The following is a 226,967-nucleotide window of genomic DNA, read 5'->3' on the forward strand; positions in this document are numbered from 1 at the left end:
ATTTTTTTTGGGCGAGAATTTATAGGGTATTTTCAAGGTCACGCTATAGGCACAGAATTAAGAACGTACAGAACCTAATCCAGCAATTATTGCATGCAGTGCATTGTGTCTAAAAACAGTGAAAAGTTGTCTTTATTTTCACAATTTATGGTAAACGTTTAGAACATTAGAGGTAATATAATAACAGTCAAATTCTAAATGGTCTGAAGTGACTAACTGTCGGTTCGAGAAACACTACTAAAGTGGATGGGTTTTTGATGCTTCAATATACGTCGTGAACATGGATTCTGTCACGGTTTTTGTTGTTGATTCTGTGGTTATAGATATATTTCGATGAGGGAGAAGATAGATGTAATTGTAGATAGAAGAACGAAGAGAGCTTTAAACATTTTTGAACACCTCCCTGGTGCAGTGGTGAGAACTAACGAGCAATCCCGACTGAGGAAAATTTGGGTTTTTTTAATTTCGGAATTTGGTCTGGTCTGGTCTAATGAAAAGCTTTGGCCGCGGCTAGGTACCACCCGCCAAGCGATGTAGAGTTCCGATTAAGAAAGAAAGACAAATTATTAATTTATCGACGGGACGTGCACAAGGGCAACTCATCTCGAAAGATATATCTGCCAGAAGCCTTCGAATGTAAGAAAAATTGAAGAGTAGAGCTGAAGAGGTACTTAAAGAAATAAGTGATACGATGAAATACAATACATAGACATATATACAATAATATATGTAAAACAGAATGATAGACATACAATAAACTGTTTTTAGATGCCAGATAGTGCTGCTTCAACCTTGACTTGAACAAATTCGGGGATGGGTTATCACACAAAATATTGTGTGGAAGTGAATTCCATAGTCGCGCGGCAAGAACTGCGCGAAAAAAGTGGTGTCATACGTGTCTATACTTAAACACATAACCTATACTGTACTTAAGTATGAATTATGATGCCGCGCTATTAAAGTGTTTCTAAAGTTGTGGTTAAAATAATTTGTGGGTTAAAAAAAATGTATATTAATGCCTTTTTTTTTTAAATATAATTAGCGGGCAAACTAGCAAGTGGGTCACCTGAAGTGATCACCGCCGCCCATAAACATCTGCAGCACCAGAGGAGCCACAGATGCGTTGCCGGCTTTTAATGAATTTGTTTATTCGCCCCTTAAATAACCCAAGATTGTATCTTTGAGGAAACACATCAGATGGGAGATTGTTCCATAATTTGCAAGTGCGAGGTAGAAATGATCTGGTATTGCGAATAGTAGAAGAATACCAGGCATCCAGATGATGAGGGTGGAATTTATTTCTTTTTCGTGAGGTGCGGTCAGAGAACCTGCTTTACCCCTAACAGGTTAGACTGCATCATCGCTCACCACCAGGCGATAGTACCACGTACTACGATACTACCACGTAGACCACCATAAGGGCTATTGGCTAACTTGTAGTGGAATAATAAAAAATGGAATAGTAATACAAGTTATTGTCAAACAAAGATTTCAATTTCCCTTTCTTTAAGAAGTTTCACTTTGCAACCAAATCTAAACTTTGTCACGCTTAAGGAGTCCTTATTGCAAACGAAACAAGAAAAGTAAATTAATATAAAAAAGCGAACTGTTTGAACTTACGTATGTTATGATGTTATTTTGTTTTATTAGGAAATCCGTTAATTCCAGTTTGGATGGAATAGGTACCTACTTAGAACAAATTATGTGAAAAAGTAATTTGTGGTTACGTCAATTAGCGTATACATATATTTTAGAGTAAAAGATAAAAATGCTACTTATATCGTAGTCCTTTTATCTTGTATTCTAAAACTTGATATACTTTATATCAATGTGAAAGCAATGTTAATGTATTTTATTATGTATAAATTTAAAATTATGCCATGCCTTTAGTTATATGCTTAAGAATAATAATTAATATGTGTATAGAAATGCGACCGTCGCTCCAGGCGATTTAAAGGACACCTAGCCTCCGTCTAGATTTTTTTCGAAAGAGTTATGTCAGCTTTTGCATCACCTCACTTTCAATTCTACACAATAATTAATGACCCAATTTTATTGGTCAATAACTCAGTCGCGTGTCCTGGAAAGTCGGTATCAGGTACCAGGTATCTTTACAAAATTTAAAACAAAGCTCCCCGTTTGTACGCTTAGATCTTTCAAACTGTGCAACAGATTTTAATGCAGTTTTCAGTAATGGATAAGAGTAAACTAAGAGCGAGGTTTATAAGTAAGTATACATGCATATTATAGTAAGGAAAAGCCAAACAATACAAATATTCGTTATGTGATGTCAGTGCGAAGCCGGGGAAAGTCGCTAGTCGTAAAAATGTAATAGGCCCGTTTTGACATTTGTCATCGCGACGTAACTAGTTATGGAACCATAAGACTCTGTGCTCGATACTCACGATAAATCAATTCAAGTTTGTATCAGTACTTGATTGATATTATTATGTATTGTAAAGTGTTCGTTCGTTCAAAGTATTCCTTTAACTTCACAACCAATACGCGTGACTGGCTGTTGATTATACATCCACTTTCAACATGTTGAAACAGAGTTAGTACCTACTATATAACAACAAACACAAAAATCGAGTCAAATCACTATGTTTAAATTAATGTCCAAAATAGAAGAGCCATAGTTAACGTAATAGTAAACAATATATATCAAACTTTAACGAGCGCACAGTCAACTTTACAAGATGAGGAACGAAAAACTGCGCAGTGCGCGCGGGGACGCTTCAGTCATGTGCCGCTTGGTCAGATACATCAACTCAGACTCATTATTTAGAACCCATTTTGAGATCCAAGCTCATTCTTTGCAGTAAAGATAACTACACAATATTTAATTTCGATATTCAGTAAAAAAATGGTTACAGCTCTAGTATAAAAAAAAAAAAGACTGAGAACGTAACTGTTTTCGGAACGATTCGCAACAATTATAAAATGCATGCTACTATGAAGTAAGCGCAAAAAGAATACTCGCGATATATTCTTTCATATTATTTAACGTCCCAAAAAAATTTACGTATTTTTTAAAACACTGTATGTAATTGATTTTTATTTTATTGTTTCTTTCAGTTTCGTTCCAAGTTACATTCTATGGTCTTGCACAAATGTCAAAACGGGCCTATTACATTTTTACGACTATAGGGACTACACCTATTACTTAAAATTGTACTCTTACACCTTTTGTTAAATCGGAGTGACTGACTTTTTTTTGATGCAGTTGATTCGATAGTTAACGGATAAGGTTGCAAATAAACTTTTTTTTACGCTTTTAATAAGAGTTTTCATAACTTCTTTTTTCAACAGCATTTTTGTCATAGATCGACCATCGACAAACAATAATTGTATTAAGACTTCGGGCCAAATTCCTTAAATTTGAGTCCTTTATTATCGCATCCAGAATGCATTTCCCATTGACAAATAAAAATGGTTCTCGATATGTTTAATGGCATGCGTTATTCAAACTTCCCGCAAAACGAAAGATTTCCGACCAATAAAAATGTGTATGTATTATTGCATCTTGCTCGTACTTTTACACACTCAATCAAATCATTGGTTCAGAAGTTTGTAACAGCCGTAGCAACATCGGAAGGCCGGGGTGTTGCGCGCTTGAAGTTTTGTAGGTGATTATAACAAAACGTTATGGGTCGAAGAAGATCCCATGCTACGAGAATAATGCTAAACACTAACAGTTTATTGAAGTAAAACTTCTTGCCTACAAGTGAGAGTAAAAATTCAATGTCACATTTTGTTACATGAGAGAGAATAAAGATATAACGTAGGGAAGAGGAGAAATAGAGTGAGACACTCCCTAAACTATCTCTTAACTATCACTCTATTATATCTACATTTGAATACCAATCAGTGGTCACTGTCAGTGATAGCGTATATTGTCAATAATTTTTGTTTAGCGTTTATTCAAGGAGTTTCACTTCCATGACGTGTAAACGGTGCTGCTGCACTCGCAATTTTTTTTATGTATGATTTGCACGAAAGACTAACGTAGCCTTATCGTTGATTTTAAAAACCTGATATTATATATATCAGTGACGAAAATCTTAGTGTATGAAAACGTATTTTTAAATAATGCCATTCCTTTAATTACTAAGACATTACGCTAAACAGTCATTTATATATTTTTGCACAAATTAGAAAGATAGCTGACAAGTTTAATGATTATTTTTGTACCTCTTAGAAGTAGCAATAAAAGTTTTTTTGGCCAGTGTGATGTGCAATTATGCAAACAAACAAAGGTAATGATCGCATAATGCACATAATCCATGGTTTCTTCCATATAATTTTGTTGTTACTTAGTGTGAAGTATTCTTTTTGAAATATAAACAAAAAGAAGCATGCTTGTAAAAATAAATCAAAGAGATTTTCTGTAGAATTATGTATGTTTAATGTTTATGTTATTAAATGTACTTTACACTTAAAAGTATTTAAAAGTACAATAACTTAAATCTGAGATATAACTCGGAGGTACGTTGAACGATTTTGTTTACCTGATCAGTTTTTTTATTATTATCGATCTTTCTCTAGTGTTCAGCCATGATCACTATGTGGAACAACACATCTAGTATTAATTCATACCTGTTAATTTTTTTGTACTTTACAATTATATAAAAAATAGGTCCATAATATCCTCGCTGCAATATTGTAATTTTTACAAAAAAATACAATCTTTTCGCATAATATCAGAAGAAAATATTGTAATTAAAAAAATATACATTGTTCTTAAAGTTTTGCTTTATAAAATCCACCTTAATTACGATGTGTCATAATTATTTTATGTGGTATTAAAATGCTTAAATAACCCTTCCGAGAGAGTATCGCATGGAAGGTGCAAATATTTTGTACTTCTCTTTGTAAAATGAAGCATTTTGTAAATAACACCGTTCGCGAAATGTTACTAACTTTGCCCGCGTCAAATAAACCATTAATTAACGGGCTATTTTAACGCAAAAGTTTTAAAGATACTAATTTTATTTTATTGTCTTTCCTTTACTTTAAAATAGCAGGTTTTATGACCATCTGTCGAGATTGATCGCATTTTGATGTTCCGAGTGTGTGTACCTTCCTTTATCGGATGTGTGAACTGTTTTTATTGTAGCAGAATTAGGGCCCAAAATAAAAACGGACGCCATATTGTTTTAATTCCCGATTAGACTACACGATAAATAAAGCAGAGCTAACTCAGTTAGGTTCCTAAATTAATAAAGTGTAATTCCAGTTAGGCAGTAAGAAACCCCTATAAATAAGAATCTCATTTGTGTAAGCACTAGTTAGGGTCCTATTTGGTGCCCTATTTATCGTGTAGTCTTATCGGCACCGACTTTTGAATGATAGTCCAAACACATCACACAGTCCAAGAATATTACGGCTTCCCGCTTTATGTAGGTTCACACATTAACAACTTGTGTATCTGATATACTCGTAGTGAATCTACATTTGATGAAACTTTGTATTGTTGAATTAAGCACAAATTGTAATAACTAAATAAAAAAAAATATAATCTTAATTATGTTTGATTTAGACACCCATAATTTTTTGTATTTAATCATGGAAAGTTGGATGCACTGTAATGTTTAGACCAATAATATAAGGTATTTAAGAGAAAGGGTTTGACGTATTTTATTTCATAGGTTATGTATTTAAAAATATTGAACATATAATAATCCAAAAAGCCCACCAAACAGCATTGGAGCAGCGTCGTGTCAATATGCTATCAAAACTTCATATTGTATATTGTATTAGTAAAATTATAATCATTTAATAGGGATTCTAGAATACTACTAATTGTATAAAAGAAGTCATTGAAATTCAGGCAGAGATAAAAACAAGATTTCTGAGTAGTTCTTTTTATTCAATCGTAAAAATAGTTTAACGTATATTATTCTAGTTCACAGCAAATCTTATATATAAATTTAGCCCTACATGAACCTATTTAAATATCAAAGCCATAGTTTTAAACTTTTAGGTAAAAAAATGCATATTAAAGGAGAAGAAAAAAACACTGAAAATTTTAGATTTATAATTTATTTCAAAAAATAATTCCAAAATAAGCAACAAACAAATAACAACGTAAAAATATTTAATTAATATATTCATACATTTGCTTCCAATAACACTGTAATGATTAATGTTGCGCTTTCTTAAATTAAAAATCTTTCTAAGTTCCTTATTTTAAAGGATTAAATACTAGAGCTCTGTTTCTCTATGGCCTTAACATTTTCAATGGAGAAATGTTTTGGTGTCTTAAAGTTTGACAAAAAAAAGTACATCTACTTACTTCTATTTCTAGGTCACAAACTTTGGGCCAATTCACTTAATTATATCATTTTGATATTCAGATAAAATATAGTTAATTTCTTCGGAATTGTCTGAAAATGTAAACATTATTTTTGAGTATAAAATATGTTTTAAAATATAAAAAAAAAACAAATGAGTTAAATGTAACTTTCATACCCCTGACTGGTTTGTCCCGGTTTGACTCGGTGTGATTAGAAGCTCAGAACATTGAATCTAAGATCGAAGGGCTTAATTTTTATTTTAAAACAATTATTGCTATTTTCATTTTTTTTAAAACATACTCTACGCTACAAAAGTATGAAAATTATGGTTTTACATCATAAAACAGGTGAGGATAAATTAACTATAACGATAGTTATTTTTTTAAATCATATTTATATATCTATAATTAATTTTTATCGTAACAGGGCCCAGCTTCCTATCCCTATTTAGACACGAGGAGCTAAAATGTGAAAGTTGTACAAAAAGTTGCCTACTGGCTCTGCAAAATACATATTGACTTTGTATACTCATCGCAAAATTTTGTCATAGACATCACAGAAGAAAGAAGGTACTTAAATTTCGTACACGGTTGTTCAGGTGGCGGTCCTTACCAGTTAGCAACTGACAGCTGTCGACAGAGTTACCCAGTAGCAATTAAAGTCAAAAATGTTTCATGGCAATTTGTATCGTACCCTAATCATTACTATCGCGGTTCAAATTTGAAGAACCTTTGTACTGTACAAATAGCTTTGAAGGCGTTCAAATTTTTTTACATATTTAGAAATTCCAAATATGGCATCATACAAAGGTGAACCTATATTAAATTATTAAATCATACAAGTCGCGTGCTATGCATAATTAATTGAAGTATTACTTAGGCAAGTGGTAATTAGCAAAGTTTTAGAGCTTTGAAGGGTCTGGTCTCAGCCATCATCAGTTTGTCACTCGACTCTTACTTTGTTCATACAATGGATTTTTCTGCGAATCACAGACTAATTTAAAGCTAAATTATTCATATGCTAGCATTGGAAAATCTATTTTATATATATATATATTTTTATTGAAAATCTGACTTGCTGATTGATTGAGTTAATTCTAGCTTAAATCAATTATAATATTTTGAGCGACGATAAATTAAATATAAATTAATCTATTACAGTGTTTTAATTTTACAGAGAAGCGTCTAAACACGAATAATATAAAAAGAAGACTTATAAATTCAGATTCATACTTACATTAAAACATTTCATCAGCTTGAGCTAAAGTAATATTAACATTAAAATAATTCCTTACGCCCTTAAACATAATTATATTGAAGCGAAGCTTCGTCACGCACGTTCAGGATGCGCACTTGTTCACGAATAGTGAAACGAGCGAGCGAAAGCGTTACCTCATTGTCTGAGCAACGAGTTGTCAATTACAACAAACTATTAAGCCAATGAGGTATCTTGTTGCCATGGCAACGATGTCTTTAAATTAAATTCGATTTTACATACGATACGTAAAAAGCTCCGTTTCTTTCGGTTATACCACAGTACTTCTCTCTACTCTTCTTGAATGTTGAACTACCTAAAACCAATGATCTAAATATGAGCAGTAAGCAAGGTTGAAATCCAAGTGGTTTCAAGAAAGACGACTGATCTAGTCGTACAAATACTCACTTAGGCCTTTTAATAAACCGAATCGAGCTAAGAACAGGCTCTCAATTATCAATGAATCTACGTTTAAGAGCGAACTCGAAAACTGGTTCTTAGCTCAATGTCAGATATCCAGTAACAATACCTAATAGGTCAGTGACCTTAATTTGTAATTTAATTGAAACTCGAGCTATACAAACGTATATAATTTATACATATCGCAACCTTCAATGCCATTGGTTTTTGTATGTCGGTAGTTCAATATTCAACTTATTAGGTCGATCACCAATAAAATATATAGTTACTTAGAACACAGCGTAATACGATAAAATAGCGCTTAGAATTACGAAGCTACGGATCAAAATGGCGCGACGGTGCACCTAAATTATATGACCTTGGCGTAATTTTTCAAGTGTCTTTAATTATTGTTACCTTATTATCACACTGGAAGCAGTTTTATATATAATCGCTTTAACATATAAAACTTCTGTACCCTATGTTTTTAAAAGTGATAGTCAAAATTTGGTAACTATGAATATGACAGATTTATGTGAAACTTCGATTTGACGTTTATTTACTTCAAATCTTACACCAAGTGGGACTAGTTGCGTGAGAGCTACCATAGAAATGTATTATAAAGTCTCATCTTCTTTTACTTGTCTTATTATTTCAATAAAATCGTATAATTTTTTATATTCCTATCTTTAAAATATACTTTATACTAAAAAGTAATAGACAGTTTGTAAACAATAAGACAAGTTAAGAGAAATAGTTTGAAAAAGTTTTCTCAGTGTTCCAGGCGAGAATGTGCTGTGCACAAAAACACCGTTGCAACCGTCCATTTTGACAGTGACCGTCAGCCCGTAAGCGACCTATGCGGGCCTACTGTAGTAACATATGACCCTAGTTTGTGCTCTACATTGTAGTGGCTCGAGAGCTGCTAAAATAGTTCATACTATAGGCTCCCAAAATAGGCATTAAAAACATATAAATGTGAAGTGATTTGTCACTTACGTCGGAAACTTGCGACCAGTTGTAGGAGCCTATGCTTTCTACCTAATCTAAATTCGATTACACAGCGTTTATATTAAAAAATACGGCTCACGCTAACTACTCGTAATATTTATTGTCCATAAGACGGTCGAGGGGGGAGGTATAAGCGAGAGCGTTCAGTCGACGATTGATATCTGAGCGTAGCCGATGAGGCCTTTCTCATCGGCCGGTTCCGCGGGGTCGGCGGACTCGAGGCGGAAGGTGAGCGAGCGCGGCGCGGGCGTGTCCCCCGGGAACAAATACGCGTCCACCAGTCGCTGCAGTTGGGTGGCTATCGCGTCGCCATCCGCGCCGGCCACCAGACCCGCCCCGACTAGCTCCGTCGCGATCCCATCCGCGGAGTCCTTCCCGGGAGCGAACTCAAAGCGAATGTCGTTGAGTTCCTTCTTCGAGTTCCTCATTCGGAGCACGAGGTTGATCTGCGGCGCTTCTTCGGGCTCGTGGGAGCCGATCGTGAAGCCGGCGCGCGGCTCGCTGTCGCTGTCGCTATCCGAGGAGTCGGCGCGCAGCAGTTGGTTCATGGGGCGGTCGCGGCCCGCGTCGCCGTCGTCGTCGTCGTCGTCCTCGTCGCTCTCCCACACCCACTCGCCCGTCTCCATGCGGTGCAGGCGGCCCGACGTGCCCGGCTGTCGCTTGCTGGCCTTGTGCACGCGCGTCTCCATGCTCGGCCCGATGGTCACCAGCGTCTGCACCAAGTACTTGCGGTCCTTGGCCTTCTTGAAGAACGAGTGCTTCAACAGCTCCGTCGCGGACGGCCTCTTGGTCGGGTCCTTCTGGAGGCACTCTGATATCATTTTCCGGAAGGTCTTCCCGTAGGCTTTGTACTGGTCCTTTTCCTCGACGCCGGTGTCGAGCGTGGGCGGGTCGTTCTGGAGAGTCAACATGAGCACCTTCATGGGCGGGTACTTGTGGTAGGGCGCGGTGCCGGTCGCCATCTCTATGGCCGTGATACCGAAGGACCAGATGTCGGCCTTGAAATCGTAGCCGTGATTCTGCTCCATCACTTCGGGCGCCATCCAGCAAGGCGTGCCTACAAACGTGTGGCGCACCTTCTGCCGCGACAGGTCTCGCCCCGTGGCCAGCCAAGCCGACACGCCGAAGTCAGCGATCTGAACGATCCCGTCGTCGCCGAGGAGGATGTTCCCAGCTTTGATATCCCTGTGAATCTGTCCATTCTGGTGGAAGTATTCGAGCCCTTTTAGCACCTCTTTCAGAACGGTAGCGATGGTCGCCTCGTCGAAGACGCCGTGTTTGCAGTTGGAAATTCTCATCTTGTGCTTTATAATGTCTAGCAGGCTGCCGCCCTCTAGAAGCCTTAACACAAGCCACAGCTCCTCTTTGACGACGAAGCTTGTGTAATAGGTGACTACGTTCTCGTGGTTGCAGCTGGACATTGCTTGGATCTCTTTGAGGAGTTCGTCCATGGAAGTGTTCCACTTCTCTAAATTGATCCGCTTGATGGCGCACTTTTCCCCCCGGGGGCGGCAGAAGGCGGCGTGTACGACGGCGGTGGCGCCCACGCCGATCACCTCCAGAAGCTCATAGTCGTCTTGGCTGTTAGGCCACGTGTGACCGGAACCCGCCATTGTTACTCTTATATCAACTAGGACTCGGACAGTAAAGTTGTTACAATTTGTACTACTAATAAGGCCAGCTCTGGTTGCAATTGGATTATTTAATGTCTCTTTTGTATTGTAATAACATTAAGGGGCAAGACTAGGTCACCCATATTGATATGGTTTTTAGGTATATAATTTTTTGTAACCAATATGACTTCTTTTTCTGATGTTTCGAAGCGATGGAGTGTTTTATTGGTATCCCTTAGTTCTAGTATGGTTTGATTTTCTTCTTTTAACGACGATTCGTCATTGAGGTCTACATTTGGTGGATAGTAGTAGTCACCTAAAATAAACGGTATAATTAAATATTTTATATTATTTATTGTTAGGTACAGCAAAAATATTTTTAAAAAGAGCCTTTTAGACAGCCGGTTCGCGCAGTGGGCAGCGACCCTGCTATCTCCATCACACAAATGTTTGTGTGATGAACATGGATGTTTTTCAGTGTCCGGGTGTTTATCTGTATATTATAAATACATGTATTATAATATAAATGTATTATATTATATTATTCGTGTATTATATTATATTATCGTATATTATATCAGCTATCTTAGTACCCATAACACAAGCTACGCTTACTTTGGGGCTAGATGGCGATGTGTGTACTGTCGCAGTATATTTATTTATTATTATTTTTTTACGAGGAATTTAAAGTTCAAGAACGCGCATGACAACGTAAAGTGTTGGTTAATACCTACAGTAGAGTAATTCCTAACGCAAATAACTTAGAAAACAGAGGTGTTTGCTGGTATTCGAACTCGGCCCCCAGAAAGTGAAGTCGAGCTAGTCGAGCCCAATGCGCTATCACCGCATATACTATCCTTTACTAGAAAAAATTCTTACGTAGGGAAAACATACCTAATTTTATTAAAACGCACATTACTTAGAAAAGTTACAGGTGCTGGGATTGGAACTCGGGCCCCCGAAAGTGTAGTCGAGCTCCGAGCCACTGGGCTATCACCGCTCTTACACCCAATAAAGATAGATAAATGAGCAAAGTCTACCTGGTAAAAGATGTATAGCACCATCCTTTGTTTGCAGATGAACGGGGTACAAAAGTTCATTACCCTCACAGCTAATTCTCTTCGCAAATTGGGCAAGCTTCTCTATGTCATTGAACTTTGATAAACGATGGAACTCATAACCCTGGGGCGGGTACAATAGCACTTCCTTCCTGCTATTTCTCTCTAAAATTTCCAATGAATTCTCCCACTGCAAAAGGAATGCTTTGTTTTAGTATTTTTAGTATTTTGCGACAAATAGTAAAAAGTAAGTTTTGAAAAATTTTAGACGAGTCTGCAGGTTAAGTGTAAGGCTAACTGTCCACCGGAGCGGAGCGAGGAAGCGTAGCCGAGAAACGGACTAATGCGGAGCAGAGTTGCGTACTGTGTTTGGCCACCGAAGCGGAGTGAGAAAGTAATACGGAGCGGAGTTGCCGTGTTTTGCCGTGGCAGAAAGTACGCGACAAGCGATTTCGAGCTCCTTCGGTCCTTACCGGTTTTATATAAATTTTCAAAATTGCTCGCTATTGTCCCTGTCCACTTAAGAGGAGCGGAGATTTTGTGCAATGCTATTGGTTAATATTTCTCCGTTTCACGGCTCCGCTGCCTCACTCCGCTACGGTGGACTTGTTTCCTAAGTTTTAATGTAAACTAACGTCACACCAACGTTAGCTTAAAGCTTTCATTTTATATGGGTCCTCCATAACGTCTAACGTCTATTTTATGCAGCCCCATACAAATTTTGCTGATTAACCGTAACTAAGGCGTTACGTTTAAAATTCACTGATAGCTAAAAACTATGATCAAAATTATAAGATATAAAATTATTTGATGATCCAATCATTTTGATATTTATTACTAAGACTAATGTTTTCGTTTTATAGTATGAACTAATGGTTGCCCGCGACGTCGTCTGCGTTTGATTTTGTTTTTTAATGTGGCATCAAATTAAGTTGTAGACTTAAAGAAATTTAAAGTATTCAGTATCGCTAAGCCTTAAATGACGGGTTTGCTGCTGACCGCTGAGGAGTTCTGTCCTCTATCTCCAACCACAGTTTGGGTAAAATTAAACACATATTATAACCTCTATAGTACACAAATCATTATTTAAATCGGTTATAAGTTGTCGGAGTTATGGTGTAAAATCGTCAAACACTCATCCCCTCTCCCAAAGGAACAGAGCTTAATGTCGGGATAAAAAGTATCCTATATTACTTCTAACACTTCCAAGAATATGTGTACAAAGTTTCATGAAGATCGGTAAAGTAGTTTTTGCGTGAAAGCGTAACTAACAAAATTACATTGACATTTATAATATTATTAGGGAAGTAGGGATTAACCAAGCAGATGTTCCACCTCATGGTAAGACAACCAAAGCCTAAAAACAGAGCATAACTTAGCAGGGCAAGCCAGAAACTCGTCTTGTAACGTGACGCCCTGTGTCCAACAGATTTTGTATTTGTACTGTGTAATTAATGCTTATTAAACAATATTATATCACAGCGTATCCAATAGAGCCTAGTAAAGTGACAGGAGTCAGGAGTTTTGAATTTTGCATGTGATGTTAGGGCTGTATCTGTTTTCTTCCAGTAAAAACTATGGCAGGGGTTTACTCAAAAACTATTACCGTTTCAGTTTCACAGATGAGTCTTAGAGCCAGTAAATAATGTACCTCTAAAGCAGCATGAAGTAATATTTCGGTTTTCATTTATTTTATTTATAGAAGTGTTGCTCCAAACTTACCTCAACTTTAACCACTTCGCTGTTAGCTTGAATGCCCGATGGTTTTTGCTCCAAGGCGGTCACGAAGAAGGCTGTGTTGAATCTCACAGGTGCTAACGACGGAGTCAACCAATTGCTCCAGTAATGTAGCGCCCATATGTCCGGGTAACAGCTGTGCTCCTTGCAAAGATTCAATAGCTCTGCGGGATCTTTGCTCACCTGAAATTTTTATAAAAACTTTAAGCGAGCAATTCTCATGTATAAGTTGAGTTTTTGAAGATCCCATCTTTTTTAGAAATGAAGTCATAGAAATTCATCTAGATTCTTAAATGTATCTCGATTTTTATTTCTTCATGTCAACCTATGGACTCCCACTGCTGGAAATAAGTCTTTTGTAGGGAGTTCCAAATACCACGTTCTAGCTCGTGCCCAAATGTGGAACGTTGATGGGCTGAATGAATAAAAAAATGTTTTGTACATGAAAAGAGAACATAAAAAACTCATTAAATACTTAATGTTTCTAAATAGACATAGTTCAAAGAGTCGCGAAGCTAAAGTATCAATGGGCAGGGCACATAGCTCGAAGATCCGGTGAAGGTTCCAAGGTGATGTAATGGCGACCTCGCATCGAGTAACGCAGCGTTGGTAGACCCCCGATGAGGTGAACGGATGTCATAAAGCGGCACAACACAGACGAATTTGGAACTCCCTACATAGACCTATGTCCAGCAGTGGACGTCGTAACGGTTGACATAACGATGAGATAAACATGATAGTTGTTACGCAAATATTTCTTACCCGACTCTGCCAATATTTAACATCGATATTAGTTAGGATGTCTGCCCATATCCCGCTCCTGTCAGCTTTCTGCTCGGAGCTGCAGATGAGTAGGCCGAGCTCCTCAAAGGTTTCTCGAATGGCACTTATCCTTAACGCAATATGCCTGTTGACAAAGTTTGAATTGAATATACGTTACCAAAGGAAAGCGGTGATAGCCTAGTGATTAAAGCTTATAGGCTTTTCTCTCGGCGGGACCTTTCGTTATATGCGTTATAAGCATTAACAGTTTACCTATCGCTTACACAAAAATCCTCAATGCCGATGTACTCGGCAATAAGAGAGCAGAAAAAGTGTCGAAAACAACAAAACTGCAATATTTAATTTATCGCTTTGTGGAAATGCAATTTTATTATATTCTCCAGTCCATAAATACAAGAAAACCTAAATTATATAAATAAATAATAAATATACTACGACAATACATACATCGCCACTTAGCCCCAAAGTAAGCGTAGCTTGTGTTATGGGTACTAAGATGACTGATGAATATTTTTATGAATTATATATACATAAATACTTAGAAAATGCCAGACACTGAAAAACACTTATGCTCATAGCACAAACATTTTCCAGTTGTGGGAATCGAACCCACGGCCTTGGACTAAGAAAGCAGGGTCGCTGCCCACTGCGCCAGTCGGCCGTCAAATAAGTGTCGGTAAATTAAGCATCAGTAACTCAATTTTGACAATTGTAATATGGCGACACGTGAGCCAAACGTTTGGAGCACAATTACAATGTTGTTCGTAAAGCATCCGGCTCGGCTTTTATCTCAAACAAGATAAGAAAATGAATGTTAAATTTCAAATTGTTAATGTTCGAAAAGAGCAACTGCTGAGTTTCTCGCTGGCTTCTTCTCCGTAGAGTCTGCCTTCCGAACCGGTGGTAGAGTCAGTACAAAAAGACAAGACTAACCGTTTAAAATTTGCTTAGAGTAAGCTAACTTGATATGAATGAATTCTGATTTTTGTTTTATTCTGACTTCATGTTAATCATTATAGTCAATGATTAACATGAAGTAAAATAAAAATTGGTTGTCTGTAAAGTCGGCTTACTGACGATAGTTGAACGTGACAACGTCGTAAGAAAATACTAATGGAATGGTTGCATTTTTCAAAAGAAAATTTTAATTTTATTTGTTTGATAGATATTATCGTTGCTATAAACAATTGACACCACATTCACTTTTCACTGCACTTCATCCTTGCCGAAAACATGTAAATGTATTATTGTATAGAAGCTGTCCACGCGGACGCATCGCTCACTCAAGTAGGAGAGAGACAGATGTCGAACGCGGAGGCCGACTGTGCCTCTTTGTCGCTCGTTCCGCGCTCTCGCTTGCACTTCAAGCCTTGAATGGAACGCCTCAGAGCGAGGTAACGCCGCATACGTCATGTTTTTTAGTGCGTGCAGCCGGCTCCATCGAATTATAAGACGTTGTCACGTCAAAAAAAAAACATCCTGAATTAACATTTCAGAATTAGTTATCTCTTTTCTGACTGAAGGTGTGTAAAAAGCGCCAGTACAAGGCCAAGGTCGAAGCGTATAATCACTTAAATGCATGAGACAAATTGATTTGCTCCACCGTTAATCACTCGAATTCATTGCGGGCAATAAATCTGTTTAAGCCAATGTAGAATGATGCCGTTTTAAATTGTAGTGCTGCAAATTGATTTTTAAGCCCAGTTACTGTACAGGAATTTGGTACATTATTTTTATTCACGATTTCTTTTTATCGTAATAATCGAAAGAAAGAAAAGATTGAAGAAATTATAAATTACACTATACAGATTCTCCTACTTTTCGCGGAGTATAGAAAATTAAGCTTTATTTTTATAAGATATCATGGATTTCCGCAAGGTAACGCCTGCTTCTATCCAATGTATAATGCAATATTATTGTCAATATTTAGATTATTATCTAGTCAATAATATTGGTGTGTGTGCGGCGTGCCTAAACATCTGTCTCTATTTTTTTAATATATAGACTAAGGGAATAACGGAGGCCAGGTTATTACCTCATGAAACGCATGCCAGACCGACTGTTTATATCCGTCGCATATAAACAGAGCAACACTCCGCAGGGGGTATAAGAGGGCCACGTATCGCTAAGTGCGGCCCTGTGTCCATAAATCTGAGGCGTCTGCGTTAGCCTCAGGTGCCTTCAATTACACCGGCTGTGTCAACAGCGTCAACCCGAAGTTATTAAGTCCATTCCAATACCCGGAGAGCACGTTTAGCCTCGATCCCAGTCATTATTATATAAAATGACACTAATCGTTAAATTCTGGCAACATTGGGGCAGCGTAGTGGGTTTACGTACGAAACTTGGGTACAGATCTCGTCTAAGGCTACCCGCACGCAGGAAATGTTTATTGTTAGTAAAAATATTAAGAATATTATTTTTAACAATACCTACTTCAATTCTTCAATACGCCTCGCAAACATGCATGCTGCAATATTATGAAAATTAAGCTTAATTTGCTATACTCCGCGAAAAGCAACAATTTATATTTTAAGTCAAATTCATTCATTGTAATGTCAACATCTCCTGCGGATGCTCCGGTTTCGGAGCGAAACGTGCGTAGCGGGTACATTGCCGAAGGTTTTAGAAGATTTTTAAGAAGAAGGTGCGGTGCGGTTTGGTGTGGAGTATAAAGATTGAAGAAATTATAAATTATTATACAGATTCTCCTGCTTTTCGCGGAGTATAGCAAATTAAGCTTAATTTTTATAATACATCATGGATTTCCGCAAGGTGACGCCTGTTTCTATCCAATGTATGAAGCAATATTATTGTCAATATTCAGATTATTATCTAGTCAATAATATTGGTGTGTGTGCGGCGTGCCTAAAACATCTATCTCTATTTTTTTTTAATATATAGACTGAGGGAATAACGGAGGCCAGGCAGCAGCGTCCTCTATGCTACTACTACTGCGATCACCAACCCACCTGCCCAGCGTGGTAATGTGTACTAATATATGAAGTGGCCTTTAGTTCAGCAGTGGTCTGTAATGGGCTTTTGATGATGATAGACTAGCGCTTGGCTGTAATCACACCTGTAGGGCTAGCGTGCGCACCGCGAGAGATTTATTTTCTCTTTCTATTATCTCGTCTTCAAGAAATACGAGAACGAGTAGAGATTATTATCTCATGAAGCGTATGCCAGACCTACTGTGTCACACTTGACACACGGTCATGCGATTTTCTACGTGCGTTTATTTTTCGAACGCGCGCAAGTTAACTCCGATTCATATGGTATCGACAGAGCGACATCTAGTGACAGTAATGTTTCTTAGATGTATGATGTAACTAGATACCATATAAATCAAGATAGAAAATCTAACATTTGGCCCTCTGATGGTAAGATATAATGCGTGAATTTGAATGAACACAAAACCACATATTATGTAACGGGGAAGACGAAAGAGGAAGGGCATTTCAGAACTCTGCGATGCGAATTAGAAACGAGGAATGTGCTCCGTACGAGGGCTCCGTGGGTAAAACTATGTAACGTTGCAGATCCTTACTATGCCTAACAGTTAGAAAGGTGTGAATGGGTTCAACTTGTACATCTCCTATGAGAGATGAGTGGTTAGGTACGATGCTAAAAAGATAAATTTTAGATAGTACTTATAAGTTGCATAAAAATGCATTATCAATTTCTCTAACAACATACATCATATCTTTAACTGATAGGAAGAAATTGAAGATATGAATCATATTATCTTTAATGTTAAGTGCCCTATATTTTAGGTACATTTTCAAACAAAGAACTGTTTTATGAGATATAAGTTGAAACAAAACGAGTTATATACACCGTGGATTTTTATTTCGTCGTTCAACTGTGTTTAATGAGTCCAATAACTAATATTACAGAGATTAATTAAATGTTAAAAAATATATGAAATATTATTGAAAAATTAAGACAATCCTATATCGAGTCCGAGAGTGTTGGTGCGACGACGGTATCAATTGCGGCGTTTCAGCTTAATAAAAACCTCAACTCGGAAAATCGTCTCCGTATTTCAGGAGGTTAATAAAAACTAATTTCAGGAGGTTATCAAATCTCGTAGAATCTCGTTGAAAGGTACCATTGAACGTTTGGTTGTTCAAGGTCGAGTCACTTTTGGAATGTGGTCGATTCACAACAAAATGGAACTATTTAATCAGGTCTGCCACTTGTTCCTGAAGCATGGTGTTATGGAAATCGCTCGACTCACTATAATGGATTTTAAGCAATAATCACAGCCACTCTGTAAAGAGCGAACGTGTTGGAAGAAGAATAGCAAGCACACCCTGAGCATTTATAGATGATACATCACAAGTGTCATGCAGAGCTGATTCAGTCCGAACAAGTCAAAAAAAAAATGCAAAAAACATCATACACCTCCAATCTGACAATCAAGAATTAATAAAACCTGCAATCCGCTGGAGTTCAAGAAGAAAGCACAAATTAAGCTTTAAATAGAATAATTAGACATCCTTTTTGATTGAAAGTGTGTGAATTAATCTATTATTATTTGTGATCTTCACTTTCTGGACTTCCTGTGTCGGCTGTTAATAAATAATACTGCATACTTCTCTTTACTCAAGAGAAATTGTTATAGTCAACCTCTAATGAAATTTACAAAGATAGTCACTGAAAACTTTTAATAAATTGTGAAATGGTTGTAATCATCTAAAACACATGATTTTACAGCAACGGGTGAATACTCATCACATTTTTTTGTACAGATAACAGCTCACCACTGTTGAAAAAGTTACTGAATGCAAGGGTTATTGATTATATTAGCATTGGTGGGAAACTATAGATAGTTGCACAAAGGATAAGTTATTTCAAGAGCTTATTTAAGACGAAGGAAACAAATTTATTTGCCATAGAACATTGTTAGAACATTCAATGAAAATACAATCATCATAAATTATTGTTCAGATTGCTTGACACCTCTCTCCATTGGCTAATTGTAGCCACATATTCAGATGAAGCTAGAGTACCACATATGCTATCAATAGGCACAATCGCAATAGTTACAATGTGATAACTTTGCTACTGAAGATGGCAATACTTCGAAATATGAGCTACAGTGTGTCCTGCTACCTTTAGGACAGCTTTAAAGCAATGTGATAGTTGTAAATTGCAATAATTCTTATTGCTAGACACTTTTCCACCACAATCAACAAATCATCAATAGTCATATAAATGTCTAGTGTTATAAATTCCAATGACTAAGGATCTGTTATAACAACGTAAATACATGCCTAGGTACCTAAGTATGAAGAGGATAATAAAATGGTGCCCAAACTAGTGTTGCAATATGTTTAAAATATAGGGTGTAGTTTTTAAAAATATTTTTTTCAATTAAGTGTATGTAACTTTTGAAGTAAGTATTTTGTTTAGGTGTAGTCATTACATTTTTAAACTTGCAAAAACCTTATATATTATATTAAATGTCTGATTGGAAGGATTTAAAGTGTTTTATTACTACATAAATCCCCTTTATGATAAAACTATTTATTTGAATAAAAATCCACACTGCAATACAAATGTAACACACTTTTGTACCTACCTGCAATCTAATAAAATTTTCAGAACACGAAAGTTGCTATTGCGACTTAACTATGATAGATTTATTTCCTGTGGACTTTTTGTACTTTAATCATGTACAGTACATCATTTCTATGTATAACCAAAAGTTTTTCAGAGCATGCCAATGAATTTTATGGGCAATATATTTCTACTCTAGGTTACATTATTTAAATTTTCTTAAGGATCTCCAATTTTTTTGAAAATAAATCATAGCCTTAGCCTATGTTACTTTGTTATAGTTGAGCTTTCCTTTGGGGGAAGAAATGTAAGAAATGTACTTTTCAATATTTTCTGAGCCTGGTGGGTTAGTATATATATTTGTTAGCCTTTACATTATGGCAGGAGACCCATCCCCTTTTGTAGATATTAACTGAACAATATAAACCTTAGCTTATAGTTTTTCACGAAAATATGGGAACTTAAATAGTGAATTGGCACGCTAAAGCATTACAATTATAGGGCTATACTTATATCTTTGGGCAGAATTTTAATATTCCTTTTTCATTGATAAATTCACACTAAAACCACATTGCCATAGTCACTATGTAAACATTTTAAAGCTTCAACGTGACAGAATTGTCAAGTACTTTACAGTACATCCCAATAGTTGGACACTAATTGCCCTCCATTGGCTGCAATATACAGATATGTCAATGACGAGGTTGCAATGGTTGGTTAGGAGGAAGCAGATCGATACACTTTCATCTCTCACAAGATCCTTAAATTGTAAAACAATTTTGTAAGAGCTTGCCGGCTTCTTCTCAGAATTTGATTTAATAACCAGTGCTAGTCACAACGAACAGACTTATATAGGCATACTTAAAATGAATAAAAATAAATTTTAATTTTTTTTTGTACACAAGCAAGAGTGATGAAATTTTACCAGTAAACCAATAAGACAATACTCACTATTGAATATAGAATTAAAATTAGTTTAGAAAAAAATAGGCAAAGCAATATTTTACATAGATTTTGGCAATGCATAGAATCAGGTACAGACAATTTTTCCTAACAGGAACAAGCATGAACCACCACTTGGATTTTTCGTTAAAAAAACATTTAGATAAAGAAATCTTTACCTTCGTATAGGGTTACTCGCAAATATTGGGGATGCAAACGCACCAGGCCGGTGTAAACCCTCGAAATCGTTCTGGCCGAAGCCGAAAGAGTTGAGGAGATGCAACCAATGATCACTCGCGTCTGCCTCCTCGCTCACACCGCCCGGAAACACTACACCGTTCGAGAACGAAGCGTTACGCGTCCGAGTCTGCAATAAAATATCATAGTTACTGCCCCCTGCGTTAGCACTCGAAACAGCGTCCACATTACGTTTAGCTAGCACTATCAACGACGCTGAATCACGCCAGCACTTTCTGATTGCTCTTTTCATCATACGACCGATGTCACTTTCGTTTTATCACCAAATAGAACAGTACAAAATTCACTATTCAGCGGCGTCGGGGTTAGAATACAAGGCCGAAACTTACGTATTCTGTTCTTGAATTTATTTAATCAAATATCTCTTACCTTATCTAACACTTAGATAGGTTTGTTTAGCATATAATTAAAACTGGTTTTGATTATAGGCAAGGGCTAACGAAATGAAATGAATTTTGTACAGATTACAGAAAAATTTACATGACTGGTGACAAGATAGTGACATTGACATTAACCACAGATTAGTAGACTGTATAGATAATTATTTATATTCGTTATGGAGGGTAGAGGTAAGGAGAGTCATCTGTGTATATGAAAAAGTGTCGTCAAAATGTATTAAATTAGGATGGCGCCACATTTGCATCAGGGTAACTCTTAAAAGAAGCGCCAAATATAAATATTGTTAGAGTAGGCTTGAAAAATAAACAAGGAAGGTTGGAGATACAAGAAAGTAAGGTTATATTTACCACAATATTTTGTACAACGTAAGTTGTTGAAATTCTCAATAAATTACTACTTTAGTCAATAATGACATTTGATTGCTACATTCATACCATACCCTGTGCATCCACCAGCGCCATTGTGGAGGATTTTTGAACTGTTATTTAGCGCATTGTCAGGACACTTTTTCAACTTTTCTCCCATATAAGATGACTCTCCTTACCTCTACCCTCCATAATATTCGTTTCGATTTTGCTATTACTTGCACAAAATAATATTTTATTGTTCCGTGAGACCGTTTTGCTCCAAAATCTCAATAATGCTCCAAAATCTAATTATTGAGAATTTCAACAACTTACGTTGTACAAAATATTGTGTTAAATATAACCTTACTTCCTTGTTTATTTTTCAAGCCTACTCTAACAATATTTGGTTTGGCGCTTCTTTTAAGAGTTACCTTGATGCAAATGTGGCGCCATCCTAATTTAATACATTTTGACGACACTTTTTCACATACACAGATGATCCTCCTTACCTCTACCCTCCATAGCTTAAACCCACAGCGCTTAACCACAGATTATATTTGCAAACGCGCCGAAAATTGAATTGGTTCATAAAACAAAATGGTTATAAGAAATGATCCAAATGCATATTTTATATTTAACACTTTTTTTCAGCTATGTATATTTTATATTTAACACTTTTTTTATGCTATCCATGTTCTTCTGCATATGACTATGCAGAAGAACATGGATTATTTCTACCCCCCTCGTCAACATCTGAGGTGTCGCCAAGTTCTGAGTCATTCGAGTTTTCGCCAAGATCTGATTCATCTGAGTATCCATGGCTACGGCTTAGGATTAGGAAGCCACAAGCTGTTTGCTGCCGATTTTGAGTTGCGATATTGAAATAAATATGATATTATAAAATTTCTCTTCTTTCCGAAAGTAATATTACAGTAACCATGACAGAAGCGTGCATTATTCGTCCCCTTATTTTATTAATTGCATGATTAGAGTCTGTCTACTGTGACTTGTTGCACCATTTCAGTAGCGCGATTCGTATTTTATATATATATATATACTAGCTGTTAACCGCGACTTCGTCTGCGTTTGATTTTGTTTTTAAAGTATTCAGTATCGCTAAGCCTTAAATGATTATAGTAGTAGGTATATATATATATAACATGTGACTGTCAATTAATTATAGACAAATAATTTGCAATAAAATAAAATTGCGACTATAATTAAAGATCTAAGCTATCCTATCTCTTAAGTTAGACCAGACTGCTCACGGTGTGCCAATTTAATTTAAAATCGGTTAAATAGTTTAGGAGTCCATCGTGGACAAACATCGTGACAGGAGATTTATATATATTAAGATATACACTTAGTTTGTCGTTGGTTTGCAAGGCAAGGCAGACCTGATTCAGTAGCTTTACAATGACATGATATTGATTCAGCATGCTGCATGGGTTCTGAATTGCTGGAAACGCGCGACTTTATCGGGCCGCTGGTGTCGAAGTTTCTAACGGATGGATCTCTGCGTGCAATCGATTGTTTCGGCGGATCGCAAGTGTGTGGACGAATGTTTAGAAGCGGTGGATCGCTACGTTTTGCGTGATTGCAGCGACGATTTTCCTGCGTATGGGGTCCCTAAAGCCACTGGTATATAGGAAGGGTAAAAGGGTAAGGGTAGGGTGAAAGTTTATGCGGGTGTGCGCGCAACAAGTGCGGCGCAGCTGGCGCGGGGTGCGGGGGCGTCTCATTGATCAGACCGGCGCCTGTTGCTCGCTGTTGCCATCATAGCCGAAGAGCTATGCATATCCGATTTTGTATCAGATACATATATGGATAATACTAGCTGTGCCCGCTGCTAAGCCCGTGTATGTTATAGTATGCAGGCGTACCGTTAACCTAATCATCATCATATCGACCTGCGGCTGGTACTTTACCGGCCCACTACAGAGCACGGATCTCCACCTACGTTAAGGCCGTAATCCACCACGCTGGCCCAGTGCGGATTGGTGGACTTCACATTCCCTTGAGAACATTATGTAGAACGCTCAGGTATGCAGGCTTCCTCACGATGTTTTACTGTGGTATTTTTAATGACTTAAAACGCACATAACTTAGAGAAGTTAGAGATTGGACTTCGAAGTCGGCCCTCCGAAAGTGGAGTCGAGCTCATACCCACTGCGCTATCACCGTTAATTGAATAATATTTTGCAATTTTTCTCGATTTAAAAAGAATTGAGATAATTATCTTCCGCCCATGCTAGCCAAGCTGAGGTGTTAAATGCCTCCTTAAAAGGAACCACGATCTCTTGTCGCATCGTTTCGCCTGTACTCTTGTGACATGTTCGCCGCTCGGTTCAGGCCAAGTGTCATTAAAGTGACATATGGAAATGACGACCCATTTACGCGAATGTTATAATCGAGTTGTTCATGTGTGGTATTACAGTTAATATTATTCCTTTTACTGGCTCCTTTATTTGGAACTTTAAAACATGATGATATTAAGCCGATAATTATATCATCATCATTCGCAGTCTATTAACGTCCCACTGCTGGGCACGGGACTCGCCTCTCGTAAAACAGATGGTTGTAGAGCATGGACCCACCACGCTGCTCCATTGCGGATTGGTGGGCTTTTACGACTGTTGTCACAAGGTAGTAATAGTAACCGGGATCGGCAGCTTAACTTGTTGTCACAGGGGTTGTCACAGCTACTTTGCTAACTACGGGCTGGTACTGAAAATTCTATAACAGAAATAATACAATACCAAACAATTTATCGCCAGATCCGGGATTCGAAGCCAGGTCATTGTGATAGTAATATGATTTAGCGCAATCGCGTAACGGTACCACTAATCGAAATCACAACCTAAATATCACAAAGTAGTGAATAGTTGATTTAATATTATCGTTGGAGAAAAGATTGAAATTTTAACCTTTTTAGGTATTTATTTATTACGTTTGTTTATTTTAATTATCTATGTATTTGTATTTATACAATTTGGTATTTATGTACATATTAAAACACTCTTGGCACCATCCCGTTTTCTTGCTGTAAGTCCTTTCTACAAAGGTTGCCTGAAAGAGATTGCTTGCAGCAATAAGGCCGCCTTTGCATGTCTACATTGTTTACTGAATACTCTTAACTTAATGTTTATTTTCCTGTGTGTATGTGTGCAATAAAGTGTTTCTTCCTCTTCTTATTATTTCGCACCGTAATTTATCAAAATCCCTGCCAACCAAATACCAAACACTTCTTAAAAAGCCTTCTGATAGCTTTTCTGACTTGTGGCAATCTCGTCTCCTGATAGCGTTTACATCAATATATACTCAAATATATACTCAATATATACTACCGATTGTGAATGCTGATTGTACTAGGAAGAGTTGGCGAGAAACTCAGCATACTATTTTGACAAAATAAGAACTATAGCTTTAAAGTTTTTGTTTTTCATTTTTGTTTTACTTACATTATTATTATTTTTTCTTTTTTTTGTATAATAATTGCTTGCTAGGTACTTACTCCTAAGCAATTGTGGTTAATGTTATCGTGTTATATGTATAACCAAGTTGTGGAAACTTCATTGGTCTATGTGATACAAAAATACGGCATTACTTTTATGTATAATTATACTGTTTGTTTCCCTTGAAAAGCTACTAAATAAATAAAAAATAAATACTTTTTGGCATGTAAAATTTACCCTGTGCGCATAGCTACCATAAGCAGGGTATGATAATTCACACATATTTGCTCTTCAAGGACAATCCTATTTAATGAAACCTTCACGGAATTTTAAAATATAGATAGATACGAGTAGATGGATAGATACATTCTTTGTTGCACACAATTAAGGGATAAATAGAATAAATATTGGAAACAGAAATACAAGAAAAATAAAAATGCGCAAATCGCTTAAAACGATAAGACCGCCTTTGACCGAAAGAAGAAAATGATTATTGAAACAGGATAGTGCTATATTTTGAATGATATATAGATGTGTGTCATTAAATTTCATCAAAATCAGTTTCTATTTGACGGAGTATTAATGCATTAAATGAGAAAATCATCCTTCATTTTTATATTGTATACTTTTACTGAGAGACCATATTGTTGTTTCGGATAGGAAATTATATCCCAAAAAAACAGGAAGTCAGCGCATGTACTAAATTGTAATCAATCTGTTTAGAAGTTTATACGTGATGTGCGAACAGACAGATGGACATCTAAATATTGTGTAATAGGTTGTATATCGGTATTTAGGCATACCCAATTGATATTTTGAAAATACCTAAGTGCATTATTAATTGTTTAAAAATTGTTTAAAAAGGCTGATAAACAACTAAGGACACCGGGAGGTATCTTTGCATCGTTCGAGTCCATGTAGGACTGTATACCCACCAACTCAATGTCATGAACATAAGTTTAATTATTTACCCACTTTATAAAATTACCGTAAAATTTATAGCACACAATTATAACGGCAATTATTCTTGCACGCATACGTTATCGTGGTATTATGAAGTTCTTACTTCTTATTTCGATCCCGTGGGCCACTAAGTACATTGCTAGAGCGTTGTTCGTGAACATTTTAGGCTTGAATAGGTTCTAGTTTATTTCAAGCCTAAAATGGTCAGATTTTTGAAGTGAAACTTGTTATGTGACTTCCAATAAGGTTCAGTTAAACTTTTAACACTACCACTGATGGGTATTTATATTATCTGACAGATTGTCATATTTTAATTGTGGAATTCAATACATTTGTCGCCAACGTCCATACCATGTTGAATACACCGGTTCTCGTCCGATCACCGAAGTTAAGCAACATCGGGCGCGGTCAGTACTTGGATGGGTGACCGCCTGGGAACACCGCGTGATGTTGGCTTTTTTATTTTGTTTTGAATGGAATCTAAAATAAATAAGAAAGTCATTTTTATGGCTGTTTACCTTGTTTTAAATAAAAGTAATAACGAAAATGAAAGAAGGAAGAAAGAAATTTTTAATAAAATAAAAAAAATAGATGTCATAAAGGAGTTTCACTTCTTACGTGTGTACAAATAAGCTTAACTACCTACCTAAAATTATACATTTTTATAAAATTTAGTTCAACACATCAAAGATGAGAAGGGAAGAATGATTTTTTTATGAACAAGTAAAATTTACAGTCCAAGCAAATAAACTTGTGATGATCTAAAATTGATCGAAAAATAGACGTAATCACCTTAAACAGGGAAAAAACCCCGTTAATAATTAGTAGATATAGGTATTGAAATGCTTAATTAATTATTTTGATTATGATAGTCTGCAGGATTGTACGAGCAATTTGTCTGCTACGTCTCCCTCATGCCTGGTCGAAGAGATAAGGAGTTTATGAAGTTTCTCTATTAATTTTCATCAACTTAGCAGGTATCTAAATTATAAAGCTTACAAAATAAATATACATTTTACAGTATCTACTTCGATAGATGAATCAAATTGCAGCGTGTGTCTATGATTTCGCTATTGCCGTTATAATTATTCTAACGACGAAGTCACTAGTTTGAAAAAATGTTTGTCTTTGGAAAGGCAGAAGCGATTAATATGGAAATTTTACAGGCTTCGCAATGAGTAATTTAAAAGCTACTACAATATGGATTGAATTGAAGTTTTCAGTTGGAAAGGAGTTTTCTTTCTAATTTATAATTTCCTCAATCCAACTTGATAAGTTCATTGTAGATTCAACATCTCCTGAGGATACTCCGGTGTCGGAGTGAAACGTGCATAGAGCGTAGGTACGTTTCGAAAGATCTATTTGGTGTGGATTATAAAGACTAAAGAAATTGTAAATTACATCGTAGAGATTCTCCTGCTTTTCGCAGATAGTAAAAAAGCGGTGATATCCTGTGGGTAAGGCTTCGGCTTTGCTTTCAGGAAAAATAGTGAGGAAACCTGCGTGCCCGAGAGTTCTCCATAACTACGGCCTAAACCCTTCTCATTCTGGGAGAAGACCCGTGGGCCGTGCCCTTCAGTGGACCGGTAATAGGGTTGGAAGATAATCTAGGCATGTGTTTTAATAGATTGTGTCATTGACATTCCATACTGCATGCAGTGGGGTGCATAGAGGGTATGCACAGGGTATGCAGATGACATAAAATGAAGAAAGTTATAAAACTTAAGGGTAGGCTTTGTAAGAGTTATCTCTTACAAAGCCTATCCTTAAGGTTTTTATAACTTGTACTGGAGATTTTTTTCATTTTATATTATCTGCCCGTTTAGTGCATACCCTGTGGATACCTTGTATGCAAGCCACTGACTGTATGTTAATATTGGAACTTTTTATCAATCAGTGACGTTCCGTTGGGTATTAAATTGGGTATGAATCGGTATAACATGGATTTTTTGGATGTGATAATGCATTACGTACCTACTATATTTTTGGAATATAAAAGACAACAGCTGTTAACATTTTATAGTATTCAGTTCTCAGATGCTGGTGCACCGCGGGTTTATTTGTTTTAAATATATACAAACTAACATTGGAAAATGTCGATACAATATCTTATTTGTTTTGTGCTCGGTGTGTGTTGGTTGGCCGTTCTAAAAGTAGGTTTCCAGGTACATAAATAATAAAGAACTGTACATTTGTAGTATATTTTAATCTCGTAGTTTAGGTTTGTTTACTTAGTAGTAGACCTTTTTGTGACAGAGCTCGTTCGATGAACGAACTACTACCGCCATTCTGTTGCCAAAAAGCACTTGACTGCAATTGCATCTGCTGACTGATGATGCACTCTAAGATTGTAGCGGGCTAACCTGTTAGGGAGTATTGCAGCTATATTATCAGAGGCGTAAACCTCCCTTTGCGTGGGCTAGATGGAAGACAAGGTATTCGGCAAATAACTTTTTATCTCTTGCGTGCAATGCTTTCAACAAGAAATATTGTGAGACGGACATTTTTCATGTCAAAATTAGCACTTTTAGGAAATTTATAATGGCAAAATAAGTATTGTAAGCGTTAAAGTTGTTGTTTTTCATATTTGTTTTTATTTAATTTTTTTTTCTCTTTCTTTGTATAATAATTGCTTGGTAGGTACTTATTCTTAAGCAATTGTGGTTAATGTTATCGTATTATATGTATAACCAAGTTGTGGAAACTTCATTGGTTTATGTGATACAAAAATACGGCATTACTTTTATGTGTAATAGTACTGTTTGTTTCCCTTGAAAAGCTAATAAATAAATAAAAATAATTAAATATTAAACAATTACAACTTTGTTTTATTTCAGTCTTTGAAGGTGGGGTGGCCACGGTACCCGATATCTTTTACTTAAAACCACAACTCTTACCGCTGCGCCAGGGAGATCGCCATAAATTTTAATTACTAACAAAAGCAAAAGTATACGAATGAAAGAGTCAAGACGCGTCATTGGTTTTATGTAACGCCAAAACTACAGATAACAATGACAAAGTTTTATAAATTATCTATTGTTAGTAATGTTATCGCAATTGGGAAAAATATGCACAATATAAAAACTATAAATAAATTTATCACAGTAATTGTTTTACCAAAGTTCAAAGGTTGGCAAAAAAAAAATAACGGAGCATATCCCAGCCGTGTGGTGAAAAGACCCGTCACAATTCTTTCTTCTACACTTTTAACAATAAACATTAGCTGTGCTTTTAGTTATTTTGTGTGTTATAGAAAATCTAAGGTCTGCTATGGATAAAAAAAAAGCCTAAAACCCTACTCGTGTTAGGCAAAATATAGAAATATAGAAAGCTTAATTTATTAGTTAGTGTCATATAGTGGCACATGCATCACCGTCCAACATTATGAACTCCAATAATGATATCTTGTAATGCAATGAAATAACCCACACCCGGGTTTTACTTATCTACTTTGGAGGCACATGAGTGTAATAATAATATAATTCATATTTTATATCTGTATCTCTTACTATGTATGTAATAATGTATAAAGGGCAAGATCTGTTGTTTCTTGCTCATTCAGTCCTGACGTTTAATATTGGAAACATACCTCTTGTTGTTTGTGTCTTATATTTTTACACAAGTATAATTACATATCTAAAAATTAGAATGGATTTGAAACCTCTACTGTCGTGTCTGTTGGTGTTGTGCTTGGTTGTTGGTTTACACGCAAAAGGTAACTTGAAAACATTACAATGAGTATGAGGCTTAGTAAGTTACACTCCGCGAAATGAAGGAAAATCTTTACAGTGCTATTTATAATTTCTTCAACTTTTACACTCCACATAAATGATATACCTACAGATCTTCCGCAATGTACCTACTCTCCGTCACGTTTCGCTTCGACACGTCTGTAGTATCCTCAGCACGGCTAGCATGGGAGGAGACAATTATCTGATTATACAAACACACAAACGTGGCATTGGTTCTTACCCGCCTGAATAAGGCGACGATATGTTATAAGGCAGTGACACTTTAACACACACACAGAGACACTTTTATGTTTGGTGTCGGATGGAAGCTACATTAGAAAGAATATTTTTATACTAACAATCAATATGATTATCTTAATAGGTTGGGGAAACACTTGTGCCCCAGTGCTCTGAGAGTTGATAAAGCTGTGGGATAAGATACATTTTTATCCTTTCTCGGGGAGATAATTGTCTCCTGCCCATGCTAGTCGTGCTGAAATAATAACTAAGCTAATTGCCAAGGAATTATTCAATGTACAGTACCTACAATGCGGATATCTGTTTGGTGTCGAATGTGAAGATATAAGAAGTTATAAATTACACCGTACAGATTCTCCTGCTTTTCGCGGAGTGTAGCAAATTATGATAAATGTTTATTGTTTATCCCACAAAGTCTATCTAATATTCAAACCTGCTTATATCTTTAATCAAAATTATTATCAAAAAAAATAAAAAAAAGCCTTGAATTATTGTATTTTTAATACGGGCGAACGATTTCATTTTTTATTTTACATCTTGTTAGTACGGCAGGCCCATTTACGGTAACTAGACGGAACTACACTAATGAATGAAAGATGACATTAAACATTATGCATGACTTGATATTAATACCGAGTACTGTAGTGGTACTTTGGGAATATTGAAATATTCATTCAATATTCTCAGTGTACCTAAACAATTCACGGACCATGCTGTCCATCCATCGTGGAATGGATCCCAATGAGAATTGCTGTTCAAGAGCGCATTGTATGAAGCCAATGAACGTGGTATCGGTGCCATGGTCCGTGCAACAGTGCTACAAGAAGGAACCACGAATAATTATTTTTTTCGTGGACAGCGGTTATTTGCTTTTGGAGCACGTATACAACACAGTTGGTTATGAAAATCTGGAGTATCAACGTCTCCTCGTAAGATAAGTCTGTCTAACCTCCAGGAAGTAGAAATTTGGTTGGGTACACGAAAAGATAATATCCATAGCAACGCTTGAAGAAGTATCCGAGGAAAGCCTTCTGCTCTTTTTCTAAAATAAGTACGTGTTTTTTTTTATTTGGTTGCCAGACGCAACTTCTTGTTTCTAGTTTGCTCCGGACTAGAGGATTATATAGTAACTTTATTACTCAAGTAGGTATTATAGAACTCCTGAGTATTGCGCAGTAAAATTATAGCCAGAGCTAGTGAACGAATTGCTCTATGGAGTATAGCGTTTACTGATTGAGTTTAACTGCATCATATTTTAATTTATCATTCCATTTGTTATAAAGTTTTGAATTATATTTTGTGTGTTTTTTAGGTTGCGGCTTCTTTCATAATCTTGCAGTCTGTAAAAAGTATTACAATTGTCCTTCCATGTATCAAGTCCAAAGTAATGTGTACAATGTAAGTACTTATCCTATTTACCTAACTATCTCATTGGTTAGTTCGCGTGATTAGCTCTTGGGTTCGCAACCCATTTGAATTATTCTGAAAAATTAAAAACTGGTACCAGCGTAGAATTAGGAAATTTGCGGTATCCGTGCTAAGGAGATCACGCTGAGGCTTAGGTCCAAGTTATTATCACAAATATGTTGTTATAATCGTTAAAGCCGGCAAACCCGGGTTGGAGTACCATTGCGTGACTATGCTTTAAAACCCCCTTTCTTAAGACAGAGGAGGCCTTTGCCCAGACAGAGGAGGCCTTTGCCCATCCGGGACATTAATAGGCTATCAACATTAGATGATGAGGACTCAATCTATCAAGGGCCCACTGCTGGACATAGATATTTTTTTTATTGAAATACATGTTAGCACTTGAATGCAATCTCACATGATGGTAAAAAAGAATTAAGAATATTAAGTGTGCTGTCTAAGATGGTAGCGGGCTAACCTCTACACGGCAGGAGTTATTTTTCTTCCCGGGGAAAGAATGTTATCTTCTCCCACAGCTATATGTACTCTACAAGCATTGGCGCGCAATTGGAAATAATATCCAAATTATATACGTAGGTATGTGTGAAGCAGTGATAGCCTAGGTTAGGATATTGGCTTCACTCTCTGGGGGCTGAGTTCGAATCCCAGCACGCACCTCAAATTTTCAAGTTTCGTAAGTTAAAAGCAATTAATTTGGTTCGGCGGTGAAGGAAAACGTCGTTAGAAAACATGCATGCCCGAGAGTTCTGTATAATGTTCTCAAAAGCGTGCAGAGTCCACCAATACGCACGGGGCCAGCATACGCATGGTGTACTACGGCCCAACCCGTCTCATTGTGGGAGGAGAACCGTGCCGTGTAGTGGACAGGTAATTGGTTGATATGATGATGGTGATAATGAAGACACGTGTAATAATTAAACAGGTATAAACTTCTTCTCTTTCCTGTGGCCGTGCTTTGGCAGGTGGGCATGTTTATTTTATCTGTGATAGCCGTGCTGACGATTATGGCCGTTTATTGGCCATACCGCTAATCGGTTGCTACGCGATATCGTACCGGAGTGGTAAATCATATGGCGGCACGTTGTTGTCAGTAAGGTGATAAGCAGCAACGGCCGAAGACTCCCAAACACCAGACCGTCTGAGCATCACCTCCTAAAGAACGAATCCCGGTCCTTCTATTTATAACACCATTGCGCCTACTACCTCACACACCTTACACAAAAAAGTAATGTAAAAATTGTAGACTTTTTAAAAAAGAGGATAGATAAAATAACCTTATTTATGAATGAAATGAATAATTCGAACTTTAGGTATACATTCTATCAACCGCTGTTACCTATCTTAGTGGATGCCAACACTATAGGAACCCTAAATACATTTTGAATTGTAATTGTTATGTTATTCTTTTAAAAACGAAGGGGTTTCATACAATTTTCCAATCCCATTTAATAAAATTTCATGAATTTTCATGAACAATTTTAGTTTCATAAATCACAATTAAAACCTTTAATTTTCAGGAATGTGGAACTTCGTACGTTTGCTGTTTAAAAGGATTAACTGACTAACTGGTATAATTTAAACAGTGAAACAATAAAATTTAAACAATAAAACATTATTTTACCTGTATTTAAGTGCATCTTATTGAATTTTCAGTTATTTATTTAGCTTAACATTTATTTTCAGTATGGTCATATCATATTATAATTGTATTTATTTCACGGATGATAGGAAAACGGCGAAATTTGTAGTATTTCACTGCCAGTTTTCTTTCCTCGGTTTACAGAACACACACTCTTTATGGTAAAATGATATGCCTTTAAGAGCATAAAGGCAAATAAAAGTTTAACTATTCTGTAGGTTTATTTGGTTTGCAGAGACAGTGGTGATGAAACTCTGTGTAAGAAAATCTTTTGGCATAGATTTAGACTAAACCACAAAGAAAGATCGTGCTTAGCTTCACGCTGTCTGACTTGTGAGCTAGTTTTTTTTTTTCCTTTTATTTGACTTATTTGGATGCCAAAAGGCTAGCAAAAGAAATGTTTTTCTTACGAGTCTGCCGGGTCCGTTAGTAGGATCATCATCATTGTTATCACTTCTACCGATTGACGTCCACAGCTGTACATAGGTCTTGTAGGGAGTTACACTACACGGTCTTCATTCACATCTGCTTTTGCCCATCGGCTCACCAGTATGATACTTAAAATAAAATCATTAAAGCTCGTATAGGAGAAGCATGGTTATGTTATGTTAGGTGAGGCGATGATGGATGGAGCATTTCCGTTTAATGGATTTTAGACGTGAAAAAGTTATGCGGTTGTCCGGCGGGATCAGATGTTCGCGTGGCGACAATGTGGACGGAAAACCGAATTATCCTTTCATAGGATGTTGACCCTTTAGAGCCCACTGCTCCGAGTACACGCAAATATAAAGGTAAAAAAGCGCACATTTCGTTTCAATAAACCATTTTATAAACATTTTCTTTACAAAATAGTTTTGATGTTTCACATCGGCCAATCCTGGCGTGACAACTCAATTTTTTTTAATATTAAGGCCACTCTCCGCATCCAATCAAAGTACTCAGCATTCATGAAATCGCTTTGAGCGGTTATTTCCGGTACGGCAATCATTCGACGGGGCGGGAATGGATGTATGTACCTAGAGCTTATTTCGCTGAAGTTTTTTTTTAAAAGGTAGGTTTCATTTGTCAGTCATCGTAGATATTTAAAGGTTTTGATTTTTGTAAAAAGTTATGTACTATTTTTTATTATTTGGTTTTGTCATCACTTCATGTTTTTTATTTAGGATTTATTTACTAATGCAAATAAATATATATTTAAATAAACGCCTGTCTAAGCAGCACTAATAAGCCACAGATATTCTGTGACTTCCTAGTCATGGAATTGATGCGCTGTATTTGCAATCTTAATATATATAAATCTCCTGTCACGATGTTTGTCCGCGATGGACTCCTAAACTACTTAACCGATTTTTAATTAAATTGGCACACCGGGAGCAGTCTGGTCCAACTTAAGAGATAGGATTGCTTAGGTCTTTAATTATAGTCGCAATTTTATTTTATTGCAAAATATTTGTCTATGATTAATTGACAGTTACAACTCACATGTTATATATATATACTACTATACTCACTTAAGGCTTAGCGATACTGAATACTTTAAAAACAAAATCAAACGCAGACGAAGTCGCGGGCAACAGCTAGTACGTTATAAAATATTAAAACTATAACGATAAAAAACTATACTAGGTTGCTATTAAATAGCTTAATGTCGCAAAGTAAAAGTAAGATAACGATTAGTCTACCGAGCTAAGTTTTTTGTGGGCTTCTTCTTAGACCACCGTTTTGAACTCTCATAACTTAATGAGTAATTATATGATGACGAAATTACTATCATCTCACATGTATAAATTTGTATCAACGCATCAAAAGTGCCTTCTTACAACCCTTGACTGCAAGGTAGCTGGCTATTAGGTGTATGACAGTTATATTTAACCCATACCATACCATAATTGGTTTCTCGAAGCTTCCGATACGAAGACGTTTTGATTTACAAAAAAATCAAAATTCATTTAATTCAAGTAGGCCTAATATAAGCACTTTTCGCTTAGGCAGAAGGCAGAGAAAATCCAGAAATAATAAATTCCCAAATTTAATAAAATTTTAATAATAATATTATTTTTTATCCAACCCGAGTACTCCTACTTATAGACTTTGCTTGAGGGTCGAATAAATTAAATAATAAACATTAGAGAATTATAGTCTTTGGGCACGTCTGGTTCTTTCGAGTCACATTTTGCGACTTAAAAAAAACGGGAACAAATAGTTAGAAGGTTCTTCATTATGTTTAAACAAATTTTCCGTCGTTCGAGGACAATACCTTTACATTAATAACATAAAACGATTAAATTGTCATTGCTGACATCAACGTGTTTAATATGCATAACCAATTTTCGAACTCACTGATCAATAACATTTCCCTCGTCAACATAATATAATAGGGACCTCCATCACTCGGAATCTATGTCAAGTTATGCCCGAATTATTGTTTCGCATAACTAGTTGATAGTTTGAAGCGTTGATAGCCCAGTGGGTAGGACTTCGAAATCACTTTCGGGTTGCCGAGTTCGAATCCCAGTACGCACCTCTAACTTTTCTAAGTTATGTGCGTTGGAATTACTAAAATATCACTTGATTCAGGGAAAAAATTGTGAGGATACATGCCTGAGAGTTCTCCATAATGTTCTTAAAGGCGAGTGAAGTCCAGCAATCCACATAAAGTCAGACAGGTGGACTACGGCTAAAACCTTTCTCGTTCTGAGACGAGAGCCGCTCCCTGTAAAGAGTCTGTAATGGATGATGATGAATCCGAAGACTCTAAAGAATCATCAAAAATAAAAGAAAAATTGGATAATACTCGTAGCAAGGTCGCACACAAAAAATGATCATAATACAAATTCAAATCTTTATATGCGTGATTGCAAGTTTAATTATTTTTATCAGTAAAGATAGTCATTATGTACTCCCATTGAACATACGACAGTCGAAGTAGCTAGGCATATTTAAAAATGCTGTTAAGGCTTATTTTCTCGCTCAATAAAGACGATTATTATTTATTTATGTACTCTAACTCATATTTAAGTATTTATGGTATGTTAAAGTAGGTATGTATTAATATATCTATTTTTAAATTCATCAATAGTATTGTTTTCGTTTTTCTTTTTAGTTTTCCTAATCCTAGGGTTGCCTGGCAGAGATCGCTACTTAGCGGTAGGGCCGCCTTTTGTATCCTACTAAATTCTTTAAGTGTTTGTTCTTTTTTGTTTTTCTGATTGATATGGTGTACAAATAAAGAGTATAAATAAAAAAAAATTAACTATTACTAAGATGAACGAATGCAATTATTTCTTTTATGTTTGATGATTTCTTAACAATAGAAAAAGCAATGAAACAATACAAAAACCTCCCTATATTTCTGAAGTAAACGGTGTCAGTTCCTTTTTAATTTGGGACCTTTCAGGTGAGCCTCAAATGAAAAGAAAAACAAGCTTTATAATAATTATAATTTTTTTAATGTTCGAAATTGTTATAAACCAGAATAACGTAGGTAAATAATGAGCTGCTTATAATATAAGTACTTATAGCGGAAGTACGGATCGAGAATCCTTGAGGCCGGCAAGAAAAACCTTCTGCTCTGGCCCTTTTCTATAGAGCTGAGTGGGATTGGAACACTACGATAAAATGAAATAAGATGAAAGGAAGGTCCAGAATGACATATCTTTAATCTTAAAAACGTTTTGCGACCCTAGACACTACTGGCTTGCACCAATGAATGTTTAAAACCAAGAAATAGTGCAGTGCTGACATTAATTAGTAATTACATTTTTGTTATCAATTACTAGCGTATATTAGTAACTCTAACTACACCTGCGGTGTCCCTAAGATTTGGGCATTTACTCCTGCGTTCCGTGTGACAGTCACCATAAAGCTAGCTTCACACAAAGTTAAAAGTCAAAATACCAAATAATGAGATAAAATTTAAAAAATAAAAGACTTTTTTACAAATCTTAATATCTATTCAGGTTAAAATGTAATATCAAGTCAATACATGTTGTTATTGCTTATATCTTGAACAACAACAAATGGAAAAAAAGAATTCTCAGAATTTTTGCTTTTAGGTGTGCCAAATCGGCACGTTGTATTTCGCCAATGTCAAGTTTCAGGTAACAAAAAAATCCATTAATATCGCTATTTATCTAATATATGGTATTCAAGTATTACTGCTTCTGTTCTGAGACTTTCTCTGTATTATGAAATATTTCTAGATAATATTAAATCGGCCAGATGGTAGATGGTAGTTACCTACTTTTAATATCGAAATGGAAATAGGTATATGGCTTTGTTTGGTTTCTTCTTGAAACAGAGTATGCGAATTTAATTCAAATTTTGGTACTTAAAGTTTTTACCATAAGCAATCTAGAATTATAAAACTAGGCACTTTTCACACTATTTAGTCCATGACATACTTAGTCCTCACTATCAACTACAACTACGGCTGTCATTGGCGATATCAATTAAGTCTACAGAAGTCTACAAAACTGAAACTTAGAAAATAAGGTTTCTTTTAGCGTCAACATCTGTTAAGAAAGATCTTTATCCTCATACACTAAACGCGGTTTGCCGCGAATAATTAAGAAAATGACCTAAAAACGGAAGCGTTTCGTTTAAGCGCTGGTTAAAACTAGCTTTTCCTAATGAGAGAGCTCAATCTGAAACGAGCTCTTGAAAACGTTTCATTGCAGCGTTGTCTGAGTAATGTGAATAAAGTTTCTTAGTAACCAAGGACTTTTTTTACCAACCGCGGCGAAATATACGATTTAAAATATATTTTTTAGTACTTTACACTAATAATAATTGTTAGTTCAACGTAGATGTCCCTTATCTTGTGAGAGATGAAAGCGATCTGGATGACTCCAAGCAACCTTGTTAAGGAATTGATCAATTGTTCGCTGTAATAAATGTGTTTTAACATATTCTTTAAACTTATGCATTTTTAAGTCCAATAAATACAACGTAGACATCGTACGCCGTAGTGTCAAGAGTCAAGTAGACTCATACTTGAAATAAATGGGTGGGATCTCCCACCTTAGGATAAACTGATAACCATTGCAATTTTAGGGTTTTTTTTATAAGTTGACGGATCAAGCACATGACCTACCTGAGGATAGGTGGAAAACCCTGCCCAAAAATAGGATAACACTTCGCAGAGTATAATTCAAAAAATTCAATATTCTTTTATTTCAAGTATGAGTCTACTTGGCTCTTGGGCGGCACTATGGCGTACGATGTTTACGATGTATGGATTGGATCTAAGTACTAATGCATAAGTTTGAAGAATATGTTAAAACACATTTATTATAGCGAGGTTACAATACAATTGATGAATTTCTTAATAACAAGGTTGCTTGGGGTCCAGATCGCTTTCATCTCTCACAAGATAGAAAAATAAATGTTAAAATGTAAAATGTTGATGTTGGAAAAGAGCAGTCTGCTGAGTTTCTTGCCGGCTCTTCTAAGTGAAATCTGCCTTCCGAACCGGTGGTAGAGTCACTACAAACAGACTGACTTGACGTTTCAAAAGTGCTTATAAACTAGGCCTACTTGAAATACCTAAAAGAAATTTGAATTTTAATTTCAATAATAATGAAAGTATAAGTAATTGAACTCCACTGTGAAAACCATTAAGCTTGTGAGTATGTGGCAAATGGAAACACAGCCTGACTGATCGATTCACGACGAACATCCATATTGCAGCAGCGGTGACAATTTGCGAGTTATGACATTCTGATGGCTGCCGACTGATCGAGTGAAGCTGAAATATGGCTTGATGATTTATAGAGATCTGTTTTGTTTGTTTTAATACTCACATAAGAAACAATACATGTAAATACGTTCTATTTTTTGTACCTTGCCTTATAATGGAAACAGTATCTTCTTTAATAAGTGTAGTATGTTTTAAAAATATTCAATGTATTTTTGCACATAATAAACATACTCTATTCATCAGCGATCATCTATAACAATAATATTTATATATTTATTACGTTTTTTCTTATTGCTTTATATATAACATTTAATTTATTTATCTACGATACGTAGATATTCTCAGTTTTGTTTTATTTTAAATGCTATTTTAATTTGTACCTATATAAATCTTTTTATTATAACTTTTTTTTTTAATTATTTTTTATTTTTCTAAGTCATATCCGTCCCGGCAAAAATGTAACAATGCCCACTTTACCAAAGGCTTCGTTGGTAGAAAAGCGTCTCTAGGCGTTAAGTTTTGTCCGTGGAGATAGAGTTAACTATTGATATTTCTAAAAATAAACGTACCTACTATATATTGATTTAATTAGACAACCTGCTTGAACTATACATAAGGTTCCAACAACCAGTTGGGCTCTTCGCACCGTTTCAAGATAACTGCAAGACTATAAGGTATATATATTTAAAAAAACACACAGCTCTTGTCACTGTTTCCTCCCGTGCGTCTATGTATATACACTGGGCTACAGAATGTTTTTGTGATGAACATGAATGTTTTTTCAGTGTCATCAGTTATCTTTGTGCCCATAACACAAGCTGAGCTTACTTTGGGGTTAGATGGCGTTGTGTTTATTGTCGTATTATATTTATTTATTAAACAAATCCTCGCTTAATAATATCTAATCCTCATCTGAACTAACCGGTCCCATGAGAAGAGATTGTGCTCGGACATAATTTGACAAGATTAAAATGGGTATGAGTGCTTACATCTGCTTAGGATAAAGTCCTTTCAAGTTTAATTAATTATTACTTGGGGAATGGTTAAGGAAAATCCCTTTAAGTTACCCCTGCGTGTGAAGTAGCTTTTGCGTGTGGTTTCATCAATTTAGTCTGTTATAACTAGGCGAAATAACAAAGGCTTACCCAGAATCTGCACAGGAATTTGTAGACTTGTATTTTGATATAGGGCACAAATAATATCTTATGGAAAAGTCCTATTATAGTATTAAGGACTACGTCAACGATAAAAAACGTGTGAGCCGTCACGGGACGCCTGGCAGATGTGAAATATCGAAATTATTTTCTGTAAGTTATTGCAGATATTGCATAATGAAAGCATTATAAATTTGGTCCACAAATAAAAAAAAATACAACCAAATGGACAACTGTTTTATTAGAAAATTAATATTCATTTTTACTGTTACATACGAAATACAAAAATTGAAACATGTAGCGTAGCGATGCGTCGCCACGGCCTGTGTTGTCACGCCAAACATCAGGTCCGCCAATAGATGTTTAACATAAAAAAATGCTTGGGTGTATATAATTGCTCTAACCAAGTTGCTTCTTTAATAGTTTTAAATGACAATGTAAGATGGTGATAACAAAAACAAAACCGGCTATTTTTTTTGTGGGCTTCTTAGACCAGGGCTTAAGTTTTAAGTTGACGAATTTAGTTATCGCCATCAACACACTTCTATGTCATATTTTACATGTAATGTACGCATCAAAAGTGTCATCTATATTGCCTGTTTGAATTAAGAAATATTTTACTTGACTTGATATGACACAGTCTAGTTAGTTAGGTCCTATTTCGAAAAAGAGCTAAACCCATAGCCATCCATGCGTACAAGAAAAAAAGATGCAAATATCTTCGAGTTTCAATTTAATTTATGGGCGATAAAATCAATCGAAGCACTCTGTAATTAAAAATTCAATTTGCTGATTGTCATTGGATTTATGGGGAAGCTCAGTTTGAGAAGTTATTTCGCAGATGGAAACCACTTTACTGGTTCATTGACCAATTTACATTGATCGTTGTTATCGTCCAAGCTGCATCAGCGATAGTTTGAGAGTTACGACATACTTTGGTATTACTGGGATGAATGCGGACGTAAGTTTACCTACGGAATTATTCAAAATCTCTATATGTTCGATGCCCACTTCTACCCATCGAAATCTTCGCAAGCGTCGAATGAGGACATAAATAAAACAAATCCATCCCAAAAACGTAGTGCGTATCATCCATATTGCAGTTGTTATATGCGTATGAATAAACGATTATGTTACGCCACTTTATACCTACTGATACCCAATGAGATGTCATGATCTAGAAACCGTATGGTATCTTTTTTTTTTACCAAGAACATGGCACATTTAATTGAGAATGGAAAACCATCGCCTATAGCAGAGCAACACTTCGCAGGCCATGTAAGGAAACCTTCAGCCTTGGTCTATCCATTTGTAGGTGGTTAACATCAGGTGCCTTACATTACACCGGCAACCACGCCGGCGGGAACACAGCAATGCTGTTTGGCAGCAGTTATAGTCTTTGCGGTGGTACTCCCCCGGACTGTACGAATACTTGGACGATACTCCTTCGAATGTAACGTCCAAGCGAAATACAGCTTTCATACATTGTATTTCAACTTTCTTCACACTTATAGAGTACTCTGGGGTAGAACGATTATTTGATAAAAATCAGTAGTAATGAATATTCGCCTTAAAACTGAGTAATATTTTGTTTACATTGACATTATAGTATTACGATACTTGAAATCATGGCCACGATTGCTAGATAAGGTAGAGAAGTATGACTGTGAGAGTGCAAAGTTCGAGTTTTACTCTAAAAATGCTTTGTTGATTTAACTAGAAACCTAAACCTTACTTAAAAGTAAGGTTTAGGTTTCTAGTTACTTATTCAGTACCCAAGAGAAGTGCCAAAGACTAAAAACAAAATATGTGGACAAAGAAATACTAAAATCTTTATAAGATATTTACTTTTACAATGACCCTATAATGGGAGAGATTGAAAGCGAAAAAATTTCGTCACTTGCGCTAGTAACATCTTACTGCCTAAACCTACGATAACACCGCCTCCCCTCCCACGATATGGTACCATGTCCATGTCCCCCCATACACAATTCGGCACAGGTGTTCGCAGTTGCTATGAAACTATAAATAAATGCCTATGTACCTGTTTATTACGTAGTACCTATTGAAACTAGATTTCAAAGCCTTGAAATCTAGTTTCACTAGGTAGATATAGGTAGGTAGATTCGACGACCACCATGGCGGATAGGTGAGCACTATGAATTTAAGTAGGAGGTTAGTTTCCCGGCAGGGACGATTTGGGAATTTATTATTTCTGAATTTTCTCCTGTCTGGTCTGGTGAGGCTTTGGCCGTGGCTAGTTACCACTCTACCGACAAAGACGTGCCGCTAAGCGATTTAGTGTTCCGGTGCGATGTCGCGTACAAACCAATGAGGGTTATGATTACCATACTCCCTAACAGTTTAGCCCGCTTCCATGTTAGACTGCATTTTGCATCATCATTTCCAACCAGGTGAAATTGCAATCAAGGGCTTATTTGTAGCTAAATAAAAATAAAAAAAGTTGTAGAAGCGATATATGTTACAAAGAAAATATCGTAAAACACCTTTATAGAAACAATTTACACAGGAGCTAAGACTTCAGGGCAGATGCCGCGGCTGCAGTAGTAGTCTTAAGGAACACACAAATCAGAACATTTTGCCACTTGCAAAGTTCTAAATTGGGTGGGAACGACATGAAATTTGTCTTTTAGTCTCTAACTTTCTGTACAGTAGTCGTACCCAAATAGTTATAACTACGTATTCATTGCAAACTTCGGATAAACGCAGATTTAAGATGCCTTATTTCATTTAACAGTTAGGTGACTTTCTCGCTTTCTTATTACACCGAGGATATTGAAATCCTCATAACCGTGAATTGAAATCTCTGCTGCGTCAGAGAATTGAAATTGGGTAAGAGTGATAATTAAATAATATTTTAGTAAATCTATCACACTTATTTAGTAATTATTATAAATATGGTTGATCCGCACCATGAGTCCACCGATCTGCACTGGGCCAGCGTGGTGGCCTTAACCCTTTCTCATTGTGGTAGGAGAACCTTGCCATGTAGTGGGCCGGTAATGGTTTGATCAGATGATGATGATGATGATAGATGATAAAGCTGTAGAGTTTGTTGTTTTAAATCGCTTAATCTGCTCTGGCGTAGCTTTCGGTAAAGTTATCAACTGTTTTGTGCCCCAAAGAAAAAAGTTAAAAACCTTTTGTTTAAACACACCTCAACTCGCCACAATAAACAATTTCAATACAGTTTGAGCACATATTTAATATAATTTACTTAAATTTATTAACGAAAAAACCAGTGAAATGCACATTTTCGAACACCAGCAAACAATAATAATCTTTCTAACATATTATTTGCGTTAAATTTTACCGAAGTTTCCCACATCAGCAACATAATCGTAACCGCATAACATCGAATGTTCACAGCGGACGAACGAGTACGGAATAGCAAATGATTATGATAATTGCTATTCACTAAAACCGCACACGGCCGCTGAAATCCCGTTGACCATCATCAGTAAACAGCAATAAACGTGTGCATAATTCAAGAGCACACCACATTTTGTAATCAAAGAGCTCGTGGTAATATTTTGTTTGGGTCGCACGCACCGTAGAATGGCCGATGATACGGACCTTCTTGATTGAGCTTCTTTCTCACTAAAGGGACTATGTAAAAGAATGGCACACATTATCACAACAACGACACCACTAATGTTACGTGTGGCTCAACTTTGAAAAAGGTGCCAGCTCAGAATTTGCTGCCATGCAATGAGATTATGAATTGCATACAGCGCTGATTTCAACTGGCGCCTTGTTCCAGGTGACCCCACGGAAATGAGAAGCCATCCACCCACAGCGTTACTATATTATGTGGTCACAGATTTTCCTGCATTTTATGGCGGTACACAGAAACATTATTTTAGTTACCAAACATCGAATGCTGGCAGACGAACGAGCGCGGCATAGCAAATGATTATAATTTGCTATTCACTAACACCGCACACGGCCGCTGAAATCCCGTTGACTATCATCAGTAAACAGCAATAAACATGTGTATAATTCAAAAGCACAACACATTTTGTGGCTAAAGTGCTCGTGGTAATACTTTGTATGGATCGCACGCAACATAGAATAGCTGATGATACGGAGCTTCTTGATTGGCCTAGTTCAGGTGTCCCAGAAGAGACAATGTGAAAGAAAGTACAGTAAGAGGGCTCTGTTTACTTACATAGTTAAGCAAAAACACGTAGACGAAATAATACACCACACATCTTGTGTAGGAGTACAAAAGGAAGGAAGGACTGTTAAGTATTATGTTACAAGCTGCGTAACAAATTGTTTGTCACATAAACGTACTTAATAAACAAACAACAATGAATCTGTTGGAATAAAAAACATGCCTTGCATTTCTAATCTTTGGGGACGGCTGATAGAACTGAAACTAAATCTATGTATATTATAACTATTTTACAGTGTACTTAAAGCTCATGGTAAGCTCGTGCGGAGAAGATGACGCGAGTTTTACGCTTTTTTTTCACCCAAATTGAGTGGCGATGGAAAAGACATTCCTTATTATAATCTGTCACTATTCTCATAATATATCATACAAAATATATAATGGGTGAAGAGACCCGTGCCCTGTAGTGGGTTGATATGATGATACATAATATATATTACACTCTTTGTAACCTAAGAGATGAGAAACTTCTCAGCCAAGAAAGTGCTCCTATTTCTAGTGGCAAATGGTTTTGCTTGGTGACAATATATTACCATGTCATATTGTCACTTAAAACTAAGCATCCAAGTTAGAACAATTTATTGTCATGCTTGTTATCGTTTATAATCTATTATGTGGTATAAAATGTTTTCAATATAACGTTCCTGAGATGTAATTCTTTGGTTTTTTGTAGAGATATACAAATTATTTTTCATATCTCATGTTCGGAAAATTTGCGTTCTTTATCTAAACTGCGCGTGGATAACGCCTCATTACTTTACAGCGTGTCGTTTATATTCAAAAAGAGAATCCAGAACAGCCAAACGTCTTTCTTTACTTTTTTTTTGAAGTTATTGTTGTTTTTCATTTTTACCTTTTAGGACAGGCAAACTTCATTGACTATACAGCCTATTCAGTCGTATTTTTTTTAATAGACAATCTACGTTTACGAATTAAACGTAGGCCGATGATGTACATAAACATAGAAAAACTAATTGGATTTATAAAGAGCTAGGACGCTCGTGTGTACAAATATGTGTTCGAATATTGGATGTTTTCCGTCTCGTTTAACAATTTGCTATTGATTGTTTAAGTTCTTAATAAAACTAGTAGTAGGTAGTTATTTTATTAAGTACATCCACCAAATGACCCACCAGCTCTACAGCTACGTAATTTAACGGCATTTTCACGACATTTCACGGCCTTTGCGACGTGCCTCGTAGAGCACGTTTATCTGTAGAGCTACGTTTATTACCACTAATATTTACCTTCACCTCTTATGTCGGAAAACACATAAAGCCGTCGGTCCCGTTTATAACGAACATATTATGATAATCGTTAAGCCCGTATGGAAAATTAATTTCTTAATAATGACGGTTTTTGAACGGTTTAAAGTTAGGGTGTGCACACGTTGGCGAACGTCGATAGCGCAAACTTTTGTTCAGTGAAGTTACACGTTTCCTCATGAATAATCAATAGGTAATAATGCAGCATAGTTGCTAGTATATATACCTCTTCTCATAGAAGTTACCACTTTATTTTTTTAACGATAAGTTTACTTTTCAAAGAACAGCCTAAAAACTTTTTTAAGTAGTATTGGGGCTTTTGTGACAAATCTTGTCCGGGGAAGTAGGGTAGAGCGGGGCTAGAAGTTACTGGGGTAAGTTATACCGATGGCAATAACTTTATAAGGAAAAGGGATAGCAATACAAATAACGTGCACAGTTAGAACATCAGGTAATGCGCCGTGACGGCAGCCATTTTAGTTACTTCATTGACGATGGTTGTGTGGCTACCGCCTTAAGCCCTTCTCATTGTGACGTTCGTCTATCAAGTCGGAGTTTACCTCTTTCTAGGTATACAGACGAGAATTACCTCAACCCATAAAATAAACTTTTTTGGTTGTTATAATAATTAGCTAAATAGCTTAGCACATCTCTGTCGGAAATGCAGCCACCTGAGTAATGATGCAGTGGACACAATACTTAGCAGTACAAGATTTTTTACAAGATCAGGAATAGGGCTTAATAGAGATTACAGGTACATCTCCAGAGTTCTACAGCTATAAATCTCAGGTACCGCACTAAGAAGAATTTTGGTGGTTTAGATCTATTCTAAAGTAATATGAAATGTTGTTCGGACGCTTCCTGGCTCGTTCCCTTCACTTGTCAGCTTGGAATTCTTAGACTGTGGCCTATGACTGTTGGTTTAGACGGTCGAAAGCAGTTTGGCCATATTAATCTAAACAATAACATAAGAGATATTCTTCTTTAAGGATCTATTTATATAGTTTCTAGGGTTAAACTATATCTACTATAGTTGTCAGTCTATATTTTACTTAATATTTATTATTTAGAGGATCTCGGGCTCTGGCGAGTGAAAAACGCTTGCCGTCATTCGTTGAGGCCAAGTGGCAATATTAAAATTTTTCGTTGTAACCAGAATGTTTTAAAATTAAATCAAATTACCAACCTTAGCTTTTTCGATTTCATGGTGAATTTTATTTATTTATAGATAAGAGGCTATTAAATAGGGCATTGGTGCTAATACATAAACCTCTAAACCAAATCTCTCATGTATATTCCCATCGTTAAGATAACCTGGAAGGGATCACTTTTAGTGAAACTAGATTGATAGATTGATTCATTGCCTTTTGACTCTAGATTATCTATGAATATTCTTAATTCTACACTACGCAATGAAGATGTTTAAATAAATAAATAAAATATATAAAAACGTTTTGAAAAGGGCAGGATTTTTTCTTGACCCGTTAATTTAGTTTAGTTTATCCTTTTTTTTATTATAATAATTGAAGGGCCAAGTGGAAAACAAGGCATTTCAACGCGTCCTACACAGTGCCACCCTGTGTGTGTGTCCATAAACCCAAAGTGTAGGTTTTCATCCTCATGTGTCTATATAACTACACCGGCAACCAAGCCCTTCACGCCAAAACACATTGCCGCTTGGTGGCACAAATAAGCATGGGACGAGCTAGGGATAATTGTTCAACAGAATTAGCACCATTTTCGAGCGAGTGTTCCGAAAAAGTATTAAGGTGTTCAGGTAATTCTGTTGACAAAAGTCCTAAAGCTACGAATTAAGTGTCGGGAGGAAAAGACAAATCGAGTTGCCATCAGGGTGACCCTTCGCTCTCGTACCGGAAGGGGCCCAAATGTATTACAGCCCTTAAGTAACAGCAGCGTTTTATTGTAATGCCCATGTATTTTTGGTGTTCTCAACTCGTTGGGCACTTATGCCCGTTCGGGCTTTTACAGGCACTTCATCCGAGTACCGTTTGGGGTAAACCATACTAGACCTTAATTTTAGTCCGTACTCAAACGATTCTGTTTTGATTTTAGAGTCAAATTTTGTAAAGTAGGTACAAACTTTTGTCGGGGTTTACTCGTCAAATTAATGCGATTTGAAGCACGCCGCAAAGGCGTAGAAGAAATTCTAAAAACGAAAATTTAGCTGCATCCACCTCTTGTCAAATCTATGTAGATACTAAAAAGATTCTAATAAACACTTGACGCTCTGTGAAAGAAAGCACTGTCTTTAACAAACTATATCCTAAATTATCCTCATCATCTTCATCAACATGTCACCAAAAAGACGTCCACTGCTGGATATAGATTTTTTGCAGGGTAGTCTGTGGTATTTACCACGGTCTGTGGTACAAGTCAAATTCATGTCAGTCAAGTTGCGGCACGCTTAGGTTCAGCGGCTCCCTGGTTACTCGTTAGATGTCATCCGTCCACCACGTCGGGTCTCTACCAACGATGCGTTTGTCGGTGAGAGGTCGGTATTACACACCTTAGACCTCTCGTCCATCGATTTTCCGAGCCATGTACCTTCTACGGATATTATTCATAACCTCTTAAATCCATTTCTAACACTCACCATTCTCGATTCAGTTTTACCGAAACCAACATATTTATAATAGTAAATTTAATTGAGTGTTTCTGTAAGATTAAAGTGTCTTCAACAACAAATCTTAGACTATCCTACTAACTTGTATATAAATATTCATGACCAATTTGTTTGATGGCCGATTGGCGCAGTTTGTAGCGATCCTGCTTTCTGAGTCCAAGGCTCGATTCCCACAACTGGAAAATGTTTGTGTGATGAACATGAAAGTTTTTCAGTGTCTGGGTGTTTATCTGTATATTATAAGAATTTATGTATATTATTCATAAAACAATATTCATCAGTCATCTTAGAACCCATAACACAAACTACGCTTACCTTGGGTCGAGATGGCGATGTGTGTATTGTAGTAATATATTTATTTATTTAATACTCAGAATTCGTTATTCAGTTTTACGCGCATCAACATGTGTGTAGAAACTCATATTCATCAATACCTCATGTTCCATTAGTAATTGTTACAACTCTACTTTTATTTACTTATTTTATCGTACGTTCGTCTAAAAACTACAGATTCCTGTTTATTTATCCAAAGGACCTCTTACATAACTTACACTGAAAGATACAGTTCATTAGTAAACGTCTGATGGTAATGTATTGCTCTATTTGCGTGGAAGAAGGATAAAGCCCACGCTTAATTTATGCAAATAAGCGCTCCGTAGACCGTAGCATCCACTAATCCTGCACTGGAGTGTAATTTAAATGTGTTTCACACTAATTGCTGGGATTCATTGGTGTTCGCATTGAATTGATTTATAATTAAGTGGATACAGTTCTTTCAGTGTCGGAATTGGTTCATAATAATTTTTTGCGAGAAATGATTTTAAATATTTTGTTTTTTAAATTAATATTAATATTTATGTATAAGCGTTGCCTGTTATAGATTGCTTGCAGCAATAATGCCGCCTTTGCATGCTATAAGTTTTATATACTTTCATTTTGTTTGCTATTTTGGACGGCCGATTGGCGCAGTTTGCAGCGACCCTGCTTTCTGAGTCAAAGGCCGTAGGTGCGATTCCCACAACTGGAAAGTATTTGTGTGATGAGCATGAATGTTTTCCAATGTCTGGGTGTTTATACGTGTATTATAAGTATTTATGTATATTATTCATAAAAATATTCATCAGTCATTTCAGTACCCATAACACAAGCTTACTTTGGGACTGGATGGCGATGTCTGGATAGCATATTTATTTATTTATATATTTTATTTTATGTCTATTTCGATGTTTGTGTACAATAAAGTATTTCTTCTTCTTTAAATTATTATTTTCCCATGTCCACTACAACTTCTCATAAGTTTGTCCCATAAACAATATTAGCCTACTTATGACCCGACGCGTCGCATCGCCCGCCCTTTGATTAACTCTCAAGGGTTGCAACGCGATGTTAAATAGCCTATCTTCCTCAATATAAAATTATATTTCAAGCTACCTAATTTAAAATTTTGTTTCAAGTCCGACTGGGTAGTTCCAGAGATAAAAAACAAACTTCAAAAACGTGATAAAAAATTAGCATTTCGAATTTTATTGAATTTAAATTCTTTGACCGGCCGATATAAATAAAAATACGAATCCTTTGTGATATCCTTACTACAGATTTGTAGCAGGAAAATGTCTGAGATATTCTATGTAAATGCATGTGTTAGGAAATAGGGAATTACAGCACTTTATCTATGATAAACACGATGATTATATTAAATATATCAACAAATCATAGTTTGTATACTCATTGATAATGTATTGAAAATAGAATAATGGACTTTAGTAGACTGTCAAATAAAAGTATAGGATCTATGGCGGGAGACGCGAGTTTGACAAGTTAGATTGGCGGCAAAGAAAAGTGAGGACGGATTTAAATTAATGAATTGAGGATAGAAGATTAAGTAAAGTATTGTGGATTATCGTTACAAATTGGGAATAGATGATTTATAATGGAAACGACATACTTAACGAAATATTGTTGTGGCAAAACAAGAGTCGTATATACTGGTGATGGAGTTGAGATAAGTTGTTAAAAGTTGTTGGTACTATGGTTGTACCTGATGTAGCATCAGATAAGTATATCTCATCCTTTGGTTTATTTAGGTATCATATATGGAGCCCTAGCATAACTTTATACCGACAGTTTATGTAGCAGAGGTTGCTCTATACAAACAACTTGTTCCAAAAGTCCTGATGTTATAAGTGATAATAGTAGTTATGTTCGACCTGTCTTATATGTCTTGTATCAAAGGGCCTAGCGTTATTACATATGACAATGTTGTAATTGTGTTTATAAGTTGTTTTAATTGATTGAATAAAAGAGCAACGGTAGAGTTTCTTGCCAGTGGTCTTCTCTGCCGAAGACAGCATTCCGAACTGGTAGTAGAGCCATTTGAAGGTAACAAGTAATATGAATTATAGAGAAGCCTAATATACAGTATTAGAGTCAGTCTAGTTGTTTTATTTCACTCCTTGGGAAGTCAGGTTTATAGAGTACCGACCCACAACACTGCTCTAAAGCAGGTTGGTGGGCTTTAATGATGTCTTTTATAAAATGAATACTTTAATATGAGAAACTAGGTATTTAGCTTCAATAATACTGTTAATTAATGAAAGATCCAAGTGCCATCCTGAACATTGTGGGTATTATACTGAATATCTGAATACCTGGGCCTTCCATTCTCTATATTTTTTTAGCACATGCTAAAATGAAGTTAAGCAACCAAGAAATAGGCTTCCTGCCAAGGTTGGCTTTTAGAATTCTCTTTTGCATCCAAGAGTGGTAGTTAGCGTTTGTGAGCGCATTTACATGAGCTTACATTCAAAATGTAATTATACTGTAAAATGGACGATGTTAGTTATGTTTTAAAGTTGTCCGCAAAGGAAAAACTAAAATTCTCTTCATGAAAAATCTAAAAGTTCGATATCAATATGAATCTCTTTAATGCCAGAATCGTCATCATTAACGCTAGAATCTCTTCCCGAACTGGTGGTAGTCACGATAAACACGATATAGAGTCCCTACCTGAAATAAATGATTTTAAAATATGAATTTTTGAATTCTGATCCCTTTACCAGCTTACTCTACACTCTCTTTCCATTTTCTAGAATAATAATAAAAAAAATATTTAATCCATAATGGTTAAAACATTGCAAATGCCAATTTTATTTATAAATATTTTATTATAATATATCTAAAATACAGTTTTATTTGTCAATGCCATTGATGAGAAATATAATAAATTAATTTAAAATGGTTGAACCAAATACGCTAAAATCTTGCGATTTTGTGTTACAGCTTTTGGAATGAGCGGTTGGTAAACTTCGCATGCCTTTGAGAACATTATGCAGATCTGTTAGGTATGCAGAATTCCTCACAATGTTTTCCTTAAATGTTATCGCAAGTAGTAATATTTACTTAAAACGCACATGACTGAAATATTGAGGTGTGTCCCGGGAATCGAACTCTGTCGCCGCGAAAGGGAGGCAGAATTCCTAACCACTAGGCTATCACCGCTTCATTGTGTAAGGACGTGTTCCTTTTATGCCCTGCCAATTTTTGTTCTGTTTATATCACGTAAATATTTTCCACTAACCATCAGGTGGTTCATTTGCCCGGTCCGACAAATACTTTGTTCAGTCGAGAGTAAAACTAATATACATGAATAAAGATAATAATAATAAAGATACAACGACAATACACACAACGCCATCTAGCCCCAAAGTAAGCGTAGTTTGTGTTATGGGTTCTAAATGAATGATGAAACTTAGAATATACATATAAATACCCAGACAATGAAAAACATTCATGCTTATCACACACAAACATTTTTCAGTAGTGGGAATCGAACCCACAGCCTTGGGCTCAGAAAGCAGGGTCGTTGCAAACTGCGCCAATCGAAATCTTGCAACATTGTATACTATGCTCTATTAATAATCTCAAAAGATAGCAATTTTGCCCTGGTTTAAAGACATTCTGTCATAAATTTAAATTCCTTATCATCCATTAATATTTCATTATCATCCTATAAATTGCTTAACTTAAACGAGCCTTTAATTAATTTTATGATAGAATGGACTTTTACAAACCCTTTTCAATCTTTGTAAGGTCAGCTTGGGGCCTGAGGGTTGTTTAGAAAAAAGTTTTCTTTTACCTTCTTTCTTTAATGTCCAAAGTTTCTTACTGGCGACAAAATTCGTGTAATAGCAAATTATACCAGCCCTGCAATTTATCATTACGCGGGCTTTACTAAATTCATGAGAAGTTCTCAGGCGTCAAAGGGAAATCTCCTAAGCACTTACTTTAAAAGTTTTCGGAGGTCGGAGTTCTATTTTTTTTTTGATTTATCGTTAATTTTTTGCACGAATGTTATTGGCATTTGCATGTCACATTATATTCCGTTAGATTAATAAACTCTACCTTGCGATATTATGAACTTAAATTGCGAACGAAGTGAGTGAGAGAGTGAAGATCTAATCTAAACTAAAACAACTTTAGTTTCGATAATTTCACTTTGATAGATTATAATCGATTGAAAAATAATGCTTTAAATTATTGTAAACAGTCTGTATGTTACCGTTTAGAAACAAATAATATTTATTATTCATTGTGCTTCGGTTACAGTTCACACTCTTTTGACAGTTTATAATCTTATGAATTAGATTAAAAAAGATTATAATCTAACGGTATTTACATTTTTATTTATGCATTTAAATTTACGGTGATATATGCAAGGCATTATAAATGAGGGTTCTAGGCCACTTTTGAAAAATGTATTCCTTATCCTCTTTCTAGAGAAAAAACTCCGGGCTGGTACTGAAAATTCTTTTATAGAAAATACACACCTTAAAACTTTTGTCCCGACCGGGATTCGAACCCAGGACCTCGTGATTGCAATTGAACACGTTAGCCACTAAATCAAGGCGGCAGATATTTATACAAGCACTTTTAATGTAATTAATAGCATAGAAGTTAGTTAAGTATTTAAAAACATTCAATATAATTTACATTAAAGGAGTTCATTTATAATAACTAAAAGTATGAAGTCCTGAGGGAAAAACGGGCAAGACGCTCTAAGCTGCTGCTGAATCATTAAGCGAATTTCTCTTTTCTTTGAGCAAATAACGAGCTTTATATTTGTGCAATAGTTTTCATCAGTTGCAATGGATACAAAGGAACTAATTATCCGTCCGTTCGTAATAAAACCTCCGCAACGGTTCCCGTCGTCTCCTCTGCAGCAGAAAAACACGCATTTATCTCGCAGACCGCCGACCCATTGCAACAGTCTCTGCAGTGCAGAGTCTTTAAAAATTCCCTTTGACGTCAATTTCTTGGCATATTGTAGCGTTCATGTAATACCTACCTTTTTGACGCAGCGCTGAGCGCTAAGGTTTGAAGTGGGAGGTTTCATGTTCGATCGAATTTTTAAACTCTGAATTTCCTCTGGTCTGCTGGACTTCGGCCGTGGCTATTTAGTTAACATCCTGCCGACAAAGTCGTGTTGCTAAGCGACTTAGCATTCCGTCCGTAGAAACCTACCATACTCGTTAGCCCGTTATCATCTTAGACTGCATTATCCCAGCAGAGGAGGTTACAGTAAAAAAAAAAACCTTTTAAATACCGTTGATCTCAGTACCTCTGCCTCGTGCCAGTGGTTAATTAAGGATGACGAGTTGAACAAAAAGTTGTTAGTAATTATGGTTGTTTTAAAACTCAGTATAAGTATTAATAATAATTGACGGCCGATTGGCGCAGTGGGCAGCGACTCTGCTTTCTGAGTCCGAGGCCGTGGGTTCGATTCCCGCAACTGGAAAATATTGTGTGATGGACATGAATGTTTTTCAGTGTCTCGGTGTTCATCTAAATATTATAAGTATTTATGTATATTATTCATCAGTTATATTAGTACCCATAACACAAGCTACGCTTACTTTGGGACTAGATGGCGATGTGTGTATTGTCGAAGTATATGTATTTATTTATTTTATTTATTTAATAATATTAACTTTCGAAGTCTACTCCCCTGCCTCGGAGAGCAGGTTGAGTTGATGTTTACAGTCGTTATCTTCATCAGCATATCAACCCATTACCGGCCCACTACAGGGCACGGGTCTCCTCCGACTATTTAGGGCGTGGTCCACTACGCTGGACAGCGGGAAAGTGCGGATTGGTGGACTCCACACGTATTCGAGAACATGACGGAGACCTCTCAAGCATGCAGATTTTCTCACGATGTTTGTCTTCACCGTTAAAGCAAGTGATATTTTGATTGCTTAAAACGCACATAGTTAAAAAAAGTTAGAGGTGCGTGGGACTCAAACTCGGCCCCCAAAAGTGACGCTGAAGTCCTAACCATTAGGCTATAGCCGCTTCCATTTCGGGATTACAAATCCTAAAAAAATAACTGTCATAGAAATAAAATATTAAGGTCCCGTTTCGTAGGAGTTAGATAACAAACACTGTGACACGAGATTGACATTTGTATGGATGGCTATACCCGACTACGCTTTGCTACAGCTCAGTGTCATCTATATATTAATACGTGAAGCAAATATTTTGTATCCCTTTTTACCAAAATTTATAGGAGTATGAAATTTTCCACAATTATAGTTTATATACAGGAGTGCAGAATGTTTTTTTTAAAATTATACATAAAAATATATTAAATCATTAAAAAAACATTACAAACATTACCATGCATTTGACACATACGTATATAATATACTTTCAGTAGTGACATAAGACTAATTAAAAATGTAGCCTTGGGTAAATCTGTGATTGTAGAAGTATAACCTTTGACAACAGAACTTAAATAATGTTCAAACTTATAATATAAATTATTTATGGTTGAATTTAGACTATGCGACCACTAGTAAATTTCCCTTTTATTTAAAAAAAACAAATCTTGTACTAAGACTACTTGCGACGTTTTGCTCTATTTATTGTCTGTGGTTTTTACTCGTGTTTTTCCGTTTTTTAGTGACGGCCTACTGGCTCAGTGGGCAGCGATGAACATGAATGTTTTTCCCTGTCAAGGTGTTTATCTGTATATTCTAAGTATTTATGTATATTATTCATAAAAATATTCGTCAATCATCTTAGTACCCACGATACAAGCTACACTTACTGTGGGGCTAGATGGCGATGTGTGTATATTTATTACGTCGTAGTATATTTATTTATTTACTTACCATCAGCTGAGCCGTCTGCTTTGGTCAATGATTATTTCTATTAAAAAAAACTTCTGCTCCAAACAACGTGTAGCGACGAAGAAGATTGTATGAATTACTTGTAATAACAGTATGTGCCTCGAACGCAAAGGGATCGATTTAACCGTAGCTTCCCACCTTGTAGGTCGGGGCATTATCTTACCACCTCTAACTATTTTTAGTGAGAAGGGGGTGGGAAGGTTAGTGTCTATTTTGTACACCATCAACGTAAGATCTTAAGTAAATAGACCCCTTAAATATTTATGCCTATTAAAATTCTGTCACCCCTCTTACACCCGAGGGCGTCGGTGCGATGAAATACTTAAATGAGAGCCTACACCATAAAGCTACACAGTTTAAAGCGTAAACATGACCTATATCATTAGACGACCCGGCCAAAATGTCATCTGATGGCAAGTGATAACCGTTGCCTAAAAGGGTCCTATTAAACATTTTTCCATTAACACTTTCCATCTTCTCGGATGTCAACTTCGTAGCTTCGTTATAAAATGCTACCACTGAAATGGTAATTCTTTGTTATAGCCTGTAAAAAAGCAGATGACATTTTTTATATATTAATCAGAATAACGTAAAATAATCTTAATAAGCCCGCAACTTTGTGCGTGTACAATTTGTAAAACGTAAAAAAAATTCATACATTATTTTTTCCCCTATAAATAGTGTTTAAAGAAATAAAAACGCTCTTAGATACGTATTTAAATCAGCTATTCAATTATAATCTAACTTGAAAGCGTACTAGGTTTTTGTACACCCTTTTAGGGGTTCGTTTTAGAAAAGTCTTTCTTAGCTGTCAAGAGGGACCGTTAAAGAGGAATTTTTAATTTGAAAAACTGGGGACTCTCGTACAGGCTTTCAACCTCCGTATTACTTACTCCTTTAGGGGTAGATTTCCGAAATAAAAAAGGTCCTATATTTTTTTACCTGTCTGTAGCAAGCGGAAAAACAGTTTTTTTTTGTACCTTTTGTACATGTATATTTTCTTATTTTGTAAAAAGCGTTTTGTGTCAGACACACATATTTTCTAGACAGGGCATCAAGTTTATTCTTTACTTTTATATGTAATTGAGAAATACGTAAGTTTATAAATATCTATTCTAGTATATATAAATTTACACTGGTATTATTTTTGGCTCCAGAACCCTTCCGATGACCGCCCGATGCGATGCGGAGGGTCGGGGAATATTGCATAGGAAAGCGGATTAAAGAAGCAATTGTTTATTGCACATAAACTTTTCTGTAACAGTAAAGCGTTTTGTGACAAATCTCCTCTAGGGAATTATCGCCATGGTTATTTCTGTCGCTAAGCTGGATTTTCTAGTACGAAAGTCGTGGTTGCCGGTGTAACTACGGGAACATGAGGCTTGACACCCACGCCGCAGGTTGATGGACACAGGGCGACAGTTTGTAGGACGGCAAAGACGGTTGTTCTTTACATGTCCTGCAAAGTGTTGCGCCGTTTATATGCGATGATTTTCCACTTAAAATTAGATGGGCCCTCTGGTTGCTCCTTCAATTACTACTCACCATCATATCACCCAATTACCGGCCCACTACAGAGCACGAGTCTCCTCCCACAATGAGAAGGAGTTAAGGCCGCCCACCACGCTGGCCCAGTGCAGATTTGTGGACTTTACACACCTTTGAGAATGTTATGGAGAACACTCGGGTATGCAGGTTTACTCACGATGTTTTCCTTCACCGTGGAAGCAAGTGATATTTTAATTGGTTAAAATTGCAATTGTTTGCAAAATTGATGATAAAATTTTGTATTTAAAGTAAATTTTTTAGGCTTGCAAAGGCGGCTTTATTACTGTATTATATCAAACAAGATTGTTCGGAAAACATATACCTACTTCTTTTTATTTAAAGAGTAAAGAAGTACGTGGACGAAGTTGCTGAAAAGTGCAATTATTTCTATTTACTTAATCCAATTTACAGTTCTTTTATAATCAGTATTTTAAATTAATTTCTAAAACGTGTAGTAATTAAAATGTGCGGTCGTATTTTCCTTTCAAATTATTCAAATTATTTATAAAGATAGTGTGAAAAGCTTTATTGTTATTAAATCTAATCTTAACGAGGAGCTCGCGTGTCTTTGAATAAGTTTGTAGATTATTCAAACATTCAAGAGGTTTTTCTAGATATAAAAGAATAGTTACATGATTTTGTACTGTACTAGGAATTTTCTATTAAAAGAGTGATGGTAGCCCAGTGGTAGGACTTCACCTCTAACTTTTCTTAACCTGCATGCCAGTTTTCCATAATGTTCTCAAAGGCGTGTGGAGTCCACCAATCCGGACCTTAACCCCTTCTCATTGTGGTACGAGACCCGTGCACTATAGCGGGCCGGTAATGGGTTGATATGACGAACGTCAACGATAGCAAAGTTAAGTTTCCGAGCTATGTGCGTTTTAAATAATTAAATATCACATTATTCACTTGGTCTAACGGTTAAAGGAAACTGATAATCAGCAGTCAGTCTAACTTGTCTTAATAATTGAGATTGTGTACATACACAATCTCAATCATTAAGATAAGTTAGAAAAAAAAGAGTGTAACAGCAGTTGCCCGAGGTTTCGTACTCGGTTTTTGGTTTTTATGAATCCTGCTGGAACAGTAATTTTTTTCGGGAAAAGCAACCTATGTCTTTTTCCAGGCTATAATCTATATCTATTCCAAAATTCAGTGGAATTACTGCAGTAGTTTTTGCGTGAAAGAGTACCAAATATCAATCATTCAATCCATCCTTACAGACTTTCAGAAATTAAAAAATTCTAAATTCAAAAATATTTTATTTATGTAGACCTTATCACAGGCACTTAAAGTATGAAGCGTTCACACATTTAACATGTTACCACTTATGTTAAGTGATAATTGCATTCGTTAACTTAAAGCTAGGAGGGTTCCAAACGCGCCCTGGTCTTAGAAGAGCCCACAACAAACTTAGCCTTTTTTTTATCACCATCTCACAGTCCAGTTAATATTTAGCTATGAAGTGAGAGCAATTCATACCCAAGCTATTTTATCATACATATAATCCTTAATATTATAATAGGATTTGTCTATAAGCTTACGAATTTCGCATTAATAATATTAGTAGGATAATAATAGGGGCGTTGCCGGTGGTTTGAGATGCTAATTGCAATTGCATACTATGAAGCAATTGTGTTTGGCAAACGACCGTTCACGCAAATCGATAATTAAATGTCCAATCCGACCACGTAGGCAAGGAATTTATACGTTCGAATTCCCCTTGCGCCACGCAGAGGACGTTAAGTCGTTGAGTCAGGTACGTTATCGTGCTACGCGATAATAAACGTAAGAGGAGATGGATACTCTGAGAACACTTACCTATTTATTGCGTAAACAAACACTTTTGGGAACTATTCCGCATCGATGTTACTACAGTTTTTTATTAAACTGTTGTCGTATTGTATTACCTATTACTTTATCAGGATACGGAAAATGCCTTTAACGAAAATAATATTCTTGTATTCTTACAGGCACTTATGAAGCGTTCATACATATTTGTTTACATAATTGTAAGGGGATGGTGTTAACTTCGTTCGCCAACTTAGTTCTAAAGCTACGAGGGTTCCAAACGCGCCCTGGTCTAAGAGTTGAGCCCAACATCAAACTTAGCTGGGTAAACTTTTTTTTTGTTAACACCATCTTTCAGTAAATTTATATTAAGGTATGAAGCTAGAGCAACTAACACGCAAGCTTTTTTATCGTTTAAGTAATCCTTAATATTATAATAGGATTTTTCTGTAAGCTTACGTTTTATATAAACTTTGAACTTATTGAGAGACATCTCAAAGATTTCATTTGGTAATTTGTTATAAAATAATATACAATTGCCCTTGAATGAATTTGCAATTTTGTGTTGTTTGCTTCTAATATTTATATTGTTACAGTCCATTTTCTTTTTAAATTTTGTTATATTTTTATGGACATAAATTAAATTTTCATATATGTACTGACGATGCACCGTCATTATTTCTTTAAATTTATCCCTTAATGACTCTCTTGGGCCCATTTTATATATCGCACGAACAGACCTTTTCTGCAGGACGAAAATAGAATCTATATCAACAGCATTACCCCATAATAAAATGCCATAGAGCATAATGCTGTGAAAATAACTAAAATACACAAGCCTAGCAGTTTCTATATTTGTCATATGACGAATCTTTTTTACCGCGTATGCTGCAGAACTAAGTCTGTTCGCTAAATTATTTATATGTGGGCCCCATTGAAGCTTAGCATCTAACGTTATTCCTAAAAAGATTGTCGTATCCACCAAATCCAACCCCTCATTATGAAGTTCTGCAATGGTTTTTACTTGTTTAACATTCGGTAACGTGAATTTAATACTCTTCGTTTTTTTCCGTTAAGAGCTAAGTTATTAGCCTCAAACCATTGTACTACTTTAGCGAGACATATGTTTACATCGTCAAGATTTGTTATCTGTCGCTTAATTGTAAACATCAATGATGTATCATCAGCAAACAATGCTATCCCGTGATAGTCCTCAGCTAGGTAAGGAAGGTCATTCATGTAAATGAGGAATAGGAAGGGTCCTAATACCGATCCCTGGGGGACACCAATTTTCACAAATGACCCGTTAGACCGCTTTCCGTTCACGTCAACTTTCTGAATTCTATATATATAATAATAAATATTATGTGTTTTTAATATTATTTTTCTCCAACAGGCGGTTAGTTACTTTATTTAAATTGTACTCTCTTGCTCTATGTGTATATCTCTGTAACTACTTTTTTCTTTGGTGTACAATAAAAGTATATTCATTCATGCATTCATTTAGCAGTTGACAGTAATTATTTTACCCCTAATGTTTTGAACATTTACCATAAAATTAGGAAAATAGCAAAGGTTTGTGAGCTAGCAACATTCCGCGGGTGTGAAATAAGACGTGCTCAGGGCGTCTGCTTTTGCACACAATGCACTGCATGCAATAATGGCTGTTGGATTCCGTATGTTCAACTGCTAAATGAATGAATAGACTAAGCGCCTGTTCAAGAAACACTACTGAAGTGGAGTGGTTTTTGATGCTTCTATATTAGTCGTGTACACGGATTCTGTATGTTCTTAAATCTGGGTTCGTAGGACATGTCCATCAAGTATTGCTCGGTTTATATGCGATAATTTTTAACTTAAAATCAGGTAGGTTTCACAATTTATATTTAAAAATAATTATATCAAAATCTTAACATTTCCATAAAATGAGACGCGAGTTATTCTACGCACTCATTTTAAATTCGAACCAAAAAAAATAATATAGAAAATGGAAAAATTTAAATAAAAAAAGTTACACAAAAAACATATGTCAATTAACAGTTCAAAAATTCATTTAGTGAAAAAGAGCCTAAAGTTTTCAATTGTTAGAGACAGATTGGCCGCTCGTGAAAACCAATCGAGTTTGCCTTTATTGCCTGTACGTTGAATTTCGTTAAAAGATTTTTATAAAAGTGTAGATGCGTTCCCCCAAATATGTGCTATTTGATTCTGGGTAATTGCCTGACGTTCACGGGACGCTAGACGCCTTTATCATTAAAAATATCCATTGAGCTATAAAATTTTATTTCATATCATAATTGAAGTAAAACTTAGCGTAGCGCGTAGCTTGTGTTATAGGTAATTACGTAATTAGATTCTTAAATTAAACGTTGTCTGGAGGCAATCGTTTTAACCAACAGACGAATTTTGCTAACATATTTGTCTTTCTTAACCTTGTTTCTCTATTACTATGTGCAATATAGACTGTTCTTAGTTCCTATCTATGTCTAAACGTACCTATGTCATCTTCATTTTCAGCTCAGTAATGCCCTACTGCGGAGCACATCTCTCTCATTGGAGAGAGAGATTGAGATCTTAGACCTTCAACAGTCATCCAATGCTGGTTGGAAATGATAATAAATAAAAAATAAAAATAAATATATAACCACAATGCACACAACGCCTTCTAGCCTCAAAGTTAGCGTAGCTTGTGTTATAGGTAATTAGATGACCGATTAATGTTTTTATGAATATTATACATAAATACTTATAATATACAGATACTCCAGTACTGAAAAACATTCATGTTCATCACCAAATTGTTTCCATAACTGGGAATCGAACTCACAGGCTTAGAAAGCAAGGTCACTGCCCACAGCGCTAATCGGCCGATAATTACCACATTAGAAATAATAACCAATACAGATGGCTTAACGTGCTCTCCGAGGCAAGGTGGTAGACAAAGCCGATTTCCTAACTACTGGCTAGCCGTCCTCAGTTTTGGTTATTATAACTAACATGTGCTTATGTTAAAGCCCACCAACCAGCATCAGACTAGCGTGGTGGATCTATACTCTAACCTCACTCCTATGACAGAGGAGGATTGTGTTCAGCGGACGCCAGTAGCCTGATGATATGAAACCCCTAATAAAAATAGGATGAACTATTAAATACAGTAAATAGTTCCTCTTCCCACGGTTGTAAAGCGAATATAAGGGAGAACGACTGCTTCTACTATCTACTATCATCTACTGCCAGTGGAGTGTGTGAGGGTGGGTTAATAATAAATATTGTATGAGGTGCATAGTTATAAGAATAAAGTCAGTACATGCCTAACGCTGGTGTATCATTGACACGTCCTTACATGGCGCAGTCGGGAAATTAACATTAAAGTAGAAAACTCTGGAAACATGGAAAGTATATTGACGCCGCCGTCTTCGTTTTGTTTTGACAAAAATGCATCGGACGCAAATAACATTCATGACAAATGGATCAAGTGGAAAAGAAGTTATGAAATATACAGTAAAGCGTGTGAAATAAATAAAAAATCATTGGAAATACAGGTGAACATTTTATTGCACGTGGTGGGTGAGCAGTGTCGAGAAATTTTAGATCAACTGCCAGAGAAATGCACGACTGTTGAAAACATATGGAAAAAGTTGGATGAACAATTCAAAACAAAAAGAAACGTAACGGTTGAACGTCATAGATTTTTTATTCGTGATCAACGTGACAACGAAACTATCGAGCAGTATGTGTTTGAGTTGGGAAAATTAGCTCAAAATTGTGAGTTTCGTGATTTGCACGACGAACTGATCAAAGATCGGCTGGTGTGTGGCGTTTCAAGTGCAGCCATTCGTGAACGGTTATTAAGAGAGGATGACCTGTCACTAAAAAAGGCGATGGATATTTGCCGTGCTGCCGTGGCATCCCGGACCTATTCGGAGAAGATTAAGCCTGAAAGAGAAGATATGCATAATGTTCATCAAGTAAAACAAATGCAAAATCACGTTGCACTTGTAAAGTTGAAGATATCATCGTCACGAGGACAAATAAGAAGCCAGGTACCCGACGACGCAGCGAAGTTCGAGCGATGGAGTGGAGGGCGCGGCGATCGCGCGGAGTCGCGTTGCCAGCGCGCTGTTGGGCCGCGCGAGCGCCCCCTGCCGACCAGAGGCCGTGGCGCGAGCCAGTGGCGTTCGGTTGCGGGTTCGAATAATCAGTGTAGTTATTGTGGAATAGTGCATAAAAAGTTTGAGTGCCCAGCCTATGGCCAAAAGTGTGCGCGGTGTTTAAGGATGAATCATTTTGCCCGGGTTTGTAGGGTGAATTATATTGAGGACTCTGATGATAAGGTAATATATTCATTAAATAACAGTGATTGGAATCTTAGCTTAGTCTGATTACCGTTTAGCTATATTGGAATATTTAAATACACCATTATCGTTAGAGTTACCTTCGCCGGCAGAGTTACTACAGAGTAGGAAGTTAAGAAGCATTTTGCCCATATCAAAAAAATTGTTAAAGCCAAAAGTACACGAAAACATAAGACATAAATTATTAACTAGACAGGACGAACAAAAATTTTATTATGATCGGAATGCTAAAAACTTAAAAAAAATAATTGTAGGACAAAAAGTAAGGATTTATGATTAAAATATTAAAAGATGGATACCAGGTACAATAACCCGCGTTTTGAATAATAGATCGTATGAAGTTACAAATTCAAAAGGCAAAAAATTAGTTCGTAACAGGCGACATATTACGGTAGATAGGCCGGAAAGACAAGACACGCTTCACTATGGGTTTGAGTATGACGATATAGGCTTAAATAAAGATGTTAACGTAGAACCTTACCAAACTCAAAATATGCGTACAGGTACGATAGAGAATAATTATGTGTCTCGTTCTGGCAGGACAGTGAGGCCTCCGGATAGATGGGGGTTTACGTAACTACCAGTCTGGCTCGGAATAAGGAGCTTTACAGCGAAAATGTGCATAATATAATAGTTAAGAAAAATATTATTATATATGTGGTAAATTTGATATAAGTTCAATATTGAGTTTAAATTCATGGATAAAAAATAAGGTTATTGATGTAATAAGGTTAATGTGTTTATTGATTTTGTATTTTTACACTAGAATTTTGCTGAAAAAGTTTGTATGTAATGTAAATTTGTCTTTAAAATCTTTACGATTTAATTAATCTCAAATGCATTTTGTGATGAAATGATTATTTGATTGATTTGCAATTTAATTAATTTTGGAAAGAGGAAGGTGAGAGTGATTGTTAATTTTTAGTTTATTTTTAAGGGGAAAGATGTAAAGATGAGGGTGGGTTAATAATAAATATTGTATGAGGTGCATAGTTATAAGAATAAAGTCAGTACATGCCTAACGCTGGTGTATCATTGACACGTCCTTACAGAGTGCACTGGGCTTCTTACCGAGGGAAATTACATAAAATGGAAAAAATCCTCCTCTTATACGGGCTATATTTCAATTTTAGGGTATGCAGTGCTTTTGTGCATGTATGAAGTGCACGCCACTGTCTACTGCATTCACCAACTTACACACCGTGGCGATTATGGTGCAATGCCCTGTTGGGAGAGTCTTATTTATTTATTTATATATAACTCGTATAGGAGGAGATTTATTGCCTTTTTATGCAATTTACTGCTGTATGTATACCCTGGTAAGAAACCAAGTGCACGCCACTGATGGTCTGGTATGTTATATCGTGATTTCGGCGTATGTCCCTTCTATTTATAAAACGTCATAGAATCCAATAAAATGAAACTACAAACGGCAAAAAGATCGAAACTACTGCATATTGATGGACCCATATTCGTAATTCATTCCGACTACAGGTTTGTTCTGTCCCGCCTAACGCTATACAATTCAGGATGTAGGCGTTGATATCCTACTATTTGGTAGCCTCGAATACGCCGGATGTTTTGTTTGAGTGCGGTTGTGTTTTTTTTTTTAATAAAAAATATATTTATTAGCTCTTGATACAGTCTCGTGGCAACTATGATGCAGTCTAAGATGGTAATAGTTATGGCTATGACAATAATAAAAATGCGAAAGTGTATTTGATGGTTTGCTGTCTTAACTTCACGCCTTAACTAAGACACCAATTAACTTGATTTTTACCATAGTGTTAGTCGAAAGGACGAAGAGTGACATATGCCTTTTATCCCAGTATAAAAACGGTTTCCACGGGATTCGTAAAAAACCGTAATGAGCGCGGAAAGAAAGCGGGCACTATCTAGTCCATCGATACGTTGCTTTGCCTGTTGCTCCCCATCTGGTGACGGGCATGGGCACAACGGGAATATTCCTTATCAGGATAACAGAAAATAAGCAGACGAAGTAGCTGATTATGCTAGTTTATAGTAATTGTCTGCATGTTCGAATAAACGATCAGCTTTCGTTGTTATCTGTGATTCAGAATCTAACGGCCATTAATGCTTTATAAACGACTTTATAAACTGCATTGCAAGTTTTTATCGAAGTTTACAGCAGCTATTTACTGAAAGTTAATAATAATAAAGTAATAAACTTTTCTTTGCTTGAAAAGACACGGTGCTCAGGGTGGCAAAAAATTGATTTTTGCAGTCCTGATTTCTATATATTCTATATTAAGTTATGTTATGCTATAGTGCTGTAGTATAAATCAAGATCCGTCAAAATTAAATTCAAAATTCTTTATTCATCGAAGACATCGAATCGTCAACAATTATTCCTTTCAAGTTTCCAATTATTTTGATTCGGATTTCTTATTTGTTCCAGTGTCTTCTGTATTTCAAATCTTTTTCTAAGAAAATACATACCCCGTTCTGTTTCTTTTATTCTCATCTGTCACAGTATCAGTTTTAATGAGGTTACGGGTACATTTACGGTTTTATTAATTATTAAAAGACTATCTAAAACATACACCATTTATTAATTAACACCAATATGCAGGTAAGTATAATAATGTTCTTTTAGCAGGAGTTATGCTAATACATATTTATAGAATGCAATTGATATATCTGAACATTACAATAAATAGGACGGTACAGGAATAACCGTTTGTAGGACTATAAAATCCAAACTGCTGCAGGCTCAATACGAACGGTAATCTTTTATTAAATAATCCTTAATACAATACCGAGGTTACTTATATTTTTCCAATACGCCTACAACATTTTTGCATGCGGCCAACTGAATGGAAAAATCTGCCGCCTTCCCGCCATTTTTCCAGCCGTCGTACCACCCGTTTTTCGTTTAAGCCCGCGCCGAGCGCGCCGCTAGTCCAATGCTGCCACCCACGTGACCACAGATAACGCACAATATCCATGGACGACAACATCCGGCCCTCCTGCTGGCGCATTCGTCCCGAATCGCGTTCTTGTCTGGTGTAACTGCTGAGAACAAAAGATAAGATAATCGAACAGTAACTTAAATGTTAGGTTTATTCCGAATGTGCACATTGAATCCAGAATAACCATTACACCTTTTACTCTATCAAAACACAAGGTACTACAGTGTGAAAATGGCAACTTTGGCAACTTGAGCGTGTATAAACCCGCGATCTAGGGTCGTGTATAGCTCATGGGTCGATGGATAAAACAAAAAAAAAAGGTTAAAACCTCTTGACAACGATCCATGCCACCATTGCACAGCGTTCACTACGGATACCTGATACAATTTTGCATCACACTGTAAACCTTATGTTCGAAGCAAATACATTAGACTTAGGAATCAGCCACTAATCCTCAATACATAAGTAAATAAGAAATAAAAATAATACCTCTGACAACATCCCACTTATAATTCATTGTTTTCAAGACGTATCCAAGGTTTCATGTTTTCGACACACGAAATCCCATCATAACGCCTAGAGGTCCTTTCTGACCCTCTCATATCTTCAACTCTGTATCTGTCATGGCCCAATATTTCAGTGACTTGGAATGGTCCTTTGTACTGCGCCATAAGTTTAGTGCTCTGTCCGTTATTTGAACAGCTAGAAACTCTTATAACTACAAGATCACCTATTTGATAACAGGGTGCTTCTTTCCGTTTGGAATCAAAAGCAACTTTTTGTTTTTTCGCGCTTATCTTTATTTTAGAGTCCACTCGTTCTCTTAATGCAGTCATATCTAATAACTGTTCTTCGTTATTGCAATCTATGTCATTATTCATTCGTAATCGATAACCAAAAAATACTTCACTAGGTACTGCCGTCGTGGTTTTATTTATCGTACTGTTAATACCTTGTTGAATTTTATCGATGTGCTGATCCCATTTATCATTATCAGTATCTGCCCCCATGCTACGAAGCGCCTCTAGAATTGTTTTATTATAACGTTCTACTTGGCCATTAGAACGTGGTACCGCGGTTGCTATAACGTGGCGTCTAATTGCTCTATCGTTGCAATATTTAGTAAACGATTTTGACGTAAAAGCAGTTCCTGCGTCACATATTATCCGTTTTGGATTACCGAAAATTTTAAATATTTTATCCAATTCATTAATAACCCTTTTGCTTTTTGTATCATTTGTAGCGGCTATGAAAACAAACTTTGTGAACGAATCTACTACGACTAGTAAATAACACTTGTTTTGGGTTGATTTTACAAATGGTCCTAAGTGATCCATATGTAAAGTATGAAAAGGGCGTGCATATTTGGGTATTGGATACAACTGGCCAGGTTTTTTACCATGAATGTTTTTATAGTAAATACAATTTAAACAGTTCTTTATATATTTTTTTACAGTGGTTTTCAACCGCGGAAACCAGTACAATGACCGGATTCTTTCGACAGTTTTGTCAACAGCAAAATGCCCGGCGTTGTCATGATTTAATCTAATAATCTGCCAAATACATTGTTTAGGTACAACCCATCGTCTTCCATATTCCGTGCGTCTATAAACTTTGTTACCTAAAAGTTCATAGTTCGCGAATATTTGTTTATACTGTTCGGCCTCTCCTGATTTTAATATATCACGAATACTACAAATACCGAGATCTTGAAGTTGTACGGATAGTAACCAGTCACCCTCAGTAATATTACTTATATGGAATGAGCCATCGTTATTACCTAACTTAACGGGGTTCCTACTCAATGCATCAACATGTTGCATTTGAGAACCTGCCCTATGGACAATCTCAAATGAAAATTCTTGAGTGCGCAAAACCCATCTACTTATACGAGGAATTATATCTTTCTTTGTCAAAGCATGCCTAACGGCATTACAATCTGTAATAATTTTAAAATGAGATCCCAGTAAATAGTGTCTAAATTTTTCTAACCCACAATAGCTAGTAACTCTAATTCAAAGGAATGATAAGCTTTCTCTTCATGTGAAGTCTGACGACTATAAAAATGTATAGGTTTTTCACCACTTTCGGAAACTTGCATCAAAATGCACCCTAATCCGTCTCTACTTGCGTCGGTATATAAATGTATGGGGAGCTTGGGATCAAATATGTTAAGAACTGCATTATTAATAAGAGCAGTTTTCAAATTTACAACCGCTTTATTTTGTTCAATGTCCCAGTTCCAGGCAGCATCTTTTTTCAATAGATTTGTGAGGGGTTTGCTTAATAATGCACAGTCCTTAATAAATTTCCTGAAGTAATTAATGAGGCCTAAAAATTGTCTCAACTCATGAATGTTAGTTGGTGTTGGATAGTTTTGGACTGCATTCAGTTTTTTTGGACTGGGGCGGATTCCTTCTTTTGAAATCTCATATCCCAAAAACCCTATTTTCTTTTGAAAAAATGAACACTTATTTATATTTAACGTTAAACCATGCTCCGACAAAATATTTAACACATCTTCTAGAGAAGATATATTCTCATCTAAACTATTTGTTGCAATAAGTAAGTCATCCATATAACATATAATATTTCCAAAACGAAGATTTCCCAAAACGGTATTCATTAGTCTTTGAAATATTGCTGGTCCATTAGAAAGGCCAAAAGGCATTCTTGTAAATTCATAATGACCATCACTCGTAATGAATGCTGTTTTGTGAACATCTTGTTCTTTGATTGGGATATGATAATATCTACTTTTCAAATCAAGCGAAGTGAAATATGTACAACCGCGCAATCTATCGATAAGATCTTCTATCATTGGCATAGGATATTTTTCTTTTACTGTAATTTTATTTAACTGGCGATAATCGATACATAAGCGCTTTTCACCTGAGGATTTATCGACTAATAGTGCCGGACTTGCATAAGATGAATTACTATGGCGAATAATACCGTTATGCAGCAAATCATCTACAATCTCGCGAGTAATGACTTTTTCCTGCTCAGACATACGATATGGTCGTTGATAAACAGGCTTAGATGTAGTAAGATCAATTTGTAACTCCACCGATGAAGTTTTTCCTAATGTCGACAAGTCATTTGAAATACATTTTGGATATTTGTTCAATAAATTTTTCAATATGGGTTCTTTGTCCGAACAGGAAATGTTAAGATTTGGAACATTAATCATAGATACTTGGATCGCGACATTGTCAAATAAAAGGCTATCCCCAATACGACTGTACATTATATTTCTGTGTTCAGTAAAGTTCCTACCAATTAATATCTCGCAATCAGATAAGGAATCTATAACGTACATGGTCACCATCAGTTCAACTTTATCAATTTTAAGTGTACTCTCAATAGCTTTGTTTACTTCAATAGTTATAGAATTTGTAAATCCCGTCAATTTTACTGGTTTTTCAAGTTCTCGTGTTAGCAAGCCAAGTTTATTCACCAAACTCGGTACAATTAGAGAGCAATCGCTACCCATATCTATAAAAGCGATACAAGGTTTATCATTTAGAAAAATATTTTTAAAAAAATTTTTGTTTTTCCGAAGAGACTGACTTCACCTCAACATCTTTTTCAGTTTTCCCTTTCAATTTACCTTTACAGGCTAACTCCAAATGCCCAGATTTCAAACAAAACGTGCATTTTACACTATCTTTAACAGAACAGAAATTTCGTTTATGCCCTATTTCCCCACATCGAAAACAGGTAGGTTGACCTCTACTATTAGTATTACTCAACTGGCTACCCGTTGAAGGAAATTGAAAACTACCTACTTCCGGCTTTGTATCAAATCTAGATTTAGAAAAAGACGCAAATTTCTTATTAATCACTTGCTGATTAGAATTATTTAAATCTTGTTGGACTTTACTGTGCAAAAATGAAGCTAGATCATCACAATATTTGAAACTACCTGCTTCAGCTGCATTACATAATTGTGTATCACCAATTGTACCAACAATTATCGAAATGATATCATTCTCTCTAAAACCCAAACGTAATCTATCAATTTTACTTTTTTGTTGAAAATAAAACTCGTACAAAGATTGACCGTCGTTTGGTTTGGTATCTAGTAATTGTTTAAGCAATAGAAAAGTATTTCGTTTTATTTGGAAAGTGTCGGATAATGTATTTCGCCAATCTTTCCATTTCCACGACGTCCATCGTGTTTCATTCTTCTGTAATGAATCATACCAAGTTTTCGCTGTGTTCCTTAATTTTTGTAAGGCCTGATATTTAACCACTTCATCTGCCCAACCAAAACTAATCGCGTTAGCCTCTACCACATTAAGCCACATATCAACATCATCCGACAAAGGATCAAACTCAGGTATAACAGACGATAATAAAATATTCTGACTCACTCTTGGAGAACGGCGACGGCGTCGCTTACTTCTTTTCCGACGGTAATCTTCACTACCATTGCTACTAGATGAGGAAGATGTTACCGTGTCTGAACTGGATGACCGTCTGCGCGTTCGTTTATGCCGCCCTTTTTCTTTCCGCGGCATTATCAAGCGCCCTGGTTTCTTGACCACTTCTGATATTAAAAGACTATCTAAAACATACACCATTTATTAATTAACACCAATATGCAGGTAAGTATAATAATGTTCTTTTAGCAGGAGTTATGCTAATACATATTTATAGAATGCAATTGATATATCTGAACATTACAATAAATAGGACGGTACAGGAATAACCGTTTGTAGGACTATAAAATCCAAACTGCTGCAGGCTCAATACGAACGGTAATCTTTTATTAAATAATCCTTAATACAATACCGAGGTTACTTATATTTTTCCAATACGCCTACAACATTTTTGCATGCGGCCAACTGAATGGAAAAATCTGCCGCCTTCCCGCCATTTTTCCAGCCGTCGTACCACCCGTTTTTCGTTTAAGCCCGCGCCGAGCGCGCCGCTAGTCCAATGCTGCCACCCACGTGACCACAGATAACGCACAATATCCATGGACGACAACATAATTCAATTCAATTCCTGTATTGAATTAATAAAACCGTAAATGTAACCTCATTAATTTAGAGACTCGTGTTCGTCCAGTCAAAATCCGTACATAAATAATTTATTAAATTAGTTTGAACATTATTAAGATTCTATTGTCAAAGACTATGCTTCTATAATCACAAGATTTTGCGAAGGCACTGACACTGACACTGTTGACAATTTGCAAAAATGATTAAAAAGGGTATATAGGCGCGTGTGTGTCTAATACGCGGTAGTATGTGTAATGTTTTTCTTATTGATTTATTGTATTTATTATGCATAATTAAAAAAAAATATTAGTATTCTCCACTGCTTCTCTATATAAACTATAAGTGCCAGAACTTTCATACTCCTACGCGCAATTTCGTAAAAAGGGGTAAGTACAAAGTTTGCGCTACACGTAGTATATAAATATCGATAGTGGTTTCGCTTATTACAGAATTATGTCACATTCTTTTATTATCTAAGATATTATAATATATACCGTTGGAGCCAACTGGAAATTGCACAGATAAATGCAATTCATTATAAAACCATATGGGTGTGGAAGTGGCGTGGAAACCATTTTAATGCATGCAAATAGCTGATAACGTGCACGTACGTGGTACTGAAGAGCTGAATTTATGTGCGGTTGGCAATTGAATATTATTTAAAACCGTTTCTTAAAAGTACAGGGAAATTCGGAGAAGATTCTTAATTCTATAAAATCAAATCTTCGTAAAAGTACATAATTGCTAGTATTTACGCGGATATTTTTTTTGTAAAATTATTTCTTCTTGCTTTTCTTCTTGCTTGCTTGCTTTAGCTTGCGATATTTTTGATAATTTAATTTAATTTATCTATACTTATAATAAAACTGTAACTTGAAGATATCTTTTAGATTTTGAAAATTTTGATCGGGGGATACTTTATAATCGATACTGAGTCCAAAACAGATTTTTATTTAATTTTTGTCTGTTTGTCTGTATGTCCGGGCATCACGCGAAAACTACTGAACGGATTTAAATAAAATTTGGCATAATAGTAGCTGTTATTCCGGGTCAACATACAAGATACTTTTTTTCCCGATAAGTTTCCTCCAGGAAACGGGATGAAATTTTTTATCAATTTTACTTCATAGCTCCGTTAAATTTGAACCGATTTTAATAATTCTTTTTTATTTGAAAGTGTATACTAGCATGCATGTATTGTCTAATTTGAATGGAGATCTTATAAATATTGTAGGAGATAAAGGATATAACTCTTCACAGATAACAGCAAGTCGCAATGCATATGGGGCAGCGATCGAATGCATGCGTACCATCCTACTAATATTATAAATGCTAAAAAAAAAAAAATATATAAATATTAAGTTTGATTATATACTTGCAAATTCATTTTTAATTATTGAAATTGAACCTACCATAATACGTACGGCGACGACGGGCCGTGAATAACATAGTTTGGAAATAAAAAAACTGGACCTGGTAGGTTTCTAGGTTTTTTAGGATATTAAAACGAGTTGGTGCAGACGAAGTTGCGCGGGTCAGCTAGTGTTAAATATTTTTTTTTTTAATTGTTGATTTTATCCAGAATAATTTATAAAAAATAAATAAACCATGTTTAATCCAAAACTACTATCTTGTATTTTTTTTACAGAAAACTTCACATTTTTAAATCAAATTTAACTTAGCAATACGGTTGTAAACAAAAGTCCGAACTTTAAATTTGGAAAAAACCGTCCGGAAAACTTGAAATCAAAAAAGTTTTAGTTGCTAAGGTAAAACTTTATGCTGATTGGTTATTCTACGCAACCCAATCAAGCAGCAAAAGCTGAATTAATTGGATTCGGCTTTAAACGCTTTGGAATTTAGTTTAGATTTTAGAAAGAGAGTATTCTGGAATTAAGACCTGGATTAGAATTGCATTGTTATCTATGTTCGAGTCAGTGGTGTGCACAGAGGGTATGCACAGGGTATGCAGATGATATAAAATTAAGAAAATCTCTAGTGCGAGTTATAAATACTTAAGGGTTTTTTCTATTTATAAATTTCTAAGTAGCAGGGGTGCTACCTACGTGGTACCTCAGTGGTGGGTCTACGTTCTAGAACCCAAGGAGAGAAAAAATTTAAAGGAGATAGGACATAGGTTAGGGATGATACTTAACTTTCCCAAAGAATAAAAATAATTATAAGTCGTCCAGGGCTCCGCGGAATTATCACAGAGTCGTTTATTTATTTTATTTGAACAACTTTGTTGCATATACAGGAAATACACACTGGAACACTTACATTAACATAAATTATATGCAAAAGGCGGCCTTATCACTACCAGTGATCTCTTCCATGCTACCTTAACTATTGGAATAAGGCAATGAGAGACGGGAAATCGCAATAATATATATATATATATATATATATATATATTATTTATGTATGTAGTATATATATATGTATATATAAAAAAATATATATATATATATATATATATATATTATTTATGTATGTAGTATATATATATGTATATATAAAAATATATATATATATATACATATATATATATACTACATACATAAATAATTAAAGTCGTTGTGAGGCGATCTTTCCAGTCGACCTCACCAGCAAACCTTCCGAAAGCAAGCAATTAATATAATCGTTCTGTTACTCCAGCCTTGAACTCCAATACAACAAGGATAAGCTATTTGAATTTTATCTCAGTTTATCAAGATTATCGTTAACGTTAATAGCTGGCTACCCTTTGGAATGAGCTACCGAGGGAAATAAGACAGTACAAATCTCTAAACATCTTTAAATATACATATACACGTATAAGACTATGTCCTATCTAATATGTTGTAAAATATGGAATTATTTAGTATATAGACTCATATATAAGATTTATCTATATAATATGTAGTACTAGTATGTAAAGTACATGTAATGTAAGTATATCTATTATTTATATTTAAATTGAATTTTGCACTACCCCGTTATTGGTACCGAACATACTTTATCAACCAAATGTTGTCTGGAGGAGATCGCTTCAAGCGATAAGACCGCCTTTACCCATATATATTTATTTACGTTTTGTTTTGTTTAATTTGATTTTTTTTCTGCATGTGCCATAAATTATTTGTATCTATATCTATCTATCGTTCAAATAGCACTACAGCATTTGGGGCTGTATTATTAAAGTTTGTGACATCATACTTGTGCGGTTAAACTGTAACTGCTGGGACAGGTTTCCTTGCAGTTACAGTAACTAAGAACAAGTACAGATCGAAAATAAATTTAGAGGCAGAGTGGCAATTTCGAAACTAAGTGACGTTTCGAGAACTATGCTCAGAAAAGCAAGCATATCCTTGACGTATATACCAAACAAAAAGAGACAAAAGGGTGTAGCTTTTTACCTTTTACTGTTTTTGTTTTGTTCTTTGTTTTCTAATAAAAAATTTAGATGCTACTTGTAGGTTTTCTGACAAGACTGCAACTAGTAGGTATATGTGTGGCCGGGTGGCCAGGGAGTCGCAAAAATATGGCAACTTCCCAAGGGCGTGACAGTTAAAATAAGTTTGGGAATGCTGAAATACAATATTATTGTTTTGGAATGATGTTGAACTACTTAGGTAAATTATTTAACGACTCCTAATTAAACTCACGCAAACGTAGGACGCCTCCGGTTTCTGATGGTAATTAATTATAATAAAACAAAATAGATTGGTCGTAATTACTTCGTATAACATTATTACTGTCGCCGTCTAACTTTAGAACTCGATGATTTATCTCTTAGTGAATTAATCAAAAAATTAAGGGATTCGTAGAAATACAATGAAATCATAACTTTATTTATTTGCGTAGGGCCAAAATTGATTTTGAATTTGTAGTACTACTTTTGATGCATACAATATAATTTATTACATCATAGGGAGATTATTCGTAAACTTAAAACTGAAGTTACTTGGTTCTAAACTAAGTGAGTAAGCTCATATCATCATCTTACTATGGTTAATTTTTTCCATGGCACTCTACCTACTCTGTCCAATAGAGAAATATAGAGCTTAATTCTTCCACACTGAAGAAATGTGGGTTGGCGGACTAACGAGAGTGATAATTATTGTACTATTGTCATTTCTTTTAACCTTAAGGGTAGCTGATGTTTTGCCTACGAGGCACATAATTGAACGCGGAGGTCCCATGACGAAAGCGACGCCAAGTTGCAGTTGCTTGTAAACCCTGAATCCTGGGACGAACAAAGAATTCTTCCCGAGGAAAGTACCGATTCCCGCGGGTCAATTAAAGCACCAAAAGAGACGCTAAATGCTTCTGCGACTTAAATCTCGATACTTTTTCATACAAAAACTGTAAATTTTTATGTCACATTAAGGTAAAAGAGAAGATCTTTTGACTCGAATGACGTAGAATATCGGGGCCTGTTTTATTATACCTTATACCTAAAGCTCTAATTACTTGAAAACGATACTTTTAAACACTGTATTTGTTAATTGAGTTTTGTGTGGGCATTTTTAACTCTAGTATGTGCCAACCTTATTCATTTCAATCTCCGAAGCTAAATATCCGATTACAAACCTTTTCTCAGTGATATTTAAAATGGGCCTTAGGCTTTTTATTTAACGCGATAACATGGATCATGAATAACAAATAAATATGTTCTAGTTTCCTACAGGTAATATTATCGTGTTAAATAAAAAGGAGTGAGTTGAGTTTTGTGGAGACTGATTTGTACAAGTACGACTAATTTATGAATGCCTGCGTTTGCCGAGCAGCGCTGAAATGACGTGCTGCGGGCGCATGGACATCTCGCCATACTTCATACAAGTTTCAAACTAAATATAATATGGAAATAAAACCCACTTTGATAAACCCGTGGGAGTCTGACAGCCCCAGACGGAGGCTCACTTTATGAATGAATGAATGAATAAATTATTTTTCATTGTACACCAAAGAAAACAAATGATACAAAAATAGAGCAAGAGAGTACAATCTGGTGTCCTTATCGCTGCGTAGCGATTTCTTCCAGGCAACCAAAGGCGTAAAAGGAAAAAAACATAGAAAAGAGGTAGGTGTAATAAATAAGATATAAACATTTATTCACTTCAGCTGCGTTGATTACATACAAAATGTGTACATAGTAGTGAGATGATGGCGATAACTATATTCGTAAACTTAAAACTATAGCTGCGAGGGTTGCAAACGCGCTCTGGTCTAAGAAGAAGCCAAAAACAGCTGGGACATAAACAGCGAAGTTGTTGTATTTTTTTCTTCTGGTTTTTCCAGTATCAGTAGGTACTTCTTTATTATTAAAATTTATAGTTCCAGAGCATCTTTGAGCCCTCATTTCCTACTAAAGTTATAACTTTAGTTATTTTAATTATTCACTTTTTAATTATTGTAAAATTATTTTTTGGGTAGTATCACTTAGTTGTGTTTGATTTTTTTTCAATTACTTCCACTATTATGACATTTAAACAAATATACAAACGTAGCAAATAGCCATATTTCAGGCTAAGAGAAGTCAAGCAGCTAAAATATGTCTATTTTCAAGACAATTAAAATAAGAGACAAGTTTAAGCCAAAGAGCAAGGAAAATTGCCGACGATTAGGTGTAATCAATCTGAGGACTTCCTTTGTCTGTAATCGCTTAAGACAGATAGCCGACTGTGAAACTGATTGGGTTTGCATTTTTTGTTCCTTTCTCGAGAATGCCTTGAAGGGCAAAAGAAGCGCGTTTCTGAACGCAATATAGGCAAGATTGTCCTCTTCTATTAAAAGAAATAGTAACAAAATACTTTAAATAGTAGCATATATGCGTATATGCTAACAAGATTAAGTAAATATCATTTCATTCATTCAATTCATTTCAATTTTATACACCCATACCGTCGCTTAGCTAACTTAGCATAGTTAAATTACGCGTTAGTATTATAGTTTCAAGGAAATGAAATAAATCACTCCCTTATCCTGTTAAACAAAAATCGCACGACACAACTATATATAATTCATAATTCATTTATTTCAAGTAATAAGCACTTTTGGAACGTCAAGTATGTCTGTTTGTACCACCGGTTCGGAAGGCAGATTCTACCGACAAAAGCCGGCAAAAACTCAGCAGTTGCTCTTTTCCAGCATCGTTTTAGAATTTAACAATCTTTGTTCTATCTTGTGTGAGATGTAAGTGGAGCGGCTTGTTTCCAGGCAACCTTGTCATTAAGAAATTCATCAATAGTACAGTAACCTCGATGTATTAAATGTGTTTTTATACATTTTTAAAACTTATGTTATGGTAAATATAATATTACTTTCGGTATCATGTTATATAATAATAATAATTGTTTTTATTGTATCTCATTTACAACGAAGTCTTATAATCAAGTGTCTTAGTTAAAAACTGTGTTACAGCTATTGACTAATTGACCTCCGGGTTTGCTTACATACGAAAAGACTTAAAGAAAAATGATGAAAATAGAATGTATAATAATGTTAAAAATGATTTTTTGTAATATTGATGGATTTATTGCCAATTCGATTTAGCATAAAATAGTTAAAGGGGGTTTATTTTTTCCTGAAAACCTTGGTAATACCACTTGCACGGTATCGGCAGATATGTGACGATATGTTCAAGTAATGCTTCGTCGAGTACAACATTTTTATTGATCCTGACTGAGTTCTGATTCCACGAGCCGACCTCGATCGCCAACTGCCAGCCAACTGTTCATCGTAATTAATATAGCTATTTAACTATAGCGGAAATTTTATGAACAAAGATTCAATTATAATATTATGTTCTGCCGGTTCTTAATAATTTTTCCAATCAGGTACCAACGACCGTGTAAATAGAAGAAGCATTGCGACACACGACTACCCAAATTTTGTATGAGATTCTATACTTATAATAAAACTGTAACTGGAAGATTTCTGTACATTTAATATATTTCGAAAATTTTGCAAAGGAATATACTACGACACATCGCCATCTTGCCCAATGTAAGCGTAGCTTGTGTTATGGATACTATGATGACTAAATTATTTTTATGGAATAATATATAATAACACATAAATACTTATAATATACAGATAAACACCTAGACACTGAAAAACATTCATGTTCATCACACAAACATTGTCCAGTTAAGGGAATCGAACCCACGGCCTTGGCTCAGAAAGCAGGGTCACTGTCCACTGCGCCAATCGGCCGTCCAATAACACTATAAACATGTATAACTTAAGTCGGGACACAGTAAAAACGTATTGTAAACGCTAGTGAAGCCATGGGCAATTGTAACATTCAGTTAATGAACGCATAAGATAAACAATAATTTATGATACATCTGTATATCTTTGAGTCTTGATATAGTTGTAAAAAACGAAATATTATAGTCAAGGACACGAAGAAGGATTTGGGTGTAAAAGTATGCAGTTTACTCTGCTATCCAGCGCGGCTAGCATGGGCAGGAGTCAATGATATCCCCGGGGAAAGGATAAAAATGTATTGTCTACCACAGCTTTATCCACTTTGCACTAGAGCACAATTGGAAATAATATATTTGTTCTAACTTAAAAACTTTGTAACTACACATAAGTATATGTTATAAGTATGGTATAATTTATTTGAATAAGTGTGAATAATGTGCTTGCGTTCGGAAGCAGCACGTTTATATGAGGTAAAAAATATGTAACGTTTATATTTGCGTAGGTGATAAGGTTAAGTTTTAGTTATTGTATCTTTGTTTACTAATTGTATATGTTTAAAAAGGTGTGTTAGCCTGAACAACAAAAAATATTAGTTTACTTTAGCAATATGAACTTATAATATCTATTGTTTAACATTTGTTACATTTTATTGACAAAATAAATAAATTTTTAAACAATATATGTGTAATAAAAAACGGGGGTAAACTTCTCCTATTCCCTGTTCCTGTGCGTTAGCAGGTGTACACGTTTATTATATTCCTTGTCAGGGGATATAATCGGGGGATATAATTTTTGTCTCCTGCCAAAATAATGATATCGAAACTGTAAAAGCATCGTATTTATTTTCTTAAGCCTGTTGCCGAAATATAGAGTTAGTTTAGTTTAGGTTAAAACATGTGTTGATTGCGTACACCCTAAACTATCTCCTTTGGTAGGTTGCCTGGTAGATAACGCTTTTAGGAGACAAGGCCGCCTATTATATCTTTATTCTATTTCAATTGTGTCGTTTGTTTATTTTCTTTCATATCAACCCATTAACGGCTCATTATACGATACGGGTCTCCTTCGACAGTAAGAAGTATTAAGGCTGTAGTTCAACTCGCTGACCTAGTGCAGATTGGTGTACCTTGCTTTCTGTATTTTGACTATAAAGTGTATTTTGATTTGATTTGAACATGAGGCTTGTACCTCCGGAATCAAGTGTATTTTGATTTGATTTGAACATGAGGCTTGTACCAACCGTACAGTAAAAGACTGTTGGAGGAGTGAACGCTTATAATTCCGGAACCGAGGGACCGAGTCAATGAATGCAGATTGCGAAAAAGTTTCCTATCATCCTGTCCTTGGTTTTTTTTTGCAAAAAATCGATTCCTTACTGTCCTACGACATAATATATTATTTAGATTAAATACTGAAGCTCCGCATGAGCAAAATAAGCCAATATTATGCTAACTAAGGCCATATTTTTAAGAAAATCCGAAAGGTAATTGCTTTGACTCTCCCCGAAGAAGGCGAAAGGGAATATTAGTCATGTCGCAGTAATTGCTAACGTTTATAAGGAAATTAGGGATGTGGAAAGCAGCGTTATATATCGTATCGATATTTTTTGATACCGATACTAATATTTCCAAAAACAATAACCGACCAAATCATCTCACCGATCATATCAATCGAATCAACCCATTGAAATGATTTGTACGGTCATCAAAATTCCATGGTCTTGGGCCGCTCGCATCCTACGGCTCCCAGTAACTTGTTTGATATCGTTTGTCTGCATCTACATATAGGGGGTCCCCATTGCAGCTCGTTGAGACCCCAATTATACTATCAGCTATTATACTAAACGTCGTACCAATGCAGGTACGCGTTCTCGGTTATTTAGAATGACACAATGATATTACGACAACTTAATGCTATAGATATTTTTGCTATGCAAATAGGCGCCTTTAAGAAGTTGGGGTATAGACAGTTTGTAAATTAAATTTATATACTATTCCAGATAATCATTTACGATTACAGATACAGTTTTGCGATTATAATAAATTAAATAAATAATAATAAGATTTCCTTCCAACATTTTTTTTGTGTAAAATTGTTGGTATAATAATATTTTATTAAGTTTTAAATACGATTAAGTCCACTTAAAAAAACACTGTTTTATACGTGGTTTACGCGGTTTACGCCGCAGTGAGTAAGTTTACAATGTATACTTTTTTGTGTAAAGTGACACTGCGTTGTTGTTTGTGAACACAAATAAATAAATGAATAATAAATAAATAAATAAGCTATGTTCCTCTCCCATTTCTGCTTTTTAGCTTCAAGATTTGTTGAGCTATTTCGTTAACTACCTATAGTTCTTCTACCTTACCTCCTTTCTGATATGATCACGCGAGTGACTTTAATCTATTGTCCAAGCGATTATTCATTTCTCTTTTTTAAAAAATTAAACCCATAAAAATATCGATAGATCAAAAATATCTATAGATCAAAAATGTCGATGTATATGTCGATGTTTTTTTTTAACAAACCTAAACCTAAAGTTTATGAGCATTCATTTTACCATGATTGGGGAAGCAGATTTTGCCTGCGGGTTCCCTTGTCACCCCAACCTAGTACCCTGAATTACGATGATTTTCCTCTCGTTCTGTAAATTAAGACTTGGAGTTATGAATCGTAATGGAGCAAACCAATTAGTTACGTACCCTTAAACGACGTTACAAAAAGAGGAGTACGCTATTCGACTGTATTTTTTGTGTTTGTATTTTAAGCGATATCTTCGACAGTTGTGATCCGGTTTTAATGATTATCCTTAATATTAGTTTGTTTTATTGTTCTTCATACAGTAACTAAGTAAGCAATCAACTTGTTTTTTACCGTAGAGTTAGTTAAAAAGACGCAAAGTAGTATCATCCTGCTATAACAAATAGACTTTGTTAAAGCAGGATGACAAACGGTTCCCAAGGAATTAGCAAAAAACCATAATAAACACCTTTTCATCCCAACAAAACAAACGGATCCCACGGAATTTGCAAAAACCCGTAATAAACGTAGATTAGATAGAAAAACCCCTCGTTTTTCATCTACGTTTATTACGGGTTTTTAATAATATTAAAAAAAAATTAACAGCTAGTTCATAATAAACATAGTTTAATAATTTACATACCTCAAGAATCTATAAGGTACCCTACCTTATTGATTTTACCTAGAGAAAAGATTGGATAGAAGCAGGCGTTAATTTGCCGAATTCCATGATGTATTATTAAAATTAAGCTTAATTTGCTAAACTCCGCGAAAAGCAGGAAACAACAACAACTGTTGTTCTTAACAATTATTCATTGTAATGTCAACATCTCATGAGGATGCTCCGATTTCGGAGCGAAACGTGCGTAGAGGGTTAATTGCTGAAGATCTGTTTGGTGTGGAGTATAAGGATTGAAAAAGTTATGAATTACACCATACAGATTCTCCTGCTTTGCCCGGAGTATAGCAAATTAATTTTAAATTTAATAATCTAGAGAAACCACCATATTGAAAAGGTGGTAATTTTTTTATCCCTACAATCTCAAGTCCTTCACGTCAATCTCAACTGGGAGAAAGCATAACTGATAATGCATTCTAACATACTAGCTAAGGGATAACCTTTTAGGGGTATGGTAGTGATATTTCACCTTCATCTTTTCTTACGCGGCATCGTACAGAAACGCTAGATAGCTTGACTTTTATGATGTGCTCTTAAATTTTTAAAATCTAAGGTAAATGATCGACAATTATTGGATTCGTAATCACCATAAAACATGAACCCTAAGCACCATTTAAATTAGCTATTTGATAAATGAACAAATGACAAATTATAACGCTTTGAGCAAATTAATACGATTTTCTTGCACAATCGCCCCTTCAAACTCTTAATCACTCGGCGATACGTCTTTGCCAGTAGGGTTTTAATTTACCACGGCTAAAGACTAGCTTAAACTAGTCTTCATTAAAAAGTGCATGCAAAGTAGTATATAATTCACATACATTTTTATTTAAATACATTTTCCAATTCAGTTCTCCGGGCCCTTGCTAAAGGAAATCCTATCCTTGACCAAATACGGCGTTGAAAATAGCACTGGATAGGCCATGTTTTAGTGAGAAATTGTCGGAACAAGCACATTGCCAAAGTGATGGTATGTGAAAAACCATCGCCAATAAATAAGGTAACACTTCGCAGGGCAAGGAATATGTCCTACAAAACGCCGCCCTGTGTCCATCAACGTCTCCATCCATCAATCTTTTGTTGTTTGGTTGAGTTCTTTATTGCTAAATAAAAAGACAAGATACAAAAAACATAAAATAGGAAAAAGAAACTTAAAAACTATTTGTTTTCAAGTGTATTTAGGCGTGCAAAAGGCATCTTACCGCTAAAGCTATGTCCTTGGTAATTTCGAAGAAACGGGTTAATCGTGTACAACGGATTATTATTTAGTAAGATTTATGGTTTGAGATAATATAGGTCGTTGACGATGTAGTAAATAAGGTATAAGATATATAACATAATTAGGTATCTTTTTTCCGCCAAGAAAATTTCATAGATTTACTGAGTGATGAAGCAGTCTAAGTTAAAGTAAGTAGCATCCTACCCTGTTAGTATGGCAGTTATATAAAACCTATACCTCTATACGGTTTCTACGCGACACCTTAGCTGATCGCTAAATCACATATTGGCACGTCTTATTCGGTAGGGTAACTAGCTACGTGCGAAGCCGACCGAAACCAGACCAGCGAAAATTCAGAAATATAAATTCCGGAATTGCTCCGGCCGGGAATCGAACTTGAAAGTGCCACCTATGGGCCTACTTTTATAAAGATATTTTTAAAATTGACAATGACTTTGAACCCGAGTCCTCCAACTTAAAACCACGGTGGTCATCGCTGAGCCAGGGAGGTCGTCAAGAAAATATATGTTTTTTTAACCTCATTTTGAAATCAGCAAAACTTTATACCAGCGATGCTACCATTATGTAGTTTTAATAACGATTTAATTCCTATTGTCAACTTCCTTACGTTTCCCGTGGCTGAAGTGGGTACGCCTGGGAAAGCTTAGCCGTCGGTCCCGGTATTATAGCTTACACGTAATATTAGTCGAGCTGAATGGCGAGACTAAAGCTCTTCTGCTCTTAATCCTTACCTACTTTGAGGGGGAAGGGCTATGCTTCAATTTTTATTCTACTACTTGCGATCCGCGTCGGCTTCGCACGGTCGCAGTATATATAAATAAATAAATTAAAATGAATAAATAAATAAATATACTACGACAATACACACATCGCCATCTAGCCCCAAAGTTGGCGTAGCTTATGGGCATTGAGATAGCTGATGAATATTTTTTTATGAATATAATACACATAAATACTTATAATATACAGATAAACACCCAGACACTGAAAAACTTTCATGTTCATCACACAAACATTTTCCAGTTGTGGGAATCGAACCCACGGCCTTGGACTCAGGAAGCAGGGTCGCTGCCCACTGCGCCACTGAGTCTCAGGCTGTGGGTTCGATTCCCACAACTGGAAAATGTTTGTGTTGTTTTTTCAGTGTCTGGGTGTTTATCGGTACCTATATTATAAATATATAAGTATATTGTTTATAAAATATGTATCCGTCATCTTAGTACCCATAACACAAGCTACGTATACTTTGGGGCTAGATGGCGATGTCTGTAATGTCGTAGTATATTTATTATCAGTGGCGTGCATAGAGGATATGCAGGTTTTTATAACACATACTGGAGATTTTCTTAATTTTATGTCATCTGCATACCCCTGTGCATACCCTGTGCGTACCCTCTATGCACGCCACTGTTTATTATTATTATTTATATAACATTGCGGACTTTTTTGTAGATCTTTTTATTTTGATCTATCTCTTAGGGTTCAGCCAGCGTGTGCAATAAGCGCAAAAACATGCGTCTGTTTATGAAATCACATTAGTAACCTCTAAAATTATCAATGTTCCTGTACTGCATTATGCATTTATCATACATAAGTTTATATGTATGATAAATGCATACTGAATCATTCTATGTATTAAATGTAACCTCATTTAAATCCACTGCGTAGTTTTAAAGATCTAGGTATATATATAGGGACCACCTGACAGTGGGAAGCTACTTTGTTTTATACCATGTAGTTACAAGCTAGTCTTTGACAGCTTTACGAGGTTGTAATTCCAGTTTAAGCTGCTAGCGGGCTACCCTTTAAATAAAGTTTAAACCCATACTGGAAAGTTAAATATTGCCGGAGGTCTTTGTCGATAACTAGCCACCACTGAAGCCTTGCGTAGAACAGTTAAAAAAATCAGTATTATCACGTCAACTAATGCACGTCCACATAGGTCTTTTGTCCGCTTGGGTGACACCTGTCAAGCTCATCAGTGGTCGACGAACGCTGCCAAACGGTCAGTTTTGTCGGAAATTACAAAATTTCCAATGTGGCCTACTGGGGATCAAACGCGGTACCCCTTTATAAGACCACAGCGTTTACTACCAGGAAGGTCGCATAAGGATGATTATCTATTATCGTGTTAATTTGGATGTATACTCAATATACATACACTTTCCAGCTCATAATAAACGTTGGTGTCCCTAATCAATTTCAAGTTAGAACATTTATGTCCGCATAAAGTTTCCCGCCCAGTTACAAACACGTACGTTTCACATTTCAGGATGTATGCTGAAATCGAACCTTCCGTATTCGACGTAAATTCCTTTTTACGTCTATTTATATTCCGTATTCCGTACAGTTGTAAAAGGGATGCAGGTACGGGAGATCCGGGCGTGTGACTCCGGCCATCCGGCACGGGTAGTATCTTCCTTTCCCCCCAATCTCTCCCCTTCATTATAACTGGCCGGGTCGCAGGGGCGCGGGGCGGGATACAGGGTTGCCAATTACAAGGGTACTTTTCATCCGGGGTAAGAGGTAATGAAACACGCCATTAGTGTCTTCATGAAGGAAGTCCTTTATTACGGTCCATGAAATATGACGAATACTGAGACCGGAATAAAAAATTCCATTGTGTGGAAAAAATCTTTAACGACTCCCAGACCAATTCACAAATCGGTCTCGTGTGAAATGTGATTTTTCCGGTTTACCGACATTTTCATGGTTATTTCCCTTGGTGACAAATATTTTTCAATAATAGTCAGTTCACCAGTTTCAATTATATTCGATCATTTCGCCGACCCAGAGCGGATTGGTGGACTTTACACGCCTTTAAGAACATTATGGAGAACTTTCCTCACGATATTTTCCTTCACATTTGAAGCTATTGATATTTTAATTACTTAAAACTTAAACTTAGAAAAGTTAGAGGTGCGTGCTGGGATTCAAATTGGGGCCCCGAAAGTGAATCTGAAGTCCTAACCACCAGGCTATTACCGCTTCCTTATGAAATAAAACGAAATTAAATAATGTGGCCGACGGCATTGACGTGTGTCATTGCGCTGCCAAGCGATATAGCATTTTGGTACGATGCTGCGTGGAAACCGATGGGCTTGTCAAATCCCTAACAGGTTCGCCCGCTAGTATCTTAGACTGCATGATCATTAATACCAGTTGAGATTGCAGTTGAGGGCTAACTTGTTTGAGGAAAAAAAAAAATATCAGTCTATTAATATCTGTTGTCACCGGACTTCCCTCTCAATGAGAAAGGGTTTAAAGGCTTAAGACTCGTCATTCTACTCGATTAATATTATTAGTGATTTAAAAAAGATCGTCATCGTCATTACCATTACCAGCGCTCATTCTGGCATAGAGAGCCAGGCCAGAATGATAGCGGTTTCTGCAAAGTGCAGATCGGTAGAATTCACAAACCTTTGAAATCATTATGCAGAATTATATGGCATACAGGTACTCCTCACGACCGTTAAAACAAGTAATATTTATTAATTTGAAATGCTTATAAAAATTTTTGGAACCGACAGGATTTGTACCTGCGACTCTCTGGCAATCGCGGCCTGAGCGCTTTAACCAATTAGTTTTTTTTTTAATATGCATTTAAAATTTATAAAATTAATAATTCTTCAAAGTGTAGGTAAAAACAGCAATAAAAATTATAAAAAGAATATAATAAAGCATACAACTCGAAATGTTAGAGATTGGGTTACGAGCTCGGTTACCCTCAAAATGAGGCTGTAGTACTAATCATTATCGGCTATTACTACTCTTTTAAAGAGAAACATAAAGATCTTCAACTAGAGATAGCAATATCCTTGTTTTTTCTCTAGTTTTAGTGGGGTAATTGTGACTTAGTCCTGGCAACCCCAGCGGCACAGGCTACTGGGCGCGTCCTAGCGGCGAAGCGTCAGTCCGCGCGAAGCGGCGCGGTGGCTTAGTGCTCCGCAGTGTCCACGCCAGCCGCCCTAAGGTACGCGGCATATCTGTTGCGCACAACAATGTTTATGCTAACGCCTTCCACACTACTTTCAACTTCCCTAGTCTTTGTTATCTTTGCGTAGTTTTTCCCGCGCTTTCGCTTGGGTACATTTATACCTTTGATGTGGTTTTCTTTGCTGTTTATTACGAATATGTAGAGTCTGCCTTTCGATGTTATCGATTGATTTATTCTATATTATTAATTATGTTACTTAATGTGAAAATTACGTCAATAACTGTAATAACGGTTAAAATCATTGATTAAAAAAACTTCTTTATTTATAAAATTACATGACATATTTAACAAAGAAATTGCACTGAGGTTCATTTTTGATACGGTTAATCTTTTTGCGGTTGCAATAAAATCATAAACCTTAAACTGCTCCAACAGGTTGGTACCTATACAGAGTTTACGGTGTATTTAAATACAATTTTATTTTTAAATAAATGTATTTTAAACCACTTCGGGACTATTTTATATTGAAATTAAACTGGGAAACCAAGTATATATGTTAAATTTGTGACCAATTGACGATAGTGTTTTTTAATGATACTTAATGTAAAACTTAGAGTTTAAACTTTTTGCTTTAGTTAGCGGAAAGACAACATACAAAAACCGGCAGAAATATTTTATTGTGAAAAGATCTTAAGACTTTGTTGTGTGTTTTTTGTTATACTAAAATTAATTTATCCTGGTAGGAACAATCAAATGACAAGTGAGAAAAATGTCTTTGTTCTGAAAATATAAAATCGTCATTGTTATCTTTTAAATTTATCAGACAGAATTGACAAAGAACTATTCGGATCTTCGAAATAAAAAACATGAATGTAACCTATATGTAGGTTTTCTTTAGTTGCCTCTTATTTCAACTAAGTAAATTAAAAGCCACTTTTAGGAAAACTATTTTTAGGACTTGTGATTTCTCGCTTTTACTATTGTTCTTCGTCATTCAGTTTACTTAAGGTATATATATTGATAGCTGACGGTGACAGTAATTTCAAACGTATTACGGGTTGCCAAAAGAAAAAAATTAGTGACCTTAATACTTATCACGTTTTAGTTCTTCGCTATAACTAATATTATTCTAGGTTCTTCAGCTAATTCTATGTATATTTTGTTACTTCCGATATCATGTAAAAATACGAGAAAGAATAAAATAATGAAATAGAAAACGTAAAATTGCCCGGAAAACATTTATGACATTTTAAAAAAAATTAATTAAACTTAAGTGCGTTATGATCAGGCTCTTAAAGTCCCACTCCTCCGTACAGGCTTCTCTTATAGCTGAGAATATCAGAAACATAGCTCAGCACGCTGCTTCCATGTAGAGTGGTGGGTTTTAACGGTTAATATTATTTGTTAAATATAATATTCGGGATCGACGGCGTCGACAGCGTACATTTTTATCTACTTAGAATATCTAATCATATTACGGTTTGTTGTATTTGACGCTCAAATAATTATAGGTATCGCGACACCTATTATACCTATTATACATTTTTAGCTTTTACTTGTAGAAGACAAACTTGAATATCATTACCATAATTGATATTAGACGATGTTCTTCAGTTAATGTATACTTTGCGACCTCTAGATGTTTATTCCCCACTCAAGTGAATATTTAAAGAGTAGCGCGACGTGTCTCACTAAAGAATTCTATTTTATTGTACTCGCATGAGGTAGATATCTTATGTTCAACATTGGAGAAAACATTTCGCTCGACTAAGTACAAGCATAACTTTTAGTCATTCTCCCACCATGGCGCAGTTTTGTGAGGGACAGGTTTGATTCCTGATGGGGCGATTAATGAATTCGTAATTTCTTTTTTTTCTCTGTTCTGATCTGACTTCAAACTTTTCTAGTTACCATCTTATCGTTTTTGTTCGTTGTCGCGTACAAACAATTAGGAGTAAGGGATTTAACTGCCATACCCCTAAAAAGTGAGCCTGATACCGTTTTATAGTGCATCAACACACCACAAGATGGGATATTAAACAAAGGTTAACATGTGACAGAATTAAAAAAGTGCCGACAATAAAGCTGTATTGCATTGTTGTAGAACAGATTGAGGATTACAGATTCAACAACTTTAACAAAATAATACCTACTTCTGCTTCTTCTTCTTTTTGTACCTCTCCAATACAATAATAATAATCTTATTTCGAGCATCCTACAGGCTCAATTTGTTAGTATTACAACTTACTACTTACGACGGCCGACTGGCGCAGTGGGCAGCGACCCTGCTTTTTGAGGTTAAGGCCGTGGGTTCGATTCCCACTACTGGAAAATGTTTGTGAAATGAGCATGAATGTTTTTCAGTGTCTGGGTGTTTATATGTATATTCTAAGTATTTATGTATATTGTTCATAAAAATATTCATCAGTCATCTTAGTACCCATAACACAAGCTACGCTTACTTTGGACCTAGATGGCGATGTGTGTATTATCGTAGTATATTTGTTAAATTATTTATATTATATTTTATTTATTTATACTTTCTATGTTATTACTAAAAACTAAACAAACAAAGATATTTAACTTAATTACTGTTATAACTGCCTATAGATTATCCTGAATGAACGCGAGTCAAAGCTGCTCCGTTCCATTTGAAATGGCACAGCAATGACCCACGTACCTGTAGTCTAACCTACTCGCAACCATTTTTAGAATGCTGTTAATGCTGCTCCGCAGTCTTCGCACTAGGGAACCACACCTTTTGCGCATAGTGTCGTAAAAGCATATAGCAATATTGAAGTTTGGTAGTCATTTTATATAATGAATCCCTGTCTGTCACCTAATGGAAAGATCAGTTGTTTTATAACATCTTTTGTGTATCTCCCTTTTCTTCTTATGCCACTAAATTGAGTCTCTACTTATAGCTTGTGTCGCGGTAGCTCTTCGTCGTTTCTTACTTGAATATAGTAAGAAATGGAACGTGAGGTTCCATTACTTCAGGTTCTTTTCAAGTCCTTTTTCAAAAATACAAATTTTGAATATTTAATTTTTGAATTGCGTGGTGGGTCAAGCACTAATCTTTTTCTCCTAGGAAAGCACAGGCCTTTGCCCAGCAGTGGGACTTTGATAGGCTGAAGATAGTGATGAATATGCTAGGTAGGGTGATTAGGTATAGTTGGGCGTCGCGAATCAGTTCTTATGGAGGTTTTATGGACAGTGTCCAAATCAGGCTATAGTTGCTGCGTACATAATGATTCTTAACATTTTATTTAAAACTCTTACGATTGTTTCTGTTGAAAAAAAACGCAAGAACTTTTAGTTTCCCGGGATACGAAGATTCTTATGTGCCAGTTATTTCTGTGTCCTTAACCAAGATCCCTGCACTGGTTGAGCGTATCTTAGGTAACAGGCAAACAGACGTAGGTACTTTCATATTTTTCATATTAGTATGGATTTATAGTGAAGCTTCAGTAACGTTGTTTTGCGCTGTAACTTCACCAGCTACGACATGCTACGCGAAGCTATGAGAGTTACGAGAAGCTACGAGAGTTACAAAAGTGCCTATTTCACGCCGTGAAACGATAACTTACAGACAGGCGGACTTATTGATAATATATTATGTACGCCAGGCTTAATAATTAGGTTGATCCGGTTAAAATAGGCAAGGCAAAAATAGGCAAATAACCCCAATAACAAAAGTTGTTATTTGGCCCACTTAAAGCCGTCGTTCAGCCCACCTGGGCTATATTAAGGCTATATTAAGTTGAAAGAGAAACAATAACAATAAATTTTAATTAAACTGCTTCCCTTTGCGATTGAAAATACTTGCTTAATTCAGATTGAAGGCTTTACGGAGGTATATTAAGTATACAATAACAAAACTTGGTCTTATTGTAAAAGTTTATTCATTTATGTACAGAAAGTAGTCTTTTACTTTTAAATTAGCCTTTGAGCTCTCAATTGGTGTCTTTTTAAGTTTATCCCGGAACAAAAGTCTATGAATAATTTCCAAATTGACAAAGTTCTTCTCAGTATAAGTTACTACATGGGGACACCCATTTGAAATTGGAGGTGCAGCACCCAGTACTTCAAAATATGTTTTAAAAAGTTTCAGAATTGCCTAATAAACTTTAACTGATGGATAAATTTGATATCTTGACGATTTCTAATACATTAACTATCAAAATGTCTAATGTATCAATCAGTCAAGCAAGTCGGGATACTGTGAAACATTCCCTATTTAATTTAGAAAAAGATATGAACAGACGTGTCTTAGCAATCTCTTTTGACTTGTTGAATATTACTTCATACGACTCATCTGGCTTTTGACACGCAACAGAAAATGGAAAAAGGTTGTATTTGAAGGAGGCTTTTACGGCGTTTACCCGACGGCGTTCCACGTCATAACTTCACTAATTTAATCACTCGGATCGTTTAACATTACGTTGTTGTTTATATTAACGCATAGGTATTTGGTCTGTGTGACTGTCATTATTAAATGCGTAGTCAATTTATATCTATAATAGTAAAAGTCAGAAGACATGAAATCAATTTTATCGCGCTATATTCTATACATTTCCTTATCGGTAATCGAAAATGTGATGAATTCGGGATTATGTAAGTTTAGGTTAGAACGTAAACATTCATGTTAGGTTGTATTGGAAAACAAAGATATGCCACGACCGTTACTGTTTTAGCTATTTGGTTGCAATTCTTTTATGTTACCTTTATAAAAAATCTTGTCAAATTTGACTATAATTGTTTGTAGTAAAATTTGAGTAAACAAAATATTTTCTTATCCTGACTTTGTGTTTTTCTATACAGTATCTAGGTATAAATATAATACCTAAGATAAAAGATAGACTACGCATTTTATACATTGCCTAAGAAAACCTGGCATAATATGGAAGTACGACTAAATATTCTATTCAATGACTAAATAAAATACATTTACTTAAAATTACTAGTTCTTAAAATAGCTCGATTCTCGGGGAGGCCTTAAAACTGTTTGTCATTAGGTTCTTATGTTTAGAAATAGTTCATAATACAATAATGGAGTAGTAAAATTAAATGAATAGGTTACGTAGAATTCGATAATGATAATCTATTCAACCGGCCTTTTACCGTTTACCGATAACTGATTATTGGAGAAACAATACGGTGTAATTGGGCACAGCGATATATGTAGAGGTCTTTATTTGGGTCGTATTTTGGTTAGGCGCTGTGTTTTACTGGAATAGAATGGATAACGCTCGTCGGAAATGAGAACGCCTACTTAATTAACGTTTAATTAGAAATTCTAATGCTAAAATAAATTAATCTGTACAAGTCAAGTTAATAATTTTGGAATCAAAATAGCACTTAAGATACGATAGGAAGTTTGAAATCTGACCTGGAATACTTTAAGTTTTATTTATAACTGCGAGATTAGTATATTTATTCAAGTGTACGTATGGGACTGCTCTTGGACTAGTAAATATTGTTTCTATTTAATTAATAATTATTACTTTACGTGAAATCATTTTGACTTGCTAATTTTTGCTTCTGAAATAACAGAGAACGTTACGTCACCAAACTGTCTACCCAGCCTGGTGATTATGGGCAAAACTTCCCATTGGCAGAGGTTTATTGACTTAATACCTTGACCAGTGTGCTTAATTAAATAAAGTTTTGCATTTACAAATCAGGCAACAGCTCATCAAATCAATAACATATTGTATTTTTGAAGTTATACTTCTTTTAGTGCGATGGAGAAAAATGATGAGAGTGAATTTTTAAGATGCGCGCGCACACCGACACCTGAATTCTACATCGTATAGTTATTTCTAGGTGGCATGAAAATCGATAACTATGTTCAAGTTGTATATTCTAGAGTTTTTATATTTAGAACACGTGTTTCGTAACAGTACAAACAGTGTGAATAAATAAATATTATTGCGTTAATAAAACCTTTTTCTATTTAAATAAATTCTTTTTGATTAATTTTAATATTTATCGTTCATCACTACTGCATTTTAGTTATTTTTTTTCCATACGCCAAAGAAGTATAACTTCTGACGCGTGTACATAAGTAGACACACTCTTTTTGAAGTAATACTTCTTTTTTTTGCTGCAAAAAAATACTCCAATTGATTAAATAATATTCACATCTGATAATAATTTGTACAGCCAACCCGCATTGGAGCAGCATGGTGGTCAATTGTCTAATAAAGGATTATAACCTTTCAGAAGTTTGACACTTACTCCATTCCTCCGATCAGCGTCTGTGGACTCCCATGGGTTGCGAATTAAAATAATAATTACTCTACAATTTAGTATGGCAGCTGTATATAATCTTTACGTCAAAATAATCGTGATGATATATTGCGCCATTTCAATGTCAGATAGTTTCCTAAATTATTAACTTATTGACTAGTTTCCGAGTAATTTCCATACTAATATTATAAAAGCGAAAATGTGTTTGTTTATTTGCCCTTACTCTACTTGTTAACTAAGAAACCAATCGACTTGAGTTTTGGCATAGAGTTAGTTGAAATGACGTAGAGTAACATTGGATATTTTATCTACTGAAAACAAACGAATCCCTCGGGGTTTTTGAAAAAAACGTAATAACCGTGGGCGAAGAATGCGGGCAACAGCTATTAAAATTATATTTGAGATAATGTTATATAATATCCTTCGGTTCCTAAAGCGTGAACGAGTTTAAGATGCCATAACTCACTCAGTTACGGTTAAGCTGGTAATTCGGTTCATTATTGGTTTCATACCCGACGCCGCATCGATTAAACGCCATGAATGAAGCGTCTATGTTTTAAGCAACTATTGAGTTGTGTATTAGTCCGCTCTCTATATCTATTTTCCCGCTTAGAACCTCGATATACATTTATATATTTTTTAATTTATGTCTAGCAAAATGTTATAATTGGACCCCTATGAAAGGTCCTTTTGTGTACCGCTGCTAATATTTTGTATGAAATATTTCATGAAATATTGATGGTTATGTACACTGTGTACAATAAAAGAAAACCGAAATAATACTTAACAGGATTTAGAGGTGCATTATGTACTGTGTCTGATACTTATCTGTTAAAACGAAAACCTAATAGTTTTTTAGTAAAACACTGCCATAGTTTACTGAAAGAAATCAGATACAGCTCTAACATCTCCGGCAAAATTAAAATCGTATGACTATTGTCACTTTATTAGGTACGCGTCGCGTAGCGTAGGTACTATGCGCGTGTCGGTATTCTATATGCAATAGGGTATAAGTAAACACTTAGAATGTTTTGAATTCGTTTTTTAAGCAAAAATAAATATGCTTCTTTTCATTTAATATTTTTACAGGGTGATTCCTTCAATATTATTTCGCAATTCCTTTACCTGCTGTGTCTTATGCTTTTTAGCGTGTAAAACAAACTCATATATGCATTTATAATATTATTGTGGATAGTATTCGTTTGTAATATAACTATTTTAATATTAATATACATTTGGTATGCACTTTGTCTTATCTTTTAAAACTAAAACGTAGAACTTTTTAATATCAGTGGGGCTAGCATACTCGTCCCGAGATAATAATCTGTACCGGTTACTCGTATTATTTCTTAAGAGATTGACAAAATTATGGGTAGAACTCTCTCAAAACACGCAGTGCTTAGCCCTTTCCTTCCACAGTTATGACTTGGGCTACTATAACGTCTCCGTACTTCTTTTTCCTTTAATCGCGATTTTAATAGCCTTAAGGGCGAATTTAAAAATATCTCCATTCAGAGAAAAATATCTCCATTGTTAACAATAGTATTCAAATCGCGCTCTACAATGAAGTATGTTATTATCAACTCAGCTTCTGTAAGAACTTCCAACTTCGGATTTATATTTCGAGTTTTTTTCTTTTTATTCAACGACAAGAAACTTCAGAACTTTATTTAAATAGGCTTATCATTTGACCTCATGATTCGCTCATATCTAGTTTTACCCGACTTACATAAAAAAATCCTTTTTTATGTTTGTTAGCTCAGAACTCTCGTCACTATAAACAGATTTGAAAAAATATTTGTATGTTTGAGACGGTATATTTCCCATGTGGTCTCATTTTCATCAGATCAGATCTTTTAAAGAGATCCAGGAGAAATAAAGTGATTTGAGTATTTTTTAAAGTAACTTGAGCATTTGCTATCGAAAAGCAACAACGTCAAGTAAAACTGATGATGAAGACCACGGATGGCCATCGGAACTCGTCGGCATTTCGATTACAGCAATTTATGCTCGTCACAATAAAGGAGCTGATGGTGAAGTGCCGGGAGAACTCCCCAAGCATTAACGCCCCGTCTGCGGGAAAAGTAATATTTCGTAAAAGGTAACATTCGGCTATTATAACATAAATGTAAATGCAAACACTAAAATTTTTTAACATAAAAAAACCGACTTTACTACTTACTTACTTACTATGATACGGTACTTTTCTTGCATCTATATAACGAAATACGAAGCATATATTCTATACATAGTAACTTTCTGCATTTTATCTGCCACAGACTCAAAAATGTTGTAGAATATATTTATTTCTTACTTTTTAGTTGTATTACAAAGTAGGTTTTTATGGTCAAATTACTTTTTTATCGCATTGTTTTGAAATATGAAACTAAATATAGACTCTATCTTCGTTTTTAAAAGGTGCCATTTATATGTGAATGTATTTTTTTATTTTACTACAAAAGCCGTTGACATGACTTCCGATCTCATTTTGTTGTCGGGCCAACCTGCAATATTAATCCCACGCAACTGTATACGTCATTCCTCAAGGAGCTTGAGAATTTTCCTTGATGAATTGAATATAAAATTGGTCATTTTTTGTTTCTATCTAACAACGTTCGCTACTAAGCAATAAGGCCGTCTTTTGTATCCTACTTTTTAAGTTTCCTCTTGTAGTGTCCTTTTTTTTTCTTTTTGTCGTGTACGAATAAAGTATACAGATAAAATTAAATAATTTCTCTTTTTCAAATTTCTGCCACTTTGTTTATCATCATCATCATCACATCAACCGATTGAAGTCCACTGCTGGACAAAGGTATTTTCCAAAATCCATTCCATCCCTGGGCCGCTTGTTTCCAGCGGCTCCCAGCAACTCGTTTGATGTCATCTGTCCACCTCGTTGGGGGTCGATCAACGGTGCGCTTACCAGTTCGGGGCTGCTATTCCAGCTCCTTAGGACCCCAACGTCCATCCTTTCTCCGAACTATGTGTGCTATTTATGCATATTATACATAAAAATATTTATCAGTCATCTCAGTACCCATAACACAAGCTACGCTTACTTTGGGGCTAGATGGCGATTTGTGCGTTGTCGTAGTATATTTATTTATATTTATTTATTACCTAGGGCTAGCTATACCTTTATATTAGACTTCAGCAACACTGTGTTTACCTGTGCGGGGTCGCCATTCCAGCACTTTGGAACGCCAACGTCCATCTGTTCTCCGAGCTATGTGTATGTATTAAAAGTTCAGTAGTAGTAGATTTCCCGAGTAGAAGTGCTACCCGATAGGTTGCTGCAGGATCTTTAGAACTTTCCAGTATAAAAGGTAGTCTATGTATTTATTCAGTATATAAGCTATTTCCATAGTAAATTTGAGTCATATGCTGCGTGTAGGAGTAACCAAGATCAAAACGTTTCCATTTATAATATTCCGTAGGAAGCGAGTTGTCCTTAATATGCGAGGGTGTTTTAGATCTTTCTTGCTCGAGGGCGGACAGGTTATAAAATCAATTATTTCTATTTATACTTACTGCCCACGCAATCTTTCTGATGAAATATTATATAACACTCAAAAACGTACCTATATAATAACGTACCTGCTTTCTGAGCCCAAGGCCGTAGGTTCGACTCCCACAACTAGAAAATGTTTATGTCATGAGCATGAATGTGTTTCAGTGTCTGGGTGTTTATCTGTATATTATAAGTATTTATGTAACATCATTATCATCATGTCAACCGATAGACGTCCACTGCTGGACATAAGCCTTTTGTAGGGAGTTCCAAATTCCACGGTTCTGTGACGCTTGGATCCAGCGGCTACCTGCGACGCGCTGAATGTCGTACGTCTACCTCGTTGGGGGTCGAACAACGCTGCGCTTACCAGTTCGGGGCTGCCATTCCAGCACCTTGGGACCCCAACATTCATCCTTTCTCCGAACTATGTGTGATATTTATGTATATTATACATAAAAATATTCATCAGTCATCTCAGTACCCATAACACAAGCTACGCTTACTTTGGGGCTAGATGGCGATGTGTGCGTTGTCGTAGTATATTTATTTATATTTATTTATTACCTAGGGCGCAAAAGCTATCTATACCTTTTTATTAGACTTCAGCATCCGATCATATCATGCTTTTCCCTGAACTAACCTATACCTATTTTTTTTTGTTGAAATACATAAAGGGCTTCAATTTACACAATAAAAGAAGGGGAAGCACCTGCCTCGTTAGTTTTGTGGTTAGCGTGTTTTTCCTACAGAACACGAGGTTCGATTTCCGGATCGAGCAAGTTATTCATTGGTATTCAGTTTAGTGTTTAGTGAATTTATCAATGCCAGTCCGGAGTGAATAATTTAGCGTTGTTTACCCCTGTGCCTTATAGAGCACTTAATCGTTGGAGGGTCTGATGACATTTTCTTGATATTTTTTTTTAAAGCTAACTAAATCGTATAAGAGCAGTGTGCGTATAAGCTATAATTATCTGCTATTAAACAACGATACCTTATCCTATACCACATATTTAATAATTGCGTTGTGAAGATGTTACAATAAGGATTATACATGATTTGTAATTTATACTCATCATTTACAGTACTTAGTACTATAAATGTCTTTCCGTGTGAAAACGGTGGCTTCATTTCCGAATAAACAGTTTAGCCGAAAAAAGTTTGCCAGATCTTCTGTAACCACATGAAAAATTAACCGCGGTGTAATGTCTCGTAAAATAAAACCCCTTTCTTTGACTTTACGATCCCCTGGTATCCATGGCAAACGGTAACAAGTATCCCACTATTAAAAACTCGCTAGAGTAAATCTATTAAAAACTGTATTAAAACAGATTTCCATTTATTTGCATATCGAAATGTCAGCAATGTCGAAACAACGCCTCATTGTGGTGAGTGCTAGAGTCACAGAGTTTTTTTTAATCCTCTTAAATGTTTAAATAATAGTAGTTTATGAAACTCTTGCATAATTAGGGGTATTTAAACACGAGTGTGTATTTTAGCTGAGCCGTAGGCAAGGACTTTAATGGTCACATGTGTGTAATAGTATCAAACTCATTTTGAAGTACAATTCTAATTTCGCGATATGATAGTAGTTAATGGTACATTGTATAACGACCTAATTATCACCAGTTTATAGTTTGAGGGAGAGAATGAGAGGTGTTCCCGAGTTCAAAATTGAACTTTTCATATCGATCTTGAAGAAAAAAGGTAATGCAAAAAATATAAAAATAAAACCTGAAAAAAAAATGATAATATGAGAAATCAAGTATGAGAGGAAAGGCTTTTCTGACTGTTCACTTTTTGAATTACTTTACTAAGAGGTTGAGGAATAGCGACGTTAGTATTGTCTAATATTTTAATCTTACCTTTGCTGGCTTTTGAACGCTTCTTTCTTCCATTACCATTGGGGGTAGAATGACGTCATCAGTCTAATCTGGTCTGCGAGTGGTGGCGTGGGGCATTCAAATTCAAATTCGTATTCAAAATTCATTTATTTCAAGTAGGCCTAATTAATAAGCACTTTTGAAACATCAAGTCAGTCTGTTTGTAGAGGCTCTACCATCGGTTCGGAAGGCAGATTCCACTGAGAAGAGCCTGCAAGAAACTCAGTAAATTGCTCTTTTCCAACATCATTTTAAACTTTAACAATCTTTAGAATTTGTCTGTTTTGTGAGAGATGAGAGCGGAACGGCCTGCTTCCAAGCAGCCTTGTCGTTAAGGAATTCATCAATCGTGTAGTTTGTCATTTGTCGTAATCGTCGCTAGGGGCGGCAAAGCGGTGTTTTAAACCCTCAGTTTAGATCAAGAACGGCCATTTTCCGAACATGAGATATGAAAAACCCAATTCTGTTTATTTGATCGGTATAACACACTAGCTGGTGCCCGCGTTCTTTGTCCGCGTTTATTACGGGTTTTTACAAATCCTGTGGGAACCGTTTGTTTTCCTGGGATAAGAGCTGCCTTATTTAATCTCCGTCATTTCTACTAGTTTCTATTTTCTCTATGATGAAAATCAAGTAATTGCTTACTTAGGGCGTCAAGTAAGGACAAAGAAACAAACTCACTGTCGCATTTATAATAACAAAGTATGGATTGTTAACGTTCCAATTACCCATTGCTTACGTTCCAATTGTTTGTAACCTCCAGGGCATTGCTACGTTCTATCTATTCTACAATATGGTACGGTCACAGAATTAGGAACCTACAGAAACAGTGTACGCGACTAATATAGAATCATTAATAAACCACTCAACTTTAGAGTTGAGTGGTTTGGGCGAAGGGTTTGTCACTTCATACCATACGTGCGTTTTCACTGTTTTTGGACACAATTTACTGCATACAGTGAGGCTGAGTGAGGATTCTGTATGTTCTGAATTCTGTGGGTACAGAACAGTAAACTTCATGCATGATTTCTGCTACAGCGAACGAGAATAATAAATCGTCACTTTAATCTCAATTTAAAGCTTTATATTGAGATTATAAATCACGATTTTCAATTAAAATTTTCTCATTCCAATTAAATTCCTAACTAGGCAAAATCTCTTTTAATTCAATAAATCTTCATTATATAATTCAGACCTTCAAAGATTGAATGGGATAATGTTAGGATTTTAACAATACCTCATTCATATGTTTAGGCATTCAGAATATATAAAGGAATAAAGGCAAATACTTAAATAAATCCTCAGGACTCCAGAATTTAAAACCTCTTGTTCCAAAGAACCTATGTTAACATTTAATAAAATAAAAAAATAAATAAATATATATAGTATTACAATACACACTTCGCCATCTAGCCCCAAAGTAAGCGTAGCTTGTGGTTTGCGTACTAAAATGACTGATGAATATTTTTATAAATAAAATAGATAAATACTTATAATATACAGATAAACACCCGGCACTGAAAAACTTTCATGTCTATAAACATTTTCCAGTTGTGGGTATCGAACCCATGGCCTTGGACTCAGAAAGCAGGATCGCCACAAACGGAGCCAATCGGCCGTCAAACGTTAAAATTATCAACATTTTGTTTTATTAAAGCTTTTTTTGACATTAAAGGGAAGTACCATCCAGTTCATGCTTACTTTTGCGGCCAAGCAACAATGCTTTATTTCAGTCTGAAGGGCGTGGTTGCCGGTGTAGTTATACAGGGCGGCTATTGATAGGACGTGTTCCTTGCATGCCCTGCGAAGTTTTGCTCTATTTATAGACGATGGTTTCTCACTTGCTATCAGATGAACCTCTTCTGTCACTTAGTATAGGTAGTAATATAGTATGTATGATAACTGTAGTAAGATAGGGATAAGGCCAAGAAAAGATGCAAATAAAAGTACCATAAAAATATCACTTTGTTAATTTACTTCTCATTTGACTTTGACTTTGACTTTGACTTCGATCGTCAAAGTCTTTCTCGTCCAAAAATAAGATTTAAAAAGAAAAGTCTGTGCGTGTAACCTTTACACTCGATTGAAGTAAAACTTTTATAATTTTTTATTAATGAAAAAGTTTCCCATTGATCCGTTTGAAAATATTGGAAATAAATAACCCTGATTGATATTTACCACTAGGTGGCGTAAATTCAAGAAGCTTGGAGTCTATGACATATGAAAATCCAAAGTCTATGACCAATGCAAATTATTATTTTTAAATAGCGGAAACTACACCGACGTCTGACGTAAGCGTTACTTCCGTCCGAAGTTTTACTTCAAAAAAATGAAACAAGTAAAAATTACAGCGCTAGGTTAATTAAAATTATAACATACAATAAAATATACTATTATTTTTCCCATATATAGCTATGGTATTTTAATAAATAATTCTTTACTAAAATACCATAGCGACTTTACCACATTTTGCATACACTTTCTTTTCTGTTTTTCTCACTTAATGATTTAATAATAATTGTTCTGTTTAATCAAAGAAAAAACGTGACGAGCCCTCAAGCAACATTTTCGTGCAAGTAAGCTTTTTAATCCCTCACTTAAATGAGAGTTAAGGGCTTTTCTCCAGAAGTGTTCTGGCATTAAATTGCTGTTAACCTTTTTGTTTGGGATCTATTATGTTTTCGGGTATCTTGATTTTTAAATTACTTTTCTTGTGGATACAACAATTATATATATACTTGTGGGTACAAAATGTGGAGCTTGGCTTATACGTGAAGTAAAAACTTTGTATCCCTTTTTACGAAAATTCGGAAGGTAGTATGAAAATCCAACACTTATATGAGTATTTTAAATAGAGGAGGAGTACAGAACAGTACAGAACGCTAATCCTACTATCCTACTCATAGGATAAGTAGGATAGTAGGATTAGTGTTCTCTGTGTGTGTGTATGTGAAAGTGTGGATGATTGTTACTCAATCACGCAAAAACGGCTTAACGGATTTGGATGAAATTTGGCATGTAGCTTGGTTAATTTAGATTCTAAGTTTGAACATTAAGTTCAAACTTAGAATCTAAATTAATTATGGTCGAATTTCGACCAATGGGCGACGTAATTAAACTAATTTCATAATTTTTTAATATCAACTGAGTACAAATTATGAGTGAAATGTTTTTCTTTCGTCTGTTTTTAGCTTCTCCTGGGCTTGGTCTTAATTTTCTTGTATGAACCCATATTATTACTACAGAGTATTATTACTACAGAGTAAGAATAATACAGAGGTCCAATGAAACAGTCTAGAAATAAAAATGGTGCGGTATGTATGAAGAGGAACAGGGCAAGGAAAGAACCCTTACAGGTCTCTGTTGTTTGGGTCCCTACAATGGCAAGCTCTCTGAATGAACGCTCCGTCTAGGTCATGTCAGCATTTACTAAAGATCAAAAGCGTTGAACTACCGTACTGTTCTTCATACTGTGAAAGAGAAATATGTGCTTCAAAGGCACCCGAATTATTTCTATTATGTTTTTTAATCAAATCGCAAAGAGCTCCTTTTTGCAATAGGTATGCGATTTGAATGTAAGATCGAAAAAGATCAAAGCGATAGGTTTTGATTGTAGTTACGGGATTTGGGATAAACGATTTTGGTTTTGAAAGCATTATCAAAGGGATCGAAAATATTTTGAGAAACTTCGTAAATTATGAAGTTTCTCAAAATATTTTTCAAACGGGTCGACATCCACTGGAGCACATAAGTGGCGTGCACTGGGCTTCTTACCAGAGTATGCATACTGAATAAATACAGCAGGAAAATTGCAAAAAACGGCAAAAAATCTGCTCCTATACGAGTTATATATCAATTTTAGGGTAGGCAGAGTGCATGTATGAAGTGCACGATACTGCAGGACATAGGTGTGAAAGTGAAGTTTCGCTCTGTGTATAGGCGATGGTTTTCTGCTTAAAATGAAGTGAGTTATCTTCTTGGTCTATAAATTAATAATAAAAAAATTAGGTCTTTTGTTAAGATTTCCTCGCACTGCGGTTTTGCACCGTTTATGTCCATCAACTCTCTACGACTCACTTTAGGTCATCTCATCATTATCTTGTGGGGTTTACCAACACTGCGCTTTCAAGTGCGGGGATGCCATTTTGTGATTCCAACCACTATCCGTTCACCGTGCTACGTGCTTTTCACAGTGCTAGTTTAGTTTCACAGCTTGTTTAGCTGCCTGCTCGTTTAGATAGCTCTGGTTCTTTTACAAAGGTCTCTTTTTGTGTTTTTATCACGTAACAATACCCCGACCAAACCTATCTCGAATGCTTTCTGGCCGTTTAAATCCAACGTTTTTTTTAAATTGTAAATATAAGAATAAAACCTAAAAAGACTTATTTTTTCTACAATGCAAACATATATGCTATACCTTTGATAGCTTTGTCTATCTATGTATCGGTTTGTCTAGTTATAATCAAACCTTAAAGAAACTAATCCAAAATCTTCAGATGGCAGATTTAGTAATGCTATCCTTAAAAGAATAGCATTACAAAATTCAATCTGCCATCTAAAGATTTTGGAATAGATTGAATTAATATTTCGGGCCTATGTCTAAGCACTCAAACAGATAGACTGGTTCAATTGAGATTTTTTTATTCGAAGGTATGTTTGATTTTAACGTTTCTTAGCTTTGCCTGATGAGATGCGGTTCGCCGTCTCACGAATATGACCTCGTCTCTTCACAGCTGGTTTCAGTCTAACAATAATTTGATATTAGTTTTGGTTCCACTTGACTAATCGACTTAAAATTTATTGCTTGAAATTATGCTAATGACACTCAAATAATATAAAACAACTGTTTTGTTATTGTAAAAATCATTAGATTTAGAACGTTTGCTGATATTCCCGTAGCAGGCGTAGCTGCTGCAAATTTCAATAAATAAATTATTCCAAATTATGAGTTTAAGATAGTTTATTAAAATATTGTTGATTTGTAAATATATTTTGAATATAGTGATGTATGTTTACCAATTACTCTCAACACTTAAATTATCTGGAAGAAACTATAGGACTATAGTTTCTTCGTCCCACGCATTTTAAATTTAATTTTTTATAGCCAATAAAACAACAACAAACCGTTTGTGGAGTTTTCTTTAGGAATTGGATTCCGCATTTTTAATCAACTAGGAAAACTGCATAATATTTTTAAGACAAAAGGCTTTTCTCTCAGAAACAAACTATTGTTCGAAGCTGTTCAAGCTAATTAACACTTTAGCTTGCTTCGCGCACTTTTTGTGTTGATTTGCATTGCCGCAAAGTTGCGCTTGTTTCCAACCCGACTGCACCAGTTTTGGAGTAATATTTGTCGGGTGTACTCGAGTACCTATGTAATTTTAAATGACATTGTGAGATGGTGATAACAAAAAAAACAAAAAAACACCCGGCTAAGTTTGTTGTGGGCTTCTTCTTAGACCTTAGTGTTTGGAACCCTCGTAGCTTTAGTTTTAAGTTTACGAATGTGGTTATCGCCATCATCTCACTACCGTGTAATTCTTATGTACGCATGAAAAATTGCCACCTATGGGCCTACTTGAATAAAGATATTTTAGACGTTACGGTGCCCTAAAGGTCATGTTAAGCCATAACTCAGTATTAGTTGAAGTAGAGATTTTAGTGACATAGCTCGTCAGCTTTGCTGTGTTCCGACGTGAAGGGGGTGGTCGCGGGTGTGGTTATAGGCACTTGAGGCTTAACACTTATGTCTCAGGTTGATGGACACAAGCGGAATTTTGTAGAACATATCCCTTGCATTTTTATAGCCGATGGTTATAAATTAACATCAAGGTGGTCCATTTACTTGGTCTGTCATTTATAAGAAAAAAAGTCTCAGTTATTATCATTAAATCGTATAATGCTGCACACTTTGAAGCTTCGTGATTCAGATAAGTCTAAGCTTTGAATCTTTCATTATTACCCGTATGAGAGCAAAGTCCTGTGGATGGAAAAAAACAGTGGCATATTTCTTAATAGTTTGGAGATGATGGTCCACCAAAAACCCAAACCCACTAGTGGTTCAGGTGTTACTTAATCTTATATCTTTAAACAAGCAATTCTTGTATGTATATATATATAATTGGAATCTCAGAATCGCCAACGAATTTCATGAAAATTAGTATACAGGGGGTTTCGGGGGCGATAAATCGATCTAGCTAGGATCAATTTTTAGATAATGACATTGTATTCGTGTTTTCCGTTAATAACCGATTTGGTGCAGACGAAGTTGCACGGGTCAGCTATTAATTACTTAAACTTCAACCATTTCTACTGGTAAATAATACAAAGTATATTCATCTCTTGTAATATTACTCATGTTTCTCATTACACTTTCAGATTCGCCACTTTGTTTATTTTTTTGGCGTTTGAAAGCGTGTTGTAACTCCACGCGATATTTGTTTTCGTTGTATCCAGACTTATTGAGACCGCCCTTTGTCGGTTTTTCGGCAATTAGAGCCAAAACGCTCCGCTCCGCTGAAGTATCTTGATTATTGTTTGTAGAATGTTCCCATTTGAATAAAAATACACGCTTTATGTTTTTTACGAAACACAAATGGTAGAACTTAGAGAGTTTCTAAATGATTTATTCTTGTTTTATATTATACCATACTATCTTCATTAATATTTATAAGAATAAATAATTCAAATGAATAATATTTAAATAAATTTACCTTAATTATGAAATCGATTGGTGAAACCAAATTATATTTTCGTTGTTTTAGTTAATACCATACAAGAAGAATAAAATGAGTAGAAATTAATAACACCCCTCCAATCCTTGTACCTATGATATACCTACATACTTTTTTATTTACCAATTATTTTTTATAAAGTAACTTTTTCCTATTTTAGCGTAATTCAAATTAAACCTATAGTCTTTAAACATATCTATGGGAAAATAGATTTTTTAAAGATTTCGCCAGGTTTGTTGACTTAGTCATTATGGAAGAGTTACTCTTTGCAAAGTAATATCTTAAGAAATGGTTCTGTTGTTGCTTGAAAGAAGGATTGATGTATAGCATTAGTATTTATATAAATACAACACAAGTGCGGTAATTTGAATAAAGGCACGTGTGTCTAATCTTAGATTGTGAGCCTTATATCGATTTAATAGGGTCCACGTTACAAGCAAGTGTGATGAAAATTAACTAAGCAAGCCGCTATATTGAAAGCTCAATAAATAAAACGTTCTCTTAGTCTTATTGAAGTTTTGTATTGATCGGAATTATAATTTTTATTTGCCAATTTCATCGAAGTCCTTACTGTTAAGTGTTAGTCCGTACCCTCCGTATAAGCGCATTTAATCTTTTACGATGACTTATTTCACTCTGTCGATTCCTTACAAGATATTGTTACAACATACGAGGCTATAAACCTGCGGGACAGCTACACCCTGCAAATAACTTCGCTGTCGGTTGTAATTACAAGGGCTAAACGTTTCATTCCTTAACAAGCATCGCCCCAGGGGAAATTCTTACTCGGAACAACAATCACGTAATTGAGTATTTATGTTATCATCTGCACTCCTAGTAGTTTCGGGCTTTAGAAGTGAACGAAAGCTGAAGTACGATATGGAGTTTTGCCGTTAATAGCGAATTGGAAGAAAATGATGTCGATTTTCTTTAGTTCTTGAATCAAACGAGATTATATTATAAAGATTTATATGAATATGGTTTTTCTGATAAACCTCGCAATTTAGGACAAATAAATTTTATTATTTTTGCTGATAATTGTTGGGATTTGGATTAATTATGAATTTCTATATATAATATAATGTTATGATATGTATGTATTATATATCGATGCTACAAACACTACACTATGCATAAATACTTCTGTACTTGTAACAGAAGTTACAACTCAACTTCTGGTGGCCGCTTCAGCTGCTCGTTTGATGTCGTATGTCCACCTCGTTGGGGGCTGACGATTCTGCGTTTACCGGTGCGGGCTCGCCATTCCAGCCGGTTTGACGATGTTTTCTTCACATTTAGTGCGTGATAAATTAAAAAAAAAATTAAAAGGCACGGAGTTCTGAAAGGTGCGTGCCGGGGATCAAACTAGGTCGGACGCGTTCGCTAGAGACTGTCTTTATCTTTTAATCTCATAAAAAAGTTCATTATTTCATAAAAGTGAAAGATGCTAATTACTACTAATTGGGATTCATTATATCTTATCAAAGATTGAAGGTACAAGTGAGTCACTGACGGTTTTGTAAAGAGGAGATAATTAATTGGGTTTCTTGGATTAAAGCCGCAGTCTTTTCTACTGACTAGGGCAAATACGAAGTCAGCAGTAATATTTTTTAACACAAAGCTAATATTCATCCCCGTATCCGTTAATAAAAGGTCAAGTGGGATGTCAAAACTTCTATAGAGAACATATTAGTTGGTATTATCTTCCCTCTATTTTGTAGTATTTTATATTAAGTTCGCATTTTGGTGTTGTTTGAGTAGGTTGATTTCGTAGCGTTTTCGTAGACCACGTGTAGCACTTCTATATACTAAAATGTAGGCCTAGGTAGGAATGTAGGCCTTGTAAGCACTTTCTTATTTGATCGAGCTGAGTTTTGGCACATATAAGCAGCTTTATAAAGCGAACATGGTTAATACGGTATCATTTAACTACTCCGCGTATAAGGATATTGGTGATCGGTTTGAAAGAGTTTTACTAAAATTCTACCAGAAGGGAAAAAGTTCTTAGGTACTAAGCTAAATAAATACCGATTTTAAGTTAGAGACATTTGAATATAAATATATAGATATTTAATCTACATATATATATATAAAAGAAAGTTGTGTTAGTTACACCATTAATAACTCAAGATCGGCTGGACCAATTTTTAAGATATTTGAGTTTTTGGATTCCTCTTACACCGGAATAGGATATTTATAATATAACATTCATGAAAAAAAAATTACAGCGGTACGAAGTTCGCCGGGAGAGCTAGTTTAGAATCAAATAGCTGCCTGCAATTGAATTTTTTTAGCGATGAAAGTTGGGTATGGGAAAAATTTCTGTTATCAGAAATCGTAGGAGTACAAGGTCGCGGAAATATGCTAGTCCTATTATACTTCTGTTATCTTATTTTGCCGTCATCGCTACAAATAAATCGTTCTTCTTTTAAAGTAGGTAACGTGCCTTTGTTTCCAATCTTCCTATGACGGGGCTCGCTGGAGCGTGTGATACGTACAATAAAAACAACTTCCATTGTGTCCACGCCGCTGTCTCATATCCGTTACACGTCACCTGCCTGCCACATCAATCTTCATTGCATTCACACGTTTATGTTTCCCATAGCTCATATATATATATATATATGTTTGTTTGTTTTAATATTGATTGCACAACTAAAAAGTAATATGTACATAGGCGAAACCAAACGCCTGGAGTCCTTTTTTTCTAGTCTCACCTTTTGTAATATTTATAGGTCTTTAATAATTGTGCGTGGATAGAGAAGTCTTGGGACCTGGAGAGATATAGGATGAAGTATGTAAAAAAAACAATAAAAGTATGTAATAATATCTATTATATGTTAAATCAATGTCTATGTTAAGTATGTCGCAGAGGTATGCTATAAACCAATGACATATATTATTACGAAAGACATATTATGCCTAAATCACAAACAATCTAGTGTTATGACCGAAAAAATTTCACCATGCGGTTCAGCTGTATTGAACGATGGCAAGAGACCTGATGGTTTGGCGCTCGTTCCCTGGATGGTCGCTTGTTTGGGATGCTACGTGAGCTGATACGCACATATGGAAATTTTCATATCAGTTACATTTGATGCCTTATGGAGTACAGACTAGGGCTGTGGGGATCGGGGTTTCGAAAACGTTTTTATGAACTGTCAAAATGAGTTAACGAGTCTACCGGTGACCCTAGAGCTGGCAGTTTCCTAGGTTAAAGAGTTAGTTTAGCCATTCTAAGCGGCAATGTTGCCAGTATCTTAGGCACTATGCCTCGCTGCGGTGGTTTCGACGATGTTTTATAATCTTATTTAGTTTTAATTTTATTACATAGGTTTTTTTTTATAAATATCGATATAAAAAAAAGGTTTTGATATTATCTAAAAAATGTTTACGTGGTTACAAAAGTAACCACCCCAATAATTAATGCCATTTTGTGCGCAACGGTATGATCGCTAAACATGACTTTGTGATGACCTATATCAGTCAGATATAAAAAAAAACACAATTTTGTTTCCGTCTCATACCCGTTTCTTACGTCACACGTCACATCAATCTTCATTTCACTCACGAGTTTATGTTTCCCTGGCATTTCAGTATATAATATTATGTCGTGGGGATATGATGAAATCTGTGATATCGAAAAATCCCTAGGGATATCACAAATCCCTGACTAAGGTTTACGCTCGATTCGATAACCTCTTCTTACAGGAAAAATCTAGTGAAATGTAACACTGCACACGGTTTCTAAGTAATGAAACTAAAGGCGTTTTTGGCTGGTTATAAAAAAGGATGGTTGTCCTTATTTAAAAGTTGCCTATGTTTTAAAGGCAGTTATTATACGTGGGTTCAATACTCCACTCTGATACTATAAGCGATACGGAAGGTAGTTAAAGTTTTGAAAGACTAGTCGGCTTTTGTCCGATCATCAAAGGGGAGCTGGCAGGACAATGTGATGATATGATACGGAGTGTATTGAAAGACTACAATGAGATACGAAGTTTGATAGGGTACGAACAAAATTATACAATGATAAGGAAATCTGATGGGCTTAGTTGTATGTTTCTGGACTCGGTTTTAGTTGGTTTTCGTTTTAGTCTTCAAATGTTTGCGGTAAATTTATTCAAGTAGTTAGTTCAATTTTACTAATAAAAAATTATACCGTAAATCGTTATCACACCGTAAATAAGTAACCAACTTGATTTTTGGCATAAAGTTAATTGAAAGGACTAACAGTATACCACAGTAACGCAGCCATAAGGAGATCGGCAGGGTGATTACGTATCTTGCGACAGGCGTAAAACTTGCAATCACTTGTCCTTCACGCCCTAAATAATCAACCAGTCGACTTGATATTTTGCATAGTGTCAGTTGAAAGGACGTAAAGCAACATAGGCTACTTTTAATCCCAGGAAATCAAATGGTTTTCATGGGATATGTTAAAAATCGTACTAAATGCGGACGAAGAAAGCGGCTAATAGTTAGTGTTATTATAATTAATAAGTGATCATCAAACGCCTTTGTAATTAAGTCGGTAGGAAATGAAATGAAATTTGTTCGCTGAATATGAGCTTACATAAGGGTCTTATTATAATATATCATTCCTGCATATTCTACTATTAAGCATGCGAAATGTAAAATGCACAACAAGAACAATGATTACACATGTCTGCATAATCTTGTTGAGCAAGCATTGAAAAGTTATTTATTAAATTATACAGGTAATATCAATGTTATCATAATAATGTCAAAATAATATCATTTTTAATTCGAAGTCAGATACTCGGATATTGTATAGAAACATTTTTAACACAGCCAATGCGCCAGATTTTTTTTTAAAAAACGCGTAGGTTGATTTTCTAGACCTGCATCTAATTTATTGTATATTTTAACGCACATAGCACAGCAAGTATAACATAGCACTGGAATTTTACAAGGTCTTAGGAAACTTACTAGGAGCAATTAAAAACTTCTAGAAACAAATCCCGAGGCTCATAATTAAAGTTACTACTCGCTTTTCATAAATTGTTGTACGCTACTGGTTCCGGAGAAGAGCTTTAAGTTCGTAATTATGAACGAGTTTGTCTATTCACTGTGGGGCAATAAAATAGCTCTGCTCGTGTGATAATTTTAAGTTAATTTAATTAAAATAGCTTTATTGCATAAAAATGGATAAAAAGTGCAGGACAAAATAAACAAGTGATCCTTCCATCTTTTCGATCGGAACTTGAGAGATACTTCAGAGGCGGGAGATAGCAATGATGTAAACATACCTAACCTATGCACCAAAATAATACAAAATAAAATCTAAAACGTCTTCGAAACCCCCGCAGCGAGGTATGCCTAAGATGCTGGCAGCATTGCCCCTTTGAATGGCCAAACTAATTCTTTGGCCAAAGTAGCTCCCTGCTCTAGGATCACCGGTAGACTCGTTACTTGTTTGTATATACAACAAACTATATATATAGCAATAAGTATATTGGTGTATATGTAGTTCAACTCAAATATTTTAACTTTTGGTGACCTTCCCTGTCGCTGATATTTTTCAATTTAATTTGATCTTGTCTGGTGGGAGGCTCCGGCCGTGGCTGGTTACCTACAGACAAACGACTCATAAGCGATTAATCGTAAAAAAATATTTATTATTATAAACAATAGACTTTTCAGAAAATGATAAAAAAAAACGGAACCTATTGAATTTATTAAACGAGCAATTTTTGTATATATATAATTGGAATCTCGGAATCGGCTCCAACGATCTTCATGAAATTTAGTAAACAGAGGGTTTCGGGAGCGATAAATCGATCTAGCTAGAATTCATTCATATTGGAATCTCGGGCAAAAACTTCAAAAAATATCTTTTTTGAGAGATTCTGATGCGTGAGATGCGTGAACGGTAAACGTTACGCCAAACGACGGAAGTATGTAGTAATTATATCGGAAGTGTCGGAATTGTTGTTTCTTTAAAGTTCTATAAAACAGTCCGCGACAACGAATATTTTCTTAAGTCGGCTCATTCGCGGACGAAGTCGCGCGGGTCCGCTAGTAAAAATAAAACCAGCATCATGATATCGTTGAAAAAGTTATTTTTTTTGTGTATAATATTTCTGTTTCGGTCTATGTCTCAATATAACATTATATATAATTACTGTTTCGAATTTAAAACCCAAGACATTCAGTAATTTTTGTGCTCTTACTTTTCTTATACCTACTTAATTTTACATAAATTACATACGCATCGCTTCCTTACTGGATCCAATGTAAGATAGGCTTGCTTTTGACGCACATTATGCCTGAGGGAAACCTATAAGGAAAAAATTTGCGTGCGCTTATCTAGATGTCAATCTTAATAATAGCTATACAATGTTCTCTTGAAGTACTAAAGTGTTTACCTTAATATTTGATTTTAAGAAAGGCTTTCTGAGCTTCAATTGGTCTTATCATAATTAACACAGAATATTCAAGTACTATGCCATTTTAGATTTATTATATTATATTAATATTTAATTACCTACTTATTGTTGTTAAATTCTAAATTTGTTTTATAAAACTCTGCGTAAATTTGTTTTGTAAAATCTAAAACGTCTCACCGCAACGAGGCACAGTTCCTAAGATGCTGGCAGCATTGCCCCTTTGAATGGTCAAACTAATTCTTTGGCCAAGGTCACTGCCCGCTCTAGGATCACCGGTAGACTCGATATAACTATCTGTACTTACTTATTTTACCTGGAAAGCTGTGTGACAATATTTATATTTGAAGGGTGGTATTTTAAATGAATAGGCCGTGTGGTGACGGCAGATCAGAATACAGTTGTCACCTCCTCTTCCCACGGGTGTCGTACAGTGGCATGCATACAAGTTATGTTCAGGGTATGCACGAAGCGGACAGATGATGTCAAATGAAAACATCTCCAGTCCGAGTTTTAAAAACGTAAGGATAGGCTTGCAAGAGTTATAAAAACCTAGGGTTAGTTACCTTTAGGGTTTTTTAACTCTTGCAAGCCTTTTTTTCTCGTGGGGAAATCCTCATGGATACCACTACATTACGGGTAGGTGCACTGGTTATTACCGACAAAAACCCCACGGTGTTCCAACTCACCGCCTGGTGACTGGGTCATGGAACGCTTTCGCACACAACCGCAACAACTCTTGCAAGCCTATCCTAAGTTAACTCGTACAGATTTTCTTCATTTTATATCATCTGCATAATGCATGCCCTCTATGCACGCTACTGCTGTCGTACAGGCGACTAAAGGAATATAACAAAGAACGGGCAGTAGCTTCCTCAGTGTTACTACAATCATTAACTGCATTCATCGACCTGTCTGCCCAGCGTGGTGATTATGGGCAAAAAAAACTATACTGGTAGACATTCATACAATTTTTAACTGCCTTTTTAACCCATTTTGGGGTTGACATTACTACAGACTTTCTTTCATAGTACCTACTTAAAAGAAAAAACATATTTTCTTAGAATTTTACATTTGATCAAGGCTGTTGTCTCTCAGACATTTGGGGCAAAGTATTTCATAGATATAGATAGAAAGTATACCCGAATAGTAAACACGGACAGAGCGAACTTGGAAAATAAATGAAGATAATATAGCTAGATATTGTGGCAAAGTTCTTCTTCAGAGATGCATTCCATTATGGTATTTTCCCTGAGGAATTCCTGCCAAAAGACGTTCATTTAGTTAGGCGAAGAATAGAATGCCTTAAGTTTGAAGCGGTGCGCTATTTACTTGGGGTTCCAAAAGGTAATTAAACGCTGAGATCATGCTACACTGTCACTTTAAAAATATTTTGTGCAATAAAATGCTTTCACAATTTTACTCTTGAATGCATTTTAATTTGTTGGGTAAAGTTAAAGGAATTTGTCTTTATTACATTGTTTTGTTTACTTTGGTCTTTAGAATTGTGACTATCATTGCTAGGTAGCTACTAGAAATAGTGTCTTTTAAGTGCGTTTGTCTGCTGGTTTAGCGGCCCGATGTAAAACGAACCGCCGCCGCCTTAATATTGGTATCAAATAACAGAGCTTAACTAGTATTTCTATCCTGTTATTATTATTTTCATATTATTATTTTTACATACACCCCGTATGTAAAAATAATAATATGAAAATAATAATAACAGGATAGAAATACTAGTTAAGCTCTGTTATTTGATACCAATATTAAGGCGGTTGTGATAAAAATATAATCAACCATTTTGTGGTGGCAGCCCTCTTGGATTGATTTTTATTAAACATAGCTAAGCAAACTTCCGACTAATTTACCTTCCAAACAAAAAAACAAAACTCAAAATCGGCACATTTTTTCGGGAAATACGATGCTACAGATAGACACACTAAACGACGGGCGATGCAATCCTTATTCAACGCTCACTATGATCACAAAAATTATTATAATACGTCTTGTCCTTTTTCTATGTTAGTTTTAAATTTATGGTAATAAATAAATAATACCACAGTATAATATACTTTTACTACTACGACGATACACACATCGCCATCTAGCCCCAAAGTAAGCGTAGCTTGTGTTATGGTTGCTAAGATAACTGATAAATATTTTTATGAATAATATACATAAATAATTAAATATTTATAATATACAGATACACACCCGGACACAAAAAAACATTAATATTCATCACACACACATTTTGCAGTTGTGGGAATCTAACCCACGGCCTTGGACCCAGAAAGCAGGGTCAAACTGCCCACTGCGCCAGTCGGCCGTAATAATAGCATACTTTGAATATTTTATTAACTTTATGTTTATTTATATGGTGAATATTAAATGTGCACCCGTTGGCACTTAAAATAATGATGGCCAGTAAAAACATTCGAGTCATTAGTAAGGTTATATCAACACACTGACAATGCAGATCAATATTAATGCTTTTTCGATAACTGCTCATAAATCAAGGTGGCAGCGTCCAATAATAGTTCAGCGGCATATAAATTCTGTCTTGATTGAATCGTATCGATTAATGTCGTATATGAAGCGATGTATGACACATATATAAACTTACTGTGGTGGTGGCAGAATACACTTGTCGCCACCCCTTTTCTACCCGCGGGTGTCAAACGAGACTACTAAGGAAATATAACAGAGAATGGGCATTAGCTTCTTCTGTGCTGCTACGACGATCTGCAGCAATCACAAACCCGGTTCAAGGCAAACCCTCCTCTTGGTAGACCGTTACTCCAGCAGTGGACTGTTAAAGGTTATTGACCATAATGCCGTAAATGCTACATACAGGGTGGATAAAATAAATAAACGAAAATATTTTCAGTCCAGCAGAAGAGTGATTTCGCGCGGACGGAAACTAAGTGATATTATCGCTCGTTTTTTTTATTATTGATTCCATCCTGTACAAATGAAATATTTGTTACATAAAATGTTAAGTTAATATTTTATCTCATCATCATCATCATCATCAGCGTATCATAGACCCAATGATGCTGAAAAATGAAGAGCTTTGACATTTCGCTCTTTTCTGATGAGGGTAAGCGAGGTTTGACGAGTTTTATCATAAACATGGGTGGTGTCGACAAAGGTGTCAATTGTTTTGTATTCCAATTAAAGTTATCTAGAGTTAAAAAGAAGAGTTAAAGTCTAAATTTAGTTATCGACTTGCGGCCGTGCATGGGAGAAAAATGTTTTTTTAATTCCCCGGGAACTTTACCCTAGTGCTGTTCCAAATTAAATAATATACATCAAATTTTCCAGGATACAACTATATAAGGGCCAAGTTTCGTCCGTACAGTAATTGAGCTAAGCATAGCTAATAAACAAACAGCCTCACATTCGCAATTATAGCAATATATAATTTTACACTACTAGGTGATGGCCACCTGGTGATGATGCAGTCTAACCTGTTAGAGGCATGACAGTTTTATTTAACGTTTCTACGCAGCTTGTACCGGATCGCTTTATCGCTTAGCGGCATGACTAGCCACGGCAAAAGCCTCCTACCAGACCAAACGAAATTCTAAAATTATTAATTTCCAAATTTCCCCCACTGGGAATCAAACCCGGGACCACATCGCTCACCACTGCTCCATGGAGGCCGTCAAAACTTTATCTATTCATAAACTTAATAGATAATCTCCTGGTTATAACTGATTTGCGGAAGTAAAGTTTGCTTTGTTATTATTATAACTCGCGCGACCGAGGAAAGTTAAAAACACCTGCGTCATGACATTTTGCAAATTCTTAGAGCACCCTTCACTGGAAGTAATTTATTACCCTACGTTCAACGTAATTTTTATTTTAATGGGAGAAAGAAAATCTTTCATTTAGTTCACGCGACGGTTCTCGGAAAAGTAATATTTTACTTAGGAATTGAATTTACAGGAGGGAAATGTAAGCAATAACTACAGTCAAATTGGCTACCGTGGGTTCAGTTCCATCGAAAACCGATGTAATTTTGTAAACGCTCCGATTGCCTTAGAAATATAATGTCTAATGTCTCTTCAATTAGCTAACTAAGCATTATTAGTTATGAAGTAAATGAACGATGGTGTTTTCGAAGCAACTGCGGTGGTTAGAGACAGTATTGTTTTAACTTTCATATTTACTTAAATATTTTATAGTGAATTAATTAAACTCTGATTAAATTGCGATATCTTGCGAGGGTGTATTTATTTTAATGATAATGAAATATATACCCTAAAAAGACCTTTTATATTGAATTTACATATTTAATTTCGCTTGTAGCATTGGTGGCAAAGCCTCATAAGACATATCTCAATGTTTGTTTGAGCAAACTAAAGATTTTAAACTAAGATATTCGTGGTTAATCAACATTTCTTAAAAATATTTCAGCGGACACATATATAACATGTACGTACTCGTTGAACTATTTTCAAGAAATGCTTTTTTGAGCATCTATATGTAAGCCCTATTTTCCGTCGCCGGGATCTGCATGTACTTTCGCTTCTGTACCTACTGTGTTATTTAATCCCAAAACACTTCCTTACTCGAAGGAAAAGTTCAACTTTGTAGAAACGACATCTGACTTAAGATCATGTCGTATGCTGGCGCTGAGCATGCCATTCCACAAGACGAAGTTTTATAAGCTTTCCTTCACAGTACAGGCTATCGAATTGTGAAATGCTCTCCCTACGAACATACGACAGGCAAAATCGCTTATGATATATTTAAAAATGCAGTTAATAATCTTGCGCCTGGTTTGTTTGACTGGTTTTTATTTTATTTCCATCTATTCATTAATATAGCTTATCATAATATATACTACTTTATTATTTTTATATTTATTTTATATATTGTATATATATTTTTTATTTGTGTATATTTTGTTTATGTATTCGTATGTAGATATTTGAATGTAGGTTTATAATAATTTCACACCACCTATTTGTGCTCGCTCTTGTTGTCCTAATCCAAAGGTTGATAAGTGATAAAGCCGCCTTTTGTATTCTACTCCAGTCTTTCTGTTTCTCTGTATTCGTCCTTTATTTTCATAACTTTGAAATGGTGTGCAAATAAAGAGTTTTAAATAAAAAAAAACGTATGCTTAACTAGTATTTTCAACCAGCTAACGGCGTTGCATCGTCCATCTACGAAACGTACGACAGAGTCCCTTAATAACCTTACTCAAGATACGAAATGTAAACAAAATTGTTAAATATGTCTTTCAGTGTTGCCAGACGTGGTCGTCATTTGGGTTTGTCTTACTTGGAAATCCGTTTCCACTCCTCCCTGTGTATTCATGATGTATCCCTTGATAACAATCGAAGCTTCTATTTGGTTTGCCCATCTCAACGGTGATCTGACGCGTTCCTTGTTACCTTTTACTTTCCCTTGAACCTCAAGACATTTGCAGTACGAAAAAAAACGTTTTTCACCTGCAGGAAAGAACAAAATTTTAACTTCTCCGACTGCTTTATCAACTATCCGAGTTTTAGCACATAAGTGGAAATAATATCCATTTATTATATTTATAATAAGAGGGGATAAACTTGTCCTATACCTTTTCAGTTGCCGTGCTTTGGCAGGTGGACACGTTAATTTTAGTCTAGAATTGTCAGGGAATATAATCGGGGAATTGAATTGTTGTCTCATGCCTATTCTAGATATGTGCGCGGTTCAAACAGACGAAAAAACAAACTTCCTAGCTTTATTATTATACTCCTTTTCCATTGTATTTGTAGCAAACGCTCGCCCTCCGCCAGCTGTGAAGTGCAATTAGGCGGGAATCGCTTTAATGACTTTGCTCTTCACCTAATTCAACTTTATAGCTTCACACAAATGTTTTTATTACGAACTATACAACCTGTAACAGAACTGCGAAATAATATTGAAGAATGCAATTAGTATATTGATTAAGGAATCACCCTGTAAAAATATTAAATCAAAAGAAGCATATTTAATTTTATTTGTTTGGGGAATATTATGAAAATTAAGCTTAATTTGCTATACTCTGAAGCATATTGGTTTTTTCATACAAACGAATTCAAAACTTTCTAAATGTTTGCTTATGACAACCCTATTGAAGATAAAAGATCGACACGTGCATAGTACCTACTCTACGCGGCACGTACCTAATTAAGTGACAGAAGACACATGATATTAGTTTTGCATTTGATGTTAGGGCTGTATCTGATTCCTTTTAGTAAAAACTATGGCAGTGGTTTACTCAAAAACTATTAGGTTTTTGGTTTCACATAGAAGTCTCAGAGACAGTACATAATGTACCTCTAAAACCTCTAAAGCCTGTGAACTATTACTTCGGTTTTCATTTACACTTTTTTATATAAAAAGAAATTTAATTTTCATGGAATTGGAACTTTAAAAAACTATCTTTATGAAAAATTTTGCCATGATTAGTTAACCCTTAGATTGAAACAAAAGCTATTTTCAAAACAACCCAGTAACGTTACCCTGGTTTTCTTTCGGAATAAAAAGTATCCGAGATCTATCATACAATTTTGCGACACCATTTTAGATTTATAACAAGTTTATATCTTCTTTGGATATGATTTTCGCTTCAAATCTAAACTTTCGTCCCAAGAGTATATAAGTTTTCATGTGACGCTGGAGTTGACGTAAATTTGTCATTCTGTATGGACTGTCAGGAGTATTGACCACTTCATACCAAATTAACATAATAACCTGACTCTAGTGTTATGATCGATAACTTATAAATTGCTCTATTACACAGTGTAATTTGCGTGAGTCTTAAATTTAACAAACGTCACCTTTAATGTATTGGTATGGACCACGAAACCAGATCTGGCTTATTTCTATACAATGTTTTATATCTAGCTAAATCAAGTAAGCTAAGAATATTAAGAATAATCTACAGAATTGTAGAAAATAAAATTATTGAGTTTAAACGTCAACGTCCCCCATTTGAGTCCCCATTTATCAGTTAGCTTTGATAGTAACATATTAAATCAGTGACAATAGTAGCATGATGACCCCTGAGGTGAAGCAAACTTTGACGTTAACTGACATCTTGTTACTTCATTCTCATCTGTTATTGTGATCCATTTGTGATCTATCAGAGGATTTCGAAAACGTTTGTTTTATCTACCTTCATTAGAGGTCCTTTCTTAATTCACTGTTTGTTCGGCTCTCAACAAGAAAAAAAAACTCCGATTTGGAACCATTCTTCTTAGCTGTGTTCCTATTGGTCTTAGCGTATAGTCTTAGATAAATGGGCTATCCAAAACTGAAAGAGTTTTTTAAATCGGACAAGTAGATCCAGGACCATTGCTTTCAAGTAAACTAACAAACAAACAAACTCCTCAGCCTCCTCATAGATTAGTATAAGAGTATAAGATAGCGGGCAGCAGATTCCTTGTCCCACTAAGATCAACGACACGTTTTCCCAGCATGGTGATTATAGGCTTACCCGTTGGGAGAGGCCTTTTTAGTCCAACATTGGACTGTTATAGTCTATTGATGAAGATTATGTACGTTCAAGTATATTGTGGACGGTGAAGGAAAATATCTTAAGGAAACTTGCATGCCTGAGAGTTCTACATAATGTTGTCAAAGGTATGTGGAGTCCACCAATTCGCACTGGGCCAGCGTGGTGGACTACGGCCTTAACCCCTTCTCATTGTGGGAGGAGACCCATGCCCTGTAGTGGGCTGGTAATGGGTCGGATGTTATCATCATATCGACCCATTACCGTTGGCCTCGGTTTAATGGCCGATTGGCGCAGTGGGCAGCGACCCTGCTTTCTGAGTCCAAGGCCGTGGGTTCGATTCCCACAACTGGACAATGTTTGTGTTATGAACATGATTTTTTTTCAGTGGCTGGGTGTTTATCTATTTATTAAAAGTATTTATGTATAATATTCATCAGTTATCTTAGTACTCATAACAAAAGCTACGCTTACTTTTGGACTAGATGGCGATGTGTGTATTGTTGTAGTATAGGTATTATTATATTGTAAGCACGAGGAAACCTTCCATACATACCATTCATTTCACTTCTCCCATTAGTGAGTAAGTGAGTGAACTAGTATTGGTGTTTGTTTGGTAGGAGGCGTTGATATGTTTAGACTCCGTCGTATTTGTCGAACTTCCCCCTCTCAGCTGTGGAACGCAATTAAGTCGGAATCGTTTTAATAGCTTTGCCTTTGCTCTACATTATAATATTGATACGAGTACATACAAATGTTTTCATTGGAATTAACAATGTACTTTAGTTTCAGACGGGATTTAAAATTTGGTTTAAGCTTGCGTGAGCTAATTAAAATTAATAATGAAGCGGTGATAGCCTAGTTGTTAGGCGCTCGTTCACTTTCGAAAAGTTAGTGTTGCGTGCTGGGATTCGAACCCGGCCCCCCGAAATAGAAAACGAGCTCCTACCCACTCGGTTACAACCGCTATATATTTCTGGTGAATTACTGGAATGGGTATAAAACCGCTGATGTGTCGCGTTACTTGTACTCGCTACGGGGTGTTTCTTATGCACCAAGTCGCTCGACTGAGAACTCAATTTAAATGGCTTAGTTGGCAAAGAACTCAAGCTGCGGTAGCCAGGGATATGCGGATTCAAATCCGCCAAGTCCTGAAATTTTGATGTGTATTTCAAAATATATCTGGACAAGGCTTTAGGATGTATAGTTTTATGTTTTGATTTATTTAAAATGTTTATATGTGTTCTTATTCTGAGTCATAAAAGTTATTACATAATTATACTCGCCTACGGCAAAACATGTTATAGCCATTCCGTGACGTTGGTGCTTTACAATGCTTTTACATTTACATAATACTGAACTAATTCGTGATTGTAATCACAGGCTTTATACGTAATTTTAGCCATAACCTTTGTTCGTGTGTAGAAAGATGACTAATGCATTGGCCGTGCATGCTATTTTTTAGCCGCCGACGAATAAACGACGTGGTGTTATAAGTGTGATGTGTCTGTGTGTGTGTATGTGTATCTGCAGCATCGTATTTCTCGAACGAATGAACAGATTTTGAGTGTGTTTTTTTTACTTGAAAGCAGTGGCGTGCATAGAGGGTATGCACAGGGTATGCAGATGATATAAAATGAAGAAAATCTCATAACTCTTACAAAGCCTGTCCTTAGGTTTTTTATAACTCGTACTGAAGATTTTCTTCATTTTATATAATCTACATACCCTGTGCGTACCTTCTCTGCACGCCACTGCTTGAAAGGTGATGTTCGCCATGTTTCATGAAAATCGGTCCAAGATGGCCGCCTCCACAAAATGGTGATATTTTCATGATTATAATGATTTTTTCACAGCACTCTCAAAGACGTGCCGCTAAGCGATTTAGTGTTCCGGTGCGATGTCGCGTAGAAATAGATTAGGGGTATGACTACCATACTCACTAATAGGTTAGCCCGCTATCTTAGACCGCATCATTACGTAGTAACAGTTGAGGTTGCAGTCAATGGCTAACTTGTGGTGGAATAAAAAAGGGGAAACAAATGCCTTGACTAAAAGGATAATGTACACTATATTTAAAGTCGGGGCTTTTTTTCCACGACTGCAAATAAGTAGGATCTAGATGAGGATGTAATGGAGTTATTCTAAAACGTATTTTAAATAGACACAAGTAAATATTTTTAAAGAAAATTTAACTAGTTAACTTATATTTAAAAAAAAATTAAACAAGGTAACTATGATGTCATTTCCTTTGGTTACCGGCCGGGTAAATAGCCCTGGTATCTAATACAATTTAAGGAGACTAAAATTCAAGTTTTAAAAAAAAGGAGACGAAAGCTCGTGAAGCAAATAATATCTGCTCCAAGGAGCGTCATTTCATGATGACCAAATAGACCAGAATATTCTGATAATAATTAATAAATATATTACGACAATACACGCATCGTCATCTAGCCTTAAAAGAAGCGTAGCTTGTGTTATGGATACTAGGATAACTGATGAAAAAAATTTGTGAATAATATACATAAATACTTATAATATACAGATAAACAACCGGACACTGAAAAACATTAATGTTCATAACAAAAACATTTTTCCAGTAGTGGGAATCGAACCCACAGCCTTGGACTCAAAAAGCACGGCAATGCTGACTACACCAATCGACCGCCGAATAGCTCAAAAGCATAACGACAAAGAAGAGTTGTTGATTTTGAACAAATTCGAAATCTATAAAATGTCTTTGACAGGGGAATCCCCATTCTGCGTCTGTTAAAATCTCCCAGTACTACCTATATTTTCTTGGTTATTTTTTATTAAACTTAAAGTTCGGAAATCGTGGTTCCAGGGCTGCATAGTTACATGTACCTAACTATCCAAGTTAACTCGTTTAAGGCATCTTGTCTTGGATTAACTTAAGTTAGTTAAGTAAACCGTAATTTCATTTCTGCAACACCGAACGCCGCCCCTAGCGGGCTATTTCCGAAGTAACGTTCGCTGGTTATATTAGAACTTGATAATTTAAAAACTTGCATGTGTATAAATTACACTAATGACTAATTAAAATACGGGTTTAAGATCTAAGTTACCTATTAAATTTTAACTGACTTCGGAATAGGAGGATCTATTTTATTTCAGCGATTTTGCCGAAAATTTCGCGAAAGTTCTTTTATTGTTTGAAACATCCTCGAAGTGGCCCATTGTAACCAAATCGGGTTCCGTTGAGTTGAGTTCTTGGAAATCTAAGTGAATCCTCATATTTATTATACTCATGTACTATTCTACAGTGTTTGTTAAGCTCTTTCAAATCGAATAAAACATTAATAATTCAGGTTTGAAGTTAGGAAACTATTGTATTGTATAGTCGGTTGAATTTTATTTCTAGTTTTTTTTTGTAAATACTTCTTATTTCTGTTTTTTTATTCTAGTAGGTTAGGTTCTTATTTATGTTTTACAAAAAATATTTTTCGTAAAACACAAAAGTATTTAGAAAGTTGGACGACCGACAAGCAATTTTTCAGGTTACGTATCCATATTTTGAGACTTAGTATTTGGGGTTATGGTTAAAAAATTAGAAATACATGTTGTACAGTGTCTGAAAGTACTACCCCGAATCGGGTGAAAGAGGGAATGAACATAGTTCTACATATTTTTAAGTTACATCTATGAAAATTGGTACTTGTACTGTTACCAAACACGTGTTCTAAATATAAAAATACTGGAATTCACAACTTGAACATAGTTATCGATTTTCATGCCACCTAACTAACTTTACGATGTAGAATTCAGGTGTCGGTGTTCGCGCGCGTCGTAAAAATTCACTCTCATAAATTTTCTCCATCGCGCCAAAAGAAGTATAGCTTCAAAAAAACTATCGAAATTAATTAAAGCTCCCGAAAAAAACTTGTGCCTTTTTCAGAAGACAGTTAAAAATCCAACTACAAAATATTATAATTATAAATTTGATAACTTGATACCCTCTAGGGCGCGCGCGTTCAATTATGTTTGCACAAAACTACTCCATAGTTTATTGTTACAAAGCAATGTTCTAAACCGAGCGTTCTATATTGTGGCTTTTGGTTTGCGGATAATTAAACGCTGTAACTAAGCAATGCCTTTGTTAGTATTTGTGAAATAAAATAGTGTTGGAGAACGTGGGTATAGGACTTGGAATAATACTATTTTTCACTTTTTACATTTGACATATAATCGAGCAGAGTTTCCCCCTGCAACTACTTGATACATAATGAATGCTTGAGAAGGTTATGCTTCTACTTTTATACGGCTCAGGTACGGTTTACAATGTTGACAACAAAAATAACCAATAATAATATTTTACGATATTATTTTCCGGTAAGTTATTTCACAAAATATATTGTTATTACTCTATTTGGAAAACAATAAATATTTAAACAAGTATTATTACGAATTATATAAAAATAGAACTATTAAAGCAATTCTATATTAATTAATCTTGTAGTGACTTGTAGTTTATGGCGTAGCGTAGGTATCAGCCAGGTGATCAATCGCTAACAATAGGTTATTTCCTTTTAATGTATGCAAGCTGCCTCTTATGAGTAGTGACTGGCTATTTGAACTATGGAGCACAAGATTCTGGGTTCGGATCCCAGGTCGGGCTGATGAATAGTATTGTTGTTTTCTATCAAGAAATACTTAGTTACAGCTTAGTGGAAAATGGCGGTCATTCACCCCAGTGTCTTGGAAAGCACGTTAAGCTGATAGGTCTTGAGAGTGAGGAAATAGTGATTGCACTTTTGTTTGCGCAACAGTAGTAGGAAAGCTTTTTGTGACAAAGCTCGTTTGGGGAAGTCCTGCCACCATGCTTATTTCTGCCGCTAAGCAGTATTGTTGTAATGCTGTGTTTAGGCACATGAGGCTTATCACCTACGCCTTAACTCATGTTTCTGGACACAGGGCAGCACGTTGCAGGACTTGACGGGCTTGCATGCACTGCGTAGCGTAGCTCTGTTTATAGGCGATCATTTTCCACTTACCATCAGGTGGGCCATTGGCTTGGACCGTCAATTATAACTATTAAAAAAAGCTATACTTGTACACTATAATATCTCCTGCGTAGTTGGAAAATCTCTCTGGATATTGTATAGAAGCAGGCGTTACTTTGCGGGATACCATAATATATTATGAAAATTGAGCATAATTTTCTATACTCCGCGAACAACGTTCGTGGACAATGTTCGCGAAATAACAATGTTCATAACAATCTCTCTGGAAATTGGCCGTGGCCACAATCAGTATGAGAAACTCTTTTGTGATGTTTTACGCAAATCTTGTTTTTATTTGACAGACTACTTTACAACATTGACGGAAGACTCTTAAAATAATAATTAAAAGTACAGTGATTTAGTAATTCGAAGGAGACAATCGTTTTTGTATGGGAAATAGGCCCACCAAAAATTTTGACCTTTTCTCTCCGTTGAGTTCCTCAACATTCGTATTACAGCTTCACAACTTACGGCGCCAATGGAATCAATGAACTGGAGACAAACATAAGTGACAACAGCTTGTCCAGTGGTAATTCTATATATAGACCACTGTTAATTTGCGGTAATAGTTTAATGAATTTGAGCCGTTTTCAAGCGCAACTCAATGCAGGAAGACATAGTAGCAATTATAGTGATGCATTCATTTATGATATCCTAGTAACCAGTGATTAGGATTTCGATATCCGCCACGCACCTGAAACTTTTCAAAGTTGTGTGCATTTTTAGCGGGCTAACCCGTTAGGGAATCATACCCCTAATCGTACGCGCGTGTCTCGTTTTTACGCAACATCGCACCGGAACACTAAATCGCTTAGCGGCAAGTCTTTGTCGGTCGGATGGTAACTAGCCACGGCCAAAACCTCCACCATACCAGACCAAAGAAAATTCAGAAATTATAAATTTCCAAATTGCCGGGAATCGAACCCGTGACCTTCTACTTAAATTCACAGCGCTCACCGTTGCGCCAGGAAGGTCGACAAATATTCGTAATAGTCGTTAAATGTTACTTGCTGACTTGGTGAAGTAAAACATCATGAAGAAACCTGAATGCCTCAGAGTTCATAATGTTCTCAAAGGCATGTGAATTCCACCAATCCACACTTGGCCAGCGTGGTGGACTACAGCTTAAATTCTTTTCGTTTTGAAGGAAGATCTGTATCTTAATCAAACACAAATAAATAATCGAAAGGAAACTTGTAGAATAGCTCAGTAAAAGTGATAAAAAACTAATGTAGTACAAATAAATTATAACCTCCACTAAAAAGTAAAGACGGCGACAAAGTCACTTGTAAGGCAATCGAATATTTAGAGAAACAAGATCTCAGTTCTAATCTCCGGTGGCAGATACGTGGTAACTCACTTTACAATGCCACTTTACACTTTACGCTAAATTTGTTTACCATGCCAAGATTAACATCCGGACGGAGAATATCACAAAATGTTTCTAACACAGCTTCGCAATCGTACAGTTAAGAATTAATGTACCTTTATCTAACTTTGAATATGCAAATAAAATACAGCTTCCTTTTGATTGTTATCTCAAATTTCATAAATAATGAATGAACTGACTAAAAGTATTTTCACAACGTTGCATTAGTTTAAAAGAATATTTTGTATTCTTATTTTTACTAACTACTCACGGGTATTTATGATAAGACATTGCTGGGTTAAGCTAGTTTATTTATACATATACACATTGTGTTACAATTCATTTATTAGAATATATACTTGCTATTAAGACATTCAACTTAATAAGAAGGCCGTTTGATTGATGATCTAATTTAAAGATAGAAAAAAAATTACTAACTAATTTAAATTTGTTAAACTTTACAACAAGAATACAATTTAACTCCCGAAAGGTCCGACTTCGCCAAAACACCGTATTTTACTGTCCTCTCCGCTTTATGCTCTGTTTTAAAGTTTGAGCTCCTCCATACTTAAATACCCAGCGACTCCGGTGAGGCATAAAAGAAGAAATAAAATTACTAGTAAAGAATATACGACTTTAAAGAGGACCATAGGTAAAATTTTTAAAGTGAACACTTTATTACATCTTCTTGAACTTTTTCGTCTGTGTGTTGCATGTCGCGTGACGGTCGGCCGCGGAGTAGGGATAAAGTAATAATAAATAAATAATAATAAATATACTACGACAATACACACATCGCCACCTAGCCCCAAAGTAAGCGTAGCTTGTGTTATGGGTACTAAGATGACTGATGAATATTTTTATGAATTATATATACATAAATACTTAGAAAATACATATAAACACCCAGACACTGAAAAACACTTAATGCTCATCACACAAACATTTTCCAGTTGTGGGAATCGAACCCACGGCCTTGGACTCAGAAAGCAGGGTCGCTGCCCACTGCGCCAGTCGGCCGTCTATAAAGTGACAGGCGCTTGTCAGAGCAGCTGAGGCCAATATGGCGGCGAATATAGATAGGGATCAGCTGATATTATCATATTTCAAATAGGCCTTTTTTACTAATAAAGGTTTTTGAGATATGCAAAGTACTGTATAATCCCCAAATTGCAACTAAACTGACGCTCAACGATAAATTTTCTAGCCAAATTGAAATTCCCCGTAGTCGCTCAGCAAGCAATTTTTATTTATTTCATCAGCATTTTAAAATTAAATTGAATGTAATCTTCTGTGCTAATGTGCGGTTTTTGGAGAGTTTTTCTTAAAACCTGGTTTATTTATTTATTCCCTTTTTATTATTCTTCCTCTTTACTTTTGCATGATTATACGTTCTTACCTTTAACACAGTAGGGAACAGGTAGTTTAACGAAAAACCAGACATGCTCTAGTCAAAGGAAACAAATATTTGCAGAGAAACCCACGGCTTACACACCTGTATGCTCTACAACAAAAACTCTCGTGTGTATAGGAATCTACTTATGTATACATCCAAGAAAGTTAGAGCTAGTCGCTGCTGACGCAAACCCTGCAATTGTTTTCTCAATTTCTGTAATCATAGAGGATACCTGGACGTGCAATTTAGGATTTGCGTGGTAAAACAATCTAAGGGTTCGGTCATATTAGGCGCGGTGCGGTACACCCAAAAAACATGAGGTCCAGTTCCGAGCTGATATCCATGTAATGCAAATGCTGCATCAGTATTAAACCAATAAGTTTGATGGAAACTGTTACATTCACAAAAAGTACACACACTCATACATAATTACGCAAAATTTATATAAAATTAATATCTACCAAAAATGTTGCAAAATCGAGCCATAATATATTATTTAACCTATCGACAAGTTCTAAAGGTACTCGGGTAGATAAACATACCTTACCTAGCTGAATGAATTATTTAACGTAATTAATTATACCAAAGCGAATATTTGAACAGTGCTTTAGATTTCGTTGAAAATCTAGAAATAATTGAAAATAGCTAGGAATATGTTTTAATTATAAGTCAAATAACAAATTATAAAAGAGGATTGTTAGCACACCTTTCTGAGAAATGCTAGTAGTAAAACTCTTACGTCGATCGTTTTCGAATACTAAACTCTTCATCGTCAAAATTAAATGGACCTTATATAACTCTTTTGAGAGTCTCAGATCTTGTACTTCTGATATTTGTTTCACAAGCGTTCCGTCAAAAACACAATTAAGGTAGGCAAATTTTAAAATTTAACACAATGCAGATAAGATCCATTTTCCTGCGATTTTCAAGTATTTACATAATCCAAAACGAACGCTTCCGAACGAGCTAATCTGGTACTAAGGCTACATGTAGCTTCTCTTCTGTTTCATTTCGAGTGTATATAACATTTATAAGTATTCGGGCCTGTTTCACAACTATCAGATAAGTGTAGAATAGCTTATTTACAACCTTTGTCTTTGTCATTTAGCATAAAGTAAGAAAGTGACAAAACTTATCGCTTACCTATCAGAAGGTGATGAAACAAGACCTAACTTATGGTGACAACCTTTCGAAGAGTCTAACTCCAGCGGTTTCGTTTCCATAGTTTCGAGATACCAACATGCTGAACTCTGAATCACTTAAGGACTGTTCAAATAATTGTTTTAGTCGACGAATTCATTAAATTAATTCATTTAAATGGATATTCGGTAAGGTTTTGTAACTTTGTTAGTATTATTTGCCCACATCTAATTCCACATTAAATCATGTTATCGAATACATTAGGACATTAAACGTACAATTACTTGTATAGAAGGGATCCTAAATACATTTGTATTGTTAAGAGCTAAATCACTATTTGTCTTTCGCAACTCGACGTTTAATGTTGGAAATGAAATGATAAATTCACTCGCATGGCTTTAAAATTGAAATTGAATAATGAGTTAATTATTTCATTGTTCTCTGCAATGTCGCCATTTGATAAATGTGTGAAATAATAATAATTAATCTTTTTGAATTATGACATATTTAAATGAGTAAATGAAATTTACATTTATATTTATGACGTAACCGATTTGTAAATTTCTTGACAGAAGAAGCTCATTACTTTAAAAATTACATGGATTGAAACCCCCACTCTCGTTATTTGTAGTCGACACGTTAACTCGACTAGCGACGCTTACAAACATACAAAGTTAAAAACAAGTCAAAACAATAAAAATCATCCAATCAACCCATACTACTACAGAGCACGGGTCTACTCTCAGAATGAAAAAGGGGTTAGGCCGTAGTCAACCACCCTGGCAAAGTGCTGTCCGGTGACTTCACATGCCTTTGAGAACGTTATGGATAACTTTCAGGTATGCAGGTTTCCTCATGATGTTTACCTTCGCCTTTAAAGTAAGTGTAGAGGCGCATGCTGGGGATCGAATTTGGTCCGAAAATTCGAAAGTGGGTCAAAGCTCTGACAACTAGACTATCACCGCTACCACATTGTAATTATCAGCGTCTCCACTCTAGAACTTTTCTGATCAAAAGTCCATCGGTCTTGCGACAAGCATCAACAAAACATCAAAAAAGCAACTTGCTAATACTTTGAGCTATGCCACTGACTTTAGTTCTCCTGCGTATGGTTTTTTATTCTATCGTTCAGGGAAACCTCCAACATAGTCCTCGTAGTCAACTCGTTGAGCGACCTTAAATTTGTCGATCAGACCATTCGTGAGCGTCCATGTTTCATAAGTGAGGACGAGAAAGACACACCGGTTAATAACTTCGGTTTTCAGGCACTGGGGTCTCGACGATAAGAAGACTAAGTTTCCCAAATGTTGCCCAGCCCAGCCGTATTCCCACGTTGTATTGATTCCTAAAGTCCCAAGCTTGTAGCGGTGAGATGGATCTTAACTACTAGCAATATTATTTCATGTTGTCATGTCCTTACGTGTCGTGTTCATAATCCCGACGTCGTTAGCCTCTGTGTTCAGTGTTTACGTCGAGCTTTACCAGACGCCTGGCGGAATCTATTTTAGCGCTTTACACTGTTTTGGGTCCTACGTATATACTTAGTGTGTATGTTGATCGAACTAACATCGTAGAAACATATTTGACACGTTCTAGACGTCGGCCTTGGAAGGGTCTAATATACCTGTTCATATTTAAAAGCTACATACCTACTAACGGCTGATGTTAATAAATAAATCAATTCAATCCAATATCATCAAATGGCAATTTGAATTTAGTAGTGCTATCCTTATCTATAGGATAGAGTAGGAAAAAGATAGCACATGATTATTATTAATTTCGGGTGTAAGCGTCTTCGTGTTCACATTAACCAATTTTGTATCGACCTAGACATATTTAACTATCTGTTGCCTGCGATTTCGTCCGCGTTTATGACTCCTTTGGCCGTCTCCAGGATACAAGCTAAGCTATATATATAAATTGAATTCCTTCTTAAACGTAATCGAAACCTATTTAATGCTAATAATAAGTTACTTGGTTGATCACAGTGAAAATTAATTAGTTAAATTTAATTTACAAGAACGGTCTATAGTGTGCCTTTCGTGAGCCAAAAGCAGGACTTTGAGGACAAAAGGTAGCTGTAGAGTTGTGTATTATAATTGGTACAGATCGCTTGTTATGCCAAAAACACTACAACATTAAAATGTGAACAAAGAATAGATCCAATTTAGTTGGTATGCTCTCAGCGAGATTAAAGGTAGATCGAACGATAATATTTAATTAGAAAATAATTAGAGCACTCAATATCCATTAACCTAATTGAAAGGATCTATTATTTTCTTTGACCTTATATTTTTCAAGAATTCAACCTATAAGAGAGGATTTATTGGTTCATTGATTGAAGGCTTTATTGCACACAAAAATTATAAGCTACAATAAAATAATAAACAGAAGAAACTTAAACTAGTTATTGAGGTAGGTATACAATTTACTTTAAATCTTGTTTCATAAATGTAACGTAACATTAATATGAATTAATTGAATTGAATTGTATTGAGGTGTGTTAAGGCGGTCTTATTGCTAAAGCGATTTTCGGTACCAATGATAATGGAACATGTATAAAACCACGAACACAGTTTTTAATTTGTCTACTTTCTAAACTGATGTAGATTCAGATGATCACGAAATTATGAATAATGTTTAAACTTGAATGATCAACCATCGGTCGGTCATCGAGCCGTTCTCAAAACAGAGTCCACACAACATGAAAAATATGTAATGGAAATTAGTTTAATTTAGACAGAGCTATGTCGCATCGGAAATATAAAAGATTAGCGACGAAAGAATTGAAACACTCGGAATAACATATATTGGATGTTTGAACAGTCAAACTTAATGTTGCTAGTTTTTTTTTTCAATTTCATTGTACTAAAAGAAAAAAAAATACGAAGCATTTCCGCGGAGGAGTTTACGTACATTTATTATAAAGATGTTTATCTTTAGAACCTCGTAATACTATGCTTAAAATATTGAGTGGAAAATAAATGACCCTGCAATCCAATTAGTAGTAAAAAGTTTTTACGGTGCGTAGTAGCCCTTGTGGTATCTATTTGTATTAATAACTTAGCTCGTGAAAGTTTTAAGAGCCGGGAAAAAAATATTAAAAATGATCGCGCAAAAATGTTAAAAATATCTATACTGCGTGATTTTTATCGTCGAACATCGAGAGCCCCACTTATCTATGAGCAGGGCTAGCACGGGCGGGAAATAAAAATTGTATCTCCCGATTATATCCCCCGACAGGGGATATAATTAACGTGCCCACCTGCTAAATCACTGGAACATGGAATAGGAGAAGTTTACCCCTGTTTATTAATATACATATATTATTTGGATATTATTTCCACTTGTGCGCCAGTGCTCCGAGAGTTGATAAAGCTGTGGGAGGTGATAAATTTATATCTCTCCGTCTCCTGCCCATGCTAGCCGTGGAGACATACAGTAATCAAAAAGTAAAAAAAAACAATATACAAACATAAATAATTAAAGTTTACTACTAATAAATAGTTAACTACGAGTAACTGTAATTCGGAAGGTGTTGAAACTATTCGAAAGTTTCTTTCGCTGCATGAAATAACCGCAATTGATTGATTTGGTACCGCCGCACTGCACGGCTGATATTCGATATGGGATGCTTCTTAACACCAAACTTAAAATACAATTATCTTTTTTGAGCCATTTGATAGATCAACTGGGTAACTGATATAAGACGCAAAGGAAGTCATATATATGTTTTTGTTATTTAACTTAACATATCTCTAATTTTCATTTGGAATAGTTGAACCGATTTCGACGGGACTTAACAAGCATATAGAGAATTATACGGGGACTGATGTAGACAACAGCTTGTTCTAGAAATGTATCGCTAATTAAGTGAAATAGAGGCTAGCAGTTTGTATAAAAGTTGTTTATAAATAATATCAGATTGAAGTAGAAGAAGCGGTGAGAGCCTAGGCTTCATCTTTCCTTTCGTGAAGACCGACTTCGAGCCCGGCACGCACCACTGACTTTTCAGAGTAAGAGTTATGTTTAATTTGAGCAATTTAAATATCTCACTTTCACAAAAAAGAAAAATAAAACTCGTCGAGCCAGTTTCCTTACCTTACCTAGAACAAGAACAAATTATGGTAAAAAATCCCTTACCTTTGAAGGCGCCAAATTTTATAATAAAATACCTATACTTATAAAAAATGTAAACTCATTCAATGTATTCAAAACCAAATTAGCTTCTTATATATTAAGTAATACCAATAAATTTAAAGACGAATACATTGAATGAGTAGATAATAGTAAAATTGAATTTAGTTTAGTCTAATGGCGAAGTGTATTAATTTATTATAGAAAACTAAGTTTCCTCTGTAAGTGACTCAGGTCTTTTTATGGGAATAAATGTATTTAAACCTACTTGCTCTAAGCGGTAAAGGAAAACATCGTGAGGAAACCTGCCAACTTGAGAGTTCTCCATAATGTTCTTAACGGCGTGTGAAGTCCACCCATTCGCTCTTGGCCAGCATCGTATACTACAGCCTAAACCCTTCTCAGTCCGAGATGAGACCCGTGTCCTGTAGTGGACAGGTAATAGGTTGACGTGATGATGATGATAAATAATATCTATAACTCCAACTTTAAAAAAACAACTCTTACATTTGTCGATTCAGACAGGAAAGTTTATGTTGGAAAATTTTACTTTTAGCGTACCGTTCGTTTTCGGGTACTTTAAATTTTTTTTATATACTACGACAATACACACTCGCCATCTAGCCCCAAAGTAAGTTTAGCTTGTATTATTGGAACTAAGATAACTGATGAATATTTTTATGAGTAACATACATAAATACTTAGAATATACATATAAACACCCACCACTGAAAAATATTCACACTCATCACACAAACATTTCCCAGTAGTGGGAATCGAACCCACCTTGGACTCAGAAAGCACGGTCTCTGCAAACTGTGCCAATCGGCCGTCATTTACATCTATATCCAGGATTCAAACTACTACTATCCAAAATTTCATCAAGTGCAGTAAATATTTAACCATGCATTGGTAACAACGGCTTGTATATTTCCCGCAGGGATGGTTTCCGTGCGCTTTTCCGAGATAAACAGTCCATATAGTTCCGAGGATTGAACCCAGGACTTAGTGATGCTGTGACTTAGTGATGTTGAACATGCTAATGTTTTATTTCGTGACTTCTTTTCCTCCAAGAATCCCTCTATGCCTGAAGACCAAAGTCTTCTATATAATAGTGCGTGTTGCCAGTGATGACTAACGATCAGAGACGTGGTCGCTAACTATGGGCCTCGTAAAAAGGCCTCAGAGTCACTCAGCCAGCGATGCAAAGAGCTATGTTAGGAGTATCTTTACGTTATCATATCAGAAATGAGGAGATCCGTAGAAGAACTAAAGTTAACGACATAGCTCAATGAGTCGCGAAGCTGAAGTGGCAATGGGCGGGGCATATAGCTGGGAGAACCGATGGACGTTGGGGTTTCAAAGTGTTGGAGTGGCAGCCCTGCACCGGTAAACGCAGCTTTGGTCGACTCCCAACCCGGTGGACAGACGACATCAAGTGAGTCGCTGGGAGCCGCTGGAAATAAGCGGCCCAGAATCGTGGAGTTTAGAACGTCGTGCAAAAGACCGATGTCCAGCAGTGGGACGTCAATCGGTTTATTTGATGATGATGTTGATTATTTCGTGGCCCAGTAGGTAGGACTTCGTCTTAACTTTAGGGGGGCCGAGTTCGAACAATAGAAAATAGCTTTTGCATATATGATATACTTATAATACATATAATGCTTTTTAGGCCGGGGTAATAAATGGTTCTTGTGGAATTCTTGACGGAACTAAACGCGGTCGCGGGCAACAGTTAGTGATAAATATTCCCCTTGCCGTTTAAGTGAGCGTAATTTAGTCTGCCGCCTAAGCCATTGAGCTATTGGGGTATTGCGGTTTCATATTGATTTTCCTTTAGAGGCTTTGTGTTATAACTAACTAGCTGTCCCGGCGGATCATTTTTTTTTTATGAATGTTATATTTTAATAGTTATTATCCTATTCCGGTCTAAGAGAAATCCAAAAAATCAAATATCATAAAAATTGGTCCAGCCGTTCTTGAGTTATGAATGGTGTAACTAGCACAACTTTCTTTTATATATATAGAGATGTACTACATACTAAATGTTAAAGAGCATTCTAAGCGAATCAAACCTTAAGTAAGGAGTTGGGATAGTTAGAATTGCAATGGTTAGGAGCGTCAAAGACAGCAGCTAATGTGTTAAATACGATACGATAGATTTTCGCGATAATATCCGTATAATAACGTTTCGGAGGAAATTTCCAATAATCTATTTTCACGCTTTACTGGCTCTGGCGAGTAAAATAGCGAATCAATTCGTGGAAACGATATAGCAACATTCTAATTATGCGAGAGACAATATAGAATATTCTTCGGATGCGGGATTCTCCTTAATTCAAATCACATTACACCCCATAGGCGTAATGGATTTGAGTACAACATTATAACCCCGCTACGAGTAATGCCATACTTTACTTTAAGTTTGTGTTTGTAAAACTTTTAACACACTCCTTTGGGCGTACCTCTAAAAAATAGTCCTAAATGACACATCGTTATATTCGGTAATGTCATCTGACACAGCGTAATAAAAAATTGGGAAAAACGTGGGAAAAGAACATGATCTTTTTTTTTGTGTCTTTATTTACAAGTGGAAGGTACGAAGTTTTATGTAGTATTTTGAACTTACGATAATATATAAAAAAAAAACTACCACTACTACCGACTTTCAACATTATGTACATTATTCTACTAGTCAAGCCCTTTTCATTTTGAACCAATATTGACAGTGGCGTGCACTTATACATGAACCTGCATACCCTGAAATATTTACTAACCACACACACACATACATAAAAACACGCGCGCACACACATACACACACACACACAGCTAAAACACACACACACGCACCTAAAACTTATAACACCCCGTCTTTTTTTTTTTGCGTCGCGGGTTAAAAAAGTAGACCACTCTACTTAATAATATGTAGGTATTAGGTAGGTAATATTAGCGCACGGGGCTTAACCTATCGCACGGTGTCATGAATATATTAACTTTTAAAATGTCGCCTGGAATGGGTTTAAGCTATGTGCATTTATCACACAGGTATTTTAAAGTTTCTCATGCCTTTTAAATTTTATATAAAGGGGTGTAATGAAAATTCCACTAGTGAAATTACAGGTGTGCTTAGCATCTCTTGTGAAAATTTTATATTGGATAGAAGCAGTTGTTACTTTGCAATATATTAGCGCTATATTAAAGTCCTTTCTAGCACAATGGAGAGCACTGTGACTTTATAAGTGGGACGTTCCGGGTTCAATCCTCGGCAGGGGCATTTTGAAATAGGCGCAGTGGAATTTCTGAATTTTCACTACTCCTTTCGGTTCTGTAGGTTCGGTGGAATATTTCAAGGCTGTTACCACCCTAAGTAAAAATTCCGAAATTGCCAAAATACCAACATTCCTTACGATGCTTTCCTTCACCGTCTAAATGATAGACTAGTGTTACAGTAATTTTATAAAATAGGTAAATAATTAAACTTTTTATAAATATAAATTCATATTTACAAGTTATTTTATTAAATTTACAAATGCGCTAATAAATTTAATTGAAAATAAATTTAATTGATAAATAATTTTCATGAAACAATTAAAACACTTTATGTTCATGTTTCATTTCACAATCACAATTTTATGGTACATAAATAATAAATAAAAAAAATTAATAAATAAAATAATATTTGATTCACAATCAGCATCCGATATGGTGGGTATTTTAATACGGGAGCATTTTAGATACACTCAGTCCTTTATAATCCCAGAAAAATGCAAAGATACCTCCCGGTGTCTTAGAGATACATGAGAATATTTTAAATATCTCCAGAGCACCCAGTAATAGAAGCCTACACGACATAAAGCGGGTACATAACATAAATCCCTACATGTAAGTACTTCGGCTCCGCAACGTCGAGATTATCAACTGCGCGTCTTGCGAAGCAACTTATCCATAATAACCGACGCCTGAAGATAAATCCCACGCTTATATTTCGAAGGGAAATAAGAACACGTTCTACGCGACATTACGAAAAGAAAATATCATTATTTTATTCTTCTGTCATAATATAGCTGTGCCCATAGAGTATACATAATAAACATTAGTCTATAACAACCACAGAATTAGGAACAAATAAAAACATTGCACGCGACTAATATTGAAGCATCAAAAAAAACTCCACTTAAGTAGTGTTTCTCGAACCGGCGATTAGACACTTCATTCATAGCAGTTGACAGTTATTTTACCCGTAATTTTCTAATCGTTTCGCATAAAATGGGGAAAATGGAAATTACCATTTTCCCCATTTTTCAAAATTCCGCGGATGTGAAGTGAGACGTGCGCGGTGCGTTATCACTGTTTTTGGGCACTACTGCATGGGTTACCCCTGAAAAATAAAAAAATAATAATATTTGTTTATCACAGAGTTCTAAAGAGATCGACATGTTTTTGTGCATAGTGGAAGTTAAGCGGGCATAGTATATGCTGAGCTGTCCTACTATAATTAAATTAATATACATATATATTTATCCTCTAAAACATAGTGTACATTATTCTACTGGCCCCTTACATTTGATACACATATTGAGTTTTGAAAGAAAATGTAATTCACTATTTTGTGGTGGCGGCCATCTTGGATTTGAATTTATCGAGAGTGTTGTGAAAAATACGTAATCTGCCATTTTGTAATCGTTAACTATGTTTGATAAAAAATTGTTCTCAGACATTCCCGACGAATTCACCTTTTCGACTCTCCCACCGAATATCGAAAAAACGTTGTTTTTGTCGGGGGCTAAAAACAAAAATTTCTGTTATCTTTGTCTATCATTATTCGACATGTTTCCACTGAATTGACAAGTCTATGGCATGTTTACCTACAATCACGCCCGTATGTAATAACCACTTATTTGTGGGACTGGAAAAACATTCCGTGTTTATTTAACTTTTATTTTGATTGGACGTGTTTTTCCGCTGCGAAAAAATTGGTTTGTTTTATAAAAGATTCGTAGATTGCATAAACATCCATAAGGGAAGTGCTATTTTCTAAACGTACAATATTTGACGGTGAAATTAAATAAATGAAATAAACAAATAAATAAATATACTACGACAATACACACATCGCCATCTAGCCCCAAAGTTAGCGTAGCTTGTGTTATGGGTACTAAGATGATTGATGAATATTTTTATGAATAATATACATAAATACTTAAATTATACATATAAACACCCAGACACTGAAAAACGTTTATGCTCATCTCACAAACATTTTCCAGTAGTGGGAATCGAACCCACGGCCTTGGACTCAGAAAGCAAACTGTGCCAATTATATGTAGAAAATCATATTAATATTACAAATGCGAAAGTTTGTATGGATGGATGGATTAATGTTTGTTACTCTTTCATGCAAAAACTACTGAACCAATTTGACTGAATTTTGGAACGGAGATAGAATATACCCTGGATTGACACAAGCTACTTTTTATTCCGGGAAAATGTACGTTTCCCACAGGATATATGAAGCGGAGGCAACAGCTGGTTATGACTATTAAAAGCATGATTTCGGCTTCGTGTAACCTTTCAGTCAGCCTTTTTTAAATATTTGAGAGCGAAACTAATCCAGTCAAAGATTGACTACCGACAATAAAAAAACAATCGATGCCGCAAATGCGTCTTCCATAAGACGCATTTGCGGCATCGATTGCAAGCATATACAAATTAATGCAAATAGAATTTTATGCTTAACAATAACAAAAATTATCCTATCCCCAAGGTTCAGCGGTTTTGTTATTCTTTTAATAAAAAGAACATTTGAAATGCATATTAGCGTAGCACTCTATATTACCTGTTCAAGGTAAGGTAATTAACGTCAATGAGTGAGGAAATCCTACGTATATGTAAAAGCGTATTTACTCAGCTAATTGCAAGTGCAGTGCTCAGTTGTGGGTGAAGATTTGGCATTTTGAGGCATTTTGAGGAGTTCAAAGCATGTATAACAATGTTTCGACGACGAGCTCAACGATGAACAAGATGTTTATTGGTTACGAAGTCCTGGAATGCAATAAAGGTGAACTAAAACTTCGATACCTTTATATACCTGAAGGTAATATTTCCATTACCTATCCATTATTAGAAACTTCCATTACACGATTGCGTTCGGACAACTTGCCTTAAAACGGCGTGGTGGGTTACACGGCTTTAAAGCTCTATATTATGCCTCTTTCTTGTGTTCTAGGTGGGTTCTAGTCTTACGCCTATGCTAAGATTTTTTCTTGTTTTTGCCCATAGTTATGGGCGTTCGGGACGAGATATCTTCTTTAAACTTTTTTTCGTTTTGGGGTATCCCCGGGGGGGGGGGGGCGTTGAATCACCCTGTAAATTCTAAAGAAGCATATACAAATTAATGCAAAACATTCTAAGTGTTTATTTATGACAACCCTATTGAAGATAAGAGACCGACACACGCATAGTACCTAGGCTACGTGACACGTGCTTAATAAAGTGACAGGAGTAACTTGATTTTAATTTTGCATGTGATGTTAGGGCTGTATCTGATTTCTTTTCTTCTTTTTGTAAAAGTTTAAAAACCATGGCAGTGGTTTACTCAAAGTATTAGCGTTTGGCTTTCACAAATAGTAGATAATGTATCTCCAAAGTTTGTGAGGTAATATTTCGGTTTTAATTTACACGTTGTTTGAAGCCAGTTGATTTCTAGAGTCATAACAAAGCGTGGGTAGGTACGTCAGCAAGCTTACTATAACACCTACTTGTAACATTATATATGATATTTTAACATCTCATACATGCATAATTTGCACGTTTTCTAAGACATCCCACATTCGCCTTCAATATTTTAAACGTACATATTATTCATACTACATACTTCGCACACATTTCTGATTTTACCCCCTATTTTTTCTGCTTCTGATTTAAATAACTGAATATCACAGTAAAGTTTGTGTAGAACTTTAAGATCATATGAGAATATAATTTCATAGTCATAAAGTTAAATAACTGCCTTGAATGGTAATTCGCCTAGCATGTTTTCATTTAACGTTGTCGTATTTTCAAGTAGCTCTTGACTTTCAGTTGATAAAAGTTAGTAAATGAGTTTAAATGTAATACAAGTAGTGTCAAGGTAAGGCATATTATAAATTAAGCGAATAAAAAATGGCGACCGCTTATGAAGTGTATTATACTTAATTATTATTTTTTTTAGTACTAAAGATTAAAAAAAACACGAAAAAGGACAGGACGTGCACAAAGACAACTTATATACATACTTAGCAGCTACATTATGTATGCAAATATATGCAAAATAACTAAAGACTTAGTTTTAGTGGGTAATGTATACTCAATACATATTGAGCGAATGTATTGACATTCGCTCGTTATAGAATTTTAGTAAACCATATTTAGTTATCAATCAATAGCCTGAATGGACTGTACTATTGATTGACTAATGCTTTTTAATTTACCTCAATATTTGGGCATCGATGTGAACGAAAAAATATGCGTGAAACACAAATCTATATATAAGTGTTTAGTACCTACTATATTTTATCCAAATAAAGAATTTGTATTTGAATTTGAATTCATATTCGCTCGTTTAAATACTATACTTACCTACCCTTAAAAGTAACGCCGCCTAACCTATTCATAACCCTTTACTTTTTGTTGCCGGAGTAATCCGTAAATACGAGTGCTTCAATGTAAACGCAGCGAGTTTTATGGTTGTCACAACGTATTTTTTTATGACAACTTTGTTTAGTTATTTCTCTTAAAGTATTGGTCTCGGGGAAAAGTTTTTCCTTATCATGAAAATTGTTATAACTCCTAAGGTATCACCCGCAGCCTAGGATTTAGGAACGTCCCACTGCTGGGCAGAGACCTCGTCTCTCATAGGTAAGACGGTTTGAGAGCATGGATCTACCACTCTGCTCCATTGCGGGTTGGTGGGCTTCAACGACTGTTACCACATATAAGCGGTACCACTGGGACCGACGGCTTAACGTGCTCTCCGAGGCACGAAGGTTGAAAATACACAATACCTTATATAAATTTTGACCTGACCCGGGGCTCGAACCCAGCTTAGTATTCGCTATTCCACCAGCATTTTGTAATTGTATGCAAGCAATTTTTCTCCGACCCTAACAGAACTGACGGTGTAGTGACCTAGATATGTCCAGATTGATCATAACAAAGTTATCAGTTATTAAACATTTACTGCGTCATAAAACGTGTAACAGTATCAGCTATCAAGACCCCGGGATATGGTTTCCGTATTTTATGTCAACGTGTTGTTATTTGTAACGGATCAGCGTTATTAACTTGGACACTTTCATGATTTCCTGTTATAATACATGGTATGGATATACCAGACTCAAACAAATTAGGTTAATTTAATAGTCTCTCAGTTAAAAATGTCGTTATATTTAATAGTTTCGATGCTCAGTACAATTTTATTATTATTAATTTATTTATTTATACTCTTTATTTGTGCATCACATCAAGTTCAGAAAAACAAGAAAAAGCAAACACTTCGTATTACGTTACAAAATGCGGCCTTATCGCTAATTAGCGATATGTACGAATGGCTTAAAAGTTATCTTTCTAACCGGACCCAATACGTTGAAGTTACTAACTTCAATAACAAATAAGAGGTTATATCTAATTGTTCTGGTATTATACTTAATACCAAGGGTGTACCACAAGGAAGTGTACTAGGTCCACTTTTATTCATAATTTACATCAATGACTTACCTAATATTACTTCTAATAATTGTACTCTTTTTGCTGATAACATTTCCAACCTAGAAATTAATCGTACAATAAATGACACAATCAACTGGCTGGTTAAAAATAACCTGGATTTGAATATAAAAAAAAAACTATGTACATGCAATATTATAATAAAAATGGAAAGGCGAATGATATCACTATTAGTTATCATAATGAGAACATTAAAGAAGCGCAAGTTGTTAATTTTCTTGGCATTACTTTAGACAACACCCCAAAAAAAAAATGTACCAGTCCACCATATTATGTTTATTATTAGTTCGTAATTACGAATAGCAAAACCGTTTCTTTATTTACTAAAAAAACCTGGCTAAGTTTGTTGTGGGCTCTTCTAAGACCAGGGCGCGTTTGGGACCCTCCTAACTTTAATCACCAGCACCTAACATTAGTGTTAACATGTTAAATGTATGAACGCTTCATAAGTGCCTGTGATAAGGTCTACGTGAATAAAACATTTTGAATTTGAATTTGTATTTATACTAGCTGTCACCCGCGTTCATCGTCAGGGTTTATTGCGGTTTTTTAAACATTATTATGTATAGTGAAGTCTACCAATCCGCACTTGGCTAGCGTGGTAGACCAGAGCCTGCACCCTTCTCGGTCTGGTAGGAGTTCCGTGCCATGCAGTGGGCCGATTATAGGTTGATTACGATGATATAGAGTTTTGATGCTTCTTGCAGTCGTGTACACGGTTTCTGTATGTTCTTAATTCTGTGGAATTTAGTCTGATGTCTCCCCCCAAAAGTGAAACATTGGCAGTGGTGTGCATAGAGAGAGATAAATTTAAAAAAATTAAGAAAATCTCCAGTACGAGGTAAAAATTCTTAAGGGTAATTCTTATTCTTAATTCTTACTTTTTATAACTCTTGCGATCCCTATTCTTAAGTTTTCTATAACTCGTACTGGAGATTTTCTTCATTTTATATCATCTGCATACCCTCTGCAAAACCTCTATGCACGCCACTGGGCTTTTGATATTCAATGGAACTTAGTATAAAATGTAACATCAGTGTATCAAGAGAACCTTTCAACGAGTATTTGAAATTCAGCGGTGAGCGAAATTAAGCTGAGCCAATCCAATCATTTTATTCACTTTTGTATAACCTGAACAAATCGCTATGTAGCGATAAGGCCACCAAATTGTACTCTCTTGCTCTGTATTTATATCTCTGTAACTACTTTTTTTCCTTCGGTGTACAATAAAAGTGTATTCATTCATTAATTCATAAACAAAATACATACTGTGATTGTCAAACCCCTGTAGAAGTAGCTTCAATTGCTGTTGCAGCATCGGCGGCAAAAAGAAAATTCTGAGCAGACAAATTCGCGAAAAATGCTAGTGCTAAATAAAAGTTAGTCGCAACGAATATCACAAGTTACAATATTCTGCATTATTCCGTAGGTGTAGGTTTTAATAACTTTAAAACTTTTCGGGTTATAACAATGAAAACCTTTCATAATTTCATTATTAACAAAGTATACCGACCTCACTTCATAAAGTTATATCGAATGTACCTAACGAGCTGAAATGAATTGCTGTTTTAAAGTAGGTAACGTTTTTAATTAAAAGTTAAAAAGGTAAACAATGAAAGTTTACATCGTACACCGCGTTGGGACCACAGCGAAAAAATTCGGTTAAGTACACTGTGAATTTTTTATACTATTTTTTTATTAAACTGGCTTTACGGCTTTAGGATTTAGCCCTTTTGTGCTTTTTTCACAGTACTAAGTCTGCCCTCTTTTCTACATTTACATTCCAGTAATCTTTCCTCACAACTCTCTGTAGCTGCATAGATAATAGTCATAGGTAGACAGTTTTCGGTTTCTATCGGTCATTGTGTATTTAAATACTCTTTGGTCAGTACTGTAGTATACAGTTTATTTTTTCGCCCTTTCTCCTACGGAGAATGAACACAGCGTCTGCGCTTTTAAAAGACAACAATTTAAAACTGACTCGTTAATCTACAAACTCGATACTCGATATCCATAAAAAAAAGGTTATACTTTAGCGCTAGAAAATCACGCTGATCACGTATCATTCCGAGTATAGCTTTCTCCATCGCTAGCTGATCGAAACTCCTTTCTAACGATACGCACTAGTCTAGCGTTTTGGACTAGGGCCTAAACCCTTCTAATTATGAAGAGATCTGTAGAAGGCCGACAAAGGGCTTACGATGATGATGATAATGTACAGATGTCACTACCCCTCCTCTAGCCGCGGGTGTCATACGAGGCTACTAAGGGCATATAACGAAGATTGAGCATCCTCTTGGTTACTAATACCATCAAATGCGGTCACCAACACGTATGCCTAGCGCGGTGATTACGGGCAATTCCCCCTATTGGTGGATTACGGCTCTTCTCATTGCAAAAAGAGACCTGTAGGATTATTCTTTGCTGTCAAACGTCACTTTTGTTTTTTTTTTTTTATGCAAAAGTGACGCTTGGCAGCAATGATCGAAAGATTTACGCCTGTCTTGCGACTGTCTGTTGTGAGATACGTAATCACCGTGCCGTGTTCTTATTACAAAATGAGACCCGTGCCCTGTAGTGAATGACTAAGTTAATATTCGAATGCGCTAATGTTATAAATTAATTGACAGATTTGAAAGGAAAATGCGTTTTGCTTTTAACTTAAAGTGAGTTAAAGCCAGTTTGCTCTATACGTATAACACATAAATAAATACAAGTTCGAAATAGAATGCTACTAGACCCGATAAAAATGACTTAACATTTTTATTGGTCAATCAGGTAATTCTATGCCACGGAAGTAGCATGAAGCACGCAATAAGGAAGCCTGGTTTAGTATAAGTAAATTAACTCGGAAAGTAATTTAAAAGCTTCCACACGCACTAGTTACTGAGAAAGGTATAGAGTTTTCTATTTTCGTTTTAACTTACTTCCGGTGACTTTATTATTGCTGACCGAGCTTTGCCTTTTGTCCGTCCGTCCTTACAACTTCTAAATAAAGAAACGAAAAATTCAAAGAAAAATGTAATGTTACTCGTAGTTGCACAATTGTAGATCCACTAGCTGTCCGTCCATCTAGATTTCTTCGTCCGCGTTAATTACGGCTTCTTATAAATTCTGTGGGAACCGATTGCTTTATTGGGATAAAAGTTCACATAGACCTTATGCCAAAAATCTAGTCGATCGGTTTGTTAGCTATGGCGTTAGAAACGAAAATCAAAAAAACATCCTTTCGTATTTATAATATTTGTAAGCATTCCCATTGGTGGCACGAGAGTAAATAAATCCCTCCATCTCATATGTCATTTATTATCCTAGTAAACATACTAAAACACAACATATTAGACACAAGCCTAATTAGGTCAATAAATAACATATATATAATGTTTTGTTATTAATAACGAACCTACATCATGTATCGAATCAGGCCAACCCGATATTAATTAGTCGAGTTGAACTAGTTATTGGCTCTATAATATCACATGTTATTTATTATAATATGGCTAGCAACCCGCTCGGCAGGGTGATTACGTATCTCGCGACTGTCTTGCGACAGGCGTAAAAATTGCAATCACTGCTGTCAAACGTCACTATTTTTTATTTATTGTTTGGAAGAGTGACGTTTGACAGCAGTAATTGCCAGATTTACGCCTGTCGCAAAATACGTTATCACCTGGCCGGTTTCGCACAGATGCAATGTATGTAATTTGAATTTGTTTTTCGGGAGTTTGCATGTCGAGGCCGCCATCGGCCTGCCCCATTGGTTAATTTCTGATATCCTGTAAGATTCACTGCTGTAAGGGACCATTATGTAGATCCACATTAAATGCACAACATATATATAGAAATGTGTTTAATTGTATACGAAATAATACTGTAATGAAATGAAAGTACACTTTAATGTACACCTAACATAATGAAATAATAAACAAAAACAGACACTAAATATAACACACATGTACAATGGGTGGTTTTATCGCTAAGTTTAAAATAGTTATTAATTTTGTTTAAAATAGTTTTGTAAATAACCCATAACTTTTATTGAACGTGTAAAAGATAAAAATGGTTATTACGGGTTATCCTTTGGATAAATATATACCATCTCGGACTTTTCGTATACCTTTTTGAAGGTTTACATAACTGTAAGTACTACATTATTCTGATCTATCTCGTAGTGCTCAGGCAGCGTTTACAATGTAAGCGCAAAAAATGTGTTTATTAACGATATAACATGAGAAACCTCTAAAATTATCAATATATAATATTCTCTACCATATTATGCATGTATTATACATATAAATCTTTCTCTTGAAACACTATATCTATTAAATTATATATAAATTATTTTTAAATAAAAAAAAACCACCACAACCACATACGCCCAGAAACTAAAAACAAAAAAAAAAATTGTTACTTTGGGTTACATTATTATCGATTTTATAATAACAGCTTTCGATTTCGATAAAATTTAAATGGGAGCACCTTTAAAAAATAAAACGTATCAAATCGGTTCAGGCGTATTCGTGTAATCGGGTAACATTCGGACGAATTGAGAAACTCCTCCTTTTTGAAGTCGGTTAAAAATAAACCGCATCAAAATCCGTTGCGTAGTTTTAAAGAACCATATGTACAGACAGACAGTGACTTTGTGTTATGCTATGTTATGTATATTCCATGCTAATGAATTAGTATTTTTTTTATTCTACAAATAGTTAGCCCTAGGCTCTTTGGTAATTGATAATGCGGGCATATATTAACCCCGTAATTGGCTGCTACGCCGCATTGCAAAGCTAAATCGTTTTGCGGCAGGTCTTTGTCGGTAGGGTGGTAACAAGCCGCGGCCGTAGCCTCCACACAAATAACAACAGTGCTATTTTCCCTATTTGCCTAACTTACGGGTACATAAACTAACCTTTGCCTAACTTACGAGGGCCTGTCCTTCGTATTTTTTGTATAGAGATGATTTATGAAACGGAGCGTAACATGGGATACTTTTAATCCCGGAAAATGCACGGCTCTTATGGAATAGATCTAAAGCTTAACTAATTCTACGTTTTCTCGCTAAGTCAGCTTAAAAGATTATGATCTTTCGTATTAGGGTGTTGGGAAAACGCAATATTACATTTTCATTTATTATTTATATATTTTTTTATTCACTTCACATTAACTTCAAGTTAGTTTAGTTAGCCCTTGACTGAAATCTCACCTGCTGGTAAATTATTATGCAGTCTACGATTTTAACGGGCCTACCTAATTGGTTTCTATGCGACATCACTCGATTAGGGGCACGTCTTTATCGGTAGGGTCGGTGGTAACTAGCCACGGCCGGAGCCACCTACCAGGCTAAACTTTTGTTGATAAGAGGTTATAATATAAAGATATTAAAGTATATACGCGAAGAGTATAACAAATCCTTATCCTTTGTCATACTTTTTATCCCAGTAAAACACGCTTCCACCCAGTGGCGTGTACTGGGTTTCTTACCAGGGTATGCATACAGTAGGAAAATTGCACAAAATGGAAAAAATCCTCCTCCTATACGAGCTATATTCCAATTTTAGGGTATGCAGTGCTTTTGTGCATGTATGAAGTGCACGCCACTGCTTCCACCGTAAACAAACGCGGTCGTCTCAACAGCCAGTGCTTGTACCTATAATATAAGATGTAATATTGCACAAAATTGCGTTCGCGTCTTTCTCGCATTTTTTTTAAATCTAGTCTATTATAGTTAAAAAAAAACCCCCGGTATAAAAATAATCCTACTGCACTCTCTGTGTTTTCGCCAAGATTGGCTTATCCGTCAAGCCGTGCATAATATACCCGCTGCCGTGCATAAGTTAGTCGAGAATGTTACTCAGGTCTTTCCTAGGATACAATTCATCCTACGTTACAATCCAGGATGATGATATATTTCTGCGCGATTTCATCAAGATCGCATCGATATCAAGATATCAGTCTTCGTGGTAGAGCCAAAAATGGTTAGCAAACAAATGAATAGGCAGATATTCGCTTTTTTGTTTTAAGTAGTTTTAATATTGGTAATTTTGTAGTAAATGCTGTGCACACCTTTAAGTGGCTAGTCACACAGATTAAAAACAAAATATTTGTAATTTTTCTTCTTCTTCTTCTTTTGATTTATGGCTTTTCGTAGTGCCAAAACAGCACAATGTACATAATTTTTCTTCACTATGTATTGTGAACAAGCTGTCGGTGTTCCTTTAATAAATAAATAAATAAAAGTAAAAATAAAAAAATATAGAACCTACGTGGGCAAAGCTGCGGGCAGTTTCAATTACTTACCGATAACAAATGTACCAAAATTTTACTTAATTTAATTATTATTATTGGTGAAATACAAATTAATTATAGGCAAAAATAATACAAATTATATATTATGAAATCAGCTTAATTATACCAATTAAAAATGTATCATGAACTTTTAAATACATACTCGTAAAAGCCAGGGCGCTTTTACGACCGATTTTCTGTTAATTACGGCCATTGAAATCTATTTTCACGTCGTTTTCATGCTATTTCATTTAAACATATTCAGAAAATATTCAAAATGAAACGATATTCGATATAAATTTATAAACAGATACCGTTAACTTTTAAATTATATATTGTCGCGTTTTGAAATAAAATTTTATCAAATGGTTGTACTTTGTTTGTTTGTATTTTACTGTTTGTATTTAATTTAACTACAAATACAGCACTTGCCTTTACGATACATGTAAATTGTGGCCTGTTGCCACGAGTTTAATGTATATTTGTGGCAACTCTCCACAATTTAAATGTATTATAAAAGTTCTTTAATATGTATTTGTATTTTTGGTAATGGAAGCTTTTATGAAGAGCTATAGTTTAAAAAAATATATTGTTTACATCTCATGCTCTTAAGTTGTACTTTGGGATATGTGTGGTAGGTGGATTAAAACTCAATTTAATTAACTTGTGCATAAAAGTATATAGTTATAATTCTGGGATCTAGTATTTTTGATCATATTAAGTCATATCTAACCTGATGTTTTTTGATGCAATGAAAAACAGGTACGCTGTTTGTTATATATTCTTTTTCTTGTTTATTAAATAGTGTTCGTACACTTCTTGTAAATATTCATTTAACCCTTAATTTCCAAATATCCACAATCATGAATAAATCACAGCAGCGATTAAAAAAATAATAACGTAGGTATCGTTCAACATCACGTGACGCGTGGTCCATTAATGTACTTAGTCTGTGGTCAAGAGAATATGAGCAGTTGGCGGGAAAACACGAAACCAATGTGTGTGTAGTTTTTTTAAACCTATTCTATTTTCAGCTAAGGGAATTGTATCTGAGATATATTTTTTTTAAATCTATTCTATTTATTATTTTGTTTTCTGAGTTATGAGTATTTGGTTTTTTTTAGTAAAAATTTAGATATTTTACTTGTTGCCAATCGATATAAAAACAATGCCAAATTGGGTCATATATAACTCATTTTATCTGTCATTTAAATATTAACTTTCGATCTGACCCGGGAATCAAACATTAGACCTCGAACCTCGTAATCGAAGTGTAACTCTGTCATAAATCCCATTTATGTCTTGTTCTCTTACATGAGCGCTTCATAACTTTTAATGCCAATTTTCCGAAAATAATAAGGATTTAAAAGATTAGTGAATTTCTTTAAATAGTTACTTCTCTCACAAAATATTACAAATTAATTTTGTAATTTATCATGATCATTATAAACCGATTACTAATCCACTACTAGGCACAAGTCTCCTCTTATAGTAAGATGGGATTAGTCCGTGTCTAATCCCATCTTACTATAAGAGGAGGTCTAGGTAAATCCAACTAGATGGACTACTGTAAAAAAACAAATCTAAAAGTAGCAAATGTGCTTTATACCCGCTCTTAAGGCACTGATTTTCTCACTTTGTTTTCCATTACCGAAGCTATTGATATTCAATTGCTTAAAACCTACATAGCTCTGTAAGGTTACAGGTAAAACCGAATTACAATAAAGAGACTATTATTGCTAACATTCCTCTGTATTGTAAGTTTTCAACTCAATTATCCGATGTATTAAAGAGATGGGCAATAAAACGGATTCACGCACACAATTCCACTTCTGATAGCTATTGAACTGTGAATCAGCTTAATCGCTGTTCAAAACTGTGGTACCAAACGGTGATTAAGTACACGCTTCGTAAACTTTTACGGGGATTACCCTTTGACGATTGTTCAGCTTTGTTTATTTATTTAGGATTGGCAACGAATGTTTCGAAGCCTAGTTTGAGATTTATACTGGTCTGTTCTAGCTTAAATTCTGTAGTTATTATAAGTTATAAGAAGGTCAGCTTATTATTCAAGGAATTAAAAAAGGGGTTGAACTAATTTCGAATTGAATTTCCATTGTTGATGTTTTTTTCGCAGTTTAAAAAGTAGTTTTACATTAAACATTAGAACGGAACAGCCCAAGAACCATAATGGGAATGGCCTACATAACATAATACGAAAATAGTTTGACCGAATTATTCAATTTATTCTTTTGATTTGGTTGGTTTGGTAGGTTAAAACAAACTAAGAACAAAGGAAATAATAAAATCAAAAATATCGATAATTACCGAATAAATGGATTTTTAACGATTAGGATTGATAATAATCAATCTACTTTGAATTGAAATCATATTTATAAATAAAAATAAATAAAAAAGGCTTATTACTTACTTAGATATCTTTTCAAATTTTTTTTCTTTAGATACGCAATAAAACTGGATTATTATTTTGAATATTGCCTATTCGAACATATTAATAATGAATATAAAATTGTCTTAGACTTGAAATATTGCTCAGAAACTCTGTTGTGCACCTGCGTTAATTATTATTACCGTAAGTAATGGATCGCGATTATAATGGCGAAGCCTTCGTATTTTTCTTCGTTAAAAAATCATTTTTATGAGCTCGTGTTCTTTTAAATAAATATAAATATACTTCGACAATACACACACCGCCATCTAGTCCCAAAGTAAGCGTAGCTTGTGTTATGGTTACTAAGATAACTGATGAATATTTTTATGAATAATTTACATAAATACTTATAATATACATATAAACACCCAGACGCTGAACAACATTCATGTTCTTCACACAAACATTTTCCAGTTGTGGGAATCGAACCCACGGCCTTGGACTCAGAAAGCAGGGTCGCTGCCCACTGCGCCAATCGGCCGCCATAAAACCGAATATTTACGATAAAATATCCTGACAATAAGTACTAATACCAAGAAATATAGTGAGTGACGGCCTCGTTGATCTATAATCATCAAAAGCCTATATCAGTCCACTGCTGTACTAAAGGCCTCTAGCAATGGGGGGGGCTCTCCCAATGGTGAAGTTGAAGGCAGTTATCCTAACTAATATAATAAATGCTTAGTGTGTTTCTCTGTTTTTGTTGTTTGTTTGTAGCAGAGACGACGCTGTCCGTTTTCCGTTATATTCTCTTCGTCACCACCTAAAATACCGAAGGAGGAGAAGCTGTCTTAGTGGTTAGGATATTCGACAATAGATCACAAGATCCTTATTTTTCAGGCTCTTTTAAAACGCCTGAGGTGCTTGCAAGTGACTTTATACTTTAAAAAAAAAAAAAAAAACTTTATTTCCAAAAAGATTACATCAATCAATTGACCACTAGGTAGCCTGTGTATCGTGGCGACCATGAATGACTTGTTATTACACGCTTTATATTAGCTTCACTTGTATGTTTGTTTGTAACCGACTTCTTTGGGCGCGATTTTGACCCACTTTAAACGGTCAAATTTCTTTCAAACTTTGTAGACATATCGAGGACCGATGACAATACACTAATCTGAAAAGATTATTCCAATTTTCACTATAAAAAATAAGATTTTTTACTAATTACTACAGCGCCATCTAGACCCAAATGTAAAAAAACCTATGGCGTTCGCGTACCTAACAAATTCCACAGAAAACATTAAGCTACTAGATGGTAGAGGGCGTTAGCTATTACTTTTTAATGGCCTGTTTTAAATAATAATTAGAACTTGCATTTCGAGAGACGGGCACACTGAATAAAAAAATTAATTTTGCTCTAATAAAAATAATAGATCAAGAAAAACTAAAAAAAATCGCTATTATGAATAAACTAAAAGACAGAAATTAGTTTAGTTTTTTATACCAAGCGTGTTTTTTTAGTTTGTTTTAACTATTTAATTATTTTATTTAACTTTTACGATCTAAAAACTGTAACTGGAAGATTTCTGTACATTTAACATATTTTGAAAATTTTGACCAGGGGATGCTTTAAAATTGATACTGAGTCCAAAACAGATTCTTATTTAATTTTTGTCCGTCTGTCTGACTGTCAGACTGTCTGTCCGGGCATCACGTGAAAACTACTAAACGGATTTAAATAAAATTTGGTATAGTGGAAGCTGATATTTCGGTTCATCATATAGGATACTTTTTATCCCGATAAACCATAATTTTCCTCCGAGAAAAAGGATGAACATTTGTATCAATTTTACTTCATAGATCCGTTAAATTTGAATCGATTTTAATAATTCTTTTTTTATTTATGTTGTTTATACTATCAAACATGTATTGTCTAATTTTAATGAAGATCTGATAAATATTGTTGGAGATACATGACATAACTCTTCACAAATAACAACAAGTCCCAAGGCATATGGGACAACGATCGAATGCATGCGTACCATCCTACTAATATTATAAATGCGAAAGTTTGTGAGGATGGATGTATGGATAGTAAATGTATCAACTAAAATAATGCGAACTTACCAACTCAGTATACCACGTAAAATAATAGTAGGTACATAGATAGATGATGATTAGCCACGATAATTATGATGTTAGATCATGATCAGATCTATTCTAGCTTCTCGATTGACTCAGGCGCGGACAAAGTCGCAAGGGTCCGCTAGTATTTATATATTTTTATAGGTACCAAGTTACAAGTAGATATACATTGAAGTAGGGTAAATAAAATGAACTTTGGAATTTTCAAACTTGTTGCAAAAATGTTGAATGTCGACGGTAATTTTCTACCTCTGTACTCACGCTTATTAAATTGAGTTGTGATATAAATACAAAGAGTTGATAAGTTCGTATGGACTATGGTCATGCTCGCTTCTATTTATTTATTTATTTATTTTAACATCTTTATTGCGTAGTAAATTAAAAACATATATAAAAAAAATTAGAAGCAAAAGGCGACCATATCACTAAAAGTGATCTCTACCAGGTAACCTTAACGATAGGAATATATATGAGAGACGGGAAATCGCAATTACAATAAAACAATACATAAATTTAGTCACTAAAGTAAATACTAGTGATAACTCATATAATAAATTATTAAAAGAGAAATATAAAATAAAATATATATATATATAAAATTATAAATATTTATATATATTTACTATAGATATGTAAATGCACATATACGAACAACTTAATTATAGTGGCAAATAGTGCCTAACACGGCTTTTGAAAATAAGTAGGGATTCTATTTTCGGTATCCACTTTTTATAGCTTATGTAGTAGTAGAGCTTTTGGTGACAGAGATCGCCGGGGAAGCACTACCACATTGGCGTGCACTTCATAGATGCACAAAAGCACTGCTTACCCTAAAATTGGTATAAAGCTCTTTTAGGTGGAGGATTCATGCCATTTATGCAGTTTTCTTGCTGTATGCACACCCTGGTAAGAAACCCAGTGCACGCCTCTGATACCACCATGTTTATTTCTACCGCTAAGCAGAGTCGTTTCAATGCTGTGTTCCGGTCTGAACGGCGTGGGTATCGGTGAAATTACAGGCAAATGAGGCTTCACAATTACGCCTCGGGTTGTTGGACACATGTCAATACTTTGCAGGATGTGTTCTTTTTATGCTCTGTGAAGTATTTCTTTGTTTATAGGCGATGTTTATCCACCAAACCATCGAGTGGGCTTGGTGCTTGGTCCATCAATTATCACCTAAAAAAAAGAAAATTTAAAGCCTATCGTTTCCCTAGCTTTTTTTCAATAGGTGTTCTTTCCGCGCATAGTCTAAATTTTATCATGGCACATAATATCAGCTCATTATTTTAATTTTTGGTACTTTTTTTTTTTTTGTTGCTAACATTTATTTTATGTTATTTTAAAAAAAATGTTAAGTGCACTGTATATGGGCTATGCCTGAAATAAAATTTTATTATTATTATTATTAATCGTAAGTTACTGTCACTGAAATAGTTTGTTAATAAATGTTGAAGCTCGCTAAATCGCTTTGGAGCTAAGTGCGGGGTCTAAGCTCTAATATTCTTTTCCTACCCAGAATTTCTTTCCTGACAAATGCATTTATTGCGTTTTCCGTTGCTGTCAAACTATTAAAACGCCTGCGGTTCTCGCGTCTGTGTGGAATCAACTATATTCTGTTACGACAAACTCATGCCAAACAATGTTTAAACTTGGTGCAATAATGTTGACCGTTGGCGGAAACTTTGTCCCTTTGTACTTAAGCTAACTCACTAAGATGACTGTTGATGAAACTTCAAAGGGTTAATAAGTTTGTACGGACTTGTTCTCTACTGTATTCTGTAGTCGGTCATTATTTAATAACTTTAGCGTTTCACAAAGCTTTATCTTGTCAGTTGTTACCCTGTTCGCTATCTTATCAAATGCATTTGTTTAATTTATTATGTATCTAATAATCCACTTGAGTTAAGAGAGTTTTTTGTCGATTTATAAAATTTTTATAAGTGTTCTGTGGCTTTATGCTAAAATGCATTAATTTTGTCTGGTAATTCAAAGTTATTGCATTTAGTTCATTAGTTTATAAAAAAAGTGAAAAAAAGCCTTTAAATTCTTGCTTATAATACATAGATTACATTGCAAAACATATTAGGATTTTACGTGAAAACATAAAATACAAAGAAAATATATGAATTAAAAAGTAGCTCTTAATTGCATTTATAAAGAGATTAATAATTATTAACTGGTATAATATTCTCGCAAGAACCACTCTCATTCGAGGGTAAAGGCCTGTTAAAGAGACGACCCCCGGTCTCCATCTTTGGCTACTTGCATCCAGTTTAAACCAGCAAGTTTAACGATATCGTCTGACCATCTTGATAGATAGATAGATAGATAGATAAATTCTTTATTGCACACAATTTATAATATAAATTGAAAACATAAATACAAGAAGAATAACAATGCGCAAAGGCGGTCTTATCGCTTTAAGCGATCTCCTCCAGACAACCCTTAATGAAAGAAGAACAGGAGTATGGAAACGGGATAGTGCAATTTTAAAAATATATAACATAAACTACATCTACTATATATAACAATAATACATAAACAGTTAATACAAATACAAATAATACAGAAATAAATACATACACATATAAACATATATACAAATATATATATATATATATATATATATATATAAATAAATATAAATATACACAAATACATACAGAGCAAATATATTAGTTTATGACTCCGTAGATAAATAATATTCTTTTAAACGACTTTTGAAGATGCTTAATGATTTAGACTGTCTTATGTCTCTTGGCAATCCATTCCAGAGTATAACCACCTTGACTGTAAAAGAATTTCCATACGCATGCGAGTGACTGGCAGGAACATGCAACCTGTTGTCATCCTTAGCCCTCAAATAGCACTGAACATTGCTACCAAGAAAGTTGAATCGCTCTTTTAAATATGGTGGCGTCTGAGGATAAAATAAAATAGAATATAAAAGACAAAGAGCGTGCAAGTTCCTACGTGATCGAATTGGTAGCCAGTTTAACCGAGAACGATACTCGGACACATGATCAAACTTACGTATACCAAAGATAAACCGTATACATACGTTCTGCAGCCTCTCCAGTTTATCGAGCATGGTCTCTGATAAATCCAAGTAGCAAATATCAGCATAGTCTAAAATAGGTAATAGAAGAGAATTAGCTAAGAGAATTTTAGTTTTTAACGGTAGAAACTTCTTCCACCGTCTCAAGTATCCAACAGCGGCAAAAATTTTGCGACTCATTTCAGAAACTTGAGGTACCCAAGACATTGTATTGTCCAAAATTAGCCCAAGGTCTCTGACTGCACTATTCCAAGGTATAACAGTACCTTCAAATAGAACAGGTGGTAACCTGTTATATGATAGAGAGGAAAGGAAATAAGAGCTGCCTATTATAGTTACTTGAGATTTACTTGGATTTACTTGGAGACCAAATGACCGACACCAAGCCGCAATTTTATTTAAATCAGTATTAATATTATCAATGGCAACGGCAAGATTATCAATAGCCGCCGATGCATAAAACTGCAAATCATCAGCGTAAAAATGATAGGACGAAGATAAAACAGATGACACTGAGTTTATAAAAATTGAAAATAGAAGCGGAGAGAGAACACCACCCTGAGGTACTCCGGAAAGAAGTGGAAGAAAGGAAGATAGTTTACTGTCCGAACGAATACATTGCTGACGATTACATAAGTAAGACCGGAACCAGTTGACAACGTGAGGTGAAATGCTGACTGTCTTTAGAACAGCCAAAAGTAGATCAAAGTCTACGTTGTTAAACGCATTACTGAAATCTAAGAGAACTAATACGGTAAGGAGTTTATTGTCGACAGCGAAACGAATATCATCGCAGACCTTGATCAAGGCTGTTGTTGTGCTATGACCACGACGAAAACCGGACTGGAGGGGGCTTAAAATATCATATCTGGTAAGATAGAGGCTAAGTTGCTGATGGACAATACGTTCGAGAACTTTAGACAGAAACGGAAGAATGGAGATAGGCCGAAAGTTTGAAGGATTTACAGGGTTACGAACTTTAGGAATAGGAACTACATATGCTTTACACCACACGGTGGGAAATGCAGCTGAAGTAAGTGATGAGTTCAGTGCGGTCAATGCGGTCTGCCTACCTTTCTATGGCCTGCTGGACCTGGCCATTACGTCAGCCTTGTTGTCATTAGTTATAGGCTCAAATGATTGTAAGGTTAGAATAACCACATGACAGCAAATAAATGTTGTATTCCATCATTTTAAATTTCGATGCAGATGAATTTTTTGAATATCTCTTATTATCTTCTTCTTCTTTTTTGCTTTTTTGGCTTTTAGGATCTCTTATTATCATTATAGTCTGTCAGCCCATAATGACGTAGCATAGTTAGGAGTTTTTTTATGCTTAGTAACAATTGGCAGACCAAGCAGAATGTCTTTTCAGCCAAAATGTCGTTGATACCTCTTTAATGGTGAGGTTTGCTTCTGTAACTTTTTTTAAAGTTAGCAATTCCATGCAAATCTTTGAGATACCGCAGCAGCAGATAAACAGTAGAACTAGTAAGTAAACTTATTAAAAAGTTCCCTAGTATACACATAGTTACTTGAAACACTCAAATTCAGGACATATATCTTTGCATATCATTACTTTGATAGCCGAATGGCGCAGTGAGCAGCGACTCGCTTTCAGAGTCCAAGGCCGTGGGCTCGATTGGCACAGCTGGAAACTATTTGTGTGATGAGCATGAGTATATTATAAGCATTTATGTATATTATATTCATAAAATTCATCAGCCATCTTGGTATGAATTTTATGAATATCACAAGCTATGATTACTTTTGGGCTATATGGCGATGTGTGTATTGTCGTAGTATATTTATTTTAATTGTATAACTACTCAACTAGCCAACCCGGTAGACATAATCCTGTCATCGCCTTTCAAATTAAAAAGAAACCCATTGCAATATACACACAAAATGACATCAAAATCGGCAAAGCTGTTTGGAGGAGTTAGGTAAAACACGTACAGAAGGATTTAAGTTGTTTCCCATCGTTTAACACACTTGTTGCGTAAATGCCGCTCTTGCAGCATATTTAAAACAACACGTTTGTGTTCGCCTGCACTCGCAGAACGCCGGAAAAACACGCTCAGCGTGTTTGGCCGCATCCTTGTAGGCACATGCGTTACGTAGTTTTAAAACGCAATCGTCTGTGTTTTCGGCAGCCAACGTGTTAAACCTTCCTCATACATCCTAAACCTAAATTAGCCAAATCGGTCCAGACGTTCTTGAAATCTAGTGAGACTAGGAAACAGTAAGTGTTTTTGGCGCAACGGTGAGCGCTATGAATTTAAGTAGGAGTTCGCGGCAGCGGCAGTTTCGGAATTCATAACTTCTGCATTTTCTCTGATCTGGTCTGGTGAGAGGCTTTGGCCTTGGCTTTTAATGTAGTTACCACGCTACAGACAAAGACGTGCCGGTAAGCGATTTAGTGTTCCGGTGGATATCGTGTAGAAACCGATTAGAGGATATAACTACCAAACTCCCTAACAGGTTAGCCCGCTACCATCTTAGACTGCATCATCCAGGTGAGATTGCAGTCAAGGGCTAACTTGTAGTGGAATAATAAAAAACAGCAATTTATTTTTGTAATCGCATATAGATTAGTTTAGAATACCATACATATAACTTCGGGAGTATATCGTATAATTTTTGCACTGAAAATGAAAGAGCCCCGAACCGCTGTTTCGCTGTCGTTTATAATAACCAATAGGCCAACGAGCCCGTTCAAAGTTGCTTGGAACTAACAGCTCCAGTAATTACTTGTTTTTTCGTTCTGACAACAGTCTCTTAATTTATCATGGTGTGTTATTCAATATCCTAGAACTATTACGACTTCATTCCGAAACAAAAAGAACCTACTAAAATAAAACATACCTAGCACATATTATATTAAGCTGATCCACTTTCAGAGCCGGAACGTGGGTGGAATTTGAGATTAATTTATTTTTTCCGCGCTAAATACCACCTATTGTATTATATCCCGGCCATTCTCGTAATGTACATCCTCTCATATATATTCCCGGATGAACTTATTTGCTAAGATTATCCACTCTCGAAACCACAATCTGTGACGTGTTGTTTTTTTCATCATCTCACTACTATGAAAATATGGAACGTCCTGTCGTTAGATATCCGTGAGGCACTTAAGAAACTACTGAAGGATGATTATATTTTTCTCTATCAGGCGAACATCTCTGAAGCGGATCATTTCTGTATCTCGTTTAAGTCTAGGATGTTATATATTTATATAAGTATTTATGTTTATGTCTTATTTTACTTACACGTGATATATATATATATATATTATATATTATATATATATATATGACCCGCGTAACTCGTCTGCACCAAATCGGTTTTTACAGGTTTTCGTGGCGTGCGGCATTAAAGCTCCAAGTCGGTATGACATCTTTAGAAAACATCGTTATATTTCAGCTAATTTACCGAAAACTATAGTATAATATAAGTAAAATATACAGTAAAACCTTCCGCATAAGTCACTTTGTTCATTAGTAAAAAAAAAAGTGTGAAAATGTCGCGCCCAAACCGACAGACAGACACGGGGGGGGGGGGGGGGGGGACTTTGTTTTATGATATGTAAAGAAAATAGAGAGCTTGAGTGAACTTAGGCTGATATGTTGATAGCAAATAGATGAACTTACAATTACTACGGGACCATTCTAATTTCATCAAAAACATTTATTCTCCTCATCATCCATCCCTCTATACGTCCATCCTCACAAACTCGGTAGATTCGATCGTTGTCCCATATGCCTTGCGACTTGCTGTTATCTGTGAAGAGTTATGTCTTTAATCTCCAACTATATTCATCAGATCTTCATTAATATTAAACAGAACATGCCTGATAGTATACACTTTCAAATAAAAATATAATTTATAAAATCGGTCGAAATTTAACGGAGCTATGAAGTAAAATTGATAAAAAAATGTCATCCCATTTCCAGGAGGAAACTTATTGTTTATGGGGATAAAAAGTTTCCTATATGTTGACCCGGTATATCAGCTACTACTATACTAAATTTTATTTAAATCCGTTCAGTAGTTTTCACGTGATGCCCGGACAGACAGACAGACAGACAGACAAAAATTAAATAAAAATTTGTTTTGGACTCGGTAACGATTATAAAGCATCCCCCAGTCAAAATTTACAGAAATCATCCAGTTACAGTTTTATTATAAGTATAGATATGTTATTGTTATAAATTATATTTATTATATATCTTATCTTACTGATTGCACTACCTACCTTTTTTCTATGTTTTTTACGGTTCGCCTCTGGTTGCCTAGAAGAAATCTCTATGTAGCGATAAACTCCCACTCCACCAAATTGTACTCTTTTGCTTTATGTTTATATATCTGCAACTACTTTTGTATCCCTCATGCGGGTAAAGTAGTATCTTGACGCTCGCTGTTGCGGTTGAAAAAGAACCGTTTGCCCATTTTAAATTAATTTTGCCGTGGGCAATCGACAACTTGTCGCACTAGTTGCACTATATACTATTTTCTATGGTGTACTGTATTCATTCATAGTACCACTATTATAGCAACAAAAAGTAACCTGTATCGATTGAATTAAATCCTGCACTGTATTTATTTCAGCAATATAACCGCAGAAGTAACTCAGGTCAAATATTGTCAGATTGTAGAACATCATCGTCCTCATCGTTAGCCTATGCACGTTCGAACATCAAATCATCTAAATATCCCGATTTATAATATCATTAGCTGACCGAACTTCGAAAGTTACGCGAACTTCGTCTGCACAAAACCCTAGATTTGTTAGGATAAAATATAAAAAAAATATATGTACAGAATTTGACCCGTTGTAGTTTAATTATGAGTACACTTTCAAATAATTTGCAATACTAATGAAATCATTAAAATTTACACTCCGTGTAAGTATCGCCGACAAACAACGTGACGTGTCATTTATAAAGGTATTTTAAGATAGTAAAATATAAATGTAGAAAATTAAAGGACCAATCTACCCAACTTTCTCGATCTACATAATTTACACAGAGGATTTGCACTTGTTTTCTTGATTAACTAAATATAATTGTTTGAGAAAAAAAGCAACCAATTTCACTCGACCCTCATAGCTACAAAAGCCAAAGAACAACCAATTTCACTCGACTCTCGTAGCTACATTGAAATGATGGGGAGTGAAAGTGAACTTTTGTTTACAAGCAGTCAGAGAGTTTTTAATTAAAAGTTGGAAGTGTAAACAATGGAGGGCTCTCGCGGTCGAGGGGCTGTAAAAGCTGGATAAGTGGTAGTCAGTGCGCCTTTTATGTGCGTACAAGTTGTGATTTTCAAATAAGTGCCTGTAAATGCCGATATACACGTAATTTTTTATATAGCCGTATTATGAGGTTTAGTTTAAGGCCCGTAACTTTAAATTTTAGATATACAAGTATCTTAACGATATCGTAGAGATACGATTCGTTTTCTACGTTTTAACACTTATTTAGACGTGCACAGGTCGTATTTTAAAGCTTCTAGAGTTTCTGAATTTAAAGGAGGGCATTTGGACATTAATTTATTTTAAGTGTGTAAGTCGTGACATAGGCGTTGAAGATTTTAACCAAGTTGCTCTTCTAATAGTTTTAAATGACAATCTGAGATGGTGATAACAAAAAAAACACCCGGCTAAGTTTTCGTTTTCGAGTATTAACACTTGTTTAGCCGGGCACAGGTCGTATTTTAAAGCTTCTAGAGTTTCTGAATATAAAGGAGGGCATTTGGACATTAATTTATTATAAGTGTGTAAGTCTTGACATAGGCGTTGAAGATTTTAACCAAGTTGCTCTTCTAATAGTTTTAAATGACAATCTGAGATGGTGATAACAAAAAAAACACCCGGCTAAGTTTTCGTTTTCGAGTATTAACACTTATTTAGCCGGGCACAGGTCGTATTTTAAAGCTTCTAGAGTTTCTGAATTTAAGGGAGGGCATTTGGAGACTAATTTATTTTAAGTGTTTAACTCTTGACAAAGGCGTCGAACATTCTAACCAGGTCTCTTCTAGTAATTTTAAATGACCACGTGTTTGAAAAGTATCCTCTAATAAGTAGTAGGTACATTATATTATAATTATTACTAATACTAGTTGCTGGACTTCACACGTCTTTGTGAGCATTGTGGAGAACTCTCAGTCAAATCAAGTGGTAGTCAGATTTTTAAACATTTCATAATAAAAGACTTACTTTTTAACACTCATTTTAATTTCTCGAAAGGTACGTTTTATACCACTTTGAAAAATCCAGAATAAATTATATAAACAAACAGCCGCAGACGAGGAACATTTATAGATAAAAAAAACCATAAAAAACTTAGACAACTAAAACAAAACAGAAAACGTAAAATTTATTTGTCAAAACCATGGGCACAGATTAGCATAAATACTTTGTGACATTTACCGGGGATACGTCTTTCCCCTATTATATCCAACGTGGATATATTGTCCACACGTGTGCCCAAGCTCGGGAGGTGGATATAATTGCGTGGGGGATACACATTTTATCCTTTCCCCGTGAATAAAATGTCCCTGCCCATGCTAGCCCTGCAGGTGTGCTTTTTTCTCACGTTGTTCTTCTTCACCTTTAAAGCAAGTGATATTTAATTCTTAAAACGCACATAACTTACAAAAGCTGCGCGCCGGGGTTAGAACTCGGCTCCCCTAAAGTTAAGCAAAATCCCACCCACTAGGCTATCACCACTTCTCGTATTATATTCACTTACACTTATTGTCATAGATTAACTTAAACTTGACAATTCAATCGTAATCTTGTTTAATATTCATAAACATGAAGTGTGTTTATCAAACTTTTGGTACCTAAATACACCAAACTTGGAATAACTTTACCTTATGTTGACCATCGACCATAACTTTGTAACTTAATATGTGATTCGCAGCACAATCTTAGAGAACTTTGTCAAAGTATTAACAGCAAACTTGAATAAGTTACAATACCGTAGAATATAAATAAGTTTCTTCATTAAACCAAAACCATTCACAAGTGACTTCTACGTAGAAAATATCTTGATAACGTGATTCATTTAAAGTATGTACCTAATAAAAAAAATTCAAATTGTTAGATTTTTTTTTTGTAGTAATCTAAAACAGTCTTTAATGTAAAAAACTGAAAACAAGTATGTACTTAAAGAATTAAGAACATGCAAAACCCTCATTCAGCCATTATTGCATGCGCAGTGCATTGTGTCCAAAAAAATGAAAACGCCCGCGCACGTCTTTTTTTTACATGTGCGCAATGTTTGTAGCTCACAAACTTTTCCCATTTTCCCATTTTATGGTAAACGTTTAGATCATTAGAGGTACAATAATTATTTAAGATTTATTTCAGTACAATTGTGCATTCTGTTTTTATCCTGGTTTTAAAAAAGAAAATTACGCTAAATTAGAAAATAAATTATCAGCGGCCAAGTATCAGACTTTGTACGATTGCTTTACAACGTTAGGTGATTCGATTTTTTACGGCACGTGGAAAGAGTTTGGGATTAATTCGTTTTACTAACCAAAGACCTGTGAGCTTTTGGCTTGCTCTTATTCGTTTTGTCTTCGAAATTTAGCCCCTAAATTCACTCTCTCTTCTCTACGTATTCATTTTCTTTCAAATAGCGCCAAAGCCGCCTCTACTGTGTCTTTTAACTGCAATTTAATTGTTTTTTTTCCACTACAAGTTAGCCCTTGACTGTTAGGTCACCTGGTGATGCAGTTTAAGATGGTAGTGGGCCAAACTGTTAGGGAGTACGGTAGTCATACCCCTTATTGTTTTTTACGCGACAACGCTCTAGACCACTAAATCGCTTAGCGACACGTCTTTGTTGGTAGGGTGGTAACTAGCCACCGCCAAGTCTCCCACCATACCAGACCAGAGATAATTCAATTCAATCGAACCCGGGACCTCCTACTTAAATTCACAGCGCTCACCGTTGCGCCAAGTAAAGTAGGTTGTCAAAACCAGACAGTGTCAGGCAGGTTGGTAATTATGAATTGTCATTTTATTGTCATTTTATAAAATGATGTTTTAAGTTACGAGTAGATATAAGTTTGATTCATCATCAGCAGTCCCACTGCTGGGCACAGCCCCTTCTAGGCCCCTGTAGGACACACGGTTTTAGAGCATAATATAACCACCACACTGCTTCAGTGCGGGTTGGTGAGCTTCAAAGATTATTATCACGTTTTAGTGATAATTCCAGAAATCGACATGTTAGCGTGCTCCCTAAGCGTAGAGGTGGACACCACTTTCCTAACTCTGGTATTGAGTTTTTTTAAAAGAAAACCCCATTAAAAAAAGCAGCTATTGCATAGTGTGCATACAAACAAAGAAACATTATATTGAATCACTTATTACTTATTCGTCTCGCCTAACGTCAAAGGTTGTCTGAAAGAGATCGCTTTGGTGATAACACCGCGTTTGCACGCCCTATTTTCTATTCTAAGTATCTTCTGTATATGTGTTTACATTGTACAAAATATGTGTGTGTGCAATAAAGTTTACAAACCAACACTTTATCTTAAACCTCATTAAATAGTTATTACGAAACCAAATGCTAGCAATTCTGGCTAACTCTTATCTCATAACTGGAGTGCATCCAAAACTTAGCTTTTTGTTAAAACCTCTCACTATTTGCTCATTCCTGTATAATTGAGTAAGGCTGACTGCTGAAACACAATTTATACTTGTTCAGCAGTCAATAAACAATTGGACTGTTTTAAAATTACGCATAGGTATTTGTGATGTAACATGTACCTACCTAATAACTATAACCTATAAATATTATATCTCTCTCATCTTAAAAACATGTGCAGTTTTTAGATATTTGTAGTTGCTACGTGTACAATATGTAAATAAGTATGTATTTTAAAATTTAAACACCACCTGCATTCTGTTCCCCACTTTAATTCCTACTTCTTAGGTTCCCTAACACATAATTTAAACTGGCGATAAGGTGGACTTATGTATTCCACTCCTTTTTAAAGATTTAAGTCAAGTAAGCCTACATATAATTTTAATTAGAAAACACAAAGTAAATTAATAAATGTAATTTAATTAAATAAATAAATAAACTGTAGTTTCGGCAGATCTAAGTTTAAAAGCAAACTTGTACGAAACGCGAAAATACTTACTTACAAAGTTGGAATTCATTCATTCATGCACGATGTTTGATGTCCTGTCCGGAATATGTTACGGAAGTTAGTTTTACTTGCTTTGTTTTCCAATAGAACCTTTCCTTATTTCTTTTTTCCTTGCTGATAAAAATAAATTATGTATTGTTATGCTTTCTTGAAGGCTTACAGAAAATAATTCGAGCTCTATGATATCCGAGCTTTGCTATCTCGCAGGAATCTAAAAGAGATTCAAAGATACCCAGAAAAGTGGCTAATATGCTTAGAAATTTACCAAATTCTTACTAATTAATCTCAGAAATGCTAAGGCGTGTTGTTTTGTTTTTCGTTCCTTCACGCTATCTAAACAACCAATCAACTTATTTTTGGCATAGAGTTAGTTGAACCGACGTAGAGCAACACAGTAGATATATATTTTATCACAGATAAACAAACTGTTCCTACGGAATTTGTAAAAAAACCGTAATAAACATGTACGAAGAAAGTAAGCTAGTCCTTGATATATTTAATGCCCAGCAATGTAAAAACACTGATGCTACATGGAATATAAGGTACAGAATTAAGAACATACAGAAACTGTGTACACGACTACTCACTTTAAAATGGTTACTCGAACAATCGGTTAGTAATTCATACCATTTAGCAGTTGACAGTAATTATTTTACCTCAAATATTCTAAGCGTTCACCATAAAATGGAAAACTAGGAAAAAAATTGTGACCTCGCAATATTACACGGGTGTAAAGTGTGACGTGCGCGGGTTTTCACTGTTTTTTAGGTATGTGAGCATCGTGAGTGTTACAAAAACACATTTATTCTATGTAAACTGTTTCCTATTTGAATTTGCATGCAACACGCTTGCAGTTCCATTTCGGATGTCCGGAAAAAAGTGCTCCAACCAAACCAACAAGCGCATCGTTTCCGAACATACTCGTACAAGTTGAGGGTTTAGTTTATACTACAAAGATTTTACTTTTTAAAAGCAACGTGGAACTTAATTAAATTGCGACGTGAATTGAATCTCATCCATGTTGTTTCGACCTCAGCTAGTTAAAACTCTCTTTCTAAATTTAGCAATTAGTTATGCTTGGTTCCTTTGTATATTTAACTTACTTTATATCCGGATGTTTCAAAACAGAATTATTTAATTCAAAGCCATCGTAGTTACTTTGCGAATAACAACAGTAGAATTTAAGTGCCTTTTTCATATTTATTTGTAAAATAAATTAGATTAAATTAAAAATACTATTTGTTATTAAAAATTGAAAATCCCTTACCTAAGATATTAAAATAATAAAAAATTCTAGACTTTTTTGAGGAAACAGTATATTTAGTAAAAAAAAGTTAAACAGTTATAATATGATTTAATAAAATTCGAAATTTTTTTTTTTAGGAATGCAAGATATACGTTATTAAAACCTTACCTAAATAACACTATTTTAAGAATCCTTATGAAACATTTTTTTAATAACTAATAGAATATTACTTCCAAAAGAGAAATATGGGTGGTTAAACAGAACAAAACACGTAAAACATCTTTCAGGAAGTAATTTTACGTGTCGTAAAAACCTCTATAAAAGCAAGGCGATGTAACTGATTATCATGGAAATTTATGGTTACCTTTATCCCCGTAGGTATTAGTAGGGGCCTAGCTAGGTGAATATAAAATTACCCATACTGAATTCAAATTGCTATTTTAATGTTTTAGATAATAAAATGTGTTGGATTAGAAATTAAAGCTTGATGAAATAATGTTTACAAACTAAATCAACCGACTGCAAGGACTCTTAAACACCAGATGAAATTTGAGGATTTCTTTCGATTCAAAGGGATCCCCTCCATCAGATCCTAACTCGTTAACCACCTCGAAGGTTCTTACCGCAAAAACATTGCACATCCATAAAACAACTTCTTTTTAAATTTATCAACAAATATTATTGACAGTGAAATCGGCGAACAAAAAAAACTAATAGTTGAAAAATTCGAAAAAATATTTATGGATTACTTTTTTAGTTCTTAAGATGGTACGCTCGCCGTGTTATCTATTATCTAGTATATGTATGTAGGATCGGGCGGATTTTGACTTGATCCGTCAGACATCGTGTGGGCAATTTTCAGGTATCGTGCAATAAGAACACCTTGAGATTATTCTTACACTGAATTTAACTAATATCGTAATAGCAAACTTTAAAATAATAACCACTAAGAGAAACGTAGGACAGTTCTGTGACGACGTCTTTCTGCCTTGCGTCCCAACTGATTAATACTCCCAATCAAGTCAGTAGACCCCGTCACGACTCTGTCGAAGCGCGCCAAAACTGTTGATGCATGTTAGCCGCTAGCTGGCGCGTTTGCGTTTCATTTAGTGTCCGTACTCATTTCCGGCTGCGACATGTATAACAAAATTATCACGCTCATCGTTATCCGTCGCTTATCTTATCTTATCTTCTCTTCTCTACTCATTTTCTTGGCTTGTCTTCTCGTCTCTTCTTTTTATTTTATTTTTATTTATTGCGGCCCAAACAAAATTTAGAATTAATACAAAGAAAATAACACATACACCAATTACCAATTACCAATTTTAAAGTAGCCGCCAATAAACCAGACGAATACAGAAAAATTTACAGCAAACTTAAAAGTTAATTACGAAACTTTTAAATATGGCTTTGAAATAAACACATATTATGGATAAAGTTAATAAGGGAAGATAAGTACCCTTATTTACATTATACATCAAAGTGGATATATGAAAACATATGTAGTACCTTTAAGTAGAACAATTAATTAGAAGGTAGAATTTAGGATAAAGATGATTTTTTTTAATTGTGCAAGAGTAATATTAAATATATATAAATCGAAATTATTATAATAGCTTATTAGCTGGGGATCATACTCGATCAAACCCGAAAGGAAACACAAGGTCCTAACCACTCAGCTACCACTGTTTTGTTTCTATCTGTTTGTTGTTAATTTATTAAATGAATAAAAAAAACTTAATATTAGTAATAATATAAATAATAAATAATAATAAATAAATATACTACGACAATACACACATCGCCATCTAGCCCCAAAGTAAGCGTAGCTTGTGTTATGGGTACTGAGATAGCTGATAATTATTATTTTTTTATGAATATAATACACATAAATACTTATAATATACAGATAAACACCCAGACACTGAAAAACATTCATGTTCATCACACAAACACTCTCCAGTTGTGGGAATCGAACCCACGGCCTTGGACTCAGAAAGCAGGGTCGCTGCCCACTGCGCCACTCGGCCGTCATAAACCGCAATTATGTCTATAACAGCATTATAATTTGCATTAATTCTAAGATAAAGACTGGTAAAGGCTAGCCAAGAAAATAAATACCATAATACGGATAAAATGGATCTACTTTTTCCATACCCTTACCTATTCGGACAAATGTATTGCCATGTTATTGTGGCGACATGACCCCAGATCAGAGTTTTCATTTTCCTTGTGCAAGTCTAGGCTTAAAGACTTGCACCTACTGCGAACATAGAACATTTACTCTTTGGTAAGAGAGTCATATACCCACTTGTACTGTAAGCTTAGAACATGTTCGTTTTAGTAAGAGTGTCGTAGGTATACTTCTGTTTTTATTTTTGTCTCCTGCTCGGTTAGCACAGGCAGGAGACAAAAATTAAAACCCTGACAAGGGTTAAAATAACGTGTCCATCTGCCAAAACACGGGAACAGGGAATGATAGAAGTTTACCCCGTTATTACACGTACATTAGGTATTTGGATATTGCAAATAATATCTTGCACCAATTCTTCTGCGCCAATGCTTAGTGAGTCGATAAAGCTGTAAGCGAAGATATCATATTATCCTCTCCCCGGGGAGAAGAGTATCTCTTGCTCATTCTAGCCGTGTTGATACTTTAAACATAGAACATTATCGCATTTGTAAGACTGAAGAGTGTCGTTTACCCTCTGATGCTGCAAACATAGAACGCGTTCGCTTTAGTAAGAGTGTCGTAACGAGAGCTCAGTATTGCTCCTTCCTCAGACGCAGGCGCAGGCGGGGCGGGCGAGCGTCGCGCGGATGCATGGCGCTGCTGTATCGCGCGACGCGGCTCAAGGACCGCGCGGACACGCACGTGTTCACGTTCGTGGTCACCCGCTCCGCCACTCGTGAGCCTGACCGCGACGTCACGTCCAAGGACTTCTGCTGCGCGCACCAGCGATGGGCAGTCGCCTTCAGCCGCACCGAGGCCTCGCTAGGTAAGTACTTATTTACCTATACATGATTATCGTGTAGCGCGAAATGTCTTGTGACTGGTGGTAAAGTCTAGTAACTGACAAATTTATGGAAATATACGAAGCATGCCACGGGTAGCGCATACCTATCGCGCGCTTGATTTGTCCCGTGATTGCCAGCCCGTAAAGGTCTCCTCTCTCGTAGGAAACAGGGATTCATCTCCGCTGCTCTGGGTAGAAAGGCTTTTTATTACAGTATGTGAAGAAAAAACTACTTTCCGCAGTGATACATCAAATATTTGCGTAAATGGCCATGAAAGGCCATAGAATTCATTCAAATCCTAAGCATCATAGGAAAGAACGACTGAACTTAAGCCTAGCTTCTCTATGTTTGTGTGGGCATGGTGTCATGCATGTAAAGAGTTATTGTGGCATTTCAAAAGGGTTATTCAGGATCAATGCGTACTACATAAATTATTTTTTTAATCCAGGCTTTCCTTCTCAGGTGTATACCTGGTGTGGCGCGGCGTGTGCGAGGGCATGCGCGTTTACGTCGACTTCACTTTCACATTGCTTAGCCGCGACCACTTTACCGCCAACGAGGGATTCTCCGGAAAGCAAGTTAGATTCTACGCAGGATGTGCGGCACAAGGTCGAGGCCGCTGCGTTTCGCTCACCGAACTCAACGCCAAGTTCGCAGACGCTCGTGGCGAATTTCAGCTAGAACTGAGCATGTCAAGAGTTCGAACCTTATATTCTTGTGAGTTGCGTGCTCCTCGTCTGGACACGCCTCCAATAGCTTTCGCTGGATTCGACTGGTCAGTGGCTGCTACAGGTGGAGTCGGTAAAGAGCCCCTCACTTTGCGATTGCAGAGGCTATCCGGAGAAGGTCAACGTTGTCGCGTAAAATACGCACTCGCGCTCGGCGAAGGCGACCGCCGAGTACACTCTGGTCCTCTCGAGTGCCTCTGCGATGCGGAAGGAGGCACTCCGCCTTGGACACCACGTCCACCTTCTCGTCTTCTTCATAAAGGTGTTCGATTAACCGTGGAGTTGGTTTGGGCGAGAGCGTTAGCCGAGTTGGCGGTTCCTGTCGCTGGACGGGCGGCCACTTGTTACGATCGCGACAAGCAGGCCTGGGCCATACGATGCGATACACATTCGGAGACCGTTCGGCTGCACATGCTGTACCGCGATGTACACCACGTGCCACGTAATCACTTACGCTACGTGAGCTGGTCGGCATGGTTGGTGCGCGTTGCCCCTGCGACTGGTGAGCCTGAGGCGGATGAATTGCCCGGGGCACCGTTCGAGAACTATTACGCTCAGGAGAGCGCGGACGAGGGCCTCATGATGGAAACAGCGCTGAGGGTAGAAGATGTATCCCGTGCTGGCAGCCCGTTTCTTCACCCGGGCGGAGAACTTCGTGTCCGGCTCGAGTGGACCGACACATATCTCTTATTTCAAGCGACCTATCATGTCTACGACGATCTTTGTCGATTACACGCTCACCAAATGAGGTAAGAGATTGACTGATGTTAGGTAAACCATAGTTGTCATCAGAAAACAGTACGCGAAATCTATGTCGGGTAGACCGAAGAAATCACGAGTGAATCATTACTTACCATTATCTGAGATTTCAATCAATGTTAATTAGTAGATATAACTCGTACTTAACTATATAAATAAATATAAAATATAACTTGTAGTGTAAAAAATAAGTGCTTGGTTAAAAAGTTTCATAACAAAAATGTAGCTTAGTCAAACTGCGTCAAACTTGTCTTAGTTTTGCGTACAACGTGCGACCAATTCGCTCCGGTTCGCTATGCTCAGTATTGAACACCGATATTGGCGTTCAAATTTGCGTCCTGCAAACGACACAAGAATCTTGTTCGTTTCTTGGTACTGGGCGCACGCTGGATACAGGGTGGACGCCGCGATTCACGTTTGCGTCCTGCAAGTGACACAAGAATCTTATTCGTTTGTTTCTTTTTATTGGGTGCACGCTGGAAACAGGTTAAACGCCGCAGTTTTGTCTTAACGTGTACGTTTGTTGCAGACGTGAGATCGCGGCGCTGCAGGCGGAGAACTACTCGCTGGAGCGGCAGCTGTTCAGCTACCAGAAGACGCTGGCGTTTGCCCAGGCGCAGGCGGGCGGCGAGCCGGCGGCGGAGGGCAGCGGCCGACGCTCGCCCGCTGAGCGCTCGCTGTCCACGGACACGGAGTACGCGTGAGACGGGCGCCGGCAGCGCGCTCACAGCCCGCTGACCGCCTTCTACAAGCCCGCACTCAACCCTTCTATCCTTTCGACTGAATCTAACGTTTTTGAACGATTTATCTATTTTTCTAAACGTTTTATGGCGAGCTGCGCCCTCGTCCGCACCGCTTCTCGCCGGTCGCCTGCACTCTCGCCGCTCGGATCTATCGATAGCTGATTATTGTATTCGACTACTTTTCTATTTATCTGTACATAAAATATATTTAGATATAATATATTATGTATATTTCTTAACTTGAAACTCGAATTCATATACTACAACAGTCGATTTACGAATAAAAATATAATTAAAAATTATGTTGTGTTTTATTTAATAATAATATAATCCTCGGAATTAAAAGCCACGTAATATTTAGTAAGATTCGAATGCAAATATTTCAAGAACAATGAACCATCCGTTGAGTGCCAACATACAGTTGAACAATGAGTTTATATTTCTGCTCATGATATCAACGAACTCTGAGTACTATCTGATTTCAATGTTTAATACCAATTTTATCTTTGGGTATTTTTGGCTGCTATAATATTATCTGTATAAAGGGACTATGCTCTAAAATCCTCTCTTCCATGAAAGAGGAAGCCTGTACCATTCATGGTCTGTGCATGAAGTTAATCTATACTACTATGTTTATTACTAAATAGGCAACCGGATCATAATTTCAAATATATCTAAAATGTATACGATTAGAATGTTCGTAACAGAAAACAATTGTCCGAATAATATTTTTAAATCTATTTATAAAATTCATCGTATTTTTAATTTATGGTTCATTGATCACTCCCAACGAAACATTACCGACAGCGATCTTTCCACGATTACTTTCTTTTTATCTAAATAATACTTGAAAAGAAGTAAAAGTTAAAAGAAGTATTAAAAACCAACTGATCCTAACAAAACTAAATCGAAGAAATTGCAGACATTCTTATTTTGTGGAACAATAAATAATATAAATAATATTTTATTTGAAGGAATAACACCACCGATATGGTTTTTGATCTATTTCCATTAATTAAAAGATTTTAAAATGCAATCTGTTCACTCGATCGCTTTATTTACATCCTGATGACGTCGCGCGGTTTCATGAGACCGTTTACGTGGCAATTGTAAATATTATTTGGAGTACATTAAGCGCTGTAAAAAAACTAAAATATTTTTAAGGCGTCTGCGTCCACTGATATAAATTCAAAACACATTAACGGAAAAGTAGTCGATTCTCTATTCCTTCTAACGGAGTAAAGACGCGACGCGACACCACGAATCTAAATCTGATGATGAAGCAGGAGGCTGATCACCACTCTGTGCACATGAACAATTTTTTACCCAATTTTCTTGAATTTTGAACTTTACAAGGAATATAGTCTCTTCTTCTATTGATTTATGGCTTGAATATAGTCTCATTGTAATGAATTCTAATAAATTTGCAATAACGAAACGAAAACGTCATTGTCATAATGCAAATGCGCCATTTCTGACATTGATATACGTCATTTAACTCTTTGTTTACAAATTGCGTCGTCCACGTTTTTCTTTTCTAATAATTAGAATAAACACGAACACAAAATGGCTCAGGGCAAAATGAAAGTCAAAAGCAAGGTGCCATCAGGTGCCAAATCTAAGGTGAAAAAGGCTAAAGGTAAAGCTGTGACGAAGCGAATTAATGCGCCAGTGAAAAGCAAAACCAAAGCGCAGGCTGTTGAACGTAACAAGATGAAGGCTACAGTGACGAAAATGGTGAACGCAGCAGCAGAACAGCAACTTAGGGCTTTAGCGAAAGATACTCCACAGCTTTCCGAGGCTCAAAAGCGAGTGGCCAGCGCACCCACAGCACCTGCACCCGCGAAGTGATATAACCTCAAATAACAGGCGCTACAAGATGTATGTAGACGAACCTGTGCCTTTGTTGTTAGTTGTTAAGTTTGAACTCTATGAATATAACTACGCTACACTGCGCCACAGTTTATAAAAGAGTTTTCGTGCATGCATCATCTAGACAGCATAGTTATATGCTATTGGGGCAAAGAAAGAACCCCAGGCTCCGTAGGTAAGGGTACTTTACTCTACCCATAATTACTCCACAATTAATCTAAAAAGCTTTGTTAGTCCTCTGTGACAATCGTAACTATTGTGATGACTGTGACAAGGATTCTTTATTTGAAAATTGAATCCTACAGCGATGGAACTGTAGTCCATTTTTTCTAACCTGTTTTGCCTACCAATGATCTTTTTATTAATTTTAAGTGTAATGTATGCTTAAAAAACAGATAAAATATCCAAGTATTTAAAACCAAACAAAATCTAAGGGGTATTCTATAAAAGTATTTTTTTAACAATTTAACATACTTTGAATATTAAAATTTGATTAAACACATAATTTCATATATAAGACTTAGAATTTTTGGAAGCACAGTGTGGTATATGCATGCTAAAGTGCATTTCAACTTTTTATTTAGTAGAAAATCATCTAGTTTATGTGTCAAGTATAAACCAAACTGTTGTTAAAACATATAAAAAAATCAATTCACTACCCCTTAATATAGTTTTAATTCAGCCAGATTTAAAGAAACCAATGCATAGTATATAATTAATTAAATGGAGACAAAGTTGATTCTTATTTAAGAACATCCACTGTTCATGTCCAAAATTTTGGAGAAGCATGGGTCCTATGGGAATGGGAGCATGGGTTTCGGAGAGGCATGGTGGATTGTTGAACCAAGTATATAGTGTTTGGAGTAGGTATGGTATATCTATTAGAGGTCTTTTCACCCTGTATTATATTCCTTTTATATATGTTATGATAAAACTCTGTGTAACAAATTCACAATATTGGAAGATATAATGCTAATTTTAAGTATTAAATGTTGTAATTATAGTTTTTATTTGTGTATTTTTTATTTCTCTTTAGTTATTTGTAGACTATTGTATGTATAGGTTTATAATAAATATAGTTCCATTAAAAATACTCAAATTGTCAAAGAAGAAGTTCCCTCAATTTCTCAAAGAAGCTTTTACCAAATTAAAATGACCATCTGGGGTGAAGTTGGTTTACTTGGAACCATCAAAATTCATTTTTAATTGGCGGAGTAACCAAGTAACATATATACAAATAAAAAATAATTCATCTGAATTGAGAACCTACTCCTTTTTTTAAAGTCGGCTGAAAATACACAAGTTGGTCTAGTGTTTATTAAGCATGTTAGACTATGCCTTGCGAGGGCCTAGATTCAATTCTCGGTTTGGGAAAAGCAGTAGGATAACATACCACACTAGCGATCGGACTCTGCTTCGCGAGGGTATCACTGGGCCGAGGTACTTTGTTTTGTAACATGTAAATAATAATTAACACAATACAAATTATACTAAATAAGTACATGCTGAGTTTACACACTATAAGATTTCCAAGGAATCAAAATTGGAGTTGCTAAAATACTGACCGTTGCCAAAGAGCGAGAAAACTGACCGGTCTTCTCTGCGGTTTTAAACGGGAGGTCCTGGGTTCGATGCCCAGCAAGGGTAATTTGAGAATTTTTAACTTCTGAAGTTTCTCTGATGCGGTCTGGCGGGAGCTTTTGGCCGTGGCTGGTTATCAGTCTACCGACGAAGACGTGCCACCAAGATATTTAGCGTTTCGTTACGATATCATGTGTGTTGATGTGGAAACCGATTATGGGTTTATTGTAGCTGCCATACCGGTTAGCCCGTTACAACTTAGCCTGCATGGTAAGTGATTTTACCACGAGGTGAGATTGTAATCAAGGACTAACATGTAGTGAATTGAAAAAAAAATACACTGTTATTCGTACCAGAGACACTAATATGACACACGTGGCGCTTCAAATGGGGAAACGAAAAGGGCGATTTACTTGCTAGATGCTTTGGAGAAGCAAATTGGCCCCGAGCCAGTCTGCGGAATATGGGAGCGCTTACGGACGCTGTGGGCTTAATTCAAAATTCAAAATATTTTTAAATATAATATTTAAATATTTTATTTTTCAAGTAGGCCTTATATAAACACTTTTGAAACGTCAAGTATATCTGTTTGTAGTGACTACCACAGCTTCGGAAGGCAGATTCTACCGAGAAGAAGCCGGCAATAAACTCAGCAGTTGCTCTTTTCTAACATCATTTTACAATTTAACAATCATTGTTCTATCTTGTGTGCGTTGAAAGCGGAACGGCTTGCTTCCAGGCATCTGATCTATGCTGAATATTCAAGGCTTTTAATCTCTTCCTGCCCCACGTTGATGCATAACGGTAGCAATATTTTAGGAAGTATATAATACAATCAGAAGATTTACTCTTCCAGCGAAGAAAAACTTGATGGGAGGTCTAGACAGCGGCATCACAATAGATCGTAACCGGTCGACGTGACACCAGGGACCAGGCGAACCTGAACTGCAATCAGAAGAAGAAGATCCTAAAGTTAATAAAGTTTGTTTATTCAAAGTTAAAGTCAAAAATATCTAATCAAGTAGGCCCATAGGTGGCACTTTTGATTTTTGACAGATTGATTACATGAGAAGTACACGTTAGTGAGATGATGGCGATAACCATATTCGTTAAATTAAAACTAAAGCTACGAGAGTTCCAAACGCGATTTGGTCTAAGAAGAAGCCCACAACAAAGTTAGCCGGGTGTTTTTTTGGTTATCACCATCTCACATTGTCATTTAAAATTATTAGAAGAGCAACCTGGTTAGAGCAATAATTCACTAGTAGTCCTTTATACTATAATAGGACTTTTCTTTAAGGTAATATAACCTAGAGGGGAGTGTCAGAGATGTGTCAGGGATAAATCTGTTTTATTTTAACACTAAAGTTGACTTTATCTACATCGCACTAAAGGATGTGTTACAGTGTACAGATAATAATAGACTCATCACTTGATAAATGAAATAGTTGCCAAGTACTAACTTGTTATTCTAAGTATATCCTATACCGTATACGATAGAGGTACAAAAATAAATATAGGACATTGATGTACCATATAGATATTCGGAATTAAATTAGGTACGTAGTTTACCTGTTTATTATTCGTACGCCCAAATCGATATCGTTAACGAATGCAATTTAATTTATGTGTTGTCGCAGCTGAAACTAATTTAAATTATTAATTAAGTTTTGCGGCTGACATCATTTTACCTGCTAATTAGTGTGAGTAAATGTCGATATAAAATATCTATGTGGGATCAGCTTCATACATGCAGAAAAACAATGGATATCTCAAAGATCTTGTTTAACTCATATTAGCAAGAGGTTTATCTATTTATTTTGCTTGTTTGCCATCAGAAATAGTTCTTGCTATAGTATTGAACTACACATGTTAAATGCACTTCATAGATGCAAAAAAGCATTGCCTATTCAAAAGATCTAATCTTTGGGATATCCCATGCGTGAAACTGTGAAACTCGCTGTTGCCTACGGCTCTGCCCGACTTTTTTTACTTACATCATTGTTTTGGAGGAGAAGTATCCTATGTGCGGCAAAATTCCGGCAATATCGGCTTAGCTTCGTAGCTTCGTGCCTAGATAACATTCATTTTTTAATTCTCCGGAAACTTTACCCTCGTGCATTCATATGAATATGCTACTCTGTATCACAGCTAAGTTTTTTTTATAGTAATAAATAATAATATGCAATGATAGCCTAGTGGTTAGGTTTTCGGCAACTTTTCGGGAGTAATGTGCGTTTTAAATAGAAGCAATTTATAAATCAACAATTTAAAGGTAAGGAGAACATCGTTAAGAAACCTCCATTACCGAGAGTTTTCCGTTCTCAAACCCATTATCGGCACTCTCTTGCACGATTCTCTTCTCAGATTGAAAAGGGTTTCGGCCTTAGTTCGGCGCTGTACAAGTGCGATTGATGGACTCTACACGCCTTTGAACATTATGCAGAACTCTCAGGCATGCAGATTTCCTTACGATGTGTTCCGTCACCTATGAAGCAAGTGATATTTTATAAATTGAACTTTGAAAATTTGGAGTTGCGTACTTGAATTCGAACTCAGCACACCGAAAGTGAAGTCTTAATCCTACCGACTGCGCATTCACCACTAGCACTAAGACTCTTCATTTTATAAAAATCAACTATGAAACATAATCACAAGTAATTAATTTTGAATTATCATCAATTATTTAATAGAATAGGATATATTTATTGATATGTAATACTGCTAATACCCTTATAAATGTGTATTATTTGTATTTTTTTTAATTATATATTTATGTATGTTATGAATATATATATATTTTGTGAATATATATATATATATATAGATGTTTTCATCACCATTGAAGTAAGAGATAAATAAATTGCTTGTATTTAAAACGCACATAACTCCGTAAAGTTGGAGATGCGTGCCGAGGATCGAACTCGGTGCCCCGAAAGGAAAGCCGAAGCCCTAGCCACTAGGCTATCATTGCATCTCATCTCATATCATATCTTGCTCTATAGTGGGCCGATAATGCGTTTGACCCATTATCGGCCCACTTCGTAGAAAAGTCTAAGAATCGCGGGTTTTTTCACGATGTTTTCATCACCATTGAAGTACCTAAGTAATGAATAAATTGCTTCTATTTAAAACGCACATAACACCGAAAAGTTGGAGGTGCATGCCGAGGATTGAACTCGGTCCCTTGAAAGGAAAGCCGTAGCCTAACTACTAGGCTATCACTTAACCCCTTCTCACTCTGGGAGGAGACCCGTGCCCTGTATACGCTGGAAATGGGTTGATATGATTATGATGAGATAGATTGGAACGGTGTAAATGGACTTTTAAAATATCCCATTGACGTCTAAAACACGATGCTTGTGTGATTTGCAGTCTCGTAAAGTACTAAAAAACATGCTAAAAACTAAAACACAAAATTAGTTACAAAGCTGGACCTTAAAAGATTATATCCTAAATTAACCAAACCGTGTATTGAACCCGGAATCTGTTGCATGCAGCTTTCGAGTCCGAGGTGGTTAATCGCCACTGACGACGCTGCCTCAGGGGGTTTGTCAAATTGCTTACAATTTGCGCCTCCGAAGAAAGCCTTGATTCAAAGTAAGTACTCAATAATCGAGAAATTCCAGAACCATCTTGAATTGGTACCTACAGTTGTGGCAAAGTAATAAGTGGCATTTCGTTAAAATAGTGTGTGTATAGATAATTTTAATAATATAATATTATTAAACGAGTATTTGTTTTTTGTTTGTTTAAAAACTTTATTGCTGTGTGCAATAAAGTTTTCAAACAAATATTATAGCAAAGTTAAAACTTACACAAAATAAAATTTGAATTGAAAATGGGGCGTGCAAAGGCGTTCTTATCGCTAAAGCGAACTCTCCCAGACAACCTTTTCTGTTAGGAAAATAAGGATCGGGTTTAATTTCAAAAGAATTTTTTATTTTTTATAGTTAATAATTGATGGCCCAAGCAGCTAGCTCACCTAATGAAGGAAACCTAACGGTGAAGGAAAACATCGTGAGGAAACCTGCATGCGTGGGAGTTCTCCATGTTCTCAAAGGCGTTTGAAGTCCAAAAATTCGCACTAGGGGCAGCGTGGTAAACCACGAGCTCAATCCTTCTTCCCAGGTTATGGCTTGATATATTTACATATAATATAATATAAGTTTATCATTATAATATAAACACAGTAGTGTATTGACTCTTTTCAATGAGGGAGGATGCCTGTGCCATGCAGTGAAACATGAACATGAACAAAAATGCTGTGAATTGTTTTTTTCATTATGAAATAAAACTTTTTGTGTCTAGTTGATGTAACAATGCCCTTTTTTTACTAACGACGGACAAAGCAATGCTTAAGTAAGCAACGCCTGATGAAAGAAGATTCCTAGGCATACATTTACCTTTCACCAATCGATTTTCACAAGGCAACTAATATAAACAAGCTTGTCTATGGTCCTTGCCACAAGGTGTGTTATTTTGTGTTTGTGTTTTCCTATTTTTCATTTTTCGTATTGATTTAAGGTTATCGGCGCGCTTTCCAAACATAATGAAATGTCAAGTACGGAAATAATCAATGTCAATGTCAGTGAACTTTGCGTCATCTGTCAAAGTAACTTTTCACACAAAATAATGTAATATCATTCACTTGAAGAAGTGAATGATATTACATTATTTTGTGTATACAACCTTCGCTGAGGTCACATTTTTTATTGACTTTAACCTGCAACAAGACTAGGGTCTGCCTATCGGGCCCTTTGGTGTGTCCAATCTAAGGATTGAAAAAAGGCTATTAAAAAATAAAATTTAATTATTTTCATGTGTCAAGTGTCAATTTACGACTCACCTAAACTTTACGATCCGCCAAATAGGTATTTTTTGTAACTTTAGACGGCGCCTAACGTCGTTATACATAACATTAGAGTTCGTAAAACGGTTGCGTGAAAAGGATCATTTATCTGTTAATATGCAGGTTCATATTTGGATGTCTGTTGGCTAAGGCCAGGCAAAGATCGCTAATAAACAATAAGGTTGGGTATTGTGTAGTCTTCTTCGGCCCTTATATTTCTGTTTTCCTTGTATAGTTCATCTTGCGGTGTTGCAGGTTCAAATAAACAGTACAAATAAATAGGTACTTTAATAAAAAAACATAAAAAGGGGAATGTGGATAATAATCATATTGTTTTAAATAAACTGCAACAAAAACACGCAACAGGCATTCTGAGAGTAAGTAAGTACCCACCTAAATCGATTCGGCAATCTTTATTTTCGGGCCGAGATTAAATTTTTTTCTGAAGTCACTTCACTGTAATTCGGTGAAGTTTGAGGCTTTTTATTTTGAATTATATCGCATGCTGTGTATGTGGGTATGGGTAACATATTCAAGGCGGTGTCGCACGGTGAGTGAACGCGCTTTTAGGGATGCCTCGCTTCATTCATATCGATTTTATCGCCTCTACCGAAACTTTAAGTTCAGCCATTTTGATATCCCACTGGCAACGTTTGATATTTCATAATTCTACGGCGGAGTACATAGTCATCTCTATCCTTTATAAAAGGCTATTTACTTATAATTAAAATTGCTAAAGGAATTATTAATTGTACCATAGAGATTCTTCTGCTTTCGGGGAGTGTAGCAAATTGAGCTTAATGTTCATTGTATATCATGAAATCCCGCGAAGTAACTCCTGCTTGTATCCAATAAGTATATTTACGTAAAAACACGTCTTACGTTGCTTTTATGTTACGCGGTTGAAAAAAAAAAATTAACTAACACAGTTGAGTCTTACTCAACATCTAGCATCTAGATCTAGCGAAGATTTTACAATGAATAACATTGTAAAGTCTTCGCTAGATCTATTTGGTGTGGAGTAAGGATTGAAGAAATTATAAATTACACCGTACAGATTCTCCTGCTTCTCGGGGTACATATTGTACATTTTTCATAGTATAATGTGGAGCAAGATCTGCATATCATTAGTTATAACATTGCTAAAAAATTTGGTACTGGCGACAAAACAGTTATGACCCATTTGAAAAATGTTGGGTACACAATAAAGATCAATTAATTTGGGCTCACTGAGAGAAACCTCATGCGCGTACTCATTTGCTATTCTTTATTGAGAAGTAATGAAACCGAACCGTTTCCGAAAAGATTGATAACTGGTGATGAAAAGTGTATTATTTACGACAAGAACGTGCTGAAAAGGTCCTAGTCAAAGGTCGGTCAGACTTCACAGACTGTGCCGAACCGGGGTTAACTCACAATGAGGTGATGCCGAGCATATGTTGAGATTGGAAGAGATTGGAAGGGCATACTACAAGGAAGTTTAAAACTTCATAATGATTAATGCCATCAATTTGGATTTCTACTACCAACAACTGATGAGATTAAAGCAAGAAATTGAGAGAAAGCGGCCGGAATCGATCAATAGAAAAGGTCATCACGACAACGCTAGACAACTTACATCTTTAGCCACTCAGCAAAAATGAAGAGAGTTTGGCTGGGACTGCTGGGAGGTGGTAATGCCTCGGCCATATGGCCCCGACCTTGTAAATAAAGATTTCCAACTGTTTCGGTCCTTCAGAGTCCTACAGAGTTCTTTTTTCTCTTAGTTCAGGACTATTAAGAGTGCCATAACTACTTGTCCCGTATTTTTGGTCAGAATTCCCAAGATTTCTACAGCAACGGGATCATGACACGAACAAAATTGTGCATCCTACTAATATTATAAATACGAAAGTATGTATGGATGGATGGATGGATGAATGTTACTCTTTCACGCAAAAACTACAGAACCATTTTGTCTGAATTTTGGAATGGAGATAGATTATATTAGATTCCCGCAGGATTCATGAAAAACCAAAAAACCGCGTACCTAGCCGCGGACAACAGCTGGTCCATCATATATCATTTATATAGTATAAAAAAAATTTGGCAAAAAATGTTTTGAGTTTCATATATTTGGTTGGGGAAAAAGTTTTTTTCAATACAAAGAAACTTTTTCCCCAACCTATTATTTCAAGTCCGACGTTTAAAGTGTAGCTGGCGAAATTGGCCTTATAAAAATGTTACTGTGCTAAGTTAGTAACATGCATTTAATATGTCTTCTGGACATTGGAGTTATCCCGGTATTTGAAGAGAAATGTGAGCCTTACTCACAAGAATTACCTACTTCAGAGGTGAGGTCTTTGCTTTCCCTTCGCGATTCTAAGTTCAAGTCTTCCATCATTCACCTTTTCAAATTAAAAATCAAATTTATATGAATTTAATTGTGCTTTTTAATAATTGTGTAATTTAGGTTAACTTCGTTCAATTTACAAAAAAACTGTAGTTGATAAACATCAATATATTATCTGTTTGAAAGTTGAACTCTGGTAAGCCCATATTTGCGGCACATTTTGACAACACCTCGGGCTTGTATTCTTCTAAGTGTCCCCACTTAGAAGACTACAAGCCCAGTTTCTGTCCCTGGTAGGGAGAATTTGGAAATTAATAATTTTCGAATTTCGAGAGGGAAGCTTCGGCCGTTGCTAGTTAACGACATATGTACCGACAAAGCGGTACGATACCACGTAGAAACTGATGAGCGGTATGGGCTTTATATAACTGTCTTACACTTTACCAGGTTATCCCGCTCTTAGATTGCATTGCATGTATTGCAGTTAAGGGCCTACTTATATTGAAATCATTAATATCCTGTAACAGTCCACTGCTGGACCACGGGGTTATCCTGATGCAAGGGCTTGTCCATAATCACCAGGTTGAGCAAACAAATAGGTGATGGCAATAGATGGCAGTAGTAAAGGAGGAAAAAAAACATCGATGTCGATATTGCAAACTAAAATATATCCGAAAGACCGCCACTGGCCCGAAAGCGGCGTAGTGGGCATCAAGGGAAGCGGGGAGGTGATGCGCCGATTTCTCCGAATAAGATTAATAAATGCAAGCGGGCGGGGGACGTTGCGGCTAATGACACGACGCTGCAGATATTTTTTATCGCGAATTTAAAACAAACTGGTTGCGGCGGTAGCTGGACCCCTCCTCCCCCTCCCGCCTCCCCCTTTCCCCCTGTCCCCGCGAGCTCGCAGGCTCCCGTGCGCGGGCGCAAACGACCGTCGCACCAATTGTCACACCTACTTAGAGCTTTTGTTACGTAAATAGGTTCTCGTCACACGCCTCGATTTTCCTGGTTGTCTCTGTATAAATGTTCAAGTTATCTGTCTATCTCTAGGTTATTAGATGTACCATGTTTTGTTTTAAGCATTAATACATTATAACAGTTTACTGTTGGACTAAAAGCCTATCGCAACGGGATGGCTTGCCCAAAGTCACCACGCTGGGTAGACTGATTGGTGATCACAGTAAATGGTAGTAGTATTACAGAGGATAGTTCTGCCCGTTCTCCGTTCCATTCTATGAGTCCCCTCGTACGACACCCACGGAAAAAGGGGGGGGGGGTGGTGACAGCTCTATTCTGAGCCGTCACCAGGCGGTCCATTGGTTCAATATAACTGCAATACTTCTAACCGTAACCACAAAAGACTGCATAACCTTACCACCAGGTGAGATTGCAGTCAAGGGCTGACTTCTTGTGGTAAATAAAATTGAGACAAAGTATATAAACGTCTATTTTAAGAGAGTCATTAAAGGATGAATTTAAAGAAGTTAAAATAATGACCGTGCATAGTTAATACATATTTGAAAAATATAACATTTCAAAAGAAAATGGACTCTATAAAAGTAAAAATAAACTCGTTGTGCAGTTAACCAGGCTAAATTAAATTGAGAATTCATTCAAGGGAAATTGTATATTATTTCATAACATGAAATATTTGAGATGTCTCGGAATAAGTTCATAATTTATACAAAACGTAAGCTTAAAGAAAAATCTTATTATAATATGAAGGATAACTTAAACGATAAAAATGATAGGTTTGCTCTTATTTATACTTAATTTGCTCTAACTTCTTAGCTAAATATTAATTAACTGTTAGATGGTTATAACAAAAATTACACGGCTAAGTTTGTTGTGGGCTCTTTTGAGTAAACATTATACTCGTATATCTATGAAAGCATCATAAGCGTCTGTGATAGGACTGCACTAATAAAGAACATTTGAATTTGATAACTTTAAAAAGGAATGATAAATAAATTCAAAGTAAAGTCCAGTTAACAGAGATGCAAATACGACTGGTTATTAGTAAGATATCAGTCTGTCAGATGGTCGGAGCGAATGCAAAAAGATTTCCGACTCGATTCAAACTGAACTAGTTGGAGTAACGGTGCAGGCTTGCATCTCGAAAAACCGTTTTATCAGGTTATTAGGAAAAAGTTGATTGAATAGTGATGTTAACCGTCTCTTTATCTAGGAATAGATGTTACTTGTACATAACGTTAACGTAATGTTCTGTATACTATACTAATATGATACATAGGACCGATTATTTTTGTTTGTTTGTACGTAATATTCTACGACCGATTTTAATATTCCTGTTACCAATAGAAAACTAAATTTTCATAAAGTTAATTGCAATAGTTTTACCTCAAGTAACAAAATATAAAAAAGCACATCCTTCTACAGAACTGGAGAAAGCTATGTCTGGACTTATACTTATAAAGATTTCAGAATTACATGAAAATTAGATCTTGATAAAAATAAAAATGCGAAATGCGAAAAGTGATAATAAAGTCAAAGTCAAAGTCAAATATTTTTTTGACATAGGAGTGAGTTGATGGCGATAAATAAATTCTTAAAACTAAAGCTACGAGGGTTCCAAACGCGCCCTGGTCTAAGAAGAAGCCCACAACAAACTTAGCCGGTTGTTATTTTTTTTTTGTTATCACCATCTCACATTGTCAATAAAACGCAGTAGTAAACTCAATTTCGCAATTAAAGTATTTGTAGATGTTTATAGTGTTCGGAAAATTAAAGGTGAAAAAATATCTCATTCTACGAATAATGGTGGTTCACTTTGGTGGTAGGCTTCAGCCTTGGTTAGTTACCTACCTACAGACGAGTATTTGTCGTCAAGAGGTTTAGCGTTCCGGTACAATGTCGCGTGAATACCGATTAGGGGTTGAGTTTAATATAACTGACAACACCCACTTTGCGTATAACTAAGAGTAAGGATTCTTGTAATATTTTTTTCAAAAGCTGAGAATTTTGTCATATCAGCTCTCAAAATTTTATTCAAAAAAGTGATTAAAATAAACGCTTAAAATATAAAAGTTTATCAAAGCGAGGTAGGACTTTGTTCTAGTGAAACTAATAATATTTTAAATGCAACTCGATCTTCAGCGGTTATTCCAGTAAACAGATGTCTATACGCCATCTATGTTAACATAGCTGGAAATACAACTAGGATAACATTCGGTTTTATGCTCTTACGTAAAAGCTGCGCTCTGGATGGGTAAAGCTCTTTTCACACTATCATATTCTACTCCAGTGAGTAGTAAATTGTAAGATGCTAAAATACAAATGCGTGAAGACTCATCGGTGGTGTAATTCACTTAGCAATATGCATTGTTAAGTTATTTAATACGTACGTATACGTAGAAATACATTAATAGACACAGGGCAAAGTTGCTGGAAAGAGACGCATCGGTCGCAAGAGGAGGTTGCGCAATATTAGGGAGTGGACTGGGATGGCGAGTGCCGCCCAACTGTTTAGCCTCGCGAGAGAAAAGGAAAATTATCGAAAACTGACGGCCAACCTTCACTAGTAGGAGAGGCACCTAAAGAAGAAGAATATACACTTAGGTATATTTGGCAAAGCATTAAGATACATTAAATACTATTCATTAAGTAAGTTATTATTTCAGTAACGGTCGATTCGGTGATGGCAGAACCGGTTGTCTAAACTTCTCCTCTTCCCATGGGTGTTGCCGGAAGCGACTAAAGAAAAGGGGAGAACGGACAGCATCGTCATAGAAAACATAACTAAGAAACTTATGTATCTACTTTTAAATGAGTATTTTTGTTTTTTTAAGGTGAAAAAAAGACATTCTGGATCTTTCAGACTAATTGCTTGTTGTCGTGCTTAACATCTGTTTATATTTATATATATATATATATATATTTCTATGTGGTTCTATTGTATCGTTTGATAATTTTATATATATTTTATTTTACTTTATTTTTCCGTATACACCCTCCACCCTCTCCTTGTCAAGTTTACTACGCATCTACTTAAAATTTCCCAGCAAATCTGTGACGCCTATAAAGGCTATACCTGAAAATCAGCGCTCCAGTTGTCAAATACTGCCGCATCATGCTGAGGTGGCAGCCTTTTCAGCTGAATAACCTTTCGATAAGGCATGTAAGGATGTAATATAGTGTATAAGTAGTTTTAATGTATTTAGGAATTAGTTTTCATTGGTTTACTTAAGTGTGGGAGCTGAATAAAGTTTATTATTATTATTATTATTTTTAATATTAAAACTTATGCCTCTAATAATAACACGGGGCTAGCTTTCTTTAATCAAATAACAGCTAAAATTCTGTTCCCAGTTGTAGAACCAAATAATAGTGCTTTTGTCTCTTAATATAAAGTCCCGAAATAGGTGTGCGTTCCTGATTTTTTTTAATAAAATCACTGTCTCCTAAAAACAACGTTGTGCACAGGAAACAAAGCTCGATCACAATTAAACATGAGTTCTACTTCTTGAGTTAAACATGCCTTATTTTCTATTTATACAGCAATAATGGAATTAAAGTAATGCTTTCCGAATTAGGTAGTGTAGGTAAATACTTTGTAGCACGTAGCAACATTAATTTTATATGTATAATAAATAAGGTAATTATACTTTAATATCTGGCAACATTGTTTATAAGAAGATATTTCTTGTTAGACCTAGCTACACTTGTCCATTTGAACCTCCGATCATCAATCAGGGGCCTTAATATCTATTAAATTCTAATGACGTAAAAATTAACGGTATTTTTATATGGAGATTTTCAAATTTACGTCAAAGAATGCAGAATGAGAATCTATGTGAATCCGAATTACACATTTAACTTTAATTGCTCTATTGATTTGTATATTTTTTTTTCTGTGATTTACAATAAGTGTATGATATATACTGCACTTTTTAAATGGCGGAGCGTGTGAAAAACACTTAGTTACTTTTCCGAAATTATTACATGGTTATTTTAAGAACTTTATAATAATTTTAAAAAATTTATGGTTTATTTCTCCGGGTTTTTGGAATTAACTTTTTAAGGTACCGACATGCTGTTACAATACGTATTTTCAAAACAATTATGGATGCTAGACTATACATCATAATTTGCTACATTAAAAACCTTCCAATATTTTAATAACTTACCTATTTCAACTCATTCATTCATTCTGTTTAACTTATTTATTATCAACTCAACTCAACCGGCTTCAAGAAATATAGTTGCAGACAACAAGAGTTTGACAAAAAAAGAGTTATTTTTTCAAGTAAAAACTTAACATGCAAGGTCACTTCAATTACAATGCCTCAAACCTTATTATTATAGACCTTATTGCATATATTGATAAATAAGGAAAATCGTAAATTTCCAAATACATATAACAAAATACCGAATTAAATCTTTGAGGTCTCTCATTAACTTCAAAGTTATCGTTCAAGAAATATCCTCATACTAAGGACCACATTAACAATTAAAGAGCTTGTGTATGAATTGCTCTAACTTATTCTCATTATTTGGTAATCTGCAAAACACCAACGCCTCTCACAAGACTAAAAATTTAACTGATAATAAGTGTCGTCATTGTGCCGAAGAGATTGCTGACTTAAAAAATTTGGTTATGAAATGTCAAAAATTAAACTTAGAATGCCCGATTTTATTAACAGATTTACAAAGTCTTTGTGACAAAGAAGTGCAGTTTACTAAAATTAAATATTTTTAAAGAACCTGTGTGCTACAATGCTATCTATAAATATAGTCTCTAGTCAGTAAATAATTATTACAATAGGAAAATTATAATAATTATTTACTGTGTGTAAGTTATATAGCTATAAGTACTATATATCTGGGGCCTTGAAACGAATAAAAAAAAATATTTTTAGACGGCCTATTGGCGCAGTGGGCAGCGACCCTGCTTTCTGAGTCCAAAGCCGTGGGTTCGATTCAAAATGTGTGAAATGGAAAAATGTTTGTGTGATGAACATGAATGTTTTTCAGTGTCTCTTATTATAAGTATTTATTTATATTATTCATTAAAATATTCATCAGCCATCTTAGTACCCATAACACAAGCTACGCTTACTTTGCGGCTAGATCGCGATGAGTGTACTGTCGTAAGTAGTATATTTAAGTAGTTATATATTTTTCCCCTAAATATTACGTCCCACAGTTTACCCAAGGCTCTATAGGTTAAACGGGTCAGATGACAAGTGCCCCGTGGGGCAGCCTCAATGATTTATGTATGTTTCCTCGTACTGCGGGGGAGCATGCGGAAGACTGCACGTTTACTACCTATTGGTAGAGTTGCCATAGCTCCTAGGAACCAAAACAGGATGATGCAAAACACGACCAGCGTCGTTTTAACTACACCATATACTACGCATAGTATGTATGTGTAAGAAATCTCAATTGTAAACACCATACCGTATCAAAGTATCAAAGTATAATAATAACATTAATTATAAAAATCTTTATTTCAGGCATAGCCCATAGTTACATATATTTATTTAAAAATTACAAAAATAAAAAAATCTAAAATAAAAAAATTAAAATGCAATATAATTTTGAAAAAATAAAGTAAAAAAAATAAAATTATTTTTAATTTATTTAGTATAAAATTTATTTTTTCGCTCTGTTATATTCATATTCTTCAATACCGTTTTTTGCCGAATTTCTACAAATTACTAGTTCAATATGACCTCTCATGTTGAGGTTGTAATTTGTAGAAATTCGGCAAAAACTGTGACAGGTAGTAATAAGGGACAGGATGGTCAAATACGGTGACAGTCCCGGATACGCGGGACGTATGGCAGCTCTACGTATTGCCCGTGCCGTGTCATACTAGAACAAATCTATTGTTGTACTCCATGAATGGCGCAACAAATATTATCGATGGTTGCGACGAGAGGAAATATTAATACTGTATTTTTTTTATTATAGCGCTGTGTTCAATGACAGTTTTTAGTCAATACATATTTGATAATTTAATGTATGTTCACAAAAATATATCTAAATTTAAGAGAAAATGTGACGCCAATAATTTTAACATTAGAAGCTAAAACGAACTTGCAGTGCAATATACTAGAGTAAATAAAAAAAGTAATTCATTTACAGGAAATTAATATAGTATACAATAATTTACCACTTGATATCTTGGAGGTGTCTCTGAAAAAGTTCAAAGTTTGTATTAAACGTAAGCTCATACATAAGTCATATTATAGTATTAAGGATTACATAAACTATAAAAATGCTTGGGTGTAAATTATTGCTCTAACCATGTTGGCTCTTTAATAGTTTTAAATGACAATGTGAGATGGCGATAAAAAAAAACGCGCGTGCGCGTTTTGTAACCTTCGTAGCTTTAGTTTTAAGTTGACGAATTTAGTTATCGCCATCAACTCACTACTATGTCATATTTTACATGTAATGTACGCATCAAAAGTGCCATCAATGTGCCTATTTGAATATAGAAATATTTGACTTTGACTTTGTCTTATAACCGGGCGTCCCCGGTTCGATTCCTGGCCGGTGCAATTTGGGAATTTATAATTCTTAAAATTTCCCTGGGCTGATTAGACAGATTAATTGGGTGATACTTGTAACAAGTGTAATGATGGATGATGCAATGATGCAATGGCGTTGTTGGAGGCTTCGGCTGTGGCTTAGACCGACAAAGACGTGCCTCTAATCCATTTAGCCCCCTAAGTTGTCGCGTGGAAACCGATTAGGGGCATGGGTTTAATATAACTGCCTAACTATAACAGGTTAGCCCGTTACCATCTTAGACTGCATCATAGCTTACTAGCTGGTGAGATTGCAGTCAAGGCTTAACTTGTAGTGGAATAAAAAAAAATATTAATGTCTTCCCATATTGATCATCCCGGACACATTCAACTAACAAATGAGGTAGCTCACATACTTCACAATTTGGCGAATTCATTACGAATGCAACTTGTGAGCTTATTTATTCATAGACCTATTGACGTGACTTATTAGTAATAAAAATAAGAAACGTGTATTTCAGATATAAATTGTATTCTTATTTATTTTATTTATAACCTTGATTACGAGTCTTAAATGAAATTATATATTCATATTTATAAAATACTACATCCATTACACGGTATAATTATAAACACATTTTTATTTATAACTTTTATTACGAACGCCGCGTCGCGTCGTCATTAAAATTTTGCATAAAGTCACGTCGTTACGCGTTGATGTCTTTTATATACGCTCCCAATTATGCCCGTGCGATGATAAAGATCTTAATTAAAATTTAATTTATAAAATTTCTGAATAATATGATGTTTTCTCTTTTTGTGTTGGTAATTTAAAATCATTTTTCGGGGTCAATAAGAAAATATCCCTTACCTGAAAACGCTGTTGACCTCTAGGGAGGTCATAGCGATAAGAGCTTTGACCTCTCTATTTAGGCGATAGTTATACGAGCTGTCTTAAGTGGTAGGCCAAAATCTTTCAGATCATAGACCTCTAAGCTTAGCCTGCTTACCTACGGGGTTCGATTCATTGGTGGTTTACGTTTTCTTTTTTCAGAGATGGCAGAACTGACATGTATACAAAATGGCACGGTACTTAGACCGCGATTATCAGACAGATGCGAGATGATGTGAGATAATTCAGATTCTACCAGTTCTGATATTTTTATAAAATTTCATATAAAAATATCAGAACGTATTCCACCGTAAAGGAAATATTAACATATTGTAATTGTAAATAATATTTCCAGTGTGGAATACGTTACTCAGATCAGATCCGCTTAGCACACTTACTCGTATTTACACGGTGCACTTGTCGTACACGGTACAACAATGGCCCAGTTTATCTGTCCAATGTATTTTAGGCTAGAAGAAGAAGCATCCTATATCGAATGTCAGAATCGCTGATGCGGCGTTATCAATTAAATTAATTGTAGTTGTTCCATGCAGCAAATGTTCAATAAGGTACTCAATTTAATCCTTCCAGTTTTCTAAATGCACATAATAATATTTTCATTTTTATCGCGGGTGTAGTAATCATCAGTTTTTTTTAATTTTGCTTGAGTTACTGTAGATCGGATGCGTTGACAGCTTGGTTGGAGAGGTGATAGCTTAGATGAAGCGGTGATAGCTCAGTGGTTCTTCTTCTTCTTTCTCTGGGCTTGTCTCCGTACTTGGTCGGCCAGAACCTCCCGTTGTACGTAGTGCCACTGGTACGGCTCCCCGCTGGGTCACTCCAGCCAGCCGAGCTCACTCCAGAAGCTTAGCAGGCGGCCCAGGTCGCCAAGTGCTTCAGAAAGTGATGCTGGGGAGCCAAGGTATGCTGCGCGTTGTTCTGCTACTCCTCTACATTGGAGCAGTTCGTGAGTCGGTGTTTCATTTGCCTCCATGCATGCCCTGCACTGAGGACTGTCGGTTTTACCTAAAATGAAAAGGTGTTTGTTTAGTGAGCAATGCCCTGTTGTCATGAGCTCAGTGGTTAGGACCTCGGCTGTGAAAAGTTTAAGGCGCCTCGAAAGTTATTTCGAGGGTCCTTACACTTTTGTGAGTTATGTGCATTTCAAGAAATTGAATTTGCTTTAACGGTGAAAAAAAACATGGTGAGGAACCTTCATGGGGCATCCACTCTGAGGGACTTTTCCATGATGTTCCCAAAGGCGGGTGAAGCCCACCAACCACACTGGGTAATGGCGTGGTAACAACGGCTTAAACCCTTCCCATCGTGGAAGGTGCTCAGTGCCTTTTAGTGGCCGGTAATCTATATATTTAAAATTGACGGATCGGGCTGAAATTTTGCACACAGAAGTATTTTTGCAAATTATAACCCTATGATGGTTAAATGAGGGATGTAAGTTTGTATAAAATCCTTTTTTTTATTAATTTATTTGTCAAGTTACATCCATGAAACTATGATTTTAAGTTTTGTGATTAAAAATAAAAAAAAACATGTTTCACAAATTTTAAAAATTCCAACTCCAAAGGCATTAAATAGGGTATAATTTTTTTTAAAGTTTCTGATTTTTTAAGTAATTTTTGTTCATATTTTTCAATTAGTAGCAAGACTTTTTTTTCAAACTTTCGTAGTTAAAATTTACTAAATCAAAGTTTGAATTTAACGTGAGCGAAGCCGTGAGCTAAGCCGAAGCCTCAAATAAGTTAGTGGATTGATATGATTGATTGATAATACACAGGTTTGCAACAGTATAGGTACCGCAAATTCAGCCAATAACAACAACAATAAAAGGGATGATTGCAATGTGATAATACCGTTCGGTCCCTTAAGAGTCATGGAATGAATTTTTCACGCAACCCTTGAAATTCCGTTTTATGCCCTTTAGGTGGGTACTTTCCATTGAGTATGTACATTCAGAGCAGTCGTGTTGAACGACTATTAAACACACGCGACCGAAAATCATATCATAGAAGTGATTTTGAAAGGACACGTTACGCGTTTAATTGAATCTTGCAAGTTAAATTTAACCCACTTCAAGGTTACCGATTGAGCTGAAATCGGAAGACTATGCAAAATGATTATGACATGGGTCTGATCTGATTATGAAACCGAAGCGACGCAACCCAATCCAGTTTGTTCTGGTTTATTTGTTTTTTTTAACAGTAATAATTGCTGGACTGAACAGAACTTAACAGCCCACCTGTTGGTAACCTCTGCGTTGGGAATGCAAGGAACACGTGCTGCATGCCCCGTGCGTCATTGTGGGATGCTCCATCGAACTGAAGCGTATATGTTAAACCTCATGTGCCTGCAATTAACGCCCTTCAGACCGGACAGCATTGCAATATGATTGCAACAATGCTGATTAAAGGCAGAAATAATCATAGTGATATTGTTTTACCGGATGAGCTCCGTCACAAAAAGCTCTATCCCAACTAATTCTCCATAGATGTATTGCCAAAGACAAGAATTTGATAATTTATTAAGCATTTTAGAAAATAAAAAAAATCTTGTTATTGCTTTCTTGTGAAGGACATTGACCGAATTCATGTCATTTCACTAATGTTACCGATATTGCAGTTTGTAGCTTATAGGTCGATAGCTTTGTTTGTCTCACGTGCTTCACGTGACATCACTCCACGTTGTCAGCCCTTGGATTTAATCACCATCCGAGATTCACTTCTACACGAATCAACATATGCTTAGTCTCAGAACTATCTTGTTCAGATAATGGGATATTTCTTTACCTTATTTTCGAAAGTCTATAATTCCGAAATTGCACCTTGGAGACGGGGAACACATAAACCATAATCTCTTTTATCACACCAATACCCATACTCACTGCACTGCAAGTGCCCATTGGACCTCAAATCGATATGCAACTGGTTTACGATGTCGTCTCTAGTGCGTAGTATATCACTTGAAGGTAATTCCCAAATCCTTTTTAGTACATCATAAAAGCACTCAGGTCACATTCTGCTGTATAGGTATGAATGAATTCAGCATTTTTATTTGCAATATCTATTTTTGTCCTTATTGAAAGAACCAGTCAAAAGGTCTCGCCTAACTTAATTGCTTTTGTTAATTTGAAAAGTTTTAATACAATTACTTTCTAAGTGCAACCCTCTTCTTTGTGGGATACCCAGCCTCCCAGGGTACATGTTGGGCTATGTGGGATTTTATTTATTCCATTAAAAGTCCCTTGACTTCAATGTCCACTAATGATAAGTGATGATGCAGTCAGTCGCGTGCACTTCATACATGCAGAAAAGCATTAAATTATTTTATATAATTTCCACTTTGTGCCATGTACCTGCTTTATGCATACCCTGGTCAAAAACCCTGTGCACGCCACTGGATGCAGTCTCAATTTTTTAGGGAGTATGAAAGTTATTTAACCCCCTAATCCATTTTCTACGCGACATTAGGATGCCTAAATAGGAGTTCTATCCCCCTTTCGATGGAAACTCTCAGGGCATGTTGGTAAACTCCGAAATCCCTTAAGGACCAATTTTATAAATATAAAATGCATGTAAAAATTTTCGGAACCGACAGGATTTGAACATGCGACTCTCGGGCAATCGCGGCCTGAGCGCTTTCACCAATCAAGAATGTTTTCTTAAGGGATTTTGGAGTAAGTTGCTTTCCTTGTGCGGTGAATGAAGTATCTAAGGGGAAACAGGAAACCTTATTAGAACGGCATCTTGGGGCATAAAAATGTGCAGTCTTCTAGCATCACTTATATTGCATGCCCTGTTTAGACTGCTATCTTTTAGTGTTAGAATTTCATTAAATATTATTAGCAAAGCCTTTCATAATGTAAAGATTCGGTTATCTACTTCTAATATGTTTGTTCTTACTTCAGTTCCCAAAAGTTTAGAACTGAACGTACTCCCACTTAATTTCTTAGTATAATTATCATCTTCTCTCTGCTATGTACATATTCTGTAATGTTGGATCAAAAGTGTCATTTTTGAAATAGTTGACTTTGACTTTGATTAGTCCTTTAATGTACCACTGCTGGACACATTCCTCCTCTCTCATAGTGGAGAGAGAATTAGAGCATTGACCCACAACGCTGCTCCAACATTGGCGGGCACTGATTCATTACTCCAATTCAAATCTCCATCGCCTTTGACTCCTCGTTGTCTGTCGCTTCATCATTTAGTAAGTGGGCTTTATGAAGTACATAAGTTTTTTGACTACAGCATGTTCCAAGCAGTTCCAAACATAAACATACTCATCCTCTAGTCGTGTACACCCCACTAACTTTCGTCATCGTCATCATTAGCCTATTGACGTGCCATTGCTGGGCACAGGACCAGAAACATTAAAACAGTGACCCACCAAGCTGTTCCAATGCGCTTTGGCGGGCACTTCTTAATTTTCACGTTTTGTAAAATTTTAAAATCTCTAAGTCCACCTGTTTGGACTCCACGCTGTCTGGCACTCGGTAAATGCTAGAGTTTTATTAAGTACATAAGTATAAAGTCTAAAGCATGTTTCAACCAGTTCCAAAAAGCCCGGTCCGTTTACACCCCACTTAACCGTCCGTCTGCGCCATGACAGGAGGTGATATCGACGGGAGACAATAAATCCGGTTCTGCAGTGCTGCAATTAAACTAGTGTCGCGACGAGTTCGCGAGCGTGCGAAAGTGAAGCGGGGATACGCGGGGCAGACTGCGGGGAGAGGGGCGGTATGTACTAAGAGGAGGACCACACCATAGACCAGACTACTACCACAGATCAGACTAACTCTTCTTTGGCTAACTGGAATCTACCTTCTTTATTTTTGACTTGCTTGCTCCCAATCTTTCGTTTCATTTATCCCACAAAATCTAGACTCACCTCTTCCTTTCTTTCTCTCAACTATATTAGTGATAAATTAATCATGTCATATTAATTAAGTCTAGCTCACTTTTCCTTTTCTTAAAAATGCGTTGTATGAGCCTAAATATCATAATTTTTGTACCACGCTAAGCATTTTTAGCCACAGCCGTAATCAGACTAGATTAGCAATTTCTACGGAAATGAGTTTTCCCGTACAACAAGCGAAAATGCTTTGCGAAAAATGGCCCAGGAAAAGAAGAAGTTGCTTCAAAGGAAGTTTACTTGCTTTGCCCAAAAATTAGAAATTTATAGGATGAGGATGATGTCATTTACTTTCAACAAGTAGAGTTTTTAGAGCCCACTTTTTCAAGTCTTAAACATCCGATTATTGTGTCTCAGTTTCACCATCTTAAAATGAAAGTCTCTTTCTAGTAGATTGTGCCGCTCCATTATCTTGTTCAACGGGTATCCAGCAAGCAGTCCTTCTAATATGCTTGATGTATTGATTCTAATATTTTTTAATTTGGCGGTCACCATGTCAGAGTTTTTTTGGACAGTGACATTGAGGGTAAGGCATTACATAGGTGCAGGCAATGTATGCACACATTATATATCAAACCGATTACTCAGTTTCTTCGAGGTCTCCGTAAGCGAGGCATTACAAGTTAATAGTCTTCTTGCACCTTGTCTCTAATACCAAGAAAACTCAAACTACCATGGAACGTAGATTATATTGGGCTCTGATCGCTGCTCGTTTGTCATCTGGCACTGTTCTAGCCAATGTGTCAACATACACGATTGATGTAATAGTGCCTGAATAATTAAACGAATTAAATCAATTCCGATGATCGCACGTAATGATCAGTAGATCAGATTAAAGTTTGCAGGCAAAAAGTTGCGAGACAAAAAGCCCTCAGTATGTCGGAGCTTTTAATCCGCGCTCGTCGTGTATTGGCCCGTGGTCCCATACTCGTTCAACAGTTGTGACTCCGCGAGTTGTCAGTACACGCGCAGCCGTCGGCGCTGACGCATGCGCCCTCGCGACCGTGCGATGCGTTAGCCCCATGGTGTACCCCGAGGCGTCCCGCTGGGGAGCGCCCGATACGCTAGCGCCCCTCTACGATGACGTCTACCGAGGTCAGCACTGCAAGTACCGCGAATTACATCCTTTGTTCTAAGCCTGTATAACCTGTCAACGTATTATATTTATTTCAATGTTTATTGGTGTTTTCTGGTCTTAATCTTAATATTTAACCCGCTTCGTACGTTGTCGAGTTTGTTTTTATGCACTAAACAAATTAGTTTCCGTTTGTACACTAACAATGGGCTCTGCAGTGATAATAACTAAGTGTAAGATAACTTAACTGTACACAATGATTAGAAACATTATGATAATGTTTATAAACCTACTTGCTTTAGGCATTTAGGTAATTATCTACTAAATATATTTTAACCGGTTAGTGAAAATGTAACACCAAGTATTTGAAATCGTAACTGTAGGTCTTGAGTAGATATTTATCAAAAGCTTTACAAGAATCTCTTTCAGAAAAAATGCTTTATATGTGTCTATTTAAAAACGGTTCCGTTACTTTAATTGACATGAAATATCGTTACGGAAATTGTAACAATTAAATTGGATAACTGTTAGTGGATTCGCACAAATTGACCGATTAGACAGGTTAAGTAACGTTAACTGAGGTCAGTTACTCATCTGGTGACCGTTAATGGCATAGCTGATAGTTACCGAACGCGTCATATGTTCCGGCTTTTAGAGAAAGCTGTAATGTGAACCAGATTTAAGTAGATTAAACTTTTCTTCATGTTTGCATGCGAAACCTAACAATTCGATTTTGATAGTTGCCATTTTAATAATCGTTTTGTATTTTCGGTTCAAAATCTAGCTAATAACATTACAAATATTTTTATAATAATAATATAAATTTATATTTGTACAATATAAACAAAGATTTCGTGGTTACTCGGAATCTTAGATAAGGAAGTAAATAGATAGATAAACTTAAGAAGCATTAAGTTTATGGATCTAATTGTAAAAAAAACGTTAATTCGCCATAGGAAGTTATGTGATTTCAGACTTTTTAAAATGAAGTGTTGGTATAAATGTATTTATGATTGTTTTAATAAGATGACTACAGCTTAAATTGAAATGCATATCTTTTGTGTCTCGAAAACATTTCTTGTGATTGGAATAAAAATTAACATTTATTTCGAAATATTCTCTTCTAAAGAAAATTCGAAAAAAGCCAATCGAAGTTCGGTCGGATGTTTGGGAAATATTTGTCCAAATCTGGTAAGCTTGCTGGTATGTAACTTAATTGCAATTAAGTTATCTGGTGGGCTAATTTTAAAGTAAATATTATCAGTGGTTTTATCACAAAATTAACACGGAATGCTTGGTTTAAATGTTTTTTGATAACCCATAACAGTTGGCTCTCCCATCGAGAGGGTTTGGCCAGAATCACGACCCTTAATCAAGGCTACAAGTCTTAGTCGGTACCTAGCCACCTCGTAGCTACTAGAGGTACTAAACCCGACTAGGGATATTCCTAAACTAGTTTTTTCTTAGAAGTAACTAAAGATAAATTAAATAACTTTAAAGTGAAGTTCAAATTGTCTCTCATCGTTAAATTGTAGTTGTTCTTTCGCAATTTACTTAAGTCTTGACTTGGAAGTTTCTTGTTTTCAATTTTCAAGTTCGTAGAATAACATTTTAATTGAAACACACTGCACAGTTTCTAAGAGCGAAAAATAAATAAACAGAAACTCTTAGATACGTTGTTCAAAGGAGCTATTATAGAAGATAGTTAAGTTTATCAAACGACTTTCAAAAAGATTCTTATTTCAATATTTTCGTGTCTCATTAACATTAATTAGTTCAATTTGCTTAATCAGAAACTTTGTCAAGGTAACCTTACGTTTAAAACGTTACTGACATAAAAATATATTTTTTTTAAATCGACCAAGTTTTTTTAATAGTGACCAAATGAGAAGTTATTGGCATTTACAGTAAAAAAATAAATTCTACAAAACAACTAAAAAGTCGAAATGATCAAGAGCGGTTCCATATAATATTGGTAACAACTGTTGTATATTCTGTTTCCTATTTATTTATTTAAGAGGTATCCATCAGACTCTGTTCGTTAACCTCTATCAATATATTATTTCTCTCCATTTTTATAAAACGTTTTTTTACTAAACCGTGTCTGTAAAAACAAAAAAAAAAACAGCCGAAACTTTTACGTGTTTATACGAGACACACTTATTTTTCGCATCCATTCGTTCATTTCAGTTGACATTTTCTATATGTATACTTTATCAAAATATATTTAACTAAATTCATAAGTTATAGATCGGTATCTAATCAGCGAGCTTACTAGTAGCACATTAAATCAATGTGGACTGGCTGATAGACGGGAAAAAGATGAAATCATCCAAGTAAACTTAGAGATCACTAAGTCAATAATTATAAATAAATATATCCTCATATAACTACCCAACAATTCACACAACCACGCCCGAAAATGTCCGATACAGTATTAAAACGTAAAATTACATCTATTAATTTAAAATAATTGCCTAATTGGCAAAATTTATTACCGGTTCCCACGTCGACGGTTGCACAAAAAAACGTATAAAAAGTTAAATATGCATGTAGTAAAAAGCTGTTATAGATTAGTTCGCATGACAGAATGTCTATTATAATATTATTTCTTTTAGTGGTTTCATCGTATTGTAATTTCATATATTACTAGCAGCATCCGTTCATACTTCACTTAGTAATCTTGTATCGGATGTTAATTACATTATTACACCAGACATAGCGTTTTTCTTTATTTATTTGGGACTTTCATATTAATTTATTTTATTTTTTTCTTTCATTGAAAAAACCAACAGTTGTAATCACTAAATAGTCCAAAAATTGGTTGACTTAAAACTAATAACAGGTTTCCACAATAAGTGCTATATCAACAAGGGTAACTGGTAGAACCCAGCAAAAATGCAGGAAACTATACCTAAAAATTAAGTTTACCTAACATACAACAGTTTATTTAATAGATTGTGACGTACACTATTCATATTACCATAAAATATTTGGCAAGCATTCTCTTAGTGACTACGCACCATAGAACAGTAGAGGATTTTGATGGTTTTAATTTTTTTGTATGGTTTACTAAAACGTATAATAAAACCTGAAGCTTTAAATGCTTTGGTCACAATATAATCTATATGACAGTCAACAATTTTTTATTTAAGAAGAAGAAGAATGTACCTACCTTCATTTCCTACTAAATAAGTTTACAGTAAAACAAAAATATTAAACTTCTTAAGAGTACAAGTAAAATACGTGAATAAAATTAAAAGCAATACCTAATTTGATTTTAGTTTTTAATAAACTCAAACATTTGGATTTGAACAGAGTTCTATGTTTAGAAACATCCCGTGTTTGACGTGTTCAAATTCATAATTTATCCAATTTTGTCTCTTTCAGTCCGGATAATTTAACATAAATTGTAATATTGGAAACACACAATGTGTTTGCAATATTAGAATTTATGTTCTATCTTCTATTTATCTTCTATCTATATATACTCGTGTATATATAAAAGAGAAAATGTGTGGGTATGTTCCGTATAGGCTCTGAAACGGCTGGACCGATTTCAATGAAACTTTCAGGGAATCTCCGGATTTACCGGATTGAGTAATCCTGTAAAGTTTGGTGACGATCAGGAGCACTCCTATTTTTGAACTGTGAAACTGTCAAATACAGCTTTTATTTACTATGATGATATTCTATTGTTGGGTGTACATGGGTGTAGATAATGATCTTCACCCGCTCGAGAAGAGAATAGAAGAGAATGAATACGGAGAGAAATAAATGGTTTAATATATTATGAGACTTAAATTAAAAATGTAATGATGTTAGTTTATTGTTTAAATAAAATAAAGCATAAATAACTTTATATATATATATATATATACATATATATATATATATACATATATATATATATACATATATATGTATATATATTTATATATACATAATCCAAATAAAGTTGTTTTTCTACGGGAGTTAGTAGGCACACTTTTAGAAATTACCGCCACTTTTAAAGAAGCCACCTAAAAAGGACGAGGTTCTCGAATCAACATTATGGTTTTATATATGTTCAGTAAAACTCCGTAATGTAAGACATCAGCCTTCCATTTGTAAGATTAGACGAAATGGCAAAACTATTTCTTTAGCTAGGGGGTTCAGTAAAGTACTTTCTCAATTCCCAAATCACCTGGGTTGAGAGCGAGTGCGGAAAATTGATCATAAAACAATATTATGTGTAGGTATATGGATAAAAGGGGTTAATATACACGCGGGGCTTAGAGCTTTTAATGAGGTGTGGTATTTTTCACCTATTCTTGCCAAGTCAAAATTTTAATCTTTATTGCCACGTTGAAATAGTTAGTGCTGCAAATCGCAGAATTAAGAACATACAGAAACCGTGCACCCGACTACATGGTGGTTTTATGTTTTGAATAAGGAACATCGCGCATGGAGTATTTATATCTCGCTCTAACGTATGTCTCATGGCGTCACTCACGCGAACCATAGATAAACAAAGATTGTGAAAAAATCCCCCTTTGATTGATTTTATTGCCTCGCGAGTTATGAAAAGTAAAGAATTCAACTTAGGGTTTAAGCTGCCTTCGTTTACAACGCTCTTAAAACCTCTACACTCAGGAGTTACTCTATACTCTCTCGTTTGCTTAGGATTTATCCCGGCTTTAGGTTACGTAACAAATTGCTTTATCTCCTTGTTGAAAAATCTACTAATGCATAGCACCTACGAGTATTTTGCGGTGTTGTTTGCTTGGCCTACATATATATAAAGTCCCAGGGCGGGCGGTGCATAGCAGGAACATCAAATTCATATCAAGTTATGAAAATTTAATAACGCGAGACTCCACGTTAAAGCCAAATTCCTTAATAATATGCCAGCATATTATTATCTCAGGAATTTGTATGTTATTTTAAAACAAGGTAGATATTAGTTCAATATTTTTGTGGGGCTTTTACTCCATTCGAAATACCTATATCTAATTTGAAAATTATCTAAGAATTATCTTTTCGGCTTTTAGAGTTATTTTCCGGTCAGGTATAGTATAATGCAAAAGTAGTTTTAGGTTAGACATAATAGTAAGGACAGATTTCCAAATAGTTGTTGCCCGTGAATTTATCAGCGTTGGATTCGGTGTTCAAATATATCGAGGCACCGTTTATTTACTCGGACAAAAATAAATATAGTATATAATATTAATTCATAATTTTTGTTTATATTCATCAATACGTAAAAATTCAACATCATGAATGTGTTTTTAAGTAAAAAGTAATAAGGTAATAATTTATTACTTTTTGTGTATTTAAGTATGTAGGAAATTTCTTGCTTATGAAATTAAAGTCGGTCCCGCTTTTCGATCTTTTAAAGTTTAGATACTAAATGTTAATCTGTGAGCATCAGCTACGTGAGTAGCCTAGCTTTTCCTAGCTTTTTTCTGATAAATAAAAGAGACATCAGTCTCTTTTATTTATCAGAACAAAGCTAGGATGTAAATGCGGAATAAACAAAGCAAAGAATCATCTTACAGTCAGAAATAGTATCAACCATGCATTGCCAATAACTTAGTTAAACCAAGAAATTTAGTTTAAATTTATAGGTACGTAGCTGTATTTAATACTAGCTGTTGCCCGCGACTTTGTCTGCGTTTGTTTTTGTTATTCGAAAGACACGTGGCATTCAATTTAGGTGTAATTCTATAGAAATTTTTAAGTTGTGTATTCTTATATAAAAAAAAGTAAGTTAGTAATTAAATAAATCGGTTATCATTTGATGGCGTTATGGTGTAAAATCGTCAAACACTTTCATCCCCTCTCCCAAAAGAACTGAGCTTAATTTAGGGATAAAATCATCCTATATTACTTCTAATATCTTCAGGAATATGTGTACAAAGTTTCATGATGATCGGTATAGTAGTTTTAGCGTGAAAGCGTAACAAACAAACTTACATTCGCATTTATAATATTAGTAGGGTAGTCGCACTATACTAAAACCAAAATGCCTTTTCCGTTAGTTTTATTGTCTTAACAAGCCGGAGCTTAACGAAAGGATTTGTGTAAACGGGCTGAGCTGCGGGATTTGTGCCTTCAAAGCTACATAAGGAAACATGCTGAGCCAAGGTGGCCAATTGTCTTTGATTGCTACGTAGGTAAAACTTTATAGACAGTTTTAATATTTTGCACACGATTCTTTGTATACAGTTTTATCCCACGGCTTTATTCACTGTAACTATTTGCGACTACAGACTTTTTTTTTTCCTCCACAAGTTGGCCAATGACTGCAATTACACGTGTGTTAAGTGATGGTGCAGTCTAAGATAGTAGATGGCTAACCTGTGAGGGGTATGGCAGTTCATATTCAAATTCAAATTCAAAATTTCTTTGTTCATGTAGGCCTCTCACAGGTACTTATGAAGCGTTCATACATATATGTTTACATAATTGTAAGGGGATGGTGATAACTTCGTTTGCCACCTTAAACCTAAAGCTACGAGGGTTCCAAACGCGCCCTGGTCTAAGAAGAGCTCACAACAAACTTAGCCGGGTATTTTTTTTCACACCGAAAAGGCCTGGAATGTCCTCCCATCTTCCGTCTTCCCCGATAGAAGAAGAAGAAGAAATACTTTATTGCACACAAACATCAAAATATACATAAAATATAGAATAAGCAAAAGAACAAGAATTGTATGCATGCAAAGGTGGCCTTATTGCTGGCCTTATAACCTCTGGCAGAAGGAAAAGCTGCAAAAGAACGGGATAGTGCAATTATATAGACATACATATAAAATAAATATATTTATATAAACACATATATAAATATATAATAAAAAAAGAAAAATACAAATAATACACATTAATTACGATATTTGTTCAAATTACTTCACTCAAAGACAGATAGTAGTCTAAAGAAAGGGGTATCATTTCAAGCTGATGCTCAAGCTGACGGACGAGGATACAACCTAAAGTGGTTCAGTGGGCTTAAACGATTATTGTCACATGAGTGACAACACCGGAGCTGTCCGGTTTTACGTGCTCTAATTTCCTAACTCCGAGTTCGGTTCTCCAAGCTTTGTGTGTTGCCTATTAATACGGGAGCTAGCAACGTTTGAAAACCTGCCTGCCAGCCTTAAATTAGAATTAAAAAGTCTTAAAAGTCTTAAAGAATATTTTTCATATTTGGCAAATCAATTTTGACGCGGACGTTGTTATACGCTGTTCTGATTCTGATATTTTAATTATACTTCTGGGAAATATCGAACACCTGAAAGCATCTTTGAAAATTTGGATAAATATGGGTGTTGGAAATCATCAGCGTTACATAAACATCAATGAATTACACCGAATTCTTGGTGATTCTTTATGCAAAGCTTTACCATGCTTCCACGCAATAACCCGATGAGATTACTATAAAGATTATACACTCATAGAAAATACTTGACTAAGAGGTAGAGCGCAAACCCATTTAAGAACATTATGGAGAACTCTTAGGCATGCAGGATTCCTCGCGATGTTTTCCTTCATCTTCATAGCATGTTACATATTTAATTGGTCAAAAGGCACATAACTCCATAAAATAATAGTAAATGGAAAATCAACGCAAAATCAATGAAAACGATGGAAGTATTGTTTTTAATGAAGATAAATAATCAGGGACACTTCAAAATTGTTGTACGCGTCTTCTCTGTGGAATCTATTTTAGAAACAGAAAAAGTCAATATGAACGACATCCCAGGCGCAGTGGTGAGCTTGAACTGTGCAAGTGCAGTGGTCCTATAAGGAGAAGCTCTCAGGTTCGATCCCGGCGGGGGAATTCAAAACTCCCATCATCACTTATCCAGCGAGGAATGGGGGGTAGAGACTTTTTTCTCCCCGGGAAAAGAAGAAAATTTTTAATATCCAAATAACACACGTGTAATAATAAACGGGGGTGAACTTCTTTTATTCCCTGTTGCCGCGCTTTGGCAGCTGGGCTTTTATCCCTTGTCAGGGATATAATCAGGGTATATAAATATTGTCTCTTGCCTATTTTTTTTACCCGTATTATTTTAATTTTATTTTAACCCCTTTTGTACATTAATATAATTCCAATAAGATAATAATAATTACAAACTAACATTAATATTTACAAAAAATATAAGCAAAATAAATTAGATTGCCGTCTAAGGCTTACTCGTGAATTACAAATATAATCTGCAAGAATACACGTAATCACTAACAAACATTGATTGCTAAAATTACAACTCTCCGTTATGGCCGTAAAACGGCTAAAGGTATTCATAATAAAGTTAGCTATGATATAAAACGCGATTGTGTTCAGGAAGCCGCACTTTACATGGAATGGATTGCTAAACGTAATAAAATCACCATTCCAATCGCATCGCATTTAATCGTTTCAGCTATAATTGAGTCTTAAAACCAGGCAAATGTCCCTCTCTTAATCCCCGTAAAACTACCGTCGCTTGTGAACTGATTCCTATCTTTAAACCTGGGGGTACTTATTAAGCAATTTCAATCAAGTTTAAGTGTACAACATTTAATATTTTATAGGTAGGTGCTTCTGCAGTACGTTTGATGACCTTACTGGCGCAATGTGCTATCTTGTTAAGGGTAGAGTTTTAATAGCGTAAAGATTATACACTCGTAGGCTTCGACCTTTAAAACTATTAGTACTTAAAAATCCTATTTAAAAAATATATACAGACACAAATATATGCTTATAAGTGTAGCTTCATTTAAAGTGCTGCAAGCTTATGAACTCCTAGTATGTTTCAGAGTTATATGTTTACTAGCGGAAGCTCACGAGCCCTCTATCTGTAGGATTTCTTATTTTTTTGTGAGTCCGAAGGTTTTTTGTCCTTCTCAAAAGTTATTGATATATTTTGGACAATTTTTGTTTTAATTTATTCCTAAAAATGAGTTTCGTAGATTTTGCGCATCCTTACACACTTTCGCATGTATACTTATAATAATTTATAATATGAAGAGGACAGTTTAATTATTCTTTTTCGATGAGGCTTTCATTTTATACTTATGTTTGTCTACCAAAATTACAAATTTTCATATTATTAAAAAAATGTTCATATAAACTTTCACCTCTTAAACGGTGAAGGGGTAGCCTTTCTCTAAATTGGGCTGCCGTCATTCATCAATACAAAAATGTTTTTCTAATCTTTATTATCATTTTAGTGTCATATCCCATTACCGGCCCACTACAGAGCACGGGTCTTCTCCCACAATGAAAACGGGTTAAGACCGTATTCCACGCTGGCCTAGAGCGGATTGGTAGTCATATATAGATGGAAAGATTTACATAAATTATAAATTGAAATCGCAAATAACTACATTTGATTTTGCATCCGGAACGGGCTATTTCAGCTAACGCTTATGTCTCGTTAATTTGTTTGAACGCTTCACTAGCGGATCTCAAAACGGAAGGGACTTTTAAAATGTCGACGCTTCCGTAAATTCAAACCTTAATCACCCCCACGGGAGTCGGGCGTCGAATTGAAGCGCTTAGCTTAGCAGCTCGGAATAAAATGTAATATTTTCGCATAAAGCTTTTTCAAGTACCCATTGTAAGTTTTCAATGCAGGCACGATTGATGGATAGTTCACCTAGTTTATGGTAAGATCGCGCAAGTAATGTAATAAGATGAATAAAATAGCGGTGTTGAAAGGCGGCTATAGCTTGGGCTTGGTACTTTAAGTATTACAATAAAAAGGTACCTCTTGAGCAAATCAGGGAATTTAGGAGTTCTGCACTGAAACGTCTTCATTCGTTTTGTTATCAAACGAAATTTTTATTAGACGAGATTCAATTCTCAAAAGCTTCATCTTATTTTATTCATCTGCATTTATCACTTCCCGGTATAGCAACCGGAGTCTTCTCTTCATTGCAGTGATCATCAACTCAGTGACAATCAATTGAACTTCTACTGTACTTTCTCTTTCTACGAAAGTGTGTAACAAACTCACTTTAATTGCTCTACGTCCCGAAAAACATTCTGAGAGTCTTTTCTGATTTGGGGGCTTACTACCATGACATGACATATTATTGTGACCCATTATTTCATAAAAATAAGGATTATTATTTTGAAACAAAACGTAAGTAATATCAAAACAATACTGCTTTAAGTGAAGCCCTCTGAATACTAAACGCATAACGAGTGTCAAATGTAGTTTAAATAAGAAGCAAATAAATATTACAATCACGACTTGTTGTTTAATATATTGCAGATGTTTCACAATCCGCGCATATCACAGTAGAATAATGGGACAGATATTATGCGAGTTATAGGAACCTGCGTCAATAAAGAAAATATTTATATAAGGTGGCCGATGTAGTGCTGTCTCTTCCGCACAGTACGTATATTAAAATAATAAAAAAAGATAGGTATGCTCTTCAAATACTTCCTTATTAATTTTCTCGGAAAAGTAAGTTTTTTATCGACTGAGCTTACAAAAATCTCTTCCGTTTCTGAACCGAGCTGCGTTTACTGAAATACTGAAAATGTTTATATAGATAAGTCAAATATCTAACTTGGTGGCCCAAGGTTCGAATCAACTTCGTAGTTGAACAGGTTAAATCCATCCATCACAAGTATAACTCTGATGGGTGGATTCCTGACTTTTTGTATAAATTAAATGCATAATTTGAGAAGAGCTTTCCTATAAAACTTTTTGCTGAGACAAAGAGCGCTGCTTTGAAAATGTTCAACTTTATACTGACCTTATTAACAGCAGTTTTTGGAGCGTCGGACGTTTACTGGTGACATCATTTGGATATTGAGTCATCAGTCACAGTTACCTTATTAAAGAAGTCAGTTATTTATTTTATTAACTCACAATTTTGTTAACCTACCCGATATATATATATCTTAGGCTATAGACCCTTTCATAAACCCAGTGACTCTCTCCCATAAAAAAGACGAATTTAATTTGCTCCATTTATTAAAAAAAAAAAAAACTAACAAACTTACAATTCATAGAAACACCTGAAAAAGTAACCTTCTTAAAGTAACATTGTTAAGTGCGTAAATGTGCCACAGATATTTAGTTAGATTGATTAGCATTTTTACAAATGTGCCAAATAATAATCGTTTAGTTTTTTAATTAGTTAAAAATAAATAATCAGAATTAAATTTTATTTACAACGAATGTTCATGGCATAGTGTTGGTTGTTCATGGTTGTTTTGATATAGGAGGAAGAGGAAGGATAAAAATGTATCTGCTCCCACAGTTTTATCAACTCTCAGAGCACTGGCGCACAAGTCGAAATAATTTTCAAATAATATCTGTGCAATAATAAACGGGCATAAGCTCCTATCCATGTTCACGTGCTTTCTCAGGTGAACAAATATATATATTTTTGAAACAAAGATTGAAACTAAAATGTTACACAGAATATCAATACAATAGTAGAAAAAAAAGAAATACAACACAAAAAGTAAAACAATTTCACATGAATTGGTTAACATATTAAATTTGTAAAGCTGAATGCACATAATATTGATATTTGCCTCTTATTATTGATAACCTGTGGACCCCACACTAGGTGACCTGTATCGTGGGGCCCAGTTAATAGATTGCCAAAATTGATTGCTCGGCCAAAAAAGAGAAATTGATGAAGGTGACAGTTTTAAATAAAGGCATTAATGAGGTAAGAAACGAATAAAATAAACAAATTAGCCTGTGTATATAATATAGTAGGTAATAATAAGATATATATTATTTCTACATATATAAAATGGTAAGATAAATAAATATATAAAATTTTACTGTACGAATTTTAATAATAATATATACTTATAAATTTTACTGTAAGAATTTTAACTTTTCCCTAGCCTTCTTTACAGTTAGGTCTAAGGACCTAACTGTAAAGAAGGCTAGGGAAAAGTTAATAACGTGTGTATAGATCTATACACACGTTATTACACGTTAAATTATATCCCTTGTCCGCGGAAATAATCGGTGATATAACTTTTGTCTCCTGCCTGTGCTAGCCCGGCTGCAGAATAAGAGGTACCATATCCCCTACAGGCAAACCTAACTAACTTAAACTTCACAAGTGTAACCAACAATATTACAAAGTAAACCTGACTTCTACGTGTAATCGGGGAAATGGATGTATAGCTTTTAACTACACAGAAAGTTTTGCCACAAGATCTCTCGTTAATTTTTATGCTATGTCAGAAATGTCACCATCTCGTTAATACCCAGACTGCCTGTGGCCTAGCAATAACATACCATACACTTAGCATACACTTAGCGATGTAGGATGCGATCCCTCATTGAACCCTGGTTGCGAACCGTTAATTCCTTACAGGCATATAATTAAATTACGCTTAAGCGACGTCGCTAATGGCAGGGTATTTGTAAACAGTCAACTGCGAGGCTCGGTACATGTACGCGAGTATGTTTCTGTGAGCTATTTTTAGAGCCACTGTCTGACTCATGGTACACCTGTAAGCCTAGTACGAATCCCGATTGCACACCTCATAAAAGTCGATGATTTCGATTCGAACTCTTTGTTTTTTCTTAGTAGCACTACAAGATAGCCTTTGACTAAGCAGTCTTATGTGGAAGCAGTGTAATCTTTTAGACGTTACCTTCATCAGCATTTAATATTCCACTGCTGGAATACAGACTTTTAATGGGGTTTCCCCAAAGTCACAATGCTGAGCCAGCATGTTGTTGTTCGCAGTAGATCGCTGCTGAAATTCCCTCTAACAACACCCGCGGGAAGAGGGGTGGTGGTGGCAACTGTATTCTAAACTGCCATCACCATACGGCAATCTATTATTGACAGCCGGATGGCACAGTGGGCAGCGACCCCGCTTTGTGGGTCCAACTGGAAAGTGTTTGTGTGATGAACATGGATGTTTTTCAGTGTTGGGTGTTTATCTGTATATTATAAATGTTTATGTATATTATATTCATAAAATTATTGATTAGCTATCTTAGTACCCATAACACAAGCTTCGCTTACTTTGGGGCTAGATGGCGATGGCGATGATTGTCGTAGTATATTTAATTATTTTTTTATCTGTTATATCTATGGCAGTTATATTAAATCCTAAAACTGAACACTCAATTGCTTAGCGTCACTTCTTCGGCGGTAGGGTAACTACCTACGGCCCCAAAGCCCCCCAAACCAGAGAAAATATGGAAAATATAGATTCTTTAATCATCATGCCAGGTTTGAATCCGAGACCTCACACTAATAAGATCACAAAGCCCGCCGCTGCGCCGGGAGGTGGTCAAAACGTAGTATAGCTCGGCTCATACATGGACTTGGAAAGGATATGTAGCTACGATAACTTCTAGTACAAAACCACAGATCAATAATAGTGTTACGAGCGTGGACCCAACTAATAAACATTTATCTATAGACTGGCCTGAGCATAGTGTAGCGTGAGTCTACATTTATAATGAGTGTGACTACAGAGTGCTTTTTTTTTCTAGGTGATCCTTTTATTCGAGTTAGTGCGAGGAGTCGAATGAGATACAAAAAACTAATCGATTATTGACCTTTCTGTTTTTATTCCTACTGACTTAGTCAAACATAAAAATTACTACTAATACTGCATTTTAAATTTATAAAACTATATACTAACTATATACTCAATTTTAACCTCTTCATCAATTTTCCATAAGTCTATATTACCTAACCGAATAAAAAGATCATTTATTTAGTAGCAGGTTTTTGTCATTAAAACCGCGTAAGTAACATGGTTTTAATGGCGCTTATGAGAAGACCTAAGAACAATGAATAAGTAAGATATTTTTTCTGAAAACAAACTGAGTAATATCTGTCAAAAACAATATTCTACTTGCAATACTTATTGAGTTTTGTGGTTTTTGCTTATTTCGGGTGTAATTAATGTCATTACTGGTCTAGTTGTTAGTCATCATTACCGGCCCACTCCAGGGCCAGGGTCTCCCCCCAGAAGTCTACCACGCTGGCCAAGTGTGGATTGGTAGACTTCACACTCCGTTGAGAACATTATGGAGAGCTTTCAGGCATGCAGGATTCCTCACGATGTTTTTCCTTCATAGACAGAGCAAGTGATATTAAAATTGCTTAAATTAGAAAAGGCACATAACTCCGGAAAGTCAGTGGTACCTGTCGGGGATCGAACTCGGTCTCCACGAAAGGAAAGCCGCGAAAGTCTTATCCGCTAGGATATTACCCCTTATCGTAGTTAGCGCCTCTTAGTACTTATACCTATCACGAGGTCAATATCCTATCACAATTTTAAGTTATCCAATTTGATGGCAAGAAGTTAGATTAGTATGACCTGGTCCACCCGTGCCTCAAAGAGCACGTTAAGTCGTCGAGTATAATGATTATCAATTGATAGTCACCGTTAAAACCCACCAACCCAGATTTGAGAATAAGTTGCCTATGTCCACCAGTGGGGCAGACAAGGCAACTTCTCAAGTATCAGTTCTTTCCGTATATGCAAGGCAAGACAATTGCATATGCGATCAAGACATTTTAGATAAATAAAACTTCCATTAGTTTTATAAAGACATAAGCATAATCATAATCGCATTGATATAGATAATGGAGCGGTCGGTAAAAACGTCGCCTCATAAATGTGTCCTAAGATAAATTCAAGTGGAACTAGACGCACTGGTTTTCCCCTCAGAGATTGGCCTGATAGTTGTATTCGTAAAAATGCCAAGCAGTGTAGTGAATGAACGAACTGTGCCAAAAAATGTGATGATTTAAAGTATTTCCGGTAGACAGCTCTGGTTTTTTTTTCTAGTATGACGAATGTGTTCAAAACCGTATCCTTACCTCCGTACCTTGTGCTCTGAATTCTGTGCTTGTTTATATATCTATGTATACTTGTTAGTTATTTCGCTCATTGACTTGTCCAATAGTTTTTTCTCCACCTTTTTCTGTCAAACGTCTTTTTGTACCGTATGCAAGAAAAGGACAAAATATAAAATACATAATTTCAACTCAGTTCGTTGTCATTAAATGATTAATTACTTTTTTAGTGAGCAAAAAGCTTATCGGTTAATGACATCGATCGGTCTGGTGTTTTCGAAATACATTTTTTTTGCGTGGTAAAATGATATCATTCTACCGCATTCTACTCGAAAAGTTGATTTTCATTTCTTTTTTTTAATTGGGAGGAAGTTTTTGTAGCTTATAATTTTAAACTGTTCTTTGTTTGACTGTTTGTTTAGAATTATCACTGATTCCTCCGTAAATTGGGTTCCGAATTAGAAAATTATCCTAAACGGTATACCCGCAAGGTAATCTGAATGTCATCTAGTCAGGATTTTGTTGTAATGGAAATCCTCAAATTTTGTAGTCTTGTAGAATTTTCGTTGAACAATGCTTATGTTATTCTCTGACCCCTAAACTCTCTATATCTCCCTCTAGTCGCTCATTTATTGCTGAAGATTGTGGTCTTGGTGTAATTGCAACCCCGTCCAGCGGCTTCCACCGGCTCCTGCCTGCGGCCAGCCTAGCAATGGTGGATAATTTGCACTTGGGGTATTTCAGCTAGTCTGCCCATCCTGTCGGTGAACGCCCTCTTGGTCTCTTTCCTTCGGTGTTCCACCAATCCCTACGGCCTTAACCCCTTCTCATTGTGGCAGGAGACCCGTGCCCTGTAGCGTGCCGTCAATGGGGTGATATGATAATGACGATTATTTATTTATATTGGTAGTTACTATTCATTTGTCTTTAGTTATAAATATTGTTTTATATATATTAAATATATTTATTTAAATGATGAAATATTTATTTTATGGGTATATGTGTATATGCACCACTTAACTATTTTTTGTATTTTTTATCTTCGCTATTACTATATGTATACGTTGTTTTGTAATACTTTTTTTATATACTTTTTGTAGTGTTCAATAAAAGTATTCATTCATTCATTCATTCATTCACACTTCTCACACTTCTCACACTTGTAAAGTATAAAAAAACTAAGCTAAGTTTTGATTCGAGAGCTTTCTCGTACGATTCAAATCTCCCTACTTATCCCAATATTCTCGAGGCGGAACGACGTGAGACATTCGCAATATCGACTTGCATAAACTTGCCGGGTCGTGTAGCAGCAAGTGTGGGCGACGCTGGTACGGAGATAATATATTTTGATCCTGTTTTCTTTAGGCTCCCCGCACACACGTCAACATTATTGCCAGTGCGAACATTCTGCATACCATCAGAAATTAAAATATTGTTTAAATGTTTTATCATTACTTTACGTGACGGCAGAAGCATCTTCTGTGCTACGGCCGACTGGCGCAGTGGGCAGCGACCCTGCTTTCTGAGTCCAAGGCCGTGTGTTCGATTCCCATAACTAAATGTAAATGTGTAAATGTTTGTGTAATGAACATGATTGTTTTTCAGTGTCTGGGTGTTTATCTGTATATTATGAGTATTTATGTGTATTATATTCATAAAAATATTCAACAGCTATCTCTGTACTCATAACACAAGCTACGCTTACTTTTGGGCTAGATGGCGATGTGTGTATATTATTTATGACAAGCACGGATAAAAGCACCAAGGTAACGTTCCAGGGATTTTGTTAAAAAAAATCGTCTTGTCTATCTAGTCACAGAACCTGCCCTTTTTTATTTTTATGCACCACTTAACTATTTTTTGTATTTTTTATCTTCGCCATTACTATATGTATACGTTGTTTTGTAATACTTTTTTTATATACTTTTTGTAGTGTTCAATAAAAGTATTCATTCATTCATTCATTCATTCACACTTCTCACACTTCTCACACTTGTAAAGTATAAAAAAACTAAGCTAAGTTTTGATTCGAGAGCTTTCTCGTACGATTCAAATCTCCCTACTTATCCCAATATTCTCGAGGCGGAACGACGTGAGACATTCGCAATATCGACTTGCATAAACTTGCCGGGTCGTGTAGCAGCAAGTGTGGGCGACGCTGGTACGGAGATAATATATTTTGATCCTGTTTTCTTTAGGCTCCCCGCACACACGTCAACATTATTGCCAGTGCGAACATTCTGCATACCATCAGAAATTAAAATATTGTTTAAATGTTTTATCATTACTTTACGTGACGGCAGAAGCATCTTCTGTGCTACGGCCGACTGGCGCAGTGGGCAGCGACCCTGCTTTCTGAGTCCAAGGCCGTGTGTTCGATTCCCATAACTAAATGTAAATGTGTAAATGTTTGTGTAATGAACATGATTGTTTTTCAGTGTCTGGGTGTTTATCTGTATATTATGAGTATTTATGTGTATTATATTCATAAAAATATTCAACAGCTATCTCTGTACTCATAACACAAGCTACGCTTACTTTTGGGCTAGATGGCGATGTGTGTATATTATTTATGACAAGCACGGATAAAAGCACCAAGGTAACGTTCCAGGGATTTTGTTAAAAAAAATCGTCTTGTCTATCTAGTCACAGAACCTGCCCTTTTTTATTTTTTTAAAATAATATTCTACTAACAGACATCCCATATGACACTATGACTTAGTTATCCCCCCTTTACTTACTACCCCGTCCATAACCCAATTGAGAGCGTAAATGTTGACCCTTTGCAATATTACTGGCTCCACCGACCTTATGTCCATAAATAATACAAATCAGTTGCTGTATTCATATCTCAATTTAGATCAATTCTCTCGGGAAGGGTCATAATCTAACTTTGTCTTCGCCTAATATTATTCAACTCGTTAAGGATTCCGATTTTCTCCCCTCCTCTGTTACATTATAGGTCTCGCAATATATACGTCTCGCTCAGTAATAAAAAAATTATATAGGTTGCAAATGATTACGCAGGACTATTACTACAACTATACAAGAAAAGTAGTAGAGTCTTTTGTGACAGAGCTCGTCCGAGGAAGTACTTATGCCATTTCTGCCGCAAAGCAGCATGGTTGCAATGCTCTGTTCTAAAGGGCGCGGTTGCCGGATTACAAGCTCATGAGGTTTAATACCTACGTCTCAGCTTGATGGACACAGAGCGGCATGGTGCAGGACGAGTTCCTTGCATGCCCAGCTTAGTGGTACCTTTTTTATAGGCGATATTTGCATTTCCTTGCGGCTCAACCGATGAAATTGCATCAAGTTCAACGGTTAAGTATATTATATATAACAAACAAACAGTCACGTTTTCGCGTTAATAATAATAGTATGAACTATTGACTATCCTGTTAAAGAATTATAACCATTATGTCATGCCAGTTTAGGTACACATAAAACTGTGTAACATTTTATAAAAGATACTGCTATTGAGTGATGCAACTAAGCTCAAAGAATACCTTTTTCGACCTCTCTGGCGCAGTGGCGAGGTCTGTGGTCTATAAGTGGGAGGGCACGGGTTTCATTCCCGGTGGGGGAAATCGATAGTTAATTATTTCTTCTGAATTAATCAATTCTTGGTTATGGAGGTTTCCGCCGTGTTAGTTGCCAGCCCATCGGCAAGACGTGCCAAGCGATTAAGAGTGGTCTGGAAAGATGAAGTATAGGAACCGATTGGGGTTATAACTGCCACTTCCCTTAGTGGTTAGATCATCACCACCATATACACTTAAGCAGATGAGACAGTAGTGGAATAAAAATAAAACTTTTAATAGTCACGTTATAATCTACATATTTTTGAAGTCGTTGCATCTTATAAACCGAGACGGTACTATGAAGTGATTTTGAACGAAAAAGCCATCGTCTGTAGGACCCTCGTTTTTTCCACAATAGGGTATGATGCTAGCTTCACTACGGATGTAGGTGTCCCAAACATAACCTTAATGTTTAAAGCGATCAGGAAAAACATTTTCTTTGTTTGGACACAACAATACCGCATTACAGTGTATTGTGTATCTTACAAATTTCCCTTTGCCAGATTTGATATTCCACGAATCGGAAAACCATTTTTGCGAAAAGCGATTACATTTACGCACTTCCGCATTATGCGCAGTTCCAATTTATTTCACATATCGGTCCCTCGCGACTTCGCCCGCGTATGAGTCAACCTTAAAAGTTAGTCATATGTTATTGCGAACTGTTTTTTAGAACTTTTAAAGAGAAATAATTCTGTCGCATTTACTACTGTATCTGATTTTTTTAAGTAAAAAGTATGACAGTGGTTTACTGAAAGATTTTAGATTTTCGGTTTCACAGATAAGTGCATAATGTATCTCTAAAACCTCTGAAGTATTATTTCGGTTGTCATTAACTGGTTGTATATAGACGAAAATTTAAGTGTGCGTGTTTATAGAAATACTGTTACAATATTGGAATAGCTGGAACTCTATTTGCAAATCAATTTCAAATACTTTATCTACAGGAATTTGCAAACGTATAAAGCGTTTGAACTGAACGGAATTCCAAACTGGTGAAGGCTTTAGTCGCCGAGTTCCTATGAATATTTTCCAAGTTTTTCCGACCGACCGAGCTATGTTATTCAATTTGAGGATACCTATAGAACTCCTTTTGCACTTATTTCGAACACCTCGCTTTACATGCCCTTCTTTATTTAGAATATTGCATAAAAGGTTTTTAAATGGATTGATTTAATTGGACCACAGCGGAGAAGATAATGAGGAATGCATTGCTTCGTAAAACTTTTTATTTCATTATAAAAAGCAGAATTATTTGAGTGGTTTGTGGCTATAGAGATGCCTAGAGTACATCGTCTTCATATCAACCCATTACGGGCCCACTACAGGGTAGGTTCGGGACTCCTCCTGCAATGAGAAGGGTTAAGGTTGTAGTCCACCACCCTGGCTCAGTGCTAATAAGGAGACTCCACTTTGAGAACATCATGAAGAACTCTTCAGACATGTAGGTTTCCTCACGATGTTTTCCTTCAAAGTTGAAGCAAATGATATTTAAATTGCTTAAAACGCGCATAACTTAGAAAAGAAAGATATGCGTGCTGGGATTTAAACTCGGCCGCACGAAAGTGAAGCCGAAGTCCTAACCACTGCTAAGTCGCTTTTGCTAAGTTATGTGCGATTTAAGCAATTAAAATATCACTTGCTTTAACGGTGAAGGAAAACATCGCAAGGGAACCTGCATGCCTGAGAGTTCTACATAATGTTCTCAAAGGTGTGTGGAGTTGACCAATCCGCATTGTGCCAGCGTGGTGGATTACGACCCTTACTTATTTTGGGAATGTAGTATATATGTGGGTAGCTTGATAATGAATGTTAATCTTAAAAACTAAGTGTGTGTAACTAGCCAGTTTGAAATAAACGATTGCTCGGACTATGCGTTGTTATTTCCCAAGTACATTACAGGGAGGAGATCCGTGCCTTGTAGATGTGATGATGATTATAAAAAAAATGAGCAAGATGCATTAGCAAATCGAAGTTAAAGATAGTAATTTGGGTATCACAAAGACACAGTAGGTTTCCACAAGTGCTCAGTACGTCAATGCATAATAACTTAATCCGAAAATCATAGAACGTGCAAAATAACAAAGCCTTCTATAGCGGAATATGAACCTCGCATCCCTACTGTTCGCATTGATAATTCAAATTATTAACAATTCGACACCCGTCGCGAAACGTGCGCTAAATACAAAGTGGGATTATTTTGAGCTGTAGACTAGAGTTCTCTCGTAACTTTGAACGTATTTATTACTGAAAAGCTATGAACCCCTAGTATTCATTATCAAGATAACAAACTTAACTTTGGGGTAACGAAAATCCGTCAAATTAGTTTTATGGATTTGACAATTCTTGAGGTTTAGACTTCAATGAAGAATGATGTGACGTTAGAAACTGACGATCCCCCAGCAGCCCTAGCACAAGCAGTTAACAAAAATTATATCCCCCAATTGCATCCCCTGCGAGGGAATAAAATTTACGTGGCCACCTACTAAAGCATGGGGACATAGAATAGTAGAACATTTCTTAAGTATGGTTCAACGGGTACATACCACGATAATATTTTGGATTTGTCGATATTTCGACCCAGTTGCATGGATCGTGGTCACGACGGGACTCAATACGGGTATGTACCCTTTGAACTATACTTAAGAAATAAATGTTGATTAACCATGAAAATCTTAGTTTATAATCTTTAAGAATAGTAGAAGTTTATCCCCATTTATTATTACAAATATATTATTTTAATATTATTTCCACTTGTGCGCCAATGCTCTGAGAATTGATAAAGCTGTATGAGAAGATACATTTTTATCCTTTCCCCGGGGAGATAAGGGGAGGGGTGGCTGAATCCAAAACACTAGACTATTACTACTTTAAAAAATTCAATATCAATGGCTACCATTTAAATATAAGAAACTTGGCCTGCTAAGCTTGTGGAGTGAGTTTGGCTGCCTGGAGTGACCCAGCGGACTCTACGTTCAACGCACGGTTACGGCCTACAAAGTACAGAATCAGTTCAACAGGTCCAGGAAGAAGAGCCAGAACTTGATGGATACACAAAGTAGTATCCGACTAAGGCCAGATTTCTCTGTCAGAAGTAAATGCGAGCCAGCCAGTTTAAAACAGTTTATTGGTTAATCTCGACTTTGGTTAAGCTCGACTTAACTTTCGGCGGGGCAGAGTTTGAATCCCAGCTCGCACCTCTAACTATTCTAAGTTATGTGCGTTTTAAGTAATTAAAATATCACTTGCTTCAACGGTGAAGAAAAACATCGTGAAGAAACCTGCATTTATGTTCTCAACGGCGTATGAAGTCAACCAATGCGGCCTAAACCCTTCTCACTGCGCGAGGAGACCCGTGCTCTGTAGTGGGCTGGTAATGGGTCGACGATGATGATGTATTTTCGAATATATACGCATATAAATGCTCTTTTCCGCTCACTTGCAACTGTTCCTTAATGTCAGAGGTTGAAAGAAAATGTTTGCAGCAATAAGGCAGCCTTTGCATGCCTTATGCTCAATTTTTGTATTCTTTTATTTTGTTTACCACTATATTTTATGTAGATTTTGATGTTTGCGTACAGTAAAGTATTTCTTCTTTTTCTAATCCACTTTTTCTAAAAAGGTAACGACTAAATCCACTAGTGATTAAAATATTGGTCCGATCACTCTTATACACAGCAGCAAATATAAAGAATTGCTTGCGTATATATATATATATATATATATATATATATATAATTGGAATCTTGGAATCGGCTTCAACTATTTTCATGAAATTTAGTATACAGAGGGTTACGATAAAACGATCTAGCTAGGATTCATTTTTAGAAAATGTCATTTTATTAGTGTTTTCCGGTAATAACCGATTTGGTACAGACGAAGTTGCACGGGTCAGCTAGTATTACTTATATGGCAAACGTTAAAAGGCTTACAGTAGGGGAAGATTAGCTTCCCAGCCCCATTGCCTCCATTCAGAGGCGCGTTATCGATTCCACACGCATGGTTCCTACGTGAGGGGAATACAGAGATTGCCGCGTATTTACACTCGTGACCTATTGATATCGTGGTTTTTTGTTTGTACTAACGGTCCGACCGGAACAAAGACTTGGTGCTCCAAAAAATACATTTATCTTTTCAATTTAGTTACAAAAACATGATTATTTTTAGAAGATTTGATAGCCTAGTAGTTCGGACTCCGACTTCTCTTTCGGGGGACGAGTTCGAATCCCAGCAACCACCTCTTACTTTCCTAAGTTATGTGCGTTTTAAGCAATTGATTTTTTAAACCGCTTGCTTTGACGGTGAAGGAAACATCGTGAGGAAACCTACTTGTAGGGAGTTCCTAATAACACGATCTTGTGCCGCTTGGGTCCAGCAACTCCCTGCGACTCGCTTGATGTCGTCCGTCCACCTCGTCGGGGCTCTACCAAAACTGGGATTCAATTACAAGGGTGCCATTTCAGGGTCTTGGGACCAACGTCCATCGGTTCTACGAGCTATGTGCTCCGCCCATTGTCAACTCAGCTTTGCTATACTACAAATATACACACATCGCCATCTAGCCCCAAAGTAAGCATAGCTTGTGTTATGGGTACTACGATGACTGACGAATATTTAAATTGAATAATATACATAAATACTTATAATATACATATAGACACCTAGACACTGAAAAACATTCATGTTCATCACACTTACATTTTCCAGTTGTGGGAATCGAACCCACGGCCTTGGACTCAGAAAGCAGGGTCGCTGCCCACTGCGCCAATCGACAGTCAGATTTGGTTATTCTACGGATCTTCTAATTCCTGAGTCTAATTCTGAGCTCTTGTGAGACCCATTTCATTAATTTAAATCTGTATGCAGATGAAAACTGAGTCGTAAGTTAACACTGTACCGTAAGTTATAACCTAATCCATTTATCATATTAGGTCGTTACTAAACACCAAAACGTAAAGCCTCGAAGCCTCCGAGACATTAAATATGTAGGCTACAGAATTTGGTTTATTTATTTTGCTATAAACAAATAGTAATTCTGCTGAAACTCTCCGTAGCGTAATTTATAATTGCTTGTGATAATATATTCCAGACTACATAACGATTCTGTTCCGAAGCTTGTGTTCAATTAAGCAATTAAGCTTTAATTAATAATAACGATCGTGAGCTCCACTGACAATAAGCAATAGTTATAGGATGACCGTATATTATTCAGATTTTATTCAGGTATCATAATCATCACCTTATCGACACATTACCGGCCGACTACAGGGACGGGTCTCCTCTCACTCAGAAATCGGTGGAAGTAGTTCCCTTCCGATACTTAAGAGTCGTCTGAAGGACTACTACCTCTCTTTGAGTGATGGAATTTGAAGTAGATTCTTTATATTCATTTTTTAAAAATTGTGTGTTAAAATCTACTTATATATATTATGTTTGTTACATATTTATGTATATTATGTATATTTTATATTTATATATTACGTATATTTATTTAAATTATATATGTATTTGTATCTTTACATTTTGGTATTTATATATAATGATGAAGGAAGAAGTTTTACTTCAAAAAGGAATGTATGAGTTTAACCTGTTTGCTTTAACTGTCTGTGTCAAATGAATTTACCGATTTTAATCCGGCTTTTGCACTACTTCTCTTTAACTCTTTTTCTTAGTAAGGACACCGCGCTGCTAGAACGCAGATTGGTGGGCGGCAGTTATTTCAATTACAAAACCATGTATTAAAACACTTTCTTGAAATATGCTTAGTGATGATAACGACGTCCTATCTACAAAGGTTACCTGTAAGAGATTGCTTGCAGCAATAAGGCCGCCTTTGCATGTCTACATTGTGTACTGTATACTCCTTACTGTTCCTTTTCCTGTATGTTATACGTGCAATAAAGTGTTTCTTCTTCTTCTTCTCAAAATGAGAAGGGGCTTAGGCCGTAGTCCACCACGCTAGCCCAGTGCGGATTGGTGGACTTTGTACACTTTTGAGAACATTATGGACAACTCACAGGCATGACACTCATAAAACAGGCACAACCAATCCAGTTTAACAGGATCTTTTGCTACGCTGTTCGATCAGATGAAATAAGAGCTTATAGAATCAAAGCAACTTAGTTTCAATCTGGCAGGTCTGATTTTCCATTCAAGCTAACTTAATAGAAAGCGTTTACTAAACATTACAAAATTCGCAGTCAATACGAAGGTGTTACTAAAATATAGGTATTCGTTTCTGGAATCGATCGATCGAGCTTATTGTTTACTGTTTCCTTTCTTCACACGGCTCTTTATATGGTTAGTTTGAGAGGAATCACAGCCCCCAATAGTCAGTGGGTATTAATGGGCTCTGATATATTGTAGATAGTTGTTTATAGTCGTCATAAACTGGACCTAGAATAGAGAGAGAACTAAAATGAGAATAGAACTTTCTAGTTCGGGGAACTTGAAAAGCTATAAGGCAACGTACGAGTAGCTCGTATCAGTATACCATAGGCTGAGAGTCCACTGGGAAGTTTTATTGCGTTACGTACATAATAAAATTACAATAAATGTAGTTTTCTTTAATGTAGGTTTTAAATTGCATGGTGATTAAAATAAGGTACACGTATATAATACCTAAATGGTACATAATGCAAAACTCATTAGTAGTATTAATATTTTCTTTATTACTTGAGGGATTGCAAGGACATTAAGAGTTGAGACGGGAAATAAGTAAAACATGTAGATTAAAAAAAATATATTAATATGGTAAAACGTATATGTAGATGTATTTGTTATTCCTGCGGGAACTTATGAATTTTCTGGGGTTGAAGAAGCCAATTTGTTAGGTAAGAATGTAAGCTATTCCCATTTAAATAGGCAAGCTAGATATGGATATAGTTCATCCACATGTTAGAGTACCGATATTATACCCTGTATAAAGGATCCAATATGTAATATAAGTATATAATAGATAAAGATTAATTTCTGAAATTTGTAGCTTCAATCCCTAATAATATTATAAATATCAAGCAAAAACTACTTAACCGATCCTCATGAAACTTTGTACAAATATTCTTGGAAGTGTTAGAACTAATATATACTTTTTATCCCGACATTAAGCTCGGTTCCTTTGGAAGAGGGGATGAAAGTGTTTGATGATTTTACACCATGACTCCGACAAATTATAAACGATTTAAATAAATATTTTTATACTATAGAGATTATAATATGTGCTTAATTTTGTCCAAACTGTGGTCGGAGATAGAGGAAAGAACTCCTCAGCGGACAGCAGCAAATCCCTCATTCAAGGCTTAGCGATACTGAATACTTTAAATTTTTTTAGAGCTACAACTAAATTTAATGCCACATCAAAAAACTAAATCAAACGCAGACGAAGTCGCGGGCATCAGCTAGTTTAACAATTTTTAGTATCAAAATATAATCACAAGTCTTTGAACGAAATAAGTCGCAGACTGAGACTTAAATTTTATTTGTTTTATGTGAGATGATTTCGTTCCAGACGAAATCTTACAGCCATCTCCCAGACTATACATATTTGTTATATGATATCGCCACTCGGATACACAGCTTTCGCTTGAGATGAAAAACATGACATTTTCCTGTTGGAAACTTTGTTAGAAAATGTTGTATCGATTCCATTGGAGGTATCTATTTTTGTCTAGTAGCTGGGTTTCTGCTGCAGCTGATCACCGGTAAAACTGTGCTTACAAGTGATTTAAAAGTGTTGCTGGGGTGTCGTGTAGAAACTGAAAACTTTAATGACGTGACATACTTCTTCGAGTTTTAGCCGATTTTGAATCTTGATTATTACATATCGAGTAATGTTAGCCGCGATAGCCTAGTGGTAAGGACTTCGGCATCCCTTTCCCGGGATCACAGCTACAACTTTTCGGAGCTATATGCATTGTTTAATTATGATATCACTTTCTTAAAATATCTTGAGGAAACCTGCATGAGTTACCTATACGACTATAGTTGGCTGGTAATGGATTGAAAAATCCTATTATAATGTTAAGGATTACTTAAACGATAAAAAAGCTTGCTCTAACTTAGTACTGTGAAAATTAAGCTTAATTTGCTATAGTCCGCGAAAAGCAGGAGAAGTTGTATGGTGTAATTTAAAATTTCTTCAATCCTTATACTCCACACCAAACAGATCTTCGGCAATGTACCCTCTACGCGCGTTTCGCTCCGAAATCGGGGCATCCTCAGAAGATGTTGACCTTACTATGAATAATTTTTAAGTGACTTAAACTATAATTTACACCATACAGATTCTCCTGCTTTTCGCGGACTGTAGCAAATTAAGCTTATTTTTTATAATATATCATGGATTTCCGCAAAGTAACGCCTGCTTCTATCCAATATCTAACTTCATAGCTAATATTAATTTACTGTGAAATGGTGATAACAAAAAAGAAATTTACCCTGCTAAGTTTTTGTGGGCTCTTCTTAGACCAGGGCGCGTTTGGAACCCTCGTAGATTTCGGTTTATGTTGGCGAACGAATTTATCACCATGCCCCTACAATTATGTATATGTATGAACGCTTCATAAGTGCCTGTGATGGCCCTACATGAATAAAGAAATTTTGAATTTGAATTTGAATTTGATACGATGATGATGATAACCTCGGATAAGAAAACGACGGGGTGTTATAAGTTTGACGAGTACATGTGTGGGACTGCGAGTGGAATCGTAGCTCCCGAACAGATTTTGATTTGTATTTTTTTTGTGAATTAGTTGGCAGTGTTCTAAGCTATGTTTAATGAAAATCGTTCCAAGATGGCTGCCGCTACAAAATGGTATTACGTATTATCTACATATTTTTCACGACTCCCTCAAAATGGGATTGACTACTGATCCACTATAACAAATTTCAAATCAAAAATGGCTGCCACTACAGAATGGCGAATTGAATGTTTTTTTTTTTTAATTTTAGTAATAGATTTTACTTCTACTATGTAAAGCTATGAGCGAGAATATCTACATAGACTGCACCTTTTAACATTTTTATAAGTCAGAAACATTAAAATTAGCAAGCTGATGATAAATTTCAATCAATAATAATTTATATTTTATGCCGTTATCACAAAGGTGACATGAAACTTCCCATAAATAATTTTATCGGAGTCCTACAAAAACCATTTTAATGCTTAATAAGTTACATTAATTGGATCTGTATGTAGGTGTACTGGTTTTATAAAGTTTTTTGTTCATTTCGAATTTACTTTTATGGAAAATTTTATTCAATATACCGGTTTATTTAATTGAAAAGTCTAGAATTTATTAGTTGTGTTTACTTTTCACTAATTTAAATATATAATTCGACAGTCTACCTTTGCGAAAGTGTGCCAGTTTATTTATTTATTGGTCCATTGACCACGGCTCAGTTGTAATATTGTGGAAAAAAAAAATGAAGGAAATACCAAGTTTTCATAAATATAACTATTATTACCGATGATAAAATAATGCGAAGTCGATGTTTCATGACCTAGGAATTTCCGGTCATTAGAATGAAGTTTATTGATAGGTCAATATTTTAATTTTATTTAAATGGTAGTATTTCTTTTATGTTTTCTACATCAGAACTCCATCATTTATGTACCGATTAAAAAAAAATTAATCGGTTTATAAATGACAGAGTTGTCCCATGTGGACCTATTTTCGCCAGGTCAAGATCTGTTGAAGGAATCCTGAGGTATCGAGGGAACTCTACCAAAATTATAGGGACGGGTGGTTTGAGTTTTTTTTTTAAAGTAACTAGAGCATTTGAGCCACCAGAACACAATAATAAGTTTTGCATAGTTTTTGGTTCAACCAGGCACACAATAAATTTATTTTATTTTGCATCAATGAAAACTGTTGAAGATGAATAATATAAACCGATGCCTGAGAATGATATAATGTTCCCAAAGGCGTGTGAAATCTTGCATAGCCCAGACTTGCAGCATGGTGGACTACGTCTTAAACTTTCTCATTATGGGAGTAGACCTGTGCCCGTGAGTGGGCCAGTTGATAATGTAGAAGACGATGATAAACGTGTCTGGATAAAATCTTGTACAATCTTTTCTCAAACAAGTGTTTGAACAATCTTTTCTCAAACAAGTTTGTCGTTTCCAGCCGACGGAGTGCTGTCAACAGTGAACGTGGTCGAGGCGCTGCAAGAGTTCTGGCAGGTGAAGGCGGCGAGGAATAGCGGTGCGGCTAGCGGCGGCAGCGGTGCACTCGTCATCTACGAGTCAGTGCCGGCCGCACATCCGCCCTACGTGTGCTACGTCACACTGCCGGGGGGTGCTTGCTTCGGCAGCTTTCAGGTGAATGAATGAATGAATGAATAAACTTTTAGTGCTCACTACCACATATAGGTGACTATCAAACCACAAAGCAAAACCGGAACTGGCTTGAACTACCAAATTTATTATTTCATCAGTTTGTGATTGAATGAATGAATGAATTTTATTGTTCACCACTATATAATATAGGATTTTTTTGTCCTCATTGTATGTTGTATCTTACAACTCGTATGTTGTTTACCTATCTAATGATTTAAATTTAATTTGTAGTTTTTTTTAGTAGTGTAGCTGAACAAACGAAGTTTTATTTATTTAATTCTCTGTGGAATTGAATTCCTAACGCAAAGTTTCTTGCAAGCAATCGGCTCCGCTTTTATATACACACCGGATAAAAGATTGTTTAATTTTATATTGTTGATTTTGAAAAAGAGCTTCACAGCTTTTAATTCTACCTTCTGAGCCGGCGGTAGAGTCAGCAGTCCACTTAAAGTAAATAAATTGAATATTTTTATTAAAATACGTTTCGTAATATGCACTCTGTGACATTAATATTGACACCTTTTTCCAGTTGGCAAACTCTTGGCAGACTTTAGGTTTCAAATATAACCAACCTTCTTTACTTACCTGCGCGAGTAAGTTTGTGTGAAATGTGTGTAGCTCAAATTCATCAATATAGCAAGCATTAATTTAACAGTTACTAAGTATTAGAAACAGTTTACAAGATTTAATGGAAAAGATATTCAATAAGGCTATGGGACATAGTCCACCGTGAGACGCTGGCGCATTGGTAGAAATTAAACTTTTTTGCAAAATTGTGGAAAAGTCTAAAGCAACTTGACGAAACCTGCATGGTCTCCTTAAAATGCTTTCATTCACCGTTATATGGCAAAGTTGAATTGCTTAAATTGCAGGTCTGAAAAGTGCACTTCTAACTCTTCAGTGATATCGATGAGATCGAACCAGATCCTGTCAGGGGAAGGGAAGGCCGAATTCCTAATCAATAGTCTAACACCGCTACCGCTGCTCCAGCTGATCCTATTGACTTATCTCATGACTTATATTTTCCTCAACAGAATTGCCCCACTAAAGCTGAGGCGCGGCGCAGTGCAGCGAAGATCGCACTCATGAACAGCGTGTTCAACGAACATGAGTCTCGACGTATATCAGAGCACTTCATCGAGAAGGCGGTAGCGGAAGCGCGAGCGTCCTTCGCCGGGGACGCAGCGACGCATCACCAGGATCCTAGTGCTGGAATTGCGGCCTTTAGGTATAGAGAACATAGTTATAAGAGATTTGTATTTAAAGGCCCCAAAACAAGCAGACAGATGATCTAGTTTTAAGTGTTTACCTCTATCTAATTTCTGCAGCGCGCATCGATACGTTATCCGATCAAGACACACATTAAACTTAATTGCTAAAATCCGCAACCAGGTCCACCATAAATCACTCTATACACACCCTTTGTTCTTCTATTATATTAATTTTTGTGTGGAAGGACATTTTAAATTTACAACAGAAAATTGCAATTCTATTGATAGCAGAAATGTTTCAAAAAATTCTGTAAATGGTATACGACGAGTCCAAATGGAGGTTGCTACTAATTTAAACTTGGATAGTATATGTGGACGGTCTGTCAGTTTATAATACCGTATTCTCAAACCTAACAGTCAAACGCAGAACCCGTGGTTAGGTTTCATGATTGGCTCTGCGATTATTATTCATCTGTATACTTTTGTATCCGTAGGTTTATGCTAGAAGCAAACAAGGGCCGCACGATGCTGGAATTCCAGGAACTGATGACGGTATTCCAGCTTCTACATTGGAACGGTTCGCTGCGCGCTATGCGCGAGCGGCAGTGTTCGAGGCAGGAAGTTGTTGCGCATTACTCCGCCCGGGCGCTGGACGATGCGATGCGTGAACAGATGGCGCGGGAGTGGGCGTCGAGGGAAAGGGAGGCGGCTGCGACGGGAGCGACGGGCGGAGTGCTGCGGAACGAGCTGGCGCGAGCGGAGCGGGAGCTCCGCGCGGCTCGGCTCGCAGCAAGGGAGCTGCGCTTCCCCAAGGAGAAGCGCGATATACTAATCCTCGCCGCGCGACTCGCCCCGCCGCAGCAGCAACAGTGATCTCACCGCGCGACTCTAAACATTTTGTTATTTAAGTATAGTTTTATAGCGTAAGAATATTTGTCTTTTATTTCAATCACATCCTCAAACTCGCAATGCTTACACAATTAAGAACATACTGAACCCCCAGCCAGCCAACCATTCAGCCATTTTTGCATGCAGTGCATTGTGTGCAAAAACAGTGAAAACATACGTCTCACTTCATGGTTCACACCTGCGTAATGTTGTTAGCTCACAAACTTTTCCCATTTTCGCCGTTTTATTGTAAACGTTTAGGACATTACGGTTAAAAGATTGCTGTCCACTGCAGCTAAATGTAGTGAAGTAACTAACTGCCTGTTCGAGAAACACTACGAAAGTCTAGTGATTTTTGTTGGTACAATATTAGTCATGTACACAGTTTCTGTAGGTTCTTAATTCTGTGGTATTTACTATATCTGCAAGCCTGTAGTGCTTCGCGCTCCTGAATTACTTAAACAGCAGACTTTGTCTGCGGAAATGATTACCCTACATACAAGCTCTCTCTACACTACTGCAGTGTTCAATACTGCCAGATTCAGAAATTAGCAAATATGCACTAAAACACGAGATGCAAATCCATAAGCCATGAGACCATAAGCCAGGAACCATGCCCATCTTGGGAGGTACCCGTGATTAAAATATACTATCTGCACACCACAGATTCATACGTGTTAGCTAAGATCGTAATATAATGGTGTATTAAAGCGTGGGTGGGTAACACGCGTCACCCAACAATCGTAAATACACCTTTGGGAAAAGCGCGCTCTTACGATAATTTACTCTTACACGTCTCATAAGAGAAGCGTTGATATATGATAGTCAAGGACTGTTTGATACTAGAAATGATTGTATTTTTCTCACATTGCACTTACAGGATAATAATATCATATAAATACGTATACGTTTAAACGAATGTTAAAAT

At 35.7% G+C, this 226,967-nt stretch overlaps 5 protein-coding genes, 1 long non-coding RNA gene and 1 other non-coding gene across 8 annotated transcripts; 5 read left to right on the top strand and 2 right to left on the bottom strand.

Annotated features, from left to right (window-relative positions):
• Positions 1-6,083: 6,083 nt before the first annotated feature.
• Positions 6,084-10,614, bottom strand: LOC120628360 (STE20/SPS1-related proline-alanine-rich protein kinase). Its single transcript, XM_039896692.1, has one exon. The coding sequence runs from the start codon at positions 10,574-10,576 to the stop codon at positions 9,107-9,109; it is 1,470 nt and encodes a 489-aa protein (XP_039752626.1). The 5' UTR covers positions 10,577-10,614; the 3' UTR covers positions 6,084-9,106.
• A 30-nt stretch (positions 10,615-10,644) lies between these two features.
• Positions 10,645-21,262, bottom strand: LOC120628367 (nucleoside diphosphate-linked moiety X motif 19-like). Its single transcript, XM_039896705.1, has 5 exons — positions 20,844-21,262; positions 14,134-14,278; positions 13,357-13,554; positions 11,617-11,824; positions 10,645-10,892 (listed from the first exon to the last, which is right to left on the bottom strand). Exons 1-5 carry the CDS (start codon positions 21,155-21,157, stop codon positions 10,666-10,668), a joined length of 1,092 nt encoding a protein of 363 aa, XP_039752639.1. The 5' UTR covers positions 21,158-21,262; the 3' UTR covers positions 10,645-10,665.
• A 5,161-nt stretch (positions 21,263-26,423) lies between these two features.
• LOC120635324 lies at positions 26,424-26,542 on the top strand. The gene has a single exon (XR_005659278.1). It is a non-coding gene; the product is annotated as a 5S ribosomal RNA (ribosomal RNA).
• A 3,122-nt stretch (positions 26,543-29,664) lies between these two features.
• On the top strand, positions 29,665-33,124 carry LOC120633303. Of its 2 annotated transcripts, XR_005659193.1 has the most exons (4): positions 29,665-29,801; positions 30,935-31,126; positions 31,388-31,473; positions 33,021-33,124. It is a non-coding gene; the product is annotated as an uncharacterized LOC120633303 (long non-coding RNA). The 2 variants fall into 2 exon arrangements; XR_005659194.1 differs by lacking the exon at positions 30,935-31,126 and having other exon boundaries at positions 29,722-29,801.
• Positions 33,125-86,499: 53,375 nt separating this feature from the next.
• Positions 86,500-170,491, top strand: LOC120635006. The gene is made up of 4 exons (XM_039905916.1): positions 86,500-86,548; positions 167,726-167,940; positions 168,422-169,436; positions 169,976-170,491. The coding sequence occupies exons 2-4, from the start codon at positions 167,766-167,768 to the stop codon at positions 170,148-170,150; spliced, it is 1,365 nt and encodes a 454-aa protein (XP_039761850.1). The 5' UTR covers positions 86,500-86,548; positions 167,726-167,765; the 3' UTR covers positions 170,151-170,491.
• Positions 170,492-171,687: 1,196 nt separating this feature from the next.
• On the top strand, positions 171,688-173,071 carry LOC120634441. Its single transcript, XM_039905012.1, has one exon. It carries the CDS (start codon positions 171,756-171,758, stop codon positions 172,038-172,040), a length of 285 nt encoding a protein of 94 aa, XP_039760946.1. The 5' UTR covers positions 171,688-171,755; the 3' UTR covers positions 172,041-173,071.
• Positions 173,072-195,129: 22,058 nt separating this feature from the next.
• LOC120632719 (protein limb expression 1 homolog) lies at positions 195,130-226,024 on the top strand. Its single transcript, XM_039902702.1, has 4 exons — positions 195,130-195,244; positions 223,729-223,922; positions 224,975-225,168; positions 225,646-226,024. The coding sequence occupies exons 1-4, from the start codon at positions 195,172-195,174 to the stop codon at positions 226,022-226,024; spliced, it is 840 nt and encodes a 279-aa protein (XP_039758636.1). The 5' UTR covers positions 195,130-195,171.
• The last annotated feature ends 943 nt before the right edge of the window (positions 226,025-226,967 follow it).

The sequence above is a fragment of the Pararge aegeria genome, chromosome 2 (genome assembly GCF_905163445.1).
Source record: "Pararge aegeria chromosome 2, ilParAegt1.1, whole genome shotgun sequence".
NCBI classification, from domain to species: Eukaryota; Metazoa; Arthropoda; class Insecta; order Lepidoptera; family Nymphalidae; genus Pararge; species Pararge aegeria.

Bases quoted from the DNA above. Each gene is read 5' to 3' on its own strand.
- LOC120628360 (XM_039896692.1), bottom strand. From the start codon at position 10,576: ATGGCGGGTTCCGGTCACACGTGGCCTAACAGCCAAGACGACTATGAG.
- LOC120628367 (XM_039896705.1), bottom strand. From the start codon at position 21,157: ATGATGAAAAGAGCAATCAGAAAGTGCTGGCGTGATTCAGCGTCGTTG. The intron at 13,555-14,133 runs GTAAGAAATATT...TAAAAATTTCAG, and splicing joins TTAAATATTGGCAGAGTCGG to GTGAGCAAAGATCCCGCAGA. The intron at 10,893-11,616 runs GTAGACTTTGCT...CGTTTATTTTAG, and splicing joins TGCTATACATCTTTTACCAG to GTGACTACTACTATCCACCA.
- LOC120635006 (XM_039905916.1), top strand. From the start codon at position 167,766: ATGGCGCTGCTGTATCGCGCGACGCGGCTCAAGGACCGCGCGGACACG. The intron at 167,941-168,421 runs GTAAGTACTTAT...TTTCCTTCTCAG, and splicing joins CCGCACCGAGGCCTCGCTAG to GTGTATACCTGGTGTGGCGC. The intron at 169,437-169,975 runs GTAAGAGATTGA...CGTTTGTTGCAG, and splicing joins TTACACGCTCACCAAATGAG to ACGTGAGATCGCGGCGCTGC.
- LOC120634441 (XM_039905012.1), top strand. From the start codon at position 171,756: ATGGCTCAGGGCAAAATGAAAGTCAAAAGCAAGGTGCCATCAGGTGCC.
- LOC120632719 (XM_039902702.1), top strand. From the start codon at position 195,172: ATGGTGTACCCCGAGGCGTCCCGCTGGGGAGCGCCCGATACGCTAGCG. The intron at 223,923-224,974 runs GTGAATGAATGA...TTTCCTCAACAG, and splicing joins CTTGCTTCGGCAGCTTTCAG to AATTGCCCCACTAAAGCTGA. The intron at 225,169-225,645 runs GTATAGAGAACA...TTGTATCCGTAG, and splicing joins GCTGGAATTGCGGCCTTTAG to GTTTATGCTAGAAGCAAACA.